Source organism: Leucoraja erinacea, chromosome 33 (genome assembly GCF_028641065.1).
Source record: "Leucoraja erinacea ecotype New England chromosome 33, Leri_hhj_1, whole genome shotgun sequence".
Classification (NCBI taxonomy): Eukaryota; Metazoa; Chordata; class Chondrichthyes; order Rajiformes; family Rajidae; genus Leucoraja; species Leucoraja erinaceus.
This window is the reverse complement of record NC_073409.1, coordinates 8113487-8331728: the sequence shown is the minus strand read 5'-3', so window position 1 is coordinate 8331728 and position 218242 is coordinate 8113487. Positions and strand designations below refer to the sequence as shown.

Below are 218242 nucleotides of genomic sequence, written 5' to 3'. Positions count from 1 at the left end.
GAATTTGTGATTTAATTCAAAAATAATTGTTGATAAATATTCCTCTTTTAAAGAAATTGCATTCTAAATCAATGGACGGAGAGTTTACAGAGAGTTGATGGGGAAACACACAACATTTGCACACAAACTGCAAATACTATTTGCAGAAATCATTCTTATATAAATCTTGTGATTTATTATATAGAAAACATAAATGCCAGGCCAATATGAGCACATAGAAAAGTTTAGCCAACTTACTGGAAAATGTTACCCACATTGGGTGACGCCCTGCTTATTTAATCCATTGGAGAATTATGTAGAAAAACAAATTTAGCATGTTCTGACAAGAATTATATTATACGGTATTTAGGTAATGATATTGAGGTATAAAATATTCCAAACTGCTGAATTTTATCAAAAGAATCGGCCATTTGATCTTTTGTGCTGCTCTGCCATTGAATGAGATCATGGTTGAACTTTTATTTCAATGGCCTTTCCTGCAATATCCACATTTCCCTTGATTCCAAAGAACTATCAATGATGATTTGATATTCAGCAATTGCTTCTACAACCTACTAAGTAAAGAACTCTGAATATAAACTACCAGCTGATTGAAGGAATTTCTTCGTAACTTAGTCTTGAAGGCCCAACTGCCAATTTTGAAATGGTTACCCTGACCCTAGATATACCAACAAGTGGAAAAATCACTCTGATCTAGGTCAGGCAGTATCTGTGTGGGGAAAAAAAGTGAATGTTTCAGATCTTTCATTAGTTCTGACAAAGTGGTATCGATCTAAAACATCACTCGGCCAATATCTGAAACACCTGATGGTTTATTTCATTGTCACTGCCTGCCATTTTTTGCTGCAGTACAAAGATAACTTAATTTTCCCTTTTGATGTGTTGCAACTGGAAAAGCTGATGGTTAAATACAATTTATTTCTTCAAGAACTTACAGGAAGCTGCTTCATTTCTAATGAACAGTCACAGGCTAGAAGAGTGGGGAACACATTTTTCAGGAAGACTGATAATCCACTATCTGATTGTTTTGAAATCCTGTTGGTTCGGCATCTGGTCCAGCAGTTGCTGATTCCTGTGATCCATTTCATACACTAGAGCCCTGGTTCCCACACACGGTGTAGCACACAAGAGCACTGGTTCCTGCACTCTATCTTGCACACTGCTGCAGTTCCCAATGATCACCAAAACATCAGTTCCAGTTTCCATGCTTCCTTTAACTCAGCAGAGCCTTGGTGTACTCCCTTTAAAGTTAGTGTATTCCCTGAAAATGTTATTGTCCCACAAAAAAAAAGTGTGGATATATTAATTGGAATAATATCCAGTAGTCAGAAAAATTGGCCTGTCTGGCATTACCAAAGTTCTGAGTATTCAGGTCTGATGGAATTTTACTATAATTGCTGTGATTACTGATCTTAGCCACCAATAGTGCATTATCAATATATTTATATGCCCGGCATCATGCAATTTTGAGATACCCATGTATCTTCAGAATTTTGGTAATGCCATAGACAGGTTTTGACCGCTGGATAGAATTCAAATTGATCCATCACTTCAGATTTTCCTGATGAATCCTTAGCCGCAGCACCTTGTGTCTCTTCTGGAAATGCTGAAAAAGATTCTGTATTTTGAAGGAAGGAGTAGGTTAAATTTAAGGGAATTCCGCTAACATGCATTGTCAAATGAACTTTCGTCATAATTTGTCTGTGCCTACCATCACCAAATGAATGTGAGAGTGTACAAAATGAACTTTAACTTCACTTAATTAAACTTCCCTGCATTGAGGACATGCTTTTGCTTTCCGCAGCAGTTTTTGGAGTGACTAGCTCAGTATGAAATTCATTATTTAAGATTAAGTAAATGAACTTTGTACCCCTTCCCTGACTCCTACATGTGTCAGAGAAATGAGAGGTTCTCTAACTTCAAAGCGCTTCAGGTAAAGTTTGAGTTTAATCGCTGCACGTTTACTGTTGAGGAATTTTTGGTTTCATCCTGCATTTACCAGTTCAAATTTATACATGGGAACGTGTTCACACAAACAACCAGATGAATGATACAGACATAATGAACTGCAGAAAGAGACATAAAAAGACACAAATTGCTGAAGTAACTGATCAGCCAGCATGTGTAGGAAAGAACTGCAGATGCTGGTTAAAACGAAAGATAGACACAAAATGCTGGAGTAACTCAGCGGGACAGGCAGCATGTCTTAAGAGAAGGAATGGGTGACGTTTCAGGTTGAGATCCTTTAGACTGATGCCAGCATGTTTGGAGAACGTGAATGGGCTGTGATTCGGGTCGGGACTCTTCTTCACACTGATATTACTAAGGCAGAGAAATCTGTAAGAGAGGTGAAGGTGGGGCAAAGTTTGACAAGTGATAGGTGGATGCAGGTAATACAATTCTGATGTATCTTTTTTTGAAGTTATTAAAGAGCTATCGTCAAACTCACTATATGTTCCAATCCCTCACATGTCTGCAGGATAGCAGAATAATAAAAACTGCTGGGGTTAATAAATCAATATGGAACTTCTGCTTTTGGGTGAAATTATTGAAATAGTTGGTAACAATAACAGATCCAACTAGGAATACAAATCTAGCCATGACATATAACTTATTTTCTTCACAATTCCCAAATTCTCTTAAAAATTGCGAAAACACGGACGTGGTTCTTTGCTCATCAAACAAGGGTTCATCAGCACTGTATTACCTGCAAAATTCCTACAATATTATGTGCTGGTTTTCAAAAGGTGCTAAATCACTGCTCATTCTATGGGTCCCTGACTTGAGGCAAAGCAGAATCTGATATGGGCAGAAAAATAACAGTAATTTGTGTTCCTTTGTTTCTTAGCTATATCTGTTGCTTGCCTCTGCATCGTGACCTCATTTCCCATCTGTAATTCATTTTGTTTTAAAGAATTTAACCAATTCTATCAGAACTAAAGGGCTTTGACCTTTCAAATCTATTTCAAAAATATAAACACTTTTATTGCAAACCAACACGCTCATGTCCATTATTGCCCCCAGCTTATAGATCAAATAGTTTGTAAAGAAGCATCTACTTTTGGCAAGTTCCCATCAATAATGAACGATAGCTAACCAGAAAGGAATTTCAAATATCTCCAAAATTACTAAAGAGCTTTCTACACTCCTAGATAAATTATTTCCATGCACCCTGTGTTGTTCTTTTATTGGCACCTTGTGAGAGTGGGATTGATTTTGCTGCGTTTTCACATTTACAAGTTCAGAAAGTTCAGTTGGAGGCAGGGATTAGAGTTTCCTCTTTGTTCCAATCAACACGTTTAACATGGTTCTGATGTTTTTCTGTTTGCTGAGGGCATTGAAGCTTTTCAGCACATTTCAGATTTTTAAGTTTCTTTGAGTCTTGCTGTGAATAAAAATTAAATGTATCATTCATTTGCCAAACTTCTGAAGATATAAGCTGTTGCAGCTAATTTTTAAAACAATGTTATCGCCTCATCTTATCCGTCTCTGCACTGCCATCCGCCATGTCCGAATTCATAGTTTGTGCTACATAGCAGACATCCCCAAAGAATTTTAAAGAATACATTTCTAAGAGATAAAGGTCAGTAAATGTACCTCAACCTAATAGCTAACATTCCAAATAAAATAAATGTGAGATGTAAGTTCTTGTCAGTAAACTTGAGAAGAAGTGCCTTGCAATGTGAAATCAGAGAACAGATTGTTTTTTATTGTAAACAAACCAAAATCCAAGAAATCCTGTGGCCGTGGGGGACAGGGCAGTAACATAATTCACTGTAAGATGGCAATACATTTTGACAGTGAAGTCAAATGTAACACTGAGCTGCTATCTGATTCAACCTCATAGTTAGCAAGAGGGTAATGAAATGGCTGGGAATGGACCAGAGTTACTGGGGAACAAAAGGAAATGGTTTTGATATTCCTAACATGTAGTTGTTGAAAATTCTTCAATGTTGGATATCAGACAAATATCTAGGGATATTTAAGGAATCAAGAGAAGTTGTAGTTCAGGAAAGCTGGGTGTCACAAGCATGCATAAAATGGGACAAAGTTAAATCCTTCACACCTTAACGCTGCCGAGTGGAAAGGAAAACATATTGGTGGCAGTCTGATTTACAGATTGTGGATCATGGATGCCACCTTGCTTGTCTGAGCTCCTCTTTGTATTGGTGCATCAGATTAATGGAGAGCCTTAAAAAATGCAATGAAAATCAAAGTCCACAAGGAAGGATAAGAAAATCTCTCAGGCCAAGATCCACAATTGAGAACTTAACTAGACTTGGTCATTTTCAATGTGTTAGGTCTAGGACGGGTGGGGAACCTTTTCATGTTAGAATGCCGCATTGTTAGCTGTAATCTAATAAGGCCGCATGCAAGAAACTTAATTTAGATATACTTCAAATTGTACGTCATTTTGTAAAAATCTAACTACTATGTACTAACTTCAAGAAAATGAAAAAAAAGTTAATTCTGAAGTTAACTAACCTTTTAATTACTTTGTTGTGAGAAAGCATTTGAATATTTGGTTGCAACATGGAGGTACGCAGTTTCAGCTGACCTTCTAGATGGGTATCCATCATTTGTGACCTTAAGTGCGTCTTGATTTGGGTTAGGTAGGAGAATGTAGATTCGCAGCAATAAGTGGTTGAAAAGCAAGAAAGCATTTTTCTTGCATGTTGCCGAAGACGTGGGTATTCTATTGCATTTATCCATATTTCAATTGGATCTTTGTATTTGTCAAATAAGGACTTTAAAATGTCATCTTCTGAAAGTTCAATCAATTCCATGTATATTTCTTTAGGAGCCTTGAAGACATTAACTAGTTGAGGTTGAAATGCTTATTTGAGTGTGATATCATGATTCTCAAAGTCAGTGAACCTTTCATTGTATACTTTAATTAATAAGTCTATAACAGCTGCGTATTCTTCAAATGATTCGCATGAATCCTCCTGCTCATCAATGACCTTCGCTAACTGGAGAAAATGTTCATCCGAAATTTCATTTTGAAGAAAAAGAGTTTTGAAAAAAGATAGCCTTTTCGAAATGCTTGGATTTTTTGCCACATATCATATATAGACTTAGTTTTACCTTGCAAAGAAAGGTCATTTCATTTAATCTTCTTTTACTCTTTGGTATTTTAAATACGTTCATCTTAAGTTAAATAAGTTCATTTCAATTAAAATAATAAAAGACAAACAAAAACATATTAATAAAAATTAAAAGGATTTGTTCTACAAAATTTGGATTCATTCAAAAGGCTGCACTTAATGGCCTAGAAGACTGCAGGTTCCCCATCCCTGGTCCAGGGCCATTCATTAAAACTGGGAAGTAGAAAATAAACAAAATAGAGTCCAATAACAGACAAAAGGGGAATAGGATGGGTGAATTAAAACTAATATCTCTGGTGAAGTGAGACTGGATTTACTAATGTGCCAGTTAAGGAGCAGTTAAGATCAAGATTGCACTCCTTGATCTGTGTATTGTATTACAACTGGGACTGTTGTGGGAGCAAGTCTGGTAAGGCAAACTAAATTAAAAAAAAAAACTGACCTAAAATGATGGCAGAAAAAAATGGCAAGTTTTGATACAATCAGATCGAGTGGGTTACCTAAAGTTGGAGAACTTGATTTTGAGTCCTGAAGGCTGCAATGTGTTGAGACAGTTGAAGAGATGTTCCTCAAGCTTGTATGGGGCCTCAGTGCAACAGGTCACAGGCGTAAACGTAATTTGATTTTTAGCTGCCCCTTATCTGTCTCATTAGATTATCCACCTTAATCCCTTTGTTTCACCCATCCCCTAAAACTGACTCAAATTCTTTCTTTTCCAGCTCTGATATAGGGCTGCAGACCTGAAATGTTAACTTCTGCTTGCCTACTTCCATCATTTTATGTTTTCATTTTGGATTTCCAGCATCTGCAGTGTTCTTATTTTAATTTGAAGGTTAGATTGATATGCTCATTTCAGGGTCTGGAGTATAACTGAGAGAGATTGCTCCAACTGCTAGAAAATCCAAGTAAATTGCAACAAGGCATATAAGAGAAAATGATAAATATTTTTGTATTCATTATGGAAGCTTGTGGAAGCAGCTTATGGAACCAGAAAAAAAACCTGCTTAAATTTGATATTAGCTGAGAGATTAAAATACCCCAATCATGGTGTTCTGCAGTATGATAGCAGAAATTAAATTGGAGTTGAATATTGTTGAATCACTGCAGAATTTAATTGCCACTGACTAATTTAGAAGAAAGTGACTTTAACTTAATGTTCAATACCATACTGTTCAAAAGCTGCTAGAATGCATCAGCAGCTTTTTTCCAAGAGGCACATTGAGAGGAGCAGCAGATGAGGCCTTCATACCACAGCTTTTTCCTGTATGTAGTCTGCAGGATTTATGGCTTTATTACCTTCATCACAGGGGAAATAACACCTCTCAGTTACATCCACAGTGTACTGGTAACCAGTGCTATCCAGGTCAACTATACAATTACCTCAATGTACACAAGTCAACCCTGCAAACATGTCCAACATTCCTGCCTGTCGACAACCAGAAAACTATATTGCTTGTAAACTCAACTGTCAACATTCATATCAGTGAAACACTGCTAACAGTAGCAATATAGATCATTTGGTCTTTGGGTTAAGGTTAGAGTTAGGATGATAAATTATTTACATGACCCATTGGAGCCTTTTGCTTGGTCAATGGAAGGGAACCTCAAGTAAAATGCAATAAGAAAAATACTTGACAATTTTTCATTACTTCAGCACATACTCTCCAGACCAGATGCAAGATGAAACATTTAAAATGCTGACTGTTAGAAATACCAGATAATGTAAGTGTGAGCTAACTAGAGGACTCAGCATTGGTGAAGTAACAAGTAGGTTAGCAAATTTTGCTCCTTGAAGGATAGAGTTGAAACCGATCATGCTTTACAGGAATACAAATGTAACGGTTATTGATAACAATTGAACTTTACGATCATAGACACATATGAGTGCAGCACGTAAACAAGCCATTCAACCCACCATGTCCATTGCAAACATTGAAAGCACCTATACTAAACATATTTAAGTGCATTAGGTCCATTACCTACCATGCCACTGCAATTCCAATGCTTTCAAGAAGAAGCCTCATAAATGTGAGAATATCTGCTTCTCCCATCTCCTCAGGTAGCATGTTCTATTTTCCATTTTCAGGGATTTATTGATTTGTATTCCAAGGAATCTCTGTTAACGGAATTGAGGGATATGGGGGGAAAACAGGAATGAAGCACTGATTTTGGATGATCGGCCATGATCATATTGAATGGCGGTGCTGACTCGAAGGGCCGAATGGTTAACTCCTGCATCTATTTTTCTATGTTTTTAAAGGCCCCTTTGCAATAAGATCATCAATTAGCCATTTCTACATCATTCCAGCATCTGCAGTTCCTTGTGTCAGCCGTTTCTAATTGTTTAATTGGGCTCCAACACAGCCTTTTCTCCAGATGGTTCCTCAACATAGTGATATAGAAAAAAACATCCCTTATACATTCTATCAATTCACCAAACTCCTCGAACAGCAAATCTGATTTGTTCACTCTATATGTATGTTGAAGTCTCCATGATTACACTATTACCATGTTACACTCTCCTCTAATTTTCAGATGTAAGCCACAACAAATCTTTCAATGATTTAGTGGCCTTACAAATAACTCCTACCCTGCGATACTTCTTGGCTTGACCCATATTGATTCCACTTCTACATCATCACCTGTCCAACCAAGAACATGTCTCGCCACTGAAATGATGTTACCCATCCTTCCTAAATGTTGATGTGCAGAGATTTGCACTGCCTTTAAACTCACAAGACCTCTATATCATCAGGCCTCATCCTTCAAAGACTCTGTTTCTCACAGCCCTAAATCTGTATGGCCTCTTGCACCCATTGACTCTATATCCATATAATGCCGGGAACCCATTTCCACAGGGGTTATATACAGTACCTTGTGTGTGATAACCATGGCAATCTTCCACTTGTACTGCTAACTGTAATGAATCAATTCAAGTTCATACCATATATTAATGTCAGTGAATTTTTGGAGTCTTCCATGAATCTCAAGCACTAGTAAATTGATTGCTACAGACAGTATTTCCTAATCTATTTTTTCCCTCCATTTCAAACTGTAATGATTTTGATTTCACTTCAACAATGTATACACTAATCTTTTTTGGGAGTGGACTCTAGAGACTGAGATAATAGATACTGGTGAACTAGATTACAGGGAATTTTTCTGCATTCTTTAGATATTTGGCTAGAAATAAAGTGGATGACCTTGAGGCTCAGTTTGAAATTGGTAAGTATGATGTTAAGGGAATTACAGAGACATGGCTGCAAGAGGATCAGAGCTGGGAACTGAATATTCAACGGTACACGTCCTATCGAAAAGACATAGGTGGGCAGAAGGGGTGGGGTAGCTCTGTTGGTAAGGAATGAAATTCAGTGACATAGAATTAGAAGATGTAGTTATTGTGGATAGAACTGAGAAATTGTAAGGGTAAAAAGACCCTAATGGGGGTTATCTACAGACCCCCAAACAGTAGCCTGCATATAGGGTGCAAGTTGCATCTAAAGTTAAAATTGACATGTAACAAAGGTAATGCTACGGTGGTTATGGGAGATTTCAACATGCAGGTAGACTTGGAAAATCAGGTAGGTACTAGACCCCTAGAAAGGGAGTTTGTAGAGTGCCTCCGAGATGGATTCTTAGTGCAGCTTGTACTGGAGCCTACCAGGGAGAAGGCAATTCTGCATTTAGTGTTGTGTAATGAACCAGATTTGATAAGGGAACTCAAGGTAAAGGAACCATTAGGTGGTATTGATCAGAATATGATAAGTTTTAATCTGCAATTTGAGAGGGAGAAAGTAAAATCGGAAGTGACAGTATTGCAGTTGAACAAAGGGGACTATGGAGGCATGAGGGAGGAGCTGGCCAAAGTTGACCGGAAAGGGACCAGAGCAGGGACGATGGTGGAACAGCAATGGCAGGTATCTCTGGGAATAACCCAGGAGATGCAGGATCTTTTCATTCCAAAGATGAAGAAAGATTCTAAGGGGAGTAAGAGGCGATCATGGCCGACAAGGGAAGTCAAGGACAATATAAAAATAAAAGAGAATACATATAACATAGCAACAATGAGCGGGAAGCCAGAGGATTGGGAAACATTTAAAGATCAACAGAAGGTAAAAAGGCAATTCGGGGAGAAAAGATGAAGTACGAAGGTAAGCTAGCCAAGAATATAAAGGAGGATAGTAAAAGCTTCTTTACGTATGTTGAGGAAAACATTTGTTAAGACAAATATGGGTCCCTTGAAGATAGAAACAGTTGAATTTATTATGGGGAACAAGGAAATGGCAGATGAGTTGAACAGGTACTTTGGTTCTGTCTTCACTAAGACAAACTATCTCTCAGATGTACTGAGGGACAGAGGACCTAGGGTGACAGATGAACTGAATGAAATTCACATTAGTCAGGAAATGGTGATGGGTAGACTGATGGGACTGAAGACTGATAAATCCCCAGGGCCTGATGGTCTGCATCCCAGGGTACTCAAGGAAGTGGCTCTAGAAATGGTGGATGCATTGGTGATCATTTTTCAACGTTCTATAGATTCTGGATCAGTTTCTGTGGATTGGAGGGTAGCTAATATTATCCCACTTTTTAAGAAAGGAGGGAGAGAGAAAGCAGGGAATTATAGACCAGTTAGCCTGACATCGGTGGTGGGGAAGATGCTGGAGTCGATCATTAAAGATGCAATAGCGGCTTAACATTTGGACAGCAGTAACAGGATCAATCCAAATCAGCATGGATTTACGAAGGGGAAATCATGCTTGAATAATCTTCTGACAAAATGGACAAAGGAGTGCCAGTGGATGTAGTGTACCTGGACTTTCAGAATGCCTTCCCACACAGGAGGTTAGTGGACAAAATTAGAGCACATGGTATTGGGGAAAGGGTTTTGATATGGATAGAAAATTGGTTGGCAGACAGGAAACAAAGAGTAGGGATTAACGGGTCCCTTTCAGAATGGCAGGCAGGGACTAATGGGGTGCTGCAAGGCTCGGTGCTGGGACCGCAGCTATTTACAATATACATTAATGATTTAGATGAAGGAATTAAAAGTAACATTAGCAAATTTGCAGATGACACAAAGTTGGGTGGCAGTGTGAACTGTGAAGAGGATGCTATGAGGATGAAGGGTGACTTGGACTGGTTGGGTGACTGGGCAGATGCATGGCTGATGCAGTATAATGTGGATACATGTGAGGTTATCCACTTTGGTGGCAAAACCAGGAAGGCAGATTATTATTTGAATGGTGTCAGGTTAGGAAAAGGGGAAGTACAACGAGACCTGGGTGTCCTTGTATATCAGTCACTGAATGTAAGCATGCAGGTACAGCTGGCAGTGAAGAAAGCTAATGGCAAGTTGGCCTTCACAACAAGAGGAGTTGAGTATAAGAGCAAAGAGGTCCTTTGCAGTTGTACAGGACCCTGGGGAGACCACACCTGGGTTTGGGTCTCATAATTTGAGGAAGGACATTCATGCTATTGAGGGAGTGCAGCGTAGGTTCACAAGGTTAATTCACAAGGATGGCGGGACTCTCGTATGATGAAAGAATGGAGCTACTGGGCTTGTATTCACTGGAATTTGGAAGGATGAGAGGCAATCTATAAAATTATTAAAGGATTGGACACGATGCAGGAAACATGTTCCCGATGTTGGGGGAGTCCAGATCTAGGGGCCACAGTTTAAGAATAAGGGGTAGGCCATTTAGAACAGAGATGAGGAAAACCTTTTTCACCCAGAGAGTTGCGAATTTGTTGAGTTCTCTGCCTTAAGAAGGCAGTGGAGGCTGATTCACTGGATGCATTCAAAAGAGAGTTAGATAGAGCTCTTAGGGCTAGTGAAATCAAGGAATATGGGGAGAAGGCAGGAACTGGGTACTGATTGTGGATGATCAGCCATTATCACATTGAATGGCAGTGCTGGTTCGAAGGGCCGAATGGCCTACTCCTGCACCTATTGTGTGTCAATGTATGATTGGGTATCAACATTTCACCACTTTTCAAGATAGAACAATTAACCTAGTGCACTGTAACTGGGTCAGTAAACGAAATGTTTATTTATCACCACTTTTTTTCCACCATTTCACTTGTGTGATGGAAATGTTACTTGCCACTTATCACACCATGCTGGCCTTGCTGCAAGCTGGCAGGAACTGCTTCACTACGAAATGAAGTACAAATAGAATTGATCATCATACCATCACCAGAGAACATTATAATTTCTTACCACATCATGGATGAAGTAGTTGAAGCTTAGGGCACAATACTAACAAACTGACTTTGCCTTATCTGCAACATTCAATATGTTACATATTAGGTTGTGATTATATGTCACCAACTTCCATCAACTCTATGAAGCTTAATTTTCCTTCTCTATGGCACATTCCCTTTACACTTTTTGGCAGTAGCAGCTTGGCCAGAGGTGCAGCTTATTCTGTAGTGCTGGTCCTCAGCAATACAGCTGTGTTCCTTTATGTACTTTGGTGCTTGCCGCATCCAGAGCTCCCAGCTTGATTTGTTACATCAGACCAGATACGTCACCCATTCCTTCTCTCCAGAGATGCTGCCTGTCCCGCTGAGTTACTCCCGCATTTTGTGTCTACCTTTGATTTAAACCAGCATCTGCAGTTCTTTCCTGCACATTGATTTGTTACTTATTGAATTGGCTGAAAAATAGTTCTGCGATTATGGGAATCTCATGAGGAAGTCGAGGTGAATTATCCACTCAGCACTTCTGGCTTCTGCTTCAGTATTTTCTTCTGCATTCAGCCTGGGTCCTGCCATGATGGGGAATGAAGATGTTCTTGGTCCCTTCTCCCATTAGTTGTTTAATTGTCCACCATCATTCACAACTTGATGAGGCAGGACTGCAGAGTTTTGATCTGATCTGCCAATTGTGAGTTTGCTTATCTGTCTATTGCATGCTGTTTTGCAGCTTTAAATGCACATAGTCCTGCATTTCAGCTTCACCAAGCCAGCACCTCATTCTTGGATATGCCCAGTGCTGCTCTTGGCATACCCCCCTCAACTTTTATTGGTTCAGGTTTGATTCCCTGGTGTCACAGTAATGATAGCGAGAACCATGTGGATAGACAGAATGGTGTTAATGATCCATAGCACATCATGGATAGCCTATTCTGAGCTACCAGATCTGATAGAGCTTGTCCCATTTAGCACATTAGTAGTACCACACAACTTGATGGAAGGAATTTGTCTCTTACCAGTGCTATCATGGACTGAAGCACCTGCCAAAAGCGAATTGGTGAGAATTTAGTCATGTAGGTGTTTCTTTTGTTGCTTCACTCACTACCTGCTGCAGATCCAATCTGCCAGCTCCACCCTTCAAGACTATGCAATTCATTCTGTGATGGTTACCAAGCCACTCTTTTGGTGATGGATTATAAGGTCCCCCTCACAGTAATGATGTGCCTTTGTTACTTTCAATGCTTTTTCCACATGCCTGTTCAACATAGAGGAACACCGATTCATCAGCTGAGGGAAGATAGTAAGTGGTAATCAGGAGAAGATTTACTTGCCCCTATTTGGCCTGGTTCACGGGACTGAAGTCAAGGTTGAGGACTGTGTAGGAAGGAACTGGAGATGCTGGATGACACACAAAAGCTGGAGTAGCTTAGGACAGGCAGCATCTCTGGAGAGAAGGAATGGGTGACGTTTCAGGTCAAGACCCTTCTTTAGACTCCTCGGTTCATTTCCACCCACCTGCACCCAGAGATTGTCATGGACCATTCCCGCTTCTAACATGTATGGTCTGATTCTGTGAGTACAACTATGTCATGCCTTTGCTTAATTGTTCTGTGGTATAGATGTCCCCAGATGCATGTAAGAATGTGTTTACAAGTTTGAAACAAAGAAATGTTTTTTTTGTGAGAAATATAAAATAAATTGATTTGAAGTAATTTAACAGAACCCAGTTTTAAAATGGCATTTTCAAGGAGTTAATTTTCTTTAGGCTAGATTAAAAAACGACTTTAGGTATTTCTCAACATTCTTTGCTGATCCCCTAAAGAGCAAAAATGTGGAAAAACAGCTGGCTCTTGAAGTTGCAAGACTATTATTTTATTTCATTCCAGCACAGTTCCCAAAATAAATCTGACTTAACATGTATCTGCCTCCAATTACATTAATTTACTCAACTTTAGGTAGGTGGCAGAGTGTACTTTGAATAGAATGATTTGGTCTGTGGGCGGGTTGTTTGAGTTTACAGCAATCTTATTTTCAGGGATAGTTTTATTCCAAGCAGCTCTAAGGACCAAACATACCGCAAATCATTGCTCCTTTCAGTTTGGTGGACACATGATTCCTCTGGTTATTTTTAAAGAGTGACCGTAGCTACAATATCTACTCTTAGTTGTTAACTGTTTAAGTAGATAGGGAGGTAATGATATGGAGGTTTTGGAGAGGGTGCAGAGGAGGTTTACCAGAATGCTGCCTGGATTAGAGGGTCTCAGCTACAGGGAGAGGTTGGATAGACTTTCATTGTTTTCTCTAGAAAATCGGAGGAGAGATTTGATAGAAGTATTATGAGAGGCAGAGTAGACAGTCAGGACCTTTCTTCAAGGGTGGAAATGTCCAACTTTAGAGGGCTTAGCTATAAGGTAAGAGGGGAAACTAATGGAGATGTGCAGGGCAGGTTTTTTACACATTATCAGGTGTGGTGGTGGAGGCTGACATGATAGTGGCATTTAAGAGGCTTTTAGATTGGCACAATAACATCGAAGTGCAAGAATTAGGGGGATACATACAGGCAAATGAGATCAGTTTAACTAGGCATCATCTTTGGCACAAACCTTGTGGGCCGAAGGGTCCGTCCCTGTGCCGTACTGTCTATTTTCTGTGTTCAAGAGTGAGAAAGATAGGGATAAATTTGCATTTGTAAAGCACATTTTATGGCCTCAGGTCACAAGCAAATTTACAATCAATTGTTTTAAGGTAAATGCAGCAGAACATTGCATTGTTGAAGGAGGAAGGCTGGCCAGCACTGCATGCACCTTGGGAAACGGGCATGTTATCCTTCACTTTCTTGTGAAATAGCAACAGAGGCCTTCTTTTTTAACGAGTAAGCAGCTCTTGTCGATACACCATTGTGCTAGAGAGGGTGCAGAGTAGATTCACCAGGGTGTGGTCTGACTTGGAGCACAACAGTTAACTCTGATTTTACTGTTATGTAGTCTTATTTCTCACACTGAATCTTAAGCCTGGTTTTCAGTTAAATAAATAACCAGACTCATCATTCATCAAACATTCTTTGCAGGAAGCTTTGTTCTTGCACATGGATCTAAAGCCAAATGTTCACATTTTGGGCAATGTTATTCAGACTCCTGAACCAGGCTCCTCCTGGCCCTCACATTTTCAATGTTTGATTATTATGTTTGCAGATGACACTAAGATTGCTGGTACTGTGACGAAGGCTGTCAATGTATACTGCAAGATATAGATCAGCTACAAAAACGGGTGGAAAAATGGCAAATGTAGTTTAATCCAAGCAAGTGTGATGTGTTGCACTTCGGGAATGTAAGGGAACAATATACAATTAATGGTATAACCCTTAACCACTGAGGTACTGGGGGATCTTCGGGTCCAAATTCATAACTCCCTGAAAGTGGCAACACAAGTAGATAAGAGTGGTAAAGCAGGCCTATGTCATGCATTGAGTATGAGTCAGGAAGTCATGATGTAGCTTTATAGATCTTTGTTTAGACAGCATTGGGAGTATTGTGCGCAGTTCTGGTTGCCCCATTACAAGAAGGATGTGGAGGCTTTGGAAAGGGTGCAGAGGAGGTTTGTAAAAATGATGACTGGATTAGGGGATAATAGCTACAGACAGACATGGATTGCTTTCTCTGTTGCGGGGAGACGAGATAGAAATATACAAAAGTATTCTCTACACTTCTTAGTATCCTGCTATTTATCCTGTATTCCTTTCCATAGTTTGTCTTTCTCAATTGAATTACTCCACATTTCTTGAATAAAAGTACTGTGTTTGCTATTTTTTTCAATCATCTGCACCTCTTCTGTGGTTAATGGAGATTTGAAAATCTCTGTCAGAGTTCCAGCAATTTCCGTCCATGCCTCCCATAGCTGTCTGGTTTATATCTTACCAGCCCCTGGGGATGTTTCAACCTTCAAGCCTACTAAGACATTTAATACCTCCTCCTATTCAATGATAATTTGTTCTTTCTTGATGATGGTCATAATGGCAGTGTCTCTGAGGTTCCCAGCAGGTCTGTCCTTGTCTTGATGAGGGAGGCTATAAATCTGCTCCATAAGTTCCTCTCCACTAAATGCTAACACTTCAGTCAGGATACTTCCTGCTTAAGAGGCCTTTTTGTTTTTCTGTTGGCATTTGGAATTTTTAACCTCTTGCCAGTCAAGTGAGGAGATGAGGCCAGACTGATTCTGTGGGATAGAATTGAATGCACATGCTTGCTCGTGAGCTAAGTAGTTCCCGTCAACCTTTCTCATGATGTGTTCGCCTGCGTATTTCTGCTTCATCCTTGCAAATAATCCCATTGACATTTTAATAATATTGCACCAGAACTAATTACAGTATTCTGAGCACTGTTTAACAGAAAGTTGATGTAGGTTTTACATAACGTCTCTAGTTTGCAATTCTATCCCTCTAAAAATAAACCCTTGTACTTGTTTGCTTTTTTTATGGTCTTGCTACCATTTGGCACAGCTCCTAGTGACTGATGTGCTGTGGTGCAAGAACCCTTTGACCCACTACATCAATGCCGCCCCTCTTCTTCCAATGAATGTAACCTCCTTCATTCTTCCCACCAAAATGTACAAGCTCAAAATTAACCATGTTGAACTACCTTTGCCAATTACTAGCCAATTCTGTAAGTTTATCAATGTCCTCTGTAATTGTTGTATTCCTTCTCAGTATTGACTATTCTGCCAACTTTGGTATCATCTGGAAATTTACATATATGTTTTTAGATTCTTGTGTCCAAATCATTGTTTCAAATTCCAAACAGCAGTAATTCTAGCACTGATTCCTGTGGGACACCATCACCACCTTCCACTCCAAGTGTCTATCCTTTGCTCTACTTTACTTCCTGTCATGAAGCAAGCTAGTAATATATTTGCTACTTGTCCCATGATTCTGCGTTCTCTATTTTAATTAATTTTTGTTTTCTGACTTATTGTGAGACATATTGGGGCCTTTAGGCCTATTGAATCAATGTGGGCTGTCAAGCAATTCCATTGGCCCCTCCTCAGGACCTGTTGTATCTGGACTAAGCTCTCATTCAAGCAAGTCAATGTGACAGCTCATATGTAACAGCCACACCAAACTGAAGGAAACTACACTCAGCCAATTTCCATCTGGAACCAACCAAACAGTGACAGATCTGAAAGTTGATCTGCTATTATAGCCCAGCAACACAGACACTTTGACAGATTCCTACCCTGAGCAAGATATAACAGCAGGAGATGCCCAACTTAAAAGAAAACAGGCACTGAGTATACCTTCTAGTAGAATCCCAGAAGAGGAATATCACCTTTTTGGATATCACCTTTGCCATTGAGAATGAGCACGTCGACATCTCAACAACACCTCCTGAGGAACTAACACCGAAGGAATCCAAAGGGGTCTAGAGTGTGTCCCATAGACCTTTATGTAGCCTGATGAACAAAACTCCATGCTGTACTAAATTGCAACAAACTAGTGGTGTATGGTATTTCAGTAGAACCTCCATGCTCTTTCATTCAATGTTTGGCAAATAAATGAAAGAAACACATATGCCTTTTCAATCACCTTATCCAATGTCCACCCATTCTCCACCACTCAATATATCAATACTTATTTGTTGTACATACCTTTGCCTTGTTGCATTTCCCCAAATGAATTACTTCCCACTTCTTTGGATTGAACTTGATTTGCCATTTTTCTGCCCAACTGATCCATCTCCAATCTAGGTCATTAGGCAGGAACAGGATACTGATTGTGGATGATCAGCCATGATCACATTGAATGGCGGTTCTGGCTTGAAGGGCCGAATGGCCTACTCCTGCACCCATTGTTTATTGTCTAATGATCTATATCACAAAACAGACTCAATATTGAACGTTGTGAAATTCCACAGGTAATAACTTTCCACAAGCACCAACTCATTACCCTTTCACATTTAAACATAAGACCAAGTCAAGTCAAATCAAGTAGGGTTTATTGTCATAAGCATAAGTACGGTGAGGTACGTACAATGAAATTGTGTATTATTGAAATTGTGTATGTGCCTTATTTTGACAGGTTATTTTTACTGACTTGTACAATTGATGTAGAATGTATGTACACCTTATGTTTTGTGCGTTGTCTGTGTCGATGTGCCTGTGATGCTGCTGCAAGCAATCTTTTCATTGTACCTGTACCTCACCTCACTCGTGCACATAACAATAAACTCGACGAGATGCTTAAGCAAGTTGCTACCATTAACACAAGGGTTCCCAACCTGGGGTAAATTTGTTGATTCTGGATTTGTACATATTTTTTCTCATTGACTGACTGTGTTTGGTTCTGGTATACCAGTATCTGTTCATCATTAGTTGTTCATAAATAAGTGAAATAACATTGTTATGTGCTATTAAAGTTGTTAGGAGTAAACAAGACGTAAAATGTTTGGAACTCCTGCATTAACACATCAGTTGGAGGAAAAGCCCTTCCCTCTATGTAATGCAGGAGCGGGAATTTGCTACCAAGAGGCTTCTCTCAATAATCCATTGTCACCGTCTTCTTTGAAGGGATATTTTGAATGTGAAAATAAAAATAGCTGTACTGTTCTTCACAGGTGTACGTTTATATGTATGTGTTAACATTCAAGGAGAGGAATATTAAACTAGCATTTAATTCCCCATCTACATAGATCAACAAGTTAGTTCAAATGAGTACTTCATAAAGACCTGCCAAAATGTTTATGTTTTCAAGCAGGGAATAAATGTCACTACAAACTATAAAGACTGAAAAAATAAATGGTACAGAAATGTTCCATATTAAAACCTCTCTGTAAATCTATCCAAGTATCGCTGCATATTTCCCAGTGGATGTTGACTGGCCTGCTATTGGTGCAATGATTTCCTAATTCAGTTTCCCCAGTGATTTAAAGGACCTCAGGTATGTTAGAAAAAACAACAGGAACATGCAAGTTATTGAATGGAGCCAGATGCTGCTGTCACACACACTCAGCAGTAAATCAAGGGCAAGAACTATAGATTGCATCAGTACATGATGAGTCTGGGAATATCAGGGAATTGTCTACCTGGGAATATCAATGTCATTTTTAAAACTGGGTTAAATTCATCAGCACTTCTATCCTATTTTTATTATCAACCTCTGGCCATTGATCATGCAATGCTCATTATGTTTATGTAAATGCATTCACAATAGGAAATGTCCCCACCAGCACAAACAGAAAGATTGCCTCCAGTATTCAAGTCTTCAACTTAACAATAATACCTAATGTACCTCAGGAGAATTCTTAGAGAAAAAAAATATTTGAGCTTTGTAGTGGCTATATCACTGGTTTCCAAGCTAACTAAATAAAATACCTCTAATGGTGATTCTCCGTGACCTGATCATCTCAATCTTATCCACTCGAGGTCAATGTTGTGATGTGGAATGCAATGCCTTCAAGGATGTATGTATGGATTCAATAATGAATATTTGCATGACTTTTGGAAAAGAGCAGCAGTGAGGACAAACTGGACATATCTTTTCAAAGATCTGGTATGGGTATAATGGGTAGAATAACTTTTCCATGTTCCTTATCATGCCATGATTCTAAAATCAATGAACAACGACAGAAGAAAAATAATTTAAGATCCCAACCCAAAATGTGGTGACAATTTTCCTCCACATCTGGTGCCCAAGCCGCTGTTCCTCCAGCAATTTTAAATTTGACAAGTAGCTTTTAGAATAACACCTTAATGATCCAATAGGTTCTGAGAGTTCCAGCAGCATCTTCTATCTAATATGATTAGTCCATTTTGATATTTCTCCCTAAAATGAAGATTGGCACATGGTATAAAGATCTGGTGGTCCTGTTACAATGCTGCTGCCTTGTGAGTATGATATAGATTTTCTGGGAATGCTTTCAGAAGTGAGCAGTTACTTGGCCGAGCTCCTCGCAGTCTGTTCCACTTTCTCCTGCCAACCAGGTTTCAATATTACCCTTTTATTGGCCTGTTATTTATAAGGATCATACAGAGTTTTCCAAAACCTTTAACAGCCCTGCTCCTCTGATTCTGTGCTAACACCATCATCATCAGATGGTTTAGTCTATTTCTAATTTCTAAAAAATTTCTATGTTTAGTCTATATTAGAGATTTTAAAAAAAACAGATCCTTCGGCCAACCTGACCAGCAATCCCAGCACATTAACACTACCCTACAGAAGGTTTATTACATTTCTTTTTACATTTATAACAAGCCATTAACTTACAAACCTGTACCTCTGGAGTGTGGGAGAAAACCGAAGATCTTGGAGAAAACCCACGCAGGTCATTTGAATGTAATAACCTCACCTATGCATTAAAGCTACACAGTGTCACAGAATGAGTTACTTTCTGACAGGAAAGGACAGAAAGAGCCACCAATTGTCCCTTTCCCCATTGTCCCACAAACTTGTCTTTTCCATTATCATCCAATTCCCTTTCAAATATTATTATTGAACCTCCCATATCCAGGCAATATATGGAACATATTTTTGCATAGGAGACTCCTCACTTACCCTCTGGCTCTTAGTCAATTGTGAAATTCCAGTGAACACTTCACTACAATACAATACAATACAATACAATTTATTTGTCACTTGAACCTCATAGAGGCTCAAGTGAAATGTTATTTTTGTTGCTCCTTCACAACCTTCCATCTAAGCAGATTGACCAGTACTCACACACCATGTCCATTCTTGTTGCCTTACTGACTTTTCCTCTTGCTATCTTGAATCTCTATGGATTACAAACAGCCAACAAAGTCAATTTGCAGAAAGAACTCATACGAGGCATGAACTTTATCTGAGGTACCCTCATGGACTGCTTCTCAAAACTCCCTCCCCGTTTTCTCAGCCAGTTCCTCAAGGTGAGAGTGACTTTTTTTACAAACCTGTTCTCTGGGTTCTGAAGTAACTGATGCACCCATAGACTCTGCCATAGGAGGGCCCATGTGCTTGATGGGATGGGTGGATCAGCAGCTTTAGAGCTAGTGCACCTTTTCAGTTATTTACCTGAGCCTCTGGCAAAGCCACTCAAATAACAACAAAACAACACCCCAATGCTCCTTCTCCACTTAGAATGGTCAGGGGACAGGGATTCCCAAGAGTCAGTGGGAATGTTACTCTTTTACGAGGAGGCTTTGAAACAATCCCTAATCCCTTGAATTCTTTATTTATTTAATCAATCTGCTGATCTCTTTACATGGCAAAGCTTAGAGCACTGGTTAAAGGCTGAAATCAATATGCAAATGATGTGGCCTGCCCTTCGTAGCAGGATGTAACTAGGGCCACTAAGCTGGGGATATTTACCCAGTAAAGAAAACTGACATTGGTTTACTTGTCCTGGCAGTGGATTTGCAAACCTTGGCGGTACTGCTCCATTGCTGACTGTAGGTTGTATGTATTTCAGAAGCATACAGAAACCTGGTGCTCACTACACCGTGGCTTTCTGCCAAGTTTGAGGTTTTGATTTTCACTCTACTCAGCAGATGCCAAAGGCGATGTTGAGTTTCATCCCTGATACCTTCCTCTGCTGTCTGATGTCTCCCACAATATGCCAAATAGTCCATGTTTCACCTGGCATATGTAGAAAATGGGATGAGATCTCACAATATGAATGTTGGGAGTTAGAAGATTATAAATCAGGATCTCAAGGGCTTTCATCTCAGGATCATTCCAGGTGCCATATGCTGGGAAGGATAAGGTTAAGAATATAGGGCAGATGAATGAGCAGTTGAAGAGCTGGAGCAGGAGGGAGAGGTTAAGTGTTTTGGACCATTGGGATATTTTCTGGAGCAGAGGTGAGCTGTTCAAGAGGGAGGGGAGAACAATCAAAATTCTGGTGTGTGGAGCTACACAGGAGGATTGAAACATGAGTCCAGCAAGGGGGCGAGGCACACCCCTTAGTGTGGTAGATGAAAACATGAGGTAAATTTAGAAATGACGGCAGTCAAGAACAGTAGGCACAACAGGCAGGGGCAGGACAGGGTGCAAGAAAGGTTTGAGTGACTAAATTGCATTTATTTTCATGCAAGAAGCCTGACAGATGAACTCAGGGCATGAATCAGTACCTAGAATTGTGATGGAGTCATAGAATAAGTGATACAGTGTGGAAATAGGCCCTTCGGTTTGATTGGGGAGAATATCACAGTGGAATTCCTGGGGGAATATCTATTGAGGCTATATGGATATAACTTTGAAGAAGGAGGTGATCACTTTGAAGGGTTTGTACTCAGGCCACCCAATAGTCAGCAGGGATGGTTACGTGGAATGAGCTACCAGAGGAAGTAGTAGAAGGAGATACAAGTTCAATATTTAAACAACATTTGAACAGGGTGATGGATAGGAAAGATTTAGCTGCATATGAGCCAAATGCAAGTAAATGTGACTAGCAACTTGGTCAGTGTGGACAAGCTGAGCCATAAGACTTATGGGTCTGTTAGACTGGAGGGCCTGTGTCCAAGCTGTATAACTTTATGACCCTGTGAAATCTGAGGGAGGTTGACAGAATGGATGTTTCCCCTTGTGGGTGTTTAGTATTAGGAGATGTAGATTCAGAAGAAAGGTGGCCCATTTCAACTATGGGGAAGATATCCTTCTCACTTGGGATTGTGACATTTTGAAGTTCTCTAGCCAAGAGACAAAATCATTGAATATATTCAAGGCAGAATACGGCCGACTCGAACTTCATGGAAACCAAAAGGTGTTAGGAGAGAATGGGAAAGTATCGCTGAAGTCAAGATAGGATTAGCCACTGTCTTACTGAAAGGTGGAGTGGACTTGAGGGGCTGGGTGCTTGTTCTTGCTCCAGTTTCTAATATTCTTATGATGCTATCATATCACCAACTAAATCAAGTGTCTATTAAGACTTCTTCCACTTCAAATTGGATGATGAATCTGCACACCGCACCATAGACAGTGCTCACTTAATAAACATTGGCAGGAAAGTTGTAGATCAAAGCGTTCAAGAACTAATCCTGTTATAAATATCTTGTGTACAACAACACTGCCTTCAGAGTGCTTAACACAGGCCAGGAACAGACACATCTCCAAGGCACTCACTTCTGCTTCTCATTCAAGCACGAAAGCCTCAGTGTGTTGACAACCTGGCTTCACTGCAGTACACTGCAGTATAAAGTGGAATGTTATTTTACTCCACACTTCAGCAGGTCTATTGAAACATCAACTGTGCAGGAGGATTCACAATTTGTTCCATTCTTTCTCAGCCATTTACCATGGCAAGTTTTTATTTTCAGACCTCACAGGGTATAATATTTTCATTAATATTTTCCACCTTTGGCTGAAGTTTACGTCCTTTTAATATCCTTTTTAAAAAAACTTATTTTTTTGTTTGGTGTCCAAAACCTACGCAATTTGTTGTCGAAAACCCGCACAAGCTGCCAGAGAAAGTAGGTACAATAACAACATTTAAAAGACATTTGGACGGGTACATGGATAAGAAAGATTTAGAGGAATATGGGCCAAATGCAAGCAAAAGGGACCTGTTTAGAGGGGGCATCTTGGTCAGCATGATGAGTTGGGCCAAAGAGCCTGTCTTCATGCTGTATGATTCCATCATCCTAATTTATTTTTGCCTCTAAAGCTCAAATGCTTCAAATGTGGCAGGACAATCTGTCAAAATATGTCTCTATTAACTAAACTTGCTGTGCTGAATATGTTTAATTCCCAGTCAGGTGCCTTTTAACTAATGTGCACTTCTATTAGAAACATAATCTAATGACCAACTTACCCTGAAACTGATACAGGACTACCTTTCAAAATAAGTGTGAAATAACTTTGACGAAATCACAGGAGATATGATCAGTAGCTTTTCCTGCAAATCAGTGAATATATTTCTGCAAAAGGATTGGCCCATCAAAAGGTTTGTCTGGTACAGTAAATCCTTGTTATTACAGAACTCTTCATAATGGATTTTGGTTATATCGGATGGACTCCACCCCCTGACCCGCACCACCACTCCTGGCCACTTCCAGGCTGGATTGCCATCGCCAGCCTATTCCTCGGCCGCGTCCAGGCCGCACCTGCTGCCGCTGTTGCCACTGCCAATCCTTACCTGCACTCAGGCCACCCGCGGGCCATGACTAATGACTCTGCCAATCCTCCCCTCAACTTGCTTCTCTTCCAGGCCCAGTCCCAGCCTGAAGGGTCTCAACCTGAAACATCACCTATCCACGTTCCCCAGAGATGCTGCCTAAGATACTCCAGCACGTTGTGTCCTTTTGTGTATTAACCAGCATATGCAGTTCTTTGTTTCTACTACTTATGCAATGATACTCTATTACTCGGTATCTCTTACTCAATTATAGCAGACAGTTGGCAATAACGGACACTATTCCCAGCCTCATGTGGTCCATTATAACATGGGTTTACTGTACTGACAACTTATTGAGGTTAACAAATTAACAGGTATAACTTTGCCTAAGATTTCCAAATGATACAAGGTGATCCTTCAAAGGTTATTGGAAGAAATATTGGCTGGGATGAAAGATTGGCTGACTATCGGGAAACAGAGAATAAGGGATTTCAACTTCCCCAGTATTGACTGAGATTGCCTAGGTGCAAAAGGCTGCAAGAGATGTTTTAAAGAGTATCCAAGAGAGCTTTTTGGATGCCCTAACTGGAGAAGAGCATGGAGGTCATGGTATAACTTATAAAACATTTGTTAGGCCACAGCTGAAGTATTGTTTATAATTCTTATCACCAGGTTATAGGAAGGATGTGATTGCACTGGAGAGGAAGCAGAGGAGATTTACCAGGATATTGCCTGGGACTGGAGTTGAATCTATGAAGAGAATCAATGTAGACTTGATTTGTTTCCTCACAAACAGAGAAGGCTGAAAGTTGACACAATAGTAATGGAAGTAAATTAAAGGAAAGTAAATTTCTCACCAAAGGAAAGTAAATTATAAAGACAATCTAAGGAGGAATAGTTTAGTTGAAAGGGGAAAGACCTGGCACAGGGTACTATCGGAAATGTGAAATTGTCCATTTTGGAAGATAAAAAAGAAACAAATTTTCCTCAAAGATGAGAGATTGCAGAGCTCTGAGGTACTCGAACCTGGATGTACTGTATAGGAAAGATCTCAAGGTTTATGGGATATCTTGATCGGCATGGACAAATGGGATCACAAGGCCTCTTTCTATGGTTATAACTATGAATCTAATATACATACAATATTAATAAAGCTAACATTTAAGTACAAGTAATCCAGAAAACTAACAAAATGATATTGTTTATTGCAAAGAGAATTGAATATAAAGGTAAGGATATTTCATATTTGCTTATGACAAATAAGGAGGCCATAAGCCAGTTTGTACTGACTCTCAGAACATTCTAGTCAGATCCACACTCAGCCCTCATAGTCCAAAAAGGTTTCCACTTATTCTGCTGCCACCCTCCTACAATAGAGTAACACATGAGACCACAGATAAACAAACAAGCTGCCGGAGGAACTTGGTGGCGAAAGCTGGACCCCTGATGGTGGTATCAAAACTTTGACCATCCCTCCGTCTCCACAGATGCTGCTTGACCTCCAGCAGTTTATTTGTTGCACTGGGGTAATTTACCTACCAGCATATCTTTGTTATGTGGGAAGAAACTGGAACATTAGCATGCATTTGACTGGAGGAAATCCATGCAATCTCAGGAAGAAAGTGCAAAACTCCACATAGAAAACCTGAGGAAAAACAGACTTGGTTGGTAGTCCCCTTTCTGCGGAGTTTAATGTTATAATAGAGCGATTGTTCCTATTTTCTTTTTCTTTCTTTTCTAGGGTCTATTTTCTCACTTTACTTCCTTCTCTAACTTCTTTTCTAAGGGCTTTCTTTTCCCAACACTCTTGCACTTCACGACTCTTGCGCACTTTCTTTACTTGCCTTACTTCTATCTTTTTCTTAAAGCTCAAAAAAAAATGAAGCGGTACAAAAAATGTATTAAGATATATGTGTTGTGTAGTATTGTAATTTACCGTACTTCTAATAAAAATAAAATTAAAAAAAAAAAAAAAAAAAAAAAGAAAACCTGAGGAACAGAATAAAACCATCTTACTGGAACTGAGCAAAACCTGCTTCATCAGAGCATTGCCTATTATGCTTCAGTTAGACAGCAGGCTAAGACCATGTCGTCAGTATTGTGTACAGCATTAGTCTCATTTAAAAAAGGATATAAATGTGCTGAAAACAGTTTAGAGATTTACGAGACTGACAGCTGGAATGAGATGGTCGTCTCAATGGAAAAGATTGCACAGGTTAATCTCATATTTAATGTAATTTAGAATAGTGACAGCATACTTGATTGAAACATATAAGATTCTGAAGGTTCTTGACAGGATGGATGTGGAGAGGAAAATAAGGTGTCAATTATTTAAAACAGAACTGAATCAAATAAAAAATGCTCTCAAAGGGTTGTTTTAGGAACTCTATTTCCCTAGGGGCTGTGGAAACAGAGGTAATGAGAATGAAGGGGTGCAAGACTGCAAAGGGTAGATGAGGACATGTTGAGTTACAATCATTTCAGCCGTGATCTTATTAAATAGTGAAGCAAGTTTGGGGTAATGAGTGGCCTCCTGTTCCTAATTCATATGTGTTGTATGTATACTTGCGAAGAATAAGCATGGGCTTTCTGCTTGAACCCTCCACACGTCCACCTATGATAGTGATCCCACACGCTATCGTCAGGATGGACAGGACATCGATTCAATAGTGATGGAGGATCAGTATCTGTACCACGATGATGTATGATTCAGAGACAAGAACTTTGTATTTGCAGGAAATAAACTGCATTTTCTTGATGAAAATCACATGACATTTACTTCCAATTTTCTATACTTTTAATTGGTCTTCAACCACACCACTAACACATCATCCAGCTGAAGCCTAACCATTGATTTGTAAAACATTAGCATACGTCTCCACTTTTATTTGTTTTTGCCTCCAAGCACAAAACCCTCAATTATATGTCAATTCAATCATGGCTGTTGTTTAATTGAACTTTACTTCACATAAATGAAGCATGTTTTCCATCTCCTTTTGCTTATGTTGCCTTAACCCAGTTTATAAAGCCTGCAGAATTAAGCAGATTTTGCACCACTGTCCTGTCACAAATCCACTGGGAATGCAGCATAAAGCAGAGGAAATAGACTGTGAGCAGTCAATGGTCCCAGACAGTATAGCGGACTTCCACACTTTAGTGGTTGTCTGTTCCAGATTGTGTTTCTTTTTTTTTTTTTGAGAAAGTGCTCCCTACCTCACCCCAAAAATACTTAATTCTGATTTTAACATTGCAGCCATTCGTTCACACCCTTGTTTTGGTCTACATCTCCAAAGGAAATAGATTCTGTCTGTCTTCCCCGCCAAGGGTTCACATTATCTTAAACACCACGATTTCCGTTTTGTATAGGAAATGCAAATCTAGTCTGCGCAATCAATTCTCATGAGCTTACACTTGAGACTTCTGGGACTCCTGTTGTGCTGAAGCAAAGCAAGAATTTCATTGTCCTATCTGGGACACATGACAATAAACTCTCTTGACTTGACTCTTGATAATGACATTTAATTATTGTGAATATAGAGTCGAATACTTTAAGACTTGCCATCCTACAGATGAATCTGTGCACCGTCCACTTTGTGGCCAGTATCTCCTTCCTGAATCTGGATGCAGATATCTGGATGGGGGTCAGCTAATGTTTAACTTCTTTCTCATTGAATCCAAAAGTTTTCAGTTGAAGATTAATATTCGATTGGCATCTTGCAATTTTTTGTGCCTGTTCACTTGCTTTTAAAGGTAATGGATACTGGAAAATGTTGCTGCTACTTCAGAATTCCTATTATGTTAAAAATAATACATATGCCTCGATGGATTCTGTATATCCTGTGAAGGGACCTTTTTCTCCTGAAAGTGGAGTCAAGAGTAGGGTGTTGAAGAAGAATTTTGGCCCGCTGGCATGACGAGGCAGAGTAAACAGCCTGAGATTGTGGTTCACGTCAGAACCAACATGGGTAGAAATTGGGATGTGATACTGCAGGTGGAGTCTGGAGAGGTAAGAAAGTAATTCAAAGATAGGATCTTAATTCCTTCCAGTTCCACGTGTCAGCTAGTATGAAAATAAGATAAAACAGATCAAGGCCTAGTTGGAGAGATGGTGTGGGAGGGAAGACTATATTCCTGAGGAATTAGAATCGTTTCTGGGGGAGATGAGATCTCCACCAGCCATTCGGATTTCACCTCTACAAGAACAGGATGCATATTTTGCCCGTACTATTGGAGAGGGTTTAACCTAGTTTGGCTGCGGACTGTGAATAGAAGGTAGGGGATTGATTGAGAGGGTATTTAGGAAGGCAAAGACAATAGTTGCAGGACAATGCAGGTGTAACAATAACCAGAGCATTTCAGGATTTCAGGACGTTTCAAAGCATGCAAGCATAAATGTGCATCTGCAAATACAATAAGAAAAATAACAAGGTGAAGTCAAATGCAAAAAATCAAAAAGGAGTGGGGATGCCAGTCCACACTAAGTTAGATCCACATATGAATGGGGCTTACCTGTATCGGGAGCTGCTCCAGTACATCAAGCTCATGGACCATACTTTGGACTTTTGTAAATGGCTCCAAAATATGGTGACTAATGAATGTATGATCTATGCAAAAAGAATTTCACTGTGCAGTGCATATGTGACAATAAAGCACCATTAAACCATTGAATTTTACTGGTGTCAGTGAAAATGGAAATGAAATAATCATCATCATGCATTTATGAAAATGCAAGGAATGTGGTAACTAAGGTCACAGATAGTATCTGAATATGATGTGGCAACGATAACAGAAATTTGGCTCATAACGAAGCAGAACTGTGCAATGGATATTTACATAGAGTAAGAATTTCTAAAATGTGGGATAATTTTCCAGAGCAAAATGTTCCTGGCCCAAGAGGAAGCAGCCGTGCTGGATCTGATTGTGGGGAACAAGCTGGGTCACGTGCATTAATGTTTAGTAGGGAACCCAATTATCTTGACATAGTAATCATGCCAATTAAGGTTTAGGTTAGCTTTAGAAAAGGCGAGTGAGCAATCCGAAGTAAAAATAATTAATCACAGAAAGGTTAATATCAATGGGTTGAGAGGGGTGGGAGATTGCAACCTTCACGTGGTCTGCCCTGTTTCGACGAATGCAATCAACCTGGCATGCACAATCAAATAAAACAAGTTGTCTTACAACTTTAGGCTGTGCACGTCATACACAAGAAGAATGGGTTGAGAGAGGATCTGGCCCAAGTAAATTGGAACCAAATTTGTACCAGAACAATGGACTGATTTAAGGAAGAGATGATTCAGATACAATTGAGGATAATCCCATGAGGAGCAAATAAAGAAAACAAAGCTCCCTTGGTAATGAAAGAAATACAAATGAACATAAAACAAAAAAGGCTGCATGACACATAGTTGCAAATACTAGCAAAAAACATGCAGATTATTGCAAAAGAACCTGAGGGGAAAGAAAACTAATGAAAGAGAAGTGAAGAGAACTAATGAGGAAAGATTAGCCGCCAAGATAAATGCACATCCAAAAATGTTCTATAGACATTTAAATGGTAAGAGCGTGGGATAGCAGCACATTTGGAAAGTGGTGAAATCATTGGACAAAGTCAGCATGGATTTACGAAAGGTAAATCATGTCTGACGAATCTTATAGAATTTTTCGAGGATGTAACTAGTAGCGTGGATAGGGGAGAACCAGTGGATGTGGTGTATCTGGACTTCCAGAAGGCTTTCGACAAGGTCCCACATAAGAGATTAGTACACAAACTTAAAGCACATGGCATTGGGGGTTCAGTATTAATGTGGATAGAGAACTGGCTGGCAAACAGGAAGCAAAGAGTAGGAGTAAACGGGTCCTTTTCACAATGGCAGGCAGTGACTAGTGGGGTACCGCAAGGCTCAGTACTGGGACCCCAGCTATTTACAATATATATTAATGATCTGGATGAGGGAATTGAAGGCAATATCTCCAAGTTTGCGGATGACACTAAGCTGGGGGGCAGTGTTAGGTGTGAGGAGGATGCTAGGAGACTGCAAGGTGACTTGGATAGGCTGGGTGAGTGGGCAAATGTTTGGCAGATGCAGTATAATGTGGATAAATGTGAGGTTATCCATTTTGGTGGCAAAAACGGGAAAGCAGATTATTATCTAAATGGTGGCCGATTGGGAAAGGGGGAGATACAGCGAGACCTGGGTGTCATGGTACACCAGTCATTGAAGGTAGGCATGCAGGTGCAGCAGGCAGTAAAGAAAGCAAATGGTATGTTGGCTTTCATAGCAAGAGGATTTGAGTATAGGAGCAGGGAGGTTCTACTGCAGTTGTACAGGGTCTTGGTGAGACCACACCTGGAGTATTGCGTGCAGTTTTGGTCTCCAAATCTGAGGAAGGACATTATTGCCATAGAGGGAGTGCAGAGAAGGTTCACCAGACTGATTCCTGGGATGTCAGGACTGTCTTATGAAGAAAGACTGGATAGACTTGGTTTATACTCTCTAGAATTTAGGAGATTGAGAGGGGATCTTATAGAAACTTACAAAATTCTTAAGGGGTTGGACAGGCTAGATGCAGGAAGATTGTTCCCGATGTTGGGGAAGTCCAGGACAAGGGGTCACAGCTTAAGGATAAGGGGGAAATCCTTTAGAACCGAGATGAGGAGAACTTTTTTCACACAGAGAGTGGTGAATCTCTGGAACTCTCTGCCACAGAGGGTAGTTGAGGCCAGTTCATTGGCTATATTTAAGAGGGAGTTAGATGTGGCCCTTGTGGCCAAGGGGATCAGAGGGTATGGAGAGAAGGCAGGTACGGGGTACTGAGTTGGATGATCAGCCATGATCATATTGAATGGCGGTGCAGGCTCGAAGGGCCGAATGGCCTACTCCTGCACCTAATTTCTATGTTTCTATGTTTCTATAGGGAGGAGTGGAACCAAAATGGGAATTTGCACACGAATACCAAGAGCACTGTCAAATGAGCACTTTGTGTTAGGATACTTGTACGGTAATAATAAAGCATAGTTCAGACACAGGGTACATTAAAAATTGATAGCTTGGGAAGTATTAGAACAATTGGCTGAACTGAAAGCAGTTAAATCATTAATTAGGCAGATACAAATTTATCAATAGAGGCAGAGAGTGAATAACAGGGAAGTGATGCTGAACTCATATAAAAGCACAGGTCTGGCTCCATTACAGTGGTCTACGAAGCTAGAGGATGGGTTTGGGGTAAGGAAGAAGATGTTCAGAGGGAATCTGAGCCAGTGGGTGGTTGGAATGTGGAAGACACAGCCGGAGAAGGTAGTGAGGGAACTCTCTTTCATTTGATAAGTGTTTGAATCGTCAAGGCATAGAAGGCAATGGACCGTTATGGGATTAGTGTGAATGGCTGATTGGGCCTGTGCAGCCCTTTGAGTCTGTGCAAATGTGAAAGATGTAAGTAGTTTATCCGAGGTTGTTCTTGCACTATTTATGATCACACTTACTCACAAATACCAGTTATTCTTTGGACATTTGTCTTAACTGGATCCAATGTTAAACCTCACACTTCCCTGCAATGGACTTCATCTTCCCTCCCTCTCCTCTATCTCATCTCTTCTCCCCACAGCCACTGCTCTTGCCCTTCCTCCCTGTCACTTCATTCTCCACTGCTCGGCCCCTTTTCTCTCTGGTCACTACCTTTTTCTTCACCAGGTTCTCTTGACCTCTTCACTCCCTCTCCCTCTCCAAACCAACTGCTCCTATGTTCATGGCATTATGTGTATATATCTACACATGTGTTCTTGTGTGTGTTGGTGTGATTATGGAAGTTACCGCTTGAACACTATTGTACAATTTGGATTTCAGCCACGTGGCCATTTATCCATGGAAAAAAGAAAACATTAGGTGGTCAGTTAATATCTTTTATCTGAAAGATAGCTTTAAAGTGAGAAGGGAAAAGTTTAAAGGAGATGTGCGGGGCAAGCTTTTTACACAGTACCTGGAGCGCGTTGCCAGGGGTGGTGGTGGAGGCAGATACAATAGTGGTGTTTAAGGGATTTCTGGATAAGCACCTTGAAATGGATTGATATGGATTATACGCAGGAAGATTGGGATTGGTTTTGGCATCATGTTTGTCCCAAACATTGTGGGCCAAAGGGTCTGTCCCTTGGCTGTACTGTTAAACATAGAAAAATAGGTGCAGGAGCAGGCCATTCGGCCCTTCGAGCCAGCACCACAGTTTAATTTGATCATGGCTGACCCGTTCCTGCTTTTTCCCCATATCCCTTGATTCCGTTAGCCCTAAGAGCTAAATCTAACTCTCTCTTGAAAACATCCAGTGAATTGGCCTTCACTGCCTTCTGTGGCAGAAAATGGCACAGATTCACAACTCTCTGGGTGAAAAATCCCCAATACACCACCCAGTGTAACTTATGTAAGCACCGTTAATGTTATACTAGACCAAGTGGTAACATTCTAGGATGATTCACACAAGTGTTGTTAAACAAAGTTTGGCACTCTCCACATGACGAGATGACAGAACATATTATTTCCTCCTCATTGTTTCCTTACACCTCCATACTTCTGTGAGCCCACCACGATATCAGAAACCATTATTTCCATAGATGGACAGTAAATCAGTTTACATTCTCGATACAGAAAAGTAGGGCAGTTTGCCCAACAGAATTCACAGCTAGAAATGCATGAATATTAATCTTTGCTCCTAATCCTAGAGAGTAAAATAACATGTTATTGCTCATTAAGGCGGAGAGTTGCCAAGTGTCTGAATGCACAGCTGTTAGTGGAATCTGTGCACTCATTAATTGGGACTGTGTCTGACTCCCAGATCTGCCCACAATGAGAACCCTAATGATTTACAAATCGTTGCTGTTTCAGCTCTTCTTTTAAGCGATTTTGCAGATCGCTAAAGCAATTATTCACCAAGTTTAAATTTTAAAATGTGCATCTACCAAATTATCCTACTGCTCAAGTTTCAAGTCAGTATAAATAATTCCCATGGAGCACAAAAGTATTTTTTTCCTTTAAGAATTTTTTATACTAAAAAAAGACTTTACTTTTAGATTAGTTGTTTAAATAAACCAATGTAAGAACGGTTTTGATCTAAAACTGGGTAGACATGCAACTGAGGTTAGCCAGTGCTCACAGTGTAAAGTGCTCATTAGCTTTATTTCTTATTCATTACAATAGTTTAAAAAAGTCAGTTCCTCGGTCAGTCTGAACTTTTCACAGTGCAGCAGAGACTCCAGGTCCCTCAGGAACTGACTGTGCTTCTGAAGGTTGCCTTGGGAGGTGAGTTGACATCAGAGCCGTACTGTCTGTGACTGCCATGTCGGAAGTTTCTGGGAGCTTTATAATGGGTTCGTCCATCCTCCTCTTCCTCTTTTGTCATTGAAACAAATCCTGAACGCACTAGGACAGGAAACGGACGCACTTTCAGGCAGTGGTACCTCCTAATGATCCTGAGAGCCCCATAGTTCACTGTACACATCCCTCACCTGCCAAAGCTGCTGCATAATAAAATTCATCCGACAAGTGTCAGTGCGCGACCCAGCTGCCGGGTCATTAAACTTAACAGATGATGCGGGACATGAATTAAGATTGAAAACATTGATAATTAAACACAACGAATAAGCTGTGAGCTCTGAATACAAAAGACTATATTATTATTTGTTACTTCCATTATATTTGTTATTTATAGAACTTTTTATTTTTTCCCCCATTATATACAATATTCACATATTCTGTTGTGCGGCAGCAAGTAAGAATCTCACTGTCCAGTCCGGGACACATGACAATAAAACACTCTTGACTTGACCTTTTTGATTAAAAACTAGCATTTCTCAAAATGTAATTCAGCTTGGACATTTTTGCATTGTTAATAATCTCTTTAATTGTAAATTTTAGTTGTTTGTTCAACTGTTTACTTACAGAAGTACACACCCAAGCAGTTGGGATGTCAGCCCAGCACACTTCACGTCCACGCCAGCTTCCTCCCAGTCTCTTTCACCTAACCCCAGAAACTCAGGCATCTCCCACCATCCAGGGACCCAAACATGCCTTTGCAGTGAAGCATTGATTCACTTGCACTGCTTCCAACCCAGTGTATTTCATTCGGTGTTCACAATGTGAATTCCTCTACACTGGGGAAACCAAACAGATTGACTTTGCTTTAAGGGCACCTGCACTCAGTCCACATAAGTGAGCCTGAGCATCCAGCTGCCTGCCACAGTAATCCCCTGTCCCACTGCCACTCCAACCTTTCTGTCTGTGGCCTCCTGCATAGCAAAAACAAGGTCCAATAAAAACTTGAGGGACAAAGCAGAAAAAAAGGAAACAAGAGCAGGAAAAGCCACAAGCTACTGGCAAAAGTTAGAGAGGGGCCAAAGTAGCCAACTGTGGACTATGGAGTGATGGACTCAGACTTGGGTCAGTTCTGAGGGAGGCTATTATGCATGTTTATGAATTTTGCATGTTTCAATAAGAATCACCTCTTGTTCTTCTAAACCTTATAACGGATAGATGCTTAATTTCTCCCCTTATAGGCCTGTCCACCCCATATTAACAATCAGTCTGTATTCCTTCTGTTGCGTATCATTAATTAGGGTGGGATTCCCAGATCTGTACACATTAAAGGTGAGGATTCATCAGGACCCTGTATAACCACAGTATGGTCATTGCTTTATAAATGTTTATTAAATTGCCATTGAAATGTTAGTATTATTCTCAAGAGATACTATCTCCTCTGAAAATAATAATTCATTTGAACATACCAACCTAACCCTTCTGAAAATGATTCTTCCCTCAAACAACCATACAATGCTTGGTAGCAAGGTCAAGGTTTAAATACACAACAGTGTACTATAAGCTAGTCATTGCGTATCTGTGTGACACAAAGGTGATGATGATGAGATGATCACTCAGACTGCCCAAGTTAAACAAGGTCGCAAGGAAAATTACAAGGCTTGCATATCTTTGAGAACATCAAGAGTTATGGAGTAAGGCAGGAAAGTACACAGGAAACATGCTGGGCTGCAGAGGATCTCTGCAGTTAAAAGCCACAATCATCATTCTTGAGACCACTGTGATTTGTTCAACACCGTGCGTGCTGCCATCATGATTAGATGAGCAGTGCTTCCGTTCCCCTAACCGGACAGCACAGGTCATACCCAACATCCGGTTCTGATTCACAACAGCACCAGCTGTCAACTTCAGTCAGGATTTGTCTCTTGTAATAGGAGAATAGGAGATGAAACACAAAAAGTCACACAACTTCCGTGGTGGAATAATTTATTTCACCATTTGGACTATAGAATGAGAGCTCTTCTGTTGAACGGAGACGAGACATATCCCATCACTCGAGCCCAAATTGCACTTAAGTGCACGAGGTGACACAGCAGGCACCAGCATGGAACTTCAAAATTCCTTAGAAAATGAGCAGGTGTGGGGACCCTTTAGCTAAATTCTGGAAAAATGAGGTGTCACAAAAGTAGGATCTGATCAATGTACTGTGATAAAACTATTCCAATATTCTGATGCAGCAAATATTCTAAAAGAACATAAATTATTCCACTTGTAAATATGATTGCAATTACTGTTTATAAACCAAGAGAATTAAAAGCGACAGAGTCTGATGGTCAACGTGAACAGAGTGGGCCGAAGGCCCTGTTTCTGTGCTGTGACAAGGGAACCAGAATAGTTGAATGAACTGTCAGAACATGCGCAGGCGATGAATGGTGTCATTTCCAAGTTTACTGTTGATACTAAACCAGTAAAGAGGTGGTATTGTGAGTATAGAGGAAGATGCGATGAGTATTGGTGGTGGGGGTCGAGTCATGGATATCCAGCTGAGGAATCCAAATAGTATGTGAGCCTTTATTATGACATGATCCGAGTAGAGGAATAAAGATGTTTATCTGCAACTGTATAGGGCCTTGGTGAGACTGCACCTGGAATACAGTGTATACTGATGGTCTCCTTTATATAGTTACACAGAGGAAGTGCAGCAAAGATTGCCAGATGGCTCCAGGATTGGCAAGTTTGTTCTCAAAGGAGATATTGTCAAGGCAAGTGAGTTTATTGTCATGTGTCCCAGATAGGACAATGAAATTCTTGCTTGAGTCGTCTGGGCCCGCATTCTCCTAAGCTGAGAAAAATGAAAACAAAAGATTCTTGCAGGGCTTGACAGGCCGAATGTCTCCCCAGACCAATGTCTAGAATCAAGGTCACAGTTGTAGATTGAGGGTTAAGCCATTTATTGGATGGAGATGAGGGTGGAGATTTGTACGATTTAGGCTGTAAAGTTTCTGTCACTGAGTTCAATCAAAGCAGAGCTCCATAGTTTTAGGAAATTGAGGGATATACAGACAGCGTTGGAAGCGATATACTGAGAAAGAAGATCAGCCATGGTACTGATGAATGAAAGAGACTTAAAGAACCAGATTTGGAATCATTCACAGTGCCCTCCATAATGTTTGGGACAAAGACCCAGCATTTATTTATTTGCCTCTGTACTCCACAATTTGCGATTTGTAATAGAAAAAAAAATCACATGTGGTTAATTGTCAGATTTTAATAAAAGCCATTTTTATACATTTTGGTTTCACCATGTAGAAATTACAGCTGTGTTTATATATAGTCCCCCCATTTCAGGGCACCATAACCTTTGGCAATGTATTTTGTTGCATATCCTTTGCATGCAATGACTGCTTGAAGTCTGCGATTCATGGACATCACCAGTTGCTAGGTGTCTTCTCTGGTGATGCTCTGACAGGCCTGTATTGCACTCATCTTTAGCTTATGCTTGTTTTTGGGGGCTATTCCCCTTCAGTTTTCTATTCGGCATATAAAAAACATGCTCAATTGGGTTCAGATCGGGTGATTGATTTAGCCACTCAAGAATTGACCATTTTTTAGCTTTGAAAAACAACTTTGGTGCTTTAACAGTATGTTTGGGATCATTGTCTTGCTGTAGAATGAACCGCCAGCCAATGAGTTTTGAGGGATTTGTTTGAACTTGAGCAGATGGGATGTGTCTATACACTTCATAATTCATTATGCTACTACCTTCAGCAGTTGTATCATCAATGAAGATAAGTGAGCCATTCAGCAACCATACATGCCCAGGCCATAACACCCCTACCACCGTGTTTCACAGATGAGGTGGTATGCTTTGGATCTTGGGCAGTTCCTTATCTCCTCCATAATTTGCTCTTGCCATCACTCTATATAAGTTCATCTTCATCTCATCTATCCACAAGACCTTTTTCCAGAGCTGTAATTGCTCTTTTAAGTACTTCTTGCCAAACTGTAACCTGGCTGTCCTATTTTTGTGGCTAACCAGTGGTTTGCATCTTGTAGTGTAGCCTCTGTATTTCTGTTCATGAAGTCTTCTGCGGATAGTGGTCATTGCCAAATCCACACCTGACTCCTGAAGAGTGTTTCTAATCTGTCAGACAGGTGTTTGGGGATTTTTCTTTATTATAGAGAAAATTCATCTGTAATCAGTTGTGGAGTTCTTCCTTGGCCTGCCAGCCCCTTTGCGATTAGTAAGCTCGCCAGTGCTCTCTTTCTTAATGATTTTGGTAAGCCGAAGGTTTGGCTGATGTCTCTAACAGTTTTATTCTTGTTTCTCAGTCTCATAATGGCTTCTTTGACTTTCATTGGCACAACTTTGGTCCTCATGTTGATAAACAGCAATAAAAGTTTCCAAAGGTGATGGAAAGACTGGAGGAAAGACTAGGTGCTGAGAGCTCTCTTAAACCTGCATTAAGGAAGCAATTAAACACACCTGAGCAATTATAAACACATGTGAAGCCATGTGTCCCAAATATTACCACCAGGGGCACCGCACGATTGGCAGCACCGCCAACAGACTGTTTTTAAATTTTTAGTGTGTGTTAAAAGTCTGTGTAAATGTTCTCCGGTTTGTTTTATGTGGGGGGAGGGTGAAGGGGGAAGGGGGAAAACCTTTTTTCAGTTTCTTACCTTGCCGGAGATGCGATTATTTTCCAGATCGCATCTCCCGTCGCTCTGCAGCCTACCATCGATGGAGCTGGAGCCCTCTTCAGACTAACTTTGTGCCCCACCGCAGTGCGTGGATTTAACATCGGAGCCGATCCCTTGCCTGGGATCGCTCCAACTGCGGCCTGCGGACTTACCATCAAGGGGTCGCGATCTTCGGAGAGGCTAGTCGGGAGCTCCAACGGCGCAGAGGCTCGATCCGATCTGCGGGGTCCGATCACCGGTGCGGGGGAGCTGACATACCCCCGATGCAGGAGCTGATTGCCCCAATGCGGAGGGCCCGACCATCGGCTATGGGAGTCAAGATCGTCCCGTGAACGGAAGGCTCGAGGCCCCCGACCACGAGAGAGCATAGAAGGGAAGACATTTTCACTTTTTTTCACCTTCCATCACAGTGAGGAAAGTGGAGGAGTCACTGTGGTGGATGTTTATGTTAAAATGTATTTTATCTTTTATTTGTATGAATGACTTGGCAAATGAAATTCCTTGTATGTTGCAAAAAAGTATTATTGTGATGCTCAAATGGGGGGACTGTGTATAAACACAACTGCAATTTCTACATGGTGAAACCAAAATGTATTAAAATGGTCTTTAATAAAATCTGACAATGTGCACTTTCACCACATGTGATTTTTTCTATTATAAATCTCAAATTGTGGAGTACAGAGGCAAATAAATAAATGATGGGTCTTGGTCCCAAACATGGAGGGCACTGTAGATACTTAGATGGCAGCTTCGCAAACTATTGTCTGCTGGAAATAAACAATTAAATGCAAACAGGCGAAGGTTATGCTAAACATCATATCCAAATAATTAAACACCAAAATACTAAACACTAAAATTAAAACAGAAAATGCTGGAAATACTCATTGTCGGAAGATCTTTTGTGGAAAGAGAGAGTCAATGTTCCAGATCGAAGATGGTTCTGCTAAAGAGTTAACTCTGTTTCCTTACTCGTTGGTCCTGCCAAGTGTTCCCACGTATGTCTGATTTTATTTCAGATTTCCAACATTTGCAATGTTTTGATTTCCAATTACTAGATTATTACTAAATTAATTTCCTAGTGACTGCTCCAGCAAAACAAACCATGGGCCTGAACTGAGCCATAAGTCACAGATGAATGCAACAAAAATAAGGCCAGGATCCTGTACACAAAAGCAAGTGAATGGATAAGACAATAGCTATTAGTTTGGTTTATTAGCAACATTACAGATATACCACACCAATGACTTCCTTAATTTCTGCCTTTTGTTTTGGCGTGCTACGTTAATATTTAAAGATCACATGTAAGACAAAGACAACAGCATATGATTAAAATGTTTCACATTAACTGTACCTTGTATGTAATAGCAGAGAAAATACAAACTGCTTTTGTCTGCCTCACTGCAAATTAAAGTTTTAATTTGATTTTTTTTTAAAGATAATCCTGCTAAATGTTACACTGCAACACAGGGCTGATAATCCAAGCAATTCAATTTTTAAATCACAGGCTATGGATACAGAGTACTAAGATCTCACTATTGCATGACCAAAATTAAGACTTTGAATCCTTATGTATTGTAGTAAGAAATCTGAACAATATTTGAAGATGTTACATGAACCAATTTAACTGTATTAATAATTGAGCAATGCTGTTTATAATCTATATATTAAACAAAGACGGGCTTTTAACCTTTTCAGATATGCAACTGAATGTTGTGGCCATTTGCACGAAAAAATGACCATGTGACTGAAATGAAGTTTTTATACATTTGTATTGATATGTTATTGAGATAGCCTGTGTTAGATGAAGCAAAATTGCCAATAATTTGTCTAACAAATAATTGTCCTAGATGATACAAAGTTCTAAAACACAATTGGGTAAAATGCAACTTAGATGAGGGTATAAATAGCTGTGGCAAGACGCTGGCCATTATAAACCTTGTCCATTACACTCCCAATCATTACACACTTCAACTAATTTTGCTTTCTATTAGAGTCAATGGAAGAAAATTGGAGAGTGTGAACACACAATTCAACCGCCAGATTGGATTTTACTCCATGATTAACACTTTGTCCGAAACAAATTGCTTCATTAAAATAGTTTTACATTTGTAAAGAAATAGTTATTAAAGTTGTCCTTTTACTAAAACATGTCTGCACAATCACATTTACAACTATACTGACTTGAGAAGCATATTTATTGATGGAGTTACATTTTATCCGCCATGAAACAGAGTTAATGAAATGATACTACAATATACAAAAATAAAAGCACTTTTGCAGAAATTAGAAAGCTACATTATATGAAATTACATTGAAAATACTTACAAAACACTGATAATACAGAACATTTGCTAAAACACTGATTCACTGTGCTCCCAATACAACTATTTACAGTTCAATTTTTATTATTTACTTCTGCACTTAGATTCTGCAAAATTACCTTTTAATCTAATGCAGCAGGCAGAAGCTTTTAACACTAAACAGGTTTATATGTTACACTCAACATTTGCTCAACATGGAGTACTCAATGAAAACATCAACTTGACAAGGATACTTAAATTAACAAGAAGATTTTTCAATGGTGATATCTTGTTAAGCCGCAAGAATTTATTTGAACATGTTTAGGTTATAGATTCCCTTTGCAGGAACTGGCTATCTTAAGTGAGTTTGCACAGCCTAGGATTCATGATTGACCATGGCCGAGTCGGAATTCCAAGCAAATCTGACTGGAATCAACATTCGCTCCAGGATCAACAGCTCCAGTAAGTGGAGGAAATGGGAAATTGCTTAATAATTGAACCACACAGATTCAGAGCAGCTGAAAAAAACTACAGTATTTTGTATTGTAAAAGTGGGGCATTGGATGCCTATACTAGTTGGATGCCTAACTATTGATTTAATATCACAGTGAAACATCCTGACTGGTTTAGTGTTACAATTCATTAGTATTATCTTTCTCTTCAGCGGTCCTTTGGACTGAGCTGACCTAATGTTACAATGGTCTTCTACTTACACCTACGCCATAAAGGGCCTGATTTTCTAATTCTCCTTCTTGCGATCAAATCCCATCTCTCTGGTCTTCTCCAAGCCTAAATATTCCAATATATTTACTCTGCCCTCTCGGGAACCACAAAAATGAAGCTTTTGTTGATGTTTAACTAGTCTACTCTGGTTTTTAATGTGACAGAGTGGACAAAAGATGAAACTGCTGAGTATTGGTAGGGTTACATGAACATTATTGAACATGAATTATAAGAGTGAAGAGACTCAAATAAAATGAAATAAGCCAAATTATACAGGAAACGAATTCTGGAGCTTTGACAACTTTAAACTTCAATCATTATTTCTAATTTGGATAATTGTAATTTTTAGCAGTCTTTTTATCTTCATCCTCAGTTGATAGTGTCAAATACATGCAACAGTATTGCCTGCTAATGGTCCCGCCTCGACAATGGGACTTGGTGTGTAGAAGCAAAGCCAACTAACAGCCAATACAAACACTAGATGCATGTAAGAGAAATTAAAGACAATTTTCACCTTCTGATGCTGTGAGAGTAGATGGGTAGCAACTACCACTTGGTCAGAAGAAATCGAGATAAACTCTGTTTAATTTCATGTTTGGAATGTCCTACAAACCAAATCGATATTATAAAAAACAGGGTTTATAAAAAACTCACCTTTATAATATTGATATTTTTTAAACTAACTGTGAACATTTAGAGAATGTATAAAGCTGGGATATTCTTCACTGTACAATGGGAAATTATTTGGTGTAAACATAATGAAGTACATTCTGGGAGTGATGTTCTGGCTATACATTCATTGTAAGGGAGATCTATTTATTCCAAAGAGCATCTTAAGTGGCTTCTCTTTTAGGAGTTTAGTAATGGTTCCTAAATTGCATTTTATTGTCTTGGTTAATTATTGTTATTCGCTAAATTTACAGACAGTGAATCCTAATTGAATTCAGAGTGGCCACTACTTTATCCTACTATTCTCAAATTATAACATCTAAACTCCCAACTTTTAGTTTGAACTGTTTACTCATTTCCATTGGCACTTCTGATGCTAATACATGAATCGCCTTCCTTGTGTAAAACTGAGAAACACCATTAAGGACTTGTCAAGACTACAGGGAAACACTGACAACATTACACATAGCACTGACCACAAGAGATTTAATTTTAAAGCATGATTTTGATGGCAATTTTCTCAATTTTAATAATGAATATAAAAAAATAAGCCCTTGAAGAAATGAACCTATAATAATTAGTCTGATACAGCCAGCTGTGAGATTTATCTCTCGGGTGAACACGGAAAGTTAGAAAAGGGTATATTTGTTTGGCAAGTGGGAATATGTGAAGCAGAAGGATTTGATGCTCCCTCTCTTTTTTTTTCAAGAATTGGCATTTTCAAGATACTGCACTTCTCTTTTTTACTAACTTGCCAAAATTCCTATCCCTGGCGTCTGAAAAGTTCTCAAGACATTCTAATAGTGCTGGAGTTTGCAGATGGGATATTATAACCCAGTGGTTAACGGCACTGAATCATAACATATGCATGGTGATGCAAATGCCAATCAGATCAAACAATTACAGTACAAAACAAAGCCATTCCTTGTTTCTTGTTCTTACTTCACAGGTGCCATTTACAGTGCATTCAGAAAGTATTCAGACCCCTTCACTTTTTCCACATTTTGTTACGTTACAGTCTTATTCTAAAATGGATTAAATTAATTTTTTATCATAAATCTACACACAATACCCCAGAATGAAGAAGCAAAAACAGGTGTTTCGAAATTTTTGCAAAGTAATTTAAAAGAAATAACTGTAATATCACATTTTCATATGTATTCAGACCCTTTGCTATGACATTCAAAATTGAGCTTAGGTGCATCCTGTTTCCATTGATTATCCTTGAGATGTTTCTACAACTTGATTAGAGTCCACCAGTGGTAAATTAAATTGATTGCACATGATATGGAAAGGCACACAACTGCCTATATAAGGTTGCACTGTTGATTAAGCATGTCAGAGTAAAAACCAAGCCATGAATTTGAAGGAATTGTCCGTAGACCTCAGAGACAGGATTGTGTCAAGACACGGATCTGGGAAAGGGGATAAAACAATTTCTGCAGCATTGCAGGTCCCGAAGAGCACAATGGCCTCCGTCATTCTTAAATGGAAAACCTTTGGAACCACCAGGACTCTTCATAGAGCTGGCCGCCCAGCCAAACTGAGCAATCGGAGAAGTGCCTTGGTCAGGGAGGTGACCAAGAACCCGATGGTCACCCTGAAAGAGCTCCAGCATTCTTCTGTGGAGTTGGGAGAACCTTCCAGAAGGACAACTATATCTGCAGCACTCCACCAATCAGGCCTTTTTGGTAGAGTGGCCAGACGGAGGCCACTCCTCAGTAAAAGGCACATGACAGTCCACTTGGAGTTTGCCAAAAGGCACCTAAACAAGATTCTCTGGTCTGATGAAACCAAGATTGAACTCTTTGGCCTGAATGCCAAGCGTCACGTCTGGAGGAAACCAGGCACCGCTCATCACCTGGCCAACACCATACCTACGGTGAAGCATGGTGGTGGCGGCATCATGCTGTGGGAATATTTTTCAGCGGCTGGAACTGGGAGACTAGCCAGGATCGAGGGAAAGATGAACGGAGCAGTATAGAGAGATCCTTGATGAAAATCTGCTCCAGAGCGTTCAGGACTTCAGACTGGGGCAGAGGTTCACCTTCCAACAGGACCTTAAGCACAGCTAAGACAACAACGCAGGAGTGGCTTTGTGACAAGCCTGTGAATGTCCTTCAGTGGACCAGCCAGAGCCCGGACTTGAACCGGATCGAACATCTTGTAGCGGCCTGGACGAGGTCATGAAAAGGCCAGGCAGGTTCAAACAGCAGTGTTTAATCACACAGCGAGAGCACACACCACAGAGGGACCTCGGGAAACCCCGTGCCAGACCAACGCCCCGTCCCTCAATTCCCGAGGGGGATAATCCATGGAGTGGCCTATCCCCCAGGGACCGCCACAGGACCCCCTCCCAAAGTACCGGAGGCACGAAACGGACAGGAGGGCGCACACAGCGACCAGCCCGAGTGCATACCATGCCCGGCACAGGAACAAGCAACTGACCAACAGGTGCAGGGGACGGAGTAGCCAGTGGAGGAGGTACCCTAGAAAGGGGGCGCCCTCGCTTACGGGGCCGCGCTACCAGCACCGGCTGATCAATGTCAATATGCGCCGGCTTCAGCCGTGCAACCGAAACAGTCTCATGCCGAACCCCCCCATGTCCAGGACGAATGTAGATGAGCCAAGCTCTAGGACTCGGAAGGGACGCTCGTACGGCCGCTGGAGAGGTGTCCGATGAGCATCCCTGCGCAGGAAGATGAACTGGCAGTCCCCCAGCGCAGAGGGAACGCGCGGACGGACGACGAGACGTGGGCACCGGCGCCAGCTTGCCCACTGTCTGCCGGAGACGTTGCAGAGTGTCCAAAATCTGCTCCACCTGGCCCCGTGCCGGCGGGATGAACTCCCCAGGCACCATCAACGGAGAGCCATGCACCAACTCAGCGGAAGAAGAGGCCAAGTCCTCTTTCGGTGCAGTGCGGATCCCCAGCAAAACCCACGGGAGAGTGTCCACCCAGTCCGGATCATTGAGCCGTGCCTTCAGGGCATCCTTGAGTTGACGGTGAAACCGCTCCACCAGTCCGTTCGCCCATGGATGATTCGCCGTCGTGTGGTGTAGACGAACCCCCAGGAGGCGTGCCATGGCCTGTTTTTGCTTTTTTGTTATGGGGTATTGTGTGTTGATTGATGATAAAAAAAAAAGAATTTAATCCATTTTAGAATAAGGCTGTCACGTAACAAAATGTGGAAAAAGTGAAGGGGTCAGAATACTTTCTGAATGCACTGTATACCTGATGTTGTCACTGTTGTCTACAAGGCTTAAGCATTCTGCAAGATCAAGCTATCATTTTCCTTCTGTTGTCTTGTGAACTCTGTCTTCACACTGTGATTCCCATTTCTTCAGCAATACATAGCAGTGGTTAAAAGAGGATGTACGCTTCAGACGTGCATACTGGGCAGACTGTGCAGTCAGTGGTAACCATCAATCAACAGCAAAAACATAAGAACTTGTCTCTAGCAATCTTCCCAATGGGAATTTTTGGAAACCACTGGGAGGATTAAGGCTTTCCATGACACAAGTTAAGGCTTTCCATGACATAGGGTCACCTAGGGAGATTAGTTTAATTTGGCAACATATTTAGCATGGACATTATGGGCCGAAGGGCCTGTTCCTGTGCTGTACTATTCAATGTTCTACGTACTAGGTGGGCAAAGGAAGACCTGACCATAAAATGAAAATAAGAATTGACCATTTACTAAGATACATCCCCAACCTGGTCAGCACTGTCCAAATTTTAAATCTTTCAAAAACACGTAAAAGATCAAGCCATTTGAAAACTTTGAAAATTATAAAAGGATAAAAAAAGAACTTAAATAAATTAGAAAATTAAAAACTAGAATAAACACTTTTAAACATTAAAAGAAATCTAAATTAAGACATGAAAGGTTTTTAAAACCTTGTAAAGATATATTTTTAATTTATATGTTTTTTTTAATTACCGTAGTTTTACCTTAGTGTCATACAGTTGATCTCTTTTTAAATCCTTGCTCAGGCACAGAATTCTGGCATGTAAATACTCAGTTTCCTCTCCTACAACAAACCCACGAGGGGTCAGATTGCAGTGCATCTGTTGGGTGTGGCACATCAAATAACAATTTCATTGTTCTATCTGGGACATATGACAATAAAACACTCTTGACTCACTGACAGAACCTCTAGTTTTCTGTGTTTATAAAAACATCTGCAGAACTCCTAAATTTGTTATTTACACAGAATAATGACAGTGAATGCTAATTGTTTCACTGTCATTACATTACGAGCGCAGGGCAATAACGTTCTTACTGATGAGAACTGGTCAACTTATAAGGGCACTATTGTAACCATTTTCTCACTGGGTAACGGAAGGGCTGATCTTACAATATTTGTGAAAATCTTAGTTATGATATTCATTATATTTCATTATTGTATTGCAAGTCCATAGTTCCTTACCTGGAATGTTCAACATCGTTAGTTACTATTACCGAATTAATTCCATTTGGTTTTATGTGAGTAGCTCAAGTTTTTGTAAACTAGTCCCTAAGCCAAAGATCTTTACTTTGTTTAAGTGCTCACTTTTTGCTGAGCAGATGCAGATTTATTGAACTATTTATTCAGAAAATGACGGGAACATGCTTAGGTCAGCAAAGTCCTCATTGTTGTAATTTCCAGTCCCCTGTGTTGGATCTCCGAGCATGGACAACATATCCTGCAAGCAGAAAACAACCACAGGCTTATTACATGGGAAGAGTTACATCCTGCTGTAGAAAATGTAATGTAAATGTTAAGCCTTTTTACAATATTACCACCAAGTAAGACAAAGAATGAATCATGCAACATACACATGACTATGTATATATGAATTAACATACATGCCAGTGTAATCAATGTATTTTAAGAATTATTGCATCTTGTGGAGGAGATACAGTGCCCTCCATAATGTTTGGGACAAAGACCCAGCATTTATTTATTTGCCTCTGTACTCCACAATTTGAGATATGTAATAGAAAAAAATCACATGTGGTTAGAGGTAGACAAAAATGCTGGAGAAACTCAGCGGGTGAGGCAGCATTTGTGGAGCGAAGGAAATGGGTGTGAAGAAGGGTCTCGACCCGAAACGTCGCCTATTTCCTTTGCTCCATAGAGACTGCCTCACCCGCTGAGTTTCTCCAGCATTTTTGTCTCCCTTTTTTTCCAGCATCTGCAGTTCCTTCTTAAACATGCGGTTAAAGTGCACATTATCAGATTTTAATAAAGGCCATTTTTATACATTTTGGTTTCACCATGTAGAAATTACAGCTGCGATTCATCGACACCACCAGTTGCTGGGTGTCTTCTCTGGTGATGCTCTGCCAGACCTGTGTTGCAGACATATTTAGCTTATGCTTGTTTTGGGGGCTAGTCCCCTTCAGTTTTCTCTTGAGCATATAAAAGGCATGCTCAATTGGGTTCAGATTGACTTGACCACTCAAGAATTTATCATTTTTTAGCTTTGAAAAACTCCTTTGTTGCTTTAACAGTAAGTTTGGGATCATTTTCTTGCTGTAGAATGAACTGCTGGCCAATGAGTTTTGAGGCATTTGTTTGAACTTGAGCAGATGGGATGTGTCTTTACATTTCATAATTCATTATGCTACTACCATCAGCAGTTGTATCATCAATGAAGATAAGAGAGCCAGTACCTTCAGCAGCCATACATGCCCAGGCCATAACACCCCCACCACCGTTTTTCACAGATGAGGTGGTATGCTTTGGATCTTGGGCAGTTCCTTCTCTCCTCCATACTTTGCTCATGCCATCACTCTGATATTAGTTAATCTTCGTCTCATCTGTCCACAAGACCTTTTTTTTCCAGAACTGTGGTTGCTCTCTTAAGTACTTCTTGGCAAACTGTAACCTGGCCATCCTATTTTTATTTGGCTAACCAGTGGTTTGCATCTTGCAGTGTAGCCTCTGTATTTCTGTTCATGAAGTGGTCATTGACAAATCCACACCTGACTCCTGAAGTACGTTTCTGATCTGTTGGACAGGTGTTTGGGGATTTTTCTTTATTATGGAGAGAATTCTTCTGTCATCAGCTGTAGAGGTCTTCCTTGGCCTGCCAGTCCCTTTGCGATTAGTAAGCTCACCAGTGCTCTCATCTTAATGGTGTTCCAAACAGTTGATTTTGGTAAGCCTAAGGTTTGGCTGATGTCTCTAACAGTTGTATTCTTGTTTCGCAGTATCATAATGGCTTCTTTGACTTTCATTGGCACAACTTTGGTCCGCATGCTGATAAACAGCAATATAAGTTTCCAAAGGTGATGGAAAGACTGGAGAAAAGACTAGGTGCTGAGAGCTCTCTTATACCTGCATTAAGGAGGCATTTAAATACACCCGAGCAATTACAAACACCTGTGAAGCCATGAGTGCCAAACATTATGGTGCCTTGAAATGGGGGGACTACGTATAAACACTGCTGTAATTTCTACATGGTGAAACCAAAAGGTATAAAAATGGCCTTTATTAAAATCTGACAATGTGCACTTTAATCACATGTGATGTTTTTCTATTACAAATCTCAAATTGTGGAGTACAAAGGCAAATAAATAAATTATGGGTCTTTGTCCAAAACATTATGGAGGGCACTGTAACAAGTTTAGTACCAACACAAAGTTTGGACCCACACAGAAGATCTTAGTTGATCCTACCTTGGAGGGTCGTCCTCAACTTTGCACTGATTTGTACAGTCCACACACTGCAGAAGTATAAAAGGGAACTGAGGAATCCGTGGGCAGAGAACACACATTGGGCCAGAACTTGCTGTTTGGGCCTAAGTAGTTAAACACAGACTTGCCTTCCCCTGTTCGCCCAGTGCTGACTTGCTAATTAATTGATAACTGCGAGGCCCTGCATGGCAACAAGTCTCTGCAGTACAATGCCATAGTGTGGGCAAGAGAGAACAAACCCTACCCACAAAACAGCAGAAAATCACTGTGACAGCTAACCAACCCTGGCAGAGCTGCACAGGAGGTTAAATACTTATGAATGCTCCCAAACCTCAGAAACATTAAAAACTAATCATAAAATATTTTGAAATATCAATAGAACAGCTTAATATAATTAAAACAAATAAAATAAAAACACTTAAAACACAACCCATTTGAGCAGATGTAATTAAGTAAGTAAACTCCGGTTTACTTACCATGGCCCTCTATAACAATAAGTTTGCTATTCCCTCATCAGGTCCAACCTGCCACAGGCTCAGCAGACACAGTGCAAGCTCAGCCTCTGGATTTCACACAGAGTCCAGCGTCAGAACGCAGTCCCGCGTTCAAATGGGAATCATGAACTTGGTGGCATTTACCCTGAGAAATGCTGGCTGATCAGTGCAAACGCCAACATTTCCCAGCAAATTCTGGCCAATTAATTCCACTTTCTCTGGGGGAAAGCAGTTCTCCATATTCTGCCCCAACGCTACAGAAGGGGCACAAGTAATGTCCTACCAGGGCGGCTAGTGGGAGGCCAGGTGGATCCGTCAGATTTAGTTTTAAGGAATGAGGCTGGGCAAGTGGAAGGACTATCAGTGGAAAAAACACTTAGGACGTATCTAGACAAATGCCTGAATTGCCACGGCATAGAAAGCTACAAGATGGTCAGCTTGGGCAGAGTTGGCTATGGGTCAATTTCAAGCTGTACGATTCAATGCGTGAATCCAGATTATTTGGCACTACCGTCCTTGTCACCCTTATTCTGAAGAATTGAAGATAATGTACCCTAGCCATTCCAGAACATAAATTAGATTTGATGAGTCCAAATCCACACAAAGATTCTGCAAAGATTGAGCAAACTTTTACATTTTGCAAGGATTTTAGAGATTGGTATAGATTGCTTATGGTGAAAGGTTAAAACATCTGGACTAATCTACGTTCAATAACTTTCTAATCTATGCCCTAGCCTATTGGACTAACAATCCTATTTGCTAGTTTTGTCATCTTGACCCAGCGAGATCACATAAGAACATATGAGGAGGAGTAGGCCATTTATCTCTTCAACCTGCCCTGCCTCTGATGGCTAATCTTCTACTCAACACTATTTTCCTGTATTAACCCCATATCCCGATTTTCTTAAAATTCAGAAATTTAACAAACTCTGTTTGAATGAACTCACTGACTAAACCCTCTGGATTTGCTGCCTTATGACAACATTTATCCTCATTGAAATCATTGATTGTGATTCTAGATGCCTCTCCTGGGATATATTTTCTCTTGGTAAACAGCTTGTCTCATATTAAAAAAATCGGTGTTTCAATGAGATCTCTCATTCTTCAGATCTCTCCAGTTTAGGGGCCTAGTCTACTAAATTGCTTCACATCTAATAAACCTGCCATCCTTGGAGGCGGTGTGTGCTGAAATACTGTGTATTTCTTTAGAAGTTGGTAACTCTGGAGGGAGTCTGTATCTTGAGCTGCTACTTATATTCAAATCGGGGATCAACAGGCTTTTGGGATCAAGGAATATCGTGCAATGTTTCGGCTTGTACTCGCTAGAATTTAGGAGATTGAGGGGGGGGGATCTTATAGAAACTTACAAAATTCTTAAAGGGGTTGGACATGCTAAATGCAGGAAGATTGTTCCCGATGCTGGAGAAGTCCAGGACAAGGGGGGTCACAGTTTAAGGATAGAGGGAAATCCTTTAGGACCGAGATGAGAAAAACATTTTTCACACAGAGAGTGGTGAATCTCTGGAACTCTCTGCCACAGAAGGTGGTTGAGGCCAGTTCATTGGCTATATTTAAGAGGGAGTTAGATGTGTCCCTTGTGGCTAAAGGGATCAGGGGGTATGGAGAGAATGCAGGTTAGGGATACTGAGTTGGATGATCAGCCATGATCATATTGAATGGCGATGCGGGCTAGAAGGGCCGAATGGCCTACTCCTGCACCTATTTTCTATGTTTCTATGTGATGACTGGGTGGGAAGTGGATGATGTGGAGAGGGAAACTACAGGCTTGAGGGCCTGTGTGGCTAACTTCACATTCGTTTGGACTTTGGACAATATTTTTGAAAAGTCATTTTCAGGTTGCAGTCATCAACAAAACTGGCATTCGTTGCTCATCCTGACCGCGGTCTACATCCCACCCCAGGCTGATGTTCATCTGGCACTGGGGGTGCTGCACGCTGTGGTCAACAAGCACCAGACAGCTTACCCCAAGGCATTTACCACCATAGCCGGGGACTTCAACAAAGCTAACCTTAAGAATTTGCTCCCTAACTTCCACCAACATGTCTCCAGCAGCACCAGAGGATCAAACACCCTCGACCACTGCTACATGACCATCAAAGACGCCTATCGCTCTATGCCTCGCCCTCGCTTTGGTAAATCTGACCATACTGCGGTGCTGCTTCTTCCTGCCTACAGGCAGCAATTAAAGAGCGCACCCCCAGAGGCGAGGACTGTACAGAGTTGGTCGGGGAGGGGGGGGGGGGGGGCAGAGGAACAACTCCAGGACTGTTTGGAGTCTGTAGACTGGGCAATGTTCAGGGATATTGTCGTTACAGACTTCATAAAGAAATGTGTGGAGGACTGCATCCCAACAAAAACCTTCCAAGTGTTTCCTAACCAGAAACCTTGGATGAGCCATGAGACCCGCACTCTTCTGAATACCATCACCTCCTACAAGGCGAAATCAGGAGGCAGCTCAATTGTCAGCGAAGCATCACTCCCTGATGAGCTCAATGCGTTCTACGCACGGTTCGATAGGGAGAACACTGATGTGCCTTCCCGAGCCCCTATTCGCCCTGACTGTGTTTCAGTCACAATCACAGAGGTCAGACGTCAAAAGATCCAAACTGTCGCCTATTCCTTCTCTCCATAGATGCTGCCTCACCCACTGAGTTTCTCCAGCATTTTTTGTTACTCACAAGTTGTGATCATTTATATAAATCAGGAAAGTACTGAGCAAATAATAAACGTTTTAAAATATGGAAACCAATGGCATGTGGTGCTGCTGAAGGTAATCATGTAATGTCAGTGCAGTTTTAATTTAAACAGATTTGCCATATAATGCATGTGAATGAATTCCAAACAGCTGTATGCTTCAAGTGTGTTCTCATCTGTGAAGTATTTGAGATCTCCGATCCAGCTAGTACTGTGCAAGCCCTCTCACCTGAAAGACCTCAGGTTGTGCTTGTTGTTGGTGTGTGTGCTGCTCACTGGCCTGTTGATTGTGATGCTGGGCTTGCCACTGAGACCATACCGCCGAGCCCTCGGACGATCTTCCCTGGAACTGCCCACTACTTTGTCCACTCTCAGCTGTGGGTAGGATTTCAATACATTAAAAACATCAGTTACTTCTAATAAAAAGCATTACATATCTGGTAAAAACATGCAATCCATTGCAAAACCAAGCAGGAACAATAGTAGCAAAGAGTAGGAGTAAACGGGTCCTTTTCACAATGGCAGGCAGTGACTAGTGGGGTACCCCAAGGCTCAGTACTGGGACCCCAGCTATTTACAATATATATTAATGATCTGGATGAGGGAATTGAAGGCAATATCTCCAAGTTTGCGGATGACACTAAGCTGGGGGGCAGAGGTTAGCTGTGAGGAGGATGCTAGGAGACTGCAGGGTGACTTGGATAGGCTGGGTGAGTGGGCAAATGTTTGGCAGATGCAGTATAATGTGGATAAATGTGAGGTTATCCATTTTGGTGGCAAAAACAGGAAAGCAGACTATTATCTAAATGGTGGCCGAGTTGGGAAAGGGGGAATTTACCAGCGAGACCTGGGTGCCCATGGTACACCAGGGTCATTGAAGGTGAGAAGGCATGCAGGTGCAGCAGGCATAAGTATTGAAGAAAGCGAACAGGAGCTGGATAAATTAATGAGAGCTTTCATTGCATTTCAAAGGATTTGAGTATAGGTGGCTGCTCGGTTCAGAAACTGCAGTTGCACATTAGTCTTGGTGAGACCACACCTGGAGTATTGCGTACAGTTTTGCATGATTCACTCTAATTTTAAAAAACTAAATCTGAGGAAGGCATTATTGCCATAGAGGGAGTGCAGAGACGGTTCACCAGACTGATTCCTCCGAATAGGGATGTCAGGACAGTCCTATGAAGAAAGTCCTGGAAAACGTTTGGTTTATACTCTCTAGCGGAACCTTTAGAAGATTGAAGAAAGGGGATCTTATCCCCAAACATTACAAAATTCTTAAGGGGCGGGACAGGCTAGATAATTGACAAGATGCTGCCTTCCCGATGTTAGGGAAGTCCACGGACAAGGGGTCACAGCTCGTAAGGATTGCGTGGGAAATTTTTTAAACTCCGCGGCAGGGAGAAGAACTTTTTTCACGCAGAGAGTGGTGAATCTCTGGAACTCTCTGCCACAGAGGGTAGTTGAGGCCAGTTCATTGGCTATATTTAAGAGGGAGTTAGATGTGGCCCTTGTGGCTAAGGGGATCAGGGGGTATGGAGAGAAGGCAGGTACGGGATACTGAGTTGGATGATCAGCCATGATCATATTGAATGGCGGTGCAGGCTCGAAGGGCCGAATGGCCTACTCCTGTTCCTAATTCCTATGTTTCTAACAATCCAAAAATCATAGTGAACGGAGAAGGAAAGTACCATTTTATTGAAATAAAAATGTATTGTGAAACTTCAGATGCTGGCTTATACCAAAGATAGACACAAAATACCAGAGTAACTCAATGCATCAGGCAGCATCTCTGGAGAAATTGGATAGGCAACATTTCAGGTCGTGACCCTTCTTCAGACTGGTCTTAAGAAGGATCTCAGCCCAAAACGTCGGTTAAGTACCGAAACATTAAGTACCGAAATGTCACCTATCCATTTTCTCCAAAGATGTTGCCTGACCCACTGAGTTACTCCAGTACTTTGTATTTACCCTTTTCTTTATTTTTCTTGGGAGAATCATGACATTAAACGCCAATAACGAGAATGATCCTAGGAAAAGAGTAGTGGGAATGACATCCCAATTTACCAAGGAAAAGAGCTGCTGCCCAGGAAATTAGGCAAAGGGTACTGGCAAATGGAAGCTCAATGAGAAGACCTTTACACAATGTCAGGAGGCATAACCTTATTGAACATATTCTCAACAGGACCTGGATAAATTAATGAGAGAGTTCAAGTGTTCTTTCCCCCCAATTTCATAGTTTTATTTTGCGATAATGTGGAACTGCTCGGTTTGGCAGAAAAATAAAAAAGCACATTATTAAATGGTGAGAGATTGTAAAGTTCTACGTGCAGAGGGATCTGATGTCCAAGTGCATGATTCACAAACAACTGGTATGGAGGTAAATAATTAATTTTAAAAAACTAACACGTTATTGCTGGAGGGTTTGAAAGTAAAATAGGGAGAATTTGCAGACCCATTGCTGAGACTACATCTGGAGTACAGTGTACTGAATGGGTCTACTTATACAAGGAAGAATATGTTGGAGGCAGTTCGGAGACGGTTACTAGCCTAGACCTGGAATGGGTCAGTTGATATACAAGGAAACACTGGACAGGCTAGGAATGTGCCTACAGTAGTTTAGTTCTCGAATTGGTGATGGGACTGAAACATACAAAAGCCAGAGAGGTCTTGATAAAATCAGTGTGGAGATTATAGAAGCAGGAGTCACTGTTTAAAAAATATGGGATTTAGGGCAGAGATGAGGTGATTTTTTTTCCCTCTCAGACCTCTTGAACTAGTCCTATTGCTTCAAGGATGTAGGAACTTATGTAAGTAATTTACACTAAGAACATCCCAGCGGTAACTTCCTCCACTCTACATTACTATGTCAATCTGTCTGGTACAAATAAACATGCAGATTAGGAACAGGAGTAGGCCACGTGTTCCCTTGAGCCTGTTTTTGCCATTTCCAAAAATGATAATTTATCTGATTGTAACCTAAACTCCACACTGCCATCTGCCCAGGATAGCCTTTCCACCCCCATCTTATCAAGGAATCCCATTTGTTCCACTTTAACCTCAGAACAACTATCCACATTTAACAATTAAGATTTCGAAGTCCAGGTGGCACAACACTGATAAAGATCTGAGATTTTTAAAAATCACATATAACTAATTTTTTTAATGATTTGTTAGATTCTGCCTATTAAAATCTTTCCTTGACCTCACCTCTTCTCACCAGTATGTAGCCCCAAAACCTTCTGAGATCTTTACAGACCTAATTCTGACCACTTACCTTAAACTCAGCAATTCCTCATTAAACCTCTCTCTCCTAGTTTTAAATGTATCTTTAAAACAAAATTTTCTTAGAAATGTCTTAAAGGTTATTGTTTATCGGTAGCTGATTACTGGCCACAAATGAATTGATGGACACTTATGAAATTTATGACAATGAGATCATTCAAATTCACTCAGGCAACGAGGTTGAGCCAATTCACGGGTTTAATTTGCAGTTCTCCCTTCGATTTTGTGGGATTTTACATTTTTCGTCCTGGTTGTTTATGTTAAGATTTTATCAAAAGTCTTGCTAAAATCTACACTGACCACTGCAAATCCACTGCTGTCACCGATCCCTGCTGTTATCTTATTAAAAATTCAATAGTCAGCCATAACTGTCTCTTATAAAAACTGTCGAACATGCTTGATTAAACGTCGCCCATTTCCTTCGCTCCATAGATGCTGCTGCACCCGCTGAGTTTCTCCAGCATTTTTGTGTACCTTCGATCTTCCAGCATCTGCAGTTCCTTCTTGAACACATGCTTGATTAATCTGTGCCTTTCCAAATTACGGTTTAAACTGCCTTCACAATAGATTCCAAAAACTTATTTCTACTGATGTTAAGCTCACTGACTTGCAATTATTTGGCTTCTCCCTTCCCCTTTCAACAAGCTATAATTTACCATTCCTCTAATCCTCTGGTGTCACTCCTGTAGCCAGGGGAGAATTGAGAACTTGTAGTCCTAGCCACTGCAATTTCCTCCCTTCTTGCTTTTAACAGTTTGAACATACTTCATCCTTACTTATCCTTGAAGTACAGTTTTTGGAGATGTGGACTTGCTGACGAGGTTCTCCGATTCATGCCCCAAGCATTGAATAAAATGGGCACAAGCTGGTTGTCAGAGGAATTACTCCATCACTGGAGCGAAAGTCTAGTGGCTTGACAGCCTATTACAGGGTACGGGTGGCATTGGAAAGGTGTAGTTGCAAGGGAAGAGGCAGGGAGTACAGAGAGGAGAAAGAATATACAAGGAGTTTGAGGGGGAAAGGAGATTGAGGAGGATGATATGATAGATGGAGGGTTGTGGTTATGTGAGAGTTGTAGCAGGAGTTTGTTGAAGAGCACATATACACATGTAGTTAGGGATCTGTGATGCATGTATACATGCACAAAGGGGTGAATGGGCAGGTGTCCATATAGGGCTTGGACCACTTGCCTTTGATCCACTCCCTTACCCTGACAAATATCTGTGGTATTTGTTGCATGATGGCCACCTCTGTTAAAATAATTTATGCAGAAGCAGCTTCTGCCCTGCGACAACAAGGAGCTGCCTTAAGGTATTAGCCCAAGAATTTTCAAGGAGCTATTTATAAATATGTTATGTAAACACAAGTAAAATACTATGTGTTTTGCAAGTTGGAATTTTTAATGCAACAGACACTATAACAGGAAAGATTGAGGGACACTGTTTTCAACCAAGAATTTTTTTTAATTGCTTTTGGAAGAATTAATTATAAACTATTTTAAAAAGACCCGACTCTGAAAAAAGACATCATATGATGGCAAAGAAATGAGAGTTCAACGGACAGCTTTAATTGGAGAGATAACAAGTGGCAACTTGGCATGGTTGACAGCAGCTTTGTCTAAATCAGAGTTGAAGCCCCACTGCAACTTATGACTACTTGATCATGACCAACATTTCAGTGAGTTCAACATTGTTGGAAATGCCAAAGTTTACCCCATAAAATGAATGTAATAGATTCCTGAATGTTAACCTAGCAGCCAAAATGTGTATGAAGAAACTGCAGATGCTGGTTTAAACCAAAGCTGGACACAAAATGCTGGAGTAACTCAGCAGGACAGGCAGCATCTATGGAGAGAAGGAATGGGTGACATTTCGGGTCGAGACCCTTCTTCAGTCTGATGTCAGGGGGGAGGGAGATAGATAGATAAGGAAGCGTGAAGGTGTGAAAACAGGGTAAAGGGAATGGAGATCAAGGAAAATGTAGAATATATCATTGTTAGCTGGGAGAAGGTAACAACAAAGCAAACAGAGATAAAATGTAGTTGGAGACAGTAAGACTGGTCGGAGAACTGGGAAGGGGAGGGATGGAGAGAGAGGGAAAGCAAAGGTTACTTGAAGTTAGAGAAGTCAATGTTCATACCACTAAGGTGTAAGCTGCCCAAGCAAAATATGAAGTGCTGTTCCTCCAATTTGTTAGAGCAAGGCCCAGTGCAAATTGGAGGAACAGCACTTCATATTGGGGGAGTTTAAGTGCCCAGCAGCCGGGAAAGCAGGTAGGTTCGGGCAGTGAGCGCAGGTGTTCACTTAGCAGCTCCCGTTTCCCCCCCTTTGCCAATAGTATGATCAGCCACGACCATAATTGAATGACGGGGCAGGCTTGAGGTGCTGGTAGCCTACTCCTATATCCTTTGTACAATATAAATAGGACAGGTACTGATGCAACATTTATATTACAATTTTAATAATAAAGTAGTAATACCTCCTACATATTCACTGCAATCCAAAAGTTATTAATTGAGTGAAGGCTTTTGAGACATTTGACAACATATGATAAATGCAAATATTTTTTCCTCCTATTTCAAGCAACGCCTCAAATGACAACCAAATCATTTGCATGTCTGGCAAATTGAGCATTTAATGTTCTAAATAGGTTTGTTTGGATGGAGTTTCAGAACTTAAAATCAGTAAATCAAGGGAGCTGACCACTTGGTATGTCAAGTCAAGTCAAGTCTATTCATCACATACACATACGAGATGTGCAGTGAAATGAAAAGTGGCAATGCTTGCGGATTGTGCAAAAAAAACTACGAAACAGAATGGAACAATCACATATTCACATATTACATATTTGTGGGAAGAAGAAAAAAGAAAAAAAGAGCAATTTTAAAAATGTATAGGTGGATATAGGTTCCAGCGAGGCAATATTACGTGAGACCAACTGACAATAAAACAGAGTACTGGGAGCATTCTGATTTGTGGAGGTTGCTACATTGTCTTTTGAGTGGTGGTGTGATGGCTTTACTGAATGCATATCCAGTGACATTGACATGTGCGGAATGGTCACACCCACTGTGCCTCCTCTAGGCCACGATGCGATTCAAAGAATAATTCTTCAGTCACTACGAGGAGGCAATTCAGGAGGATGCGGGCTATGATAATCCATGCGATACATAGCAGGGGACCTCTCTATAGATATAATCTGTAGATACCATTGTCAGATTTGCCTCCATTCTTTGCCTCCATAATAAAGGCACCATTCTGATAAATCTTTAAGAAGGAACTGCAGATACTGGAAAAATCGAAAGTTGACAAAAAATGCTGGAGAAACTCAGCGGCTGAGGCAGCATCTATGGAGAAAAGGAGTAGGCGACATTTCGTGTCGAGACCCTGAAGAAGGAACTTGACCCGAAAACCATCGCCCACTCCTTTTCTCCATAGATGCTGCCTTACCCGCTGAGTTTCTCCAGGATTTTTTGCCTAATTCTGATAAATCTCCTCTGCACTTTTCTGAAGCCTCCACATAAGGGCGGACAGTTTATTTATCTGCACATTTTTTTTAACAACTTTAAAGAATTCTGTTTCAGGGATCTGAGAAGTGTCCTCATAAGTAAGTGGTTGAGATATACTTCAACAGTAATAGTATTGCACAGTGTATGGGCAAGTCTTTCAGATCAAGCATTTATTACCCGAAACAAGGTTGTTATGATGGAGTTTCAGATGCTAGAATCAGTAACAATGAATTGCTGGTGAAAAATGTCCAAGTTAGAATGGTGTGGGATCTGGAGGGGAATCTAAAGATGGTAGTATTACCATGCACCTGCTGCTGTTTGCCTTATTGCTGGCATTGATTATGGGCTTGGGAGGTGCTGTCAGAATAGCCTGGGTGAGTAAGTGCAGTGCGTTTGTGGACAGTACACATCGCAGCCACAGGGCACTGGTGATGGAGGGAGTGAATGTTTCGGGTGGTAAGTGGGGTGCTTTGTCTTGAATGGTACCAAGTTTCTTATCTGGAATTGGGAGAAATATAACAGAAGTCCCAGTAACTGTCTGAAAGTTGTCAAGGAATTATCCTTGAGCACATGAGATCTCACAGCAATTGGCAGTTTCTGATTGCGTGGTGTTTTAGTAAAATGCAGTCTTTAAGTACACAAGTAAGCTTCGTGTTGGAAATGAAAAAAAAACTATATGACAGCTTGTTTTTTTATATCATTCTCAGTGACTTATCAATCTGACAGGGTACTCTGGCTGGTAGCCAAAAATACTTGGAACAAACCATTCACATATCAAAGTTAATAATTTGCTATTTGCTTTCTCCCTGCCCAAACTGACAGCTGGTATGTTTTTGATGTATGGTCGTCAAAGCAAATACTGATAAAATTGTCCTGTGGGCCTTTAGCAGCACATTCACTCGTTTCTCCCCATATTTCACTCACTGTGAGCGAGGCAGGCAGTCTTGACTCGACCTTCATGATGAAAAGTTGGAGCAGACAAGCATGTATGATCATTAAACCTTCAGATACGCTTGAGTTCAAATGGTCATTGACAATGAATTATGTAAGCAATTGCACAGAACACATTCTTTACACATTGTTATTGTTTTTAAAGCAGGAATAAAGATGGCACAGAATATGAATATCTGTGAAATGGTGAAATCGCTGCAAGTCTAATGGTATTTTTGACAAATAGTGCAAATTAGGATAGATCATTAATACACGGTGGATGCACTTATTTCACCGTTTGTTTGCAGTTTCAATTTTCTACTTTAAAATATTTTTTTCCCATTTGAGATTTCTGTACAGCTAACAATTTGCACTTTGGTATTTATGCTGAAAATGCCGGTTTTTAAATCCATCCACTTGGAAATAAGTCAAGAATTTATCACTTTGTTTTCAGCCTGAAGGTGTTTGACAATGTGGCCCCACATTACCTCGACTGCCTCCCACCAGACAACCACTGCTGTAAAGTGATGACATTCTGTGCAGAAATATGGGCTGGGGAAGCAAAGTCTATGGCATATCGCCTGTACAAAGTGCAGACTGAAGTTGCTATTTCTTGAAAAGGCTGAGAAATACAATTGCTTAATACATATATTTTGAAGGCTCCTCTGGTGAACCTGGTGTAATTAACCTGGTAAACCTATGCTGCACTCCCTCTTTTGCAATAATGTCCTTCCTCAAATTAGGAGTCCAAAATTGCACACAATACTTCAGGTGCGGTCTTACCAGGGCCCTGTACAACTGCAGTAGGACCTCCTTGCTCCTAAACTCAAATCCTCTCGCTATGAAGGCCAACATGCCATTGGCTTTCTTGACTGCCTTCTGTACCTGCATGCTTACACTTGCAATGACTGATGTACAAGCACACCCAGGTCTTGTTGCACCTCCCCTTCTCCTAATCTGACACCATTCAGATAACAATCTGCCTTCCTGTCCTTGCCACCAAAGTGGATAACCTCATATTTATCCACATTATATTGCATCTGCCATGATTCTGCCCACTCACCCAACCTATTCAAGTCACCCTGCAGCCTCATAGCATCTTCCTCACAGCTCACACTGCCACCCAGCTTTGTATCATCCACAAACTTAGAGATATTACATTTAATTCCCTTGTCTAAAAATCGTTAATATATATTGTAAACAACTGGGGTCCCAGCACTGAGCCTTGTGGCACCCCACTAGTCACTGCCTGCCATTCGGAATAGGACCCGTTAATTCGTACTCTTTGTTTCCTGTCTACCAACCAGTTCTCTATCCATGTCAATCCACCCCTCCTCACCTGGATCTACCTATTGCATGCAGCTCTTGCCACAACCCACTCACTTTTAAATCAGAAGGGTTCCAACAAAAATGTTCCCTATCTATTTCGTCCACAAATGTTGCCTGACATGCTGTTTTCCTGCAGCACTTTCTGTTTTGCTGCCACTTTCAATGACATGCATCTGCACTCACAGCTCCCCTTGCACCATATCCTAGTAGAACAGTATCATTATAGTCGACCCTCTGAAGAAGGTCTTGTCTTGAAACGTCACCTATCCATGTTCTCCAGAGAGGCTGCCTGACCGGCTGAGTTACTCCAGCACTTTTTCTTTTGTGTAGTAACCAGCATCTGCAGTTCTTTGTTTCTACTACTTGTGCAAACTCTATTACTCGGGAATCTCTTATTCGGTTATAGCGGACAATCGCCAATTCCGCATGGTCTGTTATAACAAGGGTTATCTGTGATTCTATGTTGCCTCTCCTCATTCTTCCGACAAAATTCATCACCTCGCGTTTCTCAGCTTTAAACTCCTTCAGCTCTACAGTTGCCCATTCAATTGGGCTGTTTACACCCTGCTGCAGTCTATCACTACCCTTCTCAGAGTTTTTGACACTGCCAAGGTGTGAGACAAACTGCTAAGGGTTTTTTCTCCATTGTAATTCCAGAGCAGTTAGCAGTGGAGTCAAATTTCTAGGACTAAGAGTCCACAGACATGTTTCTGTTGTGTGTTTGCCATCAAAAATGTTCAGACAAATTTATACTGCATTCTTTGATTCATAGGTTATTGAACATCAAACCATTCAGCTCGCTATAATTCTCTTGTTCGTTTTAACATTTATTTGGACTCACCAATACTGTAGTTTGTGGGGGTACTTGCATCCTAGAATCTTTCCATTGATTTAATGAGATCTCGCACATCTGATATGCATAACCCCATAAAGCAACATCTTGGCTGGTACACCAGCGCAGTACACAGCTTGCAATGATACTTACACCATTAGAAATCTCAGGCCAGAGTGAATTGCCAGAACCCATCAGCGAAACTGATCCATAAACTGAATCATATAACTCGCTCACAACAGGAGCGAAAGGAAAAACATGGGACTTCACGTGGCAAGGACATATGATTTGAACCAAGATAACTCCTTACGAGTGGACTTTATTTTCACGAAGGTTATGAAACGTGACAGAAGAAACAGAGACGGGATGAAAAGAAAATCTTTAGCACAGCAAATTTCGGAATGCACTTTGAAAAAGTAGTGGAAGCAGATTGAACTGTAACGTTCAAAATAACAATGGGTCCATAATTCAAAATAAAGGAACTCAAGCTTTGGAGAAAGTGCAGAGTGGGGAAGAAATGGAGTCCCCTCCCAATATTGGTCCCATTGGCACACCCTAGCCCCCCCCCCCTCCCCCCACATTGTTACCATGCTTCACCTGCTTTCATCAGATTTAATCCACCTCTCAGACTGTGTCATTATATCCATCTCCCTTACCTGACTCCATTGCCAATCAACCACTCCTCACCTCAATACACCTGTCACTGGCAGCGCTTGCCCCATCCCTCCCCTTCGCCTCTTTATACCAGCTATCTCCCCTCTCCTCTCAGTCCAGATGAAATGTCTCAATCCAAAAGATTATCTGTCCATCTCCCTCCACAAATAACCAGCTGGCTTCCCCCGGCAGTTTGCCTGTTGCTCCAGATTCCAGCATCTGCAGTCTCTTGTGTGCTCTCCAGCCTGCTGTTGCTATAACCCAGTCTATATAACCTTATCCTGATAAATAACTAGGGAGGTGGTGGTGGGGGAGGCGAGTTTGGGAGGAAGCAGAGGAAACCAGGAAAACGAATGTAGGCCCTGGGGAGCAACCTACCTTCTTCTTGGCTAGAGAGGCATGATTATTCTACTAATGACCGATAAAGAGGAAAAACTACTGAAATGGATTAGGGGTGTTGAAGGTTTTAATTTTATGTTCCTGTGGCAATTGCTTGGCTAACATCTGACAACAGCTTGCAACAGTGGAAACCGTGAAGGAGAATACATTTGAAGATAAGCTCATCTTTGCTGCAGTTGGACTTTAGTCCTCCTTAAGAGATGGTTGGTTTTATTTTTAATTCTGCTTCAAAACACATCATCCTAAGGGCAAAATAATCTCAACATTATCCAATATTGTATCCAATATTGCCCAGCTTTCTATATTTTCTTTAAATGTTACCAAGTTTACTGGTAAAGTATGAAATTCTTGTTTAAGGACAAGAATAGGATCACACAGCTTGGAATCAACCCAAGGTTTGATTTCCAGCTGACCATTGGCTTTCCAGTGCTTTGGTGTGAAAGGCATCTCTCACTCAATATCACAAAGACCATTAAAAGTACCAAGGACAACAATGAGAACTGATCCCATCTGTGCAACATCAGTAGGATGCTCCTCAAAATGATTTTGAAGATTCCTACTTATTTCCATTCTCTATGTTTAACTAATCACAGGATAAAATGTCCCTTCCCTTACATGCAGCTGAATAAATTATTCTCTTTTCCTGTATCATCGAGCACAGAAACAGTCCCATTGGCCCACCATGTCCATGGTGATATGATTGCGAACAATGTTTTGTAAGGATTGCAACATAATGTCCCAATTCTTATATTTTATGTCAGAGGTGAAATGAGGACAAAAGGATGTCAGGAAGAAAAGTGAATAAAATGTAAAGCTGGAGGGAGGAATAGTGAGCGGAAGAGGCAGAGGGGATAAAAGGGAAGTGGAAGGCTCAAAGGAGAGTGGGGAATGAGAAGCAGGAAGGGGGCAAGACTGGACTACTGCAACTCACTTCTCCTTGGCATCAGCTCCACCTACATCAACCGACTCAAACTGGTCCAGAACGCAGCCGCCCGACTCATCACTCACACCAAATCCTGGCATCACATCACTCCAGTCCTCAAACAACTTCACTGGCTTCCCATCTCCCACCGGATCAACTACAAAATCCTGATCCTCACCTACAAAGCCCTCCACCATCTGGGCCCCCCATATCTCACTGACCTCCTCTCCCCCTACCAACCCTCATGGTCCCTCAGATCCACATCAGCCGGTCTCCTCTCCATCCACAAGTCCAACCTCCGCTGTTTTGGGGACAGAGCCTTCTCCAGGGCAGCTCCCAGGCTCTGGAACTCCCTCCCCCAACTGACCCGCAATTCCGTGTCCCTCACCATCTTCCAGTCCTGCCTCAAGACCCATCTCTTCACCTCTGCCTATCCTTAGCCCCACGTCCCCCTCCCTTTTCATCTGTGCATTAATTGCCTCATATTGTGTTTTGTATTGAATTCTGTCTTTACTTTGTGTACTAGTCATGTCTCTACTATTTATTTCATTCCCCTTACATGTTTTTCCTCTACCTGCTAAATTTTTGTAGGGTGTCCTTGAGACTCTTGAAAGGTGCCCATAAATAAAATGTATTATTATTATTATTATTATTATTATTATTATAAGAAGGTGGGAGGGGGGGGGAATTGAGGGCTCTACTTGAAATTGGAGAATTCAATGATCATGCTATTGAGTTGTAGGCTAACTAAGCAGAATATGGGAGGATGTTCTACCAGTTTGCATATGGCCACACTCTGGTAGTAGAAGAAGTTGAGGGCTAAATGGTTGGTATGGGAAGGGGAATCAGAGTTAAAATAGTTAGCAACCTGGAGCTTCAGCAGACCTTGGCAGATAAAGTGCAAGTGCTTGGCAAAATGGTCAGAGTAAGAAATAATGAGCCAGCTAGGGCAGACTGGGTTTGTGGATTTTGGGAAGGAGATAGAAACAGGAAGTATGGAGTTGGGTAACTATAAGGTTAGAAGCTGTGGAGGGGAGATTGCCAGAAACGATACAATCTGTGATGATTTAAGAGATGGTGGTTTGGTGTTCCTCAGTGAAGTCAAGGTCAAGGTGCACAAATGAGGAGGTGTCGAGAGCTGACGTCTGGTCTCTTCGTGGTAGAGGTCAGGATCCCGTGGTGTACCACTGGTCATAGAATTCCAATCAGAAAAGCATCCCTCCGCCATTGTGCACTGCAAGGTAATTTTGAAGCAAATGAGCTAGTTCACCTTGGATCCCATGCACCTTAACCTTCTGGACTATCCTATCATGCTGGACCTTGTCAAAAGCTTGAAATTGGCATGGGTTGCAGGTGGTTGCCGGAGGTTGCAGGTAGTGGAAGCAGGTAGGGAGACTGACAAAAACCTCCAGGAACGTCCGGGAACCGCATGGAAACCTTGGGTGGGGCGCAAAGTCTCCAGAGGTTTCCGTTCAGGTTTCCTAAGTGGGACAGGGGCATAACTGTCCCACGCTTCTTCTGTATCTATGTGTGATCCATCCTCACAGGTCAGACTCTAAACATTGGCAATCATCTCTTGGTACAATTCTGGACTGTATCTTTGGATTTAACAGGAAGACATAAGCAATAAGGTACAAGGTAAAAGAACACTGTGTAGATTCAGGAAGAGAACAGTAGCTGGAGTTATTGTAAGTGAGAAAGGGAATGAGTAAATAGTTAATAAAATTCAGAAAATTATATAGACAGAAAGGATAAAAATACAAAATGTGAAAGAGTGGGAGAGTTGCCAATCTTTCATTTGTTTAGAGGTAAAAAAACATTGGTAAAATATTGTATAATGTAATTTAACAAAGTGTTTTCCACGGGTGAACATTGAGTGTGTTTACCTTAAATGGATGAGTTGGCAAGTATGCACACCTCTTAGTAACATGTTGGGACAACACAATGCTGTGTCATCCAGTGCAGCTGGATATAGTGTTATTTCCCTTCTAGCAAATTCCAGATGTCAGGCACATTTACACCAAATAACAAATAGGCACTTTCAAACTAGGAGGGAACAGCTGGCCCAGGAACAGAGCTGCTTGGCAACTGAAAGCAACACATGGATGCTGAGAAATGTTTGAGCTATAACTTAATGGGGCAGTCAAGAAAAATAAAAGCTTTGTGTGAGTCACTGCAACTCAAGCCTTAGATTACATTCACTTGACCATTGACGGCTGAAATAACATTTCCTTCTATTTAATGTAACAATGCTTTCTCTGGAAAACCAACAATCAAATAATATTAATGGATAAATCACAGCTATTTTTATAATATCAAAATAAAAAAAAGGAAAACCACAAAACTTCCTATAGCTCTTGAACCAACATAAAAGCAAGTTCTTGTTCAGCAAAAAGCACAAGATTGGAATTGACCCTGCAGAACGCAACAACTTCCCTAGAATAGCCTCAGTGAGTTTTGATATATGGTAGATGTCACTGATGACGACAGCACAAATCATGAGAGAAGGAAAAGCACTGCTACATTCAATATTTCTAGTCAGGAACTTGCTCGAACCGAATGAAGGAAAGACAAAGTGAAGGGAGGTTCTGCTTCCTGCATTTTTCATGTTGACAATTGTTCTTTTCACGAGGCATTTTTATATCATGGCTTTTCCATTTCATTTTCCCATTTTTTCCAGATCCTAGATTTCTGCAAACTTCTTGAAAATCCTATCCAATTAGTCCCAATCCCTGTCTATTCCAACACCACAGTTTCTTGCAGCACACAATACAATGTTGAAAACATAAGCAGACTAATGCACTTGGAATGAACACGATTGAGCTGCTGGTCTAGAGTTCAATATTAATCAGCTGGGACACCACATAAATGTAATAACATTGGTATGATAGAACAGCATTACTAGTGGGATCAGTAACAGTAAACACTTGAAGATGTTGTACATGGTGTGTTACAAACTCAAAAGGTTATTTTTACTTTCAATCCCCATAGTTGCCACATAGTGCTATAATTTCTCAGAACTGATAACAGTGATCAAAAAAGTACCTTGGCTACAGTCATAATTACAGTTATATAAAGTGAAGAAAAGTGTGATCCTGGGAGAAAGCAAAAGCAAACTATAGTTTTGGAGGTAACGATTGCTATCCATGTGAGCAACAGCATTAGAACATAAGAAATATGTTATAATTGTCAGGTTCTGATTCACATAATGGAAATGTCCAACACTAGAGGGCATAGCAATAAGGTGAAAGGGGGAAAGTTAAATGGCGATATGCGAGGCAAGTTATTATTTTTTTTACACAGAGAGTGGCGGGGGCAGCACCGCATGGCCAGGGGTGGTGGTGGAGGCAGATACAATAGTGGCGTTTTAGATAGGCACATGGAGTGCAGGGAATAGAGGGATATGGATCATGTACAGGCAGATGAGATCAGTTTAACTATGCATCGTGTGTTCAGCACAAACATTGTGGGCCAATGAGCCAGTTACTGTTCTGTTAAATAGGACCAGGAGTCGGCCATCAGTCCCTTTGCCCCTGCATGCCATTGATAAAAATCACAGTTGATCGCCTACCTCTACAATATCCCCCATTATGATGGAGGTTATTGCATCTCTATTCCAACTTTTGATCCAAGACGAACCACAACTATTATCTAGTAAATGTTATTGTTAACTGAAAAATCACACTGGTCATAATTTGTTTACATTTTAACTCACCAAAATTAGTGGATCGATTTGCCAGACTGGTATAAGAAGGTCCTCCAGGTGAAGATGTGGACACAGGACTGGAAAGGGGACTGAAGGTAGCTGGGTCTGCAGGAAAACTATGACTTGATCCCATGGCAAAAGGTGGTGACTGTCCTTTACTGGATTGGGAGGCCACTTGCTGAAAAAAGATAATGCCATTTTAAAATTGCAATTACTTCATCTCAATAGACATAAGTACTGACAAATTTCATTGAATCAAAGCCCCCCAAAAAAATATTTAAGTGGCAAGGATCATTAAATGGTATACCAAGACAAAATTGTGAACTGAGCATAATGCAGCTCTGACTCAACCACAAGATAGAATAACATAGGCACAAAGAATTCAATGCAAAAATGAGCCAGAGATTATATTTTAAAATAATATTTTCAATGTTTGGTACAAATCTAATCCCTGGTAGTGAACCTGCAACACTTTTAAGTATCTCAACCCCACATATTTTTGTTTTGACTGTGCAGATGGTTTTAGTTATTCCCAGGAGTTGGTGGGTACATTGCAATTTTTCCAAGAAGGCTTGGAGAATATCCTTGAAATATTTATTCAATTCATCTGGTAATCTATTACAGAATGGAGAGCAACAGGTTTAAACGATGAGAGCAGCCACACCACAATACATAACCTCTTTTGACCTCACTAGAGCTTTGGATTCTGTCAGTCAACAAGTACTGTTCAATACCTCCTCATTTATCGTATAACTTAGAACAGGGCAGCAGACATTGCAGATCCTTCAGCCCACCATGTCTGTGCCAATCAGATGCCAATCTAACTAATCCCATTAACCTGCACATGGTGCACATCACTCAAGCACCCCCCCCGCCCTCCCTCCCTCCCTCGTTTATGTATTTGTATAAAATACCTCTTACATATTGCCATCGTATCTGCCACCACTACCTTCCTTGGCAGTGTACTCCTTGCACTCAGTCAAGAGAAAACAATCTCTCCTCACTGGCTGTCCCTTGGTAAAGAAGACTGATTTATGGATAACTGTATATACAAATAATATCTCAAAATATTACATTCAAACATCTGACGCATGTCTACATGTTCTTTCCTGTAAACAGCATAACTAGTTTCCTCTCTCTCCCCACTTTTAGCAATTAATCTCTCTTATCAGTTTTATGTCCTTTAGATGCCATTCATTCTAATACTGTGGAGGTAGCTACCATATTGATTTTTTTTGTACATTTAAAAAAAAATGGAAATATCAACTTATGGGCAAGTGGATGGATCAGTCTGCATCGGCAAATCCTGGTGAACCCTTTCTGAACCCTCTCCACACAATACTCCAAATGTGGCCTAACCAAAGTATTGTATAGCTGCAACGTGGTCTCCAGACATTTATATTCAGAGCTCTAACTTACTTCTGTTGCCAGAGGGCTATGGACTTGCACTCCATGATCCCTGTGTACTTCAAACCTCCTAAGGGTCCTGTCATATATTGTATACTTTCCTCGGGAATTTGACTTCCCAAAGTGCCTCACCTCTCACTTGCCAGATTCAACCTCATCTTGTTAAGCACCAAATTATAACAGGAACTTGCAGCAGAAACATTGTTTAAAATAATTCTTAGAGCCAGACTGGATAAATTAGGTCATCTTCTTCCTTATCTGTGAAGCCAGAGGGAAAAGGAAGGAATGATGTCAGGATTTTGACGGTTGCAGGTATACAAGGAACCACCCAACATCACCACAGGCGGCCCTAGTTTTATTGGAGGCGTCAATCTGTTTCAGACAACTGCACTCGTGTAAGAAGTGTTGCCAACTAATGCCACAGAACAAAATGCAAGCATAAATTAAACATAAATAAGTGAAAACACTCATTAGGTCAGGCAGTATCTGGAAGGAGACAGACAAAATGTGTAGGAAGGAACTGTAGATACTGGCTCTGTGGAAGGAGAAACAATGTTTCCGGCTGATGATCCTTTGTCAAAACCGGGAAAGAGGAAATATGTTAGTTTTAAATTGCAGAGAGTGGATTGGTCAATAAAGCAATGTGGATATCACTGATGAGGTGAGCCAAGGCTGCCAGGAGGTGTGGATGCAAATTAAGTCATCCAGTGGGGAAGTTCATGAGAATGGCTACACAGCAAGAAAATATTGACGCAGGAATATAGAACCTCTGATAGGAGGGCAATTAGAGAGTGAACAGAAATTAAAGAATGTAAAAGCAGCTATTTTTTTTGCTGTAAGAAATGATTCAGCAGATCAGATGGTGATAATGGCCAGCACAATGACGATAGTTGCTGCCTCACAGCGCCAGAGACCTGGTTTCAACCCTGACTACAGGTGCTATCTGTACAGAGTTGGTATGTTCTCCCTGTGACCGCGTGGGTTTTCTCCAGGTGCTCCGGTTTCCACCCACATTCCAAAGACGTGCAGGTTTGTAGGTTCACTAGCTTCTGTAAATTGTCCCTAATGTGTATGATAGAACTAGACTACGGGTGATCATTGGACAGTGCAGACACAGTGGGCCGAAGGGCCTATTTCCATGCGGTATCTCTACACTACACTAAACTAAACAAAATGTATTGAATATTAGATAAATGATCTGCAGTAGAACTGGCTAATTCTGACGGAAACAGAAAATGAGTTATCCGAAGTTGGAGCATTTTCATACTGAGTTCAATAAGGCTGCAATATTCCCAGAAGGAAGATGAGTTGCTGTTTGTCAAGCTAACATTGATTCTTGCTACAACAGTGCAGGCGGTCAGAGAAGGATACATTCGAGGGGGAGTGGCAGGCACAGACTCTCAGGAGTGTTCCGGTGGACCAACAACAGTTGCTCTGTAAGGTGTTCCCCCAATGTTTGGCTTCTCCAATACAGAAGACACCACATTTTGAAAATGGAATGTAATACACTAGATCGGAAGTCGTGCTTGTAAATCGTTGCTTCACACGGAAAGACTGTTTTGATCTATGAATGATGAGAAGAGATGCATGCATCTGATGTGATCGCACTAGAAAGTACTGTGGGAATAAGTGTGGTGGAAACAGAAGAGTGAACCATGGATTTGTGAAGGAAATGGTCCCTTCAGAATGCTGAAAGGGCAGAGAGACAGAAGCATCAGACACTGGAATGACAAAGATGGTTGAAAGTACGAAGGATGATTACCTGAGTGTCAAAAGGCTAAAGGTTGATGAGCCTTGGAAGTGAGGAGCAAATGTTCTCTTTGGGAGGGTTTTGTCCAGGGGGGAGGGAAGGGGGGTGTGTGTGCTGGTGTGAGTGTGCGTGGAGGACCGGGAAGCAGTAGCTCCGCAGAAATATATGAGATTACGATGCAAAACTGGTGCAGGAGTAGGCCGGACGACCCAATGTTCGAGCCAGCGTCCACCGCTTCAATATGGGAAGCGGGCAATGCCTTACCAATGCCTTACCGGGTCGCTGTGCGGTAAGCTCCAGGGCGCTGAGGCCGCCTTTCCCAACATTCGCGGATCCGACCGCGTGCCGCGCTTAGTTGCCGGGGTCGGAGCTCCAACCGGCTCCGCGATGTTGGGAGTCGCCGACCATCAGTTTCCCCTTCACCCACCCACCCCACCACCACCACCACATAAAATCCCTCCAAATTCTGGCATTTTTCAATGATTCCCCCCCATATCCCTTTTGCCGCCCGCGTTACCTACCTAATCTACATCTTCCCGGAAATCCGAAGAGTCCGAAATCCAAATCTATAAAACTATTTAGAAAACTGGTTCTGTCGAGCCAGCACCGCCATTCAATGATTATGGCTGTAGGCTTTTTCCCCCAGAAATTCACGGCTCGCCCTAGGAGTAAAGAATTAAAATTTTCCCCAAAGCCAACAATCTAAGAAGAAACTACGGCTCAGGAAGAATGAAGCCCCAAAGCCACAATCTAATGTACTACGGCGGTTCATAGCATTGCAGTTCTCCTTGAAATGCAATCACTTTGCAGTAGAGAAAATCAGCAAACATTATATGTAGAGCAAAATCTCACTTACAGTAGCATGATAATTATCAGACATTAGTGATATTTAATGACAAATAAATAATTATAACATTCCCCACAACACAAGGGATCAATCCCTTACTCTTTTCTGATCTTTTACATTTGCAGGCCAGAGTTTTATATCTAATCAGAGAACTAGCACTTTTGAATAGCTGAACATACTCCTACTGCAAAGGAATGTCACCCTAGATTTTTGTACCCAGCATTCTGGAAAGGGAACTGAACATGCTCCCTTGAAAATGGACTGGTACCAATTGAACCAATGTGGACTCTGGTGATACCCTGGTGTGTTCAAACTTGTTGGGATTAAAACAAATACAAGGAAAAAAACGTATTCAGTGTCAGTAAAGCCAAAGTCCGTGGAGAAAATTTGTTGGGAATTAAAATCTATCAGTTACATTTTTCCAGCCAGGGTGTGATCCACAAGGAAATAAACTGGGATGTGAACTTTCCTTCTGGTTTTTTTTGTGTTTATCCAGGAAGCACCATAACAAAAGTTTGAAAAAACTCCAGAATGACCACCTTATTCAGTCTTGTACATTCTGTACTTCACACTGGTGTCCTCATTTGTCATTGGCCTCATTTATGCTGAAGGGCTGAGTATCAACCTTGGGATATTGATGGACAGGGGCACGAACGATCAGGGCGTCACCGAGAATGTCTCTGACTATCAGAATCCACCCATGATATATGCTTGGATTATCGTGCTTGGTCTCATCTCTAATCTCTCTTGGACCTTCCCAAGTGCTTTCACATAGTGCGATGACCAGAGCTGCACTCTTTAGAACTGTGGCACAATTGGAATTTTGTACAGTTCCAGCATGACTCGTCTCCCTTGTACTCCACATCTTTATCAATAAAGGCATGCAACTAAATGGCCATAATTTAATCGTCTTCTCCAGCACTTATCTATCCTCCCTAAATGCATTTTATATGCTTCTCTGGAATGAATTCAAAGGTTTCAAAGGTATTTTATTGTCACATGTACCAATTAAGTTACAGTGATGTGCGTATTACCATACAGCCGTTCGAAAAAAAGCAACAAGACACACAACTACATAAAAGTTAACATAAACATCCACCACAGCAGATTCCCCACGTTCCTCCTGATGGAATGCAAAAAAGTCAAATTTTCTTCTTTTGTATTCCATTTATTCATCTAATAGTCTATTGGTCTTTTCCTACTGCCTAGGTCTTTCTTCTTCACTATCAATACAAAGTCAATTATGGTTTTGCCTCCATGCTTCATAATCGTGGTCCATCTGATACAAAGTGATCTCCCTCGATCACTACCATCCAATAGATCCAGCATTAACCATCATGGAGCGTTTTGAAAGACTGATAATGGCCCGCATCTTAAGCAGTCTTTTAGAAGATCTAGATCTCTTGCAAATTGCATACAGGATAACATCTGCTGTTAATTTTATTGTACCAACCTGAAGCAGATCCAGGTCATTCCTGAGGCAGGAATTGATTTATACTGTAATCAACCTCTTGAAGCATCTATATCTTCTGCAATTAAGTGCTACCGGACAGTAGTCATTGAGGCAGGTGACCGTGCTTATTTTGGGCTCAGGTACAATAGATGTCCTTTTGAAGCAGGTGGAAACCTCAGATCATGCAGGAGCCAGAGGCTGAAGAAGTCCTTGAGTACACCAGCAAATTGCCGCACAAGTCTTTAGCACAGCCCTATTCCTACCTGGACAATTAAACACTTAGAACCACCAAAGTTGGTCGTTGTCCTAAGAAAACGAGGGGTGAACACAATCCTGTCCTCATCAATATAACTGCTTTAGAGATGGTCAACAGCTTCAGGTTCCCAGGCATTCAGATCATCAGCAACCTAACTTTGTTTCTTCACACTGATCAGCATATTTACTTTCTTAGGCGACCGAAAAGATTCAGTATTTCCACAAGGATTCTCTTGAACTTCAACAGATGCGCCAAAGAAAGTATTTTGATGGGATGCATCTCAGCCCAGTATGGTAACTGCTTGGTCCTTAACCTGTTAAATCTGCAAAGATTGGTGAATGCAGCCCAGTCCATCACAGGCCCACCACTTCCTTCTATTCAGTCCATTTTGACAATGTGTTGCATGAGGAAAGCTGGAAGCATCATCACGGATGTCTGCCAACCTGGCTATTCTGTTTTGTTTTTGCTACCTTCTGAGAGAAGATAAGCTTGGACAATCTTGAAAGCTTGGACGTCCAAACTTAAGAACAGCTTCTTCCCCATTGCTATCACTCCTGAACCAATCACCTCGTTCACAAGTTTCCCACAGGTGCTGCCATGTACTCATACTCTTAACTCTACCTCATGGGTTATGCACAGGTAGATGGGACTAGCTTGACAAGCCAGTTTGTTCCACCAGAGAACACGAGGGTGAGCTGCCTTCTCCAACTATTATGCTTTATTTTATTTTATGCTTTCTAAGATAGGAGTACTGAGAAATGTTACAGAGGTAGTGTGGTTTTTGAATATAGGGTAAATCCCTGAAATTCCTGCCAATAGCACTAATAGGTCTGCAGCCATTCAAGAACAAAGCTCATCCTCACTGACCTATTTGTATGGATGTCCTGTAGAAAAAAATAGAATGCCTAAAATCTTGGTTGTGGAGTACTGCCAATGTGGCGAGAGTATCTTTTCTACCAATGCTTCAGTCTTAGAAAGCATAAAAAATAAAGCATAAAAGTTGGAGAAGGCAGCTCACCCTCATGTTCTCCGATGCAAAAAAAAAAGTGGTCTTGCCCATACATTGAAATATGATGAAAAATACAAATCCCAAACATCTGAGTTATTGCCACTATGACAAGTGATGAATAATCTATTCAAACCTCAGATCTCCATATTAAAAATTAATTGAAACCTTCTCAAGTCTGCAAATGATCAATCTATGGAACTAGTTATTTTGGGAAACAGTACAAGTTGTTAGTATTGTTTCAGGCAAGTGCCAATTAGATAGACTTTTTTCAGAAATTAACATTTTGAGATTTCGTACACGAATAATCTAGTTAGCGTGGATTCTAGTTTGGCAAGCTCTGGGTCACGATTTTCAAAGCCTTCTGGCTATTTTCCTTGCCTCATGGCTGGGTCTATTGTAGCATTGAAAATCAATCAATTCACACAGAATCAACAGAAGGCCTTTCAGGCCACTATGACCACATCAACAGGAAAAAAACATTTATTCAGGTTATTCCCTTGTACATTATTGTTCCTCAATTATTCAAAAGGTCATTTTAAAATGGAAAGAGGGTCTCTTCCTCTACCACTATATTCACGCAGTTCCAGAGCATCAGTTTCTCCAGTTCCCCGCTAATCCTTCCACCAATTCACATATATCTATGTTTCTGGTTATTGACCTCTCTGCTGCAGGAAGTAGGTATTTCCTGTTTAATCTGTCTAGGCCGGTTGTACATACTTTAAGACACTTCAATTAAATCTCCTCACTTTTTGTTCAAGAGAAAACAAGAACACACAGCATATCTCACCTTGTAACTAAAATTTTCCAGCCCTGCTGTAACACCTAATGCATCTCCTTCTATTGCTCCATCATATTCTTGATTGTCATAATTAACCAATAACATTATTGTATTACACAATGAACAATGAAAGCAAAGAAGATGAAAATTTGTTCCAAAAAGATCAGCTATCTCTGGGTGTTGAGTAGAATTATTCCCCAATCTCTTCTATAGAGGAGATTAATAATTTTTGTCTCTGACCATAAGGCGATAATCTCAACAGATAAATCTCTTCCAAGAATCTCAGAAAGAGCTATCGGAGAGCAATGCCTGATGAGTGGATTTTATAGGTGACATACTGTTATCATCACAGCTGCTCCATCGTACCCAGGTTTCAGTAAAACCATATTTACATTTTGTTTCTGAATGTTAGAAAATGAATCCTATCATAGATGCACTTGCACATTAGATGTCACATTTATTGTGAGTTGGATGAAACCCTAGACATTAGCCAGCCTCCACTAGCTCACAACAATGCCACTCTTTACACATGAACTCTGGTAGTGCATATTGTTAGGCTTTCCACAGTGACGCTTTTGCAGTCAACTTTATGTAATGCAACCTTGGATGATTCTTTTCCAACATCAGCCTCCTAGCTAATGCTAATTACAGTACCTAAACAATTTAGCAGAGATTAGTGAGCCTGCTTCAAATTTAGTATTTTCCTGGCCTCAACACAGGTCATGCCTACCAATTGGGATATAGAGTAAGCAAGAATGCTTTAAGTTGCAACATACCTTGGCTTATTCTCATTTTGAAATTACATTAATGATGAAAGGGTTGCTTTCCAAGGGTAAAGAGAATTCAATGTATGCTCCCTCATGACACCTGAAATAATACTCCATGTGTTTCTAAAATGAGACTGCAGTGGTTTGAAGTCAATAAAGCCTTGCGTTTAAGTTAAGAAAAGTGTAGGGCAGCACAGCCTGACCAATGCAAATGGCAGTATCAATATACTGATCACTAATAAACACATAGGTAACTCAACAGTATAGAGCTTATGGCAGTATTGTTTGCATTTCAGCAAATCTCATTTTGAAGTGCAATGGAAAGATTTGTTTCAAGGCCACTGCAAGTCTCGGCTCACGATCTAAACAGTTATTAATATAACAATTCTAACATCAGTTTTTATGGACAATTTCCTCACGAAATGAGGCTCTGTTGGAAAACCTTGCTTTGTATTAAAGTGAAGGGAAAATAATGTCGAGGCCATCGTAATTTTACACCCCAAAACTTACTCAATCCATGTTTTTCATCAAAAGAATTAGCATTTGTCCTACAGCCTTGGATAATGCAAAACATCTGAACCCAAAGCATTCTTTTTACATTACTTAGAAACATTAGCTGCACTAACTTAAAAAAAAATTCAGCTGAAGAAATAAGTCATTTTAAACAACACTACTTAAAAAGAGCAAGTATGCTGCTCCTCTTGGCTCAGCTGCAAAAGTCAATATCAGGAAATGGAAATATCTTTTCTATGTTATCTGGAGGCAGTTTCCATGTATTTTGTGCTTTGAAGTGGCAAAGGGGAACCCGGTTCAAACTCCTGCTGAAACCTGCAGCCACAAGGAGCCGCACAAAGAACCGTTGAACCAAGTTCAACTCAGAAAATCCAAGCTTTGTCAGAACCAAGGCACTTCTTTAATAGAGTATACTATGTGCTGCATAATAAGTAGACAGCTATCGAAATTTAACTGAGCCCTGAGCTGCATTCATAAAACACACATCTTAAGTACGAAGGAATATGCCATGATGTGACTGCACGACAGAGGAAAAAACTAGTGAAGAGTGAAGGAAATTAATCTGAAAAGAAACATGAAATTGGGGAGCAAATGATGCAGAAGATTTATGAGGAGGTTGCCAGGACTCAAAGGATGAAGTTATACGTAGAGGTTAGGCAGCCTGGGATGTTATTCCTTAGAGGATAGGAGACTGAGGGTGATCATGTTGAGGTGTATAAGATCATTAGCATAGTTAGGGTGAAAGCACCTACTCTTTCCCATGATTGGGTAATCAAGAACCAGAGTGCATAGGTTTAAAGTGAGAGGAGAGAGATTTAATAGGAACCTGAGGGGCAACTTCCTCACACAGAGCGTGGTGGGTGTATGAAACAAGCTGCCAGTTGAAGTGGTTGAGGCAGATGCAATAACAACATTTAACGACCAGTTGGACATGTTCATAGACAGGAAATATTTAGAGGGATGTGGAACAAATGTGGGCAAATGAGACAAATGTAGATGGACACCTTGGTCAGCATGGACAAGGTGGGCCAAAAAACATGTTTTCATGGTATATGATTCAATGACTAAGAAGTAACAGAAATGCAAATTATTAAATCTATTATTAGTTAGGGTGGATATATTATTAAAATATCAATATATGTTATTTTGACCTGATTTTTATTAATTTTTTTTGGAAGAGTGTGAGTGCCTTTGTAAATAACAAGCATTTATTACCAAATTGAAAAGGTTGTGGTGAGCAACCTTCTTGGACAGTTATAGTCCTTCTGGTGAGGTTAATCCTTAATAGTTTTGCTTTGGAATTCCAGGATTTAGGTGATGATGAAGAGCAATATTCCTAACAAATCATGGTAGTAATGAAGGAGAACATGCAGTTCAGTTCAGTTTAGTTTATTGTCACGTGTACCAAGGTACAGTGAAATGCTTTTGTTGCGTGCTATGCAGTCAGCAGAAAGACAATACATGATTACAATTGAGCCATTTGCAGTGTATAGATACATGATAACGTTCAGTGCAAGGTAAAGCCAGCAAAGTCCGATCAAGGATACTCCGAGGGTCACCAAAGAGGTAGATAGTAGTTCAGCTCTGCTCACTGGTTGTGGTAGGATGATTCAGTTGCCTGATAACAGCTGGGAAGAAACTGTCCCTGAATCTGGAGGTGTGCATTTTCACACTTCTATACCTTTTGCCTGATGGAAGAGGGGAGAAGAGGGAGTGGCCAGGGTGCAACTTGTCCTTGATTATGCTGCTGGCCTTGCGAGGTATAAATGGAGTCAATAGATGGGAGGTTGGTTTGTGTGATGGGCTGGGCTACCTGTACAATTCGCTGCAATTTCTTGTGGTCTTGGATGGAGCTGCTCTCAAAGCAAGCTGTGATGAATCATGATAAAATGCTTTTGATGGCGCATCTGTAGAAGTTGGTGAGAGTTGTAGGATTTTCCCAAGTTGTGGGAACAGTAGCAGAGTTGTATGAACATGCCGACCTTCCTAAGACCTCTAATGGGCCTGTCCCACTTAGGCGATTTTTTTCAGTGACTGCCGGCGACTGTCATAGTTGCAGCAGGTCGCCCAAATAAATGGCGACTGGACCCCTCTACGACAATGTCTCCAACAACCTACCTCCTAGTCGATGACAAACTACTGACAACCGGCAACCCATAGGACGTCCACTTACGATCACACCTACGGCAACCTACGTCCACCTGCGACAAGCCGGTACCTGTCGTAGGTGTGACGTAGGTAATTGCCAATGGAATTCACCGAAGTCAGCACCGGCGACAACCTACGTCATCCTGGCGACAGCACTATATCAGGTTATGATCGTCGGCATCAAGCCCACGGGCACCGACTGTCGCCGAAAAGTTTTGAACATTTCAAAATTCAGCGGTGATCAGAAAAACGGTACGACTCTTTGGGTGACTGAAGAGACCATACAGGCGACATCCCGGAGACAGTCTGAAACCTAGTTTCCATCTAACCGGTAAACTACAGCACCCCAGGATTTGGGACTTGGTCACCAGTACATTAAAGCAATGGGTGGTACCAATGGACTTTCTTACAAGGGTCTTTGAAAGGGTAGAGAGTAAACATAGAAACCAGAACCTAGCCTCTCTCTTTCACCACCTAGGTACAGATTGGGGAACTAATGATGAATTTTCTTGTAATAATGCTGGAAATACAAGAAAATTCTAATTGTGGCATGCAGGTTTCATATTTATTTTTCCAGTAATTCCATACAATGCTAAAATGAAGTGCAAACACAACTGATTCATTAATATTCTTCAGGGAAGGTAACCCAGCAGTGCTAGTCAATTCATCCAGCATGTGATTAATCAACACCATGGGGGTGATTCTGAGAGATTCTGAGAGTAAAATGAAACCCAGCCAGCTATGTCCACATCCTGAGAATCATATTGAGAGACAACCACAGTAATATCAGCATTCACTACGAGCATGTGGATCATGTTAGGAAAACAGTTTAAGGAATGACAACTTGAAAACTGAAAAAACTTGAAAACTCAGCCAGGCAGTGCTTTTGTTTTGGTTTCCATGGCTTAATTGCTATAATAATTGCACACTTGTTATCTGTGAAATTGTGGCACAGAACCAGGTCAACTTCAGACTTGGTTGGTGATTGGAGATGATTATAAAATGAGTGGTGTTGTTGACAGTGAGGAGGACAGTCTTTGATAAAGAACGCTAATGATCAGCCAGTAATTGGGGCAGAGCAATGGCAGATTAAATTAATCCTAACTAATGTTTGATGATGTAATTGGAAGGCCTAACAAGGATAGGATATACAACATTTGGAGAGGGCCGGAGGGACTATCAATTAACATAGTGACCTTGGTGTACTAATCCATAGATCCTTAAAGCAATACAAGTAGAATAAGGTGTTTAAAAACCATAGATAAAGAAAATGGTGGCCTTCGTGAGTCAGGGAATACAATACACCAGTCATATTGTAAGTTTATATGTAATGGTAAGCAGGCTCAACCAAATACTTCTTTTTAAATGACAGAGTACCTAATCTACCATCTACGAAGGAAGTGCAATCCAGATTACAACCAGCCTCAGGGGCTTGCGTACGGTGTGCAGATGTGGTTGCTACATTATAACAAGTCATGAATGCATTGGAGAGGAGATTTACCGGGATGCTAACTGAGATGGAACTTTCCAGTTGTGAGGAGACTGGTAGGTTGGGTTTGTTTTCCTTGGAGTGGAGGAGACTGAGGGGGGGGGGACCCGATAAAGATGTACACAAATATGAAGGGCAAAGATAGGGGACACAGAGAAACACATTTCCCCTGTATGTAAATGTGCCAAACCAGAGGGTATCAGTTTAAGATGCGTGAAGTACAGAGGGAATCTGAGGATTGCTTTTCTGCAGAGGGTAGTTGCAATCTTGAACACACAGCCCAAGGTGGTGGTCGAGGCAGGTACACACGACCTTTAAGGATCTGGGTGAAGAATGTGAAGGAAAATCTATAAATTCTGTGACCCGTAAGTACTTAAAATAACAATTAATATTAAAATTTACTGCACAAACTCTTATTTCAAATTAGCAATTGCAGGTAAAATGATATTTCACCCTGTTGGTTATAAAAAAGATAGTACAGGATAATAATAAATGCAACAGATATGTGATACAGTACCTGCCCTGAGAAAGGTGGTCGACTTCCAGTCCAGGATGTTGCAGGGACCTGGTTAGCATTAGACTGGCGTGATATCTGAGCTAAAATTTGGCCTGCCGAGGACGTTTGCTGAATGATGTTTCCACCAGGTACCATTGAAGTGCTGAAGAAATATTAAATTAAATTATCAAACAATGAAATACTACAATAATAGCTTTCAATATGCAGCACTTCTAATGCAGGAAAACATTCTACTGTGCTTCACAAGAACAATATCAACCAAAGTGTTAAATTGAATTGAATTGAATTGAATTTCCTTTATTGTCATTCAGACCTTATGGTCTGAACGAAATTTCGTGCCTGCAGTCATACAAACAATGATACAATAATAAACAACAATAAAAACAAATTAACATCCACCACAGTGAGTCCTCCAAACCCCTCCTCACTGTGGTGGAGGGCAAAAAATCTTATAAGAATTTTGTACAGTTACAGGTATTCATAGAATAAACATGAGACATACAGAATTGTGTGGAACTTCAAGTTCCTCTTAAGTTCCATGCCAACAAACAAAAGATGGATCCCCCATCCACAACTATTAGTCCCACCTGCCTACATTTTGCTTTTAATTGCAGTTGGGAATCATGTACCTGTCCAAACGTCTATTACAAATGCTGTAAATAAGAATAGCTTACCGGTCCACCAGTGACAATAATGCCAGCTGCCTCTTTTCAAGGAAAAACTATGTACCAGGTGTAAATCTCCGAGATCCTACTCTGCCTGCAACCCTTGCCGAGCAGCTTGCCATTCACTGTGAAGATCCTGCCCTATTTTGACTTCTAGCAACTTGCACGTATCTGCATTAAACTCCATTACCTTTCCCTCAGCACACTTTCCGAACTAATCAGGATTTTTAGATAAGCACCTTGATAAGCATCTTACATTCTGATATTGAGGGAGGGAATAGATGTTCAGCTGTTGAATCGATTCAAGACAAAAATGAACAGGTTTTTGGATCTAAGAGGATTAAAGGATATGGGGAAGTACAGAATGATGGCAACAAGGAAGAGGCTCATATTGATTGATAGGATCAAAACTCTTATGTATTATTGTTTCTATATGAATATTCCATAGTGAGCAAGTAAAAACAAAACTCCCGGTGGAGCAGTTTGAATTTGTTGGGTTTAATCTAAATGTGCTTTTCGGTATGAAAATAGTGGCCAAATCAATGGCTCAAGATCTAAACATTACACCTTCCTTGCTGAAGTTGCAGAAAGTTTCAAAAATTCCTTGCAGAATGTTTCAAATTAGTGTTTTTATAGGAATAGGAACTGGGCAAAAGCTTGTGCAGTTTTATAGGCAATTTGATTGTCATTGCTCTGGTTTCCAATAATAAAAATATGACAACATAGAAAGTGGCCATTCAGCCTATAGTTGTCATGCCAGGTGACAAAGTGCTATTCAGACATTCCCTGGACTCACCGAGTATATACTCTCCAAGTATAAATGTTGTCGAGCAACTGGTAAATATCTTTGTAAGCAGGCACAAAATGCTGGAGTAACTCAGCTGGTCGCAGCATCTCTGGAGAAAAGGAATAGGTGACATTTCAGGGTGAAACCTTTCTTCAACCCCAAAACGTCACCTATTCCTTTTCTCCTGAGATGCTGCCTGACCCGCTGAGTTACTCCAGCATTTTGGGTCTATCTTCGATGTAAACCAGCATCTGCTGTTCCTTCCTGCACACAATATCTTTGTCTTGCCTCTCCCAAGTATAAATCTAGGCACCTTTTAAAGGGTTTCTGCATCTACTACCTTTCCAGGCAGTAGGTTCACACCCCAACTACTCTCCAGGTGAAATGACTTTTTCATCTTCTTCCCAATCCTTCTATCGGTTTTTCATAAATAACAACACACAATATATAGTTTACCTGAATGTTTGTCCTGCACGTCCTGGCTGGAATGAACTTCCTTGTGAGTAGATCTGTTGGCTTCCCGCAGCTGACGGTGATGACATTGGCTTTTTTTCACCTATTTAAAAAAGATCAATAATACTTTGAATTACAGGAAATTTACAGCTTGGAAGGATGCCATTCAGCCTATCAATTCCATAACATTTATGTGAAAGAATAATCCAGTTAGTTTCACTACCCTGCCATCTCTTTATGGAAATTAATCTGGTTTAATTAACTGTGGACTTTTCTGACATATGACAATGGAACAGAAATGTGAAGAATCCCGTCTACCAGCTGAATTTAACTTGCACCGATTCACATTATGCCTGTATGCTCAAAGGGGATTGTGATCATTGCCTACACTATTGTTAGTACAGCTCCATTTGGGAACATTCACCAGTCTCAGTAAACAATAACATTAGTTGTTAGAAGCACCATTGGAAAACTTAATTAAAGAGGTTAAAATCCAAGAGAGAGATATTGAATGCTCTTGGGCCCAGAAAGCTCTCTGGTTATAGAGCACCTCCATATTTGGTCATTGTTTTCTCCTGGCCTCCTGTATAATAGTCAGTCTAGAGTGCGAGCTTGGAGGAGGTATATGCACAAAGCTTAGATGCAAAGTCAATAAACCATGATTATTTTTTCCATACATTGAGTCCACTGGAATATGTTAGCATCCCTTATAGAAAAACATTGCATAATGGTGATGAGACTGTCTGGAATCATGTGGGGGAGATTGACCTTTTGGTTCCCCTTAATGGTGTACTCGCATTAAGCACAAACCCAGCACCAGGTTTCGTGGGGCTCCTGGGGCTTTGAAGTTTCAGTACTCTAAGTGGGGTAACAAACATGCCTGTATCCCCAGGGTGATGCTGGAGTAGTGCAGACTGAATGCAACAGCCAGCCCCACAGGAGCCTGCCCTGGTGCAATTCTTGCACAGGAGGGATAAGAAGCAACCTTAGTTCATCGGAGTAAAGAAGTTTGTAATTAATGCAATGGTTTCTGTAACATGGGAATTGTATTCAAAAATATAGTATTGGGTTTCAGTGTGTCGAGTAATCCCTGAAATTTTGGGGAACTTTTTATACTAAAGAGATCTGAAGATGAGATAACCACAACATTTTACATTAGAAAGTTGGGAGCAATCAATTAGGAATCTTCCCTTTACCTTCTGAGCATACAGCATATTGAGCGCATAGAGTTTTTTTAGATCAAATTTAAAAGTAAGATATCAGAATTAAATGAAAGTGGAATTCAATTGCTGAATTAAAGGAATTGCTGAAATACTCTAAGCAATCCAAGAGATGCAAGTGATCCTTTTAACTGTACTTGGACCAGAGCCAGATAGCACACTGACCAATTTACGCATACCAGAATGAGCAACAGATGCATCTTTGGACGAGATGTTAAGGAAGTTAAAGGATCCAGCATTCAAAGACAACTAAAAACTATGTTTAGAACACAAAATTAGAAGTATCACAAATTTATCAATGATTGTATCATGGCATTGAGGTCCTTTCATTACATTTTATCTTCCAAAAATTCCTATGGAGAGCTCTAAGAGGAATGTTTTGTGGATTAATGGATGAAAATATTTTCTCCACTACTGAATATGCTTGACCAAGGAGATGGCAATATTCAAAGCAATTAAGTCGGTTCTCTCAAATGGTTCATGCTGTACATAGTGTTATGCTACAGAGCAGATTGCTGCATTTAAACAGAGATGGAAAAGATTATATGCTCAGACAACCCACTTACTGGAGATGCAATGTAATGGGCCTGTCCCACTTAGGCGATTTTTCAGCGGACTGCCGGTGACTGTCAAGTTGCCGGCAGCCGCTTGAAAAACCGGCAACTGGAACGGCGACTATCAGAGTGGAACACACACAAACACATCGCTTCTTTCACCAGGAAAGTTGGTGCTGTAAAAATACGGCTAAAGCACAGTGTACGGTATGTCCTTTAAAAGTGGGGTGGAAAAGGGGGGAGAAGGAATGAAGACAAATTTTAAAAAGCCAGAGATACGCGGCTGTGAAGCTCGGCAGACATTTAACATTACCGGTCGGTTATCCTTGGTTCTGAAAACTACTGCTTACCTTTTTTTTATCCTAATGAGCCAGTGAAATTCACTGGTCTGCACCGGCTACAACCTACGAGAACCTTCGACCTCCTGGCAACTCATTATGATCTCCTGGCGACCCACCTATAGTTCGAGAATTCTCACTATTCTCCATGGCCGCTTCATTCTAGTCGCCGCTAATTATTCAACATGTTGAAAAATTCACGGTGACCATAATGAGGCCGTGACTAGTTCCCAGAATGCGGGAACTCCTCACGACCACGAAGGCGACTCCCGGCAAACACCCGCGACCATGTGGTGACTGCATAGTCTCCTGCAGTCGCCTAAGTGGGACAGGCCTATAAGGATCATAGTACAGCAGCTTGCAGTAACAACATAAACTGAAGTTGAGGTCACTGTGTAAGGATGCACTGGAGTGAAGAAGAAACAGTTGTTGCCAAGACATAGCTTTTGATCAATAACAAGCATGTTGAGATGAAGAAATATAGTGACACTACTTATTGTAGCAGTGAAATGGAGCAAGTTTCATGGTTGAAAGATTAGCTACAGCAATTGAAGTTGGACTGGGATAATAAATTTAGTTTGAAGAAAACAAAGTCACCCAGTTAAATAAATAGGAATACATGACAAAACACTCTTAATATGCTGTTTGAGGCCACAAGCTGCAACTCCACATTAAACCTGGTTGGCAATCTCTTCATCACCAGTCATGACGAGTTCCTTATGCACCAAAAGAGCAGATCAGACAGAAAATGGAGAAGCACAACATTTTGGTAACACTTTTCATAGTGATTGGATCAAAATGCAATGAAGCTAAAAGTCTTGATCAATTAAGGTGAGGATAATAGATAAAACCCACTAGTAAAATATAGTGAGCTGACTGGAACAAAAGTATTTACAAAATTAGATTAGTCTCATATGTGTGAATAATTATATGCCATCAAGAGAATCAATAATATTTATCCATCAATAAGCATAAGAGACTATAAAAACAAACTTACATGTGGTATTAACTTGTTCCTTAAACACTTCCAGGCCACAATGGATAAAATTTGAAAAGAATTGTTTAAATCTTGGGATGATATTCTGATTATTACATGTACTTAAGTATAATAATTTCTTGTCAACATCTTCTACTAAAAAATAATAAATTCTGCAGAGGTAATGAAGCAATTATAGTGATTATGTGAAACTAAACAGAAATTCACAATGTGAAGTAGTTGATCTTGGCTTATGAGCAGATGCACGTGGTTTGCAGCCTACACAAAACACACAAAAACCATTATAAAGGTGATGAAACCTGTAAATATACCTGGACTGGGTTCATATTTGGAAACATATTATACCCATACTTTCTACTAAAGTTGACAACAGTATTCTTGTTCCTTTGGTACCGACAGAAGCAGGATGCCCTAAGGACCTAGGGCTATGAGCACGTGCTTACAACAAATGTTAAATACCAGAAGGTATTCTTCTTGTTCATTAGAATACATTCTGTGAATTAAGGTGAGTGTCCGATGCTTCATACTCTGACCATGGGGCAGTTATCAGCCATGTGATGTCTGGCAGTCAGGAAAAAAAATGTTTACTTTTCTATTTGATGAAAATGATCAGAAGTTTTTGATGTTATATCAGTTGTCAAGTAGTCGGTGAATTCCATCTTGGAAGCACATTGATAGCGATTATTGTCAATTTTGGGCCCAAAATCCATCATTGCATCACTGGCAGCACCAAGAGCACACATCAATGGGCCATCCTTTTGTCTCAGCATGCCAAAAAATAGAACACTAGACATTGGAGGTGAATACGGTGGCAAATACATTGTTAAGATTACCTCATCAATGCTCAAAGTACTATTTGTATCCAAACACATGTGAGTAATGAATGTCTGATGACAGCTTTGGAAACTGCACAGCAAGCATGGAAATACTGGATGGGCATCATGCCTACAAACACACTTCCAGAAGCTGGTCGGAGTTGGGAAAACGGACAGATGAAGGGCCAAGACTGTTTCATATCTGCCAAAATGAGTTGTCATGATACCAAGGGTGTTAAAAATGGGGCTTGTGTGTGGAATTACTGGATATTTTAAAACCTAGGATAAATACAGCATATACTGGGATAGAAGCAATGAAGGCTATTGCTCGATTTTTTTGTAGACAGCCAGGTTTGGAATGATATCTATAAGAGCTGACGTTAATATACTGCCAGAAGTGGACAGCATTACAATCAGTAGAGCATTCTTCAGTTGCAGCGGCTACAGCTATAGAATGCACAATGAGCCCAGCATCTGGTCAAATAGCAGGTGGCAGTGTGTCTCTGGGGAAGGGCTTGCTTATCATGGCCATTTAGACAAGTTCAGAAAATAGACTGTTACTTTTGACAATGGCTCGACCTGTGAGAAGATATATTAGGTCTTTTAATCCAGTGGCGAGTCTGAACCGATGGTTTGTTTCACACTTGTACATTACCTTTGTGAGCAATACTTAGTAATACTGAAAAAACAAGTTTTTTTTTTAAACTAGTGAAGCAAGTACTGTATTTACGTATGTGGACACACTGAGCTCCTATTGGATGATGGTGTCCTGTACCAGAGTAAAATGTATGTAGTTTATATGTTAATAAATCATTGAATCCCCTTGCACAAATTAGCATAGAGGTCAAAGAAGCAGCATCAATGACAGTATGTTGTCATGGAGTTTTATGCCATGAGAAATGCCCCAAGGACCCGAGCAGAACGTTGGTTTAATGACCCGACATCAGGAGGGTTCAGCAAACACACAAACAAATCCCATCACCTAATAACTGCGCCACTACACTCTGTTTTCATGAGAAGATGGTGGACAACAGCTGCCAGCAACAACATGATGGAACCCTTCAAAAGATGGAACCAGGACCAAGCATAGAAGATCATTGGTCTTGTTCTTCCCTACTCCTTCCTTAACAATCATGTTTTTTCAGAGTTGCACTCCTTCCCACCCTGGCACTGAACACAGCCAAGAGGTTGAGTTTGTCTCACTTTGGGATGTGCGTCAGGAATTTTCTAAGGCTTGAGTTAAAGTCTTGTTGGGGTCTGCACAGATGACCTTAGCTCCATGTTCATGAACTGGACGATGATAAGGAGTTCACTAGTTCTACAGGGGTGCGACACTGAAATGCTAGACTTCCTCATTTTTGATGGAGAAACTCACTCCACAAAGATGCCATTCTTCTTTCGTTTGATTCACCCAGAAGAAGTGCATCCACATCCTTGCTCTTTAAACCATCCTGGCTCACCCAGTGTGGTGTTGTTGATGAAAAAAAGTTCCTGAGCTATGAGAGCGGGGTAATGCCACTCAGGACTGTCACTGCTGGGACTATTCACAAGGATCCTAACATTCCAAGTCCTGAACATCACATTGTGGAGTGGAAGCTGCCCATGTGTGGCTTCTTTTAATAAGAGCTGGCTGTTGCATGCCAGCTGGCACCAGGATTTCACAGAGCAAGGTCTTGATTTAATTGCAAGTGGGGCAAACATGACCGGAGATCAGGCCCTGCTGCATGGGTGTGAATACTCGCAGGTAAAGGTGGTGCAAATGTCACCTTGCATGTACATACTCATTTGCTCGCAGCTGCACAGGCATACTCTGTGGGCTCAGGCACAGCAGCCTTGCCCATCGTATTCTTCTCACCCAGTCAGCAAACTAAACCCAACTGCACACTGGGTCCTCATTCCTATAACTTGGTTTTGTAGGCACACATTGCAATTGGAAGCCGACATGAATGCCAATTTTGCTAGATCCATGTAGTGTTTTCAATCTTCTTCAATGTATGTGGAGTTGCACTTATAGAGATATGAAAGGAAATAAAATATCAAATGAAAGACACTCAGCTAATCTAAGTACTATGCAACAATGATGAAGAGATAGAAAAGTTTTCTAACCATTAAGTGTGCAGCAACAAAAGGTGTACAATGGTGCACGTTAAGTTACAAAATATTATTTTTAACAGCAAGTGAAAATGAAGGTTTATTTTAGCTTTTAATACAAGAAACTTTTAAGGGTAAATACAGAATATTAATTATGCAGTACAGCACTGGTATTAACACAGTAAGATTTATGTTGTGTGTTATGTTGGCGTGACTATGAATGTGTGCTTTATAAATGCAAGACTGATTCCACATCTAAAGGCAGGATGCAGTGAGGAATATATATTCAGATGCCAAAGCTTGAGAATCTAAGAAAGCATATAAATGCAAAAAATATGTATTCAGAATTTTACTTCATATTAATAGGGGAAAGTAGCACTTCAAAGGAAAATACTGAAATGGGAGTTTGACATTATAAAGTATTTCTATGTTACTATCATGTGTCTATTTGGGCAGAGATTTGGGTGGACAGTGCAAGAATAGCAATTAAAATAAGTTTGAATACAACATAGCTACCAGTGGGATTAGATTAGCCCATTTGCTTATGGAGAGGGCCATACAAGAGCCCACTGATTCTCCTGCCACCCACTCACCCAAAAGATAGCCAGAGAATCTACCAGCACATCTTTGGTATGTAAGGAAACCAAAATACCTGATGGAAACCTATAAGACCCCAGGGAAGACATGCACACTCCACACAGCCAGCTTCCACGATCAGTGATAGGGAAGGTGCTAGAATCTAAAAAAAGTAGGGTATTTATTCAATGGTGATACATTGGGTAATGTTCTTGTTCAAAGGGAGTTAAGCACCATGTATACGTCACGGAAAGCCACCATCCAGATGCAGCAAGCAACGGGGAAGGAAATTTGCTGTTTTTACAAGCAGATATGAGTGCAGGATCAAAGATATCATATTGAAATTACATAGGGGTTTGTTGAGACCATGTCTGGAGTACTGTGTATAGTTTTGACATATTTTCTTAAACAGACATGTACTTGTCACAGAGGGAGTGAAGCACTAGAATACTTCTAGAGAAGGGATATTTCAAAAGACATTTGGATAGATATATGGATAGACAGGTTTAGAGAGCTATGGGTTAAATGCAGGCAAATAGGACTTGCTCAGGATACCAACTTGGTTTAACATGGACAAGGTGTGCCGAAGAGAAGTTTTCTATGATGTATAGCTCTATAACTCTATGGGTGGTTTGCTGAGAACTCGAGATCGAGTAGATTACTCCTGTATTTTGGGGAGTTTAGAAGAACAAAACAAGATCACTTTGATATTATACAATTCATATAGAGCTTGGCACACTGGATGTGTTCCTGACTGAGGACTCTAGAACCAGAAAAATGATGGAATAGCTTCATGCAATCAAATGGCCTACCTCTGCTCTTTCTCTCTCTCTCTCTCTCTCTTTATCTTTCCCCCCCCCCCCCCCCCCCCCCCCTCCTTCATCAGAGCCAACCGTCTCCATTCTCCAATTTGCATATCTCTCCAAGAAAGTATGGTAAATGCCCTGGAATAATTTATTATCCAATCTTTCCGACCACACTAAGACAGCTTAGATTGGGCCCATTATTATTTCTAAGTTTCTAACTTTTTTAATTTCATTTTGGTTCAGTTAAAAAGCCTTTAACTTTGTCTTTTTCTTATTTTTCCCTACACAGACTCAAAGTGGAAATAGGCTTACATTTGTAACCACCACAATTGCTTGCACTTTCTCCATAATGGTGCCATTGCTCCGATGAGTAGAAACTGTGCCCTGGAAACAGGCAGGCTACAGGCCTTTTGGAACAGCCTTTGTCCACGGCTACAAACCTGCTGGAGACAATGGGCAGGGGAGCCTCTGGGCAATCACAGGACCACAGAGTGTAAACTGTGGCCCAATCCTGATCAAAGACATGCCATCAAATCAACCCAGCTAATCTCAAATATCATCCTGCACCTTCAATAAGTTTGTTTTAGTTTTAGTTTTGGAAATACGGAAAATAGAAGCATGAAAACAGGCCTTTCAGCCCACCAAGTGCATGCTGACCAACAATCGCCCGTACACAAAGTTCTATCCTACATGCTTTTACAGAGGAAAACGAAGAAAACTCACGTGGTCACAGGGAGAATGTACAAACACCCTACAGACAGCACACGTAATCAGGATCGAACCCGGGTCACTGGTGTTTTAAGGCAGAAACACTACCACTCCACCACTGTGCTGCCCTAATGCAATAGTTTTTTATTTGTTCTTTTACTTTTAGTATACTTTTTTACACAAAAAGTATACTAAACCATGATCTTAGTCACTGCATGCCAGTTTCTCCTTAATTTTCCATTTCCTATTCCTGAAAGTAAATTTAGTTATATTATTTTCTCTTTGCCAGTGCAGAAACTAAGCTGCCGTTTATAGCTACCCTGCTCTCTTCTTTCCGGATCTGGCTACACCATACTGTACTCCACATAGTAAAAGATTGGCTTCCAGTCCCATCTCTGTTTGCTCCCCTCATTTGAGGATAGAATCACATTCCACAAGCAGATAAAAATAAAAGTGTAATAAGGATTTTTGATGATCTGAGTCTACACCATCTCACTCTGGCAAAGACTGTAGGAAAATGCAATGCAGACAAAATGTAGAAGTAAATTAATCAAAATGTCAAAAAACGGATAATTTAACCAATTTGGCAACAGAACCATATTCTCATTGCCATACTCTCTAAATGTTTGGGTTTAGAAGCATTTTCTCTGCAGTCTTCCTGAAATCTGGCTTCAGCCTTCAGCAAAACAGAGCAGTGGAAAACAGATCAGTGGAAAACAGCTAGAATTTCTGCTCCTTGGCTCACAACCAAACAAGGACTGAGGTCTGATGGAAATCCAGAGGCTCTATGAAGACAGTTATGGCATAAATACTGTCTTGTGCGTTTGCCAACCTACACAATAAATATTATAAGTCGCTAACAGTTCACCAATAAGCTGTTCAGCAAGCACTGTCAACAGACATTTAATAAGGGTGCACAGACTGAATAAAATTACCTTTTGCTGAATTTTCAAGATTCCTATCAGCTTGAAAAAATTACAACAGACATTTATCTATCCACAGCAGAGATGCCGAGATACCTTGGGCTCCAACCAAGTACAAGCGAACTGGCACTAATGCTAATAGTTTCACTGCCTAGTAAGCAAAATAAAGACAGGAAAGATTTCAGAGAGATTCATTATTTGAGAATTAAACAGAGGTCTCAATTTACAGCTAGGAACATTCTGTATATATGAGTATTGGTGCATTTGAAGTCAGGCATTAACTGCAATAATCAAAGTTCTCTCCAGCAACAATTAACTGTCTCAAATTCAACTCTCTGACTAAAGGCAGCCTGGAAAATAACATGCCTCACAATGAGTTAACGACAGTCGATATGGCAAAACTAACCCTACAAACGCCTGTCTTTTATATGACGGTCTAATGTATGAAATGGAAGCACCGAATGCAACACAATTCCCAGAGGGAAACTGAACATCTAGAGCTTGTAAGCATTGAAAGGGTATTAGGTGTGTTAGCGGGTTAGAAGTGCATAAATCCCGAAATGTCGCCTATCTCTGGCTTCTAGGAGGCCAGTGGGAAGTTGGTGGGAGTCCAAAAATATTTCTAAATCTTCTCTGTCCCCAGGTGAGGAGCCAGATGACTGTTGGACACCCAACATGGTACCATCATTCAAGAAGGGCAGCAGGGATAAAGCCGATGACTGCAGACCTTTGTATCTAAAATCAATAGCAGGGAAATTATTGGAAAAAATGTCTCAAGAGACATGATTGATTACAGCCAACCATGTCATCTCTGGCTGCCCGCTCTACCACCCACCAAATGGAGCTCAGGGCCTGGCAGACATTGATGCAGAGACAACAACCTGGCTGCTCAACACCCGGCTTGAGACTAATTATTCCTTTGGTTTATGCTTCATTCATTGATTACATTTAAAAGGCAGAGATTAGTCAATGTCAGCAAGCACAGCTTTGTTGAGAAAAGATCGCATCTGGCCCAATTTGATTGTATTTTTTGTGGATACAAAATATGGTTATGAAGGAGCACAGTTGATATAGTCTACATGATATCAGTAAGACCTTTAATAAAGTCCTACAGCGCCGAATGTTCTGAAGGTTAAAGGTCCATGGGATCCAAGGCATGTTGGCAAATAGGATTCAAAATTGGTCTGGTGCGAGAACAAGGGGTCACAGTTTAAGGATAAGGGGGAAATCTTTAAGGACCGAGATGAGAAAAACATTTTTCACACAGAGGGTGGTGAATCTCTGGAATTCTCTGCCACAGAAGGTAGTTGAAGCCAGTTCATTGGCTATATTTAAGAGGGAGTTAGATGTGGCCCTTGTGGCTAAAGGGATCAGGGGGTATGGAGAGAAGGCAGGTACAGGATACTGAGTTGGATGATCAGCCACGATCATATTGAATGGTGGTGCAGGCTCGAAGGGCCGAATTGCCTACTCCTGCAGCTATTTTCTATGTTTCTATGAGAAAGTAAAGGATAATTATGGAGAAAAAGGTTGCTTTTGTGCATGGAAGCCTGTGCCCACTGATGTGCCCCTGTATATGGAGCGGTAGGCGTGTTTGATGGTTGTGCATCGATGGTTGATGGTGTTTGGACCTCCAGTGGGACAGGAGACTTGTCGATAGGATTTTAGTACCACAGTCTTAGAGTTGACCTGGTTGACATTCCCGGTTATGATGAACGAGGGCTCGGGGGACATTGTTTCAAGGCTATTGCTAGCGGTGTACAGCATACGACTCTACGCTGCACTCCCTCAATAGCAAGAATGTCCTTCCTCAAATTAGGGGACCAAAACTGTACACAATACTCCAGGTGTGGTCTCACTAGGGCTCTGTAGAACTGCAAAAGGACTTATTTGCTCCTATATTTGATTCCTCGTGTTATAAACGCCAATAAGCCATTCGCTTTCTTCACTGACTGCTGTACCTGCATGCTTACTTTCATAGACTGATGTACGAGGACCCCCAGATCCCGTTGTACTTCCCCTTTTCCCAACTTGATGCCATTTAGATAGTAATCTGCCTTCCTGTTTTTGCTACCAAAGTGGATAACCTCACATTTACCCGCATTAAACTTCATCTGCCATGCATCTGCCCACTCCCCCAACCTGTCCAAATGATTCTGCCCAACTTCACTTTGTATCCCATCATACCATTCAAGCCTTGCCACAATCGACCAGTGTCTGTGTGGGTATTCTGGGTCTCGTGGCATAATTACATGTATATGTGCCTATTCAAAAGCCTCCTAAACGCCATTCTCCGCTACTCTGTCAAAAAACGTGCCTCACACATCTCTTTTAAACTTTCCCTCTTTTCACTATTAATCTAACATTTTCACTCCAAGATAAAGATTGCCTCTCATGATTTTATAATCTTCTATCAAGTCTTCCCTCAGTCTCCAATTTATCCAACCCCTCCTGATAATCAGTCAGTATCTTTATAACCTCTTCTGCTCTGTCTCTAAAAGTATCCATATCCTTCCTCTGGTGGAATTCTCAATATCCTTGTGGACCAGCCACATCAACACTGTAGCCACAAGGGCAGGTCATGACTTTGTAACCTGGGGTAAATGAAGCACCTCCTCACACCTCCAAACATTTTCCCCATCTACAAGGCACAAGTCTAGGAAGGAACACCCTCCACTAGACAAGTGTTGGTCTAAATCATGGTAATCCCTACCCAACAGCACTGTGCAAGGAGTTTTACCAGAGACTGTTGCCGTTCAAAGAGGGGACTCATCATCACATTCTCAAGGGAAATTAATAATGGATAATAAACACACGTATCACATCAATCAGGACTGAAAGAATATAATAAATCAGCCAAATAGATCCTGAACGTGACAAAACTGGAACAGAAGCTGCACAGCCTGTATACAAGTCAGGAAATACTGAGCCAAAGGGCAGCGGACCCTTTAAACCTAAAAACAAAGGAAGTACTGCAATGATGAAAGTCACAGGAATCTTTTAGGAAACACGTTTGTCGAGAATTATGTTGTAGATGACCTTTTTACATAACTGGTACCTGCCAATTACGTCAATCGCATGGTTCCTATGTGGTGTAACTCAGCGGGACAGGCAGCATCTCTGGAGAGAAGGAATGGGTGACGTTTTGGGTTGAGACACTTCTTCAGACTGAGAGTCGGGGGAGAGGGGGGACTAGAGATGTGGAAGGGAAAAGTGTGAAAATGACAGATCAAAGCAGACGATGTTCAAGCAAATGTAGAATGGGTCATTGTTAGCTGAGGGGGAGATGATGAGGCATATAATCAGTAAAATTAATCAGGAGGACAGTGAAACTAGTTGTACAACCAAGGGTGATGGAGGGGCAGAGAGAGGGAATGCAAGGGTTACTTGAAGTTAGAGAAATCAATATTCATACCGTGTCCTATGTGGCGTGAAGATTACTAGCATTACAAACCTTCAGCAATAGAAAGCAGCAATGGGAAAAAAAACACTATGAAGCCTAAAGCAGAGTATTTCTGCAAATTGTCAGGAACAATCCTCATAATGAATACCAATCTCCTGTGCTGGGAATGAATAATATGAGGCTCACTTGATTACATCATACAAATTTTGACACATTAAAGGCTGGAAATAGACAATTTTACAGACAATTGTATTAATACAAGCCAACATCTACATCTAAACGAGTTTGGTTTAGTTTAATGTGATAAAGGACTCCAACTGAAATATTTGATTGTCTTTTTATTCCAACTGTGACTAACTAATCGTGTAACTCCAGTTTTCAATCTTTACCACTTGTATCCCAGTGAGCTAAAAACCTTCATTTTTCACACAGCAATTATAAGTATTGACTTACCCTTTCTGCTTTTTTTAAAGACATTTTAAATTCACATCTGGCATAGCACCCAAACTGGAAGATTAAGAACCATCTAGATATCTACCTTTAGGGTAATTTAACATTTATTTATAGTGTATAGTAATTTAACATTTATGATAATCCTTCTCACTATATACACTGGTGGTGGTGGTACAGGAATGATATGATGTGGACTGTGATGCAAGGAGAGCTCAGAGCAGTTGAAAGTCTTCCTGCTATTCTTTTGTTGTCAACTGGCTTATGGCAGCACAGAAGTCACGGTGTTTGGGAGGAGTTGAGGAAGGGGGTGGAAGGATGGCTGGCCCTTCATCTGCTTCCCTGATTGCAGCTTTTCGTTTTTAGTTTAGAGATACATCGCAGAAACAGGCCCTTTGGCTCACTGAGTCCACACCAATCAGTAATCCACGTACATTAACACTTATCTATACACATTAGGGACAATTTATACAATTTTTACCAAGCCAATTAGCTTACAAACCTGTACGTCTTTGGAGTGTGGGAAGAAACCGGAGCACCAGGACAAAACCCACGCGCTCACAGGGAGAATGTACAAACTCCATACAGACAGCACCGCGTAATCAGGATCGAACCCGAGTCCCTGGCGCTGTAAGGCAACAACTCTTCCGCTGCGCAATCGTGCCGCCCCATATGTCGATACACAACTGATAGCCATGTCGCCAAGATCGAAACAGTTTTCACTTAGGGCTCGTTAAATGAAAGCGCTTTGAGATACCAGGTCATTTGAAATCGAGCCCAATATCCAGCAGATACAATTGAGCATTCAGTCTTGGATGAATTTAACCTCGAAGTCTGACAAATGAATGGACAATGAACCACTTAATCGCCTGGTGTTAACTTATTATGTCAGAACAAGACACAGAAAATTAACTGATTTGAAAAACTATAGCCCATTAATATAATTAATGACCCATAGTTATTTCCTACACTTTGAATAGTCATTTCTAACTTTCTACTTTGCATTTGACTACTGTAATCATAAAGTCCACAGCTTAGTGTTTGGTCATGAATGCATTAGTTCTGACCAAATTAAATAAACTGTCAATTAAGTGCTATTTAACATAATTTCTGACTTTTTGATGAATAAATTCTATATAAAAAATAAATAATGGGCTGGGGTAGACCAGATTTCTTGACATAGTATCACTGCTGATTAAAAAGATGCATGGCTCAAATGCCAGCCTATTTCCTTTGCAATTTCCTTATTAACTAATTCTAATGTCCCTAAATGACAATATACCTAGAAAGTAGGATATGGATAACAAGGAAGCTCATATCTGACAGGACAAAGCCGGAAAAATTAGAGTGCAACCAAAAAGGGAAATCTGACAAGCGAATAAAGGGAAAATATATTGCCGAAAAAGCAAACAAAATCCATGCATGTCCATAAGGAGTAAGAAGATAACCAAGGAAAGAGTTATTTTAAATATCAAGAAGGTTACTATTGGTATGAATAGTTTGGATCTGTCTTCATTAAAATGAATGATGGTGACTATATTGTATTCAAAGAAACTGTGAGGGAATATAAGATGAGATAAACATAGTAAAAGAGAAAGTATTAAGAGATTAGCATTAGCATACCAAACTTGCCGAGATGAAAATGAAAGCAATTTGAGATACCAGATCATTTGAGATAGATAGATAGATCCTTTATTGTCATTCAGACCTTTCGGTCTGAACGAAATTATGTTGCTTGCAGTCATACCCAGAATCAATAATAACAAAACATACAATAAACACAAATTAAACATCCACCACAGTGAGTTCACCAAGCACATCCTCACTATGATGGAGGCAAAGTCTTAGTCTCCGTCTCTTCCCTCCTTGTTCTCCCTCTGCGCTGAGGCGATCGATCCTGGCCGAAGATGCCGTCCTCCAGTCCAGCGGACCTCCGTGGTGATGTCGCCGCCGCCGAAAGCCGGAACGCCGTCCCTGATCCGAGACGGCCCGCCACAGCATCAGTTCTGGGCCGCTGCCCCAGCTCCGAGCCCCGCTGCATCAGCTCCAGGTCGCCGGCGAAAGCCAGAACGCCGCACCAGCAAGTCGGACCACCGCTGCCTTAGCCCCGAAGACGGCCAGCCTCTCGTTGGTAAGTCCTGGCTGGCTCTGCCTCCGGAGCATCGGGGTCGGTCGCAGGCTGGAGGCCGCCAGCTCCGCCATTAGGCCTCAGCGCAGACGGAGGCAGAGAAGGGGGATACGACACAAAAAAGTCGCATTCCCCTGAAGGAAGAGACAGAGAACATATTTCACCCCCCTCTAACACAACCCAACAAACTAAAACTTAACCAAAACAAGACAAAAATAACAACAGAAAAAAGTAAAGACAGACGGACTGCAGGCGAGCCGCAGCTGTTAACAGCGCCGCCACTTCCAGCGCCATCCTAATATCCAGATTGAGCTTTCAGTCTTGGATCAGCAATCCCCATACATTAACACTATCCTATACACATTACTGAACAAACTGAAGGATTTAAATTGAACTTGGACAAAGCACTCCTCTGCAAATAAGACTTTGAACATCTAAACTTACCAATGGTCATTTTTAGTGGGCCTTAACCATTGAGCACCCCAGGTTTCCTGGGACATATGAAAATTTGACACCTTCAATGAGTTGATTACGATACTTAGGAGACTCAGTTATGTGGAGATGCCAAATAGATGCGGTTGTTCTTCCTATATTAGATAAGCTTAAAGAGATATTTCATATAAATGTTGATAACTGTGAGGGTTTTGATCAAATAAATAAAGAAAAACTGTCACTATCAATGGGTGAGTCATTGAATAGAAGTCACAGATTAATATGCTTAAGGAAAATGAGCAAATTTTGTTTTCAGAGCTGTTAATAATTATCTGGAATGTCCTGCCTGAAGAGGTGAACAAAAAAAAAACCCATCAGTTAACTTTCAACATAATTACTGAGCAATTGAACAATGAAGGGTGACTAATTGAGTTGATCTTTCAATTTGCTGCCAGCAAAATTCTAGGAGGTGCGTCATTTTGCAATATTCTGCAAACCACGAGGATCTCCCTCCACAAAGGAAAAAGCTAATCATATAAACTATTAACTTGGATGCCAAACAATGGAAAACCACCGACCATCTCTTGTGTTACCATGTTTTTCTTTCTAACTGTGTTTTACACTAATTTTTTTTGGATAGTATTCTATCTTTTTACTGTCCTGCAGAATGTTATGTGCAATTTATGAGTAATTTAGATTCAGACAAACACATACAAATATATGTGCCTATGATGGCAGAACTGGAATTCACCAGTACCGTTCTTGTAATATCAAACTTGCAAGTCTGAAAAATGAAAGGCAATGAATTTTTAAAGCTGCCACTTACGCGAGTTGTTCTTTTTATTAAAACTGATATTTTGTAATCTTGGAATCGACCCTAAGATATTTTATACATATTTGCTCAATTTATGAAAAAAATTTAATCAAACTGAGAATTGGAAAGAAAGGAAGGAAGGAAACAAAGTCTTAAATACTTTTAACGAACTAAGTGAAGACTGAACATGATCTCTTCTTAAGTTATGAATTTATGACACTGACACAAAAATCCAAATTCAACTCACCAGGTGAAATACCAGTGTAGATATCAGTGAATCTGGGGTCTCTGTCTTGTGAAAACAATGGGTCCGTTTTGTCCATTGATTTCCCGTGATCTTGAACACCAGCAGATACAGATGAAACGGGGACCTATTAAACAAAAAATGACATCAGCCCTATTATACCATTATTTATTTCCAGAATGCAGACTTTGATTTAACAAGATATATCATTCTTTTTTATTTTTTTTATTGTAATCTCATGCAACTTTTTAATCAAATTAATCAATTTGTGTCATGGGCTCAGTTTTTAAGCATTGCTTATAAGAATGTGACACATTACCTGGGAAGGGTCATAGGAAGGTAGACCTTCCCTAGGACCAACTTCTAATTCAGCTTGTTGTTGTTGCTGAAGTTGCCTGTAACATAGAATAAGAGGGGGGGAAAAATCATGGCAGCACTTATTTAAATACATTTCATACTTCAGAATGCATAGCTGGTTCCCAACTGATTATAATGCAGAAACCAAAACTATTTGAAGACAAAAGTAATTTCTAAATGATTACAGATTTATCTAGTATGAGCTGCAACAATAATTATACAGAATCAAAACATAAAATTCTACATTTATTCCTGTGTATTTTATTTAGAATTCCTTAACAAGTATGTGAAGATCTATAGCATTTGTTACAATTGCCCTTTTTAAAAAATTAAACTTCAGAATCTTGCAAATATCACTTTGATTGCAGAGAATTGATAAGATAACTGTTAATAAAAATCATCATCTAATGCACCTCGTATTAATGATTGTATTTTAATTATTCATAGGATGGGTCAGTCTATCCTGAATTCCCATCAAAGAAAGAGGTTGTGGAGTGTTGGAGGTTAACAATAATTTGAGGAAATTCCTACAAAGTCCTCCTAAACAGCACAGTGGCATAACTAGTAACTGCCTCAAAGCTTCTCGATCCAGCTGAGTATGGATCAGTAGGGTAAATGGCTAATGCAAATTACCCCTACCAAGTAGGTGAGAGGGCAAATTAAAGAGATCTTTGGGAGAATAAAATGAGATCTGTGTAAATGGCTGGCATCACCTCAGTGGGCCAAAGGACCTGATTCCACACTCAATTACTCTATTGCTTTGCTTTCCTTATGACACGAGAGAATGGAAGGACAAGAGACAATACAGAATCATAACGGTCAGTTAGTGAATGCCTTTCAGGTATTTCACATATGATTACAATTACATGGGAATCCATGCTTTATTCTAAACTGTATTTGTTTTCTGTGGCAGTATTTTAAATACATGCTATGTATTTGTTGAATGAGGCATTTCAGTTTTCTTGCACATTGGTGGGGTATTTGAGGAGGTCAAATTAATCCTTAAATCTCCACCTCCTTTGTATGTTCATCTGTAGAACACCCAAGTTTACATCAGAAATTATGCCTTTGTGCATCTTGTGTTTGTAGTCAGTGAAGCCTAAAAACAACAGATGCTGGAAATCTGAAGTAAACGAGAAATGCTTGAGATGCTCTACAGGTTGCTGGAGAAGGAGATCACTGATCTCCACAGTTGGTCTGGACCATATTATTTTGCAACTGTCTCTGTGTGGATACAGTACATCTCACCCATCCACCTTCACATCTCACCTATCCATCTTTACCGTCAATGCTGACAATGCAGTTAACAATATCATTAAGCTTGTTCTCTTTTATATGCACCATGAATTTTTCCACCAGTTCTAATCACCTCTGTGACATCTTCTGCCACTTGCTAAACCAAAATGTATTGTTAATTTAAAATGCACACGCTGACTGAGGCAGTATACTGTATTTAACTGACCCTGCTCATGAAATCAGGCTTCCTAGAGGTGTTAAAGGCGGGAGTTATCTATATTCAGCACAAATTTAGTGCACTGCCTATCTTGGGTTGAATAGGCATCATTTCTCAGGGGCAGGCCAATTAACCCCAAGATTCAAATAGTGTAGCTCAGACAAAGAAAGATCATCTTGACAGAAAGAAAAGGGAAAAGTACAATGGTATTAGAAATCTGAACTATATGTGACCAGACCTCAGCTTTGTGGTTGTTTCTTAAATGTTCTCTGAAACAGTTGATTATAATCATACTGTGTTGAACTGGCAAGGTTCATGATAGAAGTAGTAAAATACAGCTAAAGCAAGAGGTGATATCATATTCAAGGAGCATTTTAAAGGAAAATATGTGGAGATGTGAGGAAGTTGAAGTGAGGGGATTGAAAAGCCTGTGGTATGGACAGCTGAACACAAGGCTGCTAATGGATGCATAAGAACCCAGAATTGGAGAAGTACAGAATCCTTGCAAGGCAAACATTAAAGGCATAGGGTGAAGGAAGGTCAAGGAGGGAACTTAGATTAGTAGTGCGAATTTTAAAGTTGAATCATGGTTGGTTTGTGAGCCTATTTAGTTTATCGAGCAGAGTGAAAAGGTGCACAGGACTCGGTGAATTAGGATACAAGCAGCAAAAGGTTGGGTGAGCTCGGAGTGATGTATGGTGCAAGGTAGTAAAGAAAAAAAATAGCCGAGTCTATGGCTTCAAGAGTATGAGTAAGGGTTGCAGATGGTCTGAAGCAAAGGCAAAGGCAAGCAATTTAGAGATTTTATCAAATCTCCTTTAACGATTGAAGTTTGCCACCTGGAGAGCACACAGTATTATAAAACCAGAGAGAGCTCAAACCCAGAGGTCTGAGGTGTGGCTTCATAAGGCTTCAATTGCTACATGACTGACTAACAGACCCTTGAAGAGACAATGTTAAGATCCTGATAAGAAATAAAATGGAGTATGGATAGCATGTTACAAACAAGCACTCCACATCCCAAACTAGGACAAGTGAGGGATAATTGCTCTCAGGGGAATAAATCTGCTATTGAACCTGATCTGGCCGAAATGTTACTCCAAACCCCACCCTATGTGGTCGATGATTAAAAGCCCCCAAAATGATCTACATTGCCCTCCATAATGTTTGGGCCAAAGACCCATCAATTATTTATTTGCCTCTGTACTCCACAATTTGAGATTTGTAATAGTTAAGTGGACATTGTCAGATTTTAATAAAGGCCATTTTTATACATTTTGGTTTCACCATGTAGAAATTACAGCAATGTTTGTACATCGTCCCCCCATTTCAGGGCACCATAATGTTTGGGACACAGCAATGTCATGTAAATGAAAGTAATCATGTTTAGTATTTTGTTGTATATCCTTTGCATGCAATGAGTGCTTGAAGTCTGTGATTCATGGACATCACCAGTCGCTGGGTGTCTTCTCTGGTAATGCTCTGCCAGGCCTGTATTACAGCTTATGCTTGTTTTGGGGGCCAGTCACCTTCAGTTTTCTCTTCAGCAAATAAATTGGGTTCAGATCGGGTGATTGACTTGGCCACTCAAGAATTGACCAATTTTTAGCTTTGAAAAATGTGAGCCAGTACACACGGACACAGACACGCGCACGAGCCAGGGAAAGTGGGGGAGCGCTGTCTGAAATTCACACCCACGATGAACAGGAAGGTAAAAGACGGCTGCACAGTGTACGGTAAGTCCTTTAAAGAGCGCGGGGGGGAGATAAGGGGAGAGAAGGGGGGAAGAAGGGGGGGGGGGGGGGGGGTAGAAGGAAACAGAGACACTTTTAAGAAGCCAGTCAACTTTTAATAAAGATTAGCAGGCATTTAACTTACCGGTAAACTCAAGAGTAATTAGGATGGTAATAAATGCTGGTCTTGCCAGCAAGTTCCACAAAAATGAACAAATAAAAAATTCTCTGGCTGTTTTCTTCAAAAAACTATGTTGACGTCAAATATAAATACATTTAACATTTCATGCCTGACACAACGTCAATGAACCATGGAACCAAGATTAAACATATTTGAAATGTCAATCTGACGAGTCGTTGAACTTTTCAGACTTTACACGTACGAGTCAGAAAGTTATCTGCAATCAATTAAAATAACCCTATCATACTGCTATCATGAAAATGGTACCGCATGCAACAAGGAGGAATGCTCACAGCTGATTATTCTGTAAAAATGGTCCAAAGTACAAGCAGTAATGACTATTGTTGGTTAAACTAGGAGAGAAAGTTTAGGAGACTGGGGCCAACGTAATGCTGTTTACTCCAATGATTTAAAGGAATAATATAGTCAATGGCTGTTTTAAGCACATTGTTCATTTGTAAGTGTTTTAGCATATAACAATCAGGTCATGGAGGAACGCAATTTCTTTTGTGATGTACAAAATGAGTTAATTCGCTTATCTTGTCAACATAGATTGCAAGATGGATAAATATTTGTGAAATTATATATTCTTCCACATGAAACATACTTTTAAAATTAGGATGAGAGATACTATCTATAACCCAAATATGTTATTCAGTTCTGATGCTGGGCTTTTGATCAGAAACATTAACTTTGTGTCTCTGTCCACAGATGCTATCTGACCGGCTGAATGTTTCCAGCATTTTCTATTTTTATTTCAGATTGCCATCGTTTTTTTTGATTCTCCTTCATCATGATATTTATGGCTTTCTCTTGCCAAGGCTCACCCACTACCATATTCAAAATGCAGGCAAATGATCAGTAAAAGGCATATTTGCTGTGAATGATTGCAGCAATTAGGAATTTTAACCTGGCCACACAATTTCATTGCAATAAAGCAGTAAGGAGGATCAAGAATGTTGCAACGATAGGTCAGCAAATTAAATTTGTCATAAATCATAATAATGTTGTTTTACTATGTGGCACATTCAAACATCAGGCATGCAGCTCATGACTGGGCTCTTCACATTCAGGGTGTCAGTGTCTTGAGTTATTATTGCAAGATATCATTCTAATCACAGAGAAGGGGCAGCTTTGAGAGGTAACGGTCTGCACATTTTAAAATACATTATATTAACCTATTGGAGTTCAAAGCCTAGTTAAACCTCCGGTGATAAATACCATTCTCATGAAAGATGTAACAATATCCTTTTGCACACAATAAATGATGATTAGGATGATTATTATTCCCCAAGACATGCATTCTGCAAGCTAAGTAGAAAATTAATAGAAATTTATACCCATAACAATATTCCTTTCGAGCATATCATCGATCTATTGTATGAGAAAGCAATCCAAATCCACAATTATTTTGAGCAAATAGGGTGTGAAAAATATTCTTATCCAAGTCAGATTTGTTAATCTTTGAACCATTTCAATACACATAATATATTTAGTTTCTCCCATTTTGACTTTATTTGTTTTTTTTTGTTATATAACTATATTAAAAAACAAAAAGGCAAAAAAAGTCAATATGGGAGAGAAGAACCGCTGTCAACATCAAGAAATACCATGAATAGAATAACACAAGCCATAGTCTGGAAGCATGGATCCATTGTATACAAATGGGCTAGTTTGATCTGGATGGTGTTGAACTTCTTTAGAATTATTAATGCTGCATTCAACCAGGCATGTGGGGAGTATTCCACTGCACTCATAATTTGTGCACATGATGGAAAAACCATGTCAGGAGTCTCTCACCACAGGGTATCCAACAGCTAACATGCTCTGGTAGCCATAGTACTTACATGGCTATGAGATCTCTGGTGAATGATGACTCGCGTAATGTTAATGAGACTGGGTGTAGTCCATGGTAACATCATGAAATATCAAAAGCAGCTGGTTGGACTCCCTCTTGTTAGAAAATGTCCTTAATTGGCACTGTTGTGGCTGTAACATTACTTGCCCATGTTAGCAGCCCATGGCTGCACACTTTCCAGGTCTTGTTGCATGCAGACCTGGGCAAGTCCATTTCCTGAAGAGCTGCAAATGAAACTGAACTTTGTGCAACTATGACTGGGCATCTTCATTTTTGACCTTTTCATGCAGTAACTGGTTCATCCCAGCTTCTGAAATGGTCGAGACTGAAACACAACGGATGGCACCTCGTTTTTAGCTATGAAAACAGAAAATGTTGGAAACATTCAGCAGGTCAGGCAGCATCTGTGAAAAGAGACATTGTCAATGTTTCAAATCCTTGACCGCTCTGCAGAACTGGAAAGAGAGAAAACAAGTTAGTTTTCGTTGGCCAAGAGTAGAACTAAAGGATTATCTTTGATAGAAGGGATCAGATCACATTTATTCTTAGATATGTTCGACACTGCTCCAGGCATAACCCTCAGTGTTTCTTGCAGAACCAGGGATTGCAATGGAATACAGACCTGTATTGACACAGACCCTGGTCTGTACTTCTGACATTAACTTGCTTGGTGAAAGCTCACGGAACTTAAAGATTACTTGCCGTTTCTGCATGCAGTTTCACCGATAAGGACTCCTTCATCCCCTCTTAACATCAGAAGACTCAAGCTTTCATGCTCTGTAAATTTTGATTTATTGCCCCCTGGCAAATACCTGAACCAAATACCTGATGATAAACCCACCTCATGTGATCACCTTAAACGTGAACCATACCTGTAATTCACTTTTAACTGGTCCATTTTCCTACATCACGACTGAATACATCTTTTACATACACTTACTTTACATTTGTATTGGTGCAGATTATATATTCAATTTCATCGGAGTAAGGATTCTGGAAAGTAAAACTGCTTGTCCGTATCCATAACCATTCTCTGCCTTTTGTTCGGAAACGGTACATCACTGATAGGACTTGCCCTTTCAATTTCACAACCTTGATGAAAAAATAGAAAGAGTTATTAGATATATGGCATTCATGATTAATGAACATTAAACTAATGGATGATTTATAGTATAGATTTACTATAATAAACTTGATTGTCTTTGCACATGACCTTGGCTAGGCCTCACTTTAAATGCTGTGCACAGACTTGATCTCCTTGCATTCTCTTCCACATTCTCTTGCATTCTCTAAATTTGCTGATGTGGTAAAGCAAGTTAGGAGACTTACTAACATATAGGGTTAGGTTAAGCAAGTGGACAAAAATTTGTCAGATGGATTATAACTGTTACCCACTTTGGTAGGAAGAAGGGAAAGATAGAACGGTTAAAATGGAGTGAATGTTGCTATTCAGTGAGATCCTTGAAGGTATTTTACAAGAAGTAGCATGCAAATGCAGACAGCCAAGAGCAAACTATGGAGGAGAGAAGGAACAGCCCAAGATTCAAAGCATACCACCTCATCTGTGAAACACAGTGGTGGGGGTGTTATGGCCTGGGCATGTATGGCTGCTGAAGGTACTGGCTCACTTATCTTCATTGATGATACAACTGCTGATGGGAGAAGCATAATGAATTCTGAAGTGTATAGACACATCCTATCTGCTCAAGTTCAAACAAATGCCTCAAAACTCATTGGCCGGCGGTTCATTCTACAGCAAGACAATGATCCCAAACATACTGCTAAAGCAACAAAGGAGTTTTTCAAAGTTAAAAATTGGTCAATTCTTGTGTGGCCAAGTCAATCACCTGATCTGAACCCAATTGAGCATGCCTTTTATATACTGAAGAGAAAACTGAAGGGGACTAGCCCCCAAAACACACATAAGCTAAAGATGGCTGCAATACAGGCCTGGCAGAGCATCACCAGAGAAGCCACCTAGCAACTGGTGATGTCCATGAATCACAGACTTCAAGCAGTCATTTCATGCAAAGGATATGTAACAAAGTACTAAACATGACTACTTTCACTTACATGACATTGCTGTGTCCTAAGCATTATGGTGCCCTGAAATGGGGGGCTATGCATAAACACAGCTGTAATTTCTACATGGTGAAACTAAAATGTATAAAAATGGCCTTTATTAAAATCTGACAATGTGCAATTTAACCACATGTGAATTTTTCTATTACAAATCTCAAATTGTGGAGTATAGAGGCAAATTAATAAATGACAGGTCTTTGTCCCAAACATTACGAGGGCACTGTGTGTAGGGATAGATTAAGAAGTTTAATAATAATAATAATAATAAATTTTATTTATGGGCGCCTTTCAAGAGTCTCAAGGGCACCTTACAAAAATTTAGCAGGTAGAGGAAAAACATGCAAGGGGAATGAAATAAATAGTAGAGACATGACTAGTACACAAAGTAAAGACAGAATTCAATTTTGTCCACAAAGGACAATCCTATCCTATCCTTAGCCCCACGCCCCCCTCCCTTTTCATCTGTGCATTAATTGCCTCATATTGTGTTTTGTATTGAATTCTGTCTTTACTTTGTGTACTAGTCATGTCTCTACTATTTATTTCATTCCCCTTACATGTTTTTCCTCTACCTGCTAAATTTTTGTAAGGTGTCCTTGAGACTCTTGAAAGGCGCCCATAAATAAAATTTAATATTATTATTAATTCAAAACACAATACGAGGCAATTAATGCACAGATGAAAAGGGAGGGGGACGTGGGGCTAAGGATAGGCAGAGGTGAAGAGATGGGTCTTGAGGCGGGACTGGAAGATGGTGAGGGACACGGAATTGCGGATCAGTTGGGGGAGGGAGTTCCAGAGCCTGGGAGCTGCCCTGGAGAAGGCTCTGTCCCCAAAACTGCGGAGGTTGGACTTGTGGATGGAGAGGAGACCGGCTGATGTGGATCTGAGGGACCGTGAGGGTTGGTAGGGGGAGAGGTGGTCAGTGAGATATGGGGGGGGCAGATGGTGGAGGGCTTTGTAGGTGAGGATAAGGACTTTGTAGGTGATCCGGTGGGAGATGGGAAGCCAGTGAAGATATTTGAGGACTGGAGTGATGTGATGCCTGGATTTAATGCACAGGGACGATCCTAAACTTCTTGATGCATGCCACTTTAATCTGCAATCCTACTCCCATTCTGACATCTGCCTGTGACTGTTGACAGGGTGAGGCTAATATGAACTAAATGAAAAATATTTTATCTTCTATCTAGGTACTTTGAAACCCTCTGGAATTTACAATGAATTCTCCAATTGCAGATAAACACCTCTCAGGTTACACAGCACAGCATATGGTTGTGGATGCAGTAGGAAGTGTCTATGCTGTGGAACATACGTCGTCATAATTGTATGGAACAGGCACTGTGGGCCAAAGGGCAGTTTCTAGCTTCTGAATGTCTGGATGTATTTGTGCCATTGATTTGATTTGATCTGTTAGTGCTGATTTCTTTCAATTCCAAAAATTTTTGAGCTCCCTATTCAGACATGTAGCTGCCAGACATGTTGGAAGCAACACCAATGAATGATGAACAACCTGGCAAAGTTGCAAGGCAGGATATCATGTGCGTTAAACTTCAAAATCAACACGCAACTGACAGAGCTAATCAAAACCACAAAGGAACAAATCAAAGAAAGCTCTGTGGGTCATGCACATTTATGGAGAGAAGGCAGGAGAATGGGGTTAGGAGGGGGAGATAGATCAGCCATGATTGAATATGTAAGAAAGAACTGCAGATGCTGGATTAAATCGAAGGTAGACACAAAATGCTGGAGTAACTCAGCGGGAAAGGCAGCATCTCTGGAGAGAAGGAATGACCCATTCCTTCTCTTCTGCGATGCTGCCTGTCCCGCTGTGTTACTCCAGCACTTTGTGTCTAGCCATGATTGAATGGTGGAGTCGACTTGATGGGCCGAATGGCCTAATTCTGCTATCATTTATGGCCTTATAACATGACCAAGAACATCCTTCTTCTCAAAGATGGCAGAACACAATGAGCAAGAGCTGAAATTAAAACAGGAAACACTGCAAGTTGCTTTTTAAGGTCAAGGTCAAGGTCAGTTTATTGTCACATGTACCAATTAAGGTACAGTGAAATTCGAATTACCATACAGCCAGGCACATGCCGTCAGGGTGGGCAAGGTAGGCACTGCCTACCCTGGCTAAAATTATAAAATAGTAATTATTAAATATAAATAGTAAAGGCACGGGAGAATAATGCCTACCTAAGAGATCGATCTCTTAGGAAGGCATAATTCTCCGTGCCTTTCATCCGCAGTGCATGTAACACACGAAGGTCTGTGCAGCCCACATGCCGTCGAAGATGCTTCAAGCTGTCAATTTCCAGGGGACCAAAGGCAGCTGAAATTCTGCCTTTGCTGTACTGTGCATGTGCAGCAGCATACTGCGCACGCGTAGCACAAATTTCTTTGCGGGTTTTTCAAACATGGATTGCCATTATCTTAAGAATATCTTAAGAAACAAAGAGAGAAGAATGTAGTTCGTGCACAAATGATGTGGAAAGTAGATTTCTTGGTGCTATGTTTATAAATACCGTATTTCCCGGCAACGAAGTCACTATTTTTTACCCAAAAAGAAGGCACGCAAATTTACATGCGTCTTGGAAGTCGAAGTTGGAAGGTTGTTAGCCAAGAAAAATAGACTGTACCCACCAACCCGCACATAAAACAAGCTAAAGAACACTAAAAACATACATTTAACACATACAAACATACAACAAAACGAAGGGACAGACAGACTGTTGGCGAGGCAGCCATTGCCGGTGCCACTGGTTTGTTTTGACGCCAACTAAGAGAGAAATCATAGCTAAGCCATGTGGAGCAGTGTAAACAGAGGAAGATGAATAGGAGCGATAACAGAGAGATAAAGGCAACATGCAGGACATAAGAGGCTAAGCTCAGCAGATGCCAGAAATGGGAAATCAAGGAGAATGTGGAAACTTTCAACACATCAGGCAGGTTCTGTGGAGAGAAAGAAAGCTGACAATATCACAGATGATGAATATATCAACACTGGTCAATTCTGGTAATCCATGTCTTACCGATTTATATTTGGGATTTCCAGCAGTTTTTATTCAAGTTTTCATTTGCATGTACCTGTAACATTAACTCCGTTTTTCCTCTCCATTGAGCAACATAGATCGCAAACTGTTTCCATAAATTACTTTAACTTCAGTTTTCCATCAAATGGTGTATTGTGCATCTCTCAATTCTGGCATGTGAATTTTCCTTTCTCTAACTGCCCTTATTCAGCTCCCTCTATTAATCTCCTCCAATCAGATCAGTTATGATTAACCAACATTCATTCCCATTGGGCAGCATAAAAGCAATATCTCACAGATTTTCACTTTTGCTCTCCTTATCCCTTTCCTCCTCTGCCACTTCAAACATAATTGTTTTCTCACTTTTTCATTCCTGATGAAAGGTCAATTACTTCAAGAGTCAGAAGCGTATTTATTTGTCACATGTACTGACATTCTTACTTGCTGCCACTTTAGACTCAACAACAAAATATACAGCAAATTATCAATAATTCGAAGTAAACTAGACCATATTAGTACGCGGAGCAACCAGAGTACGGCAAAGTCCACAATGGTTTGTAATGTTGTGGTTAGGTTTGTTCAGGCTGGTTGATGGGAGGAACTCCTGATGGGAGCTCCTGAAACCTGGAGATAACTGTGATTCTCTGTCTTTTGTACTTTCCTCCCGATGGGAGCAGTGGGTAGAGATTGGCCAGGATGGTGCAGGTTTGAGATAATATTACCGTTCTTCTTGAAGGAGCGCTTCCTGTAGGCCCCTTCAATGGTGGGAAGGTCAGTGATGTTCTCGGCAATGTCCACCAGTTTCTAAAGCCTCCATCATTCAAAGTTCTGTACCAAACCATGATGCAACCAGTCAATATGCTCTCCACAATATACCTTTGGAAGTTCAATAGAATATTCGGTAAGTTGCCGAATCTCCTGAAAATCTGGTGTGTTTGTCTTGTTGGTAAGACAGGATGTACCAAAGGAATGTAACTGAAGAGTCCGGTAGATTATCTCTGTGGAATCAGGGCAAGAGCGATGCCTTGTTAGGCTTTTGCTCGACTGGTCCGACTAACTTGGCTAACTCTACTTATTTGTGAGGATAATGCAAAATAACTGGGTTTTGAGTGAATTTGATGTCTGCATTCGGTGCCAGTGTAAGTGTTTTAGGGTGCCAGAAAAGTGAATCACTAACCACAGGATACACAGTGTCTGATCTGCTCTTACAGCCATGATGTAAGTGCGACTGGTCCAGTTAAGCAACATGCCTGATGTTCCAAGCAGTTTTATTCCTTTTGCTTCAATGTAGTAATAACAACAATATAACAGGGTTAGACCAGTTCAGAGCGTATTAAGAGGCAATCATTTGTGGTGGCCTGGAGTTATAGGTGGGTCACCGCAGAAAGATGGCAAATTTTCACAGCCATCATTATGAAGACTGGTTGGTGCTTTATCTCCAGATAACAGATTATTAACAGAATTCAAATTCCATGGCTATGATGGTGGGATTTGAACTTGGGTCTCTGGATCGTTACTCCAGGCCTCCGGATTACTCGTCTGGTAAATTAAATGCTCCATACCTTAGGGAGAAATAAAAGGCAGGTCCAGTAGGAATGTTTGACGAGATGCAAATTTATGGTTAAAGTGATAGACTGAGGAGACTTTTGATTAGGATAACAGTGACAACGTTAAGGGCTTCAAGGAGAGAAGTCAAATTAAAATAATTATAAATAATAAAGGCAGAATAAAATATGCTGACACCACAAGACTGATGAAAGGTCTAGTATCTGAACTGTTAACTAGTTCTTTTTCCATTGAAGTTGCTTGACCTGCTGAGTATTTTCAACACCTTCTGTTGTTATTACTATAGTGCTGGGTTGGCATTATTGACAAAGATAGATTTTGAAGCACATATGTCTTTCCATCAGTTTATCCCCTTCTGAAGTCTGTTAAAATTATCCTCATTATTTCATTTCATATGGAAACTAACATTTTAATCTATATCCTCATGTCCAGGGCATTAATATATGTCAAAATATCAAATACCAAGGTCTTTCATAGAAGCCGTATTGAATACAATTCTAGCCATATAAAACAATAGTAGGTGAAATGGCCAAAAGCTTTATCAAAGAAACAGGTTTGAAAGAGTGGCTTCATAAGAGATTGAGAGGTAGATATTTGGAAGGTTTTTCTGAAGGAAACAAAGAGCTAAAGGGATTGGCATTTGAAGGGAAAGCAGCAAATAGTGATGAAAATTGGGAATGTCAGGGTTTTCTGAAGATTGAATGGCTGAAGAGGTAGAGTGCAGCAAGGAAACAAACAGCAGATCCGTAAGGTGAGCAAATGTTGAATGTAGTGATATAGAGCTGGAGATGGTCGAAGTGAGGCTGCTCAGAATTTGAAAGTGAAGATATTATAAACTGAATGAACTCCCCAAACTATCCCCTTTAAAAAGGAAGATAAAATTCTACTTGTCTTGTCAGTCATATTTAAGTGGTCTTTGTTCCCAGATTGATTACAAAACAGAGTGTCTTTTGATTTTCAAAACTTGCGATTAGAGGCTTGAAAAAACTTCCCTTGACCAACACCCTTGAAAGAACAGAAACAGGCACTGCGCCCTTTCACAGGATCACAAAAGACACATGATTTCTGAGTTCCCAGATCAAGGGCTTCCGATTTCGCAACAGATAAATCTGATGATACCGTTCCATGTTATTCTTGGCCCCAAGTATGCAACACATAGGTCCAAGTTTCCCACTGCAGTTCATATCGTTTTCTTTCCTAGGAAAACAAACGTGAACACAATGCTTACAGGTTCAAAACCAGATGTCCATTCGTTTCACATTCCTCTCTTTCTCGTTGCATGTTATCAAATCTCTGATAATGTCAGCGGCTCAGGCGAGGTCAGAAATAACTTTATAGATGCAAGAACAAAGTGTTGAATGAAGGGCTCGGATAAAATTTGTATTTTTCTCCAGCTATATTGTAACGCCAGTGAAAACAACATTGCCTACAGTGCTGGTCTCCAAACTAAGCACGGTATTTTAACTGATAAGATTGGTATATAATGGAAAGATTGAATGAGACGCATGCTCAATAATAAAGTGCATTAATATATTGCCGGGTGCATTATGTTACAAAATAGATTGATTAAAGACACTTGTAGTTAAGGAATCTGTTGAATTCAAGGGTGCTGGTCAAGGTTGTTTTGGCTGAAACAGCATTCTTGAAAAATGGGAAAAAAAGGGAAAATAGGAAAATTGAAATAAATTATACTTAAATATCAGGAGAGGAGGGCTTAAGATTGTTTACTAACAATAGGTAGTTTAGATGTTTTACACAGGATACAGGACATGATACATGATAGATAGCCTATTTGCACAAAGGAAGATCCTGCAAACAGCATTGAGATAATAACCAGGCTCGCCTATGCCTCTATGCTCCTTGTTGGTCAACTTGACTTCTGTGCTGGGGCTTTGAAAAAGGTCAAGTCAGCGGCATGCAGAAGGCTAGATGCAAGCACATTTGACCTTACACAGGGTTGTCCATGTATATCACCGTATGCTATAAATACCTGTTGAAAACTGTCCCGCACATGGGTTTGATCTTCAGGATGGCAAAAATCTACGATATCCTTTCCCAGAAGCTCCTGACGAGAAATAAAAAAGTCATGCACTTAAGTAACATAACAGCTTATTATTCCCAACAAGAATTCTTGCAGGAGGTGGCTGCGTTGTAATCCAGCATATTTCCTGATTTTAATTTTAATCATGACAGATTAGAACTGATATATATACTTAAATAAATAGAAATCCAAGGGAATGAAAACTGAATGGTTCCAACCCAAACGTCATCTATCCATGTCCTCCAGAGATGCTGTCTTGTGTTTTACTCTTAATGAAGACAACAAATTGCCTTGAATGTTTTTTTCTATCCATCTGTGTTTCTATAAATGACTTTGCTACCCTTATCTCTTTGTAGATGTCAGATTCCCATCTTCCTTTCCCCCTTTCTCTGTATGCCCAACATACTTCAACTTGTATCAACTTTAGCTGTGAATTGCAAGCTACAGTTAGATTAGTCAGAAGGCCTTGGTAGTTTTCACACAAAAACAATGGCATTGCTGCTGGAACTACACACAAACTAAAATAGACCAAGATAACACAACCTGGTATAACAACACGTCAAGGTTTAATCAGGTAAGTCTGGACCCACCATCATCATTACCATAGTCGTTTATCAATCAACATGTGATTACTACTTTCAAAGACAAAATCAGCAAAGCTTTGATTAGATTTTCAAAATCTAAATAACTTACAGAAACTGGCACCGACTGGATGCCACTCATGAAGGAGATCTCAAGTAGTTAGATATATAACCAAGTGGAGTCCACCTGGTCCTTTGTACTATTTAAAACCAGCCAAAAGTCTTTCATCAGATCTAAAATGATCATACACTGTCTACATCTGCTGAAATTTTCAGCGATGACTTTTGGAATGAAAAATGTCCCACCATATTCTGGATCAAATTAAACTGGTGAAGTCCTTTGGTTGGTCAACTATTAACTCAGATTCATTGTCAATTACTAGAGTGCTGGACAGCTTCCAAAGTTCACACTTTGCTTCAGTTCGAACAACTAGGCTGTGCAGAATTAAACATTTGGTCTGGAGACTATTTAGGATTTTGAGCAGGATTAATTCCATAATGTAAAATCTATGCTTAGTCACCATTTGGACATTGGAAAATCAACACATGTACAGATGGCAACTGCTTCTATGGAATATTTGGCCAGTGATTCCTAGAAGGCAATGAATATGGCGTTATGTAGAGAGCATACAAAAACTGTTGTGGAGCATCACCAAGCAACACGTTATTATCAAAGTGAGAACATTAATGTGTTAACTGTCAGAAAGAAGCAGACTTGCTCTCCAGAAGTGACGCTTTTGGAACTAGACATTGGCGGCATAGTGGTGCAGCGGTCTCACCAGGGCCCTGTACAAATGCAGGACTTATTTTGCTCCTAAACTCAAATTCACTACCTGCTGTACCTGCATGCTTACTTTCAGTGACTGATGTACAAGCACTCCCAGGTCTTGTTGCACCTCCCCTTCTCCCATTCCCCTTCCCTTCCACCTACATTCCTTCCTCCAGCTTCACAATTCACAACATTTATATCCTTATCTTACACCTTAAGTCTTTTAATCTCTGGCCTTTGTCCAACCATCTGCCTATCCAAAACCCTCATCACCTGTATCCACCAAGCATTTGCCATGCCTTCGTCTGTCCCACCTCTCTTCCAGCTCTCATCCTCCAACACCACAATCAGTCTGAAGAAGGCATCCCTGGCCTGAAAAGTCACCTATCCATGTTCTCCAGAGAAGCTGCAGGACCAGCATCCTTGTTCTTTGTTTCGACACTGTATTAAATTGCATGTAAGTCACGTCTACCACTCTGCCTTCAATAATTGTCTAATATAACTCCTTAAAAAACTTCAGATTTATGATGTGGGATATGTCTTGCAGACTTGTCCTAATCAGTACCTGCCTTTCCAAATGAACAAAAATCCTGTCCCTTAGAATCTTCTCCAATAAATTCCCTACCACTCATCGGCCTGTACCTTCCTGGCTTATGACCATTGCCCTTTTCAAACAAGGAGATAACAAAGATGCACAAATCTCTGTCAGGGCCTCAAAAATCTCCTCCCTTTCTTCATTAGCATCGTGGATAGATTATGCCAGGACGTTAACGTGTGACACTATCTCTTACACTTCCTACCACTCTAAAATGACTGGTTAGAACGCAACAAAAGCTGTTCACTGTACCTTGGTACACATGACAATCAACCGCATTTCCTTGATTGCAATAATATCATAATACCATTTGCTGATCTATCCTCTCAGCTCGGGGCAACTGATCTGTGAGGCTCCTGACATTACAATAAATGTAGTTAAATTTACTAGGCCTCTCATGCTTCCCATCAGTCTCCATCTGCTCTGCCCACTAGATTTGCTTTTTCTATTTTCTGCACATGGGTCAGCCTCCCTGCCAGCTGCGCTATTATTCTGGGTCCCACCTACCTGCTTCACTGGTTGAAACCCTCCCAACCAACTTCCGTGCAATGCAACATGTCCTCTTTGTACAGGTCACCCCTGTTCCAGAAGCGACTCCAATGATCCAAAAACCTGAAGACCTGAAGCACTCCTCCATCCACACCTGCTTTTTAACATTCATCTGCCCTATTTTTGTCTTACTGATGTATGTCACAGTATTCTGTGAATAAATTGCAGCCATGATTATGTTCCCCACGGACTGCCACAAAACGGCCATCTGGTTGTGGGTGTGGCTTTTGTATACGGTCTTTAATGCCGGACTCTGACTGTAAACTACCTATGTAATTAGCCGTTGAAAGTGTGCATACATCCTCAACCCTAAGGGGCACTAAAATATGCTGAATAATGTAAAATCAGGCAAAAATAATTATAAAGTTAAATAAATGTAGGATTCATTTCAGAGAGAGTTGGGGACGGACGTGCAAATTCAACACAAACAGTATTTATGGTCAAAACTGAATCTACGAGCTGTGCCACAGGGGTGAAGACGTTTCTTAAGCAAAAGACGATCCCTTGCCATGTTAGATGGATGGGAATTAGCTGTTAGGCGTAGGATAAGCCTGTCAGTGCTTCCTTTAAACTGACACATTGACATTTGCTTGGTCTGAACGTATTTGGTTGACAGACAAGATTACCACAGCCCACAGCACTTTCATGATTTACAACCATCAGCAAAGCCATAAAAACCATGTAACTGGCTCTGCATTCAGACCATTCTTCTCTAATGCTGCCTCCATCCTATATAAATAAATATTTGCCCTCAAATATCTTGCTGCAGTACTAATACTGTACTTCAGTACTGTAAAGAGTTGTTGAGATCAGGATAAATTTCAGACTTTAAAGCTATGGAAAAGAGCATTAATCAACAAAGAGATATTTGTAAAAGACATGAGCAGAGGAACTAACCTGCGGTTGATAGCCAATGACAGTGATGCATCTGTGATCCACAAACGTGAAGAGTCCATCGGAATTATGTCTGGACAAGAACTCTGTGGGGATGGCGTGGCCATTCATATCCATGCACACCGGTGAACTGGTAACCTGAGAAAGATTGTATCAGAATTAAAAGAAATGGAGTTGCAATCCTGCATTCAAAGTGTGTTCATTTACCTCCCACGTTTTAAGCAAAAATTCAGTTGGGCAGACTGCCTCATTTTCAATAGAAAAGGCGAGGCCTTGCCTTGTTAGACCGCAAAACCCTAATGAGAATTGAGCTGTCATCAGGTGAGATCTTCATAAAAAAGATTGATTTTTACAGTATCTTTATATGATAGCTAAATTAATACTTCAAAAAAGGCAGAAATCCAAGCTTAGCTTTGTGAAGTACTTGCCTAAACTTTTCCCTTTCCTTACACTACTGTGTGGAGGGAAAGTGATTCAGAAAACAGTGGGTTGTTCTTTTGTACAAATTGCACTCTAAGTGGGCATATTTTCATTGCCTCACAATTATCGGCACCCGGCTGCTAAGATAGAAATATAGGAAATAGAAATATAGCCATGCAAATCACCTCGCTTAATAAGATCGTAGCTCATCAGCTTCCTAACTGTCTATCTGCCTTGTTGCTGCAGCCTTAATACAATCGGATTTGCAGAAACGAGGTAAATAGAAGTAAAGCCGTCAAGATCAGTAGAAGCAGTAAAAAAGATATTTATGTGAAAATAAAATCAAGATAATCTATTCCTTTGACACTTTAATAGGCTGATGTATCTATACTATTGAAAACATTACAGAATACATGATTTTTCCATTTGAACATATGCTGAGTCCAAGTGTACGTTGTTTTGAATACTTTCTTATGACAAATGCAAACAATTCCAATGATTGTGAGAATCTTATTATTTGCAGGTTAGCTCACAATCTGTTCTATTAACATCTATCATGCTTGAAAACAGCCATCTATGGATGTCAATCCCTCTGTACTTCATTCACTTTCCGTCTCTCTCCACTTTGATAATAATCCACCTGCTGGCTTTGCAGGCTGGATGTGGCTGCAACTGGTAGAATACCCCAGGCATCAATCAGTACTTGGACCTCAATTATTTAGGATTTATCGCAATGAGCTGGAGAAGGGGGTAGAGTGTAAGATATCCAAGTCAATGATATTAAAACAGGTGGGAAGTCTGCTGCCCATGTCCTTATTAGTGGAAGAGGTCACAGATTTGGGCAGTGCTATTGGAGTATCCTAGATGAGCTGCAAGAGTGCATTTTGTAGAGAATACACCAAGCAACAGTGTGCCAGTGGAAAGGGGAATTAATATATAGAGTGGCTGATCAGGTGCCAATACAACACTTGTTCTGACCTGGATGTTGTCAAGAAAATTAGTTTTTTTGGAGCTGCACTCAACCAGGCAAGTGGAGAGTGTTTCATCAGACTCCTCATACGTCTTTATTTTGGGATGAAGGTGAGATACCCAGCCTCTGATCTTCTCTTGCAGCCACAAACTTTGTGGCTGGTTCAGTAGAGTATCCACTCATGATGACCCCTCCGGATGTTGATGGTATGGATGTAGATGTTGATAGGCAACAGTACTGCAAGGGTGTCTCTCAGTTGCCATCGGGAAGAAGGTACAGGAGCTTGAAATCAGGAACATCCAGGTTCTGGAACAGCTTCTTCCCCACAGCCATCAGGCTATTAAACTCACCATCAAACAAACTCTGAACAATAACAGCCTATTGCACTTTATCTGTTTATTTATTGTGTGTATATATGGTCTATGGTATATAGGCACACTGAACTTTTATCTCCTGTTCTGTATTATGTTTACATATTCTGTTGTGCTGCAGCAAGCAAGAATTTTATTGTCCTATCTGGGACACATGACAATAAAACTCTCTTGACTCTTGGGTTGCTAGATGATCTCTTGCAGGAGATACTCAATGGTAGTTTTGAGTTGCAAATGTTATTTGCTGCTTATCATCCCATGTCCAAACATGGTCTACGTTTTGTTACAAGCAGGCATGTAACATCATTTACGGGGTAGTTGCGAAAGCAATTAAACATTGTGCAAATCATAACTGAACATCCCAACTTCTGACTTTATACTGGAAGGTCATGAGTGAAACAAACTGGTGGTGAGTCTAGGGTACTATCCCCAGTAACTCCTGCAGCCATATCCTCAAGCTGCATTGAATGGCTGGAAAAGCCACAAACATCTTCCTTTGAGCAAGGTATGACTCGAACCCTTAAAACCCATTGACTTCAGCTTTATCAAAGCACCTTGATGCCACAGTTGGTCAAATATGATGTTGATGTCATCTCATCTCACACTGAAATTCCACTCTTTGGTTTATATTTTGCCCAAGAAGTTTGGAACTATGCATTGCAGCAAAACCAGAACTGGGCATTGATAAGTTTGTTCTGCATGTCCAAGTGCAATTTCTTAGTTATATTTTACATTATTCTGCTTACAATTGAAAGTTGACTGATTGAACATTACTTAGCCTTGTAGGGTTGATCCTAATATTTGTGAATGAGCATACTTTGGAAATCTTCCAATGTTGGATAGATGCCAATGTTGTAGCTAAACTGCAGCATCTTGGCAAAAGGCACGGCAAGCTCTGCAATGCAAGTCTCAGTACTAAAGCCGCTTTGTGATCTGGTATTCCACAAATTACAGTGCACCATTTACCCAAAATGGCCATAACCACAGACTGCTGAAAATAGAGTGCCCGCAACCTAATTACTCTTCATTATAATTCACACAACTGTGTGGAATTTTATTCTGAACAATGCTATTCATAGAATATTAGAGTTCACTTATGGGATATGGGATAGATTGGCAAACTCAACATTTATTGGCCATCTCTTATTCACATTAGGAAGATTGATGGTTACTTGTTTTTTCAAACTGTTGCAATACATGAGGTCAATGTCTTTTTTATACATGTTGGGTGGAGTAAACAATTTTGCCCAATAGTAAGAAGCCAATTTTCACATCCAAAAATATAGCAAAAACAATGATTTCATAGTTCCATTAGCTTTGATTTTCTCTTATAGATCTGAACTGAATAATGGTTCAGTTAAGTTAAATGCATCCTTTTTCAGTCTATCAACATTCTCACAAGGGCGTTTCCTGGTGTTATTGGGAAGTATTTGAACCAGAATGACGGTGTTATAGGAATAACCTGAGCAGGCAAACTGAAGTAGAGGAAAACCTAGCAAACCTGAGGATTAGAAGCAATTTAGAATTCAGCAAAAGTGGACCAATGGATTAGAGGCAAAATAGAATATGAGTAAGCTTGTAGAGAACATAAAAAGTAGCTATAATTGCTTCTACAGATAAGGTGAAGAGAAAAAAACATTAGTGAAGACAAATGTAGCTCTCATATGGATAGAAATATGGGATTTTTAATGGGGTACAAAGAAACAGCAGACTAATTAATTACACATTTTGATTCTGTCTTCACAAAGTAAGATACAATTAACCTCCCAAGATTGTTGGAGAACAAAGGGTCCAGTGACTGGCAAAAACTAATTGAAATCAGCATTAGTAGGGAAATGGCGTTAGGAAAATTGATGGTATTAGAGATGGATTCTTTAGTCTCTGAAGCAGTTCCAATGGATTGGAGGGTAGCTAATGCAGCCATAATATATTAAAAAAGGGTTAGAGATAAATAATGTGGTTAGCCTGACAGTGATGATAATAGTGGAGTCCATTATAAAAGATATACCAGAACATGGTGAAGAATGACAGGATTGGACATGGTCAACATGTATTTGTGAAAGGAAAATCATACTTCATATATCTATTAGAATTTTGTGAGGAAGAAACTAGCAGAATAGATGAGAAAGAACCAGAGAATCGGCATTTTGGATTTTTGGAAATCTTGTGGTAAGGCACATGCTAAAGATTAGTCTGCAAAATTATGGGACATCTTCATGCTCCTATTTACTGTTTCTATTTAAGCTTCTACGTAATGCGTTATAAATTTAGAAACATTTCCAGAAAAGCAGCAGAATAGCAACAATTTTCTTTTGCAACATCATTTTTTCCCCTAATGTCAGTATCATTGTCTAGAAATGTAACTGCACATTGTTTTTTAGTGACATAAAACTAAGAAAAGTCATAGAGAGATACAACACAGAAACAGACCCTCTGTGTCTTACCAACCATCGACAATGCATTTAGAGTAATCCTACATTAATTCAATTTTTAATTCTCTGCACACTATTAGCTGGGTTCAGTTGCTACCACTAGATCACTAATTTTAGAGCGGCAATGAACCCACCAACCTGATCACCTTTGGGATGTGGGAGGAGGCCCATGCAGTCACAGGGAGAATGTGCAAACTCCACAGAGACAGTACCCAAGGTCAGGATTGAATCCAGGTCTCTGGTGCTGCAAGGTAAATGCTCCATCAACTGCTACACTGTGCCTCATCACCACCTTTTATCCATGCCACTACATGGAACCCGTTACCTCCCGAAGTTCAGTTCCTTAAAATGTTGGAAATATTCAGCAGGCCACCTCTGGAAGGAAAAAGAGCTAACATTTGCCCCTCCAACAGACACTGCCTGCCCTACTGAGTATCTCTAACATTTTCATTTATTATTTCAGATTTCCAGCAGCAGCAGACATCTGTATTTCAACTATCCATTACTGCTGGGCCCCAAAGGGACAGGGTCCCAAAGCCAATGTCACCACCTTCCATCCATGAAAGCCCACATCCCATCCTTTCCCACTAATCACTGCTGGGTTCCTATATCCTCCTACCCTATCCCATCTGAACACCTATTGTTGTTGGGCTCCCATGACCACTACCTCATCCTATCCTATCCTTTACTATCCATCAGTGCTGGGGTCCAATGTCTTCTTCCACCTTGCTCCAGTTTTCAGCCCAAATGCCTCAGTAGGAAATGCCTCAGTCTGATCTCGACCCGAAACGTCACCCATTCCTTCTCTCCAGAGATGCTGCCTGTCCGGTTGAGTTACTCCAGCATTTTGTGTCTGCCTCAGTAGCGACTGTCTCTGTGGTGTTTTCACATTTTCCCAATGAATCTGTAGGCTTTCCCTGGGTGCTGCCGTTTACACCACGGTATAGATGAGTGGAAGGAGGATCAGGATGTGGCTGATGGGCCTGTGAGACTAGAAGCATTACAAGGAAATGTGTGTGTGGGGGGTATTTTTTTGATAATCATCATAGATTTAATAGACTTGAAAGGACCTGACATCTTATAGGCTGTAAGATTGCCCAACAATGAAACAACTAGATACAGATGATACTCTGTTCCGTACTTCACTTCAGTTAGGTTGGGCTATGGAAGAGATAAATATTAACCAGGTTTTCTGTTTTGCAGTGATACCATTAAAACATTGTCTTCCTGTGAATGTGAATGAGAGGATTGTGCTTGGTTATTAGTATTTGTTGCCTGAACTGAAAGATGAAAATCAGGAACTTGGATAAATTATCAAAGCTTACAAACGTTACAAGAAGGTGCCTGAGATAATCACCGCCAACAGGTTCCCTTCTATGTCAACTGGAAACACAGTTGACAAATGTCAACTGGAAACTTCATTGATACTGGCTCTAAATATTGGAGTAGGACAGGTGCTATTCATTCATAACAGTTTTGTTCATGATAACAGATAATCAGCTTCTCACAGTCAATTAGGGATGGGTAATATTTACTAGCCTTGCCAAGTGCACGTACAGGATTATTCACCAAGATAGCTGGGAAGATGTATAATTTCAAATCAATAATTGTCTAAAACTGCCTCAGGTTGCGTCTCAGAGAGACCATTTTTCTGAAATCATTCGCAAAAACATTAAAGTGAAGTCCAAGGCAGTTGTGAAGGGTAAGGCAGGTGGGAATAAGGAAGCATGGATGAAGAGAGAAATTGAGGCGCTGGTCAGGAAAAGGGAAGAGACATGGGACAGGTATAGGCAGCTGAGATCAAGTGTATCCCTGGAGGAGGTTCGGGAACAGGAACATACTCAAGAAGGAAATCAAGAGGGCAAAAAGGGAGCAAGAGCAGATAATATTAAGGAAAATCCAAAGAGATTTTATGTACAGTAAGGGAAAGAGGGTAACTAGAGAGAGAATGAGGTGTATGCAATCTTATAGAGGTGTATAAGAGCGTGAGGATAGGATGAATGCACAGTGTGTTTTACCCAGAGTAGGGGTATCAACAACCAGTGGACATAGGTATAAGGTGGGAGGGGAAAGATTTAATAGGAACCCGAAGGGCAACTTTTTCACACAGAGGATAATTTTAGGGTGGATATACAGAATGAGCTGCCAGAGGAGGTAGTTGAGGCAGTTCCTATAACAACACTGAAAAGACATTTGGAGAGATACATGGATAGGAAAGCTTTAGGGGGATGTTGGACAAACACAGGCAGGTGGGACTGCTGCAGATAGAACATCCTGGTCGAAATGGGCAAGTTGGACCGAATGGTTTGTTTCACTGCTGTATAGTTCTATGATTCAAAAGTATTAAATTAAAAATAATGTGCAGTGGTGTTAGAACTATTTGAAAGGGAACAAATAAATGATAATAACCTAATTGTAAAGTTCAACAAAACCTCTTACGAAACTAAATAATTTTTGTCCACAAATATTTACAACATAACTTCACATACCAGAAGGGGATGACCATGTGTTAGGGGACATTCAAAGTTAATGAATATCTGATGTAGGTTTTGTTGGATCCCTTTTCAATGCGTGTACAATAATAGACTCACGATAACGTGCAAAAAAATTCAACTGGCAGCTGTTTTGGGATCAATAGGTATTTAAAATTGATATTAAAAACACATTCTGTGGCTACATTTTCTACTTGAAAATAAATTGCGCACGCTTTAAGGCTTAGGAGAAACATCAAAAGTACACTGGACTTTTTCCCCCCCAATTAAAATAGAAGAATGTAAACTATCAAATCAAAATACCATCTAACAAGCAGAATGACAGGAAAAATGTTACAGATTGGGAGCAAGGATGCCAAATATAAAACATCATAAAAACATGAGACTATCAGTGGAAAGCACAGATATGTATCAACATATTTTTTAAAAAGAAAAGCATTAGCAGTGCTGGATTTTGTACAGCAGGAGACTGCTTTGCACAACAAAAATCCCCACTATAACTGAGAATCTAATCATCCAAAGCAAACTATAGAGATTACAGTAAGTGAAGGATAATTTTAGACATGCTACTTATGTGCACGAGATGTGGGCAACAAGCATCTTCTGGGCTCTCTCCACATGAACCAGTCTCTACTCCCATACCTCTATCACTCAAACGCCTGCTGTTTCAATTATCGCATATTGCTATGCACTGTGTCCTGCAGTTTTTACAATGTTGGAAATTCCTGTTCCCATTCTGCAGAATCAATTGCTTCAAATACCAGCCGTAAAATAAAGATGAAGAGCAACGTGGGGAGCTGAGAATCCAGGCACAGCACCAGGATGGAAATGGAGAAGAGGCATGATATTTGTTGGGGTAATAGGCGCAGATAAGGAGAATTTGAACTGTGCAGTGATGTCAAGGTTGCTGGAGTGAAATAAGGGAGGGAGTGAGTGTGCCTTTTTGTAGATAGTACACATTGCAGCCTGTGTATTCTGGTGTGGATAAACATGCATGCTGAGGATGGCTGGATTAAGGTGCAGACTGCTTTGCCCTGGATGGTGACAAGCTAGTAAATGTGACATAATACACTGCAAAGTATATATCCTGTGAATGGCAATACAGTTTGGGGAACTAAGTTAAAACTGGAATCATGGACAAGTGGCAATGGCTGTTTCCAGCCTGGCTGAAATCCATTGATCAGACTGCAGTGATCTTCAGTCCTCCAGGCCAGGTTTTAATGGCTTGCAAATACTGAATTCACTTTCGCACACAAGCATGATGAAAAAGTAACTAAAAGCTTTCTTAGAGTAAATCAATAAAATTAACAAGCTACTTCTAAACTGTACCAGTAGAGTAAAATATCCAAATTATACAGTTGGTGTTATGTCCTAACAGGGAAGTGGAGAGTCTTCCGTCACACTCCTGATTCGTGCCTTGTGGATGGTGTAAAAGCCATGGGCTTGTCAGGAGACAGCAGAAACTCAGTGGACTGAACAACCTCCTTCTACATTGTAAGAAAATATGAACATGTTACCCAGCCTCTGACAATTCTTGTAGCCACAATATTTACATGGCTGGTCCAAATGAGTCTCGAATCAATGATGACCTCATGATATAGCTGGTGAGACATCTACAGTGAGTTGCAATTTGCAATGCTAAAATGATGATGTGAAACATTCAACCGTGACATTAAAATCTGTACTGAATACACACTTGAAAATGAGAAACTTGAAGGATTGAAGCCAAATGTAGTGGGCGAAGTTAGGTAAATTGGATAGTTTTTTCAAACAAACAGAATAGTATACACAGGTACACGAGTCTCAGCTACAACTGACAGAAGAAGCCCGTATTTATGGCATGATTTAAATGCATAGCTTAAAGGGTAATGGAATTTTATTATGTTAACCAACTGCCTACTAAAAAATAAAAAATAAACACTTTTTAATCAGAAAATTGGCCATTATGATGTTTCTAATTTACAATCAACCACATTGAGATCTTGTGGTTGAGTGGGAAAGATAGAGCAGCATTGATTGAATCGTTAAGTACACTCGGTGGGCTGAATGGCCTAATACTGTTCCTTTGACTCATGAACTTATTTTTATTTAAATAGCTCTTGAAACAATCATGTAACGATGAAATTGCATTTTAATATTTCTAAAACACCATCATGTGATAAATAATGAAAGACAAATAGATTTTCATATATTGTTACAATTATAAAAATTAAATCTCAGTTTATTGTTTCAGTTTGACAAAACAGGGCTTCTTGGAAAATATTTTCTGATGTAGAGAGCCGTGTCGAAATAAGATGGACCTAGATTCCAAAACCACCCCATTTAACACAACTGCTTTTGAAATCTGGATGTTTTAGTAGGGGGTGGGGGAAAGGGCTGCACAGAGTTTTACCCAAAATTGGCCTCCCTCTCAGCAACAGAGATTAGAGATCAGATTGAAGATGGATTGATAAAAAGCCCGTTGATAAAAGGTTACAACCATATGATTTCCTCAATTCTCACATTCAAGTACCTGAAGGCGTCCAATTGCAACGAGGCAAAATTTACTGCTTTGTCCACCTTCTGAGTCCTCCTCTGGAATCGTCATTCCTGCCAAACAAGAATATGTCATGCTGTTATTACCAAGAAATACCACTGCTATTATTTCTGAACCCTTCAGCAAAATTTTATGGTTGTACTGCGAATGCCAAATAAAATTGCAAAATATCAAAATAACTGGTACACACCCTGCAGTAACAAACAATGTGAAGACATCATATGTTTCTTATAAAGCAATGAACATTTCCTGCGAATGGCAATGCAGTTTGGGGAACTAAGTTAAAACTGGAAACATGGACAAGTGGCAATGGCTGTTTCCAGGCTGGCTTATGGCCCTGTCCCATGGTACGAGTTCATTCCAAGAGCTCTCGCGAGTTTAAAAAAATTCAAACTCGTGGTAAGCACGGAGAATGAATGTAGCAGGTACGTCGGAGCTCGGGAACGTCTCTTAACGGCTCGTAACGCTAACGGCAGGTTCTCGGGAAGACTCGCTAACGGCAGGTAAGCTCGGGAAGACTTGTGAAGATTTTTCAACATGTTGAAAAATGTCCACGAGAGCCCCGAGTACCGACGAGCGGCCATTGCCGTAAATATCCGAGTTCGAATCAGGGCAAACTCGGGAGAGCTCTTGGAATGAACTCGTACCGTGGGACAGGGCCATTCATTTGCTAGAAAATAGTAACTGGAAGCAAGTGCTTGTTTGCCCCAATGTACTATGCACACACAATTTGTGATGGTAACTCATTAACATGTATCAAGTTGTTTTCTGATCCTTAACACACAACTTCTGGCCTGTTACTCATAAGCTCATAAGTGATAGGAACAGAATTAAGCCATTCAGCCCATCAAGTCTACTCTGCCATTCATTCATGGCTGATCTATTTTGCCATCTGAAGCCCATTTTCCTGCCTTCTCCCCATAACACCTTTACTAATCAATAATCTATCAATCTCCGCCTTAAAAATATCCATTGACGGCCTGCACAGCCTAATGAATTCCACCGATTCACCATCCTCTGACTAAAGACATTTCTCCTCTCCTTCCTAAAAATGTAGTTTTATTCTGAGGCTATCGTCTCTGGTCCTGGACTCTCCCAATAGCGAGAAGCGAGTGGCAGATCTAGTTAGGTAGCATTACTTAAAACCATCTCCGCACCTCTTACAGGAAGTGTATCTTTGAATACAGAAATCCGTCCTTCTGTCTTAAGAGGATCAATGGGAAAGATTATAGAAAATATGAGCAGTAAAGCTTTCCAGAACATCCTTCTACGTCGTCAAGTGTAAGACCGTGGAGAAGAGAAAGACCCTTCACTGCACAGGCTGGAAATCTTACATATAGTAAGGTTCATAGTGGAAGTGGAAGGAGGCAAACTTCAAGGACCAGGCTATGATGCTGCAAATTGCTTCCTGATCTTTCACAAGTGCCAAGGTCAGGCAGTACGTTATCAAATCCTATCAGCCACCTATGTATCAGAGCTAGAAGCCAAGAGTAAAATGCCTGCCATACACTCACTGGTACTCTGACACCTCACTACCTACACTGTCAGCTATATCAATCACGGCAGAGATAACATCCAAACACACTCTCACCCTTTCAGAAGGTGGCAAATAATTAATCTTATCATCAATAAACTGGCCAAGAATAAGAACAGCTTCAGCTAGCTCAGTCACCAAATCCACCTACCCAGCTCAAGTAGGAAGTGAAAATGTTGACTGTTATAGCAATGGCCGTGACAGGCTCCTGTGCCAGTGATGGGACAGAACCCAGACCATTTGGAATTATCTTCCTTGTCACGTCCCACTTCATCCTCTCCTCCTCTCCCAATAACCTCTTCAGCTTTACAAGCCGCAGATGATGCAAGGCTAAATTTGTATTTTCTCTCCCCGTTACCCTACCCTTTGTGTATTTTTCTTTTCAGGTAGCAAAACGTTCCCACTTGGTCAGGTGATAGATGCCATGTGATGAACATAGTATGTTCCACTCACTCTGAAACTTACCAAGTTAAATACAGACATTTTAGATATTTTATCGGTTAATATAAAGGCAGGATCTGCACTTGGCGATTTATCAGTGGCCATCAGGCCGAGCTGGGGTAAAGGATACAGCAGAACCAGGTGCAGCAGTGTGAGGTCATGGACAAGTCCTTCAGCAAAGCTCTCTGAAAGGACAACTGGATGTGCACAATTAAATGTTTGGTGCATCAGTCAAAATGGCTGTGTGAAATTTCAAGGATGGGAGTGGGGGGGGTGGTGACCACCAATAATCTTGCGAAAGATAGACATAAAATGCTAAAGTCAGAGGGTCAAGCAGCATCACTGGAGAAAAAGGATAGGTGACATTTCGGGTCTTGCAAACATCTGTGCATGAAGCAGAATCTTTCCAACATAAAATAAATTGACAGCCTCACTTCACACATCTAGACCCAATCATTGTCCAGCAACTAATGTCTAAAGTCCATTCATTCAATGACTGAATGGTCCAGTGAAAGGTCAGACATGTGCTTTGCAAATTCAGCCTGCAGTCTACAAATTCACTCTCCATATTTCTGTAGTGTGTGAACACCACATTCTTTGCAATCATTATGAATATGAGATGAGAGGAAGGTCACCCTAAAAAACTCAATTCAACCCAAAATAGACTCAATTTTTCAATTTAGCATTTGATGAGAACCAGACAAATGACAAAAAGCATATATTGATGGGCCAACTGACTGGAATTTTGGAACCATTATTTAACTAACAATACCTATCAATTTTTAAAAAGTTTGTAATTATTGAGAAATCACTGTAAAATACTTTCAAAATGTTTGTGTATTTTGCTGGATTCACAGAATTTAAGCAAAAAGTGGAATATTATTTGCAAATTCATGGATATTCACTAAATGCAAAAACAATTTGTTGATGAACTGTACAGTATAGCATACTTGGCCAGCGCCACAGTTTTATGGTCCTTACTCTAGGGGAATGAAGGGAATTTCTGTCTGCAGTTATAGTCATACAAAACTTGCATTCCTCCAGCTTTGGCCTCTCATGTACCTGCCAGTTCCTTCATCACATCACTGACAGTAGAGCATTCAACTATCCAGACTTCCTCTGCAATGCTACTACTCAAACAGTGAAACCAAGAGCTGAGGCCTCTTTTAGTGTTTGTTAAACTTCTGACCGTATCCGAACCATTGCAATGAGTCAAATTCATCTTATATATAATAACTTTTCTTTAGCTAAAATCATTTAACTTTAATTTTTCACCCTTAAAGAATTAATCTCACTCACCAATCACCACCCCTACACCTCCAATGCCTGTTCTTGTGTTTTGTCCCATTATTTGCCCAGAAAGTTGCATGGTTTTGAGCACGGTTTTGATCTTTCCAACCATGCACTGATTGTTAGTCACCCTCCAACCCACCAAAATCTCACTGTTGATCTTCTCTCCTGATGCCCTGCCCCCTCCATCATTTCTCTCTTCAAACTCTGCATTTCACTCCCAATACTCCCTCCACCATCTCTACTCCATAAAATGGTGGGCAAATTCTGGTGCCTTAGTCAGGATATCTGAATGTGGGAAATATTCAACATGCCAACAGTGGCTTTGTGCTCTTTAATTGGCAATCCAATTGGCACTTTATTAAATGCCCAACCTTAATTGCTTTTCAATAGTAATGGTCCTACAAATATTGATGTTGATCCTCTTCTTAAAAAGATATGTCGGTTTCAAGTTTTAATTTCCTTAAGCATGAATGTAATACAATATTTTCAAAACATTCAACTTGTACTAGGGGAATAAGAACATGCCTCTCCATCATTGAAGTATAATGTTTATTTCATATCTAATCAAATCCAATTAGGAACATTTCTGAAAGGATAAAAAATTTCCTTGAAAATCCCAAATGGATTAGAAAAAGAATTCTCCGAGCACCATGATCTTCAAAGAAACCCAAATGCAGAGATTATTATTTCATTGTGGTCAGGGCTCCACAAACAAACTTCTCTCAGCTGAGTTTAATTGGCCAACATTCTTTACTGTTTTTAGTTCCAATAGCTCAAAGAAATAAATTCCTTTTAAAGGAGTTAAAAAAAAAAAATCTAAATTGTTAAAGCTTACTTCCAGCTATTAGATGTAGTGGGCCAGGAAAGATGATATGAGGAGAGAACCATTTGAGGGCAGCACGTCAAGCTGCTGGCTCACTGCTCTAGTGAACTGGGTTCGGACCTGACTTGCAATGCTGACAGAGTAAAATCTGCATGTTCTCCCTGTGACCGCGGGCTTTCCTCAAGGTGCTCAGATTTCGTCCCACTGTGCAAAAACACACGGGTGTAATCAGCCACTGTTGCTCCAAATTTATAGGTAAATTATGGAATCCAGGAAACTTTGATGGGAGTGTGTGAGACAATAATTTTGGTTAGGATTAATGTAAAAATGGGAGGTCAATAGTTACTGTGGACCCGTGAGCATGTTTCTGTGCTGCTTCCCTCCACCACTCTATAAGAAGCAGAAAGTTGCCATAACTCTAGTTTCCTTTACATAGGGCAGCACATTTCAAACTGAAACTATTTATTATTCATCAGGAATCATGACAGGGAAAAGTAAGAATTGAAAACACTGAGAAACTGCAATAAGAATAAATTCCCAAGAATACATGGGCTCTTTATTGTAATTGATTAAGGTTTGCTCCAATGAAAAATCCAGGATTCCAATTTTATATTTTATGCTTTTAAAGTTAAACTATTATTAAACATAGATTTTAGTTAAATACACTGGATGCAAATTTGAACCAAAGATTGATAAGGATGTAAATAACAATGCAAATTTTCCAAATAGTTATTAACATTACAAAGCTATTGCAGAAGTACAAATAAATAAGTGTCAAAGTTCTGGAGCATTGTATGACTGATCAAGGTAAGTTATGTGGATCGGCATGAAGTCCCAACAATTACACGGCTGGATTATTGGGTACATAATATCAAATCTAATTTGAACAGTTTCTCTGAAGCAGGGATGTGACCCAGTTGATCGACGAGAAAATGAAGTAGAGACATTAGCCCGAGCGTTGCTTACACTGTATTACAACCACATGATTGACCTCACTGGATAAAAGTATTCCAATCAATTTCAGGGTGACAAACTCAAGTCTGAAACTTGAATCTTAAATTAAAATTCCTTTACAAAGGTATGCAGTACAAAATTGGCAAGAGAAATTAAGTTAAAATGCCTGGCAAATAACCAGTGACACAAGTGCAATTCTAACAAATTTGCATTCTATTGATGGCAGGGGATCCATCTGTGTTTAGGTTAGGTTTATTATTGTCAAGTGTATCAAGTCACAGCGAAAAGCTTTTTGTATGGTATTCAATCAAATCAGATAATACCAAACATAATTACCATCAAGCCAAGCACGTCCAATAGTTAAAGGAGAAGATACAGTGTGCAGAATACAGTTCACAGCATTGTCGTGCATCAGTTCCATAGACAAAGTACAATGCCCACAATGGGGTGGAGGTGAATGGGACAGTACCCTAGCGTATGGAAGGACCTTTCAAAAAGCCTGATAACAGATAAGAGAAGTTAAGATCCAACTATATATCATTGGGCTTCCACAGCTAACTTTATTACTGCGAACAACTTGACTAACTTTCTCTTATCTTGCCTTCGGTAAGGAATCTGTTCTTCCTGTTTCTCCATCCCCATGCACCTGCTGTAATAATGCTATTTTTCACCAAAGATAGACACAAAATAGACCCAAAACATCAGCCAATCCTTCTCTCCTGAGATGCGGCCTGTGCGATGTTTCGGGTCGAGAACCTTCTTCAGGCTGTTTCTTCTCTTGTTCTCTGCAACTCAAACTTTCTTTTGCTCCTAACTTGTCCCAGTTCTGGCAAAATCTCATCAAGCTGAAACATCAACTTTATTACCGTTTTCACTATTTACAGCATATTCTGTTATATATTTTTTAATCCCCTCCCCCCCTGCAGTATCCAGCATGTGAAAGAGACAGAATGAGATTAAAACAAAAGGTTTATCAAAGTAAGAAGGTTTAGGATTGAGCACATTTTGTAAAACAGAAAAGAAATGCAGCATTGGTATTCAATGGAAGGAGAGAGAAAAAAAAAACCAGGGAACCACAGAGCAATGAGCCTAACATCTGTTGCTGGGAAAATATGGTAATTCATTACTAAAGAGGCAACAACAGAGCACTTGGGAAAGCATAAAATGATTTTATTGCAAAAGAAATCATGTTTAGTATATTTATTTGAGCATTTGAATCAGCAGGATATATAGAGGAACCAGTGGGTGTATTGGTTTGAATTCTAAAAAGCACTTACTGTGCCACATAAAAGGAACAGATTCAGAGTCATAGAGCAACACAAACAGAAACAGACCTTTTAGTTCAACTTGTCCATGTCGAACAAGTTGCCTAATTGAGCTTGTTCCACTTGTCTACTGGCCAATAACCCTCCAAACCTTTCCCATTGATGTAACACCCCAAGTTGTAATTGTACCTGCCTCTACCACTTAGATCTTTCCATGTATGCACCATCCTCTGTGTGAAACATGAGGATAAGGGCGATATATTACTATGAACAGACAACTGGTCATTAAGCACAGAATAATAGGGATAAAATGGTAATTTGCAAGTGAGTAAACTGCAACCTATAGAATGCACCAGTGCTGTGGCCTGACTATTTACAATCTTCATTCATGTCTTAGAAGAGACCAAACATAATGTATTGAACACACTCTAGGCCACTCTTCTATCTCCACCTTACGGCACCTTCCCATGTAACACCTGCCCTTTTGCCCCATTGCTTTCCACCATCTTGGATTCCAACCATTGGGTGGATAATTTTCCAATTAGGCACGTTACAATCCTCTAGACTTAACAGTGAGGATAACAATTTTTAGATAACCCCTATTTATTCACAAACCCCAATTTATTTATCTTCAGCTCAGCCAACGTCGGTCACATTATCCGGCCAGGCAGCGGGGGATCAGGAGCCGTTGCGAGCCATCGACGATGCTCTGGAATCCTAGCCGGCCGTTGCCGAGCAGCGGGGTCGAGGAGGCAGCCCCGACAGGTGAGCGACCCGTGGTAGCTGTTACCCCTCCACACGCCGCTGGAAGAACTGGCACCTCTACATCCCGAGTCGGGCACTGCATCCTCGACCCCGCTGCTCGATGGCGGCCGGCTAGGATTCCAGAGCATCAGCGATGCCTCGCATCTGCTCCTGATTCCCCGCCGCCAGTCCGGATAATGTGACCGGCGTTGGCTGAGCTGAAGATAAATAAATAGGGGTTTGTGAATAAATAGGGGTTATCTAAAAATTGTTATCCTGTTTGCTATGTTCCAATGTTGGAAGTTTTGTTGCATCAGGAGAGATTGAAGGGATTGGTCTATTTTTGCTGAAGTCAAGAAGAATAAGGTCAGTCCTTGAAACCCACAAATTTGTTAAAGGGTTTGACATGTTTTCCCTGACCGAGTTTAAAACCAGGGGTCAGAGTTTCAGAATAAGTGGTTGTCTGTTTACGACTGAGATGACGAAAAATGTCTTGACTCACAGGGACATAATCTGGAATTCTATTCCATGGAGACCTATAGAGACTCAGTGGCCGTGTCCTATCCATAGACCAAAAGATTTCTGAATACTGTGGTGATGATCCGTTGAAGACCTGCCATAATCTTGATATATGGCTGAGCAGGCACAGAGCCACATGGCTTACTCTTGTTCCTAACTCTTACGTACTTAAATAGAATATGAAAACAGCTGTTGAGTGAACAAAGGCAGAATACAGGAAATTAATGTATTTTAAACTTATTGGTGATTTGTTGGGTAGACTGCAAGGGAATGGCATCCATTTAAACTGAAAGCCAATATTATTCTTAGTATTCTTCACCATAAACAGTTCCATTTGAATTAAATCACCTCCTCCCACCCCCACAATTCTATACATTCTCAGCATTCTAAAGCATACACAAATAAGTTGGTGCAGTAATTGTTTCCATTACATATGATTAAAACTAAAATGACCCGAGGGAACTATTTTTAAAAGTAAGATTAATCACAATTAATGCTTAAAATTACTTGACAGCTCTATAATTTACAAAGCAACCAGGTTAGTGCATACTGCTTGCAATTGGCTTTTATTCCATGTGTGAATGAGCCAACCTATAACTGAATGTAGTTATGAAAAAATAATATTCACAATCCTTATGTAACACAGAAATTTGAATTAGTATAATTAATGAAACCACATCTCAGTGCATGATGATTTAGCGCTTGAGATAAACTTATCACCTTAAAATAAAAATAAAAAAGAGCATGCACGAGGGTCAGAATTTCATGAAATCTGTCTTTCCAAACTAAAAGCCTTGTTTTTTTTTTATAATGAAATGTCAAGAACAGAAACAAGTATTCAGTCAAACTGCTATTTGTATTAAACCTCTGGAGGAATAGTTGTTTTTCTTTTTGTTCCAAAACTAGTAACTACCTGGATATCATCGTGAAAAGATTTGGCAAATACATTATATTTCCATTATTTCATTCCAACCTGCACCATGGAATCCTGACAATCTGCTTTTTGATCAATGTTACCAGCCCTGCTTAGTTCTCTATATGACCTGTGAAGAACGAATTGCTGAGAATAAATACATAATCTTTTCAAAGCTCTGTTTGCAGCTTGATCTCTCCTCATTTCTTCAATCCCACCAAATGCCCAATTTCTACTTCTTTGTCATTGGAGTGTGAATTTCTTCCAGGTGAACACGATTCTTGCAATTTAATAAATGGTGTTTGCTCTCATAATGCAGTATTTTCTTCATTGAATTGAGGCAGTGTGACTCATACCTCGTTTCATCTCATCCAGTTATTTGCTCAGTCTGTTTTTGAACAGAATGATGAAGTACACATAGAAATGGCATGTATAACTGGGGAATCACATCACAAAGGCACACAATTGTCAATCCCCAGTTTCATTATTATGCAAGGAGTTATATTGCAGTGAGACATACGTTATGGGAAAATATAATGTTATTTCCTGCGAACCAAGATTTGTAATCAAGCTATCCTGTTCATCTGTTTTCCATGTCCCAGATTTTGTTTTATCCACGATATGAGTTGTCTCATACATCAATTCATACATCTTTACTCTAACATGGCTTCTTGTTAAAAATCTTTTTAAAATCCACCTGGGAAATTATCTTGGATCCACACACTGAGCGATTAAAAACAGAAAATGCTACAAACATTCAGCAGGTCAGGCAGAATGTATGAAAAGAGAATCCGAGCTAATGTTTCATTAAAACTGAGTAACTGAAACAAAAGAGATTGTTTAATTTGTTAAGAATGGAAATGACAAAGTGAATGTGAAGTTTGGGTTGCTTTGGTCAAATGAGTTAATGCAGCAATTCTCATGCAATTGTGCAATGGAGATGGGAGACCTGTCCAACTTAACTCTTCCCAACATCAAGGGACCCAAACAGTTTATAACATATTACTTGCTCTTCCAATTATTGCAATGTGCTCTCATTTGCGATGAATAAGGTAAATTCAAATTGAGCTATCACTTTGCAGAGCACCTGCACTCAGGATGCAGGAGTGAACCTGAGCTTCCTATTGTTCACCATTATATTTCTCCAGCCCACACCCACACTAACCCTCAGACTGTGGCATCCTGTACTGTCACAACAAAGTCTAACACAACTTTGAGCAACAATAATTCATCTTCGTATTCCTTCTGAGCACATTGCAGTCTTCTGGACTTAACACCAAATTCTTCATCTATAGGTCACTTGCGTTCATGTCTGTATTGGAACTGATTATTTCTGCTCTAAGTCACGCATCTGGGATATTGGCTTTCTGGTTGACGGACCTGGTGAATACATGCTGGCCTCAATCTATCCCACCACTTCCTCCAAAACATCAAACATTAGTTAGTTCTCGTTCCCAGTTTTGGCAAAGGGTCAGATCTTAAATAGTAACTTTGTTTTTCTTTCTTTAGTTGCTGCCTCATCCAGGATTTTGTTTTTATTTCAGCTTAGCAGCATCTGCAGTTTTTCTTTTGATTTTCCACAAAGGAGGACTTGACTATATCCATCAAGAGAAAATTCTGTTTCCTGTAGCAAGTAACTGCACTTCTAACTGCTTGAAGCCTGTCCATCATCTACAGGGCTCAATTAGGAATGTGATGAAAAACTCTCCCCTTGCCTGAGTGCAATTTCAACACTTGGCCTGTGTTGGGACAGGCCATTAAGAAGCTCAACACCATATATGACATGGCAGTCCACTTGATAGGCACCCATCCACAGTCAATAACACTGATGAACAACAGTAGCTGGTTACACCATCTACTGGATGTACCACAGCAACCCACCAAGACTCCTGAGATAATATCTTCCAAAGGCATGATCTTTACTAGATAGAAAGCCAAGGGAGGCAAAAGCATTAGAACGCTGACTATTATTCACCACTAAGTTACGCTTCAAGCCACACATCTGCCAACTTGGAAATATATCGCTGTTCCATCACCTCCGATGAATAAAAATCCCTCCATAACAGCATTGTGGGCATACCCATACCTCAAGGACCACAGAGGTTCAAGAAGGCAGCCCACTACCAACTACTCAAGCGCAACTAAGGTGACTCAGCCTGCATCACTTGAATGGACAAAAGTTAAATTAAATTAAAATTAAAGATCTAAACATAACAAATGCTTGTGTTTAGTTTAAGTTAATTTTAACCAAGCCATTAAAAAATAAAATCAAAACACCAGGCTTTTCATTCATGTTGTCTATTCAATGACAGACATCTACTTTGAGTTCTGAAGGCCAGGAACGCGATGAAGGTCAGCCATTTCTCACACCTGACATCTCAGCAAAAGCTGGAGGTGATAACAGCCAAGCCTTCCAGGCAAAATGTTATATCTTGTTTTTCTGCTTCGTGCAATTTATGCCTGCACTTGAGAAAGAATGCAGTCATGCAGTTTTTTTAAAACATATTAAATTGCAAAAAGTTCACGGTTGACAAAAAATACATGTTTTGGTCACTGAAAGACATATTTGAAGGCAACATAATCAGTTTGTTTTTTATCCACATGATTAACATGTTGGAAGATGAATTACAGAAGTTTAAAGGGAGGCTTCAGAGCATTCATTTTTAAATGTGGTTTATTTTAAGTTCAGAAGATAAGGCCAACATGGAGAAACAGAACTAAAGTGTTTTTGTGAATTATTACTCCCAAGAATTTGAAAACAATCTTTTGGTTAATTCAAATATTGAATGCTACAGACACGTTGACTATTATTCACCAGAAATTAGTAAGATTAGCAAATAAACTATTAACCTCAAGATCCTCACAAACCAAGAGATTCTAGATAGAACAAGTAGTATGATGCAAGGAGAAGGATTAGCCACAAGGACCTAATCATCTAAATTTTCAGGTCCTTCACAGAACATAATCTCAATCTTGGGAGCACTATTTCTGGACAGAACCATCACTTCAATGGGAGTAAGCCAGGCCTGTTATCAACCTGTTGCATGCAGTGGCAAACAACCGCTGTCTACCTTGCCCAACAAGAGGAAGGCAAGTATATTATAGTGTTGTGTGATGTGTTTGATTGACTGACCAACAATGGTTAAACAACTGGTAGCAAGTACAAATTAAGATGGCTTGCAGGTGTGGGTGAAGTGAAGCATATGCATGACAGGCTTGAACAATCACTGACAGAGAACAATTGTGGGTGAGTGACTAATGGGTTGGTGAGGCAATGAGTGAGAGATAGTCATAGAGTGATACAGTGTGGAAACAGGCACTTCGGCCCAATTTGCCCACGCCAGCCAACATGTCCCAGCTACACTAATCCCACCAGCCTGCGTTTGGTCCATATACCTCCAAACCTGTCCTATCCATGTACCTGTCTAACTATTTCTTAAATGTTAGGATAGTCCCCGTCTCAATTACCTCCTCTGGCAGCTTGTCCATACACCCACCACTCTTTGTGTGAAAAGGTTACCCCGCAGATTCCTACTACATCTTTTCCCCTTCACCTTAAACCTATGTCCTCGAGTCCTCGATTCCCCTCATCTGGGCAAGAATAGATCTACCCAATCTATTCATCTCAGGATTTTATATACCTCTATAAGGTCACCCCTCATCCTCCTGTGCTCCAAGGAATAGAGTCCTAGCCAACTCAACCTCTCCCTATAGCTGACCCTCTAGTCCTAGCTATAGTTGAATTGAATAATAAAAATCAGATTAAATAAAAATAGAAAATACAATAAACATTTAGTATGTCAGATTGCATATATGGAAAGGTAAAGAATGAATGTTAAATCAGTTTCAATTTGCACAGATGCTGCCTGACCTGCTGAGCTTTCCAAGCATTTTCAGATTTTATTTCATATTTCCAGAAATTAAGAGGACTAAAACCTGACTAATCCCCAGACCTGTTATGCCCTTGTCCCACATAGGAATCCTGAACGGAAACCTCTGGAGACTTTGCGCCCCACCCAAGGTTTCCGTGCGGTTCCCGGAGGTTGCAGGTGGTTGCCGGAGGTTGCAGGTAGTGGAAGCAGGTAGGGAGACTGACAAAAACCTCCGGGAACCGCACGGAAATCTTGGGTGGGGCGCAAAGTCTCCAGAGGTTTCCGTTCAGGTTTCCTGAGTGGGACAGGGGCATTAGTGTGCCCCCCATTGATCTAAAGGAATAGACTGCAGATTTAAACGGATGTATTAGTGGGAGACACAAAATGCTGGAGTGATTCAGCAGGACAGGCAGCATCTCTGGAGAGAAGAAATTGGTGATGTTTCAGGTCGAGCCCCTTGATCTGTTACATTCTGGAAATTAATCCCAACAGATTCAAAGACAATGAATATAACAATGCTACTTAAGAGAGTGAAAGAAAATATGAAATTATGAACCGTTTAACCTGACAACAATTATCTGCCAAGTCCTATAAACTATCATTAAGGACAAGTTATCAGAATGTATTACACTGTAAGGAGTCCGATATTCCACTGAGCAGTAAACCGTTGAAGCTCAACAACCACCTAACTTGAACCATACTGCTTCTTACATGTGGTCTGGGTACTTCCAGTTGGATAATTGCTCCTTGTACAACAGTGCAGCCCAGTGGATAGCCTGGAAACCAACTGCATTCAAGTGATTAAAACAGTACAAGATGGTACTTTCAGGAAACAATCTAACTGTTTGATTGAGTTAGGTTGTTGTTGCGCTGAAAATGGTTGAATGAAAGCTCTACAACTGGGTTTCCAAAGCAATGCAAACTTGAAACACTTGTTTCAAGCTTTTTAATCAAACATAATTTAATATTAGGCACATTTGAAGGCACTGCAATGTACTTTGCAAAATTTGCAAAAGTTCAATGTGCAAAGTAAAAAGGTGCAGATATTGGATTGTGAAATAAAGACAGAAACTGTTGGCTTCTTCTTCTCCTTGCATCTTACTACTTGTTCTATCTATAATCCCTTTTGGTTTGCATGGTGCAACATGCATCCTTTATTTATCTGCTCCCTTTTACTTAGTATAGCTCCACCCATGCTTTCCTCTTCTTTCCACAAATGGTGCCTGACCAACTGATAGGAATGTGGGGAAAATAAAAGGTGGCTTTTGAGTCTATACAAAAAAAAATAACACTTCTGTTTGCACTCATTTACCTGCAGGTGGCCAGGCCTTGATATATCCAGTGCAATGTACCACTGAGTACTGCGACTCTCCTTCCTTCACAGGTCCCAAACCATTCCTGTAAATACAAGAATGGATAACAGTTTCATTTAACTAGATGAACATTTAGTCAGTCATTAGTGTTTAATTGTCATATGTACCGACAATGAAATTCTTACTTGCACCAGCATAACTGTTATTTAAATTATGAAATAAAGGAATGTACAGAATCAGTAGATTTTCGTATGCATGGTTGTTTATACTTGATGTTCAAATATGTACGATTAATAAATTTGTATGAATTACCTGTATCTTTTTCGAAGAACAGTCAGTCGACTTAATGAAAGGTGTTCCAGAGGAGCTGTTCCATACCTGCATTAAAATGTCATTCATAGTTAATCGTTGCTAACATGTAAACAGTACTTTTATATTTTCAGCTGTCTGAATAACTATAGCCAATTTAACAGCAATATCACTTTTGTAGATCAGATTTCTTACCAGCCATTTTTATGTGGGCAAAATGAAAATTCCCATGAGCAAGCTAATGCTTCCAATGTCATGAAATATAAGCAAATGTAAAAAAGATGTGTAATCATGTACAACAGGTTCGATACTAAAATGTACTACTATTTCTTCAACGAAAATCTACCAGAATAGTCAATATGTTCTCCAGAACACTTTCAATCAACAAGCAGCATGATACAGAACTCTTAACAAAGAGCTTCGCCAACCTGTGTTTCATCAACATATCAAGACAAGAAGGAAATCTAAAAGTAGTATATTGTTTTGTAAGGAAATTATACATGAGGGGGCTTTAACCAGTAGACTAGCAGTAGAGATCTACAGGATGTCCAACCATGAAATCAATGTCCTTGACCATACTGAGATTAAAATGAATGCATTGGAGGCTAGACTAGAGCTAGAGAACTGCAGGATGCAAGAGAGGACAATGGCAAATTATCTCTTCCAAAGAAAGCCAGTTCACACCCACACCAGAGACAGAGACACAAAAAGTAATTACAAGACAACAAATGTGATTGTTGCATTTTATCTTCTAGAATAAAGTTACAAGAAACAAAAGAATATCCCGGTCAATAGGAAAGTGCCCCGTCTTCACCTGGAGCCGAACCAGACTCGAGCAGAGGGTGCACCTCCAAGTGGGACACCAGGACAACCAAACCCATGCCGGTGTAGGAGTGGAATGAACTCCTTAGCATGCATGAAACAGAAGGAAAAAGTTTGAATAACTTCATTCTTCTTTTTTTCCACATTAATGAACTCTATGTATGCTTAAAGGGACTAATAGAATAGTTTATTAAATTATAAATTGGAGCCCAAACAAAAGGTTAAGTGGCATTATAGTGAATAAAGTAGACCTCTTTTAGCTTGGTCTGAGAGCCAAGCAAATTCCATAATGTCAAACATGCACTGGTTAGAGGAAGTCTGGGATGTGGTTAATTTGTTTGCATTTCCACATTTCTCAACAGGAGGGATTTGGAAATATTAACTGCATGACTAATTTTTTTGTCCAAAGATTTTATATAAAATGGATGCCTTCATTATGCCAACATGGCTCAGTGGAAATGATGGCAGTAGCACTCTTGTCTCAGCCAGAAGGTCAGGGGATCAAGCCCCACTGCATGACTTCCGCACATAATCCTGGATGACTATCCATGCAGTGCTGGGAAAGTGCACCTCTACTGGGTGTGCCATGTATCAGATGGAACATTAAGCTATTTATTTAGCTGGACAGAAGAAAACCACATTAATCAAAGACCAGGAAGCTCTTCCTGTATCCGGTCCAACATTTATCCCTCTACTAATATACACATTGATGTCCATGGGAACTTGGCTGCTGAATAATAGTAACCAAGTTTCAGGTAAGTACTTAATTTTACCGTGAAGTGTGACAAGATGTATTTTGTGTATGAAAGGCAGCATATAAATGCAAGCTTATATTTTTTCTAGTTGCAAAACATCTGACTTGACAAATATTAATTATGGAACAATGAACAAAAGATTTACATTTACATAGATGTATTTCTTCATTCATTCACTTTCTGGAATGTGTGAATGGTTGAAAAGGCCACAAAATTGGTCACTGAAAACATCCTTCAAGGTGGCAATGTCTACCTCGAGAATCACACAAGCTCTTTGACAACACTACGTCCTACCCCATTTCCGCTAAGGGCTTCCCTCAAGGAGGTGGTTGTGAGCCGCCTTCCCAAATTCTACCATCATTCTGGTGAAGAGTTCTAGGATTTTGAACAGTGACAATTTGTGGAGTCCAGAACCAGGGATCACAGTTTAAGAATAAGGGGTAGGCCATTTATGACTGAGATGAGGAAAAACCTTTTCATCCAGAGAGTTGTGAACCTGTGGAATTCTCTGCCACAGAAGGCAGTGGAGGCCAATTAATTGGATGTTTACAAGAGAGAGTTAGATTTAGCTCTTAGGGTTAAAGAATCAAGGGGTAATTGAGGAAAAGCAGGAATGGGGTACTGATTTTAAATGATCAGCCATGATCATATTGAATGTAGTGCTGGCTCGAAGGGCCGAATGGCCTACTGCTGCACCTATTTTCTATGTTTCTAAGTTAATATTTGGTTGGAGGAGAACATATTAGTGGTGATGCTCCCATGCACTAGTTGACGTCTTCCTTAATGGTTGAGTTCATAGGATTGAGAGAAGCTATTGAAGTAGCCTGCGTGTGTAACTGCAGTGCATTTTGTGTATGACACACAAAGCAGTCACAGTGCACCAGTGGAGAGAATAAGTTTTCAGAATGTTAATAAGATGCTAATAAAGCTTTGTCCTTTATGATGATGAGCTCCTTGAGAGCTGTTGGAGCTCAACATTCAAATGAGTGGACCATATTCTACCACTAGCCCTTGTATAGGCAGTGTAAATGCTTCTGGTGTCTGAGAAGAAGCACTTGCAACAACATACCCAAGCCCCTAGCCAAGTCTTGTAGGCTCTGTATTTATATGATCCATCCAAGTCGGTTTCTGATTAAGATGGACCACCAAGATGTTGATAGTGGGCAATGAAGTGAGGGGAGTGCAATTGAATGTTAAGGGTGGATGGCTACGCTCTTCCTTGTTGGAGATGGTCATTGCATCCATTTCTCTCCCAGCTGCTGCCTGACCTATTTAGTTTTTATTTCCGATATCCAGCACCTATAGATTTTTTTTTTTTTTTAGAATGATAAGCACTCACATCAGTCAGATAGACATCTGAGCTATGATTCATTAAAAAAATCTTACAACTGAACTTTTCATATTGAATAAAAGACTGCCAATGATAACATCTTTTAATGTTCTGCCATGTAATCAGCTTGTGGCAGGAAAGCACCGTTTATGCCATTTAACATTGTCCTTACCTCATTCTACAAATAAAGGAACGCCTAGATCCCATGCACATTCTCATGGAAGATTGCTGCCCTTCCTTTTTAACTGTCCCAGTTTTGAGATCCAGAATACGACCTATGTTTGAAGAGGAAACAAAATAGATTATGGAAAATTACTTCCAGAGCTGTTGATTCTGGAAGCCCAGACTATGGGCTGAGATAAGGTTACACACAACAAATGGTGCAGATGCATCAACAATAATTGCAATAATTTGCATTCATGTAGAACCATTAAGATAGTAACATGTCCCAAGGTATTGTCACAGGCTTTATCAGAAACAATAACAAGATAAAGGAACGATTTAAGGACAAGATGGGCCTAATTGGATTGGAATTTTACATTAATCTGGATACAATATTGCATTTAGCAATTTGAAATAATTGTCTTCGTTTTTTTAGATGCCGGGTGTTAGTCCCAATATTGCCAGTGTCAACCTCCTCTTAACTCATTTTTTGTAGCTTTACCTGTCTATTCTGATACAGGGTGGAAACAGGGTCTTCGGCCCAACTTGCCCACACTAGCCAACAACACCCACTCTCAGTTATGGGACATTATAGCTCTGTACCTTTGTAAGCACGTTGGGGAAGACAATAAATGAATGTTTCTGTTAATCGGCCTTTCTTGAAACCCCATGATGGAATCAGAGAAGGTCTTTAATGGCCATCTCTTGTGTTGACACGTCAGTCATTTAACACTCAGTTCAGGGCATGTCTGTTTAGTCGATTAATACTCTGTCTGTTAGCATAATCAGGGAGTCATCCTTCAGCACTGTAATAAGAAGAATGTGTTTTGGGTGTCTGGTATATGATGCTCAGAATTCCTCAGACCAGCCACCGTCAGTTGGGATGTGATCCCATTGTAAATATGCAATTCTGCAAAATTACCTGTCTACGTTCAATATTAAAGTAGGTAATTATAGTAATTGAAACTATAGCTAATCATTTATTGTCGTCTTCAGAAAGTATAAAACATCACTGTAGTGTCAGGAAGGGATAATTAGATTCTCCAGAAGACCTCTTTGTGTTGAGATTGAGATTTGTTTATTGTCATATGCAATGAAATTCCTTGTTCACATTAAGCTTACTGAGCAATGACAAATGCAATAATAAATACAACGATGAGTGCAAAACAGCAGAATGATGAAAGATTGTAGTTCCACCAATAAAGACCTTTTGCATCTACAAGCTTCAGTCGCCAGTGGATTAGTCACAGTCACACCACATACATAACACATTCACCATATTAAAGCTAAGTAATTCTAAGGGCATCTAATAAGTAAATGATCACTCTCTTTTCAAGAATAATAAACCCAGTCAATTAAATTTTGGTATACTAGTTAAAAACAAAACTGCACATTGCTGTTTTCTCATGATTGAGAAAAAAAATCAACCCATTAATCTCCCAATTCCAATTACATTTCCATTCAGCTCCTCCCCAACTCAATCTCATCTGGTGTTGAAATCGTCATCTTTGCCTTCTGCCATGTTCAAGCTCCAATAGTCCAAAACTCCCCATGCTCCATAATCCAAAACTCCCCTTATCTGTTAATTTTTTAGTTTATTTTTTTAGTTTAGAGATACAGCGTGGAAACAGGCCTTTCGTGCCACCGCGTCCGCGCCGACCAGCGATCCCCGCACATTAATACTATCCTACACCCACTAGGGACAATTTTTATATTTACCAAGCCAACTAACCTACAAACCCGTATGTCTTTGGTATGTGGGAGGAAACCAAAGATCTCGGAGAAAACCCACGCAGGCTTACGGAGAGAACATACAAACTCTGTACATGCATCACCCGTAATCGGGATTGAACTTTTCAGTGGTATCTGGTACAAACTGCTACAAGTTAGAACAGATTCACCAACTTGTTTATTCAATAAACAGACCTTTGAACCTATGAGTTGATTTACTTACTGTATGGACCAAGATTTTCAAAACCTTGCGTGAGGTTAAAAACAGAATGATAAGTAACTTAATGCAAAGTTCTCTTTAAATTCAGAAAAACAGAGACAGGTATATATTTATACGAAAACACGTGTGATTAAAATACTTTTATTCACTGATGCATTCATAAACGGTAATTAATTAAAAATGGTAAAAATGAAAACAATAAACAGGATAAATAGTTTTTTTTGTCAATGCATGTGCTTCCATATCAATTTCTTCATTACCTGTGGTTTTTCAAAATAAGTGTAATTTTACCAAGTAATATTGGCCAAGTTTATAAAGAGTTCTGCACTTTAGAACTCCTGGACCCAGCACATTACTGAAATCATAAAGAAAGCCGATCAACAACTCTCTTGAATGTTAACAGGTGTACACTAGAGAGCATATTGACTGGTTGCGTCACAGCCTGGTTCAGCAACTCGAACGGCTAAGACTAAGGAAAATACAAAAAGTGGTAAACAATGACCGTTCCATCTTGGGTACTGACCTCCCCTCCATCTAAGGTGTGTACAGGGGGTGCTTCTTCAAAATGTCAGCCAGCATTATCAAGGATCCACACAACCCTGGCTATGTTCTCATTTCATTCCTGCCATGGGGAAGGAGGTATAGGAGTCTGAAAACTGACCTCCTAGTTTAGAAACAGTTTCTTCCCAATAACCATCATGCTACTGAACACTACAAAGAGCAACTAAATTTAGAACTATGAACTGTCTTGGTTGCAGTTGGCACTTGGGCTTTTGTTTTGTTTTGGCCTATTATTTGTTTTGGGCTATTAGTTTGGGGCTTTTTTTTAATTGATATAACTTTTTTTTGTTCATAATGGTATATATTGAGTATTGTGTTTACAGATCTGTCATGCTGTACAAATAAGAACATTGTTATGTTTCGGTACATATAACAATTAAACATTCTTAATTCTCTGTCCTGAAAGTAGCCTTGCCAATACTAATGCTCACATGATTAAAAACGTCTTCCCCATCTTCCCATCAGTATCAGTTCTGTCGTAAAAATCCATACAGACACACCCCCACTTATGTAATAGGCCACTTGGGTAAACTTGCTCGTGATTACAAAGCCCACTGTTTTATTTCCGAATTGAGCATCTAGGTAGCAGTGCGCTATTGCATATGCGGCCATTTCCGCAAGCCAGTCGGCTGTTCTTGTGGATGTTCCCACGTGGCCTCTGCTTCAGATCTCCCACATGGTTTTCGCGTCAGAGTTCCTAGGTGGTCTACACAGTACGAATAGTAAATTTACATGCACACAGTAGCACATCCGTTTCAGACTAATGTAACATCTGACTTATGTAGAGTCCATGGGACGTAACCCTTACCCAAGTGTGGCACAGTGGCGAAGCAGTAAGTTGCTACCTTACAGTGTCAGAGACCAGGATTTGATCCAGTCCGTACGGAGTTAGTATATCCTCCCAGTAACGGCGTGGATTTCCTCCAAAGGTTATGCTCCAGTTTCCTCCCACAAAGGTGCAGCGGTAAAGTTGCTGCCTTAGAACTTCAGAGACCTGGGTTTAATCGTTATGAACGGTGCTGTCTGTATGGAATTTGATTCTTCTCCCCGTGATCGCGTGGGTTTTCTCCGAGTGCTCCGGTTTCCTCCCACATGCGAAAGACATACGGATTTGTAGGTTAATTGTTTTTGCTAAATTGGTTCTTGAGTGTGTAGGATAATGTTAGTTTACTGGGATAACTGGCCAGCGTGGATTTGGTGGGCAGAAGGGCCTGTTTCCTTGCTCTATCTCAAAACAAAAACTAAACTAAAATTGTAAAAAATTGTCCCTTGTGTGTAGGATAGTGTTAGTGTATGGGGTGGGCTGAAGGGCCTGTTTCAGCGCTGTACCTCTGCATCTGTATCTCTGCAATTAGGGGAGCATCTGGTACTTGTGAATTCTTCATGAATTAGTTTCATCAGAACACCTTGGTGTTGTTTGCAGAATATCCTTCCACCAATATATACAATGCCCTGTAGTTTGCTAATTTATCTTAGCAGCATTCCAAGTTTATGAAGTTTATCTTAGTAGCATCTGATGGGATGGTGAATTATCAATGGATACCAATAAAAACAAGACATGTAGGCCAGAATTTGCTGCAATGGAGCAACTTGTGGTGTGCCCAGTTCTTGGACAACTTCCTTCACCTTTTGACTCAAACAATCTAGTTCTGTAACTTTCTGGAACCGGTAATACTGCAAAAAGGACAATGCTACATCTGGAACCCTGGCCAAAGATTGAACCGTGTTTATTTCCTGAACCAATTAGATATAGAGGTTAAGGAGGAAAGAGAACAATAGAGAAGGAAATTAGATGAATTAGATTTAAATCAAATTCAAAAAGAAAAATAATGGGGGGAAAACATGGATTAGGAAGAACCGGAAAAGAGAAAAGGAAGAGCAAGGGGAAAAAACTAAAACATTTAGCAAAGTAAATTTCCACAAAGAATTGCTAAAGAGAGAAATACCATACATATGTTAAACAACACAGATCATCCAAAAACTTCTGGCAATTCATAATCTATAGCATTATTTTTTTTCTTTCAATGAATTCTTGGTCAATTTACAGATCAATGTCACTGCCTAATATTAAGCTTGCCGTAGACAGCAATTCTGGTGTAAGGTATTTTACAGACTATGGTAAAACTATCACAATAGATCCATAAATATAAATAAGTTACATTAAAAATACACTCAAGATTAAGATAGATAATTTAACTGCCCTCTTAATCCAGCTATGCAGAAAAACCCCCATACACCTTCATTTCTACATTTTGTGCTTTTTGAATGAGTCTGCATTACCTTTTAGGTAAAGAAAATATGACCAAAAATGGACAATCCTGATATTTTTTTTAAAACGATCAACGAACTTCAGAATTATGGAGTTGAAGGATCACACAGCACCCTTTAGTGTTCCATTAAGTACCTGTTTCTACTGATATGAGGCAACAATATAATGAATGGATGAAATGCTGTATATGTATTATGGTGTATACAGAGTTTCAGGGAGCAATTAAGAAGGGAACCACACAGGAGATTACTGGGGGAGATGAAGGCGAGCATAATCATGGACTGAAAACTGACTAATAATGTGTAGATAAAAATTAACAATTTCCTGAACTGAATGAAAATGGCTAGTAATGACGGAGGAAAATCAAGTGGAAAAAAAGGATTTAAAAAAAAAACCAGGATGACACAAAAATAATAAAAAAAATGATTCTCCTTTCATAAAGTGGAAGAGATTTATAATGGCATAATTAAATTGAGTAACACAGTAAGATTCATATACTCACACAGTCTCTGGCCCAATTTGAAAAACAGCATAAAAAATTAATCCCATAATTAAATAAATGCCACCAATAATGCTTAAGAATTTCAATCCGAACGACATCTTCACACGTGCAAAATTAACTGTGCTCAAATGACTGTTGCTCTACATTAGAATTTGTTGTAAAATGGTCTTGGGTATGAAAACTACCCAATCAAACAGTAATAGGCTGATAGAGCAATGTTGACAAATCAAGCTAAAGTTTAAAGACAAAACATTATTGCTCTGGTCCTGACATTATCAGGCGTTCATCACTTGAACACCTCTTTTGACGGGGGAGGGACACAGCAAATTTGACATTTATACTCCTTTTAAATTTGCCAAAAGTAGAGACTCCAATATGTAACGTTGGTCATGGAACTGAAAAAGGAATCAAGTCTAAAATATTGTAAAGATATTTTTGTATTGTATTGTATTCAAATTTATTGGCATTGTCTCAATTTGAGACAACGAAATGAATTTCCCTTACAGGCAGTATCATTAAAAAAAAAATCACAAAATAATAAATAAATAATAAATAAATAATAGAACATGTTAAAAATAAAATTGAAATTGAATTTTAAAAAAAGCACAAACACAGAAAGTCCATGACACAACATAACATAAATGGCACCAAGGTGAGGATGGCACCATAGTCCAGCCAGCCTCTCCTCCGTGTTCATCCGTGGTCGGGGCCTTCCAAGCACCCGCAGTCGCCGCCCCGGGTGGCCCGATGTTCAGGCCCTCACGCCGGGCTGGTGGAACGCCGACGCCAAACCCCGACGGTGAGCATCCTCCTCCTCAGCATCCCGGACCTCCTGAACAGCCGCCTCCCGCTGCCGGAGTCTGCAGCTCCTGAGTCCGCAGGCTGAGCCGGGCAGAGTCGCAGGACCCCGCGCTGTCCATCAGCGCCGCCCGCGTTGGCAGCTCTGCAAACCGCGGCTCCGGTAAAGATATTTGTCAGAGACGAATGTAGTGACTCACAAAGCTCTCACAGAAGTATGAGATCGAACACTGCAAGACCTTAGACACTATTACAGATAATTCTGGCTGGGAGATATTCATCAAACGCTACCAGTAATTCCATGAGGTACTAATACAGATTAATTGAAAGCTGTGTTAAAGCATCCTAGATAAAGAAAAATGTTAAACAATTGCACTTGAAAATTAATATGTAAGGGAATTTGGTAAGCGATCCATCTGAGAGAATGCTTGCTTCAAATTTACTCAAATTTGGAAATGGAGAAATTAAACACAAAGACTCAGCAGGAATGATTTCAATGAAAAAATCTGGGCTGAATTATTATGTGGTCCATGATTCATGATGCAAGCTCCCCAGGTCCCTATCATTTACTGTGCAAGTCCAGCCCTGGTTTGTTCTACCAAAATGCAACACTTTTAATTTATCTACGTCCGCCATTCCTCAGCCCAGTGGCTCAGTTGGGCCAGATCCCGTTGTGATCAGAGATAATCTTCTTCACTGTCCACCATATCACCAATTTTTGTGTGATGCAAAACGCATTACCCAAGCCAACTACATTCGAATCCAAATCATTAATGTAAATAATAACAAACAGCAGTGGATCCAGCACCAATCCCCGTTGTACATAACTTGTTACAGACTCCAGTCTGAAAACAATCCTCTACCGCTACTTGTCTTTCTAACTTCAAGCCAACTTTGATTCCAAATGGCTAGTTTGTCATGGAACTGATGTGATATGATAGCCTTCCAGTCCAGCTATCTTGCAGTAACTTGCCAAAGGTCTTGCTAAAGTCTATATAGACAATATCTACTCCACAGTCCTCTTCAATGTTCTTGTTCACCTCTTTAAAAAACTATTTGGTGAGACACAATTTTCCATGCACAAAGCTATGCTGACTTTCCCTAATCTGTCCTTACCTTTTCAAATCCAAGCAGATCCCTTCTCCCAAAACCTCAAAGAATTGGCAGCAGCCAAAAGGTCAAACAAAATTTGGGACTGCGGGAACATAGTGATCAGTTGCGAGGTACTCCTGGTGTTGCTGTACATGCACAGGTATGACTCATACCCCACTCCTGTGTCTTGGCAGTTGCTAGAGCCATCTTCCATTTTATCTGGAGATCCAAGATCGTTATACACCTGTCTCCAGAGAATGGGTGATAAAGCATTCCCAACATTATTCAGGCTGAAGATGGGTCCCAATCTAAAACACCACCTATCCAAGCTCTCCACAGATGCTCCCTAACCCGCCGAGATTCCAACACATTGTCTCTTTCTTAGTAAACCCACATCTTCCTGCCAGAATATTCATGCACGGCCGAGTCTCGCTTCCAACGTATGCTTCTCACAAAACAGCTGTGATGTGGATGAGAAGACAGACAATCTCTTTGACAATCTCTCTGAGCTGGCTGTCTGAGCTAGGGGCTGTCCCCAGAGAAAGCATCGGAGCAAACCTTAGGTCCTACTAGAGGATCATAAATTCAAAGAAAGATGCACTTTGGTCTGCTCAAAATGTGCAGATTATTCAGTGTAACAAATTATCTGTAAGTGAATGCTGCTAACTGGCACATTCCAAGCTGCAGGGATATGTGTAGAGGAATACACTGATACGCGATACAGCCAAAGCAAAGGCATCGTAGGTCTTGTTGCCACAGGACTTTGAGGGGATGTGTTCAGTATATTGACCTCTTAAAGATTTGAAAGTATATGGTTCAGAAGCCATGAATGGCAATCAGACTTTGTAAATTGAATCTATTAACTTGATGGCACTGATGGCATTGACTTTAAACACTAAGGATCTAAAGAAAGATGTGCTAATTGTATTGCTTCATATATATTTATATATTATGAATAAAATTTATTTTTGAAATTAAAAAAACATGCCCCAATTTTGTCAGTGAATAGAAATTCAGTCATCTCCCCTGAAAAAATAATCAAAACATTGACTTTTTGATGAGATGTGCAAAGCAAGTTTGTTTTTTTACGCAGAGGGCAGTTGGTGCCTGGAAAGTACTGCCAGGGTTGGAGGCGGATGTGATGGTGGCATTTATACAGCTTTTAGATAGGCAGGGAATGGAGGGAAATAGATTGTATGTAGACAGATGAGATTAGGTTATTTTGGCATGATGTTTGTCACAGACATTGTAGGTTGAAGGACCCGTTTCTGTGCTGCACTGTCCTGAGTGGTTGTGCTTGTCTCGCTTACATTTCTGTTTGCATTTAGTGAGCTTTTTTTTAACTAAAGTAGTCAACTTCTGAAAAAAAACTTTCAAGTTCAATTCAAAGAATGAATTAGAACACATTATTTAGAAGATGAATTGCTAAGAACAGGATGTCTCCATCTCAAATTCTTTGACCCACAAAAGGCCAAATATTAAGTCAAAACAGGAAGTTCAGTTGAAACTTATAAATGAACAGTTGGCTGGTTCAAACAATAATCTCCAATAGGCTGCACAGCAATGCAAAATAAATATTTTGGACTCCAAACAAAACATACAAGGAATCTGATGATTGATAAAGTTTCTTCTGCTTCGAGTCTATTGAAACTCTCAATAGACTTTAATTTAAATTAAAATAGAGAGACCATACGGAATAGAAGATGAACAGCTTCTGCTCAGAGGATAAGAAACTAATCAAGAAGATTCAGAGCACTGACAAAGCTTAGTGTGGAACAGGTTTTACAATTTGCTTTGTATATTGCATTATACACTCAAATCTCTAAATATCACTGGAAAAAATTAGGCGTACAAAATAAACACCTGCTTATTGAAAGCAATGCCCGATTTCAAAACAGCCATCTGTGAACAATTAAAAGAAGATTAAACCATAATGTTGGACACATGCTATGACTCACCACACAAAATAGATTAAAAGAATCCAAAGGCAAACCAAAGATGTGCATGCACAGCAAACCAAAGATAAACCACAAAATGTTGTTTTTAAGGCTCTGCTTATGGGCAAAAAATGGATTAATCAGCTAATCCAACTGATAATAAAAAAACATTTTAGATACTTTTTGCTCTCGTAGAAAACCTCAAGCTTTTCAATTTAATAACACCTGAAAATATACTTGGACCTACTGTTCATATCTACAGGAAACAGAAGTGTCATCATTTATAAAAAAGATTAACTTAATGCCAAAGTTAATCTTTCAAATCAAACAAATGCATAAAATAATTTATAGTAATAGGAACTCCTGTATACAACACTTGAAATCACATAATAGCCTTATAAATTGTTTCACTTTCCAGAATAACAGTTTATGGAAGGTAAAATACTTTTCTCCTCCCCACACAAAACTATAGATCTTAAAGAAGGGTCTCAAGCAAAAATGTCAACCATTCCTGCTGCCTGTTGCGCTGAGTTACTCCAGCATTTTGTGTCTACCGATTGATTTTAAAAAGTGTTCCTTCTTGCATATCTAAGCAAATCTTATCATCATTTCTAACATAAGACTTTTACAAATACAATAGAGCAGTTGATTGAAAACTTGACTAGAAAAGTTCCTGGAATAGTGCAGTCTGAAGCTTGCGGTATATGACATTGCTTCGCCAAACACTGAGTCATGCTGCATAGAAACATGTCAATAACCCATCTACACTAATCCCATACATCAGCAGTTCTATACCTTGGCAATCGACTGCTCGTCTAGATACTTCCACCACCCACTCAAGCATGCTGAACTCCAGAACCTCCTGGAAACACCTTATGCGCATAACGTTGAATTAAAGGCCACAAGGCAGCACAGCTGAAGGTTTACCACGTCTGCACCACACTAACAAATCTATAATGCCAGGACACATGTCAATATACTGAACCTCAATTTCTTTCTCGGCATTGAATGGTAAATATTGCTCATTCCATCAATATTTTTCTCCCACGTTTAGTTTTGAGGAACTTTCTAAGTTGTAGATTTGTTTGTAACTTGACGACTTCAACAATTTAAGCCACGTATAAAGATTGGTAGCCAACCTAAACTAAAGTCACTCTGCTCAAATATTAGGGCCTTCATTTGCACGAAGATTGGTCAGAAAGCACACAGAACAAGTGTCAAAACATGCACCAAATCTTGTGTGATATTTTACTGCCAAGTCAGGAGCATTGCAAGGATCCACTGGAGAGTTCTAAGAAGTTGTTTTCAATTCACTTTTCAACAACTTAATGTGAAATCAAAAGGAAGATTATTTCTTTAAGACCAGAGAGCCACTGACAAGCTGTGTTCACCACCTTCAACTGAATGTCTTACCCTTTTTCGAAGACAGAGGCCCCCGTTGCTGTACACCCTAGCAAGGAAAACATCAAACCTGTGTCTATCTTATCCTGTAGATGTTACAATATGACTATGCGACAATGACATCTTATTTTCCTAAACACAAAGGAGTATAGGCCTAGGTTGCTTAATCTCTCTTATGCCAAGAATCAAACTGTTGAACCTTTCTTCCCACCGCAGATACATCCTTCATTGAGTGGGGAGACTAGACTTAAACCCAATATTTCAGATGCAATCTCATCAGGGCTCTAAATAATTGGTGCAAGGTGTCTCTGCACGCATACTCAAATCTTCTTTCTCGACCCAAAACATCGCCAATTCCTTCTCTCCATTGATGCTGCCTCACCCGCTGAGTTACTCCAGCATTTTGTGTCTACCTTCGATTTACCAGCAGTTCTGCAAACATTTCTCAAACATACACTTTGCCTTCCTAATTAGTTACTCAACGTGCACATTCATTATCAGTGATTCATAAATAAGAAAACTCGAGGTCCCTGTGAACATCACCATCTTTCAATAGCTCATGTCCTCACAGTTGCCCACATTTTTGTTTCCATACTGTAGGTCTCTATGACTCGACAAGTCCTTCCAAAAATGATTTCTCCCTCCATCAGACAGCATGCAGCAATACACAGAGAAACAATTCATATAAACAATTCAAATGCCGAATCTTCCCATTCACAAATATCATCAAGACTGCTAGAACTGGAATCATGATCTCCCAAGACTGCTTTGGGCATGAACCGCCCCCCATTCCGCAATACCAAAGAATCATGCAGATTGAATGCTCAAGTCTCGAAGCTGCGGTTGATGGTTCAGAAACACAATATCAAAACAGCTTCTTCTTTGTTGAATCATTTATGATGGTAGAATTTACGTGTCAGCTAAAAAAACACTTGAATTTGTTGACCATAAAAGAGCGCCTGAAGTTGCAACATAAATCATAGATGTTATCAATAAGCATTAACTTGAAAATAAACCAGCGGCCTTCTCAGCAGACAAAGGGAAACAAAACTTTGGCAGTACCAGATGAGGTAGAGAAAATGTGCAAAGTAAAGTAAAATAATTCATATATAGAGAAGTCTTTGGCCTGAACTGCAATGAACACAATTCTGGCAGACACAGAGTATTCTGATAAAGATCTTAGGATATATATTATTTGAATTGAAAGAGTGAAAAATTTTGAAAATACATTGGTCATGAACAAAATAAAATATAGTAATCTGAGAAAGCTATTTACTTTTCCACTTTTAAAGGCCATTAAAATCATATTACTTGTCAGAAGAAAGATGCCCTGCAATTCTTTGCAAAGTAAGATATCAAATGCAAAACTGTGGCTTACATTTATTCAAGCATATACAACGAATGGGAGGGCTTTCGGAAGTATTGAGGAACAGGACCTTTATGTACAAGTGCAAACGTCCCTGATGGTAACAGCACAGGAAGAGACGGTTGTGAAAATGGCATACATTTTCACCAACTTCATTACTTGGGACATAAAAGCAAGAATACATAGGTCATGGAGTAAAATTATAAAATACTGGTTAGATCACAGGTGAAGTACTGTGTGCATTTGTGATTGCCACATGATAGGAAGGTTGTAATTGCACAGGAATGCGTGCAGAGGAGATTCACCAGAATGTTTTCAGTGATAGAGCCTTTCAGTTATGAGAAGAGGCCGATAGACTAGCGTTGTTGTTTCGTGAGGTGAAGGAAGCTGAGGAGGAACCGGCTGGAGGTATACAAAATTACATAGTGTATATTGTAGGGTTCCGTAAGAGGTAAAAGGTTTAAGAGATTTGAGATTTTACTTTTTCCACCCAGAGGGTGGTGGGAATCTGGAACATACTTGTGGTGGTGGTGGTGGATGCACTATACTAAAAGTCAAGAGTGCTTAATTAGTTTAGTTTTGTTTATTACTTTTACGTGGACCAAGGTACCAAGAAAAACCTTTTTCTTTCCTGCTATCCAGTCAATGAAAAGACTATACATGAATGATTACAATCAAACTGTCCACATTGTACAGATAAAGTGTATATTATTTAGTGCAGGGGTCGGCAACCTTGTTCTGCATAGGGGCCAGGACACGTCTGTGAGCGATTGGCGGGCCACATCTATTACGTGTACACATGGATCCCGCCCCCACCCTGGCAGGCATCAAATCATGTTTCACATAGACCCCGACCCTTCGAGGACGCACTGCCCCCTAGTTACGGGTGTCACGAACATGGCGCACCTACGGACCATTGCCTTGGCTCTGTCCTGAAGGCGGTGGCTCAAATACTCACACTCACTCGTCCCCAACCTATTGACAACCCCGATCCCAACAGTGTGTTTAAGAAAGAACAGAAGACGCTGGAAAAATCGAAGGTAGACAAAAAGCTGGATAAACTCATCGGGTGAGGCAGCATCTGTGGAGCGAAGGAATAGGCGACCGTTCGGGTCGAAACCCTTCTTCAGACGGGTCTCAGAGCACTTCTGAAGAAGGGTCCCGACCCAAAACATCGCTTATTCCTTCACTCCGTAGATGCTGCCTCACCCATTGAGTTTCTCCAGCTTTTTCATCTACCTCCGATCCTGACAGTGAAGCCCAGACACAGAATGTGTGCGGCCATGCTGGCGGCTTTGTGCAGGATGCGGTACAGCCAGAGCTTGGCGCTCCTCGGCTGCTCACCGCTCCTCAACTCTCCGCCCTTGCGGCCGCCAGCACAGGCTTCCTTGCGTCACCGCGCATGGGCGCCGCGGCCTCGGGCCCAGGAGGTACCGGAGATGAAGGAAGTTGGCGGGCCTGATAAATACGGGAAGAAAAATACGCCTGCGGGCTGGATCATTTTGGGTTACGGACAGCATTCGGCACGAGTGCCGTAGGTTGCTGACCCCTGATTTAGTGCAAGATAAAACTCCAATGGAATTGTCAGTGGAACAATTAAATTCCTACTACAGCTTTACAGGCCCATTAAAACAATAACACATCAATAATACAATAAGTTAGCAGTAATACTTGGTAACCTGACCATAATAGTGTAAAACCGGAGTATGTAGTGCAACCAAACCAAAGTTTATAATAAATTGTTGCCGAGGTAGGGTTGTGGTTCAAGAACCTGATGGTTACTGGGAAGAAGCTGTTTCTGAACCTGGACGTCACAGTTCTCACGCTCCGTACCTCTGTACCAGCAGTCAGATGAGAGCGTAGCTAGTGTGGTGTGGCTTTTGATGATATTAGCTGTCTTTCTGAGCAGTCTTCTGCGAGTCTCTTCGAAGGAGTAGAGGGGAATAAATTTGATAGATTGGGCAATTTCTGCAGTCTCCTTCGGTCGAATTACCAAACCAGACCATGATGCAACCAGCCAGTAAACTGAAGATGGGGCATTTGGCGACAATCAGAATCTCCTCAATCTTCTAAAGAAGTAGAGGTTTTGATGAGCGTGCTTTGTGAATGCATCAAGGTGCCGGGTCCAAGATAGATCTTCAGAGGAATGCATGCCCCGGAGAAGCTGATAACTCTCTCCACTGCCATCCCTTCAATGAAGACAGGCTCATGGATCCTTGATATACTCTTGACTCATCGTTACCCATTATTTATCCAACAATGGTGGTAACATCAGTGAATTTAAAGATGGCATTGGAGTTGTGTCTGGCTATACATTCATGAGTATAGAGAATAGAATAGGGGACTAAACACAGAGCGTTGATGTGTTTGTCATAGAGGAGGAGGTGTTGTTGCCAATTCATATTAATTCATGTCCATTCATGAGGAAGTTAACTTGCAGCTCGTCAACCCAGGCAACAAACGAGGAAATGCCCCACAGTTTAAGCTCCACTGTCGAGTTCACTGGCCTGATATCACCAAGAAAAACTCAGCCAATTGCTCTTTCAGAAGAGAAAATGGGGCACAGCAATCCTAGCGAAGAGATTAAGGATATGAAAGGACTCTCCTTCTCTCACCCAGTTCAAATCTAAGCATCAAGGTCAAACTGTGCAAATGTGCCAAAAAATCTTTCACGTCAGTCTACCACATCAAAACAATTACTTTAGTAAAATGTATGCATATAACCTCTTGCAAACATAAAGTTTGAAAAAAATTAAGCCATTCAGATCATGCAAATACCAATTTCTCGTGTAATTTCAAAGCATTAGTCACATCTGTCCAATTTGTTACGCATAATTTAATGCTCACCTTTTACCAATGAAAGAATAATGATCTAGACAAAAATGATCTTGCTTGAAAATTGATTCCTACATTAGAGTGCATTACAAAACAAGAAACAAAAAGGAATCTCATTAATATGCAAAAATATTAATTCCTACACTATGACAGAATTTTAAGATATTGACTATAGTAACTGTACATCAATTAACTCATCACATTTTAATGAGAAAATGTCTCGCAAACCCATTTCCCAATTGTTAAGACTGAAATTGTGGCCTATTTGCCAATTTTTCCATCAAATCTTGCTGCACAACAACAACAATTTATGCGAGTGTAGTTTCGCGGATCGCCTTTGCTCAGCTCACCCGAACCAACCTGATCTCCAGGTTGCTGGACTCTTTTATTCTCCTTCCTATTCCTACACAGACCTTTCTGACCTCTGTCTCTTCCATTGTCAGAGTGACACAAAACGCAAATTGGAGGAACAGCATCTCATATTTCGCTTGGGCAGCTTACAGCCCAGTGGTATGAATATTGATTTCTCTCACTTCAGGTAGCCCCGGCATTCCCTCTCTCTCTATCCCTCCCACACCCAAGTCGCACTAGCTTCTCATTTTCACCCTACAACCCGTTTCCTTTATCATCGTTAGTTTTTTGCATATCTTTCATTCATTGTTCTTTATCTCTCCACATCACCGACTATATCTCTCGTTTCCCTTATCCCTAACCAGTCTGAAGAAGGGTCTCGACCCGAAACGTCACCCATTCCTTCTCACCAGAGATGCTGCCTGTCCTGTTGAGTTACTCTATATGCTATACAGGTCTTGCCTGGCAATGTTGCTATGGCAACATATTTTACGCAAAATATCTTTGTGGGAAAATAAATGACCTTGCTTGTGATGAATACAAAAAATCCAGAATCTCATCTGTTATTGCAGGGCGCCATCTGCTGGCGCTCTTACAAATGGACATTTGCAGCCTTAAAAAGCCTGTGTGACATCTGGATTTCAATACAGTAATCACCCGTTTTCGATTACTAGACTTATTTACGGCATGTACGTATGACCAGGGTTGGGGAAACCGGCAAGTTGGATATGCCAGTAGCTGTTCCAATTTTGCCATATCAAACCCAGGAAGAATATATTTATGTTAACAAGTTGATGTCCATTTTGCAAATCCCATCAAGAGGATCCACCATTTAAAACCTCGTCATTAAAATCATTACTGAAAGACCATGTGAAATAAGGGATGGATAATTAAAATGCAAACAATGTCATTCTTAGTTTTGGATATTTATTAAATTAGATTGGAAAGCCAAATCAACAGCAGGAACAAAATACCAGCATTATCTATATTGTCAAGCTATTTTTTTTGGCTGAACGAAGGCTGACACTGATACTTGCTGGGACATAAGAATGTTTTAATAGTTATTTACTAATTATCAAAATGTCTTATGAGCTCTAATATATATATATTATATATATATATATATATATATTTTTTTTTTTATTTTTTTTTACCCAGACAAACTGCTTACCAGTCATTGAACTTTCTGATGTAGACAATTGCTCCCTGAGCTTGTCAATATCATCTGGATGAACTTGTTCATACAAAGTGCTTCCAAACCATTCAGCCTGTGGATAGTTTAAAACGGGTGTAACAGAGTCCGATACATAGATGACTCTTCCGGTCTCAGATGCAGCTACAAAAAGGAATCCATCGGCTGCCTCCAAAATAAGATGCTTCAATTCCTTGAAAGAGAATGAAAGCAATATAAATATTAAGATGGCAAAATAACATATTCCACGATAATTGGTGATATCACATTTCCAGCATTTCTATGGTGACCCATCAGAGAACTACCAATAACTTATTCTTGATTACAAAACTACAAAAGGATTCGGTGACATTTTGGGTCGAGACCCCCCTTCAGTATGAGCGAAGATGTGGAGAGATAAATTCCAACAATAAAAGGTTCCCTTGGATAATCGAGAATAGTCACAAATAGACGAGCCATGACTATTACACCCAAATTACTACTATAATCCTGATCATGTCTGGGGGCATTGTGTTTATATTTCCTTTGTTAAATATCACCTAACACCTGCTCAATTAGGCATATTTCTTTCTAATAATACCAATTAACCTCCCCCATGGGTATTGGTCTCAACTTTCATGGTTGAAATACTCCGAAAACTCCCAGTGCCCCTCTAATCGGAGGATTCCTTCCGTATCATTTTTCACTCAACATTAGTATTTTACCATAACCCAATTAAGCTAATGGGTCAAATCCAGCAATTACTGACTTTGTGGCCCTTTTTAAAGTTGTAAAACTCTCAACTGTAGGGCCTTAATCATTTAAATCGTTGTTTCCAAATAGACCACAACTTCTAATGGCTTGCCACATTCATTCACAACAGTGTTAACTTTCCTTCTCGTCACAGATGTTGTCTGACTTGTTAGGCATGTTCAACATTTTCTATGTGATTGCGAGAGCACATCAAAGTTATCTCTTCGTGATCGCATTAAAGAAATTGATTTCACTATTAAATAAATTACTGCATTTAATAACAGCATAATGGAAGTTAATTTTATTCAGCATTAGCCTGTTGTGGGCTATGGATGTTTCTTAACACAGCATTCATCCTTTGGGATACCAGGATCATTACTAGTGGCTCCTCAATTTGATCACAGCTTTTTTCTTATAACTAATATTGATCAATACCTTTCTCCAATATTTTACCTCTCTTTCCTTTGTATTAAAACATAACATCAACAACTATGACACATTTTACAACATCTTTGAATTTGTGTTTATTTCCACAAGAAACAATTCATAATCATCCAATTTAAGAAAGGTACGACAAATGAAATCTCACTATGGGATATGATTAACAAAGGTCACCCTCATGAAGGGTCCTATTTAACTGGACAGACACATGCAAGATACTGTAATTGCTTAATTCTCAGTATTTTCATAAAGAACAAATGCCCTGCTGTTTGGGTAGCTGCATAAATCATGATCAAGGTGATATCAACCTGATATTGGGGTTCCCTGGGGTACTATAAAGGCAGGTAAATGAGCACAGTGTCACATCAATCACCCTAGTTTGATTTGTCGGATTCTGATGTAAGGCATCAGAGTACTAATTAGAAAAATCTGTTATTAGGCACTCCCAGAAATTATTTTCTCCAAACTTTCCCACACGCTAAAACAGTTAAGGGCATAACCTTCCAGGAGGAAAAGCATTTTTATTCTGTAGGTCTCATTCATGATAAGAATACAGAACATTTGAACTACAGAAAACCACAAAAATCAAGATGGAATATAAATGGCTATCAACAGGAAAAAGCTATTTTCAGGTCAGTTGCACGAGCCTGCAGCTGGCTTCCCCCAGTATTGAGGACGACTACAAGACTCTGATTTAATCGCTCTATACAAATTTTTTTAGTACACTTTACTGGAATACTATGACCATGGTTCATAGTAGTGCGTACAGGGAAGAATCTGACCATGTCATAGAAACATAGAAACATAGAAAATAGGTGCAGGAGTAGGCCATTCGGCCCTTCGAGCCTGCACCGCAATTCAATATGATCATGGCTGATCATCCAACTCGGTATCCTGTACCTGCTTTCTCTCCGTACCCCCTGATCCCTTTAGCCACAAGGGCCACATCTAATTACCTCTTAAATATAGCCAATGAACTGGCCTCAACTACCTTCTGTGGCAGAGAATTCCAGAAATTCACCACTCTCTGTGTGAAAAATGTTTTTCTCATCTCGGTCCTAAAAGATTTCCCCCTTATCCTTAAACTGCGACCCCTTGTTCTGGACTTCCCCAACATCGGGAACAATCTTCCTGCATCTAGCCTGTCCAACCCCTTAAGAATTTTGTAATTTTCTATAAGATCCCCCCTCAATCTTCTAAATTCTAGCGAGTACAAGCCAAGTCTATCCAGTCTTTCTTCATATGAAAGTCCTGATATCCCAGGAATCAGTCAGTCCTTACAGCTCTGCAACATCCTCTCGAAGGATGAAAACCCTGCATCCCAAAGTCTGCTATTTCCATAGTATCATAGCAACTCTTCCAATATCATGCTGAAAATATATGATGTGACTGGTTCATTCATTGTGGAAACAGAAATTATATGGCCACATATAAAGTTCAGATCAAAGGAAATCAATTGGCCCAAAGTGTCTCTGTTGGTTGAAAGAGAGCTTCTCAATCCAATCCATCTGCCTTGAAGCTCAGCTCTTCAAATACTTATCCAAGTAATTTCAAAATCTTTAATCACTACCACCTTTAAGGAAGAGAGATCACATCCCTACCATTCTCCAGATATTTTGTTTTCTCATCTCTTCTTTAATCCTTCCACTAATCACTTTAAATCCACAAATTCTGGTTTTTCACGCCTCTGCTAGTTACTCTTTTTTAATTTCTTCTCTTGGGATCCTTCATAATTTTACACATCTCCAATACGTCTCAACCTGACCTTTTCTTTTCAAAAGAAAACAACCCCAGCTTATCCAATTATTTCTCAAAGCCAAAACTCCCCATTCTTGGCAACATCCTCATGAATCTTATTACATCCTCTCCAGTTCAATACATCTTGCACTGGTATAGTGGAGATTTTGGTTTGAGGAACAATTGGTGATGACCAGAACTGTAGGTTAACCCATCTTAATCTTTCTGAAACACTGATCACATTGGTTTCTTCATACTTCAAGGTCCTGAATCATATTATCAATTCATCACAAATCAGAAATAGAAAGTAAACATTTTTGGCTGCAACTTATGAATTATACAAGACGGTTATGCAAGCTGGAAAATATATTAACTTGGCAGATGCTGATGATTAGAATCAAATATGCGTTAAAAAAAGTAACTTCCTTCAAGAGTCACTGCTTAACATTTAATAACAATCCCAATCCTAACCAACCTTTTCTGTTAGGAACGAAGGCTTATAGGCACCGTCAGTCGAAGTATTTCCTGTTCCCCTTAAAGACTTCATATGAGAGACAGCCATGCGAAGAATCGTCAGTTTATCAGGTTTGCGTGCTAAAGCACTACATGTTGGTACCATGTCAGACAACTCTGTGATATAAGCAGTCATCTTGTTTCGACGTCTTCTTTCAATTTCACTGTGATTCTCTCTGTGGATTTGAACAATATTAATAGTATTGATAAATTATAAAAGAAAATAAAAGAAAATGAAAAAATAAAACAATTCAGTTACAATTGCCTTTAAATTAATCTCTGTAAGCCAAACATAGTTTAAGATTTCCTACCACACCAGTGGGAAGGTTGTGTGTAAAGTTAAAAATGCTAACGATTAAGAGAGTTGCAAAAAGTTAAATGAAGAGGACATCAAGTCTTCAAAATATCGATTAGAATTCAGACAAGATGTCTCTAACAGTTTGTTTCAGCCAATTTGTCTGACATTTCAGTCATTATTCATTCCAATCCGAATTGAGACATCTCAATTCACTGGAGTTCAACAGATTGTTGATGGGGTGACATGGTGAAAATTTGCTCCCTTGGATTAGAAATTAACTAGAAACACACTGTAGGGCAGGCTTTATACTTAGTGAAAGAAAGCAGATCTTGGTCTGGCAATGGAATTTCAGTCAGAGAGTTTTCCCAATTGGAATTTGATGCATAGACATAAAATAAAGATTCCCTTTGCTCTTTGGGATATCTCAATCATTTTTCTTTATTTTGGTCTATTGCAGGAAGGGTTTCAGTTGTTTCATAAAAGGATTTTAAATTGCTAGTTTTGTTCAGTCAGACTAAATCCTGCAGAATAAACCAGTTTCTTAATTTATCATCCGCTATACCTAAAGCTTCATTAATTTCACCCACTGAGAGATGAAAGAAACAAAATTGTTGTAAATGCTGTTCAGGTTGGATGCTTGGTGTATGCTCTGAAATGGTTTCAGGGATCCCTTGCCAATTTAAACTTGGTGCAGGATAAAGATACCATTGATTCCACGCCATGCTAGTGGAGTTCAGAATACTTTGAACCAGCAAGGTAAATCCACCAGAACCGGATCAGGTAAATATAATGCAGGAAGATTCCTGTTTGCTATGATTCCAGGCAGCAGACTCTGAGCAGGCTCAGTAGATTCTGAGCCCTCGGTCCAGCTCCCTGTTTTGTCCGACATTATACTTATAGTCGTACAAGTTAACTGCAGAATATAAATGGTGCAAGGCCTACCCACAACAACAAAAGTAAAGTGCAATGAACCTGTGAGAACATCTATGATAGCTCTGAAATTTGTGACAGGTCATTAATTTGTTTTGCTCCAACATGAAAAATACTTCATAAAATTGTGTAACTAAATTTCAAATTATTAATGCATTCTAAAATAACATTGCTGTATTTCTTATTCATATTGTACTTACTTCATAATGCCTAATTCCCTATATAAATGAAGCATGTAAACAACATAATTTAAAAAAGCAAATAATTATTGATTTTCATAATTTTGCATAACATACATCAATTTTACAAATATATTGACAAATATACTCTCCTCTTGCACTACACAGTTTTCTATTTATTTTTTATTTTAATAACTAAATTTGACATACATTCTGGACTGAATGTTTACATTTTATTTGTCTTCCTCCAAGATACATTCTAATACTATTTTGTTACATGCATGTGTTGATGTTAATCCCATATTATTAATTTACATATAACAAGACTGCTTTCAAAACTAACATTAGTGCACTGGACTGTGAAATTTGTTGTTGACTATATAGGCTAATTCAACAGATATATTTTGAATCCATTCAGCCACATATTTTTGAGCATTTATTAAATCTATTTTTAGTACATAATTACAATTTAAAAAATTAAAACAAATAGAGACTATTAAAAATCTATTTTTTGGCTGGGATTGAAACTAATAGGAGTAAACACAAGACCACCATATAATATCACAACATTTCTCAAACAATTTCACTTGAACAAATGCAAAGCAACAACCACTTGGTGGGAAGAAAGATTTTGCACACAGCACAGCCCCACAAAAACAGTAAAGGGATTGAAAATTAATCCAGTTTTAGTAGTATTTTTTAAAGCATCATTAAACATTTGTCAAAATATATCTTTGCCTATTTAGTTCAAGTAAATTTCATAATAAACACTTCTATACATTGTGAAAGATAGTAGAAGATATTCCATCTAAAAATCTAATTCAATGTTAAACTCAGCCCCAATAGCAATCTACACACTGATATTGCTCAGGGTACATTCTGACAAAAGCATCAATAATAGTTTTCATTCCTTTATAAAAAATATGGAGCAACATAAAACTAATCTGGTCAAACAACATCAGAACTCAGCAGGTCAAGCAACATCAGAAAAAGTCTTGACATAGACTTTCAACCCAAAATGTCAATTATCCCTTTGCCCCCAGAGATGCCTGACTCGCTGAGTTTCTCCAGTGGTTGGTTGACTGCTCATTTTCAACATCTCCAGTCTCTTATGTCTCCATTAACAAAAAACATAATCAAGTTCCAAAATGGAACAAATGTACAATTATACCGTGCAACATTTAACAGGCAACAATACTGTTCACTTAACAAATGGTAAACATGCAAACGTGCCTACTTTAGTCACATACTAATATCATCATTATTTTAGATGAGAATTCTGCTATATATTTCTTATCTATAACAATTGTTGATATTGGCACAAAATTTAAGAACATGTGATGTTACTTTGGTAGTTATTTGCTTTTTCCTACCTGTGCTGTTTTTCTTGTCATCAACATTCTGTCATCTGAACTGGAAGGAAAATCATCTCTGCTAAAGGGAACTAGTTGGCTTTACCCGAGGAGGGCAAAATGACACTAGCCCCGGCTCGTTACTAAACCCAATAGGGTTACTCCTACCTTGCATACTTTTCATCATGGAGTCTGATCAGCATACCTATAAACAAAATGGAGAGTCAATGCCATAGCAGCTTAAAACAGATCCATGCACACTGCATCATCCACATTTATCAATGCTGCTGGACAACACGTAGCTGTGCAAAATGTTATAATTACTATTGAGAATTAGAAACCAATTTGAAGGAATACACAAAGAATGGTTCAACAAGAATAGTCATATCCACTTCAAACTATCACTGGCAATTCAGGCATTTATTGGTCATCATTAACTCTCCTGGACCAGAGCAGACAATTAAGATCGGGTAAAGCTTGTCTTCCTTAAAGGACATCCATTGTGGCTTTTTTTAATACAACAATTCAATAGTTTCATGATAATGATCAATGAAACATGCTCTTGATTTTTATATAAATATACTTGAATTGAAAATCTGCATTTAATTCTGTCTCAACCCTCTGGATCAATAGTCCAGATATCTGGCTGCTAATGTATAACAATCAAAAGCCACCAAACCTATCGCACATCTTACATAAACACAAGGTCAAGGCTCATGCCACAGTGTCCTGCATTTATACACTTGCTTTCAGTCAGTAATTGAAAAAGATAGGCAGTGATACGAGAGCAGTGTACTTGCTTGGCCAGAAATCAGTAAATAAATTGTAGGAAAGTCATAGGCAAAATTAAGAGTAGTTGCATATGATAGACACAAAAAAGCTGGAGTAACTCAACGGGACAGGCAGCATCTCTGGGGAGAAGGAATGGATGACGTTTCGGATCGAGGTAGGTGTAACTAAAGACATTTTGGACCTGCAATACATTATTTATTTAATGAGGCTTATGCTACGAAAGTAAAGATAGAAAATCCGGGAAAATTCATCAAGTCATGCAGAACCTTGGAGAAAGGAACCGACTCAACATTTCGTTCAAAGACCCTTCATCAGAACTGGGAAAAGATTTCAGATTTCCAGCATCTGCAGTTGTTCTTATTTGCATCTTATTCTAGAGTAGATCCAGTTAACTACACATAAGTAGTCATGACGATTCAATAAATGCCACTTACTTAGATTTTTATAGCCTTCAGAAAGAAAAGAAAATTCACTTAGAAATTCAAAAATGCAGAGACTGGTCTGAATTTTACACGGATTTATTTATTTATTTAAATGGGCTACTCATATAATTCATTCACTTTCCTTATATTAGAAAATCTTGGAAATTTAGAAGTTACAAGATGTAAATATTGTAGAAGAATATTCAACTACCAATGAAGTCTCTTCTAAAGTTTCAAAAGACAAATTGTGTAACACAATACTCCATCTTTGCTTCATATTCATCCCATGCAACCCTTCCATATCATCTGAAGAATAGACAGCTACAATTTATATCTTATTTCTCAGCTTCCTCTTGTAATCCAATACCACTCTCCCCACTATCCGTTCTAATATCAAGATGAATCTTCTGCCTCAATACTGGCAAACGGTCAGGCAGCAGACGGGTCGGCTTGAAATCCAAGACAACATAGCAAAACAATTTCAAGGCCAGCTAACATCATCACCAAACATAGAACAGTACAGTACTAGAACAGACACTTCCACCCACAATGTCTGTGCCTAACATGATGCCACAAATTTTCTTCGTCTGCACATGATCTATATCTTTCCATTCCTTGCATATTCACATAGGTATCATATCAAGCCTTTCCCACTACTCCTAGAAGCTCCCCTCTGTGTAAAAACATGTGCCTGGAAAACCCTTTAAACAGTGTCCCTCCCATCTCAGAGCTATGCCATCTAGTCTTTGACATTTCTGTCTACAATATCTACGCCTCTCATAATTTTATATACTTCTTTCAGGGCAGCGCAGTGCGCAGCGGTAGAGCTGCTGCCTTACAGTGCCAGAGACACGGGTTCAATCCTGACTACTGGTGCTGTCTGTGCAGAGATTGTACGTTCTCCCTGTGACAGCATGGAATTTCTTTGGGTGCTCCAGTTTCTTCCCACATTCCATAGACATGCAAGTTTGTAGGTTTAATGGCTACTGCAAATTGCCCCTAGTGTGTAGGATGCAGAAGTAGGATAGCATAGAACTAGTATATGGGTTATCGCTGGGCGGTGTGGACTCCGTGGGTAAGAGGGCGTATTTCCACGATGCATCCCAAAACTCTAAAGGGTCCCCCAACATCCGGCTTTACAGAGAAAATAAGCCAAGTTTGTCCAACCTCTCCTTAAAGCAACCCTCTAATCCAAGCAGCACATTCTGGTAAAGATTTTCACTGCACCAGAGGTTTGTTAAAATATACTGTGTGCACATACAGCGTGAAAACAGGCCCTTGGAAATGTCATACGAAAACAACTTTTAGTTAACCAGCGTGAAAACAGGCCCTTCGGCCCACCGAATCCATGCCAACCAACAATCACCCTGTACACTACTTCTAAGCTAAACTCTTGGGTCAATTTACAGAAGCATATTAACCTACAAGCCTGCACGTTTTTGGAGTGTGGGAGGAAACCGGAGCATCCGGAGAAAATCCACGCAGTCACAGGAAGGTGGTGCAAACTTTGCAGAGAGCATCCGAGGGCAGGGTTAAATCCGGGTCTTTGGCGCTGTAAGGCAGCACCTCTACCACTGCGCCACTGCGCTGCCCACTATATGCACTAGATTTTACAGTAATTGCAGTACTTTAACAGCATTTCAAAAATGTGTTAAATTCTAGATATTACAGGTTAGACTTTGTTCAATAATGCTGCCACAATGTACTTTGATATATTTTATCTATATTGAAATTCCATTTCAATGCAAATTATTAGTACCCATTAGAAGTATGCCCTTCTCCGATGACTCATTGCTCAAGAAAACAATAACTGTCAAATCAGTTTTCAAAAGCCTCAAAAATATTTTCCTGGAACAAAACACCTCATACTTCTCTTCCCTCATTCATTTGTCACACAACAAATTGAGCAACGTCTCACTGCATATTGGTTTATTTAGTTAGATTGGCAATGACTATCACTCAGTACAAAGAACTGAAAAATAAAAGATTGCAGATACTGAAAATCTGAAATGAAAACAGGAAATTCAAGAAACACCCAGCGGGTCAGATGGCATCTGTGAAAGAGAACAGTTAATGTTTTGGGTTGAAAATTCTTCATTAGAATTTGGAAAGTGAGAAAACATGTTAATTTTAAATAACAGAGATTAAAAATGAATACGTTTTCTCATTTTCCCAGTTCTAATGAAGAATCTTCAACCTGAAAGTTTAACTCTGTTTCTCTGTCCATAGATGCTGCCATAACCAGCACAATATTTTCTATTTTGTTACTGAAAAAACACAATATCTACCATTTTTAATCAAATACTATTAAAGGTAAACATTGTGCTCAGACATGCAGCATCACATTTTATGACCTACCCTATCCAATTAGCAATCAAAGTCCTATACTCCCAAATAACTCACCTTGAAAATTTGCTAGGCCCTTCTCCATCTTCATCGTCAAAATCCAGTCTAAGGAAAAACACACTTGAATCAAAAATTTCAATGCATTTAAGCACAGAATACAACAAACCCTTGTAAAATATGGAATAATTAGATTACAGTAAGATGAATAGAATGGTTTTTTTTCCATATATTATGCACTTAGCACCTTCTACTGTTTTCATCATAAAATTTCACTCATGCTATGATACTTGAAGCTAAGTTAACAGTGATATTTGATAGTTCAAAACCATGAAACATGTCAGAACACTGCAAAATAAATAAATAGAAATAATATCAGATTTATTAGTACAGAGCTAATTATAGCCAAGTAACTTTTATGTAATTCAATATGTATTTTTTATGTAATTTAATAACAAAGAACTGCAGATGCTGGTTTACCAAAAACGGCATCACTGTAGAATATGGATAAATAACATTTCTGATCGGGATCGTTCTTCAAACCTTTATGTAACTATGCTGGAGGACTCATAAAATAACAACATCAATGTCAAGCTATAAATTGAGCCAAGGTCGCGAGTATAAAATAAACTTAAATTCAATCATTTATAAACAGATATACTTCTTTTTTTCCCAGAAGATCACTGTTTATCAGCTGAGTTTAGGACAATGTACAACAAAAAAACCCACAATGCTGCTTTTAATCTTAAGCAAAAAAGCGACCATGTTCGATGTTCATCTGCTCGCACCTTGCAACGACATATTATAAAACAGATTGATTTACAAAAGACATATAATAGTTGCTTCATCAAAGGTTACTAAGGAAAAGAAAAGCCCTAAGAACAAGATGAATTGTTATGGACAAAAAATTGGCTGGCTCACAGTAAACTGAAAGTAGGCATATATTAGTCTTTTACTGGTTAGAAACATGTAATGATTGCTGTGCCAGACGGATCGGTCCTGGGTTCTCAGTCTTTAATGATTCATATGGTTTGGGATATGTGTGAGAGAGAGCGCGAGAGCACAACAGTGTGAGAGATTTAGTGGGCTATGATCTGGAAAGAAATTGTCAAAAATTACAATAACATTGAAAAATAAAACATCTGACTTTAGTGATGCTGGATATTCTAGACTATTGGATGTTAGTTATTTGTTAAAACACTACACAAATATAATTCACTTTTTATAAAGATGTTTCCCAAAAGTGAAAAACATTTCCAGAGAACCATGAATTTAGAGATGTAGGAAATTAAAACTGGTGAATTTTAAACATTCGCAAAAAATTGAGACCCAATACATACAGTGCCCTCCATAATGTTTGGAACAAAGACCCATAATTTAATCATTTGCCTCTGTACTCCACAATTTGAGATTTGTAATGGAAAACAATCACATGTGGTTAAAGCACACATTGCAAATTGTATTAAAGGTCATTTTTACACATGTAGAAATTACAGCAGTGCTTATGTATAGTCCCCCCATTTCAGGACAGCATAATGTTTGGGACACAGCAATGTCATGTAAATGAAAGTAGTCGTGTTTAGGATTTTGTTGCATATCCTTTGCATGCAACGACTGCTTGAAGTCTGCGACTCATGGACATCACCAGTTGCTGGGCGTCTTCCCTGCTGCTCTGCCAGGCCTGTATTGCAGCCATCTTTAGCTTATGCTTGTTTTGAGGGCTAGTCCCCTTCAGTTTTCTCTTCAGCATATAAAAGGCATGCTCAATTCGGTTAAGATCAGGTGATTGACTTGGCCACTCAAGAATTGACCATTCTTTAGCTGTGAAAAACTCCTTTGTTGCTTTAGCAGTATGTTTGGGATCATTGTCTTGCTGTAGAATGAACCGCCGGACAATGAGTTTTGAGGGATTTGTTTGAACTTTAGCAGATAGGATGTGTCTATACACTTCAGAATCCATTATGCTACTACCATCAGCAGTTGTATCATCAATTAAGATAAGTGAGCCAGTTCCTTCGGCAGCCATACATGCCTTGGCCATAACACCCCCACCACCATGTTTCACAGATGAAGTGGTATGCTTTGTATCTTGGGCAGTTCCTTCACTGCTCCATACTTTGCTCTTGCCATCACTCTGAAATGTTATTCATCTCATCAGTCCTCAAGACCTTTTTCCAGAACTGTGGTTGCTCTCTTAAGTACTTCTTGGCAAACTGTAACCTGGCCATCTTATTTTTGTGGCTAATCAGTGGTTTGCATCTTGCAGTGTTGCCTCTGTATTTCTGTTCATGAAGTCTTCTGCGGACAGTGGTCATTGACAAATCCACACCTGACTCCTGAAGAGCGTTTCTGATCTGTCGGACAGGTGTTTGGGGATTTTTCTTTATTATGGGGAGATTTCTTCTGCCATCAGCTGCGGAGGTCTTCCTTGGCCTGCCAGTCTCTTTGCGATTAGTAAGTTCACCAGTGCTCTCTTTCTTCTTAATGATGTTCCAAACAATTGATTTTGGCAAGCTTAAGGTTTGGCTGTTGTCTTAAACAATTTTATTCTTGTTTCTCATATGGCTTATTTGACTTAATTGGCACAACTCCACTCCTCATGTTGATAAATAGCAATAAAAGTTTCTAACGTTGATGAAAAGACTGGAGGAAAGACGAGGTGCTGAGAGCTTTATTATACCTGCATTAAGGAGGCAATTAAACACACCTGAGCAATTACAAACACCCGTGAAGCCATGTGTCCCAAACATTATGGTGCCCTGAAATGGGGGGGGACTATGTATAAACACAGCTGTATTTTCCTCATGGTGAAACCAAAATGTATAAACATTGCCTTTATCTGACAATGTGCACTTTAACCGCATTTGATTTTTTCTATTATAAATCTCAAATTGTGGAGTACAGAGGCAAATAAAGAAATGATGGGTCTGTCCCAAACATTATGGAGCGCGCTGTATAAAAGGAGCAAGAAAGTAGGGGCCTAGTTAGTTTGTAAGCTTGGGAAAGAGAGCCCTGGTAAGTTTAAAGGGAGCACAGGAAATGGGGCAGGAGAGTTCAAAAGGAGTATGGAAAACAGGGCATTCGTAAGTTCAAAGAGAGCGTGGGAAACAGTGACTTGGTTAAATTAAAAGGACTGCTGGAAACAGCGTCCCTGTAAATTAAATGGACCGCTGGTAACTGTGCCCCTGTAAATTTAAAGAGAGCGTGGGAAACAGAACCATGGTGAGTTTCAAAGGAAGATGTGAAATGGGGGAAAGAAGGCCAAGGACTGGTTCATGGTATAAGATAAGAGGCAACCTGATGGTTAGCGTGGAGATGGAGGACCATGCACCATCTTCAGAACTGCCATTGTCTTATGCTCCAATTGCAACCATGTAACCTCTAATAAAAGAAGAGGCAACATTGATTCCCCAAAAAATCCATTTAGTTGGTCTCTACATGAACTGTTGTGTAATAGCACCTTGATCAGATATTACTGTCAGTCTGGTTGAATGCCGCAACATTCACGATACATGACGCTTTCGCCAAGAGGTAGTAGGAGAGGGCAGCCAATTTAGGTTCTGCTGATGACTCCCAGAAGAAACTCTTCACGTTATTTTTAGCTAATAGATGTAAATAATCACACATCATCAGGACTAATGGAAACACTCAGATGGGCAGCAACTGGGGAAAGAGAAATAGTTAACATTTCCAATTGAAGCCACTTCATTAGGTCTTTAATCCGAAACATTAACTCCGATTCTCTTTCCGCAGCTGTCGTCTGATCTCCTGTGTGCTTTTACCATTTTCTTTTTTATTTCGTATCTGGAGTATTTTTTGATTTTCTTTTATCAGGATTAATGTTACAATTACTTGAACCAATTATTATTTCACTAAATTCCAATTACTTAATGCAAAAAAAAAAGAACCAATCTGATAATTGACAGAAAGCTGCCCTACAAAACCAGAACCGTCTCCAAAATCTGAACCTATCATAATTGGTCTGCTCAGAAAGTCACATACTTGAGGTCAATTTAGATAGATCTGAAAATCAATGTGTACATCATACGAGGCCTCAAAAGATCTGACTTGTTTAGAAAAGTGATTTGTATTTTGATAAGGGAGGGGGTGAATGTGTCAAGTGATTCCCCATCAGATAGAAGCAAGAAGCATTCTTGAGCTTAGAGGAGATCTAGCACCTCTACTCTCATGCTTCAAATTAATTTTCTCCAGAATGCACTAGTACTGCCGTGGGTAAATTCAGGTCAACAATGGGTGCAGCAGTGAACCATTCTGCCATTCCAGCTCTATGAACCATTCAACAGCATCACGACTGGGGAGACTTTCCTTCTCCCCTAACTCTCAGTCTGAAGAAGGGTCTTGACTCAAAAAGTCGCCTATTGCTTTTCTCCAGAGATGCTTTTTGACCCGCTGAGTTACTCCAGCATTTTGTGTCTATCTACCTCAAATATATGCTCATACACGTTTCCCATATGCCTTATTGAATATCAGTTTCAGTCTTGAACATATAACTGAGAATTCATCGTCCCTTGACACAAAAAGAGTTCCGCGCTCTGTGTGAAACAATTCATTCTCACCACAATCCTAAAAATCTTATCCTCAGGCCACATATCCCAGTTCTGAAGTCTGCTGCAAAGTAGAACATCCATCCTGTCAGAATATATAATGTCCAATTAAGATCGCTCATTGTTCTAAAATCCAAAAAGCATTAACTAATCTGATTCAATCTCTCCCTTCCGGCACGGGGTTGGTATTGATGGCACTGCCCCGAGCTGGTCGTCTCCTACCTCAAAGACAGGAGTTTCTCTACAAACATAGGCAACACTTTCTCCTCCCCAGCTAGCCTCTGCTGCGGGGTTCCACAAGGTTCCATCCTAGGCCCCATTCTCTTCTCCCTGTATATGCTCCCCTTAGGCCAAGTCATTCAAAGGCACGGCATTTCCTTCCACTGCTATGCAGGCGATACACAGCTCTATCTCCCCCTGAAACCCAACAACCAATCAAATCTACTCAGCCTTATGCACCGCCTCGAGGATATATAAAGTGTTGGATGGCCCAGAACTTCCTCCAACTAAACGAGAGCAAGTCTGAGGTCATCCTACTCGGCCCCTCGGATTCCATCAAAACTATAGCAGGCAGCCTTGGAAGCCTTACCCCCTACTCAAACCTCACGTCAAAAACCTTGCCATGATATTTGACTCCGCGTTGAAGTTTGACAAACAAGTCAATGCTGTGGTAAAAGCTAGATTCTTCCAGCTTCGCACGATAGATAAAATAAAACCATTCTGCCAATTTGACGACCTTGAAAAGATCATCCACTCATTTATCTCCTCCCGTCTTGCTTACTGCAACTCCCTTTACACTGGCATCAGCCAATCATCCCTGTCCCACCTGCAATTGGTCCAAAACGCCGCAGCGCGACTTCTGACGGGCACCCGAAAAAGGGATCACATCACCCCGATTCTGGCCTCTCTCCACTGGCTCCCAGTGCCATTCAGAATCATTTTCAAGCTTCTCCTTTATGTATACAAAGCCCTTAAGGGGCCCCCACCTACATCAAAAATCTGTTAACCCACCATTCTACCTCCAGGGCCCTCAGGTCGGCCAACTTGGGGTTACTGACCATCCCGCGGTCCAGGCATAATCTCAGGGGCGACCCCGCTTTTGCGGTTGCAGCACCTAGAATATGGAACAGCATCCCTATTCCCATCAGAACTGCCCCCTCCATCAACTCTTTTAAGTCTAGACTTAAAACTTATTTCTACTCACAAGCGTTTCTTGTGGTCCTCTGAGGGTGCGCTGTATGTATGTATTGTTAGATCTATGTACCACTGTTTGTAGAACGTTAATACCTGCACTAATGTAAAGCACTTTGGTCAATGAGAGTTGTTTTTAAATGTACTATAGAAATAAAATTGACCTGACTTGACTTTATAGGAAAATCTCACACCCAAAGAATCAAAATGGAACTTCTAATGCAAGGAAATCTGTCTTCAGATATGGAAACAGAGAGCACTAAAAATATTCCAGATATGGTATGTTTGCAGTTCTGCAAAGTTGTAGCACAAGTTCTTTACTCTTAACGCCGCTGGGTCAAATTTCTGAAATCTCTCCCTAACACCCTTGTGGGTATACCAATACCTCGAGGACTGCAGTGGTTCACAAAGACAGCTCACTACTCTCTTCCCAAGGAGAATTAAGAATGGGCGATTAAATACTCGCTCTGTCCTCATCCCTTGAATGAATAAAAATAATTTTGTTTCATTTACCAGTTATTCCAGATCCTTTTCCAGGACGACATTTACTTGTGCTTTGCCGTGTAATAAATGCTCTGTTTTACTATATTATCACGATGAAGAATCTCACATATTTGCTCCATCTGCTGCCCCTTTATTCTCTCACAATCCATTTCCTGTCTTAGACTCTGATGCTGCTCAGAAATCACGTCTAGCATTAATATGATGCCAATATTATATACAACTTTTCAGCCCATGCCAGAATGTTGTCTAGGTCTTGGTGCATGGACTGCGTTGTTTGCTGAGAAGTTACAAAATGGAATTAAGCATAGTGCAAAGATTAGCAAAACAAAAACACATACAACTTTTAAGATGGAATGAGGGACACTGATAAAGCATCAAACGATATGTGGGCTTAGGACATTGTCCTGAGGAGCTTTGACAGTGACCTCCTGGGGCTGGGATGATTGATCTCCAAAGACCCCCTTTGTGTAAGGTATGTCTCTAACTACTAAAGTGTTTACTTTTTGATGTCCATTGACTTCAGTTTTACCATATATACACACATAAATAAACAGATAAAGTGCAATAGGCTGTTATAGTTCAGAGTTTGTTTGATGACGAGTTTTATAGCCTGATGGCTGTGAGGAAGAAGCTGTTCATGAACCCTGTAATACCAGATTTCAGGCTCCTGTACCTTCTACCTGATGGCAGCGGAGAGATGAGTGCGTGGCCAGGATGGTGTGGGTCCTTGATAATGCCTTTTTGAGGCAGCGATTGCGATAGATCCCTTCAATGGTGGGGAGGTCAGAGCCGATGATGGACTGGGCAAAGTTCTGCATTCTTTTCCGCTCCTGGATGCTCAAGTTGCCGAACCAATCCACGATGCAATCAGTTAGCATGCTCTCTACTTGAGCTCGTCAGGGAGTGATGCTTCGCTGACAATTGAGCTGCCTCCTGATTTCGCCTTGTAGGAGGTGATGGCATTCAAGCCCTGCCACAGTTGCCCAATATCCGTCTCATCTAGCTTGGAGCAGAAGTCCCTTTTGGCCTTTTTGATGGCCTTACCAAGGTCGTATCTGAACTTAATGAATTGATCATCCGTGATTCACAACTAAACACACTTAGATCACTCTGAACATCAACACCTTTCAATCTTTCACCATTAAATATTGTGCCTTTTTTAAATATTTGACCGATCTCACATTTTTTTAATCGTCATGTTGTCAACCATGACTTACCCTGTGAAGCCTCTCTGCATCTTCTGGTAAAGTTGAGTCAGGAAAGGACACATACATATGAATGCCAAAATCCTGATACTGACACCTCTCACACACCAGTTTTCAAGTATTAAGTCGCAGTTTTCTAATCTACAAACTAGAAAATAACAAGCAACTATCATTGATCATCAATTTTGCCTTTACTTGTCCACATCACCACAAGGAATAATTCAGCAGTGGCCTAAAATTCCCAAGATACTTTTAAATGTTGTCCATCTGGTGAAAATGTGCAATTTGCCATTTTGGAAGGGAAAATTAAGTCAAACATCTAACTATTAAATCTAATTAATCAAATATTTTCAGACACAGAGGCTCTGGGTGGCTAGATGCAGAATTTGTAAAGGCCAGTATTCAGGTATAACAAGTAATTGGGAAGTTAAGGAAAATTAATTGTTTAGTGCAAAGGCAACAAATACAAAGGTAGAGAGATTATACATATGGAGTATTTTGTACATTACTCATCTCCTATTTTAACCATATATAACCATATAACAATTACAGCACGGAAACAGGCCATCTCGGCCCTTCTAGTCCGTGCCGAACACTTACTCTCACCTAGTCCCATCTACCTGCACTCAGACCATAACCCTCCATTCCTTTCCCAGCCATATACCTATCCAATTTATTTTTAAATGATGGATGCCCCTAAACTTTTGTCCCTTAATTCTCAAATCATGTCCTCTTGTTTGAATCTTCCCTACTCTCAATGGAAAAAGCTTATCCACGTCAACTCTGTCTATCCCTCTCATAATTTTAAAGACCTCTATCAAGTCCTTAAACTTCTGCGCTCCAAAGAATAAAGACCTATCTTGTTCAACCTTTCTCTGTAACTTAGGTGCTGAAACCCAGGCAACATTCTAGTAAATCTACTCTGTACTCTCTCTCTATTTTGTTAACATCTTTCCTATAATTTGGCAACCAGAATTGTACACCATATTCCAGAATTGGCCTCACCAATGCCTTGAACAATTTTAAGATTACATCCCAACTTCTATACTCAATGCTCTGATTTATAAAGGCCAGCACACCAAAAGCTTTCTTTACCACCCTATCTACATGAGATTCCACCTTCAGGGAACTATGCACAGATATTCCTAGATCCATTGCTTTAGCAAAGCATGTTAATGCATTGAAAAGTTTATGACTAATAACTGCAAAGAGCAGGTTGTTTAATGAGGAAGTAATGGGCAGCCTGGGTTTTTCAGAAGGCCGCTCCAGCGTGCTGTGTCGCTGAAGGTTGCCCTGGCACGCAGCTGACATTAGGCCTGGATCGCCCATTGCAGAACTGGTAACCCAGGTAGAGAGGGAAACTGCCGAGTCCGGCCCCTGCTCGCATTGTGGGCTGGAGAGTAGGGAGTCGAGTTTGGACACGGACAGAGGACTAGAAAACAGACCTAGGGAGGCGGTCCAGTATGTAAGTGCTTATGTATAGTAATACTTGTACTGAACTGTATACAAAAATGAATTTCACTGTGGCAAATAAAGTACTATTGAACCATTGTACCTGTTGAAGTTTGGATGAATGTGAAAGAATTTGATTGAAATTCATCAGATCATGCGAGAGGAGAAGCAAATTTTCCTTTTTTGGAAAAATCTAGAACTAGCAATCATTGTTTATTAAAAAAATAAGGTTTCTCTCTGAGGATCATGAATCGTTAGAACTCATTCTCAAACTGTAGTAGTGTTTTGAATGTTCTGAAGGTAGCGGTAAATAGTTACTTGGAAAGCAAGGAAGTGAAGGATTAGTGTGGGCAGACAGGAATGTAGTAGAATTTAGGTTCCAATCAAATCAGTCATTAACATTAAATGGCAGAGCAGGCTCAAGGGAACATGTGGTCTACCATACTCCTGCATACATTCATCTGTAAATTACCTTTAAAATTCACCTGCATTTTCATGTTTATCCTTTGATTTCTTGAACAATTTTGACGTGCAAATTCCATTTGATGTTCCTTACCCAAGAGATTTAGTTGAAGAAAATACACATCAAGGAATATAACATCTGCACTTTCATTCAGTGGCATTACTCGATTCCAATAGAATTGTATGTGGGAAGAGCTTCCGTATCAAGGATTACTAATAAAGGATCAAGAAATCACACCTTATCTCCAACACATAACATCATTCTACATTATATATTCAGTTCAACCACCACAGAAAAATCAGATCTTCTAGTTATTTGTTTCAGATTTCCAGCTTTTAGTACATTCCATTGGCAATTTTGGATACCGATTCTGCTTCCCCCACTTGTACCTACTTCAAAAGACCTTTTAACATCATACAGCATAGGAAGCAATAGCAGCATAGGAAGGAATAGCAGCATAGGAAGCAATAGCAGCATATGAAAAGGCTTTTCAGCCAACTGCATCTGTGCAGTCATCAAGCATCTCAGCTGAGAACAAATGTTTCTCATTATCTATCTGTTCTACAACTTTGACCCAACTAATGCTTTATATATTTTGTATATGTTTCATATGCACCATAACACCCCCACCATTCCATTCCTATAATCCTATATTCTGGCTAATAGCAGTACATATTCAGCACGGCTATTCAACCTGTGTTACTGCTTCCAGAGATTCTCCTTCGGTACCCTCCAAACACTCTACCCTTATCGTAAACCAACATCCTCTGGTTTTAGAGGATGCTCTGGGGATGTGTTTCCAGCTATCTAACCTATCTCTGCCCCTTCATAATTTTATATAACCAGCAGGTTCTCCCTGAATCTTCTTGCTCCGAGGAAATCAAACATAGCGTATCCAAATAAACGCAACTCCATCCCAGGCAAACATCCTAGTGAATCACCTTTATGCCCTCTCTAGTGAAATTACATCCTTCCTACAGCTTGGCAATCAATACATACACAATACTCAAATTGTGACTTAACTAGTGTTTTTATTGTACCTTTACCTCCCTGCTTATAATGTAGACCCAATTAATTGTCAACTATTCCACAAGTCTTTTTCACCATCTTATCCATACTGCCATATCAGGGATTGTTGAACTTGCAAACGAAGGTCCATTTGTGTGATCCAATAACTGATAATTAAATGCATATGTCCTCCCAAAAATCACCTCGCACTTCTCAGGATTAAATGCCATCTGCCACTGCTATGCCCTATCACCACCGTCTTGTAACCCTCCTCACTATTAACCCCACCAATCAATTTGTGCATCAAATTTATCAATCATACATCCTTCAACTAAAATTTTAATGTACAAAGCAAACACCACAGGTCCCAACATTGGAACCTTGTGACCGGACATGTACCACAAGGATAAATCATAAAAAAACATAACTGTCCACTGTCTTCCAATGCCTCCTATACCAAGAACATTTTGTATTCAATTTCTCCTGAACCTTAATCTAACCTTTTGGACCAGTTGCCTGTATGGAACAGCAACAGGATGAAGCAGTAGCAAATAGTCCGAGGTGGGACCTTATCAAAGGCCACACGGAAGTCCGCAAGGACTATATCAATCACACTGGTGTCAAAGTTACTTAAGGTTGTTTATGGGTTGACAATCAAGCAGCCTGCTTCACCCTGATTATGGCAAGCTTTCCAATTTCTTGGCACTGCAACATCAGGTAAAATATCTCTCTAGAGCAGTGCTCATCTTCCTTTTCCCCCTCCCCTATTTAAATATTGCTTTCATCCTCCCTACAACTTTCACCCAGAAAAAAGGGGGAGGGGAGTCACCCAGCTATCAGAGGAGGAGGGTCCCCTAGAGAGTAAGGGGAATGTGGCGAGGGTGGGGGGTTCAGGGGTGTCACCCAGCGTCTCCCCAGGGTGGAGGTGGAGTGGGGGTGGGGATGGGGCGTCTCCCGGGGTGGGGGTGGAGTGGGGGCGTCTCCCCGGGGTGGGGGTGTGAGTGGGGGCGTCTCCCCGGGGTGGGAGTGGGGGCGTCTCCCCGGGGGGGGGGTGGAGTGGGGGCGTCTGGGGGTGGGGTGGAGTGGGGGCGTCTCCCCGGGGTGGGGTGGAGTGGTCGTCTCCCCGGGTGGGGGTGGAGGTGGGGGCGTCTCCCCGGGGTGGGGGCGTCTCCCCGGGGTGGGGGTGGAGTGGGGGCGTCTCCCCGGTGGGGGCGTCTCCCCGGGTGGAGTGCAGGGGGCGTCTCCCCGGGGTGGGGGTGGAGTGGGAGTGGGTGGGGGTGGAGTCTCCCCGGAGTGGGGGTGGAGTGGGGGCGTCTCCCCGGGGTGGGGTGGGTGGGGGCGTCTGGGGTGGGGGTGGAGTGGGGCGTCTCCCCGGGGTGGGGGTGGAGTGGGGGCGTCTCCCCGGGGTGGGGGGAGGAGTGGGGCGTCTCCCCGGGGTGGGGGTGGAGTGGGGGCGTCTCCCCGGGGTGGGGTTGCAGTGGGGGCGTCTCCCCGGGGTGGGGGTGGAGTGGGGGCGTCTCCCCGGGGTGGGGTTGGAGTGGGGGCGTCTCCCCGGGGTGGGGGTGGAGTGGGGGCGTCTCCCCGGGGTGGGGTTGCAGTGGGGGCGTCTCCCCGGGGTGGGGGTGGAGTGGGGCGTCTCCCCGGGTGCGTCTCGCCCAGCCCCGCCCGATGGCCGCCCTCGCCGGTCACAATGAACAGCGAGCGTGAGGTGGAAACCGCGCCGGCGCCGATGCTGAAGCTCTTACCCCGACCGTCGCTTCCCTCCGCGGGCAGGCACCGCTCCTATCACCCTCAGCTGCCCGGGGCCTGGTGTGGGCGGGTTGCTCGGGGCTGTCAGAGCCACCGGGTCGGGCACGTCTGAGCTCATCCCCGCGGCCATGAACAGCGCGCCCCTCACTGCCACTGCGCATGCGCCGCTCGTGCGGCGACGGGAGCGCGCAGGCGCATTACACGATCCCCCCCCTGGCTGGGCCTGACCCCCTCCCCTTCCCCCCTTCCCCCCGTCCCCCCTCCCCCTTCACCCCCCCCCCCGTCACCCCCTCCCCCTTCACCCCCTACCGTCCCCCCGTCTCCCCCGTCCCCCTCCCCCGTCCCCCCCTCACCCCCTTCACCCCCTCCCCCCCCTCCCCCCTTTCCCCCCTTCACCCCCCTCCCCCGTCTCCCCCCGTCACCCCCCTCCCCCCTTCCCCCTCCCCCCTCCCCCCTTCACCCCCTCCCCCCTTCACCCCCTCCCCCCCCCCCCCCCCCCTTCACGTCACCCCTCCCCCCCGTCACCCCCTCCCCCCTTCACCCCCTCCCCCCTTCACCCCCTCCCCCCTTCACCCCCTCCCCCCTTCACCCCCCCCCTTTCACCCCCTCCCCCGTCACCCCCTCCCCTTTCACCCCCTCCCCCACCCCCCTTCACCCCCCTCCCCCGTCACCCCCTCACCCCCTCCCGTCCCCCTCCTTCCCCCCGTCACCCCCTCCCCCTTCACCCCCTCCCCCCCTTCCCCCGTCACCCCCCTCACCCCCTCCCCCCTTCACCCCCCTCCCCCGTCACCCCCCCCCCCCCTCCCCCCCCCACCCCCCCCCCCCCCCCCCCGTTCCCCCCTCCCCCTCACCCCCTCCCCCCCCCCCCCTCCCCCCCCCCCCTCCCCCCCCCCCTCCCCCCCCCCCCCCCCCCATCCCCTCCCCCCCCCCCCCCCCCCTTCCCCCCCTCCCCCCCCCCCACCCCCCCTCCCCCCCCCATCCCTCCCCCCCCCCCCCTCCCCCCCCCTCACCACCCCCCCCACCCCCCCTCACCCTCCCCCCCCCCCCCCCTCCCCCCCGTCACCCCCCCCCCCCCCGTCCCCCCCCCCCCGTCACCCCCTCCCCCGTCACCCCCCCCCCCTCCCCCCTTCCCCCCCCCCCCCTTTCCCCCCTCCCCCCCTCACCCCCCCCCGTCACCCCCCCCCCCCGTCACCCCCCCCCCCCCCTTCACCCCCTCCCCCTCACCCCCCTCCCCCCGTCAACACCCCTCCCCCTTCACCCCCCCCGTCACCCCCCTTCCCCCTTCCCCTTCCCCCTTCACCCCCCCCCCTTCCCCCGTCCCCCCTTCACCCCCCCCCCCGTCACCCCCCTCCCCCTCACCCCCTCCCCCCTGTCACCCCCTCCCCCTTCACCCCCCCCCCCCCCCACCCCCCCCCTCCCCCCCCCCCCCCCCTCCCCCCCCCCCCCCCCCCCCCCCCCCCCCCCCCCCCCCCCCCCCCACACTTCACCCCCACACCCCCCCCCCCCCCCCCCCCCCCCCCCCCCCCCCCTCCCCCCCCCCCCACCCCCCCCCTCCCCCCCCCCCCAACCACCCCCCCCCCCCCCCCCCCCCCTCCCCCCCCCCCCCCCCCCCCTCCCCCCCCCCCCCCCCTATCCCCCCCCCCCCCCCCCCCCCCCCCCCACCCCCCCCCCCCCCCCCCTCCCCCTTCCCCCCTCTCTATTTTCCCTCCCCCCCTTCCCCCCCCTCCCCCCTCCCCCCTTCACCCCCTCCCCCGTCACCCCCTCACCCCCCTCCCCCTTCACCCCCCTCCCCCTTCACCCCCCTCCCCCCGTCACCCCCTCCCCCTTCCCCTTCACCCCCCCTCCCCCCCTTCCATCCCCCGTCCCCCCCCCCGTCACCCCCTTCACCCCCTCACCCCCCCCTTCCCCCTCCCCTGTCACCCCCCACCCCCCCCCCCTTCACCCCCCTTCCCCCTTCACCCCCCTCCCCCCCTTCACCCCCCTTTCCCCCTTCACCCCCCTCCCCTTTCCCCCTCCCCCTTCACCCCCTCCCCCGTCACCCCTTCATCCCCCCTTCCCCTCCCCGTCACCCCCCCTCCCCCTCCCCCCCTTCCCGTCCCCCCTCCCTCCCTGTCACCCCTTAATCCCCTTTCCCTAAAGTCTCCTTCACCTCCTTTCCATCCCCTTCCCTAGCTTTCCCTATCGCCCCTTCACTCTCTTCATCCCCTTCTTTCCCTTCACCCCTTCCTCTGTCTCCCCCTTCCCCTGTCACCCCTTTCCCTTCACCCCTTCCCTATCACCCTCCCCGTCTGCTGTCCCTCTCTCTCTCACCCTTCTATCTATCCCTTCCTCTCTATCAGCCTCCCTGTCCCTGCTCCCCCACATTGTCCTAATGATGGTAACGTTGGAGGAAGGAGATGATGTGATGAAAATTTCAAGTTTACATCTAGACAGAGTCAGTACCCTGTGTCCATTTGTAAAATGAGCATAATTATACCTTAATCTAATTTTAAGGTTGCTCTTTTTGATGGATATATTTAGAGTTAGAAAATGATAGTGTGGAAACAGGTCCTTCGGCCCAACATGTCCCATCTACACTAGTGCCACCTGTCTGCGCTTGGTCCATATCCCTCCAAACCCGTCCTATCCATGTACCTGTCTAACTGTTTCTTAAACGATGGGATAGTCCCTGCCTCAACTACCTCCTCTGGCAGCTTGTTCAATACACCCACCACCCTTTGTGTGAAAAAGTTACCCCTCAGATTCCTATTAAATCTTTTCCCCTTCAACTTGAGCCTGTGCCCTCTGGTCCTTGATTCCCCTACTCTGGGCAAGAGACTCTGTGCAGCTACCCGATCTATTCCTCTCATGATTTTGTATACCTTTATAAGATCACCCTTCATCCTCCTGCACTCCAAGAATTAGAGACCCCTCCCCCCCCCCCCCCCCCCCCCACTCAACCTCTCCCTATCGCTCACACCCTCTAATCCTGGCAGCATCCTCATAAATCTTTTCTGAACTCTTTCAAGCTTGATAATATCTTTCCTAATACATGGTGCCCAGACTGAACACAATATTCTAAATGCGATCTCACCAATGTCTTATGCAACGGCATGACCTCCCAACTTGTGTACTCAACACTCTGACTGATGAAAGCCTTATTGACCAGATTATCTCCCTGCAACTCGACCTTCAAGGAACCATGCGCCTGCACTCCTAGATCCCTCTGCTCTACAACACTCCCCAGAGGCCCACCATTTATTGTGTAGGTCCTGCCCTTGTTAGACGTCCCAAAATGCAACACCTCACACATCTCTGTATTAAATTTCACCAACCATTCCTCAGCCCACCAGGCTAATCGATCCAGACCCTGCTGCAATCTTTCACAACCATCTTCACTATCTGCAAAACCACTTACTTTTGTATCATCAGCAAACTTGCTAATCTTGCCCTGTATGTTCTCATCCAAATCATTGATATAGATGACAAACAGTAACGGGACCAGCACCGAACCCTGAGGCACACCACTAATCACAGGTCTCCAGTCCGAGAAGCAACCTTCCACCATCACCCTCTGCTTCCTTACATGGAACCAATTTGCAATCCATTCAGCTATCTCTCCTTGGATCCCATGCGATCTAACCTTCCAGAGCAGCCTACCATGCGGAAACTTGTCGAATGCCTTACTGAAATCCATGTACACTACATCTACAGCTCTGCCCTCATCAACCTTTTTGGTCACGTCTTCAAATAACTCAATCAGATTTGTGAGACACGACCTCCCACGTACAAAACCATGCTGTCTATCCCTAATCAGCCCTTGCCCATCCAAATGCATGTATAACCTATCCCTCAGAATATCATGGATTGATTTGCTTGGTTTGATTGCGAATAACATTTAACAGAATTTAGAGACACAATGTACGAAATAGAGTATCACAAAAGGTGCTAGGTAAATGTACATCCTTCATTAAATAGCCATTTTAACGACTGAAATATAATTGGACTATTTGAGAAGCATCTTTTATATTTGTAACATTTCGAAGGCAATTTGCATCTTATTTTACAAGGCATGCTTTTCCTTCCCCATTAACGTTGACTTACCAATAAATGACAATTTTCTACCAGATTAATTATTCATAACGAAATGCTTTTCCTGAAGGAATCAAGTAATGCGTGTTTTCTGGAAGTGAACAAAGTGCAAAATAATTACATTCTCAACCTTGTTTTCAGATTGAATGTGTACCTTCACTTTGGTTGTGTTGCTCTTCAATATGCCACCTGATCAGTGTGGACATCTTAGGACTCTGAAAGTGGAAAAGCACAATGGCAGGGTTTAGCAGAGGCACAGCTAAAAGTAGCATGTTTATGTCAATGTAATTTGTAAACTGGAGGAGCCATTTTCCATTTCATCTGGAAGTGCAATTTCTGATCTTTGACCTGTCTGCAGGGATGCAAACCAAGACAAACATTGGGTACAGCTGGAAAGTCTGTCCAAAACATTGACCTTCAGTACAACAAGATGGGAATTTTGCTGACTGTCACATTTCATGCTGCATAAATACATGCTAAGGAATGCACTGAAGCCTAGTGCAGCCAATGCAAAGGCTTTGTGGGAAAGGACTGCAGGCAATGGTGAAATCTGCTGTCCACTATGAGGACGGGAGCATTCGTGATCTCACCACTGCTACTCTGCCGGAGGCCTTGCTTTATAGTCAACGGTCTCTCCAGACGGCCAGTGAGAGGGGTCTATCTCAGGTTAGGATTTCCAGGTCCTAACTTGATATTCAGTACAGACTGCATTCTGTGATGAAAGTCAGTGCCTTCCATTGACTACACACCATTGTTCCATGCCCTGGGATAGACCAATTCAATCAGGCAAACCAGTTGGGAGAGACGGTTTATGCCCCTGTCCCACTTAGGAAATCTGAACGAAAACCTCTGGAGACTTTGCGCCCCACCCAAGGTTTCCGTGCGGTTCCCGGAGGTTGCAGGTGGTTGCAGGTAGTGGAAGCAGGTAGCGATACTGACAAAAACCTCCGGGAACCTCACGGAAACCTTGAGTGGAGCGTAAAGTCTCCAGAGGTTTCCGTTCAGGTTTCCTACGTGGGACAGGGGCATTAGTCGCCGACTATCCGACCATGGAGCAGGTAGCACAGGATTACATGGTATCCGTGGCAGAGGGACCTCCCCCGACCTGACCTGAACTTATTGCTGTGGACCATAACATCTAATTGTTCACCCTTCATCACCAAGGTCCAATTTAAATTGATTGATTCCCAGCACTGATCCCTGTGATACCTCACTTGGGTGGTGGGTATATGGAATGAGCTGCCAAACTAAGTTATTGGAGCAGGTATATTACAACATTTAAGAAGTATTTGGACAAGTGCATGGATAGGAAAGCTTTAGAGGGCTATGGGCCAAACGTTATTCCCTTCATCCTATATCTGTACACTGTGTACATTTATAATCATGTATAGTCTTTTCGCTGACTGGATAGCATGCAACCTAAAAGCTTTTCACTGTACCTCGGTACACGTTGCAATAAACTAAACTAAACGTGGGCAGTTAGGACTAGTGTAGATTGGGGATCTTGGTCGACATGGGCAAGAAGAGCTGAAGGGCCTATTACCGTACTCTATGACTTTACATTTTCTCACATTGTGCCCCATGTGCCACATTTTGTTGTCCATTCGCCTAATCCATGATTATTTCTCTGTAAACTACTCGCGATATACATTGTAAATGGTTGTATTCCCAGCACTGATCCCTGTGATACGTCACTTGTTACAGGCTGCTAACTTTGCAGGTTATGTTTCTGTACACAAAGCAAAAATGAATCCGTCGGTTATGAAAAATCCCTGAACAAAATTTTTTGATCATTAATTCTGCTTTTATTTCATTAATAATCATTAAATCTAATAAAGTGTCAGTTTCAGCCAGTACATTTAGCTCAAGTCATTGTAGTTAGAGTGAAATACTTCATGGCATGAATGATTGAGCAAAGATCAATATTGGTCACGCATGGTCTAAAAATTGCCTTAGTGCATATCAGCAGTCTCCTCTTAAGTGTTATGCTTGAAAGCTGTTCTGACTCATTTGCTGTTCTTTTAACCTTTTGCTGCTTCCTAAAGAAATTTTATTCTGTGTATCACTAATTGGGCTCTGTTTCAAACATTAACAGGGAAAGATATATAACAGCTCGACCCTGCATGTAATTCAATAACATCATGGCTGATGTAATCTTTGACCTCAAGTCCATTATCCTGGTTAATTTCTGTAACATTTAATTCCCCCACATTCTAAAATTTACCTCAGCTTTGAATACCTTTAATAATTCCACATCCACAGCTCTAAGGATAGAGAATTCCATAAACTCACAGCCCTCTGAGGAATCAATTTCCTCATCATCTCCATCTTCAATGCCTTCATCCAGAGAAACATCCATCCATTTCTCCTGTTAAGCTTTTTCAGAATCTGACCATGAGGTCACCTTCCACTCTTCTAAACTCCTGAGAGTGCCCAAACCATTGTTTGATCCTTTATCATAAGATAACAGTCTCATGTCAGTAATCAACTTGATGAACCTTAACTTTGTCTCTCAATCATGAACTATAACTGTCTACAGCAGTCCAATTATACTCTTGCCAGAGAACTTTAGCAATACTGGCTTACTGTTACTTCAACCCTCTCATAATGAAGGTCAACATTCGATTCCCCTTCTTCATTTTTTGCTATACCACCAAGCAATCTCTTTGCATTTCTTGTCTGAGAACACCCTGATCTCTTTTAACACTAATGTTTAATAGTCCCACACCATTTAAGATTTTTTTCTTCCTACCAAAGTAGATGAAATCCTAGTTCCCCACATTATTTAACCTATAAATAGCCTTGATTTTTCTAAAGTCCCATGAATTTAACAATGCTTTCAAATTAAGATTGGACAACACCCTGTTAGAGTATATACTGAAAAATGAATGTAGATTATTTAGATAACAATGAATAAAGCAGTGAAATGGCCTAATGTGAATGCTGACCTGGAAAGATAGTTGAATTTAAATTCTTCTTCCAGTAAATAAAGATCTGACAGAACTTCTTCCAATAAAGATCTGGATTATTCCTGTTGAAGACACATTCTGATCGTCACATTTTTGTAGGAGTGATCTCAGAAGACATCAAGATCTAAATTTCATGATAGCAGCTGGTGTCAACACATGCATTTATCTGTTACATGGATAGCACATCCAAGAGAGTGGTCACCTCATAGCTTATGTTTTCAGGCAGAGAGAGGGAATGGGCCAGTCTTCTTCTTGCGAATGAAACATAAACCAAAGGAATAGTTAGATCTCAAGCCGGGTGTTGAGCAGCCAGGTTGTTGCCTTTGCGTCAATGTCTGCCAGGCCCTGAGCTCCATTTGGTGGGTGGTAGAGCGGGCAGCCAGAGGTGACATGGTTGGCTGTCTGTTGTTCTGGACCAGTAATCACCTCAGAATGCTCAAGAAGTCAATGGCCCCCTCGGGCGGGGGGGGGGGTAGGGGTCACAGCCAAAGTCAAGATCATGGAACCACGTGGGCTCAGTTAAAATTGAATGGGAAAGCTACAGTAATGGATTTGATAGTTAGGATAGATAAGAATTTACATAACAACAAAGAAAGAAATTGATTTAAAAGTAGATCTCAAAGACAATTGTGATTGCTTCTGGATAAATTACAAACAAGATGTGTTACATCGCTGTTGGACTTGCTCCAAAGTCCATGTGGCCCAGCCGCTGAAAGGACTCTCCCGACGCCGGGGCAACAGCACCCGGCCAGAACGGCCAGGAACATCGGGCCTCCGTAGAGGCAATAACGGAGGCCTCAATAGGCTTGACTTTGGGAGAACTGGGGATGTGGACTGGACATTGTGCCTTCCCCCACAGTGGTATCCATTGTGGGGGGATGATTTTTTGTGTGTAATGTGAATATGTTCGTTTGTGTCCGAGATGGCTGTCGGAAGGGAGAGTGGACGCTGGCGCGCTTTAGCTGCCGCTGCTCTCTCTTCACATTGTGTTTTTGATTTTTTGTCTTTGGAGCGAATTCTGTCTTTAATTTGTGTATTGGTGATGTCCTTATTATTTATTTTACTCCGACTATATGTTTTTTCTCTCTTGTTAATTTTCTGTAAGGTGTCCTTGAGACTTTGAAAGACGCCCGCAAATAAAATTTATTATTATTATTATATTACTGTGCTGGTGGGGAGCGCTCAAACTGTCTTAGTGAGGGGATGAAGGCGAGACACAAAATCAGATATGCAAAGTATGATGCTGTTAAATGAGCCTGCAATATGGAGGATTAACTTTGGAAGACTGTGGAGACTGGGAGAAATAAAAAGAGAAACTATTTTTGGCAGAATTTAATTGTTCATCATTTAATGCACGGAGTTGAGGGAATAAAGGCAGTGAACTGAGGGCATTTAGTGAGGTATGATCAGAGCTGAACATTCTTGGTTACACGCGTTTTGCTGAGATACGCCTAAGGAATGACGAGGGTTGGTGGTGAATTAGGAGGCAGCATTGCAATGTAGGTTAAAGAAAATGCCGTTTGCGATGAAGGACAAAATACTAGAAACTCCAATCAGAGATAAATTGTCTCCTTTACTTTTTTTTTGCCAAGACCACAAGGGCCAAAATTGATTGAAAGACTCATCTCAGCTCTGGTCCGAACTTCAGTTTCTCATTAACCTCTACTCAAGAAGAGGAAGCTGTTTCAATCTTAATAACAATGAAGTTCCTCACATTCAGGGGGAAATGGGGAAGTAGGGAGGGAGGCTTTAGGAAGTCAATTCCATCACAGAAAAGAAGCTGGGGTGGAGGTGATCTTGCAACACCCATCAGATTTGTACTTAAAAGAGGTCCCCAGCGTTTTGTGATGTCTGTCAAAACTGATAGAGACTTGCTAAGTTATATCTGTTCAATTCTGCCTCCTAGAGGGAATGGCCGAGCTGTGAATAGTTTCAGTTTCAGTCCAGAATGGAAGAAATAAAGGGTGGAGTTGAGCAGATCAGTAGCCAAAGTAAGAGTCTGAATTGCAGTTGACATATAGAAGAAATGAGGTGACACAGGATGGGAGGATATGAATAAAAACGGAATAAAAGGATCCAAAATGGTCTTACCTTTAATTGAGTTGATGGCAGTAGCTAGGCCACAAAAGATGACAAGATCACAGGAATGGCCTTCAATTTTTAAAAGGGGAAATTTGTATGGATGAAATGATTTACACAGGATAGGAAAGCGATAAACCATGATGAATTGAGATGAAGTTTCAATTCACTGTCCTCGCTGTGTAATGATTTATAAATCATTGCAATATGCCTGAGAATTGCAATTAAAAGAACATAAAATATACGCTTTCCCCAGCTTTCAAATAATGAAATTTGTTTTGTGATTAATCTCACTCTTTATGATAGGGGTTAGAATTTCACTGACCATAGCATTGGTGTTTCAATTATGAAGGCAAAGGCCAGTAAAACAAGTGCTATTCCTGTCTTAATTAGCACAGTGCCACATTCGCTCAATGTCTCTGTCCTTCATCACTTAAGTTAACTCCCCAGATCAGCAGCACATTCTGAGAAATGTTATTATTCTGGTTACTCCCACTTGCTTGTTCTTGATCACAGACCTTGCAGGCTATAGCACTTCACTCACTCCTCTCCGCATGTTTAAAGGTCTGTTTCTGCCTTCACCATCCTTACAGCCTTAAAACTCCAGCCCCCCACTGCATTTCTGGTGAAACAGATATTAAATCAAACATCCCCCACCCCACAATCCTCCAACCAATCCACGTCATTGGACGGGAATCCTTCAATCCATGTCATTGAACATTCTACCAAGAAAAATTAGGACTTTTCTGTTTCCTGTGACGACACCTTGATTAAATCTCCACTTGATCTCCTTTGCTTCATACAAAAAGCTCTAGCCCAGAGATAACCTTAATTGTCCCGTTCGTGCAACAACCATGCAAATATTATTTACTGAATAGATCAGAGCGAAATTTACATGCAAATTCTGCCTCTAAATGATGAAAATCCTATTAAAAGGGGGGGGGGGGAGGATGAGTCACATGATCAGAGTACCAAGAAATAATGAGGAAGCCAAAGAATAGTGAAACAAAATTATCAAGGAAATTAAATGTAACAGTACAATACTCCACAGGGTAGGATGGTCTTAGAGAAAAAAGAGTGCAGTACAGGATAAAAGCTCAGGCAGTGAAAGTGAAATGGCAGATGGTTAAATAATTACTTTGCATCAGTATCAGAAAGAGAATAGAAGGTCATGGCAGCGATGGAATCATGTTTAAAATGAAAGGAGCTGTAACATTAAAGAAGAAATGGTGTCTGGGATAAAGAGTTTATGTTCGAATGAAACACTGGACAGGCTGGGTTTGTTTTCTCTGAGTGCAGGAGGCTGAAGGGATACCCATTGGAGATGTACAAAATTAAGAGTGGCATAGTGTGGATGGGAGGAGATGATTCCCTTCAGTAAAGTTGTCTATGACCAGAGGGCATAGGTTTAGGGTAGGTGGCTGGAAGTTTAGAGGGGATGTGAGGAAGATTTTTTATCACTCAGATGATGGTTGAAATTTGGTGCTCGCTGCCTGAGGAAGGTGGTAGAGGCAGAGATTCTCACATCTAGATGAGCACTGCAAACACCGTGCAGTTGATTGCTCTGAGCTGAGTGCTGTAAAATTGGACTAGTGTAGAATGGTTCCTGATGGCTGTCCTGAAAATGATGGGCTGAAAGGCCTGTTTTGTTTGTGGCTGCAGGAGTTCAAACTTTCATGGCAGATTCAACAGATCTTTGATTTTACTGCTCTGTTTTTCTTTTAACACAGAGAGGAACCCAAGAAATGGATGAATGGGAGGCTTTATAGCTGGAACATCAAAACATGACAACCTGTACATTCACATCAATGCATCCCTTTGAATGAAATGGAAGTGGGACCAGAAAGCGGAACAGGACCATGGGAAGTTCATTTTGGATCTCTTGAGGTTACTGAAACTAGTCCAGTCTGCATATGAAGGGATGTGGTCAAGACCAGGCCCAGTTCATTGTTGAAGGTAAGATGGGAATGGTCAGCCTCCATCACTCCAACCATGAATGCATTTCAAAGGCTCAGCATTCCCAGGGCACAAGTAGCTCCAATCTATTCCTACTCTTGCAAGGTTGGGCTCATTCTAGCACTCTGCTAATCTGGATTTTTTTAAAACAATTAGGGATTATTTCCGCTACATTACGGGCCTCTAGAGGGGGGTTGCACGTAAAGGTCATCAGGTCAAAGGGTATGACGCACGGAGCAGCTCAATCCATGTGGAGTACATGACAGCTTACGGCGTATACTGTTAATGCACAAAACGCGTACTTTCGTATCTGTTAAAAACCGCCGAAACGGCCAATTTTTGCACTGTAAATAATTATGGAAATTGGGGTAACCGTGAGAGACATTTATCCTACTTCAGAATTACCGGATAGGGAAGCGGATAGATGTCTCTCGCGCTTTCCCCGATTTCCATAATTATTTACAGCGCATAAAATGGCCATTTCGGTGTTTTTAACGGGCCCGCTACGCAGGAAACGATGGAAGTACTTACCTGCAGTTCATCGCGTGTACTCCAGTTGGCGTTGTGTGGCAATAGTACAGGTCACGGGTCGTGACCCGGCTGCCGTGCAACCTCCCTATAATGCTCTAAATAAATGGACCATTTATTTATTTAAACAAATCCAATTTAACTAGTCTGAAGAAGGGTTTCGACCCGAAACGCTGCCTATTTCCTTCGCTACCACCCGCCGATTTTCCTGCATCCGCTGAGTTTCTCCAGCTTTTTTGTGTACCTCCAATTTAACTAGAGTGTGTTATGTCGGACCTTCTTAGGAAACGGTAAAACTACATGGCGTTATCCTCTCTTGGGGCGCCTTTCCACTTAACATTCTCTGTACTCAGCTGTTATAGGAAAACCTTAGCAGCCTCTGGATTAAGAGCGGTATTTATTTAATGGCACAACAAAAATGATGGAGTAACAAAGCGGGTCAGGCAGCATCTCTGGAGATGCTGTGATTTCTCCGGAGATGGTGCCTGACCCACTGAGTTACTCTAGTATTTTGTGTCTATCTTCGTTATAAACCAGCATCAGCATTTCCTTTTTATTAATCAGCCCTACTTTTCTAGCTTTCTTCCCCAGCCCGATTAGTCTAAAGAAGGGTCTCGACCCGAGACGCCGCCTGCCGAATCGCCTCAACAGATGTTGCCCGACCAGCTGAGTTCATCCAGTGTTCAGCTGATTGAACGCGCAGGTTGGAACACCCATGTTCTGCTGTCGATGAGCCCTCGCCCTCTAATGCAGCAAAACGAGCCCTCTTTCTTGCAAGAGGAGTACATTGTTGAGACCAGTCAGGGGGGATTTTTGTTCTGGGCAATCAGAATGACATTAGTGACTCAAAGGACTTAGAGACTTACAGGGAAAAAGTCAGTGCGCAGGTTGAACCTGCTTGCTCGCTGGATATTGGCTTCGGTTAAGATCATTTTATTCATCTGGACATCCAGGGAAATTGCACATCACTCAAAGATTTTCGGACCAGCACACGCCTATTTTTGACTGGTTTACCAGCCTAGGTACGCGGGCTGTTGTTGCAATGTAGACACGGCCGGTGAGCTTTCCTGACCTGGCGCTGTCTCTTGACTGCTTCATTGTACAACCTCCCCGAGTGCTAACCCAGCAGAGACGAGAGCCATGAGCGGCGGCGAGCACTGAAGCCACGGCCGGGAGCTGGAAAGATGAGCAGAGTGCCGGGTTGACGGAGCATGTGGTGCCGGATGGGCTGGGCGCTGTGGACTGCACCGAGCAGCCAGTGCAGTAAGTGGCAGTCACACTGCAGCCGGGGGGGCTCCAGCCTAGGCTGGCGGAGGGGTTGAGTGAGTCAGTGTGATGAGACAAGCCGGGCCGCATCTGACGGGATTAGCAGCTCTGCAGAGTCGATTTAAATCTGGGCGAAATTGTTGGCGGCGAGGCAATCGTCATGTTCTCAACACACGAGATACAGTCTAATATTCTCAGTCGTAAACTTTAGGGAGATAGGTCAGTTCATTTTTCTAATTGTATTCTTAAATTGAGACGGTATCTGTAAATATAATTCTAGACGTGAATTAATATTTAGCACTCGTCGCCGGCGTTATTTTTGTGTTCCATCAAATGATTTCTGGGATGGGATGTACTGATATCGTTTTAAAGTTGTCCTGGTAGTTTGGAGCTTTGAGCTCGAGTTCTCTGGTAAAGTTATTTTGAAACATTGAAATCCGAGGTTCTCGTTAGTTTAAGCAGGTTATTCCAACATGTGCGGGTGGAGATACCAACAGTCAAAGATCCTTCGCCGAACACACATCAGTGGTTAGAGTGCAGGTACACAAAATTGCTGGAGAAACTCAGCGGGTGCAGCAGCATCTATGGAGCGAAGGAAATAGGCGACGTTTCGTGCCGAAACGTCGCCTATTTCCTTCGCTCCATAGATGCTGCTGCACCCGCTGAGTTTCTCCAGCAATTTTGTGTACCTTCGATCTTCCAGCATCTGCAGTTCCTTCTTGAACACAGTGGTTAGAGTGCAACGTGTTGGAGGATTTCTAAGATGCCTCCTAGAATATAACGGTAGTAAATAGAGAGCAAACGGTAGGTGGGATTAAATGCGTGCTGGGCACTGAAGCATTCTACTCATCATTACAGAAACCTCTTACCAACCAGTTAAGTGACGAGTATATTACACAGCGGCGAATGTAAATTAATGTGTTGAACTTCAGGAAAGAAATGGACGAGGGACCCTAGATTTTACACCACAGCTCCCACCCACCTTAGGAAAAAAAGTAGCTGGACAAGGTGAGACCCCGGCGAGGAATTGGATGTTTCCTCTTCTAGATTAAAACACACCATCATATTCTAAAACAGACGCATCTTGTATTGAGGGAAGCTTTCTTGGTTTCAACTAAAGCAAAGTTTGGTCGCCCGTCATTTCCGTAACTTCTTCGAACGTGTTTCAAAGCAGGATGGTCCCGGCGATGAATCCGTTCCCTTAATGTTATTAAGATGTCTGAGATAGAAATGGCAGTTTCTGAGCTGACGGATTGGAGTTTATTTTGCAATTGAAATCGGCGGACAGAGTCTCGGTCCCTGCTTAAGGTAAAATGTCAGCTGCGGACTTGCTCATCCTTAATCTGAAGGAAGGAAGATTTCAGTAGCGTGCTGTTGGATCTTACTGAGATGGAAAAGCATGCCTCTCTTTCCATTCAACCACAAAAGCTTTCCCGGAAACAAACCTAATATCACAGAGGCTGAATTAGCAAGATCGCTTTACGAAATTAAAGACCCCCCCCCCCCCCCCCCCTCCGGCTGAGCCTTCCAATACAATTGCAAGCCTGGAGGTTCAGCATTTATCCCGCTCCGACAGGCTGAGGTGCTCACAAAAGAGCAAAGACCACCCGTTCTAACCCCCTAACATTCACCCCGGCTGAGACGGGGCTGGAAACGGGCGGCATCTCCAGTCGGAACCAGCGCTCTTTTTTACAAGACCAGCCTCGACCGACAGGGTGGTGCTTTCCGTTGAGAGTGTCTCAAAACTTCACCGTACCTTAACATTTTAGCAACCCGCAATTCTTTGAGACGGGAGCTGCCAGAGGGGGAGGGGTGGAGTGTAAGACTCGGGCTGTTGGGTCCCCTGTTCCCAACAATCTGAGAGCTGAGAAGCTTCCCATTTCCAATTTACCAACAGTATTTAATTACTAGCTCTATATGATGTCTTCTAAATATTTTTAACTATATCTTTTCTATTTCATTCCTTTACACGTCACCCTACTCAAAGTCCTGCTTTGTTGTAATAAATACCTTTCCTCTAATATACTTCTGGTATGAGGATGTTTCTTAAATGGGGTAACGCAGACAGTATAACCCAGGAAGGATATTGAGCCCGGCTTGTCTGTACCAAGCATTGTGTTTCAAATGGGCATCTTCTTCTAACGCTTTTTCCATATCTCCGTTGCTTTCCCCTACAATCAGTTATCTAGCCTATTATGTGTGATTGATCTTGCCTGCTGTGTCACAATTATATTTACACTTTGCAATCACGAAACATAACCTTGGTTATGTCCCTCTGGCTGCACCGTGGAGAATATTGCAGATAGCTCAATTGGATATACTGCCTCTTTTTGTCTCAAAGTTAACTTTGTTAAGGTAACAGAGCAAAGAATCTTTTCATATATCAAGATAATCTAATGTGTCAAGAACCCCGAAGAAAGCAATAACGAGACTACTTGACCACCTGTAAATCAGACGAAGCAACATTCCACCTGACAAAGGATTCTGTACCTGAACCTCCTGCTCCTTGGCTGTAGTGGTTGTCTTGCACTTCATATTCCAATTGTAATAACAAGCAATTGCACATGCTGGTTTACCAAAGAGAGACACAAAATGCTGGAGTAACTCAGCGGGTCAGACAGCATTTCTGGAGAATATGACTAGGTGACATTTCGGGTCTGGATTCCCAATGCTGTCCTGATCAGAAGCACACCAAAGATGCGTTTGTGAATGGTTCTTCCCCGCCTGTCTTAGTACCTTCTCAAGGAATTAGAATTCAGGAGGCCTTTGCTGAATAGGTTAGGTTTCAATTTATATTCCAACAGTTTACAAGAGTGGCCCTGACGTTATGGTCACTAGTTAATGTGATATCCATCTCATCTACAATCCACTTTCTATTTTCAGTCTCTTCCTTGTGCTGCTCAACTGAAGCAAATGACGTGCTTACTCTCATTTTGGTTTGTTACAGCCTTCAAGGCTCAACATTGTGTTCTGAAACAAAACAATTTCAGAACATTGCAGTGTTCTCACATTTCTATTGGCGAGCTTGGTGGATGTTGGGAATAAGCAGGTATTGGTAAAAACGTTGCTTTAACCACCCTCATATTCTGTATCCACCCACTACTATCTTTACTGCCTATCTTTATCACTCTTGTTATGGAATCTCTTCTTCCTCCCTTCATTGCATTTGTACTTAGACTTCTTATACCTCCAACATTTCTCAATTCTCACATTTAGACTTTAACTTTTGAGAATTAACTGCTCCTATTACAGTCTTGGGGAATAGTCTGGGTGTCAGGAGAAAGACCAGTATCTGAAGCTGGAGGGTTTTTGAGTAGCAGCCATCTACTGGAGTACAGTTAACTGTGAGCACAGTCGATAAATATGGTTTATTGTTACTGTTTAACATTGAGCTACTAACAGGAGCTTGGTACTAGGAGAAAAATATATAAATTAATATTTGTCCGATTCATGCCCTTGAGGAGAAAAATAAGAGAATTGCTTTAATTTGTCACCCCTCATGGTCTAAGAAAGTCTTGAAATATTTTATGAGCACTGACACTGAAATGCTAAAGTAAGAAGAAATCATCTAGATCTGATCCTGAAATCTGCAAACATGTATTTCTATCAAACCTCTTCATATCCTCAGGATGATCAAACATGTTTCTGTTGTGAAGTAATGTTCCTATTATAGCTGAGGTAAAGCATTTGCCAATTTGAGCACAATAATGTCTCAAGGACAATAGATGAAAAAGATTACCAGTTAATCTGCTTTCACGATGACAACAGATACATTTATTTGAACCATGTCATTGTTTCTTTTACATCAATCGGAATATATAACAGGTCTGCTGTCTAATATTTTACCAAAGATACAATACTTCAGATAATACAACACTTGATCATGTTCTCAAGACTTCACAGTGAGATTTGAACTTTCAACCTGAGCATTGAACCAGTGCTGACAGCTTTGTAAGATGCTGTTCCCAAATCTTATATATTTTTTAACAATTTGAGAAGGTTATGTTGTTTTGGTATAAGAGCGATAATGTTGAACTGGACCAACACAGTTGTGTAGCTAATGTAGCCGGTGCCTTACAGTGCCAGCAACCCATGTTTGATCCTGACTTCTGCAGATGTCTGTGTGTAGTTTGCATGTTCCCCCTCTGTGAGTTTCCACCAGGCACTCTGGTTTCCTCCTATATCCCAAAGACTAGCAGGTCAATAGATTTATTAGCCACTGTAAAATGTTGCTCGTGTGTCGGTGAATGTCAATATCTGAAGGGATTGGATGGGATTGTGGGAATACTGTAGGTGGGTACTTGATGCTTGGTGCAGACTCGGTCGGGACAGTGCTGTATGACTATGAATACTTTTAATTCCAATTTTTCAGAATAGGATTAGCTTTTATTATAAGGAGAAAATTAACGGTTATAAGAACTGGAACAAGATGTGATCAACAAATAAGTATTCTACACTAGACAGTGTAACCTTTCTATATGGAGTGTGAGGGGGTGGGAGATTGCAACCTTCACGTGGTCCGCCCTGTTTCGGCGAATGCAATCAACCTGCCGTGCACATAGAAACATAGTAAGATAGAAATTAGGAACAGGAGTTGTCCTTCGGCAACTTTAGCCTGTGCCATTCAATATGATCAAGGCTGATCATCCAACTCAGGATCCCATCCCTGCCTTCTCTCCATACCCCCTGATCCCCTTAGCCACAAGGGCCACATCTAACTCCCTCTTAATTATAGCCAATGAACTGGGATAGGCAGAGAATTCCAGGATTCACCACTTCCCAAACAAGTAAGTATGATCAAATAGAAAGTTATTCCACTTTAGGCTGTGCACGCCATATGCAAGAAGAAGAAGAAGAAGAAGATGGAGTGTGAGGTGAAAGGAAAATTATACCATTTGGGATAGGCAGTAAATTGAAGGACCATTCCCAGCCAAGGGATGATCCAATTATTCCAATGTGTCCCTGGTTACCAATGTATCTGCCAATGGATATAGTTCTTCCATTTCTGGGTGAACCAAAGTGGAAAAAAGATGCAGGTTGGTAAAGTTGCTGGCATAAACTATGGGCAGGTGCCATCTCCATGCAAGAGAGGAGCAGCTATTAGCGCACTGAAGCAAATCCGTGGGAAGACAAACGGCCACAGCTTCAATTATGGTGCACACAGGAGGTGCTGCTACTGTTCAGAAAGCTCGGTCAGCACAGCATTCTATGTCCTGTAAAGGACAAGTCTTTTAATCAAGGAGTTCTCACATTCTTCAACATGAATCCATCAAAGGCGGCTGAGTACAATGTCTTCAGTAACTTTACCAAGCACATTTTTGTTTTGTCGCTTTCGTTCACCTAGAATTGGAAGGAGAACCTGTTTCCATTGGCAGGAACACACGAGTGAAATACTTTCAAAAAATATCAGCAATGTGAGTTTTCTGCATGATCATCTGTGGTCTAGAATACCCCTCATGAAATGGTGCTTGAAGTAGAATCTTTAATTGCTTTTCAAAAGGAAATTTTATTTCTAAAGTGAGCCAGTGTTTTCCCCTCCTCAAGAGTAAACAGCAGAGAATATGATCCACAGCAAGATAGATTAAAAATAGTAATGAAGTCCGCTAACATGAATTTAGGGAGCTAGGTAGCAAATGATAGGGCAAAACCTGTAAGGTACCATGTACAGGCAATATGGAGCACGTACAGGCAGATAAGATCAATATGTGGGCATCATGTTTGGACCCAAGGGCTGTTCCTGTGCTGTACTGTTGTTTGTTTTTGTTCTAAGGTTGTAATTCTTTTTGGTTACTCCCATGGTGTACGATTTAGGACTTTGGATTTCTCGATCACTGTGACTGGTTCAGGAGAAGGTGGACTTTCACAAGCTGGACAGGTTGCATCTGGGCCAGAATAAGGACAACATCCTTGAGGGAGGTTTAGTAATGCTGATGGGAAGGGTTCAAACTAATTTGGCAGTGAGTGGGACACGGATGAGATGTAAAGTTCAGAGTGGTGCAGTCAAATAGAGAAGGAAAAATAATTAATTGCTGAAGACAGATCAGACATGTCATGACGTTAGACGCAAAGCACACTGGGGGAATGGAATGCTAAATTACATCTATTTTAACACAAGGAGTCTGATTAGTAAGGCAAGTGAACTTAGAATATTGAACAACAATGGGAAAATGATGTTGTTGGTATTACAGCGACATGGGTGAAAGAAGGGCAGGGCTGGTAACTTATCCAGGTTATAGGATCTTTAGGCACAACAGGTGTGAGGATGTAAATGAGGACACAGCATTGCAATATTGATTAATAGTGAAGATAAGGTTTGAGATACATGATATTAATCAGTTAGTAAAATGAGCAAAGCAATGGAAAATGACATTGAATCATGATACGTGTGAGGTGATGCTCTTTGGGGGACTAACAAGGGTTACACCATGAATGATATGGTCCTAGAGACTATTAAGGAACATATGGGCCTTAAAATGTACAATGCCTAGCAGTCCTGAAGGTGGCAGCACAGTTAGAAAAGTAGGTGAAGAGTGCCTTAAATAACTGGGATACCGAGTATAAGAGCAGGGAGGTCATGGTAGGACTTTATAGAGCGGGAATACTGGTTTATCTATATGTTGGTGTCCATACAGGATACAATTGCACAGGAAATTATGCAAAGTAGATCCACTAAGATGCTGCTTGGGGTGGAATGTTTCAGTTACACGAAGAGACTGGATAGGATAGGTTTGTTTTTCTTGAAGCAGAGAGGACTGATGGGGAATCAAAATTATGAAGGGTGTGGGTAGTTGGATACTAGCCCCATAGCAGAGGGATCTAAAACTGGAGGACATTCATTTAGGATAAGGAGTTCTGCCCAACACACCATAGGAGATGATGCACAAATAATTCTCCAGGATGTTGCCTGGGATGTAAGACTTCAGAAGAACCTCAGAGAGACAGATAGGCTTGGTTTGGTTTTCTTGGAGTGGAGTAGGCTGCGGAGGGGATCTCATGGCGGTATACAAGATTCTGATGGGTATAGGCAGGGCAAATAGCAATAACGTTTTCCCCATAGCAGAGATATCTGAAAGTAGTGTTTTTGTGTAAGTTTGAGGGGTCTGAGGAATAACCTTTTGGTTGAAATTTGGAATTCCCTGCCTGAGGGGGTGGTGGAGGTGGAGATTCTTGCAACTTTTTAAAAATGTCTGGTCAAGTCCTTGAATTGCCACGGCATGGAAGGCTACGGATCAAGTGCTGATAAATGGGTTTCATATAGTTGAGTACTTGATGGTCAACATGGATGTGGTGGGCCAAAGGGCCTGTTGTATATGACTCTGTAACAATATCTAGTCTTTTGAATATATTTATTGATTTTGAAGAAAATTATTTTCCAAATGGCTTACCTCCTATCCTTGGGTTTTAGTTTACTCTCCATAGAGGATGTAAATCCTGCTTCTAATCAGATACCTGTTGGAATTTTGTAGAATGTCGTGGATCTTCTCTCATTCGCTGATACAAGTCTAGTTGACCCAATCTCTCTTCTTACTGTCAGTGCTGACATCCAGGATCGAGTCCAATGAACTTTTGTTGCACTCCCTGCATGAACATTCTTCCTCAGATAAGGAAACCAACACTGCAAACAATATTCATGCTGTGGTATCACCACGGCCCTGCGCAGTTTCAACAAGACTTTTCTATTCTCCAGTCTAGACAAATCCTCCTGTCATGAAGTTCAACATACAATTTTAATTCTTAATCGCCTGCTGCACTTGCATGCTTCCCTTCAGCACTTGGGTCTTGTGCACCTCCTTCTTTCCCATTCTGCCATCATTCAAATAATAATCTGCCTTCCTGATTTGGCCACCAAGTGGATAACCTCACAGTTATCCACACTATACAGCATCTGCCCACTCTGCCAATCCATGAGGCATGGTAGCTGGGTCCTACCTAGCTTTGTGAGATCTGCAAACTTGTAGACATTACAGTTAATTCCCTCATCCATAACATCATCATATACCATGAATAGCTGGGGTCTGATTGATCCATGTGATATCCCACTAGTCTCTTCCTGCCACTCAGAATACAACCCATTTATTCCTATCCTTACCAGTACTTTACCCCAATCCCATGTGAATTTTGCATGCCAATTCCTGATATTGAACCTCATCAAAAGCTTTGTGAAAATCCAAATGCATCACATCCATGGGTTCTTCCTGGTCTATTCTGCTTGTTACTGCTGGAATTTAGGACAGAGAGAAACAGTTAATATCATATTAATATTATGTCTTTTGCATCTTCAGGATTTCTTTGAGCACTTCATACCAATAATAGTCTGTGACGAATAAAGATTTAATGATTTAATCTCTGGGTTCAAGACTATAATGTAAGTGCTTATTTTCCTCTTGACATCTGCTACTAATTATTCATTACTTGCATGACAATCTTTTGGGGGCCGTACACACTTTGTTTGATGCAGTTGTTCATTTTTTAGTCATTTACTAGATTGATATGCTTTTGAAAAAAAATAATTACTCCTTTTAATGTAACAGTGGCGCCCTAATCGGTATCAGATAATAACGCATTGTAATCATCAAATCGCAACCGCTTAACGTAGACATTCTCCCATCTTTAAACTTTTAATAAAAATTGTTATACTACACCCATTAAATAGCGAGCCAGGTACCAAAGACAATATTTAGTACAAAGGAGAGATGTAATGTAAATTTGATTGTGAATGCAAGAGAAAGGAATTCATTTTGATTGTTGTGTGGTTAAATCATGTCAACTGTAGAGTACAAAAATTTATTTATTGAAGTTAGTGTTCCACGGCATGAACATTCTTGTAATTCCCTGCATGCTCATTTAATTATTGATTCTTCTGTCTGCGATAAATTTAAATACACTCACCTCTGCGATGAAACTGAAAAGATGATCATCTGCGGTGAAATACCTTATTCATTGTTGTCTATCTTCCTCTTCTAAACGTGGATACTGCAGATGCTGGTTGGGATTTTTTTTTAAACGACAAAGTGCTGGAGTAATTCAACCGGCCAGGCAGCATCTCTGGAGAACATGTTCTATGGTTCTAGGTTCACCACACTGGGTGCAGGATAAGAATTTTTATAAATATTATAAGGATGGGAGAATATGTTCGTTAAGAGGTTGTGATCTGATGATTACAATGCATTATAATCTGATACCGATGTTGGGTGCCACTGTTACATTAAAAGGTGAAATTATATATTTTTCAACAGCATATCAATTCATCAAACTGCAGAACAAGGAGAGGTGACGTTTTGGGTTGGGTTTGAAGAGGCGACCCGACTCTAATCCATGTTCTCAAGAGATGCTGCCTGACCCAATGTGTTAGTCCAGCACTTTGTGGCTTTTTGTGTTCCTCATCTATATGTAGCTTTACACACCATTACTCCCAACTTTTAATTTACAATTGTTTATTGTGAGGAGATTTCTTCTGTCAGTGTGAATGCTCGTACATCTTAGACCAATGATGGATGCTCACAATTAAAAAAAAAAACAGAAGAAGCCTGTAAAACAAAACTATGAAAACCAGTTCAGATTTTGATCCTTTGTCGAAATTGGAAGAAATTTAATGGACAGCGTTTATAAAGGAATAATTTTAGAAGAATGAGAGATGGCCTCAATGAAATCTATAAGGCTCTGGGAGCCAGAGACAAACTGGAAGGTGGGAGGCAGGAAAGTTCTCTTACAGCAGTATCTACAACTAGGCAACATGGTTTCTGAGAAGGGGGTCCCTCATTTCAGACAGAGATGAAAGATATTTCTCCTCTAAGGGCCATGAACTTTGGGATTCTCTATCCCCAAAACCTGTTGAGCCAAGTCATTGTATGTTTCCATTCTAGAAAACTCAATGCCACTAGATGTACACGGAGGAAGGCGGGGGGAAGTGTTGTTGAAGCCAAGATTGGATCAGCCATGATCGTTTTGAGTGGAAGAGCAGGCTCAACAAGTAGATATGCCTAATCCTGCTCCTGCTCTCATTTTGTTTCCACTAACCCTTTCCTCTGATTTTGTAATTAGCCAGTTCTTTCTGGTATTTACAATCCAACAATCATCATAAGCAGTCTCATTTGCTTTCTTATCTCTACCTCCTTGGATCCCCAGATCTGCAGCTTACACCAATTTTAAATCTCTTGCTCTCAGTTTTTTATTTATTATTATTTTTTTTTTTAATTAGAAGTACAGTAAGTTACAGTAATACACATCACATATATCTTATTACATTTGTTGTGCCACTTCATTTTTCGAGCTTTAAAAAAGGTAGAAATAAAAGAAGTAAGGAAAGTGAGCAAGAGTCGTGAAGGTGCAGGAAAGTGTTGGGAAAAGAAAGCCCCTTAGAAAAGAAGTTAGAGAAGGAAGTAAAGAAAGGAAATAGACCCTAGAAATGAAAGAAAAAAAAGGAGAAACAATCGCTCTATTATAACACAAAACTCCGCAAAAAAGGATATACCAACCGTGTTTTTTTACCCCCCGTTACCAGATCCTGGTACCGTTTATTTTTTAAATTACTATTGCACCTTATGCTTGTAATAGTTCCATAAATGCAGACTACATCTTTTGGAAGTGATCTGCTTTGCCTGCTAGGAGGAGTCTCATCTCTTCCAGTGTAATGTCCTGCTCCTGCTCTCATTTTGTTTCCACTAACCCTTACCTCTGATTTTGTAATTAGCCAGTTCTTTCTGGTATTTACAATCCAACAATCATCATAAGCAGTCTCATTTACTTTATTTTCTCTGTATCTCCTTGGATCCCCAGATCTGCAGCTTACACCAATTTTAAATCTCTTGCTCTCAGTTTTAATCTTCATCAGATGGTTGAATCATTTATGCCGAGACTGGTCTGAATGAAACTAAATTGAAACACCAGACACTTCTCTGTAAATTAAGCTGTGTAATAATAAGGGATGAGCACAAAACGTGGGCTTTGTGGTAAATTGTGAAAGGGGATATATCAACAATCACCCAGGAAAACGACTTTAGTGATGCCTGCACTTGCTCTGTGATGTAAGGACATGATTGTACACCTTGGGCCACAATATTACATTTGCTCGGCTGCTCAATTATTCAATAATTGCTGCTGAGGCAAACAGCTCACGATCAAACTGAACCAGAAATATCCATCCAATATCCTCAGTATACATCTGTAACGTCCTTATCTGACAATTTGCAGAGAGCTGGCAAAATTCAAGGCATGCAAATGCTTGTGCCTAGGAGATTTAAAGTAATTTTTGAAAGATTTGTGTTTGCACAACATCAGGACAAACCTAAGTTCCTTTTTAACAAAAAAAGACACTGAGTGCTGGAATAGCTCAATGGGTCAGGCAGCATTTCTGGTGAACATGGATAGGTGATGTTTCGGATCGGGATCCTTCTTCAGACTGATAGTAGTGGGGAGAAAGCTGGAAGACAGGTGGGAGGCGGTTGGGGGGGGGGGGGGGGGAAGTAAAAAACGCAGGCAAATGAAATATCTGCCAATCAACACCTCCACACCCCTCACATTTATCCACCTATCACTTGCCAGGCTTTGTCTCACCTCCACCTCTCTTCCAGCTTTCTCCCCCATTGCAATCTGTCTGAATCAGGGTCTCAACCCAAAACGTCATCTATCCATGTTCTCCACTGATGCTGCCTGACCCGTTGAGTTACTCAAGCACTTTGTGACTTTTGGTGTAAACTAGCAACTGCAGGTACTTGCGTCTTTTTTAACAAAGCAGGTTTCAAGTGTAATCTCATGTGTAATGTAGGAAACCAATTTATGTAACTTTCAGCCTGCACAGTTAGATAAAGTATGTGTCACCCTTCTCTCCAATGGTATCAGCACCAATTGCCAAAATGTGTTTGGTGGGAGCTGGTTTCCAGCTACAGAAGAGGAGTTGAGGCTAGCGTAGATCAGCCATGATCATATTCAATGGTGGGGCAGGCTTGAAGGGACTGATGCTCCTGCTCCTGTTTTATTGTGTGAATGTAGCAAAATGCCTCTCAAATTGGGCACAATGCCTGAAGCCGTCCTCCACAAAGTTGGCGCTGAAATAAACACTGACCTGACACCAGAGTGCATGTGGAGGGCCAACTGTTCTGCTAATTAACTATGTGACTTCTGATTCTCATCAGAAGCAGGGGAGTAAGATCTCAAGGGTGGGATGACTGAAATGTCAGGTGTGCATCTTGGATCTTTTATAATGCAGGGAAACCTAGGTCACTACCTCGAAAGAATACTGAATATAAACCAATGGTGTAATCTGTCAGAAAGCTGGGCAGAGTGACAATGCAGTTTACTGCAGTTTAAATTACGTCCGCCTCATGTTGATTCTTAATTTAGAAACATGAAAGCCTTCACTTGACTAAATCGTCATTAAAGTACCATTCTGATCTCTGTGTGTATGTGACTGAATGCCTCAGAAACACTTTGCCTGATGACAGGTCATGGGTGTCAAATATAATTTCCCATTAAAATGCTAATGCTGTTGCCATGGCTGCAATCTCTTGGGGACCACAACAGCATTCTAATTATAACTGCAGCTATAAACTAGCAACCAGGCATATCACAAACTTGAAGAGAATCGGAATTTGAGAACGTGTGAATTGTTGGTTTGATCAATGTGGATTGGCTTTAAATTGCCGTTGTAAGCTAAGATTTCAGCAGTGGTTTTAGTGAGTGTTGGCTGAAATTGCAGAATTGGGCTGTAAAATCCAAACAAGATTTATGACCAAAAATGGGCGTGTGAAAATAGCTGTCGGTACTTTTCATTAATCAACTTGATTTTCTATTTGGCGCACAAGTTTTCCTGAGTGTAGCTAAACCCCCAGACAGTCTCTCTGAGCCACTATCATGTCGCTGGAAGGGATTAATACGTTCCCCCACATCCCTACTTCCCACCTGGGAGAAGTAACCACATACTCTTTGAGTTTGTTATAATGCATGAGTTATATCTCCAGTGATTTTTGGTTTAACAGCTGGTTAAGGAAGTTCTCCCTGATAGACATTTTATAATCTCAAATCATCAATAAAACTCAAATGAATGGGAAGAATTTGTTGTAGAGGTGAAGGGTGTTAAAAGCTAGAGTACTGTCCGATTTGCCTCTACCCCATTGGGAACATTGGACTCTGCTTAATGTCTGAGCAGTTCTTGAAGGAAAGTCATTTTGAAAGTTCATGCAGATTATTTTTATGACTGGATCTGTGGTGATTGCACTAAAACTTACTTTGTCAAAACATTGCTGTTTACAGGCGCCACTCTTTGTAGTTCCTTACTGCCCTCTTTGTTACCTGTCGAAACACTAAAGTTCTTCTTTCCACAGATGCTGACTGGCCTGCTGAGTGTATCCAGCATTTCCTGCCTTTATTTCAGGATTCGAGCATCTGCAGTATTTTTTATTGTATGGCCTCTTCTCAATAATTCCTGCTTCATTCTATCCCATTTCAGAGGTTTTCTTCTCGTGTCCTCTTACTTCATAAAAATTGTTTTGCTGTAACTTTTCCCAGTTCGGATGGGAGGACAGTGATCTATTGCCTAACTGAGTATTTCCAACATGATTTTTTTTTATTACATTTCTGATTTATTTTTTTTGCTTCGTTGCACAAATTTTAAATCCCACACCAACATTGGAAGCTGATATTTACGGTTCTGATATCATAAATTGAGGCACTGAAATCAAATTGAAGTCATTCTGATTTGTAACCATTAGGAATGATAATCTCCACACCATAACCCCCATAATGTGCACCTGTAATTCAAAAGCGTATTGTTGCCTGAATGAGCAAAGCCAGCAATTGTGGCCCATCAGTTGAGAAGTTGGAGACGTGCCTTCCCTTTCAACTGCTGCGGTCCATGAGGCAAAGATGCCCCTACGGTGTTTTTGCAGTCGTTATTGGAACCAATGATCTAGAAAGAACTGCAATGTTGAATTTCTAATTCAGGATAGTGTTGGACTTGAAGGCTCCGGTGTTCCCATGTACCTCTTGCTCTTATCCTCTGTTCAATAGAGGAAATTGAACTGTAAAGAAAAAAATACTTGCATTTAAACAGTGCCTTTTGTGTACCTTGCGGGGTGCACTCCAGGTCCTGCAAACATGAGGTTTAGGTTTATCATGGTCACGTATACTGAGGTACTCTGAGGTACAGTGAAATGCTTTGTTTTGCTGGTTATCAAATCAGATAATACTATACATAAACACAATTAACCAACTCAAGTACAATAGGCAAAGCAAAGGGAAAGATTCAGAGTGCAACATATAGTTCTCAGCATTGGCAGATTCCAGAGACAAAGTCCAATGTCAGCAAAGGGGTAGAGGTGAATCGGCCAGTTTTCTAGCTTGTGGAAGGATTGTTCACAAGCCTGATGACAGAGGAATAAAGCTGTTCCTGAGGAATAGAAGAGTGGTGACTGAGGGGAGGAAACTGTTCCTGAAAAGTTCAAGGTTCAATGTACAGATTTTGTTTAAAGAGGTGTTGACTGAGGGGTAAATAATAACCAGGTTACTGGGAATAACTTGCTTGTCCTTCTTCAGAACAGTTTCATGGAATATTTTTATATTCACTTGGTTGAGCAGAAAAAAGCTTTGATTTGATGTCTTGTCCAAAAGATGGCACTGTCTTGACTCAAGTCAAGCTTGAGTTGAGATTTTTGTTCCCAGGCCTCTGAGGTAGGGCCCAAAGTCACAACCTTCTAACCCCAAGGTGTTCGCAGTCCCACTTCCTCCATGTTGAGATGACAGCTAAAAAATTAGTGCAAGCTTATAAACAAGACATTTTAATTTCCAGAGTCCCATAGATAGTTTTCGACTAGTCCCAGGAACAACTCCACTATATGACAATCTACAAACCTTGAGTAAAACACAGTGCTGGAGTGGGTCGGGCAGCATCTGTGAAGAGAAATGGATGGTCAATGTTGCAGGCGGGACTCTACTTGAGACCGATGGAATAGAGGGGACATATATTGTCCAGTGTAGACAGATTCCCATCACTTCCATACAAATCAATAACAAAACGGTCAATTGCAAAGGATTAACTGCACCAGCAAGCTCGGGTGATTCCATTAAATCCTTGCTCCTCATTAAAGAGCAATTTTACTTAAATTACTTGATTCTCTCCACTAACTGTAATTAAGTGAACTTTTATTCTGCTGATTGTTCACCAGGTACGTCGGATCTGAGCAGCAGAGCGCTGCTGTAATGAGACATTGCCGCAGTGTGTATTGGGTGTGTAGTGATGAAGCAGCCGAGCGATGCTTATTGTTGGGGCTTAACTTTCGCCACCCTCATTACCTGTGGATGCTGCTGAGTATTTGATGCTATTTGGGCTCAGATACTGGAGAATAAATGGCTTGTCCCACTTGGCCGTCATTTACGTGACAGGTCGGTAGTGACTGATGTGCGATGGTCGCACACATCATCATAAGTCTGCACAGCCGTCTGGAGCGCGTGACGTTATTTGAAGATAGACACAAAATGCAGGAGTAACTCAGCGGGACCGGCAGCATCTCTGGAGAGAAGGAATGGATGATGTTTCGGGTCGAGACTCTTCTTCAGTCTGAAGATGGGTCCCGACCCGAAACGTCACTTATTGCTTCTCTCCAGAGATGCTGCCGGTCCCGCTGAGTTACTCCGGCATTTTGTGTCTATCTCCAATCGTCTTGGCCCCGCTCTGGGCGTAGGAGTGGGGGCGGATCCGGATCCGCAACGGCCATGAGCCCCAGGCCGAGCTCGGCGATCGTTTGCCTGCTTCTGTTGCAGGTGAAACATTGCGCCACGCCAGGGTCTTGGGCCTGTCCCACTTTGGCCGTCAGTTACGCGACAGGCCGGTGGCGTGCGAAGATTTCGTGCAGGACGAAGTGCACACTCCTCCACACTACTCCACACTCCTCCAAACCACTCCATGCGCCCGTCCCCGCGCTACCAGGTCGCGTTAATGGCGCGCAAATGACGGCCAAGTCGGACAGGCCCTTTAGCGACACATGGGAAACTGGTACAAAAGGTTTAGAGCAAATGGGAGTTAAGACAAGTGGACAATTTAGCACCAAAACTGGCCTGGTAATAGAAGGTGAAGGTAGAGTGTTGCTGGAGATTGAAACCTGTGACCATTGGTACCAGAGGGTTCCATTTTGGAACCCTCATCATTGGATGTATTCATGAACGATTTGGATATTTAGGAGATGTAATAGTAAGTTCATAGATGACACAACATTGGCGCTGCTGTTAATAGAGAGGAAGGTAGTCTTAGACTACAGGATAATATTGGTCAGTTGGCAATATGACAGAATAATGGCAGATGGAATTTAATCCTGATAAGTATGAGGTGATGCATTTGGGAGAGCTAATGAGAATAGGACTCAAATACTGGTAGCATTGAGGAATAGAGGGAGCTTGGTGTACAACTCCAAGGTTCCCTGAAGGTGTCAGACAAAATGATAATCCGGCTGTACAGGATATGTCCCTTCATTGGCAGAGGCATAAAAGTATAAGAGCAGGGGAAATATGGTATAAGTATATGACATTAGTTAGACCACAGCTGAAGCATTGTGCAGTTCTGCTCCCCACGCTATAGGAAAGATGCGATTGCACTGGTGAGGGTGCAGAGAAGATTCACCAGGATATTGGCTGGGATGTTGTGAGAGTGCAGCTTCCATCTCCACATCAGGCCATGGCTCCAGTTTTCAAATCATTAAAAAAAAAAAATCTTCCTCAGATCCTCACTCTAACCCCTTACCTTAAACTCTTGCCCTCCAGATAATGATATCCCGAGCTTACCGCGTTTCCCAAGTATCTGCCGTTAGCGTTACGAACCGCTAAGAGACGTCCCCGAGCTCCGATGTACCCACTACGTTCATTCTACGTGCTTACCACGAGTTTGATTTTTTTTTTTAAACTCGGGAGAGCTCTTGAATTGCCTTGTACAAAAGCCCAAAGCTGGCATTAATGGTAACAAAAAAAAAATTATTTGATTTACACTTCAGTTCAGTGTCCATCAACATAAAGGATTTTAAAAATTGATTAAGAATCAATAATGGCTTCTGAATGTACTAAAATATTGAATTAAAAATTATTTTCTTTCCAATGAAGCACGGAGAGGTCTCAAGAAGTCAAAGAGCTCTGATTTACGGTGTTATTCTTGGCTTAGAACATATAGTTTCAGTGGCAGTAATGATTCATGCGAAGAGATAATGCTGCATCAATCTGCAATCTGGCACAGAGCATCACTTGAGGAGAGCGATCGGCTGGGCTATTGATTAGTCTGAAAGCATTAGCTGAAGATTTCTCTAATGCTTTCAGAAAACGCCTTGGGAGCTCCAGAGAGTCAGTTTTGTGTTATCTGCTCCTGTGGGGGCTCCGAAGAGCAAATTTCTCTTGGGTAGCTTTGCCCACTATAGCCCTGGCACAACAGCTGGGATACCAGCTGCCTGTGGGATGAAGCTGGCAAAATGGCTGATCTAGAATGTTTCAGTACAATTAAAGTTGTGGGAAGAAATTTGCCTTTGGTCACTATGGCAAAGTAAAATGGCTCGTAGAGCTGCTGCCTCACAGAGCCAGAGACCTGGATTTGATCCCAACCTTAGATGCTGTCTGTGTGGAGTTTGCCTGTTTTCCCTGTGACCACGTGGATTTCCACTGGGTGCTAAAGGACCTGTTTCCATGCTGTATCTTTCAATCAAACAAATATGACTGTAACGGCTGCTGATTCTAATTAGCTCCACGAATTAACTTCTGTTCAATTGCAACAAAATCCGAGTCTTTTTGCCTTTCCTTACAGTAAAGATTAGCAGTGAACCCCGCTGGATGGGGTCAGCAGTTCCATGCTTCATTATTGCAACACAAAACTAGGCCATTTGGCCCATTGACTTTATGCCAGTTCTGATTGTGCTTTACAAACTTCTGAGGGTTACAAACAGTGTAGCTGGTGAGAAACTAGCAGACTTGGCAATAAATAAAAAGCACAAGGTTGAGATAAGTTGTAGGAGATTTAGAGAGGATATGGAAAATATATATTTTCCAGTGTAATTAACAAACAAATTAATAAACAATTGAGAGATAATGGAGAACAACCATATACTGAAGGAATGCACCATTTTAGTTTAGTTCAGAGATACAATGCGGTTACAGGCCCTTCGGCCCACCAAGTCCACACCGACCAGCAACTCCAGTATACTAGCCCTATCCTACACAATATGGACAAGTTACAATTTTTACCAAAGCTAATTAAGCAACAAACCTGCACCGCTTTGGGGTGTGGGAAGAAACCAGAGCATCTGGGGAAAACCCACGGGGTCACGGGGAGAACGTACAAACTCCGTATAGAACGCACCCGTAGTCAGGATTGAAGCCTAGTCTCTGACGCTGTAAGGCAGCAACTCTACCGATGCGCCACCGAGCTGCCCAATGCCACCATGGGTGGAAAATATCAGCTACATTAATGCAGGGAAGTTCTTGGTGTCATATCATAGCCAAATTCATGTTTTGTTATTGTTTCTTGGGAGACGTTTTATGAAGATCACGCAGAGTGTAACTGCTTGTGTCTTCCAACAAGACAACGGAAGGATCAGAACCAAGTGAAGAAGGGTCCCAACCCAACACATCACCTATCCATGCTCTCCAGGGATGCTGCCTGACCTGCTGAGTTGCTCCAGAACTTTGTACCTTTTGTTTAAAATTGCGCAAAGATTCGTGCTTTCTTGAGTGTGAATTAAATTTAACAAACAGTGGCTGTGTTTGTGGCTGAATGAGGAATTTATTTCAAAACTGTAATTAGTTAACACAGTTGTTGAGGGATAAATGAATGCATGGTCACAATGATAAGCAGATTCAGTTGTCATTTCATGTCCACACTAACACTTGGTCCTCATCTAAATTCTTCACATTTTAGATGATTTGTCTATCAATATTGCAAACTTGCATGCCTGTTTGAACATTAAGTTGTGTGTGTTAAGTAACTTGATCTTGATATACTTATCCATTAACTGACACACAATCATATCTCAATCTGTGCAATCCTGAAACCCATCATAATACTGCAACAGCTCTCAGGAGCACCATAATATCACTAATAATAATAATAAATTCAGAAATCTCAAGGACACCTTACAGAGATTAACAGGAATAATAAAACATATAATCAGAATAAAATAAATAATAAAGACATCACAGAAACACAAATTAAAAACAGAATTCAGTCCAAAAACAAAAAATCAAAAACACAATGTGAAGAGAGGATCCTGTAGGATCCACTGGTTATGGTTCCCAATGGAGCTCGATTGAAATGATGTTGTAACTTATCTACTACTCAAGTAAATGAACCAATGATTGGTCTAAAATGGTCAGGTAAATGTGTCAACGTCACCTATGTACCCGACTAAACATTTCCTAAGAAATTTGACTTCTTGCAATATGTCCGAACCTCATTCCAATTACTTTTTGCCACAATCTATAGTTCAATAGTGTCATTTATCATTCTAAGCAAAGCAATTCTCTCTTTGCAAAATAGAAATTGTAGGAGCAATGTAACCACAAGGTTTTCATATGGTTTTGATTGATAGAAAGACACAGCATGGAAACAGGTCCTTCAGCCCACCAAATACATTTCGACCATCAATCACCTGTTCACACTAGCTCCATGTTATCCCACTTAAGCATCCTAGTCAGCCGAGATTGTGAGTGGGTCTAACCCGCGTGAGAATTATCTTTTCACTATGAAGTTGTTTTTCAAACATGCTCCTTTTGCTGAAGTACATTGCAATTGAATACTTCTAGTTCCAAACATCACCCTGTAAGATCACATTTGTGTGGGACGCCAACTTATATTCTGCCCCAACACCCCGACATCAATCTTAATCATGCCTGCTAAAGGAATGACCATCAACATAGCGAGCAATTCTATTTTGTTGCCCGAAAACTCAACCACTGCAGTATCTTTATCTCTTGTGCCTTCGTTTCATGTGACCTTTCTCTGACAGCTGTGCAAAGACTGCAAATAAACCTCGAACGAGATATTCATGCATGATTTATGCAGACAGCCAATTTCCAATTCATTTTTACTTGGACGGAAGCCAGAGTTGAAGAGATCAGATTTAGCAGTTGAACAGGTAGGTTTGGCAGTTGAACCTTCTAACCAATACTTCACATTAAGGGAGCACTTTGAGAAATAGAATTAGACAGTGACAAAGTTAAGGTCTCATGGGATGTAGGACAAGTTGGCAATTTTGGATTCATAATCGGAGGCATAATTATCAATGGAAGCAAGGGGGGTTTATTTGTGAATGGAAGCCTGCAACTTAGTGTACTTAGAGTGTTATATACATTAATGATTTAGATGAAAATGTAGGATGTATGATTAATAAATACACAGGTGTTATGGAGGGGGAGGGGGAGGTCAACCCCCACAATAGACTGGGCCGTGTCCACCACTTTCTGCAGTCTCCTTTGTTCTTATGTGTTTGTGTTATAGAACCAGAACATGATGTATCCAGTCAGTATGGCTTCCTCTCTGCACTTGAAATCATTAACTCTGCTTTTCGTCTCCGAATACGGTGCCCGGCCTGCTGGTCATTTCCAGCATTTATTGCCCATATTACCAGATTATATATGTAGAAACAAGGAACTGCAGATGCTGGTTTACAAAAAAAAAAGACAAAGTGCTGGAGTAACTCAGCAGGCCAGGCAGCATCCCTGGGGAACGTGGATAGGTGAAGTTTCAGGTCAAGACCCTTTATCATACCCCGCAAAGGGCTGGAGTATGATAAGGAGAAGGAGGAGCCAGACCCAAAATGTCACCTATCCATTTTCTCCAGAGATGCTGCCGAACCTGCTGAGTTACTCCAGCACTTTATGACCCGATTATAAATGCTGTTTTAATGTACTTGGAAAAGGAGATAAATCCTTTTGTTGGGTTGAAATTGGTTTAACGTCATGGATGAAATCAAATCAGCAGTATTCAGCTAAAAAGGGATGTAAATTTTGATCCATTACACTGAGCAGTGTAGCCTGCTGTCTCTAAAATACAATCACCATGTGTCTGTCTATAGAACCAGATTCTATTAATTGAATAGATTTGAGATAACAATAGAATGTACTCTGAAGAATGCTTGAATAGTATTCCAAAAACTTTTTTTCCCCAGACATACAGTGCTGAAAATAAATGTAATTATAAAGTTATCTCCAGCACAGACCCGTTTGAACACATCTCTTAGAGCTTTCTGTTTGGAAGTGGAAAAGATTACAGAAGTACAGATTGTTGATTGATTTTGTCTGCCTTCCAAATGAATACACACCTTGGCCCTCTGTAGATGGACACATTGACACAACTGGGGAAATGCTGGCACTGAAACCTTATTGTTTTATCTGTGATTGAGATCATCAGGCACCATGTGTGTACGTGTGTGTGTGTGTGCGCGCACTGTTTGATGTAGAGCTTTTTGTTCCTGCGCTGAAGGTCAAGCCTCAGCACCAGGCTTTGGGACGAGGTGTCTGTGTGGGACAAGTATTTAAAATGTCAATATGACTGCCAGGGAGTTTCTTGACTGATCTGTGAAATTAGAACTCGGGAGACATTTACACCACAATAGAAGAAGAAATGTATAAAGAAGTGATTAAATACATTAATGCCTTTCTGTGCTTTTCAATATTTGTGATAATGCTTCCCGTTGGGGCAGTTTGTTTCTGATAAGCTCAGGCCTTTACTTCAACGGCCTTTCTGCAGCTGATAGAGCTCTAGGGGCTAGTGGAGTCAAGGGATATGGGGAGAAGGAAGGCACGGGTTATTGATAGGGGACGATCAGCCATGATCACAGTGAATGGTGGTGCTGGCTTGAAGGGCCGAATGGAGGGTGGAAAGAGAGGAGGGAGTGGGGTAGAGGGGTGGTGGAGTGCAGGGGGGCAGGGAGGGGTGGATTTGATGGGAGGGGGATATGAGTGGTGGAATATAGCGTTGGGGGAACGGGTTGCGTTGGGGGAACGGGTGAGTGGTGGAATATTGCATTGGGGAACGGGTTGTGTTGGAGGACCAGGCCTCCCGTGTGACTTAGTCTAGTATTATATAAATTGAACTAGAGAGTACAAGGGTGTGATGATATGTTTGCTGTAAGTGGCAAGATAGTGTTGACCTTGAGAAACAAGCAGCATTTATCCAGTGCATTCACACTGCTGGAGGGGATAAATTCAAACCTAAATCCAGGAAATATTTTTAGTGAGACAGTGATCCTCCTATGGAAATAGCTCCCTGGAGAGATGGAAGAAGCAGCTGTTATTGATTCATTCATAAACACGTTCAATCTTTTGTTTCCAGAAAATAATGATCATTGTACGATAAATGGAAAAATGTGAGACTTGACACGAGGTATAATTTGCAGGAGCAGATGGTATCAGACCAGTGGGGCATCCCTCCCAATGGTTCTGTTGCAGACTATTATGGAGGGATTCATTATATGATTAGTCAATAACATCATTCTTATTATAGCATGGAACTACCAGGATGGTAGAAGTCAATCTTGATGGACATTTCTGCAGGTATATACTTTTCTCATTCCATTTATGTTGCCATTTATATCATTTCTTTTGTATTGAGTATAGACTTCCATGTCTTCCTGCATTTAAGTGATCATTACCCTTTGCCTATTGCATGTACAAACACCATTGCTAGTGAGTGAGTGGAGCAAACTAAATCTTGAACTAAAACAGAGGATGGCTGTTCTCCATCTTAGGAACTCAGATGATGGAACATTTAGGCTAAAGTGCATGAATTATCAGAGTTCTCAGAAAGTGGGCAAGTGCCACGAGTTCTGAAGACCAGAGAGGCTTGTGTAAATATGTTATAACGTCTTCCCTCAGAGCAACCTTGAGGAGCAAGAGTGGGAACATTGAGCCCACCAGGAAGTGTAGGTCTATCCTGGCCTTGACCTTAAACTCATCCTAGACAATGCACCACTCATTGTCCAGAGCTTCCACTGCCCCAACAATTACCCTGGGTCTAACATGGAAAAACACTGGAGAGTAGCACACCAGGATGTTACTTGGGATAGAATTTTTCAGTTGTGAAGCGAGTCTGGGTAGGCTGTTTTTGTTCTCCTTACAGTGGGGGAAGCTGCAGGACATCCTGATAGAGCTATGCTAAATTATGAGGAACATGAATTATTAGATGAGTAGAAAGTTTTCTTCGTAGAAAATGTATCTAAAGTTTGAGGATAGAGGTTGGGAGAGTTAAAGTAAAGTGAAGTTAGGAGATTTAGATGGTAGCATTCCAAATACTGCAGTGCTTTTGCCTACATGGACTACATATATTCCTCCAAGAAACTCACACATTACTTGGGCATTTTTCGCATCACTGGTTGTGGATCGTTGCTGACAAATTACCTATATAATGATAGTGTGCAGGTTTCAGAAACATTTCACCGAAAGTAAAGCTTTTGGGAAGATGATGAGTTAGTGCTTCTAGAAATACAATTATTTTTCGTTTTATAATCTTGCTCTTAAATCTTCATGTCTACCTCCGTTATATCTGTAGGAATTTCAGGATGGGAGCAGTGACTAGCCGACCTGATGAAAGATGTCCAAAGCAATGGAGAATGCCACCCCTGAACCAGTTTACGTCGATGTGGACAAAGGATTGACGTTGGCTTGCTTTGTCTTCCTGTGCCTCTTCCTAATTGTAATGATTGTTCGATGTGCTAAGGTGATAATGGACCCGTACAGTGCCATCCCTACATCCACTTGGGAGGAGCAGCATCTAGATGATTGATCATGATGTGGGAGCTGAGAGAAGCCACGTGCAGCCAGGAAGGAACCCTGCGAAGTGGGATCCATTGGAGAGAACTCAAGCAATCACAATTACCAAGCCTAATATTAGAATTCTGTGGAAGTGTTTACTGAAAATTGCATGTGAATAAGTGCCTCACTAAACTATTGTGTTTGTCTCAAATGACCGTTGTGTTAATATTGTACAATGCACTGAATCAATAGAACCGTACTGTTTATCTGGCACACATCGTCTGTTGTCTTAGGGTAGCATAGGATAAACACGTCAATTATCTGCTATTGAATATCAAAATAACATAATGAAGTTTTGGCCTATGCCTGCTAAATTCTATGGTACAAGATTCTTATTTTTTTTCTATAAGCAATATCTAGCTAGTAAAGACGTTAGTTTGGAATGCTTTGTAGCAATTGTGCTTACCTTGATTCAGGTAAGGTGAGGGAGTGTGGAATGTCACCTTGTCGTGGTGGAGAAGCTTGTGCGGACCTGAGATCCTGAGAGCGATGCCGTCTGGAACTATGCTCCTGGAAGGACCACCCATGGCGGTAAGGTCGAGGGGAGAGGTCTCTGACAAAGAGCAATCCAGCCAAGACCTCAATGGTGGGACAGGCGGAGGACGATGGCTGACCTTAGTGGAGCGTCACAATAGCTGGGAAGGCTAATGAATGCTGCAGCAGAAAAGGGTCTCCGGTCGTCTTGGACTCCATGCCACTGGATCCTGACCCAGATCTGTCAAGAACCGTGGATTGGCAATCTGTGCACCAGTCTCCCCACATTAAACAAAGTCACACACAGGCGTCCTCCATATAGGGAATAGCACCCTGGAGACACCCATGGTCAGCTATGACTGGAGGGGGCCTAAGAAGAGGGAGTGTATTGAGAATCCAAATTTGTTAATGAAAAATGTTTACAAACATTGGTGCTTTCCCGACTTGTAACCTTGCTGACATTATATGCACACATGTAACTTTTCTTCAAAAGAATTGCTTCCTGTTTTATGACAGTAAGCCTCAGCAAATGAATGATTGAACAATCCCTTCATGAATAACACACACTGGTTTTCCAGGGCTAAGGTTTAATCAAATCATTATTTGCACCCTGGACCACATCACACGATTCCTAGTTAGACGTAAGTTGTGTGTATAAGAACAATCAGCCATGCACTGTGGGTCTCAATGTCCTCCTGACTCCAATATGCTTAATAAAGGCAATTTTTAAAACTTTCAGTCTGACTCACTCATTAAATAATAGCAGCTCAAACATACTGAGTGTTTCCCCCACACATCCAACAATGCCAATGGAGTGTGACGGCTGTTCCCTGTTGTGTTTGGATATAAAATGCTTGCATACCTCAAAGTAAGTAGCATTTTTGTTTCTCAGAGACTATATACACTATATCGAGCAGTGATGTAAAGTGATATTCAGCAGGCTTTAGTTGACTATCCCGATGAGTATCATTTTACATTAGTGCAACATATTGTGCATATAATCTTCATTTATCACCGTAAACGTGATTACCATATTGTCTTTGTGTATTAATGCCCCTTAGTAATGATGAATCAAAAAGGTCTTTCAATGATTAGGCAGAATATTGCGCCAAAGGGTGTTTATTTCATTCTAAACGTTGGGGTAGAATTTCCACTTTG

At 41.0% G+C, this 218242-nt stretch overlaps 2 protein-coding genes across 6 annotated transcripts; one reads left to right on the top strand and one right to left on the bottom strand.

The window, feature by feature from the left end:
- Window positions 1-43821: 43821 nt before the first annotated feature.
- On the bottom strand, window positions 43822-180136 carry arnt2 (aryl-hydrocarbon receptor nuclear translocator 2). 3 transcript variants are annotated; one of them, XM_055661189.1, is made up of 19 exons: window positions 179969-180136; window positions 167896-167943; window positions 162948-162965; window positions 161482-161695; window positions 158076-158289; window positions 141852-141954; window positions 138776-138841; window positions 138463-138548; window positions 124769-124845; window positions 115575-115709; window positions 112133-112207; window positions 104397-104548; window positions 98194-98269; window positions 97878-98001; window positions 81379-81478; window positions 79471-79612; window positions 66546-66714; window positions 51204-51349; window positions 43822-45766 (listed from the first exon to the last, which is right to left on the bottom strand). In XM_055661189.1, the coding sequence occupies exons 1-19, from the start codon at window positions 180100-180102 to the stop codon at window positions 45668-45670; spliced, it is 2178 nt and encodes a 725-aa protein (XP_055517164.1). In that variant the 5' UTR covers window positions 180103-180136; the 3' UTR covers window positions 43822-45667. The 3 variants fall into 3 exon arrangements, with proteins under 3 accessions (XP_055517164.1, XP_055517166.1, XP_055517165.1); XM_055661191.1 differs by lacking the exon at window positions 162948-162965 and adding an exon at window positions 164447-164483 and having other exon boundaries at window positions 179969-180106; XM_055661190.1 differs by lacking the exon at window positions 162948-162965.
- Window positions 180137-182162: 2026 nt separating this feature from the next.
- LOC129712623 (cortexin domain-containing 1 protein) lies at window positions 182163-216587 on the top strand. 3 transcript variants are annotated; one of them, XM_055661186.1, is made up of 3 exons: window positions 182163-182406; window positions 190822-191047; window positions 216348-216587. In XM_055661186.1, the coding sequence occupies exon 3, from the start codon at window positions 216390-216392 to the stop codon at window positions 216579-216581; it is 192 nt and encodes a 63-aa protein (XP_055517161.1). In that variant the 5' UTR covers window positions 182163-182406; window positions 190822-191047; window positions 216348-216389; the 3' UTR covers window positions 216582-216587. The 3 variants fall into 3 exon arrangements, with proteins under 3 accessions (XP_055517161.1, XP_055517160.1, XP_055517162.1); XM_055661185.1 differs by lacking the exons at window positions 182163-182406; window positions 190822-191047 and adding an exon at window positions 191453-192838; XM_055661187.1 differs by lacking the exons at window positions 182163-182406; window positions 190822-191047 and adding an exon at window positions 192854-193060.
- Window positions 216588-218242: the final 1655 nt, after the last annotated feature.

Coding starts and splice junctions, on each gene's coding strand:
- arnt2 (XM_055661189.1), bottom strand. CDS start 180,102: ATGGCCGCGGGGATGAGCTCAGACGTGCCCGACCCGGTGGCTCTGACA. Junction 98,270..104,396: donor TGCACCAATACAAATGTAAA/GTAAGTGTATGT, acceptor TCTATGTTACAG/GCAACTTCAGCAACAACAAC. Junction 45,767..51,203: donor CACAACCTGAGGTCTTTCAG/GTGAGAGGGCTT, acceptor TTCTGCTTGCAG/GATATGTTGTCCATGCTCGG.
- LOC129712623 (XM_055661186.1), top strand. CDS start 216,390: ATGTCCAAAGCAATGGAGAATGCCACCCCTGAACCAGTTTACGTCGAT.